This window comes from Triturus cristatus, chromosome 8 (genome assembly GCF_964204655.1).
Source record: "Triturus cristatus chromosome 8, aTriCri1.1, whole genome shotgun sequence".
Classification (NCBI taxonomy): Eukaryota; Metazoa; Chordata; class Amphibia; order Caudata; family Salamandridae; genus Triturus; species Triturus cristatus.
The window spans coordinates 45034932-45323289 of NC_140591.1; the positions used below are offsets into that span (position 1 = coordinate 45034932).

At 46.5% G+C, this 288358-nt stretch overlaps 1 protein-coding gene and 1 pseudogene across 1 annotated transcript; both read left to right on the plus strand.

Annotated features, from left to right (window-relative positions):
* The first annotated feature begins 1090 nt into the window (after positions 1-1090).
* Positions 1091-242107, plus strand: LOC146799978 (uncharacterized). The gene is made up of 4 exons (XM_085623697.1): positions 1091-1386; positions 64488-66695; positions 239675-241335; positions 241968-242107. Exons 2-4 carry the CDS (start codon positions 65464-65466, stop codon positions 242105-242107), a joined length of 3033 nt encoding a protein of 1010 aa, XP_085479823.1. The 5' UTR covers positions 1091-1386; positions 64488-65463.
* Positions 119507-120619, plus strand: LOC146799979 (uncharacterized; annotated as a pseudogene).
* Positions 242108-288358: the final 46251 nt, after the last annotated feature.

The following is a 288358-nucleotide window of genomic DNA, read 5'->3' on the forward strand; positions in this document are numbered from 1 at the left end:
CGACCCCACATCCCGCTCCGACCGCGCACAAAATGGACGAATCTTCCGACGCTAAAAAAAAAAAAAAAACACGCCCACCACTTGTAAAAGGGACGGAAAGGGGCGGGGCTTAAAACACGCGAAAGAAGTTAAATTGATAGGCTGATCCACTGAGCTGAGTGACATCAAAACGTGGTTTCCTAAAGCGCTAAGAAACCACGTGACTGGAGGCAGCGCTATATATTGAATGTGCCATTCGTTCGTATTTCCTAATCCTTTTGCTCTTTCCCGTTTCATTTGCAAACCCACTGCTTCCACGTGTCTTGAGCCTCGTAGAGGCAAAGTTTATAATCACATGCAGCTGTTTTTCATTTAGGACTATTTCATGGCTGGTGTCCTCTGGTGTCTGATGACGAATTAGTACTTCCCACGAGCCTGTCTCGCACGTGCTGCTTCTCTCTTCTGCACTGTACCATGCAACCTCTGTACAGCATTCCTGTGGGAACTGTCTAAAATTATAACCTATTGCTCAGGAGATGGATGGATGGATGGGAGGAATGATGGAAGGATGGCAGAATGGAAGGGTGGAAGGATGGATGGAAGGAAGGGTGAAAGGATGGATGGATGGATACATGGCTGGATGGATGGATGGATGAAGGAAGGAAGGAAGGAAGGATGGATGTGTGAGTGGGTGATAGAAGGATGGATGGATAGATGGATGGGTGGATGGATGATAGGGTGGTTAATGGATGCATCTACTCAGCCTTTCATCCTTCGGAGGTGGATGAATTGATTTCCATTGTGCCTGGCATGTGTAAACCCTGTCGTGTACTGCGCTACAGAGAGGCCTGGCAGTGCCATCAAAAGCACATTACTACGCCATGAAACCCAAATAAATAAGCACGGTGAAAGTGGAGTTTCTGGAAAGGAGCGAGCAGGTGCGGGGCAGCCGCCCTCCGAGCATCCCCAGGCTCCTGGCGCGGAGGGGGCGCACGGGTAGCATGGCTGCTAATGTGTGAGGGGCTCTTCCTCTGCCTCAGCCTGTCCCTCCTCCTCCTCCTCCCTCGGTGAGCAGCAGCAGCAATAACAGCTCAGAGGCAGCGGCGGGATCGCGCGCAAGTGGTGGCTGCGCGGTGGGCACAGCACGGACCCTCCTTCCTTCCCCTGGACCCCCACCCTCCCTCTTCAGGATGCCCAGGCTGATGGCCACCCCGGGCTCCGCCTGCTGAGCGGGGGCCCGGATCAGCCCCCCCCCCCCCAACGGCGGAGGGTGACACGGAGACCGGGGAGGGAGGGCAGGGCGCGGAACGGGCGAGCCTGGACTTCCACAGCCTGGCACCGGCACGGAGACCCGCGCCTCAGCACGGTGAGCGCCCCCTGCTCCTGCGGCGTCAGGTAGCCCCCCAGGTAAGGGGCCTCTTCAATCCACGTTCGGCTGCACCTGTTGCTGGAAGGAATAGGGATGGGGGTGGGGGAGCAGATCGTTGCGGCTGCTGCTGTGATAGTCATGCGGGTAGTGCGCCTGCTGCGCAGATGTTGTCAGACTACAGAAGTCGACTAAGTCATTCACCCTCCAGAGGTAGATACACTAACTACCGTACTCCTGCGTAACGTAACACTCAGGGCACAAGTCCTAAAAAAAGAAGTGGGGGGACGCTGTCACCGGAAGTGACGTCACAACAGGAATCTCATGAGTATTCATATGCCTTTAGATGACGGGGCATTTCACAGCACTGCTACCCCTGGTCTGTTCCTCGATGTCCTTTGCAATCCCCCCTCCCCCCCACTCCCCCGAGGGGGTGCCCCAGTTGCACAACGAAGTGCTCGCTCCGCCTCCCAATCACTCCAGCCTGCACACACCACCGGTGCCTCTTAAAGTCTCCAATTACAAATATTAGCATATCTTTGGTAATTTACGGGAAACTTCCCTCCCACCCGGGCTCTCTGCTCACACGATGCTGTCCAGCTTTTGGGCAGGGGGGACGGCGTCCACCCGGAAAAACCTGGTAAAATAAGTGGGGGGACGCCGTCCACCCGCGTGGTACCCCGACTCGAGCCCTGGTAACACTTGTATTGTCAGTACGGGGGGGGTGAATCAAGTCATGCCTATGTTTTGTTATGGTAGAGAGAAATTCTATAAAGGGTGCTGTGCCACACTGGCCAGCTTCGAAGCGCTAGAATGCATCATTTATTGTTTATCATAGCGCGGACTCTGTCTAGGTTTCAGAGCGCTGTACAGGGTGTTGAATGAGCAGAAAAGCATTGATAATACAGTTCGAGTTTATACTTGTATTAAAGCGCTTCGAAGATTCATTAGGGCTGAGTTGACACTTTGTACTCATGGCACATGAGACATATATTTATGAACTCGCAGCTTGTAGCGGGACTGGATCCGTTCGTTTCCCGTTAAGTTGACATTTATTAGGCTGAAGTCAAAGCAGTGCCATTGGACTGTCTTTTACTCTAGGCGCTATTTATTTTACGCATAGGTACAACTCCTACAACTTTTCTACAGCTGTGACCTCCCACCTAGGACCTGGAGAACCAGGTTCAAGTCCCGGCGTCGACTCAACATGCCGTGATTCTGGGCAAATCACTTAATCTCCCCGTGCCCCAAAACACGACTCTTAGCTTGTGGAATGCAAACCGGAGCTCAAGTAAGGCGCTGTAATGCTATTGGGCCGAGTTGGCGCTATATAACAACTGCGAAATATAAATATTCAAAGCTGTTCCTTGTGGTTCCAACCAGTTGCTCGCTATCTCTCTGTAAACAAGCGAGAGGGGGCGATAGAACCCCCACCTCACCCTTGTATAAGAAAGATATCCGTTAGTCCTGGCAAAGTCCTTCCTATTGAACCTGACAGTACCCAAGGACGAATGGCGGAGGATCGAAGGGGAGTCACCTTTCCGCTGCACTTGTAAAGAGATCACCTATTTTGGGAATTAAGCTTACCCCTCAGGTGCGGGATCTGTATCGGGCTAATTTTTCGCCCCTGCGACAACTAAAGAGCGATCTGGGCAACTGGAGTGCGGCCTACATGACTTGGTTAGGCAGGATTAATGTCATTAAGATGAGTGTTCTCCCCCGCCTACTTTATCTTTTCCAGGGGCTTCCTATTCCAGTGGAGAGAGGACTATTTAGGGAATTGCGGCTCATGCTGACCAAATTCATCTGGCAGGGGAAAAGGGCACGACTTCCATACAAATTGCTCATTAGACCACGTAAGGAAGGCGGCTTAGCATTACCGGACTTTCAATCCTGCTATCGAGCAGCACAGATGCGAGTGCTCACGTAATGGTTGCTGAGGCTCTCTGAGAAGCATTGGCTGCACATAGATAGACAGATAACGGGGTGTACCATCTGGGATCTTCTCTGGAAGCCGAAGCGAGACAGGCCACTTAACCTATCTCTACCACACTCAAGGTTTGAGACTCACTCACCTCCAGACTTCAGCTTACGACCTTTCCCTCCCCTCACACACCTATACATTTCAATGCTGCGTCCCCCCACTTTACAGGAAGGTCCCTTTGAGGCCTGGCGGGAAGGCGGTTGCCTTATGATTTTGCACTTGTTTGATTAAGGGAAATTACTCACGTTCCAGGAGTGCAAGAAACAATTCGCATTATCTAACCAAGAAGAATATCGCTACTTACAACTGAAACGCTGGGTGCAGCAGCCCTTGGTGCTATGGGCCGCTACCAGGGAGTTGCTCCCTAGCGAAAGGTTTGCACAGTCTGGGTCCTCCTCCAAGGAGTGTATCTCCTTGCTGTATGTTCTTATCCAATCGTTGAGTCCCAGGGCAATGCCCCGCTTCTAACATTTGTGGAATAATCTGGTGAATGCCCCTTTGGAGGATAAGCACTGGGAACACTTGGGAAGGGATATAGTGAAATTCAATCACTCCATGTATCTTAGGGAGGCACACTACAAAATTATGTACAATTGGTACTTGTACCCTCAAAAACTACACAGGATTTTTCCAGGTTCATCTGATAGGTGTTGGAGGGGGTGTGGGTTACTGGGCGATTTCAGACATATCTGGTGGGACTGCCCCCTCATCAAACCTTTTTGGAAGGAGATCCTGTCCCAAATAAAACTTATCTTAGGCTACCCCATTCCCAGCTCCATGGAACAGGTTCTCCTGGGGGTCCGGGTCCCACTCCTGAAAAGACAGACACAGGGTGATAAATCTGTGTTGTGGCTCTGCCTGGGGGCCGCCAAAATGGCAGTTGCTGCAGCCTGGAAGAAACAAGAGGCCCCATCCTTAACCCAGTGGCATGCAAGATTGTGGAGGGCTTTGGCTCTGGAGCGAATGACTGATATTGTTGAAGACACTAGGAAAAGTTTTGATTACATCTGGGCTCCATTGGTTAGATACTTATCGGAGGGGCTTCCCTTGCTGGCTTGCAATCCTAGGCTTAGGGCCCTCCACTTGTTCCTGATCTAATTACTTACCAATGTAGGGAGCTATGATCACTTCGTTGAGCATCGGGCCCATCTCGGTTATCTGTTCATTTGCACCATGACATCTTAGTTCAATTTATTTCCTTTTTCTTAAGGTATAATTAAGTTTCCTTTTCATGTTACTCTCTAGGGAGATTAGCTGGTTATATGTGCACAGTGTCGGGATCGCAACATGTTCTGATGACATGGCGAGCAAACTGTATCTTTTATGAACAAACTGTATTGCTAGGCGGATGATATTTTCGCGAAATGTTGCATATGTAATGCTTGTGTCACACTCTCTGAGAAAATTTCAATAAAATCATTTTGAAACAAATAAACCAAGGTGTGTGATTCCAGGTACCCTGGACTGCTAAGTATGTACCGTCTGGGTCTTCCAATTGTCGAATGACTCGGAAGGGGGGAGATTTTTTAGAAGGATTGCCACTCCCCTCGAAGCTCGGGTGAATCCTGCATGTGCCAGGGTGATGTATTGCCCCCTACCCAAGAAGGAGCTGTGCGGACCCATCAGATGTGTTTCCTGTAGCAATATGATATCTGGTTTAAACCTTTTAAGATAGTTAGAGACTAAGCCTCTTGATTTTGTTCCCTAACCCATATACGTTCCACGTCATCACAGTGTACACGCCATAGCCAATGCATAGGAAAGGATAAAATTCTCTGCACCCCTCCGGCCCCCATCCATCGTGTACACAGTGCCATTACTTTCCATTGTCAGCATTCATGTATATTATCTGAACAAAAGACATCCAAACAAAACTACCCACCCCACACTCTGCAGGCACCCCCACCACCCCTAATTTCGTCAACTTGACAACACGGTGTAGGTAAATTACCCAGAGGTCTGTAACCCTCCCCCTTCCCCTACTCACTTAACTCAAAACAAAAATAACGGTCCACTGGATACTTCCCTCTCTCATGGCAAAGATTGCAAATGTCTACCAAGCCACGGGAAACGTACAGTGTCCCTAGGAGGGCGTCTAGTCCCAAGTCATCCTTCCTCCCCGCTATTATTTAAGGGCCGCTGTGGTTGAGAGTTCGCGCCCGGAGGGGTCAAGCCTGAAGTCTCCAAATGCTGAATTTGCTCCAGAAGCGGATGTGTATCATCCACCGCCATGGACTCGGGCATTTCTGACTGATCAGAGTCTCCATTTCCACTCAATCTCTGTAAGGTTTTCGACATACATTCCAATGCCGTGTCATCGTCTGAGTCCGAAATGGTAGTTTTCTGGTTCTTGAGCCTCGAAGATCTCGCTGGTGTAGCCCTGACACAAGCCCGGCTGCGCCTGGGCACTCGTCTCCGTTGCTTCTCCTTAGGCTGTTCCCAACTGGGACCCGGCAACTTGTCAGCAGGCAAGAGAGCAGCGGAAGGTGACACACGCCTCAACCGAGGCCGTTCTTCGATCTAGGACCAAGCATCTTCTGGGGTCTGGAAGAAATGCGTAGTATTCTGAAAAATAACTTTGAGTTTGGCAGGAAACAGCAGCATATACTGGATACTCTCTGAGTATTATGTCTCTGTCCTGAAAATTCAGAAATCGAGCTATCAGCGGACCTCAGGCTCCCCACTTATCCCAACACTGCAGGGGCCCAATGTTAGGTGTTCACTCACTTCGGTCACTGGTGCCGTCTACCTGCTTCCCGACGGGGGGCCCATAAACAGATGTCTAAGCACACCTGGTACTTGAGTTCTCCGCACCACTCCCAATGCTGCAATAATATCGCCATGGTGGGGGATTAAAGCTATTCGTAGTGCTGGTTTCACTCACCGCAGCTGAGTCCCAGTAGTCTGCGCTCAGCACCTTCCACTATCGGGGGACCCCGGGAGTCAGGCGTCCTTCAGCGGGGGCTCTCACCACTCACCACCCGACATCCAAACACCGCAACAGCGGCCGCCACCGACACCAAACTGTCCCCTTCCAGGCAGGGGAGTGAGGAACCTGACCTTTAGGGGCCAAGCGGCGCAGAGTACGCCTGAAATCCTCTAGTTCTCCTGCCTTGCAATACAGAGACACTGGACACTCCGTCTGGCGTAAAAGATCGAGCTTTATTAGCTGCAGCTAGTACAGTGGTCCGTGAAGTCACACAGGGATGGGTTCACAAGAGACTGCCACTGACCTTTGTGGCGCACAAGCTTTTATACAGTGAAATACAATGGATACAATGGATAATCCAAATGTCCTTGAAACCAAGCACAGGTTCCTAAGACGTGGTTATGATATTAAGAACTTAAATAAAGCGGAAGCAAGGATAAATTTGACTAACAGAGATACGACACTGAGTAATGTACCTAAAAATACCAGACAACGACGTGAGAACTCAGTCGATGTTAGATTTGTCACCCAATATACGGTACACAGTGATAAGATTTTCAACATATTTCGCAAAAATTGGCACTTATTGACCTCCATTCCCGGATTAGAAGAACATCTGGGTAATCGACCGTTAATAACATATAGGAAAGGTCTGTCCATACGGAACCATCTATGCCCCAGTTATATAACATCTACGCCTTGTGGTGGCACATGGCTACCCCCTAAACCTAAGGGTTTCTTTAGGTGTGGAACATGTGTAATCTGCCCGATGGGAAGAAATAAAACTACCTCTTTTTCCTACAATACTGATCGCACATATTTCATTAATCATTTCTGCAATTGCAACTCTACATATACTGTTTACATTTTGGGCTGCCCGTGTGATAAAATCTACGTGGGTAGTTCTATTCGACCCCTCAAGCTGCGCATTCAGGAACATCGGAGGGCTATTCGGAGTAGAGATACAAGGTATCTCATTACTGAACACTACAATGAGATACATGCACATCCCAAAGCATAGGAGAGGGGGAAATAGGGAACTTATGCTGAGAAGGTTGGAAGCCAAATGGATATGTCGTTTACAGGCTACCCTTTTTGGACATAACACCGATACTGAGATGCACTATTTCCTTTGAAACATGACTCCCGTTTGGAGACTGAATGACAGTCCCTCTCCTTGGGATTATCTGGGAACACATAATCTATATTTAGATCGCCACATATGTTCTTTATGAACTTTAAGTGTGATATAGGTAGAGATATATATCCCCCTATACACACTATAACGTTCTAGATTTGGATACATATGTTCCATAGTCTGAGAGATAATATTATTGAACATCCCCATTCAAAACACTGGGGGTTGTGTAACATCACAAGGGACCATTTTTTATATCCTGATCCTTTTTGTATTGGCTGTTTATATTTTTTAAAACTTTTTTCTTAGTCCTTTACAATTTTAATAGAACCTCATAAGTTGGATGTGCTGACTCCCTTTTTTTGACAGTAACTATTGCGGGTTAATACCTGTAGTGTCGCGGTCTAGTGGACGCGCGCACTAGGTAGGGACGTAGATGTGCGTAGCGGCCGTTTGGACGCTACTGCGCATGCGCGAGGTATAGCGCGCGAGCGAGAGACGCGATCGGAGCGTGTTGCCCGGCGCTCTCTCTGTAGGTACTTATAAAGCGTAATAAAGGTTCTAATTGAAGCAGAACGTCTCTGGAGAGTCTGTGGGGGAAAGTAACATACAGCCTGGCACCCTACTACATTACAATACCCTATAAATATACACAGTGCAAGTAAAGGATGACCCTGCACTGCTCACACTCTAAAATGGCGCTGTACCCTACGTGTCAGTACTTACAAGTATTTGAAGGTTTAATAATTTTTCAATATCTCCATAGTGATTCAGCCGGGATTTATCTTTTATCTTGTGGTAAATAAAATATTACGCTCTCAGACTTTTAAGTATATAAATAAGATCATGCATAAAGCAAGAGGCTGAGTCTGTGGTATCAGGTTCATAAAGGGATTTATTCCAATAACTCGAGTCAAAGGGAGAATATTTCCATCACCAAAATTGGATCTGGAAAGGGGCTCAAAAGTATTCTCAATATTCTCAAAACATTATTCACAGAGTACAGTATATATACATTTCTCAATTGTACGTAAGCAAAAGAGCAAGAGAGAATGAGATAAGAGCATGTGGGCGTGTAAGTAGGCGTGAAGGTGGGCGTCCATGTGGGCGTCCACTTGATGATAATGGGTAATTTGTCATGTGTGGGTGGATACCTGGAGAATCCTGCAATGTCAGCAGAAATATTTGGCAGAGATGCGTGCGCGTCGCATGACGTGTGATAGACGTGCAACTAGAGGGAGAAAGGGACTTGACATTTAGCTCTACATGTGGAGACAAAAGTCTGGGGTTATGTCAACCTAATCCCAAATCATATCTAATATCCTATGTTTAAAGAACTGTGTTATCCAAAAAGAAAGGTCTCTCGAACAAAATCTATTCTATACTGACTGTGAGTGCGTGTACAAGCGTCTAAGTGTCTACACTAAATGCGAGGGGGTAGGAATATTCCATGGTAACAGGGCTATGAATTACTTGCATGAAGACAGAGAAGCCGGGCCCTTTGCTCGGTAGCTGGAAGAATGTTTACTTAAACTACTAGACAGGAATGCATTGGGCAGGGAACGGAGCAGATAATTTCGAAGGTGAAATACAGTTTTTGGCAGAGAATAGGCTGATGTCAGGCTTCGTGAGCCGCGCAGAGAATGAGACAAAGTTCATGGTCACAGATGCAGGCTCAGACTGGAGCTTTCAGAGGCAGAAGGCAAGAAGAGTTTGATGACAGAATCAGGGCCTACTTGCCTGGACTGTAAAATGGCATAAGTGAACCATATAAAGGCGGTGGCCTTTCGTACTTAGGAATGGAATATCCGGCCCATTCATGGCGGATCAACAGAGGACATGTTAACGGTGGACGCACATGTATTTGCGTCTTCATAACTGGAACTGGAGGGAACATACATGTACTTGTGATTCATACATGAAACCGTTGGGGTCCAAGATAGGGGACATAACTGATCAGAAAAATCCATATTTCCACATTCCCTCCTTGTCCCCTACTTGCCCGTTAAGAGATATCAATCTTCATCAATCCATTGATCTGTTCATATAACATCATTTGTTCTTCTTTCTTCTTCCGTGACGAATGAAATCTTGGTGGTGGAATACACGATGTGGCACACAGACCACAGATCGCTGGTCCACATTGTAGACATAGACAGCAACTGAATAGTATGAGAAGGCCAATACCTAGGAAAGATAGGACCTTCCATCCAAAGGTAGATAATACACTCCAAAACCAACCGGACCAAGTCCAGGTGCCTGGATTCTGGTGTATCTGGCTTACAATCTTATGAAGGCGAGTTATGGCTTTATATACAGATGGCGAATTTTCTGGTATGAAAAATGCAACAGCTTGATTTGATGACCCTACAAGCTCCGCCCCTATCGGCCAGGATAACGTCAAGGACAAGACTATTTTGAAGCACAACAATCCGCATAGCAGACTGCTCTTCTGTTAAATTGCCTAAGGCGGAAATAGTTTCGTTCACTACTGCTTCAAGGGTTCTGGTTAATCTATGTATCCGCTTACTATTGGTAACTGTACCTATATAGGGAAAGAAACCTTTATTGAAATCTGTGTATTTTTCCCATGCTGTTTCAGTGTAATCGACAATTGGGAGATCTCTCCTTACTCTATTATATACTAAATGAGTATTTCTGTGATAATCAGGAGGAGCTAGAAAAACAGGCGGCAAAAGGAATCCAATATAGCAAGTACCATCCCAATCTAGAGGCAAACGCACATATGCCGTCTGACCACATATGAAATAGGAATGGCGAGAAGCTCTAAATGTAGACTTGCCTTGATCACTAAATTCTACTACAGTGGTGCATGTACTATGGCCCATGTGTATGGAGCCATTCTTTCTTATACATAATTCCCCTTTTACTGGGAATACGGACATGGCGGGCAACATTGGAGTAGCTTCTGATTCGACGTTCAGGATCATGAGGTTAAGTGTAAAATTACCTAATCCATATACTTCATGTTCTAGATCAGGTCCTGTTCTTTTGGGAAGTCCCTCCTTGTTAGGGTAGCAGACTTTAAGCAAAACTAAGTTCAGGTTTCCCCATACCCAGTTGTCTTGATAAACTGCGGAATTCGAATCTAGGGAATTAATCAAACTAAACCATGCTCCACAGGAGCCATTGTGTGTGAACGGATAGAGAAAGAGGGGCAAAACTCCCTTATAGTTCTGATAGGGGGGGAGTCGGCCACAGACCCAGCAGTCTGTAGCATTGCTAGTCTGATGTGAATGGTGCAGCATCTGAATAAAGGTATTGTTGCGTAAGGCAAGTCGATATGATAGCTCATAGGATGGCAGATCACTAAATGTGTGCTTTATGGTATCATTAGTGGAGGAGTATAAGAGTGAGGCAATAGGAGGAAAAATAGCATGTAGTATTAAGCTGATACATATTATCGTGATGCACATCTTGCTCTTTTTTTATCAATATTATTGTCCAAGATCTTATGCAAGCCAGAATACATGTTCAACCGCTTCACCACCTAGTGGACTTAATTGATCAAACGGGTTCTGACTTCTTAGATCAAAGTTTAGCTTTGTGGAAACTTCTGGGGAGTCTCCTCTAGAAAATGGTGTTCAAAATCCAAAATCCAAGTTTAAAGTCTTTTTCCTTTGTAAAAGAGTGGTGAAGGTGCACTTTGACTTTAACGGCCGTCCCCGTGGTCCAGAGCACTGACTTTGGCGCCTTCCATCCAGGAGCGATGGAGTATTCTTTGACCTGGGTGTTGTCAGGGAAGGCGGCAGCAACCTGCGAACAACAAGAGAGTAGTGCAGACATCAAGGAAGCCAGGTAATCTGTCAGCATCAGTAATCTTTTAGGCATTGGAGTGCCCACATATTTGGTGGTCTACCAAAGACCACTTCATAGGGAGATAAGCCTGTTCTAGAATGAGCTACCATTCGCATGTAAAAGAGGGCAACCGGCAGGGCTACCATCCAATCTATACCTTTGTCTGCGCAAATTTTTAATGTCTGATTATGTCTTTCTACAAGGCCTGCTGCTTCAGGATGTCGCACACAATGGAATTTCCAGGTATACCCTAACAGAAGGGACACCTGCTTCATTAGTACCAGAACATATTTGTAACCTCTACATCTGTTTATTTGGATATAATCCATTTGGAGCACTTCAAAAGGGTGGTCAGGTGGATGGAATCCACCTTGTTCCATCGGAATGCCTTTACCTGGATTGAATTGGCAACAGATCATACATGTTCTGACCTTTTGTTTCGCTGCTGCACGCAGGTGCTTGTTGAACCATATATTCTGTAAGCTATCTATCATTGCTTTCTCTCCTAAGTGTGCAGGACTATGTGCGGTATTTATGATTATTTGTACCATTGAATCAGAAAGAAAACCATATGGATTTGCCCTTATTCATCCAACCCTGATCAGTCAGTACCCCTCCTTGTTCCGATCATTTCTTTAATTCGTCTACAGTAGCATGTGTCTGTATGTCTTGTACATCCTTGGAAGGATCCCTAACTGTCATGGCTTTGGACACTTATTGAACCTGTAACTTTGTCATGTCTAGTGGGGTCTGAGCTGTCTGTTTAGCAGTTCTGTGGAAATATGGATTTTTCTGGTCAGTTATGTCCCCTATCTTGGACCCCAACGGTTCTATGTGCATGTTACAAGTACATGTATGTTCCCTCCAGTTCCAGTTATGAAGACGCAAATACATGTGCGTCCACCGTCAACATGTCCTCTGTCAGATCCGCCATGAATAGGCCGGATATTCCATTCCTAAGTATGAAAGGCCACCGGTTTTATATGGTTCACTTATGCCATTTTTACAGTCCAGGCAAGTAGGCCCTGATTCTGTCATCAAACTCCTCTTGCCTTCTGCTTCTGAAAACTCCAGTCTGAGCCTGCATCTGTGACCATGAACTTTGTCTCATTCTCTGCGCGGCTCACGAAGCCTGACATCAGCCTATTCTCTGCCAAGAACTGTATTTCACCTTCGAGTTATCTGCTTCCCCCTCAGCCAATGCATTCCTGCCTAGTAGTTTAAGTAAACATTCTTCCAGCTACCGAGCAAAGGGCCCGGCTTCTCTGTCTTTATACAAGTAATTCATAGCCCTGTTACTATGGAAGATTCCTGCCCTCACATCTAGTGTAGACACTTAGACGCTTGTACACGCACGCACAGTCAGTATAGAATAGATTCTGTCCGAGAGTCCTTCTTTTGTGGATAACATAGTTCTTTAAACATAGGATGTTAGATATGATTTGGGATTAGGTTGACTTGACCCCCCAGACTTTTCGTCTCCACATGTAGAGCTAAACGTCAAGTCCCCTTCACCCCCTAGTTGCACGTCAATCACACGTCATGCTGCTGCGCGCGCATCTATGCCAAGTATTATCTTATAGATCCACCTATATATGACATCATAACCAATTATGTTTCTTTTTACTCCTTGTTACACCCATTTTCGGTTACGCATATGAATCGTCATTTTCCTTATCAATTGTTACGCCTACCGTATTCGCTTCATTGTAATGTATGTTCTATAAAAGTCATTTCTTGTCAATAAAGTATGTACTTCACTTCCTGAACCTCCGTGGTGATGGAACTTGGAGCAACCGATTATAATCGATCATTGGAATAAAGCCCATTCCGAACCTTTAATACCACAGATTCTGCCTCTTATTTTACTGAGCTATTTTATTATGTTTCTGTATCAAATTAAGTCCCGGTAATGAATTTTATTTACCACATGAATGGCACCCGAACAGGGACACTTTCTCATCTCACGCGCCGGCGGTGAGTTGCAGGCCCGGTCTCCTGCCACAGCTGGACGGACAATAACGCGTACCAGCAGGATTTCCTGTATCTCCCTCCGGTCAAGCGGGGGCGACTGAGGCTGCGATCAACACCCAGACGAGGCGGTGAGAAGTGCGAAGTATCCCGACCAGAGCCTAGCTGAGAGAGCAAGATCCGAGGTATACAGAGGCCCACCAGTTCGAAGTCGAGTCCAGTTTCCGACGAGTCGAGTCGAGTCCAGTCCGGTCCAAGTTCAGTTTCCGAGGCCTTCCGTTTCCGAAGCTACCCGGTGAGTACCATTACTGGGGAGGCATTTCTGACGTGCACATAGGTTGTGCCGGTCAAGACGGGTTTGGGTACACAAATCCGGTCTGCACTGTTTTAGCAGTGTATATGTACTGTTTAGCAGTATATCAAGTATTCCGAAGTATCTAGTTATTGTCAAGAATTATGCTTGGTGATTAGTTATGCAGACGATCATCATTGTTGGTTATTTTAAAGGTTAAAAGAAAAAAATGTTTAATGTTTAATGTTTGATGTGTTAAACGTCCTGCATATTGTGGTGTGAATGGTTGTTCATTATTGTGCTTTTGTACTAAGTGTGTTCAAGATCAAGTATCAGATCAGTCCTCAATATGCCGCTCTTTTCGAAACTAAGACAGATCACTACAAGAAAAGGGGTACTCGAAGAAGCCGTTCCTATTCCTCCTAGGGACACTCCAGGGTACTTCATGTATCATAAACATGGCTTAGACGCTATATTATTTCTTGATTTATGGGTAGACTACACCAAGGAATTACCAGAAAGTCAGAGGTGGCCCACAGCGGGAACCTGGGATGCAGAGTGCATCATGAAAGTCGAGGAAGAGTTATGGAAAAGGAAAGTCAGACAGTCACAGAAAGATGCCGTTGAGTTATGGCGTAAAGAATCTCATAGACGTACAGAAAAAGCACGTAGACAGGAAGAGAAGAGTAAAGAGAATTCCAATAAAGTCCGAGAAAATCTATTAATTGAGGAAGGTATCCGAGTGAAATCAGAACAAGTAGACAGACAAAGAAATGCCCTTATGAATGGTATGTATCCCCTTCTGGCCGAAGGATTACCTAAAGCTACTCCAGAAACACCGAAAGACTTGCCGCCCCCATTATTTCCAATAAAGGTACATCCTAAGGGGCATCCTAGAACCGCAGAAGATGTTTTTCTTTCCTCATATTTAGATGACGCAGCTCCCGAGTATGCTAATTCCGCCCCACATAGACCGCCTATCAGGGAGGTTCAACGCCAAGACCCAGTACCAGTATCCCTGCAGCAACAGATCGTGTCACAAGTTCCGGCAAGCACATCTGTTTCTACATCTGTTCCCACAGCTGCTTCTACAGCTGTGTCCACACCTATAGTTGCCGTGTCACGTTCAACGAATCCTTTCACACCCGACACCCCAGATGGGGCTGCGGGAGGTGCTAGCAACATTTTTTCTACGCCACCCAGAATAAATAAACTTACGTTTCAAGAGTCAGCACATTCACGTACCCCCAAACTCATAAATGCCCGTACGCTTAAGGAACTTCTTATAGATTGTAGATATGACCCTGTGCCCGGCAAAGAGGACGAAATGATCATGGCATCATTACGTATCAGACGAGCCGCAGTGTATTTAGGGAAGTTACCAGGAATGACGGCGCATCTAGATAAAATATATCATTTTGTCCAAACAGGGCGAGATCCAGAATGTATTAACAGAGCTATGGAATACCAGAAAGTGGAGATACAGGGGGAACTGTTACGTTTCCTCATAAATTGTGTGATCAGAAATGGAGACCGACCGGGGGTAGACCCGGAAGCAATGCAAATTCTTACTAGATGGAGCCAGAATATATCAGAAGGTAGACATGATAAACAAAATTGTATAATAGCCATGGGCCGAAAGATCCGTAAAGAAATCGAACGCCTACACGAAGAAAGATTAGCGGTAGACGAGCTCGAACAAAACGAGGAGGAAGGGTCTGGACTGCCCGCAGGACAGTCAGACACCATAGCCTATGTAGGTAGAGGAAGATCTTGTAATAGTAATAAATGTCCTATTAACCCGATACGTCCGATATGTCCAGATAATAACAGGAATTTCCAAATACCTATAATTAACATCAGGTCTAATGAGCATTCGTTCCAAGCCGCCGACAAACTACTCCGGGAACGAAGGGGCTATCATTTCCTCGATTCTATGGATGAACAAGATTTAGCTAGGGCAGCTGTCCATTGGGTGGACAGTCCCGGAAAATATAGTGATGATACAGTAGCACGCACATTTTTGAATCTCACCCCAGATGAACAGCGGTTAGCTGGGATTTATATGATTCAACAACTCCTCATACTATATCAGAGTCAGCATTCGGACCCTGGTCCCTTGCCTGACATATTGACTGAATTGCTCATGAATAGATGGAGAGGTTCAGGTACTAAATTAATTAAAGAAATTCTAGAATCAAGAAAGCAGTATATTCTTTTTGTATGTTCAGAACGTGTCTCATTGCCCATCAAGGAAAGAACCACGTATTACATGGATAGACAGAATCCTTTACGAGAAGTACACCCAATAAAAGGCGAGGACAATGAGTTTAAACGCGTATTTGTATATACGCCCATATCGAAAATAGAATTGTTAGAAATGAAGAAAGTGGTACCAAGTCATGACAAGGATCCAGCGGGTTTCCACCGAGAAATTAAAGACATGTTACTCATGGGAGAGTATACCTATCCCGACATTATGACAATATTAAAGGTATTGATGCCTGCTGGCATTTATGAAAAACTCAGGGAAAAAGAGTGGGAGGTAGGAGACCAAAAGATAGAATGGTCAGTATTAGAAGCAGAAGAAAAGGCCCGAACTGCAGGAGCAGGACTTGGGGATAAAACTAAAGCACTACCAGGTTTATTAGTACAGGTACTGCCACGTTTACTGACTACGAAAAAGGAAGATTGGGGTACAATCTCTGCCTGTAAGCAGAAGCAAGATGAAGACACTAGTGATTACTATGCCCGATTTGAAAAATGTTTTGGTATAAATAGTGGCATAAAAGCAAGTAGCGAATCATACCCGCATCTGTTTGTAACAAAATTAGTAGAAAATGCCCTACCCCAAGTAAAGAATAGAGTATTAAAATTCGAGAGTACCTGGCAAGGTAACACTCCATCACAAATGTTACAAATGTTACAATACCATCACAATAGAATTAGAGAGGAACAAGAACATGAACACAGACGTATGAAAGACACGAAAATGAAAATGCTAGTTTCTCAGACAGTTCCAGCTGAAGGACATAAAAAGGGTATGACGCATTCCGGTGATTCAGCAGGACCTGTAAAAGGGACATGCAATTATTGTAAAAAGCCAGGTCATTACGTACACGATTGTCCAGTTTTGAAACATAATATCACCATAGGTAAAACACAAGAAAGACCACGGCTACCTAGACAGGATCAGAATGAACAAGGAGCTCCGCAGCATGCACAGTCCATGCCAGCTCCACCACAGTCTATACAGTTTGTGCCGGCTGCACCAGCGCTGCCCGTTGCTGCCACACAAACCACGACACGACAACTGTACCAGACCGCACAGTATGACTATCCTGATTATCAACGGTATGCATGAACCAGCCTAGAGAGGGAAGTTGACTTACCCCTTATCGAGATTCCTGTAGATCAAGAAGGACCTTATGTACATAGTGAATTATTAGGCCAAGACAGAAAATTTTTACTCGATACAGGGGCAAGTCGAACAACCATAAAACGTAGTGAAGTTCCAGGGGCACCCCTCTCAGGCTCACAGAATATTTCCCTTGGTTTTTCAGGAAAACCTATTGTTAATGACGTATCACAGCCTCTTCCACTTACGATAGGACCTCTGACCCGAACTACAGATTTATTGCTTACTAAATCATGTCCAGAAAATCTGTTAGGAATAAAAACACTGAAAGCTCTAGGAGCTATAATATGTTGTTCTCCGGAAGGAGTAAGATTGTTTTTACGTGATTTTAAAGGTCATTATGTGTCTAGAGACATGGATCCCCGACTACAGACTTTACCAACACATCTATGGGCACAAGGCCCTACTGATGTCGGTTGCATGAATATTACACCGTATCGAGTCACATTAAAGGCAGGAGTGGTACTACCACGAATGCGACAATACAAGTTACCGCCAGATGCTGTAGTGGCTTTATTGCAAATCATTGACGAGCTCATTGCCCAAGGAGTAGTTGTAGAAACCGACTCCAACATATGTAATTCACCGATAATTCCGATTCTTAAACGAACAGATCCAAAGGCCCCGCCAGTATATCGATTGGTTATTGATCTGCGCGAATTAAACAAATGCATTGTGCCACAATTTCCTGTGGTCCCAGATATCTCGTCATTACTGATAGCTATTGATTCCGAAGCGACATTCTTTACTGTAATAGATCTCAAGAATGCCTTTTTCAGCGTCCCAATAGATCCGGAAAGCCAATATTTGTTCGGATTTAGTTTAAATGGGCGTAGCTTTAAATTCTCACGCGCACCTCAAGGATTTACAGAAAGCCCCAGCATCTATAGCCAAGCACTGAAACGAGAACTCAACAGTATCCACATGCCAGTTAACACTGCTCTGCTTCAATACGTCGATGATCTGCTGATCACCGCAAGAAGCGAACCGGAATGTGAAAAGGCATCACTGACAGTTTTACAATTTCTAGCCGAAAAAGGGCACAAGGTGTCCCCTTCTAAGCTGCAATTCTGTGTCCAGCGAGTTGTTTATCTTGGACACTCGCTGTCCAAGGAGGGAAGGCAGCTTACACCCGACCGCATTCAGTTAATAGCTAACATGCCAATACCCAAGACACAAAAGGAGGTGCGGGCTTTCATAGGCCTCACTTCATATTGTAGGCAGTGGATCCCTCAGTATGCATTTCTAGCAAAACCACTCATTCAGTTGACAACACAGGAGGCAGCCACATCAACTGTCCTCCCTTGGACTCAGGAACATACACAAGCTTTTGAAAACCTAAAGAAAGCTTTATGTCAAGCACCTGTTTTAGCAACGCCATGTTACAGAAAACAGTTTACACTTTTTGTTACAGAACGCGAAGGTACTGCCTTGTCAGTACTCACACAGGAACAAGCAGGAGCACACAAACCATGTGCTTATTTTTCTAGTACAGTAGATCCCGTAGCTCAGGCTTTGCCTGCGTGCCTGAAATCAGTGGCAGCAACAGCTTTAGCAATAAGACAGAGCGACGCCATAGTGTTAGGACATCCATTGACAGTTCAAGTACCACACGCAGTAGAGGTTCTTGTAAATAGAACGCAAACACAACACTTGACTATAGCGCGACTTACAGGGTACGAGCTTACATTGTTTCAGCCACATATAGAAATCAGACGCTGTAACACATTGAATCCTGCCACACTTTTGCCGGTAACCGGAACAGACCCACTATCCCATGACTGTATTGAAGTTATTACTATAACGACGAAACCCAGACAAGACTTAACCGATGTCCCATTGTCCGATCCAGACCTGACATTGTATGTAGATGGTTCATGTATGAGAACAAATACAGGAGAGTTAGTGGCTGCTTACGCAGTCACAACAGATACTGAAGTCATTGAAACAAATCGTATAAATACTTTGTCAGCTCAAGCCGCAGAGCTCATCGCTCTGACACAAGCCTGTATTCAAGCCACGAATAAAAAAGTTAACATATACACTGATTCACGTTATGCATTCGGAGTTGTACATGACTTCGGCGTGCTGTGGCGAGAGAGAGGTTATTTAACTTCCCACGGTGCCCACATTCGGCACGGACCCCTCATTCATGCCTTATTAGATGCAATACATCTACCCACTGCTATATCAATTATGAAATGTAAGGCTCATACGAAAGTCACTGATATCATTTCTCAAGGCAATGACCTAGCCGATAGAACAGCTAAACAGACTGCTCAAGCTCAAACTTCCGACATGACAAAGACAATAGTCCCGATGCCGACACATTGTATGACAGTTAAAGATCCTACTCTTGACGTAATTGACATACAGACACATGCTACACCAGACGAAATAAAGAAATGGACTGAATTAGGAGGGATCCAAACGGACCAAGGATGGATGATGAAGGAAAAATCTGTGTGGTTCCTTCCTGATTCAATGGTCCAAGTTATAATTAACACTATACATAGTCCAGCACATCTAGGAGAAAAAGCTATGCTAGATAGCATTCAACACATTTGGTTCAATAAACATTTACGAACAGCAGCCAAACAAAAGGTCCGTACCTGTATGATCTGTTGCCAGTTCAACCCAGGAAAAAGCGTTCCCGTAGAACAGGGTGGATTTCATCCTCCTAATCACCCTTTTGAAGTACTCCAGATGGATTATATCCAGATGGAACGATGTCGAGGATTCAAATATGTTCTCGTAGTTGTCTGCGCTCTGTCCCGATGGACGGAGGCATACCCGGTTTCAGATTACACTGCCCCGACTACTGCCAAACAGTTAGTTCGAGAATTCTTCCCACGATACGGTTTACCACGTGTTGTTCATTCAGATAACGGCCAGCCGTTCTCATCCGAATTAATGAAACATGTTTCACTTCTGTTAGGATATCAGTGGAAATTCCACTGTGTCCGACACCCCGAGGCAGCAGGTCTCGTAGAAAGACATAATCAGACCCTGAAAATTAGATTGTCCAAAATATGCAGGGAGAAAGGTGTCGACTGGGTAGTAGCACTACCAGTCGCACTCTTTTACACAAGAATGGTAGCACACTCTCGAACAGGGCTATCCCCGTATGAAGTGATCTTCGGCAGACCACCAAATATGTGGGGGACGCCTATGCCACGCAAAATAACTGATATTGACTGTAATATGCTGACAGATTACTTGGCTTCCTTGATGTCTGCACTACAATCTTGTCGTTCACAGGTAGCTGCAGCCTTTCCCGACAACACTGAGGTGAAACCCCATGACGTAGTTCCGGGGGACCTTGTGCTTGTGAGAAATTTCGACCGAAAGACTCAGCTGGAGCCCAGGTGGAAGACACCCCAGTTGGTCTTGCTGACCACAAGGACAGCCGTGAAGATCGAGGGCAGGAAAGGATGGATTCATTCAAGTCATATCAAGAAATTTCATGGACTTCCTTCAGATGTAAACAGCCCACCTCGTGTGTCTTCACCAATTGACTCAAAACTACCTCTGGCTGAGGCCGACAGTAAAGAACTCTATAAACTAAAATTAAGGCCTAGGCCGTCGGACGATTTGATTGTTTAAGTCCTCTCCTAGGTGAAGCGGTTGAATCTGTCTCCGACATGTATCCCCTAGACCTGAATCATGGACAGTCGCGAAAAATAATGAAACGACAGGCGTATTGTAAATCACTGCGTAGCCATTGCATAGTGACATTATTAATCTTGTTTTTCTTAAGTCTTTTAATAATTACTGCAAGTATATTGTTGCACATATATTACCCTATTGCCAGAAATGTTTACAATGTTACTGCCGAACATTCTTTTAGTGACTTACCCCCGCATGAATTGTCCTATAGACTTGCGCTGCGCAATAACACTTTTATTAGTATGTTACATCATTCCCATCAGACTAGTAATGCTACTAATTGTTGGGTGTGTGGCCGGCTCCCTCCCTATCAGAATTATGAAGGAGTCCTGCCTTTCTTCCCACATCCGTTTACACATAATGGCTCCTGTGGAGCATGGTTTAGTTTAATGAATTCCATAGACTCAGACACAGCAGTTTATCAAGACCAGTGGGTATGGGGAAATCTGAACCTAGTTTTATTCAAAGTCTGTTACCCTGACAAGGAGGGTCGCCCCAAAGGAACAGGAACTGATCTAGAAAATGAAGTATATGGATTAGGTAACTTTACACCTAATCTCATGATTCTAAATGTCGAATCCGAAGTTGAACTAGTTTTACCGACAATGTCAGTATTCCCAGCGAAGGGTGAATTGTGTGTAAGAAAGGTTGGTTCCATACATATGGGCCATAGTAAATGCACTACTATAGTAGAATTCAATGATCAAGGCAAATCCTCATTTAAAGCTGATCGCCACTCCTACTTTATATGTGGTCAGACTGCATATATGCGTCTACCCCTAGATTGGGATGGTACCTGCTACATTGCATTTCTTTTGCCACCTGTTTTCCTAGCTCCTCCTGATTATTATAGAAATATTCATTTAGTACACAACAGAGAGCGAAGAGATCTCCCGATAGTCGATTACACTGAAACAGCATGGGAAAAATACACAGATTTCAATAAAGGCATCTTTCCCTATATAGGTACTGTTACTAATAGTAAGCTGATACGTAGATTGACTAGAACCCTTGAAGCAGTGGTGAATGAAACTATTTCCGCTTTAGGCAATTTAACAGAAGAGCAGTCTGCTATGCGGATTGTTGTGCTTCAAAATCGTCTTGTCCTTGACGTCATCCTGGCTGATAGGGGCGGAGCTTGTAGGGTCATCGGATCAAGCTGTTGCATTTTCATACCAGAAAATTCGCCATCTGTATATAAGGCCATAACCCGCCTTCATAAGATTATAAGCCAGATACACCAGAATCCAGGCACCTGGACTTGGTCCGGTTGGTTTTGGAGCGTGATATCAGCCTGGGGATGGAGAGTTCTATCCTTCCTAGGTATTGGCCTTCTCATATTATTCAGTTGCTGTCTATGCCTACAATGTGGACCAGCGATTTGTGGTCTGTGTGCCACATCGTGCATTCCACATCAAGATTTTCATTCAAGATCCCGGAAGAAGAAAGAAGAACAAATGATGCTATATGAACAGATCAATGAATTAATGAAGATTGATATCTCTTGACGGGCAAGTAGGGGACAAGGAGGGAATGTGGAAATATGGATTTTTCTGGTCAGTTATGTCCCCTATCTTGGACCCCAACGGTTCTATGTGCATGTTACAAGTACATGTATGTTCCCTCCAGTTCCAGTTATGAAGACGCAAATACATGTGCGTCCACCGTCAACATGTCCTCTGTCAGATCCGCCATGAATAGGCCGGATATTCCATTCCTAAGTATGAAAGGCCACCGGTTTTATATGGTTCACTTATGCCATTTTTACAGTCCAGGCAAGTAGGCCCTGATTCTGTCATCAAACTCCTCTTGCCTTCTGCTTCTGAAAACTCCAGTCTGAGCCTGCATCTGTGACCATGAACTTTGTCTCATTCTCTGCGCGGCTCACGAAGCCTGACATCAGCCTATTCTCTGCCAAGAACTGTATTTCACCTTCGAGTTATCTGCTTCCCCCTCAGCCAATGCATTCCTGCCTAGTAGTTTAAGTAAACATTCTTCCAGCTACCGAGCAAAGGGCCCGGCTTCTCTGTCTTTATACAAGTAATTCATAGCCCTGTTACTATGGAAGATTCCTGCCCTCACATCTAGTGTAGACACTTAGACGCTTGTACACGCACGCACAGTCAGTATAGAATAGATTCTGTCCGAGAGTCCTTCTTTTGTGGATAACATAGTTCTTTAAACATAGGATGTTAGATATGATTTGGGATTAGGTTGACTTGACCCCCCAGACTTTTCGTCTCCACATGTAGAGCTAAACGTCAAGTCCCCTTCACCCCCTAGTTGCACGTCAATCACACGTCATGCTGCTGCGCGCGCATCTATGCCAAGTATTATCTTATAGATCCACCTATATATGACATCATAACCAATTATGTTTCTTTTTACTCCTTGTTACACCCATTTTCGGTTACGCATATGAATCGTCATTTTCCTTATCAATTGTTACGCCTACCGTATTCGCTTCATTGTAATGTATGTTCTATAAAAGTCATTTCTTGTCAATAAAGTATGTACTTCACTTCCTGAACCTCCGTGGTGATGGAACTTGGAGCAACCGATTATAATCGATCATTGGAATAAAGCCCATTCCGAACCTTTAATACCACGGATTCTGCCTCTTATTTTACTGAGCTATTTTATTATGTTTCTGTATCAAATTAAGTCCCGGTAATGAATTTTATTTACCACAGTTCGGTCTGCCAGATCATTGCCTTGGGAAATGGTATCTGTGGCTCTAGTATGTGCTTTACATTTTAGGATAGCTATGGCTGTTGGTAAATGTATTGCTTCCAGTAGGGCTTGAATATGGGGGCCATGCTGTATCTTGGCCCCATGAGAGGTCAAGAAACCTCTTTCTCGCCAGAGAATCGGTGTAAATGTTTACTCTTAGGTGCTTAGCTCTTATGCACGCTTGTGTCAGGGCGATGAGCTCTGCTGCTTGTGCTGACAATATGTCTATTCTTTTAGTCTCTATTATTACAGTATCAGTAGTCACTGCATATGCTGCCACTAATTCTCCCGCCCCTGTCCTCATGCATGAGCCGTCAACATATAGTGTTAGGTCGGGGTCTGGGAGTGCAACGTCTGTCAAGTCTTGTCTTGGTTTAGTCACGGTATGTATTACTTCAACACAGTCGTGTGGTGAAACGCTTTCTGTACTGGAGGGCAAAAGGGTAGCAGGATTCAGTATGTTGCATCGTCTGATCTCTATGTGTGGTTGAAATAACGTTGGCTCATAGCCTGTCAGTCTAGCTACAGTCAGGTGTTGTGTTTGTGTCCGGTTCAAGAGAACCTCTACTGCGTGTGGTACTTGTACTGTCAGAGGGTGGCCCAGCACTATCAAGTCACTTTGTCTTATGGCTAAGGCCGTTGCTGCAACTGATTTTAGGCACGCAGGCAAAGCCTGTGCTACTGGGTCTAATGTACTAGAAAAATAAGCACAGGGCTCGTGTTTTCCTGCATGATCTTGTGTTAGGACAGAGAGTGCTGTTCCATCCCGCTCTGTCACAAAAAACATAAACGATTTGTTGTAATCAGGGTTTGCTAAAACTGGTGCTTGACATAAAGCTCTCTTTAATTCTTCAAATGCCACAGTGTGTTCTTGAGGACTTTAGTCTTTTTGTGTCTTGGGCTGGGAAAAAACCAGAAATCAATTGAATACGTTCCGGTGCCCACAACTAATTCCCCTGAAAGATCACAATAAAACATGAGAAAAAGGGGAAAGCACCATACCTATTTCCTCGACTTAATTTCTAAGGGGGCTAATTTCTAAGGGGCTTAATTTCTTAAGGGGCTAGCGGGAAGCGAACCTCCTCAGGGGCCAGCAGAAAGCCAATATTCTCCTCCTTCCCCCCCTTTTTGACAGGAGGAAATCTGAAACAGATTTCACTGCTGTCAAACACTATCAAACCCTGTGTCTTGTCAACACTATTAATCCCTGTGTGTAGCTACTGGGCGTAAGCAAAATTATAGAAGATACACAGCGTATTTGAAATGGCGAGAAATCCTTCAAATTAATGTACAAACCTCATTGTGTTAGCTCATAAGCTAGCCAAATGACATCTCATATGCAAATGTCCCTATTACATGAACCTACACCAACCTGAAGTCAATATTAATGCTAGTAGGCCCTAATAGGAATGCTAAATTACCTAAATATTCGGAAAACCAAGTTTAAGAACAGTTGTTAATGTTGATAATTAATAATTTATCTGCTAAAGAAATCAGTCATTTTGCAATAATTTCCACCTATACAATAAATAGCCTAATTTAAAAACAAGTCAACTTTTGGGGCCACCATTTACAAGAATGAGCTTACTAAAGCAAACTTTAAAAAGGAAATCCTGTCAGATATTTTCTCATTACCCTAAATACCGAGCCTCATTTGTCACTCTGTGGTGGCAGTCCTGATTTAAAACAGGCCTTTCAAGAGGTAAGATGCGAGTGCACAGATCATAATGGTTCCTCAATGTCCAATCTGGAAACATATGACCGAGGCTGCCTGTCTATAAGAGAAAGGCAGTTATGTGAAAAATATTTTAGTCTTGCATAGCCTCTTTCTTTTGTTTCATTCATCTCCAACACCAATTAGACATACACTGATAACGTGTTATCTGCTATTTTGACAGCATGATAAAGGTAATATCACATCTGTGAAATTTAGTAATTGTGAACAAGTTCCAGCCAAGCGCTGTGCAAAGATCGCCGTCGTCACGACTATCTCTGTACTTGCACAGGAGAACTTGGTATTAAACGCTAAACAGACTGGTCAATACAACACAAAAACAAAACATATATAAAATACATATGCCAAGCCATCAGTATACCAAGCACAGAAAGCATAGACAATTGCACTAACATATATAAATGAGCAGCGATGCGCAATTACAGTACCTACAGCTCAGAGGCGAACATTCTGGCCTGCTTAATTTGTCAGGCTTTTAATCAATAATTGAGTTACCTGCCCTATACACCCCCATCTGAAATCACCGTGTCAAGTCTGACACACAGAATCAGCAAGAATAATCAAAAACGAAGAACACACGAACCTGTTTGGTTTCTTTTATAAAAACAGAATCAGCAATAATAATCAAAAACGAAGAACACACGAACCTGTTTGTTTTCTTTTATAAAAATGAGCTATGCATCTTCGTCAACACAATGTACCCTAATGTCCCAGACGAAGACGCACCTCTCATCTCTCCTCACAGACTTTTAACCACTGGATCATTTATCCAATGCAACTGGTGGCAGCTTGTGGCCACAATTCAAAAATGTCTGAATTTGAAAATCGTTTTTATATAGGCACATAGCCCTTAAAATTCCAAGCAAGAGCAACATTTTACTTTCTGGCCAGAAGCAATATAACATTTGCTAAAAAATAAAACAAATCTTCTCCATAGACATTTCCTCGGGGCACTTGTTTCGCACAGAATAGAACAAGGGAATCTCTCTCGACTTACATTTCTCAGCTGCCCTGTCTTATCAGAGAAGCTAAAAATAGCCCCTCAGCGCGGCCTGAGCCTGGGCTGCCAGCCATCTTTTTTTGTTTTTCCTACTCCTTGCCCCCAAGGCTCTCCGCCTGCAGGCATTACACAGATACGATGTCAGAGAAGCTTTCTAAGCAGTGCCTCTGTTCTGCTCCTCTCACCGGCCCCCCCTACACTGGCTACAAGGTCAGAATCTGTCTCCGATTTCTGTATCACATACTGCTCTACACAGCCCCCACCTTCTCCTCACTCTGAAGCTGTCAAAGACAAAAAGACTACTCAATTCCATAAAAACTGCAATAATTCGCTCAATTGAAAAATTATTTTTACATACAATTTGCACTCAGGGGGTCATAATCTCACCGACTTGACCCAGCACATTGGCTCACTGGACCAACAAGAACACAACCCTGTATTCTTGAACAATTTGCAAATTCGAAATACCCACAATTCTTTTTTTTTTTTTTTTTTTTTCAAGCTAAACTTTTCAAAAATTACTTTTTCGTTAGCACTTTGTACATTAGGGGTGTCATCAAATCACAGGTGTTGCTCTTTCTCTAGCTACACCCCTCCCAATTCCCTTTTAACAACGTGAACAAATGTGGGACCATGAAAACACCAGCCATGCGCTGTTCGTTTGGTGGGAGGCTCAAGAACCTTTGGGCTACTATATCATTATTATATGTATCCAGGTACTTGCGGTGGCACTCTAACTGGTCTTTCTACTGGGGCCACTCTTGCTAGGTCCTCTGAAAGGACGGGATAAATACCAGCAACGTCAATATTTCTTTCTCTGTCAGCCTGCGCTCATTTTACCTACTCCAATTACTCCTGTAACATCTGTTCCTTGGCTTTTCCAGACTCCAGTCTACTCCTCTCTGCTTCGTGAAACACTTACTCTGACCTACTATGTGACTCCTTGCGCCAAAACTCAATGGCATCCTTCCAAGCTGGTCTACATTTTCTCTTTCATAAGAGTGTTTCGTTGTCCATCTACTTGTTCTGCTTTTACTCGTATACCTTCCTCAACTTACACGTATTCTCGGGCTTTGTCTGAATCCTCCCTACTTTTCTCTTCTTTTCTGAGCGCTTACTCTGTGCGTCTATGCTATTCTTTACGCCATAATTCAATGGCATCTGTCTGTTACTGTCTGGCTATCTTTTTCCATAATTCTTCTTCCACTCTCATGATGCAATCTGCATCCCATGTCCCAACTGCGGGCCACCTCTGACTTTCTGGTAAATCCTTGGTGTAGTTCACCCATAAATCAAGAAATAATACGGCATCTAGGCCATGCTTATGATACATAAAGTACCCTGGAGTGTCCCTAGGTTGAATGGGAACAGCTTCTTCGAGTACCCCTTTTTGAGAATTGATTTGATACCTGATTATTGAACACACTTAATACAATAAAACACGATAATGAACAGTCATTCATACCACAATATGTAGGACGTATTAACACATTTAACATTTAACATTTAATGAGCAACAATGATGATGATGATCTAAGAAACTAGTCACTAAACATAATACTCGGCATTAACTGGATTATTCTGAATTTATATACTTGATATACTAGATATACTGCTAAACAGTACAGATACACTGCTAAAACAGTGCAGACCGGATTTGTGTACCCAAACCCGTCTTGACCGGCACAACCTATGTGCACGTCAGAACGCCTCCCCAGTAATGGTACTCACCGGGTAGCTCGGAAACGGAAGGCCTCGGAAACTGAACTGAACTGGACTGGACCGGACTGGACTGGACTGGACTCGACTCGTGACCTGGATACTTCGGAATCTGGTGGGCCTCTGTATACCTCGGACACAGCTCTCTCGCAGGTGGGCTCTGGGTAGGACAATCTGCGTTCCTCACCGCCTCGTATGGATGCCTGGTCGCAGTCTGTCCCCTTCGTTGGCCTGAGGGAGTTGGCGGGAAGACCCGCGACGTGCGCGCTTGAAGTCCATCACGGCTGTGGAAGGGGCAAAACTGGACCTTCATCTCCGGCGTGTGGGGAAAGAGATTAAACTGTTCGGGCGCCATTATGTGGTAAATAAAATATTACGCTCTCAGACTTTTAAGTATATAAATAAGATCATGCATAAAGCAAGAGGCTGAGTCTGTGGTATCAGGTTCATAAAGGGATTTATTCCAATAACTCGAGTCAAAGGGAGAATATTTCCATCACCAAAATTGGATCTGGAAAGGGGCTCAAAAGTATTCTCAATATTCTCAAAACATTATTCACAGAGTACAGTATATATACATTTCTCAATTGTACGTAAGCAAAAGAGCAAGAGAGAATGAGATAAGAGCATGTGGGCGTGTAAGTAGGCGTGAAGGTGGGCGTCCATGTGGGCGTCCACTTGATGATAATGGGTAATTTGTCATGTGTGGGTGGATACCTGGAGAATCCTGCAATGTCAGCAGAAATATTTGGCAGAGATGCGTGCGCAGTCGCATGACGTGTGATAGACGTGCAACTAGAGGGAGAAAGGGACTTGACATTTAGCTCTACATGTGGAGACAAAAGTCTGGGGTTATGTCAACCTAATCCCAAATCATATCTAATATCCTATGTTTAAAGAACTGTGTTATCCAAAAAGAAAGGTCTCTCGAACAAAATCTATTCTATACTGACTGTGAGTGCGTGTACAAGCGTCTAAGTGTCTACACTAAATGCGAGGGGGTAGGAATATTCCATGGTAACAGGGCTATGAATTACTTGCATGAAGACAGAGAAGCCGGGCCCTTTGCTCGGTAGCTGGAAGAATGTTTACTTAAACTACTAGACAGGAATGCATTGGACAGGGAACGGAGCAGATAATTTCGAAGGTGAAATACAGTTTTTGGCAGAGAATAGGCTGATGTCAGGCTTCGTGAGCCGCGCAGAGAATGAGACAAAGTTCATGGTCACAGATGCAGGCTCAGACTGGAGCTTTCAGAGGCAGAAGGCAAGAAGAGTTTGATGACAGAATCAGGGCCTACTTGCCTGGACTGTAAAATGGCATAAGTGAACCATATAAAGGCGGTGGCCTTTCGTACTTAGGAATGGAATATCCGGCCCATTCATGGCGGATCAACAGAGGACATGTTAACGGTGGACGCACATGTATTTGCGTCTTCATAACTGGAACTGGAGGGAACATACATGTACTTGTGATTCATACATGAAACCGTTGGGGTCCAAGATAGGGGACATAACTGATCAGAAAAATCCATATTTCCACAATCTTCAAAGCACGTGACTGTACAATACTCGGCTCGTTAATAATATACATTCCGACAAAATGGAAATGCTAATAATATACATTTTAATAAAATGGAAACGATTGATATGTGATCCATTAATGTAGCAAACATCCTTATGGGAATATTAACTATGTCATATACGGGATGTTATTTAAATACGCTTTATTAACAAAAGGGGTTTACTTTGTATTGCCTACACTCTAAGATGGCGCTGTTCGTTACGGATTTGTACCTATGAGTAATCGGTAATTGTGTAGGATCATACATACTGTTTTGTCTTTCAGACTACAATGTATGTCTATCTTTGTGCTCTTTTGTATACAATCTGACTGCGATTTGCTCTTTATCTCCAGGGCACGTCTATGTACAATATCTGACCCGTAAACAATATATATATATATTTTTTTTAATAATAGGGAAGCGATCGATATTTGATTCGCTAGCCTATGAAAAACCTTGGGAGATTTTCTAATCACGATATGCAAGGGATGTTATTCGTTTATATATATAAATTTTATAGTACTGTAATACTAGTAACACTTTCTAGTTTCTATGTAGACACTGCAATATGGCGCCGATTTTGCGTGTCTATTTCTAACCATTAACAGTCCCTGTATATGACGCCTTACGACGTTACGTTTTACCGGGAAATACGATAAAAACCCGTATGTGGCGTTCGGTTGCGACCTTATTTTCGGGATATTGGGTTTGGAGTGTCGTGGAAACTCGCGTCTATCATAACGTCTTCCTAAGTAAGTTTTTGCAATTAGTTTAATATCCATTGGCACACCAATGCGCTTAAAATGTAACTACTAGTCCTTCATTGTCACTAAAAAACATGCTTAATTATAGGTGCGAGATACTAACGTGGACGCTTCGTTATTTTTTTGGTTCGATCGCTATTTCGTTGTAAGGGAGTTAAAACTTATAACATACTACTTCTTTTGCTATAAACTGCCTAATACAAGAATAGCAATATATAATATGATCGTAATCCTGATTAAAGGGAGTTGATGTTTACATCTTATTATCTTCCTTGGTAGAAACTGCCATCTTTGTACTAGCACCTATGGATTACTTAGATCCATTTTAATATATAGGTTTTTATATTCGGCTAACACATGTTGCTCTACTCAAAGTAGATATTAGTATTGAAGGCATTTTAAGGTTTATATTGGAGTAACCACTAAATATTGAATAGTTATATATTTTCTAAACTATATACATGAATGTTTTAAGTATCTGTGTAGACCCACTTTGCGAACTACACTACAACGTAGAGTAATATTGGGCACAAGTAACTTTGTGACACAATTCAGTTCTTCGATAGCTTGGTCCAATATTTTGATAGAAAAGAGTTTTTATTCAGAACTTGTCAAAGTAATTTAATACATGATGCAAGACCATTTTATAATTGGGTTCCCTAACATAGGTACATATATGGTTTTGGGTCACTTTTGTATGCATAATTTATGCATCTAGATGAGACTTGGAAAGAATATATTGTAATATAGGTCAATGACTTACCTTTAGATATACTGAATTGTACTTGACTTGTTGGTTACTATCGGATGACCACTACATTGACTAGTACCAGTAAAAGATCTATTCGTTACCATACTATGGTGAGAGTCTATACAGTCACTTTATATGTAATATGTCTTTGATCTATTCTATTTGGGTACATTCTTCATGTACTATTGGGACAATATAATATGTCTTTGATCTATTCTATTTGGGTACATTGTTCATGTACTATTGGGTCAATGTGTTTACAACATGTGTTATTCCAAAGTCTAGTGTATGGGTATACAGAATATGTGATTGTATATGTCCTGTTACCCCGTTTCCCCCTTTTTTCTTTTCTTCTCTTCTTTTTTTCCTCTTTTCTTCTTTTTTTCTTGTCTTCCCTTTTCCCCTCTTTCCCCTTCTCCCCCCCCCTTTCTTCTTCTTTTAAATTATGTACCTTTATTGTAGTGGTATGTCTAATATATGTTATGAAGTATTTTCTTGGTTCGGTAAAATTATTATTTTTCTATAGTATTTGAGTGTATATGATTTGTCAGGTTAAGTGTCATCTATGTGCTGTTTCTTAACTGTTTTTTAAATGTTTTTAACATGTCTGTATATGTTGATTTGTATGTAATATACGTGTTAATATTTATATGTTGTATTTGTTACTTACAGCCCTGGTGAAGTTCCATTAAGGGGAACGAAACGCGTTGGCTGTTGCTCTGTGCATTTGCATATTTTGAAAAGAAAGAAATTAAAGGACTGATCACGAATAAGTTTACGCCTATTGGCTCGTTACTTCCTTCCTGGTGCTGTCTCCATTTTGTCTTCGATAATCCAAACATATATAGAATTTGAGACATCAACAAACGTTACCAACAATGGTTTAAGCTAAAACTGACTCGGGTTCCAGGGAATGTTTGTTGCTGGCCCCTTTAAGCAAATTGCAAAGAGAATCCAAATGATAGTTTACAACGAGAGAAAACATGGTTGTATGTTCTAGAAGGGCTGTCGTGAGACCAGAGAATGGATGAGATGTGTAGCGAAAGGCAGTAGATAAGATAAGCGGGAACGAAGAATGGTGTGAGCTAACAGATAGTTTGGGCGGGGATTATCCAGCTCAGACATGAATTAGTGTATTTGGCCTGACCCTGGCACTAGTTAATCAACACGGGACGAAAAGCCACCTGACACGCAAGGGCAGAAACGACAAACATCTCGTTTATCAGCTGCCTGAGTGAGGGCAACCTAAGATGGCGGAAAACACAAGATGGAGTCTGGGTACGGTCGAGAAACTACAAATTTCAGAACCTCAGACCCTCCTTTTGCCATTACTCAGGCAATAACACACTGACTGGGCTCATGTTAGTCTGAGTCGGAGTCGATGTCAATTGCCATAAGGTCGTTTAACTGTTGCTGGACCATCATCTTAGTATTCTCTGTTTGTTGGGTTACCGGTTTTGATACACAAGGTTGCGAACAGACCACAGACAGCAGGACCACAGTGTATGCACAAGCAACAGGAGAATATGATAGCCAGAATTGCTCTAAGGAACGTTAGTATTTTCCATCCCCAGGTAGATAACAATCCCCATAACCATCCCATGAGGGACCAATCTCCCTCGACCTGATGGATCGATGTGGAGATGGTATGTAATTTTGAGATGGCCTGATAAACAGTCGGGCGTCATCAGGAATGTATATACAACAGCTTGATCCAATTAATTTACAGACTCCTCCTCGGTCTGCTAGGATCACATCTAGCGCAATTCTGTTCTGTAACGTCATAAGACGGTCCGCTCGGAGCTCTGCAGTGATGTTACTTAAGGCACCTGCAGTAACATCAATAGTTGTTTCAACCACGCGCACTAATCGTCTAATGTTTCCGCTGTTAATCATTGGTCCCCATCAGGGAATGAATCCTTTGAAGAAATCTTCTCCCTCTTGGCCAGCTGTGTCTTTGGCATCAAACACGCCTCCAACATATCTATGTCTGTGATGGTCTGAGGGTGCAGTATACGTTGGAGGGAGCAAGAATGCTATGTAACATGTTCCCGAAAAGTCAGAGGGGAGCCATGTATATGCTTTGTCATAGCAGACAAAATAGGTTCCTTGTGATGGGATCAATGGAGGGTTATTTTGAGACGTGAATACATATATCTGGGAACAGTTTTGTTGAGTGTCATTCTCTTTGTTATTGATTCGAAGGCAAAAGTTGCCTTCGTGGGGTACAGTCCATGCTGGGAAAGACTTCTCTTGTTTGGTTTTGTTGTTAAGACTGGAAATGTAATGAGTTACATTCCAACCTTCGTATGCTTTCTTTTCGTCAAGGGGAATCTTACTCTTCCCTAGGATTTTAGCCATGGCCACTATAGCCTTTATCAAAGTAGCGTGACTAAAATCCATTCCTTTCTCAAATGTACCTATCGGATATCGAAGTCTGTTGTGGTAGGCTGCTGAAAACATGGCCAGGTAAGCCCATGCCGAACCCTCATGTGAGAAAGGCAATACTAAAAAGGGCATCCCTTTATGGGCAGTGTGAGGCATGAGTCCAGATACCCAACAGTCAGATATGTTGACAACTAACTGGTGTTGGTGTAACAGCTGGATAAACGAATTATTTTGATACTCCATTCTTCTTATTTGTTCATGTGGGGAGAGGGCATTTATCTGGTGTTGAATCTTAGCGGGATGAGAAGGTACAGAAGTAGATAAAGGTACAGTTTTTAGTTGTAACACATGTACAATCCAACCTATACATGCTAGTAAAACACATAGAATCAGCAACACACACAAGGTTACGCCAAAACGACTATGTAATGATTTACAATATTTGGTTTGCATATTCTGTCTCCTATCTACCTGACGTGATGTACCATCCATTCTGGCTCGAAAAATTTGTCGCTCGCGGCAAGCTTCCTCAATCACTTGGCTATTTGATAATCCTGAACCTAGCGGATCTTGACCATAAACCAGGTTCAGTCCAAGACTCCTACCGCGACCCTGCGACGGGAACAGATGGCACAAATACTATCTAAAAAGAAAAAAAAAAAAATTGTTCATTGGTGGCAAAAGTAACAAATGTTCAAGTCTTTGCTTCAGGCCTGGTCCTCAGGTTGTATCGTTTCTTTGTTGGAATCGTTTGATCCTGAAAGATTATTTCCGGATTAGTAGTGTTCACTTGCAGATGTAGTGGAATGGTTCTTCGAAGGGGGTCATCACTTTCTTCCTCAGTCTGGGTGTCTTCCAGTTGTGCGTTACTAAATGGTACGAACCGGGGAGTCTGGTTTCCTTCGGACTCACCTATGCCCCCGCGGACCCACTGGTCAAAAGGCAAGGGCAAGGGTACCTTTTTGCAATGCACGGCGTGGACCCAGTTTTTCTTGCCTTCTATCCTTACTGCTGTCCGCGTAACCAGTAGAACCTGGCGAGGAGGTGACCAGCGAGGATCAAGGTTTTTCTTTCGCTGAAAGTTCTTGGTGCAGACCCAGTCTCCCGGTTTGATAGTTACCTGGGTCTGTGGAGGCCTCTGGTAGAGCACTTTGAACCTGTTGGCGAAGAACACTTAATTTAGCAGTCAAGTCATGAAGGTAATCAATAAGCATAGGGTACGGTATGTCTGAGTATTTCCTAGGACGAGGGATTCCCCAAATATTGGCGGGGCGTCCGAATATCACCTCATATGGACTAAGTCCCATACGAGAGTGTACAGTAGTTCTGGTGGATAGTAAGGCTAATGGCAAAGCGTCGGGCCAGGCAAGACCTGTGCTGGCCTGAATCTTTGCCAATTTCAGTTTGAGAGTGCCATTGTAGCATTCTACCAAACCCACTGACTGTGGATGGTTTGCCGCGTGGAATTTCTGTCTAATACCAAGCCCTGTACATACTTTCTGCATGATTTTGCCTACAAATTCACTTCCATTGTCACTCCAGACAATTTGCGGCAAACCGAATCTAGGGAAAAACTCCTTCAGTAATACTTTAGCAGTTGATACAGCTGTGTTATCTTTTAAGGGGTAAGCCTCTATCCACCTAGAGAATGCACATACTACCACCAGACCATACTTGAGATTGTTGCATCGGTCCATGTGTATATAATCAATCTGTAATACTTCAAAGGGGTACGTAGGGGGAGAGAAATGGCCTGCAGGGGTTGGAGTACCCTTCCCTGGGTTATGCATCAAGCATATAATGCAATGTTTTACCACATTGTCTGCACATTTCGGAATTCCTTCATTTTGCCAAACTGGAGCCAGGAGTTTGCATATGCCTTTAGCACTAATGTGAGCTGGTCCATGAGCCATAGTTACTACAGGCAATACATACGCATCTAGCAACATCCATCGTTGATGCTCTGACAATTCTGTCCAACATCCATTCGAATCTAACATCCCCGTACTTTCTTTCCACTTTCTCAATTCTTTCTCTGTAGCTTCTTCCTGAATCGTTCTTGCGCTCTCAATTGTGTCCTCACACATTCCTCTTTCTGGGATCTGATTTGTAGGGCCTGCAACATACATGCGACTTGTGATGTCCCTAGCCGTGTTTTTCGCTACCTCGTCTGCGAAAGCATTCCCGCGACCAATGTCATCTGCAACTCTTTTATGTGCACTACACTTGATGATGGCAATTTGGGTAGGTAATGTGAGAGAGTCAAGAAGGTCGGTGACCAACTGGCCATGCTGGATCTTCGTTCCATGGGAGGTAAAGAATCCTCTTTCCTTCCATAAACGACCAAAGCTGTGTGCCACGCCAAAGGCATATTGGCTGTCTGTGTAAACATTCACTCTTTTCCCTTTCGACAGCACACATGCTCTAGTCAAGGCTATCAATTCTGCAGCCTGGGCTGAATTGTATCGGATACATGCTGTCTCCACTACTGTGTGTAATGTGGTGACTGCATAAGCTGAGGTAGTCTCGCCGTTGGGTAATTTGAAACAGGAACCATCAACCCACAAGGTTCCATCCGGATCCTCGAGCGCAGTATCCTTTAAATCTATTCTTCCTTTAGTTTCTTCTTCTGTGTGAAGAAAACAATCATGATGATCCTGAGGATCTCTTTCATCTGGGAGTGGTGACAAGGTAGCTGGATTCAAGGTGTTACATCGCTTTATACGTATGTGGCTTGCCAAGAGTGTCAACTCGTAACCAGACAACCGAGCACTCGTGAGATGTTGTGTTTTAGTTCTATTCAATAAAGTGTCCACAGCGTGTGGTACCATGACAGTGAGAGTGTGATCCAATACTATTCCAGCTGATTGACGAATAGAGATTGCTGTCGCCGCTGTGCTCTGAGACAACTAGGTAACGCTTTAGCTACCGGGTCTAACGTAGCAGAGAAGTAGGCACATGGCCTCTGTTTGTCTCCAAATTGTTGTGTTAAAACTGACAATGCACAACCTTCTCTCTCATGGACATAGAGCGTGAAACACTTACTGTAATCAGGGGTATCTAACACAGGAGCAGAACACAGGGCTGATCGTAAGTCAGAAAAACTCTTCTGACATTCATCAGTCCATGGGAGTGGATGGGGCGTGTCTTTCTGTGTAAGTGCTAATAAAGGTTTGGCCAATAAAGAGAAATTAGGTATCCATTGTCTGCAGTAGGAAGTAATGCCCAAGAAAGCACGTACTTCTCTCTGCGTCGATGGTACCGACATGTGCGTAATTGCTTCAATGCGTTCGGGGGTTAGTCGCCTTCCCTCCTTTGATAAGAGATGACCTAAGTATGTAACTTCTTGGCACACGTACTGTAATTTAGAAGGTGATACCTTATGATTAAGATCAGACAAATGCCACAACAATGCCACAGTCACATCCTTACACACATCCTTTGAATCAGTCGCGATCAACAAATCATCCACATACTGAATAAGAGTGGCTCCTGGAGGTAAAGGGAATGTATCAAGCTGTGATTTAAGAGCTTGACTATAAATGGATGGGCTTTCACAATAGCCTTGTGGTGCTCTCTTGAATCGAAAGCTTCGGCCTCCTAAGCAGAATCCAAAAATATCTCTGCTCTCTTTAGCAATAGGAATGCTGATGAAAGCGTTCTTTAAGTCAATTACAGTGACCAAGCTGCTGAAGCTGGTATCATCGTCAGTAAGGCTGTAATGTCTGGCACAACAGGGAACTGTGGTGAAACAATTTTGTTCATCTCTCGAAGATCAATCACAAATCTATAGACTGGTGGTTGAGAAGGATCAGTTCGCTTAAAAATCGGAAGAACAGGGCTGTTACACACATTTCCTCTCGTTTCTTCCACCACACCTTTCTGGACCAAATCTTGAACAATAGCCAATAATGCTTTTTCACCTTCATTGGAAATCTTATACTGAGCTATTCGTGGTAGTTTAACATTAGGCTTAAGAGTGACAACATATGGTGGAATCGTAAGATGACCCACATCATTCGGACCCGTAGCCCAAAGACTTTCAGGAAGGGATAGTAATTCAGGTGGAAACTTGTCTCTAGACAAGTGCATTGACGATGTTAGTCTCTTACCTAGTGTAAGATACACACCAGAAGGAGAGCAGTGTAGCGTGGCATGTAACTTTTTCAGCAGATCCAAACCCAATAGATTCTCACCACAACCAGTTGTAAGGATAAGTGATGTTTCCAGGTCATATGGACCAATCGAAACAGGTAAAGGGCAAGAGATTGGGTTACGAACTGGGGCGCCGGAGAATCCTACAGACGTGTTTACTAAGCCAGACAAAGGTGCCCCAGGGAGTTTAGAATGGATAATAGAACTTCTCATTGCACCAGTATCTAAAAGGAATGGCTCTGAGATACCCATTGCATTGACAGTGACATAAGGACCATTCTGATCTACTGGAATTGATACTACTCCCTTACTTTGTCCATGGCTGGCCTATTCATTTTGGAAACTTTCGTCGCCACCTTCAACATAATCGTCATTATAATATTGTGTAGACTGGACTCTCTGCTGGTCAAAAAAATTGACAGCGTTAGGAGAGGGAAAGGAACGCTTTTCTTGGAGGGACGTACCTCTACCTCTACCCCTGGAGACTGACTGGAAATTACCATGGCCTCGCGGAACAAACACTCCATTATTACGTTGGAGCAAAGCTGGACAATTACTCTTAAAGTGTCCCTCTTCCTTACAGTAAGCACATTGGTTTGGACCTAGCATAGATCGGGGTACATAATGTTCGGGTTTCTGAAACACTTTCTGAAACTGTGGGGGCTGAGAAGACTGGTGCTGGGCAGGACGTGGAGGATAAGCCTGCTGTAAAAGGACCTTCGTTTTTAAATCTTTATTTTTCTTCTCCTGCTTATCTTTCTCTTCCTTGTCCCTGTTTTCATAATATTGTGCTGTAGCCAATATTTTAGCAGTAGAGGAAACAGCCCATGCACTCTCGGAATTTTTTAATTTATTCGATAATTCGGGAAGCAAGTTAGATACGAACTTGTCCACAAATAAGCGTTGTCCACCTTCTGTGCTCATATCCTGACCACTATGATCCAGGAAGGTCTCCTCAAAACGTGTGAAGAAATCGGAGACGTTCTCGTCTTTCTTTTGCTTACATGCGGTTAGCTTATCCCAATTTACTCGTACTGCAGGCATAAGAGTCTTCATTAAATCAATGATTCTACCAGGAAGTGCTGTAATCAGGTCGTCAGGCTTTGCGCCGCCAACTTGTGCTGTGTCAGCGGCTCTAATAGCTGCCCAAATACCACCTAGTTCGGCAGCATGGTCTTCCCTACGAATTTTCGCCCATATTGCTTGGGGGACAACATTCCCAAATAACCTATCAATGTCAGCTAAATTCATAATGCAAGCCTCAACTGTCTGGGATAGCTCCTTATAATAGCCAGTAGGATTTTTACGTGGGTCTGGAAGTGTTTGTTTAAGGGCTAAAACTTCGGCTCTTTTCCAAGGTTCATGCACCCATATACGCTGGAAATGAGCGGCCACCGGCTGAGCACCACCTACCGCCTCTCTCCATACTGGGGGAACTTCACGCATTGGATAGTGCTTAGTTTTGTCAATACGATCAGTTTCGGGGAGTTTCAGAGAGAAATGAAGTCCTAAACTCAATCAGCATAATCACCGCTTTCTCAACGTCTGCTCCTACTATGAAACCTTTATCAAAATCGGCTTGGAGCTTCATCAGTTCCGTAGGAGCCGTGTCTAATTCTATATCGTCCCAACCCTAAATGAGAGTATCGCACATTACGTCAAAAACATATCTTTGAATGGGCTCTGCCCATTGACAAAAAGTGTTCAAAATATCCCGTGCACTATATATTGGACCCTTCTCAATCCATTTATGGGCAAGGGAACCTAATACTATTTTTTTCTTCCGTAAGGGGAAGCTGACAGCGAGATTGTCGTGTAGAAAAAGACGGAGACAGATTCAGGGCTCCAATTAAGGGAGAAAAGAAACTTGTGACAGCATTTGTGAGTCTCCTCGGTATACCTGGAGAGTTTCTCACCAGAACAGGGGATAGAGAGGAATTTAAAGGAGACGGGATAACAGGAGGAGGAGAAAACAAAGGCTGAGGAGAAAACAAAGGCTGAGGATGAAGGGAAGTATTATTTGGCTGAACCGGTCGCTGAGCAGCTGCTGGCTGAGCCATAGGAGGTGCATTAGGAGTTTGCACATAGGGTGGAGGAGAATTCAACAAACAAGATATTAAAGGGTCTTCCTCTATCATTTCTCTTCTCTGAAGGGGAAATAGGCAACACCGGATAGCATCTATCTACTGCCATGCGATGTTGTCTTTCTGATACCTCCCTAGCAGAGTCTACTTCGTTGTCTCTTTACTGCTGGGCAGCTTGTAAAATCGACATATTTTTATCTTTTAGATCTCTTCTTGCTTGTTTCATTTGTTTCTGTTTGGCTTCCTGTCGCCAAAGGCGGAACGAGTCAAACATTGCCGGCCGGGCTTTCCTTCTGAACAAAGTGGTTTCTAAATTGTCTAATATATTGGGCTCAAAGCTGCCATTTTGAGGCCACTGCAAAATACCATCTCTTCTGGTATATCGGAACCATGTTTTGTTAAAAGTAATGGGACCAATACCGTGTTTTGAATAGAGCTCATAAGTGGGAGTTCCGACCGGGGGAATCGGACAAGTGTCCTCGAGCTGGGAGTCCCTAGTACAACCTAAGCAACACAATCGACGAAACTTACTTAGACCAGGCATCGTTACTTCTCTGGACTATTCTCCAAACTTCAAACAAAGGGGGTGTGTCAATTCTTAACAAAACAGCACAAACGTACTCACCCCTTGGCTTCAATTATTGCAACAATTGAAATACGACAAGGAAACTCAAAAACCCAAAAAACAAAATCTGTGGGAGCGACCCACCAATCAAATACTTAACTAAGTATCTTCTTATGCCAACCGGAGGTCCGTCTATCGTCTCGCTCTACCAAATCGTCACAAAAACCGGGGCCAAGGCAGGACGGCAGTCAGGGCAGCAGTCAAAGCAGCCGTCTTAAGGGAGAAGCCACGCCACAAAATCCTTCGGTCCACTTCCGACATACAGGGGTCAATCACGTGGGGCGCCTCCTCTGGATTTTCTTTCGGGGCCCCTCACGATCCTCTGGCTGCACCGCTACCACTGAAGCCGTCCCTTCGTGGTCGCCATTTGAGGAACCTGACCTTTAGGGGCCAAGCGGCGCAGAGTACGCCTGAAATCCTCTAGTTCTCCTGCCTTGCAATACAGAGACACTGGACACTCCGTCTGGCGTAAAAGATCGAGCTTTATTAGCTGCAGCTAGTACAGTGGTCCGTGAAGTCACACAGGGATGGGTTCACAAGAGACTGCCACTGACCTTTGTGGCGCACAAGCTTTTATACAGTGAAATACAATGGATACAATGGATAATCCAAACATATATAGAATTTGAGACATCGACAAACATTACCAACAATGGTTTAAGCTAAAACTGACTCTGGTTCCAGGGAATGTTTGTTGCTGGCCCCTTTAAGCAAATTGCAAAGAGAACCCACATGATACAGTTTACAACGAGAGAAAACATGGTTGTATGTTCTAGAAGGGCAGTCGTGAGACCAGAGAATGCATGAGATGTGTAGCGAAAGGCAGTAGATAAGATAAGCGGGAACGAAGAATGGTGCGAGCTAACAGATAGTTTGGGCGGGGATTATCCAGCTCAGACATGAATTAGTGTATTCGGCCTGACCCTGACACTAGTTAATCAACACGGGACGAAAAGCCACCTGACACGCAAGGGCAGAAACGACAAACATCTCGTTTATCAGCTGCCTGAGTGAGGGCAACCTAAGATGGCGGAAAACACAAGATGGAGTCTGGGTACGGTGGAGAAACGACAAATTTCAGAACTTCAGGAGCCACCTCAACCGGTAATCTTTCTCCCCGGCGGCATCAGTGCCACCGCTCCCGCTTTGTAGTCGCTCAGTGCTGCTGCCAATCCCCGATTATGCCGGAGCGGCGGTAATTCATGACGGTTTGTTATGCCCTGCATAGTATTTTATATCTTGCAGTTTACCAGTTCACCTGCTGTTCAGCCACAGTGCGTGTTTGGAGTAGAATGTTGAGAATGCTGTGATGCATAGAACGTTGGGAGTCTGACTGGGAGAGATATGACAGTTACAGATGGGCTGAGCAGCAGGCAGGCTGCTCCTGGTGGGGTTAGATACTACCAAGGGTGTTTGATGTATCAAAGGTGTTTGCTGTGACATTGTACCAAGGACTGACCACTGGGCTACCCTATTTACCGTATCCAGTTACTTGTTCTACCTGTTTGATATACCTGTGAACCATCTTGCTGTACAACTGGAATAAAGGTACTGAAGATCTTACATGGCTGACAGCGTCTACTTCATGTGAGAGTACAACACGGTTCATGGTGTCTTCTTCTTTCACCGCAGCCCGTGATCTTTTGGGTGCACCACCAGCACGTTGGATGGAAGCTCCGCTGCTCCGGCCTCGGTGCTCCTCTCAGATAGCGGAGGATCAGTTTAACTACATGAGTACAGCAGTTACCCTGGACCACTGAAGGCCTGGGACCTTAATAATAGTGCTGTGCTGCAACATTGTTGTGGGAATATGGACATATGGTCCACCTTACCTATCACTATGGTGTAACGGATGGCTTTATATTCCTTTTCAGTCCATCCTGCAGAATTATCCCTACATCTTACAGATAGTCTTTTTTTCCTACTTCCAGACCATAGTCACAAGGTAAATTTGGGGCAGTAAACTACCAAGGGTACACTGTGACTATATTTGAAGGGGCTCGGAGGTCCATGACAAACCTTTACTACTGGGCAATGCTGATGATAGCAATAGAAGACTGGTTTTTCAGGGATAGCAACTTTAACGCAACACCTCAGAACAGTATGGGCCCAGCAGCGGCCCATGCAGGTAAGGGCGGTGTGGCCAGATGGGGGGCGGGGGGATTCGACAGACGACCACGAGGGAAAATTAAATAATTAATTTCCGTCATCTGTTGAAATCCCACCCACCGCTTTTACCTGCACGGGCTGCTGCTGCATGGTACTTTACACTTACTATAGAGCTGCCCTTCCCATTCTCTTCCTCAAATAACTCCTTTTCATTGGCTGTGCTAGCGTGAGGCGCTGAAGTACAATAAATGGCTGGGCAAAGCACAAATTTGACTTTTCTGTGGTATGGGACTCAGTTGCATCAGGTCACAAGACTGGTAAGTTTAAATTCCTGGGATCTCATTGGGATATCTCACTGGTGAGGGAGGTGTGATAAATTGACCAGTCAGTCAGTACAAAGTTTATTGTATAGATTACTTAAAACCATGACAATAGAAGACATTTAAAAAGAAAAAATATACAAAAGGCAAACGAGAATGATGGTTCCTTGCAAGGCCCTATAGTGTGGCTGGTATATTATGCCCAAAGAATGAAAACTCAGGGTGTACAGGAAATGTTAGTTAAATTTAGGATAATTTAACTATTTGCAATCTATTATAGTTGAACGAAGGTAAGAAAAAATATATTTTTTTTGTGTGGAAAAAAATAAATCCAAGTTAAAATCCACCGCAAAAGTGGATTAAGTGTTTTAACAAATGTTAAAAAACTCAATTACAAAGTGGTCAAACTCTACAATGCTTAATGTCCGTGATCCAGAAACTAAGAGTTAGCGATTCATGACCATCTCAGTGCTTTGTTGTGAGTTTTTGAGGAAGTCCTGCACTGCTTTAAAAAATGTGCCTATTCTTGCCTATTCGAGGTGAACCATGGTGCTAAAAATCCAGTTCATTGCATGATTTCATGTTCTTATGCCATGAATTAAAAAGAGTGGCTTTAATAAGGATCGGCGGGAGTTGAGCAACGTCGGGCAGCTGCAAAGTAGATGTAAAAAAGTTTCCAATTTGTAGCCGCAAAGTCTACACTTGACTATTTTAGAAAGCAGCAGTCAGTTGGGATTAAAGTCTTTGTGTAATGCCAGCATCCTTACTGCCAAAATTTGGGTCAGGCAAGCTTTCCCTATTGTGCAGTTAATATAAGGTTGTGCCCAAAGTCCAACTTGGCTGTCATTGTTATATGATGCTGCCAGGGCCCTTAATGGCGGTGTAGAATTAATTTTGTGCAAGTCCGTGGTCTTTGAAAGTAGTTTAATATGTTGTTTCATTATGCTTTTTACTGCAGTAAATGTAAGTGAAGAAGTGTTTAGAACAGTCTGGTCGATTTGTAGAGTTACTACTGCCGTCCCTAAATAGGTGAACCATGGATTGATTTTATTTTTGAATATATCTTGCAAGATAAATTTCAGGGTACCCAGCAATGTCGTAGTGCATTTATAGAAGTATAGAAGTACTTTAAAAAAAAGACCCCATGCTACACCATGCGATGCCCTCCAGGCCAAATTCAAGTCTCACCAGAGGTCCCCTGGTGTAATAGGCCAATTTGAACGCTCTTTTGTACATTTTTAGGTGTAGTTTTTCGATGGTTTCAGGGAGTTGACCCGGAAAGGCCTCGCTGGCGTAAGTAATTGCAGATGGTAATACAGCCCTGAGCACCTTTCTGATTGGAACTGAGGAGGGGCTTTCAAGGGCTGTGTGTAATTGGCAAAGTCTGGTAGTTATTAATGCTGCCTTATCCTTTAAGTGGCACTTGTGTGTTGATGCACCATTTGCAGAAAACCATGTTCCCAGATAGTTATAAAATTTAGCTCCAGTGATTTTTAGGGGACCCAGAGACCAGTTATTACTTATTTTTTGTAGCGTCCTTCCAAAGGATAGCACCTTTGTTTTGGCTTCATTTACTTTCATCTTGTTTGCACTATTGTATAAGTGAAGAGAATTTAATGCTCTCTGGAGTCCTATTTTTGAGTTGTCAAGGAGGACGATGTCATCCGCATATTGCAATATTATGATCTTAGTATTGCCTATTTTTGGAGGGATTAAATTAGCATTGATAAGTGCCCGGGACATGTCCGCTGTATATAAATTAAACCACATTGGAGCAAGGACACACCCTTGCTTTAGCCCTTGATTGGTGTTAATCTTCCTGGTTAACGCGGTGTCTGACAACTTGACCCTCACCCAGGTTGATGTGTATAATGATATGATGGCGTTGAGAAGGCCGCTATGAATACCCAACACCTGGAGTTTTCTCCATAAAATGCCTCTGTCTACCAGATCGAAGGCAGATGAATAGTCCACGAAACATGCGTAGAGAGCTGTTGTCTTCTGGCTTTTTGCATGGTGGACAGGATAGGATAAGGTGATTGTTATCCAGTGTGGAGGAGTTGGGTCTAAAACCAGTTTGACAGAAAGGAATTATTGCATTCTGTCTATAGCCCTTTTTAAAAATTGGTTGTAATATTGAACCTCTCCAGCTGTCGGGCACTTGATGGAGTTAGGTGCAGATTGTGAACAGTGAGGAAAGTATTGCGGACCATAATGCCAAGTCTTCTTTAAATAATTGGGCCGGGAAGCCATTTGGACCAGGTGCACCTAAAGATCTTGTTTTACTTAGTGCTTTTTGAATACTGTTAGTCGTCTGAGTGTTCAAGCTGAAAGACTCTTGGTTGATCGACCACATAAAGCTCAATTACATGCGAAGACCACATGGCTTCGGTGATGGAGTTACTCCTTATGACTTCTTGGCTTGTTTTATTTTTGATGTACCTCCATAGGTCTGCCTGATTATGTTTACTCATGATTGAGCGGACGTATAGCCAATCCTTTTCCCTCTGCTGTTTTTTTGCATGCCATATCAGTTGCTTATGCTGTTTTCTTGCACTTTGGAGTTCAATGACAGTTCAGCTTTGGCTTGTTCGTTCCGAGTTTTCTTACATGCCGTCGTCAACTTGAGATTGTGCAGTGAGCTAGCCAAAATAGTTTGATTTTTTTATTAATGGGTTTTAACTGATGTCGCCCGGGGCCTGTATGGGGATTCAATGTTTCATGGATGTCCCTTGTTATGAGAGCCCAGAGACTTAATAGATATTCGCCACTTTGGGCTTACAGGGACTGTCCAGTAGCGACTTTCCAGGATGCTAGGTTCCATAGATTGGTACTTAAAAAGAGGAGGAACAGGGGCTGTTTATGACAGGTCCAGCATACATAGCCCAGATGTACTCGAATAAATAAGAAAGTATGCTGTTCCTAGAGAGAATTATTGGTGAGTAAAGAGATAAATGTGTCCCCGAGGTCAGGAGGAAAATCCTCCTTTAGGAAAAAGACCCTCACACACCCGGCAAACTAGCTGTCATATGTCGTCAGCATGTGGCCCAGATGTTAAGTGTCATCATCGGGTCTGCTCCGAATCGGGGCGGCGCTGCAATCCCCGATCGGCGACCCCAATGGCGCCTTTTAGTGGAGATCTTTATTCCATAGTTGCCGGTGGGTGAATGCAGGTGAGGGCCTTCAAGTGAGAAAGTGTGTGGTGAAGGGAGTGTATTAAAAATAAGTAGTGGGGAACCTGAATAGTGTTAAATGACTGGGGTCCCACTCTTATAATAAAAACAATAGAGTGCGTAATATTAGTTAGATTGACTGTATTACGCTGTGGTCATAGATGGTCAACATGTTTCTTGCTTAAGTAAAGTAACCGCAATTCTTCAGGACCAGGTGATTCACACACTTATTGGTAGTGGTAGTGGCTACTGTGGCACTTACCACACATACAGCACCCTAATAAGTGGTGACTAGTGCAGGTTAGGTAAAATGCCTGAAAGAGAAAAATATACAGGGACACAAACATACATGTAAATAACAATCGCATTGCGACAAACATTATAGATCTTATCTCTTAACAACTACGATAATCAGTTGTCATGCAATTTCACTACTGCCAAGTGTTCAGCTATGAGGTGGTACTAGTTGTGAACACCCTTTAGAAGTGGACTAAAACGAGAGTATTTAAAAATTGACCAATTCCCACTGTGACTGGTGCTAGGGCAGAAATTTAAGAACGCCGGATGCGGGAGGTATTTAGTGGCATCAGGGCAGAGATATCAGTTAATTTGGTTCAACCACTCACAATAACTGCAGGGCTGCGAGATCCAACGAGCTGGCGCTGGAGGCAGACACCGGATAGTACAGTGTCCTAATGGTACAGAAAGCGGCGACCGGAGGGGAGGGCAGAAAGTGCAGCCGCAAGAAGATAGAATTGAGAGCTGTTCACTTAGTAGCTTAATCATATAGCATGGAAATCCGCACAAGATGAGGACCCAGGCACTGGGACCCACGAGAGAATACTTACAGAAGTCCGTAGTACAGGACGCCTATCCACCTACCCTTGATGCACGCCGACTCGGGGGACGAATCTCAGAACTCCCGAAGGGATTATCTAGCGTAGACCAGCCAATCTGATCCGCGTGCCAATTGGTACGTCAGAGAGGTGCTGGCGGAAAGACTAGTGCGCGAGGTTTACTTCCGGTAGAGGAAGAGAGATGGATATGGGCGTGTAGCAGGACGTGCCGCGTAAACAACAGGAAGTGATGACGCGGGGTCACATGTAACAACAACAGTGTTACGTGAGGAGCCCTTATTGGTTGCTAGAGCTGGGGTTGCTGTGGTAACCATGTGATGTCGTGTCAGTCCGGAATGCTTGGTATGGACGTGATTCCACGATTCGAGCCGAGAAAACATATCTATATATATGACAAATGCGTATTGTTGGCACCTGATGTAATGTAATCATTGTGTTGCCAACTCGCATGTGTTGCGTTGCCAGCTCAAATGTTAGGGAAACTGACATGCATGTATCATAGGATATCTATAGGTATCTGATGTAAAGTAATCATTGTGTTGCCAACTCGCATGTTTGGGAAACTGACATAAATGTATCAGAGGATGCCTATAGGTACATGTATTAATATGCTGTGGTGTCTAAGCGTCACAAGCTCAAACGAGGGTGGACCCAAACAGGTATAGAACGTCTATTAGAGACAGCTAGTTCTGTCACGTCAAATGTTTGTAAGGCTGCTCCACGGGATGTCCTCGTTCAATCCATCGATATTAGAAGACAGTCTCATCACCCACCTCTGCTCCAGGGTGAATAGTTTTGTTTTGGTGACATTTTTAGGGGACTGGAGAACTACCCACTTGAAAGAGTCAGGGGAGTGGTTATTTTCACAGAAGTGCTTGGTCATCCTAGTGTTCATTTTTTTGCATCGGAAATTACTCCGATGCTCAATGATTCTCGTCTTCACTGATCTAGTCGTCATCCCTATGTAGGGTAGATTACACGGGCAGGTTATCAGATACACGCAGTAGGCAGTGTTACAGTTAGTGTGCGTTCTGCATTCCCACGTGGTCCCGTTAGGAAAGACGATGTCCTTGGTTATTTTAGTTTGAGGACACACCACACAGGAACCGCAAGGGTAGTGGCCCCTGACAGGAGGAAGGTTCCATAAAGTCGATTGAGTGGTATTCACTGGTGGTTTGGGTTTGGGTCTAGTATGTATCAATCTCTCCTTCAAATTGGTGGTGCGTTTGAAGGCAAAACGGGGGTTCGGTATTGTAAGTTCCCCGGTGTGGAGGATACCCCAATGTTTGTTAATGATTTTCTTGAGTTGTGAAGAGTTAGGAGTGTAGGTAATCACACAGGTGAGGCAGTCGTCAGTTTTTTTCTCTCTTGGTTCAAGTAACCCTTCCCTGTTATTGTTACGGGCACGTTTGTAGGATCTCTGGATGTCCCGGTTCTGGTACCCCCTCTGGAGAAGATTGGTCATAAGGGTTTTGGACTCCTTTTTAAAGTCAGTAACAGCGCTACAGTTCCTCCTAATACGGAGGAATTGACCAAAGGGTAAATTTTGTTTGAGTGCCCCAGGGTGGTAGCTGTTGAAATGTAGTAGACTATTTCTGTCAGTAGGTTTGCGATGTAGTGTGGTGCTCATTTGATGATCGTCTAGTATGATCAGGAGGTCCAGAAAGGGAAGCTGGTGGTCAGAGATGGTACTCGTGAATTTTAAATATGGATTTAAAGTATTTATCCATTGGCAAAATTCATTGCAGTGTGCCTGATCACCCTTCCAAAGGATCAAAATATCGTCAATGAACCTCTTCCACAATAGGATATTAGCTCTATAAGGGTTCGATTCATTATGTATGGCTCGTTCCTCAAATGCTGCCATGTAGAGGCAGGCCACACTAGGGGCAAAGGTACTCCCCATCGACTTGCCCTGTGTCTGATGGAATAATTGGCCTTCAAACTCAAAAAAGTTTTCTGTTAGAGCTAGAGTGGCACATTCAATAATAAAAGGGCGGGGGGTAGGTGATACCCATTCTAGACTACTCAGTGCATCCTCTATAACATCAAGGGTAGCCCTCTGGGGGATATTTGTATAGAGGGCCTCAACATCAAGGGTGATGAGGAAGTCAACCTCTCCCTGATGTTGGGTGTCCTCTAGAAGCCTGAGTACATCGGTGGTGTCTCTTAGGAATGAAGGGGTGCTTTGGACTAGAGGTTTGAGAAAGTAGTCTGCAAACTGGGAAAGGGGTTCCAACAGGGAACCAATCCCAGAAACAATAGGTCTCCCTGGGGTCGGATTAGTGCCCTTATGTATTTTGGGGAGACAGTAGAAGTAAGGAGTTCTAGGTTCGCCAGTGACTAAAAAGTTAGCCTCTTTTTTCGTGATCCAGCCCTGAGTTTCGGCATGGAAGACCATGCTCGTGATCAAGGTCTTGAGCCTGTTGGTGGGATCCTCTTGGATGGGAGTATAGTATTTCCTATCCCGTAGCTGGCGTTCACACTCAGTGCGGTAATCACAGGTTGACATGATTACCGTCGCGCCACCCTTGTCTGCTTGTTTGATGGTGATCAGGGGGTCGTCATTAAGTGAGCGTAGTGCTGCTTCTTCCTCGTTAGTGATATTGTGGAAAGTCGCAGTAGGTTTAACTTTTTTCCAATCTTTAAGAACGGCCTGTTCATAAGTTAGCACCTCGTTAGGGACCATCCCGCTATGTGGTGTAAAGGTAGAGGGTTTATGGAGGCCAGAGTCTTCACATTGACCCTCTGGTCCATCCTGAAAGTAAGCTCTAAGACGTACTTTGCGAAAAAAGGCCTGAATTTCACACATTTCTTTAAAGTAATCGACCTTAGGTGTAGGTACGAAGCCCAGACCCTTCTCAAGTACCCGCCTTTCTGTGTCATCTAGAGTGCGGGAAGAGAGGTTAACAACTAGCGTCTCTTGTTCTGGGCTTGGCTCCTGGTCTCCATAGATGTTGAGGGTTGATCCTGCCAGTGCACTTTCTTGTCGTCTCCTCTTCTCCGCCCTCTTCCTCTGCCCCAGCCTCTGCCTAAAAAAGGGGGGCCTTGTTGGTAGAAGGGAGGAGGCGGAGGGGGACCAGATTGGAAGTTGGGAAAGTGCCAGAATGGTGGGGTCGGCTGATATTGTCCCTGGAACGGGATCATTGGGTAGTGGGAATAGTTCTGTTGTCTCTGTCTATTCCGATTGTTAGAGAAGCTGCCCCCACTAGAATCGCTACTCGTATTGGAGTTGCGTCTGGAACCACTAGACTCCTCTTCAGAAGAGTAGCTGTTAAGCGTTGATGTATAATCCGCCTTAAGGTAGGGGTAAACCTTTTCCTTATCAAACTTTTTTATATCTTTTTGTAGTTTGGTAATTTTCTGTTTCATTAGAAACTCTTTGTTCTCCGCTATTTCATTGTTGATTTCAGACAATTTAGTTTTAAAAATTGCCGTGGTTAAGGTGACTTTAACAGCCCCCTCCGCATTCTGAATTCTGATCAGTAGAGCATCAGCTAGTCTCTTGGATGTATTAATTATTAGAATCAACCAATCCCTGGTGCATTTCCATGACACCAGGGACCATTCCTTTTTGAAGATCATATCGTCAAGAAAGAGGCGGGGAAAATTTTTTACAATTAACCCATTCGGGGCGATGTTGGCCCTCAGGTATTCTGTCATCATCGCTCCATGCAATGTGATTTTAAGCCATTCCCGTTTCAGTGTGGTAAGGGTCATGAGGTCGTCTGATTGGGCTCCAGAAGTGGAACTGTTATCAGGCCCCAAAAGAGACGGAGTTCGTAGAACTTCTGCAGCTATGTCATCGCCAAAACTCAAACCTTGGCAATCATCCATGGTTGAGTATAAGGTTAGTCTAAGATGGAGGGGCAGCCAATCTACCCAAGATCAGGGGAAGGGTATGTATAACACAACAAAAATATAAGGCCGGTAGATAATCTAGTGCCTTATGTAGTGTAAATGGACCAAGGCTTCAAAATAATGAGTGTCCCTGGTATCCTATGTAGTTCCTACGAGATGACCCCGTGCAAAACATGGTACTTAAAAAGAGGAGGAACAGGGGCCCTATTGTATTCTCCGAGTTAGATGTACTGTTTCGTCATTGCAAGAAATGCCCAGAACCTTATGGCCTTTGCATTTAGGTAGATGAATATTAAAGGTTGTGCGAAGTGGAAGGTGGTCACTGTCATTTGAAAAATGCACTTTAAAACTCACAAGGTGGTTCGTGAGTTTCCCTGAGGCAAAAACATAGTCGATGGTGCTTATTCCCCTGAAGGTCTTCAAGAGTTGAGATGATGGTTCTAGATTATTAGCTAAAATCTATGCGGATTCTAGGCCATATTTACTTAAGATATTATTTATTTGAGTGCTTAAGGATGTAGAGGTGTACAGGCGGTGTTAAATAATCCTAGTTGTCGCAGATTAAAATCGCCGCAGATTATTATATCATGATCAACGTGATTGCAAAGGATTCAATCCAGATTGTCGCACAGCTGGCGCAGTCTTGTTGCTCATGCTGAGCCAAAGCTGTTAAAATAGACGTTAATCAGGATGATTTTAAGTCTGGACGCGGAAGACTTGGTGCTCTCCAGTACGAGCCCTTGAAGCATCTCATCTTGAGTTGAAATTGAGTGTTTTTATTTTCATGTCCAAGTTGAGGTATATGGACAGGCCTCCTGAGGGCCTCCCAAAGATGTTTTTTTTCTTAGCTACGTGGTGGATCCCTTGGAAGCCGGCAATTGTTAAAGGAAGTAATGACCATGTTTCTTGGAAACAGAGAACTTCAGATGTCAGTAGCAGTGATTTTGCTGTGTTAAAGTTTAGCAGTCTTGAGAGACCAGCTACATTCCACGACAGAAAAGTTATGAGTTGCTGTGGCTCTAATGGGCACTTCACACTGCTAGGAATAGACTGAGGCTTCACTGGACACGATGTAGGGAACTTTTTTCCAGTCGGGTTGGTGTTCTCCCCCTGTTTGTCCTGTTACTATTTTCCTGGTCATGCCCCTTGTTGATGAGTGAGTACAAGATATATTTGTTATCTATCTGTGGTCGAAGCAGGGGGGGCCCGGACCCCCTTAGTGTAACTGTAGGGGTGGGCTTTTGGGTTGAGTGGGTCAAGTAGCTTTCTTAGCGGTGCTGGGTATTTTGGTGCTTGTATTTTCGAAATTCCTTTGCCCCATTCCTCGAGGATGGCCTTACAGTCTAGTATATCTTCTGCCAGTGAAGTTGTTTTTATTGTTAAAAATGTGGCTTCCCTCCCGTTGCGGCACTCTGGGGGAATTTTAAATTCCACACTCAGTATGTCCTCCGAGGTTATTTTTGACTGGATAGGAGTGGCCTGAAGTAACCTTAGTATGTTGGATCGATTCAGTACATCGTGCCTCGCTTCGGAAGGGTAGTATGGAAAGAGGGACAGCTTGGTCGGTTGATCCTCGCCTAGGCACCTTTTGGTATGCCCTACATTATAGGGGTGGGCTAGTGGAAAGTGATTAATAACTGGTCTGATCAATTTGCGCATTCACAATGATCTCCTTGGATCGGCACTTTCTGTCGCAGATGGGAAGGCTTCTTGCGGGGCTGAAGTCACTACCCATCCTGAGGGTTGCTGCACCCTCTGCGAGTGGATGAAGGGCTCTAAGTGTTGAGATAGGGAGCTTTGGTCAGTGATGGAGCCTAGGTCTTTCTTAGTTGTAGAATGAACTAATGTCTCAGTGCGTTAGGATGAGGGTGCCGGCCGTTGTCCTGCTTCTAGATGTTTTGTCGTATTACCACTGTTACCGGGCAGAGGTTCCTTCTGGTCTTGCGTAGTTAAGGGTGGAAGCGCCGGCAAGTGTGTTCCTGATGTAATGGGTTGTGATACTAGGCTTTGTACCATGATAGGGTCTGTATTTGGTTTAGGTAGTGTCATTGGCAAGGCCAGAGTTGCCTGGGGTGAAGAAGCGGGTGGTTGAGCAGATCGTGATGCATTCTTCATATTGCCACAACCTTTAAACCGTGGTTATACGTTGGACAAATTGTTGTCTAATTTTATTAGCTTGGGTGGAAGCTGGTTTGAGAGACGATCTCTCGCTGCTTTGTTTCTGGCCTTTTTTTGTCTTTTTTTTTTGCTCTTTTAGATAGAGCAATGGGCCATTTGTTGTCATCAATTATTGGTGACTTGGCGATATTTTGTCCTTCGCTTCCAGGCCCAATTTGTGCACTATGGGGGGAAAGACAACCCCCTGATTGTGGTTTACTTCCAAGGCACGTGATGGACATTTTGCGAGATCTAGCTGTGGTAGCATTACACTCAGCTGTGAGGTTTCCCTATCGGCTATCTCCAGTGGGGTAGTCACTCTTTTCATGTTGCGACCAGGTTCTTTGTCTGTTGGGTTTTGGTCGGGCCTGCTGTGGGTGCTACTTAGTTGTTGCTGTAAGGCCAGCTTTATGTCCTTTAGTATTAGGTTCTAAGCATCTGGCAGTGTGAATAATATTTCTGCGATCAAATGGCAGGAACATGAAACACAAGGAGATTCTTTGCCTTCAGCTTTTTTTAGCCTCTCATGCAGGGCGCTGACTTTTTCCTTGATCTTTAATATTGAGAGAGCCAGGGTTTGGATTAGGTCAAGTTGCAATTCCAATTTATCGGACTGCTATGTCAGGGCCTTTATTGTATTTGCTAAAGTTACAATTACAGAAGCCAATAGGGAGTCTTGTTCAGTATTGTTTGTGATCTTTTTAGAGGCAGATAATATTAGGCTTTCCATGATGCTCGAACTTAACGTGGAACTGTGGGCCGCTGGGGGTTGGAGCTCAGTACTTGCCCGGTCTCTGTAGAATTCATTGTGCCTTTGCCCATGGTTCGAGATGGAGCCCGGACAAGTCCTGGCCGGTGTTAGCTCCCCTTTGGCCACCTGTGAAAATTTCATAGACTGCTTGGTCTGTAGGCCAGAGGCTGCAGCCTGCAATAACCTGTTGTCCTGTGACTCCTGCTCCTGTTTCCTTGGAGCTGTGAATCTGTGCAGCCGTGGTTATGCAGTTTGATTTAAAATGGGGTGGTGCCTTCTCCGGGCTATCCTTGAGTGTTGATAGGTGAATCCCCTTTTCGATTCCTGGGTCTTTTTCCGTCGTGCTAGTTGTTAAGTCAATGTCAGCCAACAAGCTGTCCGAAGCACTTCCAGAAGATATGTCAATTACTGTGCTATTTATTAAGTGTGGTTGCACCTGGTTGTACTTACTATTTGTTGTGGGGGACGGAGTTATAAGAGATATTATACCCACCGTGGAGGCCGGGGTAGCTTCTGGGCCTCCATTGGGTTCTTTTTTCTTAGTTGAGTCTGAGGTGTCTAAGGTGTCAAGGTGGACTGACTGAGTAATCTGAGAGGATTTTTTAAAGAAGTTCGTTATTGAGGGTTTTTTAATTTCTGAGGGGCTTCCGCTACTAGTATGGCTAGCACTTTTACTGTCCATGCGAATTCTTACTATAGATGCATATGTGGGTTTTGATGTTAATGGGGTTACGCAATCTCCGTCTTTGGTGGATTTAGTAGCTACCGCGGTCTACAAGGTTGGTTGGTTTGTCTGGTTGAGGCTAAGGTTGGACACACCACCGAAGGAGAGGGTTGTGCATGGTCCGTCTTGAGTTGTCATCAGTGCTTCAGCTACTTTAGATATTTTTTGTCTTGAGCTGTGTCTCAGATTTTTGATCCTTCCATTTTTCAAATGCGTTGGCTCGCCATTGGTGAAATGCTCTGTGGAATGACTTCCATCCTTGAAGAAAAGGATATGCACTCCCAGTTGCCTCATAGTTTGGACCCTTGGCTGCTTTGTGGAGGTAGCGATTTCTCTGAATAAGCTGGGCCTCACGCGAGGGCATTAGGGCTGACTAATTTGGCCTGATTTGACCCTATTTAATCACCCACTGGGCAGCTATACTCCCCTCCATGAGTCCTTCAGTAATTTCCCAAACAACAATTTCCTGGTCAGGCAGGGGGGGCGGGGTGGGAGCCAATCCTGATTTTAACACAGTGGAGGGAGGAGGGCTATGTGGCTATCTCCACTGAGACTCCTTTGCCCCTCTCTACTCCTCCTCTTTGCCAGTCTTTGGGGGCTAGCTTGTTGGAGGGGAGGGGGCTGGTCAAACTGTCAATATGATAAGGCAACAAGTCAAGGCAAAACAATGCCCAAGAGAATAGCCCAGACAAATGTCCAGTCCAGTGCAATCAAAGAAGCGGGGAGCCACGCCGACTGACCCAGGCAGTTTCCAACGTTTCCACTGAAGCGTGCAGTCCGGCGTAACCGAGGCTCTGACAAGTGGACCTCCCAACAACTGCCCCAGCGTTACTGCGTTACCTCGTTATTCCTGAATATGCCAAAATCCGCCATTCTGAGCTGCTGCACTGCCGTGGTCCTCCGTGGCTGCTGCTACTGGTGGTGCCCGTTAACCGGCGTCAACGGAGGATCGTGGGCGAGTGAGGCTGTGGACTGCAGGGGAGCCTATCTTGCGTTCTACCTGCTCAAACTGCCTTCAAGCCGCCCTCAAGCCTCCACAGTCTCCACAATCGTGGCAGTCTCCACAATCGCGGCTCTCCCAACTGGAGAACTCCTTCGCCCGCCGCCTGCACGGCTACTGCTCGCCCGCTAGCTGCTCAGGCAAAACGATCACAGCGAAATCCCGGAACGGATCCAACTCCAACACACCCACACACAGTAGTGAGTTAAAATGTGTAGGCACTGAAAATGACCATTATAAAATCTGTTGAGCAACTCACACAGATGTACAATCTTCACTGATTCCAGTTTTTCAGATACCTCCAGCTCCGCCACACACACTCTGTACATAATGAGGCTCTGAAAAATGTTCCAGAGTTTAGCCATCTGGAGGCCAAATCAGTGCTAAAACCCCTGGGACGCAAGGACATTTCTAGACTGTATAGGTCCCCACTCCTTAACTTCACATGTGGGCAAGACGAGGGCAGTTATAGAGCGAAACCTAGATGAGTTGGATGACCAGGATGGATGGAAGCATGGTTCCAGGCCATCCCCTCAAATCGCAGAGTAATACAGCGCAATTACCTGCACAGGATGTCCTACAGCCCTATGGGGTGTGGAGGATGAGCAGCAGCAGTAGCCCGGCTTGTACCAAATACAAGACCCCTGCTACATTTTACCATGTGATCTGAGATTGTCTATGTATACCTTGGCCAGAATCACACACAAGCTTAGTAACCTTGAACCTAAAGTTGCCATTCTGGGCATGAGGGAGGCTGGTCCTTTTCCATCGCGCAAATATTGCATGCGGGGCTGGGATTCTTGAGAACCAAGCCTGATATTGCGCGCCACTGATCACAGGCAGTAGCTCCCTCTGCGTGTGAATAGCAGAGCGGCATGGACTATTGTGCACCCACAGATCAGGCAGTTTATAGGACAACTCTGCAAAAAGAAATATATGAAGACCTGGGGTGCATGAACTTCTCATCATTGTTTGACGTAATTTTACCTGTGGCCCTGTGGTTCTCCTGTACACTTTTTTTTAACATATCAAGTTGATTCATAAGAGATGTAATTGCCAGACCTGCTTCTCTGCCTCATTTTCAGTTGACTTACATTTTTGTAATGTATTGCTATTAAACCAATAAAAAGTGATCTAAAAACTTTAAACAATAGTTACGCTTTAGGTAATAATACATCTGATTGAGACATATAGCCACAGATTCCTTACCTTTGAACTTTCAGGCGTCAGGCTGGATTCGGAAGATTTTTGATAGCAGTACCCCTGTGCCCTGATAGGTGGCGTCGGTCGACTCTGCGTGACGCCGTAAGCGTCGGGGTTGTCGTTGTGACGTCTGCATCGCCTATATAGGCGCCACCCTGCTGCACTGATGTCAGTTCTTTTCTCTCTGTGCCAGCCAGCGCAGATCCATCGAAGAGACCTACCCCCAGTCACTTTTTGACAGACTTTTTAGACTTTTTGTTGACTCTTTTTGGTGTGCTAGGTATGTCGAGTAAGAAAGCCTCGGGGTTTAAGCCATGCAGTGCCTGTCACCGCCCCATGTCAGTCACGGACCACCATTTAGTGTGTCTCTGGTGCCTGGAGCTTGACCACAACAAAGTCGTGCTCCAGTCGCCCGGCGTCGGTGCTACGGAGGTCACCTTCTTGATCTTGCTCCCAGTCTCGGTTGAGGGGAAGGTCTGAGCACTGCTCCAGGGGTTCGAAGTCTTCTTCCTCGAAGTCCTCGCAGTCAGGTAAGAAGCACCACAAAAAGCACAAGAAGTCGACGTATTCTTCGACTTCACCCTGTCCGTCGCAGGAGACACGCCGTTCAACCGGGTTCGAGTCTCGGCAACGACGCTCCACATCCTGTGATTCTGGGCAAATCACTTAATCTCCCTGTGCCTACAAAAATTACTCTGTCCATCTGTAACGAAACTGATGCTAATATAAAGCGCTCTGATACCGTCGGGTCGAGTTTGCGCTATTTAAGACTCTAAAAATAAATAAAAATAAACCTGCCCTATTCTGAAGGGTTAGGCTTGTAGAATGAAGATTGGGAAGGGCAGTAGGATCCCTTAGAAATCCCTCCACCCAATTAGGACCTGGACTGGTATCAGGACCTGGGTGATGCCAGCGGCCTATGCACCTATCCAGATTCAAGCATGCTGTCCCCCCTAACCTGGCTAAGGATGAGGGAACTTCATTTGCAATGGTGGTGCGGAGGTCTTGGACATGCAGCTTTGTACGGTGGTAGTCAAGGCTAATGTCCTGATGGAGGTCCTGCAGCCTGGTGTCTCTTCCTCGGAACCCTTGCTGCCTTACAACGAGGCCTTCACAGATGTTCTACTGGGCACCTGATCCCAGCACAGGGTCTCCTGTGAATAGAACCATTGCCCGCCGCCACTGCCCTGCACCGGGCGACCCAGCTTTCCTTTCTACCCACCCCACCCAACAGAGCTTTGTGGTCCAAGCCTCCACTTCCCACGGCGCGTTCCCTTCCTCACCCCGGGACAGGGAATCCAAAAGGCTGGACAGCTTCGGTAAGAAAATCTTTTCTTCCAACAGACTAGCATTTCTCTTGGGCCTTTACTCCCATTCGCTATGGGATATGGTTGTGCCAGTGCTTCCCAGGACCGAGCTCTCCTCTCCCAAGCCATTGCAGACGGGAGAGATGCGGCTAAGTTTGCCATACGATGTGGCTTAGATACAACAGACTTGCTAGGCAGAGCGATTACCTCGACGGTGGCCGCGAGGTGCTATGTCTGGCTGAGGACATCTGGCTTTTCAGGGCATGTCCAAGCTAACCTTATGGACATGCCCGTTGAATGCTCCTGTATCTTTGGAGACAAGGCGGATGCAGCGCTTGAGCATTTTAAGAACTCATGGGCTGTGGCCAAGTCCTTAGGCCTCTCCACATTATCCCGGCCTGTGTCTGCTTTTTGCCCCTTTAGTGGCTGCGTAAGGGTCTTCCAACCGTGCCAACCCTATTCCAGTCAGAGGACCCCGCAAGTCCAGCAACCGCTGCAGGGCTGCGGATGCGGTTCAACCCGACCCCGTGGGTTGGGTAGCCAGAAGTCAGATCAAGCAACAGCCCCCTCCACTGCAAAACCCTCCTATTCCGATCCTTCTGGATCATGGTTGTCCAGTTGAGATATCACCTCAGACGGGTGGGTGCAGCAAATAGTCCGAAGGGGCTACTCCCTCCCCTTAGAGACTACTCCTCCCTCCATGCCTTCAACTTACGATCGGCTGACGGAGGATCACCTTGCCTTACTCCGCAAGGAATTAAAGACTCTCTTGGCCTAGGGAGCCATAGAGAGGGTCCCCGGACCAGAGAGAGGCTGCGGGTGCTATTCCCTCTATTTTCTGGTTCCGAAGAAGCACGGAGGCCTTCATCCTATCCTAGACCTCAGAGCCCTCAACTACTTCCTCAAAAAAAGAGAACGTTCAGTTTGCCGTGCTCCCATTCTGCCTCACCAGTGCCCCTCCGGTGTTCACCAAGGTGATGACGGTGGTCGCAGCCCATCTGCGGAGATCAGGGGTTCCAGTCTTCCCCTATCTCGACGACTGATTGTTGAAGGCGGGCTCGTCCAAAGCAGTCGTCTTCCACCTCCAGACTATGGCAAACCTCCTGCATTCGCTGGGGCTCACTATTAATGTGCCAATGTCACACCTGACTCCGTCTCAGACGCTGGTTCTGAGCACAGTGCAGATTTGGGCCTATCCTCCCGAATGGCGAGTCCAGGATATTCAGGCTATGATACCGAAGTTTCAGCCTCTATCCTGGATTTCGCTGAGACTGACTCTGAAACTGTTGGTCCTCAGGGCCTCCTGCATTCTGCTAGTAGACCGTGCCAGATGGCACATGCGGGATCTGCAGTGGGACTTGAAGTTCCAATGGGCGCAGCATTGAGAATCTCACTGACCTAGATATCGAAGGGCACCACGAACGACCTGCGGTGGTGGCTGACGAACCACAATTGGGTCACACGCACACCCCTCTCCACCCAGATCTCATGGTAGTGATGGATGCATCCCTCCTGGGCAGCCATCTGGGAGAGGTGGAAATCAGAGGACTCTGATATGGAGCTTGGATTCTGCCGTAGACCAATCTGTTGGAGATTTGTGCGATCCGGTTGGCACTAAAAGCCTTTTTACCATCCCGCAAGGGAAGGCTAGTTTAGGTTTTCACGGACAACACCACCGCCATGTGGTACTGTACAAACAGGGCGGAGTGGGGTTGTGGACCCTTTGTCAGGAGGCCCTGCATCTCTGGACTTGACTGGAACAGGGCATTTCCCTGGTGGTTCAACATCTGGCCGGTTCTCTAACGCCAGAGCGGACGAACTAAGCCACCGGTGCCTTGCGAATCACAAGTGGTGTCTTCATCCGGAGGCGGTGCAAGGTCTCTTTCTACAGTGAGGAGAGCCTTGGTTAGATCTGTTCGCTTCTGAAGAGAATGCGTAATGTCAGCCGTTTTGCACATTGAAGTTTCCATGGCGTCTCACTCTGTGACGCTTTTTGTCGCAAATGGAGCACAGGCCTCCTATACGCCTTTCCACCCATACCACTCCTACCCAGAGTGCTCAAGAAGATCAGATGCAACCAGGCCCAAGTCATCCTCATGGTTCCGGACTGGGCGAGGAGAGTCTGGTATTTCGGTCAGGCTGCCTCTTCAGGAGGATCTTTTGTCGCAGCAGCAATGGAGGGTCCTCCACCTGAACCTGTACACTCCGCCTCCTTGCGCGGAGATTGAGCGGCGACAGTTGACAGCTTTTGACCTTCCTGCCGAAGTCTGTGAGGTTATTCTGGCAGCCAGGCGTCCCTCCACGAAGTTTATATACACCTGCCGATGGCAAAAGTTTTGTAAATACTGTACAGAACGGTCTATTGACCCTTTCCTTTGTCTGCTTCCCTGTCAAATGTCCTTCTGTTTATTCTCTCCATAGCCCAGCAGGGCTCTGCTCTGGGAGCTCTGAAGAGCTACCTTTCTGCCCTGTCTGCTTTTCTTTGGCTGCCGGATCAGCCATCACTTTTCAAATCTCCTCTTGCTCAGAGATTTTTTAAGGGGATTACCCATATGTTCACCCCTTCGCCTTTTATTATGCCTCAATTGGACATTAATTTGGTCCTTATGTTTTTGATGTGTGCACCATTTGAATCTCTGCACAATTGACTCTTCCCGCTGCTCACTATTAAAACAGCCTTTTTAGTGGCTATTACTTCTGCCAGGAGGGTGAGTGAAGTACAAGCACTGTCATCTTAGCCTCCTTACCTGACCATGTTTCCAGACAAAGTAGTGCTCGGCACTAGGGCATCTTTTCTGCCAAAGGTGGTAACACCTTTTCATCTGGCCCAATCTGATCTCTGCCCGCTTTCTATGCTCCTCCACATCCTTCCAAGGAAGAAGAGCGTCTCCATCGCCTGGACCCAAAAGGAGCATTATTGTTTTATCTTGATTGTACAAAAGAGTTCCGGGTGGACGACCAACTCTTCATAGGGTACGTGAGAGCAAAGAAGAGGCGAGCAGTTCAGAAGAGGACTATTTCACACTAGGTCATCCTTTGCATAAAAATATGCTATGCCGTGGCGAAGAGACAACCTCCTGAAGGTCTTAGAGCCCATTCTACCAGGGCGAAAGCAGCCACCATGGCCCTCCAGTGTGGTGTTCCAGTTTCTGACATCTACCAAGCGGCCACGTGGGCATCTCTGCATACGTTTGTCAGACACTACTGACTGGATTCTCAGGTCCCCAGGGAGGGCCTCTTTGGACGCTCTGTTTTGTAGGACTTCTTGTTCTGAAACCTTTCTGCAGTCCCTCCACTGGGGTTCGTATTGCTTGGGGATCTGTTCAGAGGGAAGAAATCTGCAGCTACAGGTCTCTACCAGGTGGACAAGTTACTTACCTGCAGTAACGCATTATCTGGTAGAGACATGATCTAGCCGCAGATTCCTTACCGACCGACCGACCCACTCACTCTCCCTGCACTGCCGATTGGTTTCGTGTTACAGCTGTTTCCCCTTCAGGGCCCTATTTGATTTTGACACACCATAGCCAGTCACTTCATGGCTCCGTGCTTCTGGCGTGGAAAGTCATGAAAACTACTGATGTCAGCGCGCCGGGGTGGCGCCTATTTAGATGACTCGACCGTCACGACGACAATGAACCCCACGCCTACAACGACGACATATTTTGACACCAGGGGTACTGCTATCAAAAATCTTCCGGATCCACCCTGACGCCTGGAATTTCAAAGGTAAGGAATCTGCGGCTACCAGATAAGGCATTACAGAAGGTAAGTAGCTTGTCCAACAAGGGGAAGAGAATTGTAAGAGAATATGAAGGTTAAGAATTTTGGGTAGAGTCTGTTTAAGCATTTTAGGAAAAGAGTATACATCAATTGCTGTCCATGGATGACTGGAAATTACTTTAGCAAAATCAAAGGGGATGATGGATGGCGTGTTGAACATTGCAAGCACTCCCCCCCCCCCCCCCCCCCCCTGGGACCAGTTTCTGGCTAATCAGCCGTCATCAGCCAGACTAGCTTGAATCAGACGTGGAAATTACTTTAGTCAGGAGCTTTTGAAAAAGACGCTCCAATTTTTTCCAGTTCCCGGTAGGTTTAGGACAGGAACAGTAATTTTATTTGCGAAGGACGAAAGATGACTGTAAATGTAACAGTAAAATGATCTGACTAGAGAGCTGGAAGGGCCTTTAAAATGTGCACAGGGACGTCTGTACTGAATAGGCGATCCAGAAAAGGACCTACTCAATGTGAGGGTTATTGAGATTGAAGTTTAAGTCTGTCTATATTTAGAGTGGAGTAGAAAATTTCAGACAGACGTGATGGGGTGTTAAGCCACAAATTAAAGTCCTGACGCACAATAATGAGGTCTTTATTGATGACTAATTTGTAGAGGAAGATTTGTAAATCATGGTGTTTAGTTGCCGGTATAGTCCATGGAGCTTGGAAATTACAAAGTTTAGTTGGCGATATGACAGAATTCGTTGCACAGATTTATGATTCCAGTGTAATGAACTTGCCAGGCCTTCCTGAAGTAGAGAGTCTGGATATGAGGAGGGCAGGATTTGAATGTCAGAGCGGTGGGTAATGTCGACCATGCCTCCCATGTGATCTATTGGTTATTATGATATTACAATTTTCAGGCATGTGGATAGTGTGTTGGTGTTATATTTTGTGAAAATATGTTGCTGAGCAGATGGCGGGAAAAGTAAATGGGACCCAGTCATCTGAGAATGAGCGTGGACAGAGACAGCGCTTGCCAATGAATGTAGTTGCTCAAAGGTAAGTAAGAAAAGCGAGCATACCTTATAGGAAAGAGGCAGTATTTCAGGCGGTGATTAGGGGCATACAAGTACAGACGGGCTTGCCTATGGCACACCGGAGGCACTCCCTTGCAGCTTATGGCCTTATATGTGTTGAGAGATTTTTGCACATGCTCAGTACATGGTTCAGCTCCTTTTAATGACGTTGTTGGGATTTAGAGGAATTGAAGGGAAGTGAGTCCCTACTAGTTGTATCATGAGCAGCATTTCATTTTAGAGTGTATAGTGGAACACCTTCAAAAATACTAATCATATTTCACCAACACGAAGGAAGGAATACAATTTTGGATCCCACAGAGGGTTGCAGTATATGATGAAAGCTTCTGTAGAGGCAACTACTAAGGCTATGCTTATTTTGTTTTATTTGTACATTGTTGCTGGATTTGTTTATGTTAGACTTGAATTTGTGCTAATCTGTTTACGGCTTTATGTTATAGCATGTATTCAAATACTTTATTTCAGTTGAAACCATAAAAGCATAGTTATAGCATTCATATAACCATTAATAAATACAATTTGAATTCAGTTTTTGTGCTACTGAGTCATAAGATCTTCAGGTTAGGAGTAATTGCCATTGACAGTGATTACATTACAGATATCTTGGTTTCTGTGTAATTCCCTTCTGTGCGCATCTCATCACAGGCACCTTATGGACCGATTTGGAGTTTGGTGAAGAAAGGTATTTAGCCACAAAATTGACAGAGAATGCTTTTCCCCAAACCAACGGTCTTCTCACCCTAAATAGAGTCAGGAGAATTGACAAATTTCTGTGAACAAAGCCCCAGTGTGTCTGTTGACGGAAAGCACCCTCAGGCAGCACAACAGAGAAGGGGCCGTCTAACGAAGGGGATAGCACCACCCATTTTATTTAGGGTAAACAATGTGATGTGTTTTTGTCTCTGTTACCTGGCAGTATAACCTGGCTGTGAAAGGACAAAAAAACACACATGACACCCACACCGAGGAGAGAAAAAACTCCCTGAATAGTTTTTTGTTTTCAATTACATATTCCCACTTTTTGCAAAATGAAAACGTAAGTAAATTTTGGTGAATGAAAATCCGAACCAACAGCGGCTGTCCTCCAAACTTTTAGTACCTTGATTGTAGCTGTGTGGCCAGCAGTGATCTCTAAGTTTGGCGGATGGTAGTTCGACTGCCAAACACTAGATCAGGCCCTTAGTTTCTATGTTAATGCTCCGATGAATGGATTAGTAGGTATCTTTGTTTTTGGCATATCCATGCTCAGCAATTTAGATCACATGTATCATTGTGTGAGTTTTATACTGTGTTTTTGGGACCTTCGTTCTGTCACAAAAATATACATGGAAACATTTATCAAGGAGTTGTTGTATTCTTACTTTCTAACCTGAACTCTTCGTTCCTCTTCAGCCTTTCAATTGCAAATCCCAGAAAAGTGTGAGTGCCTTTCAGTCACTGTTGCCAAACTGTGGAATTATCTTCCTTTATATCTCTGATCAATGCCTGATAAGCTTGTTTGTACAAAGCTTCTAAAAACTTGGCAATTTCTTCAACAAAACCTTAACCTCTGGCTGCAGCTTTCTCTTCTTTAGCACTAGAAAACTGTAGTTGATATTGCTGTGCTCCTCAAATAACTGGAATAAATTAATTTCTTAGCTTTCTTATTAATCCAAACACATGCTGTGGATATCACCATTTAATGATAATGTCTTTGTCAATTCATGCCGCAATTATTGGATTAGACATCCAGGTCTTTCTTTTAATCCATTTTGGCAGCAGTCAATTTTAGCTATGTTTCCTGCTGTGTGTCTGGTCATTGGATTACAGATATCTCAGTGTCCATTATAACTTGTGTTGTGAACATTGTTAGTGGATGACTAACAATGTGCTTTGGAACTCATCACAAAGTTGCAAATGTTTTGGTTCATAAATGAAAAAAATACCGTGGTCACCAGATTATGTTTATACTAGTTCTATGCTAATGCACTGCGACTATAACTTACAGAAGCATTCCTGGCTTTTGTTACTTCATATCCATGAAAGAAAACAAATGGATTTTTTAATGCTGATATTTGTATTTTTTGTTTCATAAAATGCTAATGCATAATACATAATGCATAATACATATTTTTTTGTCCCGTAGGTGAAAGAAATCCAGAAAAAAGCAAAAGTCAGAGGAATATCGTGGACACCAGGAACTGCAATACAACTTTTGAGACTCTGGCCCCCTGAAATGTACAAAACAGTTTTTGGAGATTTTTTTCCACTAAAGAATCTCAATACAATTGTTAGCCATGTGCACTCCTTGCGCAAACAGCCTTTTTCTGTGCAAAATTGGTAGCAGACACCAATGAATATCATGGAAGTGACATAGTACGTCACAACAAAGGAGTAAGGAGTATTTCATGAGTATGTCTACAACGTAACATTCCAGGGAACTCTAATCCATTAATGGACCCACAAAGGAGAAAGGCCACACAAATGTATAGCATGTAATACATCTTTCCAGGAAAACAACTTTGCAGTTCTAATACTATTGCTAAGAATTTAGAATGTAGAGAGGTTATTTTTCATCTATATTTGTAAGTAAACTGCACCTAACTTGAAAGTCAACATTTATAGAACTGCGACCTCGGCATCCTCAAGGATAGTTATTGTGATCACATCTGTAATGGGTATTCATTAATGAGAACACAGTATTCATTCAATTGAACCATCCTGGTAGGTTTCTAATGTATAGGGGCCACCTCTGGTAGTAGGGTGCAAGGACTGCGTAAGCACCTCTGCATATATACAATTCTATTGTACGTCATTCTCACTGACAATTTGATCTACTTAAGTCTCTGTACGAGGTGCAGTAATTTTCCCATTTGGGTCCACTACTACTGCCTCTATTTTTACCTAACTTGAAAGTACTAACCTGGACAGACACAGGAGAAGCTACACGCATTTACCCAGTGTCTTTAGGATTTTATTACAAGGAATTAAATATTTAAACATAATGTGTGCATTATGGAAGAGGCGCACAAATGCTCTAAATGTGACAGAGATTTCTACATAAATAGCCATTTGGAAAACATCAAGGAGATCTCAGCCTACTAAGACAAAATAAATCTACAATGTTTACCAAGCCGTCTGTTAGAGAAAGCCGTTTGATGGCAGTCAAGCAAAATCATAATGAAGAAAAAACATTTCACTGTCTCAAATGTAAAGGTTTTTTCACAAATGGTTCTCTCATTGTACAAAATTCAGGCCACACTGAACCAAGACCATATAAATGCACTCAGTGTGACCAGACATTCATTACAAAGGCACAGCTGAAGATAGATCAACAAACTCATACTCGTAAGAAACCATGTGAATGTTCTGAATACAATAAGGCTTTCAATCAAAAGGGTGAGCTAGTACTACATCACAGAAATCACACTACGGAGAAACCATATAAATGTTCTGAATGTGACAAGACTTTCAAGGAAAAGAGTAATTTATCATCACAGGAGAGAATTCACACTGTGGAAAAACCATATAGATGTTCAGAATGTAATAAGACTTTCAGTCAAAATGCAAATCTGAGAAAACATCAGAAAATCCACACAGGGGAGAAACCATATAAATGTTCTGAATGTGACAAGGCTTTCAGGCGGAAGAGTAGTCTTTCAGTTCATCAGAAATTCCACACTGGGGAGAAACCTTATAAATGTTCTGAATGTGAGAAGGCTTTCAGTAGAAAAGGAAGTTTAAGGCTGCATCACATGTCTCACAGCGGTGAGACTCCTTACAAATGTTCAGAGTGTGAGAAGGGTTTCAGAAACAAACCTCAACTAATGCGACATCAGAAGGATCACACTGGTGAAAAACCCTATAAATGCACTGAATGTGACAAGACTTTCAAGCAAAAGGTTGAATTATCATTACATGAGAGAATTCACACTGGGGAAAAACTATATAGATGTTCAGAATGTAATAAGGTTTTTCGTCAAAAAGCACATCTGATAACACATCAGAGAACACACACTGGCGAGAAACCACATAAATGTTCTGAGTGCGACAAGTGTTTTATCACGAATGGCAAGCTAATAATACATCAAAGAATTCACACCGGTGAGAAACCATATAAATGTTCTGAATGTCAAAAACATTTTAGCAGAAAAGATGACCTATCCACACACCATAGAATTCACACTGGTGAGAAACCATATAAATGTTCTCAATGTGAGAAGGCTTTCATTAGAAAGAAACACCTGATGATACATGAGAGGATTCACAGTGGAGAGAAACCATATAAATGTTCTATATGTTATAAAGCTTTCAGTCAAAAAGGTAATCTGTTGACACATCTGAGAAGCCATGCATCTTTACTACATGTGTAGGACCAATTACAATTGACATAATTTACAACAATGAAACCATGTATATTTACTTAATGTGACAACGGTTTCAAGGAAAAGGATCATCTATCGCCCCACTTGAGAAGAGATTAAGGAAAGAAATCATATTATTATACTAAGGGACTGATTACGAGTTGAGTCATTATTTGTTGCCCCTGATAGATACTGATACCATGTGGTACATATGTGATGTATTTATCAGGTGGCATAAGTAAGACCTATTACAAGTTTAAGGGGAATAATATGCATGTTTTGGTCTTTAACGCACCTAAATCCACATGATACTGTAAACACCATATATTTTCCCCTGTTAACTTTTGGCAGGTTTGACCTGCCAAAATTTAACAAAGGTTGAGCTATTTAACGCATCCAATAAATATCAGATGTGTTAAATACCTTCAAACTCGTAATTTCAACCTATGAGTAAACACGGGTTAACACATGGGTCAGAAAATTACAACCAGCTCATACGCAGGCCCTAAGTGCAAAAGTCTTTAACTACAAAGGGTCATCATATGACAGTCATCATAGACTGAAATTGTGTAAATACTTTGAATGCAGCAAAATATTAACTACAGAGATATCACTAATAATACACAAGAGAACTCACACTAGTGTGAAACCACATGCATGTTCTGAACGTGGTAAGAAATTCAAGTAAAAAAAAGTCCTCTCTCGTTGCATCAGAAAGTCAAGAACAAGGAAATGAGGAAATCCAGTAAATATTTTGCATTTTAACAAGAATTCAGTTGAAAAATAATAAATGACAAAGACTTGGGCATTAAGGAATCTTGCATGGCTACAGTAAACCATCCTTTGTCCAGAGAGGTAATGACAACGGCAGTGATCCAAATGTTCAGAATAATGTACAGTGTGGGGAGATGAGAGTAAGTGCTGATTTCATAATTTCATGTGGCCATACAATGTACATTTCAAAACTGTGATAGAACACATCCAGTACCAGAAGAGAAATCAGGAATACATTCAGAATAAATTGTATTGTAATTGCATTTCTATAGCGCTTACTAACCCTGACGAGGCGTCAAAACGCTTTTTCGGCGAGTAGTACGCTGTTCTGGAACCCAAGAAGGATTAGTGTTGAATTAGTATAGTGAAATATGAAAGTAATTTGAGTGGTGGATAGGTTAGTCAGTTATTTGGATTCAGAAGGATAGCGGAGGAATAGAAGAGGGAAAAAGGTTTGCATTTATATAGCACTTGTTACCCCTGATGGGGTATTGAAGCGCTTTTTTTTGTTGACGAGTAGCACGCTACTCCAGAACCTATAAAGGATTAGTGGTGAATTAGTAAAGTGAAATATGAAAGTAATTTGAGTGGTGGATATTAGTCAGTTATTTGGATTGAGAAGGATAGCGGAGGGATAGAAGAGGGAAAAAAAGGTTTGCATTTATATGGCGCTTGTTTGGTTTTTTTGAGGTTTTTTTTTTTTTTTTAGTTTTATATACCGCAAACTAGACCCGAGCGCTTTACATGAACACCAGTTTCGTTACATGAGGACACATTCATTTTTTGTTAGGCAGGGGCAGATTGTGATTGGCCCAGAATCACAGGATGTTAAGCGTCGTTGCTGAGATACGAACCTGATTCCCCAGCTTCGAGGTAGACCGCTCTAGTCATAAGGCTACATCCTCATCCCTAATGGGGTGTTGAAGCGCTTTTTCGGTGCGTAGCACGCTACTCCGGCACCCATAAAGGATTAGTGGTGAATTAGTGGATTGAGAAGGATAACGGAGGGATAGAAGAGGGAAAAAGGTTTGCATTTATATAGTGCTTGCTACCCCAAATGAGGTGTTTAAGCGCTATTTTCAGCGAGTACCACGCTACTCGGAACCCATAAAGGATTAGTGGTGAATTAGTATAGTGAAATATGAAATTTGATAAGCGGACAGGTTAGTCTGTTATTTTGATCGAAAAAGATAGTGGAGGGATAGAAGAGTGAATGATTTAGAGATGTCTTTGGGATGTCATAGCAGTAGTGGGAGGCTTGGGATGAGTAAAAAGGGATGTGGAGGGGAAGAGTCAGAGGGAAGAGTTTAGAAAGGCTTGTTTTGGGGGATCGGTATAGTAAAAAAGGTGTCAGATAGTGCAAGGAGGGGTAGAGTAGGGGAGAGTCTAGAAAGGGCTATTTTGGGGGTCATAAGTGGTATGGGGTTTGAGATGAATGAGAGTGGATGTATAGGATATATTGATAGAGGTATAGGGTAAGGAGTAGGGTAGGGCATTGTAAAGAGTAGTAGAAAGAGGTTTGAGATAAGTCAGAGTTGAGGTAGAAGATATATTGAGAGAGGTATAGGGTGAGAATAGGGTAGTGCATTGGATATGCTGAATTAGAAGAAAGTAATAAATATATAGATCCATAAGTACATGGAAAGTTTATAGATGCATAAAGGAAGTAAGTATATGTAGATTAAAGATATTGATAGAGGTATAGGGTGAGAAATATGGTAGTGCAATTTTTTTTTAAACAATTTTTTGAAGGAAAGTAATAAATACATAGATCCAAGTACATGGAAGGTATATAGATGCATAAAGGAATTAAGAATAAGTAGATTAAGGATGCATTCAATAAATTCTGGTCTTCAAGTGTTGTACTTAAAATGTATTTATTTATTCAATTTTTTTTAAACATAATTATTCGACATGTATATACAAAGCAATACACATGTATAGGTACATATCTATAGCACAAATAAATGCTTACAGAGGATTATGCTGTATATTTCCGTTTGCGTATGATGCTTATGTGGGGAAGAGCCAATTCCTGAGTAGTTTTCTGAAGATAAGGTGGTTGTCGGTGGATCTTATGTTGGGGGGTAAAGAGTTACATATTTTGGCTGCTTGAACAGAGAAAGATGTGCCACCCATGTTTTTTTTTTCTTGTATCTTTTGATTTTGAGGCAAGGTGCCACTTCAGAGCGGAGGTTCCTATCATGAATGTGTTTTGTGATTTTATTCCTGATGAAGAGCGGTCCCGTTCCATGTATCACTTTGTGGGTGATACAAAGCAGCTTGAATGTGGATCTTCTGGCAATCGGTAACCAATGCAGTGCTTTCAAGGCAGAGGAGATTTGGTCCTGTGGTTTGATATGTAAGAGTAGTCTGGCAGACGAGTTCTGAATCCGTTGTAGTCTTTTCATAGTCATTAAAGGTGATCCGTGGTAGAGGCTATTGGCGTAATCGAGTTTGAACAGAACAAGGGAGATGGTAGCTTGGACCTTGTATGGAAATCCCAAATGGGGGAAGATTCGTCGCAGAGTTTTTATAGTAACAAACTTGATCTAGCAAGTTTGTTCACTTGGGCATTCGTCGACAGCTTGGAGTCCATGGTCATTCCGAGGTTTCTTACTTCCTTCGATACTTTAGGCGGTGATCCCAGTTTATCAGGCCAGGCGGCAAGCGGGTCATAATGTTTCCAACCGTCACACGCAAGTATTTCTGTTTTGGAAGCATTGAAATTGAGATGGCTCCAGATCATCTATTGATCCAAGGCTCTGAGACAACTGAAAATTGGCGAGTTTCCAATGTCTTTGGGGCATTCCAGTTGAAGGAGTATTTGTGTGTCATAGTTATAGCACGTGAGGTGAAATTGATTGATCAGTACCGGTAATGACTTCATGTAGATGTTGAAAAGCATGGGCAAGATGATAGAGCCTTGAGGGACTGCATCTTTTGTGGAGTACAGTTTGGACAAGAAAGGTGGGGTATGGATGACATTAGTTCTGTTTTGAAGGTAGGAAATGATCCAGTCTAAAGCAGCCCCCTCTATGCCTGGGTTTTGTACCAGAGTGTCATGGTCAACCGTGTCAAAGGCAGCCGAGAGGTCCAAGAGGAGTAGCGCAGCAACCCGCTTGCGGTCAGCTGTGTTCTTCAGGTCATCCCAGATGGCAAGGAGGGCAGAGTCTGTGCCTCTTCCTGGATGGAATCCCATTTGGAAGTCTGAAAGTATGGTATTGTCTTCAATGAATTGTGACATCTGGGCGAACGCTGCTCTTTCTATCAGTTTGCCTAGGAAAGGTCCATTTGTAATGAGTCTGTAGTTGTCAGGGTTCAGCGGTCCAAGTTTGTTTTCTTCAGTAAAGGACGATGTATGACTTTTTTAGTTCTTCTGGAAATATTCCGGTAGTTAAGGAATCGTTGATTATTCTTCTTACTGGATTGGCAGCAGAGGTTGTTAGAGGAATTGTCTTGAAAGTTTGTGGTGGACACGGGTCAGAAGGGCTGCCAGCAGGCCTGCTTGTTTGACCAGGTCCATAAATTCATTGTGTGAAATGTGTTGGAAGGAACGGAGAGGCTGAGTTAGCGTATTCTTGGATTGTTGTTTTGTAAAAGGGTTAGTGCTGGTGCTTTGTCTCTGTTTTAAGTAGAAGTCCAACGTGTCTGCTTTGTCCGTGTAATGATTTGCCAGTTTGTCTGTGAATTCTTGAGTAATGGGATGAGTTCCTTCTACAATTTGGTTTACGAAATCCATTGAGTATTTTATAGAATTCTTTATTTGCACATTTAGCATTTTGAATTCTGTCTGAATAGTACCTTTTCTTTACTTTTTTGATAGCTGACTTGTATAATCTGTTAATTTTCTGTAGATGAAGTTTGTCTTGTTTGTTTTTTGTTTTGAGTCAGGTACGTTGTAGCTTTCTAATTTGTAGTTTTATGTATTTTATCTCTGTATTTCACCAAAGTGCTTGTTTTCTTTTGTTCTGTTTTGTGGTTTTGAGTGGTATCAGGATATCAAAAGCTTCCTGTAGCCACTCACAGAATGTATTGTTTCTAGATCTGTACTGGATGTTAGTTGTGTTTCTAAGTGTTCCGAATTGAGTTTGTTCCACGGTAAATAGGTGGATGCACGTAAGGTGGTTTTAGGTGAGTCGCTTGGTGGTGTTTTATGTTGGAAAGCTAGCAAATGGTGGTCTGACCATGTGACCAGAGTTATAGTTTGAAAGGTAACTAGTTTGGTATTAGCAAAAATGACATCTAGGATATGTAAAGCGATGTAGGGTCATTGCATCTAGGCCATTGATTATCGTTTTTGGATGGGTCATATTGGGTGTGTCAAACCAAATGTTGAGGTCTCCCAGAACGCATAGGTTGGAGTGTATTGTTATTGGGTTTGAAACCGTGTCTAGAAGTGCGTCTGTAAAGGAGCAGGAAGTTACAGGAGGAAGACAGTGTAGGATTGCATCTTGTGAGAAGAGCCTCACAATTCTTTATGGAGATGTCGTCAACTTTAGTGAAATTGTTATGTGGCCCTTATGGTTGTTCTCGACATTGCTAACTCAGCTTGAGCAATGCAGCCATATTGCTTTGTTTGCACACGTTACTTCACAGCTTGTTGTGCAAGACGCGCTTTGAGCCTACAAGAGATCAGACTGTTTTCTGCGTTCTCTGCCTTTCCAGGAGTTTAGTCTGTGCACTAAGTACAAGGTCGAAAAACATGCCCCTTGTTATTCTGTTCTCGTCAGTCCCTATTACCTAGACAAAACGTGCTACACAGTGCAGCTGGTGAGCTCATGCTTGCATATTATCACGTTGCATGTTATTCAACACAGCCAGAGGGAAACCTTTCCTCGATGCAGAGCTGCGATGATCCGATGATGTAAATCTCACATCTAGGCTTTGAGGTAGGGGGTCTGCAGGAAACACTCCGAGATCTTTGTTTATATAATAAACTCCTTCTTACCAAGGGGCGGGTGGTTTAGGCCTTATAGTCCTTTTTCCACTGTCCATATATAATGATTTCCCCTTCTGTATTCTATGGTATTGCAACAATGCTTACTGTATTAGGTTTATGCATTTTGCTGCTGGTGCTGGCTCGTATACTGCATTATAGAGCACGTTAGTTAAAATAAACATTTTAAACTATACAGTGACTCTGAGATTCTTATTGTGGACTAGAATGAATGAGTGAGTGTGCGAAAATGTGTGCATTGCTGCCGCGATCCTGAGAGGTCGGGAGTGTTGTGTTCTAGGTTGTCTATTCATTAGGTCCCTTTGGTAGGTTTCGGGGAGCTAATGAGACACTATAGCTAGTCGGTCTTGGGATTTTGGGTGCTGAGGTGGTAGGTAGGTACAATCCCTATTCACCGAAGTCCTGTTTTCTTGTGCATAGTTCTGTATGTGCAGAATCCCTGCAACAATATGTAATGTTTGCCTGAACACAACAGCTAGACCACCTCCCTTTTTGGCTATACAATTTTGGGTGATCGTTTGATTGCCTAGAGAAATGGCTTCATGCAGGACTGGAGCCATATCATCGCCCAACCACGATTCAGTTATGAATAGTGTGAGAAGTGGGCCTGGTATATGCTGCTCACTAATTCTAGTGATCACCTTGTGCCATGCCAAACAACCCTTATGGTGGTGGTTGAAGTCAACCTTGATAGACCAGCTATCCTAGTGGTAGCGTGGACAGTGCAGTCTGCAGGCTAAACTCTTGAGGGCATGTAAAGCCAGCTGTTTTACCATATGTAACCCCCTTGAATACCAAATGAAAGGACACCACACAGATATATATTCAAAATATATATGTATTTATTTACTAAATGTATCCCCTATACTCTTTGTGAGCACAGAAGCACATTCGTTAAAACAAGGCAGTGTTAAAATATACAAAAGTTGCACAGTTATGGATGGGCCAGATGGCCAGCTAAACCATATACTAAAATAGTGGTATAAGAACCACAAATAGAAAGGAAAGAAGGCCTAGGGCCTTGGGAATCGTTGGGTCGACAAGGAGCTAACCGTAGTGTTAAAGTTTACACGCGTGCACCTATTGATTTCAATGGGTGTGTAAAAGTCACAAAGTTAAAGGAAAAGGAGTCTTCCGGATGGACCAGGACCTAACAACTTGAAACATAGACACTAGAGATGTTTCTCTACCCAAGAGCACCGGAGTGCCAGCGTTACCTCACCCACAGGAAGCGGGTGCATAGGGGTCAAAGTGCGTCGGGTTTCGTCGTGCAGGTCTATGGAGCCTGAGGATGAAGATGCTGCAGGCGGCCAGGCAAGAAGAGTTCCGGTGGATCCAAGGGTGGATCTGAAGAGTAGACCTGTAAGCAGAGGGGACAATGTTCAAAGTCACTAGCCAGTGACCGGCGTGGAACCAGGAAGGAACCAGGCGATGTCGGGTGCCAACAGGTGAAGAAAGGAAGCTTGTCTCTGCAGCCACGTGGAAGTGAAGAGTTCGACGACGTCCAGGAGTCACTCACGAGCTGTCCCACGAAGGCTCTAGCTGATGGCGGTGTCGGCTTCTTGATCGGAGCAAACAGGCCTTGGCTAATGCAAGCCACGCAGGGGTCGAGGAAAGCTTGGTGCTCTGGCTGGCAAGGTCAGAGGGGCTGCTCCTTTTCACAGGAGCAAGGGCCAGTCTAGAGCAACCAGACCAGCAGTGTTAGTTGTAGTTTTCGTCGCCAAGATGGCCACTAGCCAACGGGCCAGTAACCGGGATGACGCGTCGAGTGGCAAAAAGCAAAAGCGCCCCACGCAGATCTCGTGGATGCTGGAGGGCTGGTCTTTGGTGCAAATGCTGCTCGGTGTTGGGGCTTCTCAGGGCCCAAAGCACAGAGTTGAGGATGCCTCAGGTGCTGCGCAGTCAGCTTGTCGTGGACGTTCCAAGATTGCCGGTCCCACTTCTCTCGGTGCCTCCACGGGTCTCCTCTTTGCAGGGACTATGGATCGGGCTCTGAGATGTCTGGGAGTCTGGGTCTTGTCAGGCTCTGGGCTCCGGCGGGAGGCGGCGGCAAAGCAGTCGTGGAGTTGCTGGATGGTGCCTGTGTTCACAGGGTGGTCACTCCTTGGCCACAAGGGAGATTCTTTTCAGTCTTCTGTGCAGCAGAACGTCGAAGTCCAGTAGTTCTTCTTATTAAAGTTGAGTTTCAGGATGATCTGAAGTCTTGGGACACAGCTCCTACTCTTATTCCAAATCTAGGGGCCGGATTACCTGCTAGGTCCCTCCTCTGGGTGGGACCAGGAAGGGGGGTGGTTACACCCCCTTTCCTTTGTCCAGTTTCGCGCCAGGACTGGGGCTGGAGAGCCCCAGCTCCGGTTTGAACTGTCATATGCACAGGGACATCTTGTGTGCCCCAGGCATGTCTCAATCTATTCAGCCCTCCCTAACCCACTACACAAAATCCTGTCTGGGGTGGTGCTAGCACCTCCCCTGGCAGGAAACCCTTTGTCCAAACCTCCCAAGCTGGAAGGACTCCCAGCAGCAGGAGGGCAGACTTGTGCCTGTGGTGGCAGCATCCATTTTGTGATGCTGAGGCTCTGTCTACCTTTACCCGGGTTTCAGGTTAGGTACATGTCGTGTCCCTCTAGAAGGGTGGAATGCTACCCCCGTCGCCAGAACTGGCGAGGGGGTAGTATTCCAATTCGTATGACACCTTACTCGACATGTTTTGATAAAGCCAAACCAGAGTTAGCATTTGACCGCGAGGTCCATAATGCACTTAAGAGTATATGGTATGGCAATATCATGAAACAGCTAAAGGACGTTGTTCCGAACCGAAAGCTGCAGACAGGCTCAGCTCATGCCAGAGCACCATCTCACATGAAACCAAGCACTCTGCCTCCAGGATTGTTAAGGCCTGCCATAGGAGTGACTTATAGGTTACCATGTGTCCATATATGTTAGATATAGGTATACTATCTCTAAGTAAGAGGTGATTACATCAACTTACCCCAGCTGAGTGATCAGCCAGTTGTGCCAAATAGTGAGGCTAGGCCAGGGGTGGCATAATACATGCTGCAGCCCCGGGTAGGCCTTGGATACACCTATGCCCTGGGTACCTGGGGTACACTGTTACAGGGGCCAATAAGGTGCACCAGTTCCAATTGGTAATGCACCTAGTGTGCATTGGCATTAATTTAGGGAGAGAACAGCAGGGCTGTGGGTCTGATTAGCAGGCCCACAGCCACACTAAGTCATAAAACCAGTGAAGCAAAAGCAAAAATTTGGGGTGACCATAGGATAGCAGACCGTACACTCCTACACAACCCCCCCCCCCCCAAACGCAGGGACATTAGACTAACCTTGACCAGTTGTGTCTTCATGTTCTAAGTGGAAGTACTGGGAGAGACCATCTACATTACCATGGCCAGTCCCTGGGCGGTGCTCCACTGTTAAGTCCATCCCCTGTAGGGAAATGGACTACGTGAGTAGTTTGGGGTTTTCACCCTTCATCTGATTTAGCCATAAGAGGGGCTTATGGTCGGTCTGAATCTTGAAGTGAGTTCCAAATAAGTATGGTCTCAACTTCTTCAGGGCCCAGACCACAGCAAAGGCCTCCCTCTCAATAGCTGACCAACATTTCTCTCTAGGGGTCAGCCTTCTACTAATAAAAGCAATGGGCTGGTCTTGACCATCTACATTAAGTTGTGAAAGCACAGCTCCCACCCCCAACTCAGAAACATCTGTTTGGACAATAAACTCTTTGGAGTAGTCAGGACTCTTCAGGATAGGTGCAGAGCACATGGCCTTCTTCAGGTCATCAAATGCCTTTTGACAGTTTACTGTCCACTGAACCTTTTTGGGCATCTTCTTGGATGTCAGATCATTAAGAGGAGTCACTATGGACCCATAGTTCTTAACAAACTTCCTGTAGTACCCAGTCAGGCCCAAGAAAGCTCTGACCTGAGTCTGGGTAGTTGGAGGGGACCAGTCCTTGATGGTCTGGATCTTACTCTCCAGTGGTTGAACTTGGCCTCCACCTACAAGGTGGCCCAAGTATACAACTTTACTCTGCCCTATCTGGCATTTAGTAGCCTTGATAGTGAGGCCTGCCTTTTGCAAGGCCTCTAGTACTTTTGTCAGGTGGATCAGGTGATCCTCCCAGGTGGAGCTAAAGACAGCAATATCATCTAGATATGCTGCACAGAAGTCATCCAACCCAGTGAGGACTTGGTTCACCAACCTTTGAAAAGTGGCAGGTGCATTCTTCAGACCAAAGGGCATCATCACAAATTGGTAATGACCTCCTGGGGTTGAGAATGCTGTTTTGGCCTTAGACTCCTCAGCTAACCTGATTTGCCAATAACCAGCTGTCAAATCAAATGTGCTCAAAAACTTGGCAGAAGCCTGTCTATCTATGAGCTCATCTGCCCTTGGAATTGGGTGTGCATCTGTCCTGGTGACAGCATTGAGTCCTCTGTAATCCACACAGAACCTCATCTCTCTCTTTCCATCTTGGGTGTGAGGTTTGGGGACCAGAACCACTGGGCTAGCCCAGGGGCTCTCTGAAGGCTCAATGACACCTAACTCCAGCATTTTCTGCACCTCAGTCTTTATACAGTCCCTGACATGGTCAGGTTGCCTGTAAATCTTGCTTTTCACAGGAAGACTGTCACCAGTGTCCACCACATGGGTACACCAGTTAGTCTGACTGGGTGTCAAGGAGAACATATGTCTATATGACTGTAAAACTTGTCTGCAGTCATTTTGCTGATGTTCAGTGAGGCTGCCACCTAAGGCCACACCATCAACTGAGCCATCTTCAGGGTTCTGAGACAACAGGTCTGGGAGAGGGTCACTCTCTTCCTCCTGCCCCTCATCTGTATCCATGAGCAAGGCCATGTCTGCCCTGTCAACATATGCCTTGAGTCTGTTGACATGGAGCACCCTGTGGGGGCTCCTGGGAGTTCCTAGGTCTACCAAGTAGGTAACCTCTCCCTTCTTTTCAACAATTGTATGTGGTCCAGACCATTTGTCTTGGAGTGCTGCTGGGGCCACTGGCTCCAACACCCATACCTTCTGTCCTGGCTCGTACTCAGTCAAAACAGCCTTTTGGTCATGCCAAGCTTTCTGTAATTCTTGTCTTGCCTCCAGGTTTTTAGATGCCTTCTCCATGTACTCAGCCATCCGGGAGCGGAGACCAAGTACATAGTCCACTATATCTTGCTTAGGCTTTTTGAGAGGTAACTCCCATCCTTCCCTCACCAGACATAGGGGTCCTCTTACAGGGTGCCCAAATAACAATTCAAAGGGGCTGTAGCCAACTCCTTTTTGTGGGACCTCTCTGTAAGCAAACAGAAGGCAGGGTAGAAGGATGTCCCATCTTCGCCTGAGCTGTTCAGGTAATCAGTTGACACCACATTCCTTCCACATAGCTGTCAAGTATCCTGACATGAAGTTGGCACCTCTGTCAGATACTACCTCCTTAGGAAACCCCACTCTGGAGAAAACTCCAAGTAAGGCCCTGGCCTCAACAGGAGCTGTTGTGGTCCTAAGGGGAATTGCCTCTGGATACCTGGTGTCATGATCCAGTACCACCAGTATAAATCTGTGCCCAGATGCAGTGGGGGGATCCATGGGACCCACAATATCAATCCCCACTCTTTCAAAGGGAACCCCCACCACAGGTAGTGGTATTAGGGGGGCCTTTGTTGTGCCACCTGATTTGCCACTGGCTTGGCAGGATACACAGGAGCGACAAAACTCCTTGGTATCTTCATTCATGTGAGGCCAGTGAAAGTGAGGGACAAGCCTGTCCCAAGTCTTGTTCTGGCCTAAGTGTCCTGCTAAAGGAATATCATGGGCCAAGGTAAGAAGGAAGCCCCTAAATTGCAGAGGTATAACCAACCTCCTGGTGGCACCAGGTTTTGGGTCTCTAGCCTCTGAATAAAGGAGTCCATCATCCCAATATACTTTATGGGTACCTTGAGCATTCCCAGCAGCCTGCTGTCTGAGGGGTTCAAGGGAAGAACAGTCTAACTGAGCCTGCCTTAAATCAGCCCTAGAAGGTGCCCCTGCCCCCAGAAACTCAACCTGGTCAGGTTCAAGCTCTTCAGGGACAGTTCCTTCAGGGTTCTCAAAATCAGTTTCCTGGGAAGACTGATCTTCACTTTCAGGCAGGAGGGAAGGCACAGCCTTGACCCTTCTGTTCTTCTTCTTGGTAGGTACTTGGTCCATTGTTCCAGGCTCCAAGACCTGAGGTTCAATGAGGCATTTTTTGGCCTGTGACCTGGTCACAGCAAGGACATGTGATGAAATCCCTAACATCTCTGCATGAGTCCTGTGCTCCACTTCTGACCATAGAGAGGATTCTAGGTCATTGCCCAACAGACATTCAACTGGGAGGTCTGCACTTACCACAACCTTTTTGAGGCCAGTTACCCCTCAGGAGAAATTAACAATTGCCACACTATGTGTAGTAGAGACATTTCTGGCGTTGGTCACTAGGTAGTTATCACCTAGTATTATCTGTCCAGGGTCCACAAAGCCAGGTGTCACCATGGTGTCACTGGCACAAGTGTCCCTGTATGCTTGAGCCACTTTATTTTTAATCAAAAGTGTCTGTCTGTACTTGCCTAGATTACTAGGACTCACAGTAGTGGACAAATCCATATACATCTCACAAATCAGAACAGCCTGTGTAGGAGTTCTGACTAGGTCAGAATCTCCTTCAGTACCCAAGGTTAACCCCACTACTCCCTTAGCCTGAGGACCAACACTGCCAACTGTACTAGGGGGTGCAGGTGCCTTAGGGGCTGCAGTGATGGGGCTCCAGTTTTCTTACAATCACTGGTCCAGTGAGAGGTGCTTTTACAGACATTACACCATGGCTTTTTCTGACCTTCTTTCTTCTTCTTCTTGGAAGTTTGGGACCCACCCTCATTTTTCTGTTGGGGGCGTGGTGAAGACTTCTGGTCTTTGGGTTTCTGTTCCCCACCCTTTTGGTCTGCCTTCTTCTGGTCACCACCCTGGTTCTGGTTATTTTGCTTAACCCTGGTTCTAACCCATTTGTCTGCCTTCTTTCCCAATTCTTGGGGAGAGGTCAGATCTGAGTCAATCAGGTGTTGATGCAACTGCTGGTTCTGACAATTATTTAAGATTTGCTCTCTCATAATTAGATTATACAACCCTGTGTAATCTGCAACCTTACTTCCCAGCAACCAGCCCTCCAGAGCCTTAGTGGCACACTCAACAAATTCAGACCAGTCCTGAGTCTGTGTCTTTTGGGTGTCTCTGAACATTAACCTGTACTGTTCAGTGGTTAAGCCTAACCCATCAATTAGAACACTCTTCAGGACCAGGTAGTTTCTAGCATCCTCATCACTAACTGTGAGGAGCTTGTCTCTGCCTCTACCTTCAAAGGAGAGCCACAAGATTGCTGCCCACTGCTCCTGAGGGACCTGCTGTACTCTGCAGGCCCTCTCAAGGGCAGTTATCCATTTGTGGATGTCATCCCCAGCTTTGTAGGGGGGCACAATCTTACTCAGGTTTCTATTGTCATAGGGCCTGTTTTTATCCTTAGGGATATTGCTGCCACCAGTGGAATCTAATCCACTCTCTCTAGACTGTCTTGCTCTAGCAAGTTTCTCCTTAGCTAAGGCAACTTCTAGTTCTTGCCTTTGAATCCTAAGTTCAGCCTCTCTCATCTTGGCTTCATGCTCTCTCCTCTGAGGGGAAGTCATCCTCCTCTGAGCAGGGGCACTGGGGCCTTTAGAACCAGTGGAATGGTCAGATCCACTTGAACTGGATCGTCTATCCCTATGTCTCTGGTTAAGCCTGCTTGGGGGTCTGTAGGGAGGTATCCCATTTCCAGTCCCATGTAAGCTTAAGTTAGCCTGGCTAAGTCTCCTGACTGGCACCTGGCTATTTCTCTCATCCTCTGAATCTACCTCCTCCTCATCTACATCATCTCCCTCTGGAGTGATAGGGGCATTAGTATTATCATCTTCAGATGGGTGACCTCCATCTCCAGACCCTGTAGGGACTGAGTCTGGGGCACTTAGAGTATCAGAGTAATCTAATAGCTCTAGGAGTTGGGCTATAGTAGGGGTTTGACCCTGCTTAAGACCTCTGGTGTTACACAGTTGTCTTAACTCCTGATAGTTTAACATAGAATATTTGGATTGTGCCTTTTGAGGGTCACTCTCAACAGCTGGGAGCCCAGTGGCTCCTGCTGCTCCAGCCATTCTCTTAGTGAGGTGGATGTGTTGCAATCTACCTACACTGGTGTTTTCCTACTGGACCTTCTCTAGTTAGTTGTAGTCAGGGTGTGCTACTCCCTTTGCTCTACAACAACTAAGTTCAGTAGAACTTATGTATACTAGTCTTGTTTTATATGTACCTAAAGGTACCTGTATGATCTTTCAAATGATATTTTCAAAAGATTACAATTGGTAAAACACAGCAAGCTCAAATCCCAACCGCTGCTCACCAATGTGAGAAGTTGGCATGGTATATGCTGCTCACTAATTCTAGTGATCACCTTGTACCATGCCAAACAACCCTTATGGTGGTGGTTGAAGTCAACCTTGATAGACCAGCTATCCTAGTGGTAGCGTGGACAGTGCAGTCTTCAGGCTAAACTCTTGAGGGCATGTAAAGCCAGCTGTTTTACCATATGTAACCCCCTTGAATACCAAATGAAAGGACACCACACAGATATATATTCAAAATATATATGTATTTATTTACTAAAAGTATCCCCTATACTCTTTATGAGCACAGAAGCACATTCGTTAAAACAAGGCAGTGTTAAAATATACAAAAGTTGCACAGTTATGGATGGGCCAGGTGGCCAGCTAAACCATATACTAAAATAGTGCTATAAGAACCACAAATAGAAAGGAAAGAAGGCCTAGGGCCGTGGGAATCGCTGGGTCGACAAGGAGCTAACCGTAGTTAGTGACCAGGAGGCCCACAGGATGCGTGTGCAGTGTTAAAGTTTACACGCGTGCACCTATTGATTTCAATGGGTGCGTAAAAGTCACAAAGTTAAAGGAAAAGGAGCCTTCCGGATGGACCAGGACCTAACAACTTGAAACCTAGACACTAGAGATGTTTCTCTACCCAAGAGCACCAGCGTGCCAGCGTTACCTCACCCACAGGAAGCGGGTGCATAGGGGTCAAAGTGCGTCGGGTTTCGTCGTGCAGGTCTATGGAGCCTGAGGATGAAGATGCTGCAGGCGGCCAGGCAAGAAGAGTTCCGGTGGATCCATGGGTGGATCTGAAGAGTAGAAGACCTGTAAGCAGAGGGGACAATGTTCAAAGTCACTAGCCAGTGACCGGCGTGGAACCAGGAAGGAACCAGGCGATGTCGGGTGCCAACAGGTGAAGAAAGGAAGCTTGTCTCTGCAGCCACGTGGAAGTGAAGAGGTCGACGTTGTCCAGGAGTCACTCACGAGCTGTCCCACGAAGGCTCTAGCTGATGGCGGTGTCGGCTTCTTGATCGGAGCAAACAGGCCATGGCTAATGCAAGCCTCGCAGGGGTCGAGGAAAGCTTGGTGCTCTGGCCAGCAAGGTCAGAGGGGCTGCTCCTTTTCACAGGAGCAAGGGCCAGTCTGGAGCAACCAGACCAGCAGTGTTAGTTGTAGTTTTCATCGCCAAGATGGCCACTAGCCAACGGGCCAGTAAACGGGATGACGCGTCGAGTGGCAAGAAGCAAAAGGGCCCCACGCAGATCTCGTGGATGCTGGAGGGCTGGTCTTTGGTGCAAATGCTGCTCGGTGTTGGGGCTTCTCAGGGCCCAAAGCACAGAGTTGAGGATGCCTCAGGTGCTGCGCAGTCAGCTTGTCGTGGACATTCCAAAATGGCCGGTCCCACTTCTCTCGGTGCCTCCACGGGTCTCCTCTTTGCAGGGACTGTGGATCGGGCTCTGAGATGTCTGGGAGTCTGGGTCTTGTCAGGCTCTGGGCTCGGGCTCTGGCGGGAGGCGGCGGCAAAGCAGTCGTGGAGTTGCTGGATGGTGCCTGTGTTCACAGGGTGGTCACTCCTTGGCCACAAGGGAGATTCTCTTCAGTCTTCTGTGCAGCAGAACATCAAAGTCCAGTAGTTCTTCTTATTAAAGTCGAGTTTCAGGATGATCTTAAGTCTTGGGACTCAGCTCCTACTCTTATTCCAAATCTAGGGGCCGGATTACCTGCTAGGTCCCTCCTCTGGGTGGGACCAGGAAGGGGGGTGGTTACACCCCCTTTCCTTTGTCCAGTTTCACCCCAGGACTGGGGCTGGAGAGCCCCAGCTCCGGTTTGAACTGGCATATGCACAGGGACACCTTGTGTGCCCCAGGCATGTCTCAATCTATTCAGCCCTCCCTAACCCACTGCACAAAATCCTGTCTGGGGTGGTGCTAGCACCTCCCCTGGCAGGAAACCCTTTGTCCAAACCTCCCAAGCTGGAAGGACTCCCAGCAGCAGGAGGGCAGACTTGTGTCTGTGGTGGCAGCATCCATTTTGTGATGCTGAGGCTCTGTCTAACTTTACCCGGGTTTCAGGTTAGGTACATGTCGTGTCCCTCTAGAAGGGTGGAATGCTATCCCCGTCGCCAGAACTGGTGAGGGGGTAGTATTCCAATTCGTATGACGCCTTACTCGACATGTTTTTATAAAGCCAAACCAGAGTTAGCATTTGACCGCGAGGTCCATAATGCACTTAAGAGTATATGGTATGGCAATATCATGAAACAGCTAAAGGACGTTGTTCCGAAAGCTGCAGACAGGCTCAGCTCATGCCAGAGCACCATCTCACATGAAACCAAGCACTCTGCCTCCAGGATTGTTAAGGCCTGCCATAGGAGTGACTTATAGGTTACCATGTGTCCATATATGTTAGATATAGGTATACTATATCTAAGTAAGAGGTGATTACACCAACTTACCCCAGCTGAGTGATCAGCCAGTTGTGCCAAATAGTGAGGCTAGGCCAGGGGTGGCATAATACATGCTGCAGCCCTGGGTAGGCCTTGGATACACCTATGCCCTGGGTACCTGGGGTACACTGTTACAGGGGCCAATAAGGTGCACCAGTTCCAATTGGTAATGCACCTAGTGTGCATTGGCATTAATTTAGGGAGAGAACAGCAGGGCCGTGGGTCTGATTAGCAGGCCCACAGCCACACTAAGTCATAAAACCAGTGAAGCAAAAGCAAAAATTTGGGGTGACCATAGGATAGCAGACCCTACTCTCCTACAAATAGTATGTCCGGTTTTGCATCGGTGAGAAGGTCGTAGATGTGATGTTTGATTTTAGAGAGTGATCAAGCATTTATTAGTAGACATTTTATAAAATGTGCTTTGGTGACAGTGAGAATTAGTTTTGTAGAAGAGTGATGAGTATAGTGTGGGTTAGTAGCAGGTGTGTTTTAGTGCTGGTATTATCTGTATTAGGATAGCAATCGTGTAGCTGTTCTGTAATGTGTTCCTCGTCCAGCAGACTAAGGAGGCATTTTGATGGGTCTGCGTGCATAAGTAGTGGAGACGGTGTTTGAGAGTGAGTTGTTGTGCTGTGTTGTTTTTGTGGTGTAACCATGTTGTGCAGTAGACACGGAGAAGCAAAGTTGTGATGTGTGGCACGTTGCTTATATTGTTTGTATATGTTTAGGGCGGAAGGTGTATGAGACTATGATGATGCAGCATGTGGGTCATGTAGTAAGCTTCTAAATTGTCCAATGGATGAGAGGCGGTTAGAAGAGTGTTGCTGTGTTGCTGTATGTGTTGGTGTGGTGGAAGAGAGAAAGCTTGGCATTGTGGTTTGTTCCTTTGTGTAGTTTGAAAGGTGGGTGTATGATTGTATTTTGCGAATGTAAGAATTATGAGGTGTTGTGCTTGAGAGATTTTGTTGTGCTTATGTGTGTGATATGTTTTGTTTTTGAGGAGTAGTGAAAAGAGGTGCTGATGTTTTGTTTTATGAGATGGATTTGTTTGTATAGTATTGTTTGCGGGTGGAATTTGTAAGGTAAAGGGGTGGTGATGTGTGTGTGAGTAGAGTGTATGTTGGAAGTGATGAAGTAGATTTAAGACTGTTTGTTTTAGACCGGTTTGCTACAAGAGTTAAAATGTGTGGTGCTGTAGCATGTAAGTGTTGTTAGTGTTGTAGAAAGAAGAGGAGGCTGTTGGTTGGACAAATGACAGAAGGCTGAGTATGGGAGTGTTAATGATAAAAGGGGGTCTGTTAGGAGTAATTAGAGTGGGGAGTGTGTGTCTGGATGGGCTGTAGTTAAGTATGGTATGGATTTTGGTTGTGTTTGTGAAGAGTGCTTTGGTTAGTGGTATAGGATAGAGTTGTGTACTGTTCGTAGGTGATGGTAGAAATGCGTGGTAGTTTGGATGGATGTGGTTTGTGTGGTTTTGCCGTGTATGCTGCATAGGGTTGGTTTGTGGTAAGTGTGTGGTGTACGTTTGGTGTGGGTGTGTTACTCTGTTTGTGGTTGGTGTAGGGTAGGTATTACTAAATGGGAAAATGGGCAGCATTTCTGGCCCTGGTCTCGACCAGTCTTGAACAGGCTCAAACAGGCCCCTGCCCTTGTCCTCTCCGCCCAGGCTGAGACGCCCTGAGCCTTGGTCTTCTATAGCCTTAGTAGTCAGGTGACCCCTTCAGCCAATGGGAACCCTAGCCCTAACCAATGACAACACTTGCCCTAAACTCTAGAACCGATACGAGACCAGTACCTCACAGCCAATCTTAGCCCTAGTAAAAGCACTCAATCAGGTACATAAACCCTAATATCTATATCCAATAAATGCCCTAGCCCTAGCTGTAGTCCCAACCCTAGTCCTAGCAACCAATGACACAGGAAACCCTAGTCCCTACTTCCAATAAAAAGTCTAAACCTAACCCACACCCAGAAACCAATCAGACCCCTCAAATAACCATTCAATGACAACACTAACCCTAATCCATTAGAAACACCAGATACAACCATCAATCAGTGCACACATGGAACAACCAATAGCAGACTATATAAGGTCCCAGCGACCTCAGGCAAGATTTGCTGGCCTGGTAGTTGGAAGCTGCTCTTCTATTCAGAATCTCCTAGGAGACAGACAGGCTCAATCCACACTTTGGACTTCTGCAGGTAAGGGCCTAACAAACTCTGTCCTCTAATGATACTGTTTGTATAAAACTTTACTCACTCTCCTAGCCAAAAAACAAAGTGCACAACCCCTTTAAAACACAGCTTCAACAGCTCACAGCGCATTACTGCTGTCTCAGAGCACCCTCTGATGTAGAATATCCTTGTTGCTGGGGGGAGGAAGGGGCTGGTTTCACTCACTTGCTAACACAAAATGGAAGCTGGGGTGCACTGCTTAACATACAGGTCTTTGCACAGAGCAAGGGAGAAATTTGGAGGGAAAAGCTGGTAGTCACAGGGAATGAGAGGGAAAAACTGCATATTTTTGGACTGCAAATCCCACAATTCAACAGGTTAAATGTAGACCGTCACGGCGCAGTAAAAACCACAAGTTTAAACACAAAACAGTGATAAATTATGCAATCACGGGCAGGTTAAAACTACAATTTTTAAACTGTAACAACCACAAGCAGAGACAGTTAAATAAAAAAGAAAATAATTTAAATTGCTTTTTCAATTTTAGGAATGAGACAGCACTAGTCTGCCTCCTTACCACCTCCTGGACTTTGCTGGGGCACAGGTAACCTGCAACTCACAAAATGGAAGTGAATGTTTTGGGGTTCACCCAGCAAGCCCTTAACATCTTCGCTGCTAGGCCTCCCAGCCCCGTGCTAAGCCTTTTTTTGGGGCTATTTGGGGTAGTTCGCGCTTAGGCCCCTGCAACTTTTTGACCACATAAGGTATCCACGCCAAATATGCATCCGTTTTTTCCAACACCATGGGGATTCTAAAGGTACCCATGGTTTGTGGATCCCCCTGGAGGGGACTCAGAAATTAGCCAAAATACAGGTAAAGTTGATTTTTGGGGAAAATTCTGAAAAAAGGGCTACAGATAAAAGCGTCTGGTTTTTTTCCCTGCAAATAGTATCAAAAAACGGGTTGTGGTGCTGAAATCACCATCTTCCCAGCTTTCAGGGACAAGCAGACTTTTGTCAGAAAACCACATTTTTTACACCGTTTTGGCATTTTTCTGGGACATTGCCTATTTTTGCTATTTTTTGTGCTTTCAACCTTCTTCCAGTTAATGGTAGAAATGCGTATGAAAGCAATAATGGATCCTGGAAAGCTATACATTTTTGATAAGTAGACAAAATTCTGAATTCAGCAAGGGGTCATTTATGTAGATCCCTCAAGGTTTCTTTATAGAAACTAACAGTTGAATATAGGAAAAGTTGAAATTTAGTTGAAAAAAACAGCCATTTGTGCCAACGTTTTCACCTGTAACTTCAAATTATGAGAGCTGTTTGAAAGCAATATACTGTTACATCCGCTGGACCTTTCTGGTTGTGGGGATATATATAGGACTTGTAGGTTCACCAAAAACCCGACGAACCCTGAGCCAATAACTGAGCAGCGTCTTGCAATGGTTTTTTATTATGTACCGGGTATATAGCAATTCATTTAGGAAAATATATACATTGAAAAATCGGTATGAAAGACACCTGTGTATTTCTGAAATAGGAAAAAAATATAGAGTTTAGAAACTATAGATATTTGCAGATTTCCAAAATTGTGAGTACCCATACTCGCATGAGAATTATAGGTCATTTTTCAAAATGACTTTTTTCCCATTGTCTTTCATTTGAAAGGCAGAAATGCGTCAAAAGGTAATAACAGTTGCTCTACAATTCTGTGTTACCCGAAGTCTCCCGATAAAAATGGTACCTCACTTATGTGGGTAGGCCTAGTGCCCGCAACAGGAAACGGCACAAAACGCAGCGTGGACACACCACATTCTCACAGTGAAAACGGACCCCTTTTTGCAAAGTGCCTAACTGTAGATTTTGAACCCTAGTTCTGCCGGCACCTAGGGTAACCTAGAAAACCTATACATTTTTTTAAACTAGACACCCAGGGGAATCCAGGATGGGGTGACTTGACTGGCTCTCACCAGGTTCTGTTACCCAGAATCCCTTGCAAACCAAACATTTGTCCAAATAAACACATTTTCCTCACATTTCCGTGGTGGAAAGTTCTGGAATCTGCGTGGATCCACAAAATTCCATCCACCCCGCATTCCCCAAAGTCTTCCGAGAAAAATGGTACCTCACTTGTGTGGGTAGGCCTAGTGCCCGCGACAGGAAACAGCCCAAAATGCAACGTGGACACACAACATTTTCACGGTGAAAACTGACTCTTTTTGCAAAGTGCCTAGCTGTAGATTTTGAAGCCTAGCTCTGCTGGCACCTAGGGAAACCTAGCAAAACTATACATTTTTGAAAACTAGACACCCAGGGGAATCCAGGATGGGGTGACTTGACTGGCTCTCACTAGGTTCTGTTACCCAGAATCCCTTGCAAACCTAAAACTTTGTTCAAAAAAACTAATTTTCCTCACATGTCTGTGGTGGAAAGTTCCAGAATCTGCGTGGATCCACAGAATTCCACCCACCCCGCGTTCCCCAAAGTCTTCCGAGAAAAATGGTACCTCACTTGTATGGTTGGGTCAAGTACCCGCGACCGTCAAGGGCCCAAAACCTATTGAGGCGACATCAAAATTACCTATCACAAACCAACCTGGTTTTGCAAGTGGGTCCCATGAGTTTTTGGCCCCGGTTTCGGCGGACATCTAGGGAAACCTACCAAACCCACACATTTTTTAAAACTAGTCACCCGGGGGAGTCCAGCGAGGTATGGCTTGCATGGGTCCCCCAACATTTTCCAACCCAGAACCCCCTGCAAACCTCAAATTTAGCTGGAAAATCATCTTTTTCTCACATTTCTGTGTGGAAAAGGTCTGGAATCTATGTGGATCGACAAATTTCCTACCACCCAGCGTTCCCCATGTCTCCCGATAAAAATGATACCTCATTCGCGTGGGTGGGTGTGACAAGGTGCCAGATGTTGACCAGTCGGGGGAGAGGATCCCGATATGTTCCCACGTTACCTTTCCCCCATCCTCTATTTTCAGTCTTCTGCTTTGGAGGTGTTGTGGGCCTTTAAGGACCTGGACATTCGGGACTCTAGCCCCGCCCACTAACCAGGCAGTTTGAATTCCATTGGAGGAAACAGACCCACCTCCAGGGTCATAACGGAGCCGGAGGAAGCACTTGGCACGCAAGCCGACTGGCCGAGGGAGAAGCCGGAACAGCTGACAAATCCTCCACCTTCTACGATTCTGGACGCCTTAGTTCCAGGACGAGAAGCAGACGAGAGCGACACAAGAGAGACGGATCTCTCTACTGCCAAAGGGTCGCCGGACCCGAATCGGCACTGCGACAAAGCCAGCCACGCTCCCGGAGGAGCGTTGCTACAGCAGGTACGTGCTAGCATCCGGGCCGTATACTCTAAAGGTTCCGAGGGCAGGAAACCGACTATCGGGGAGGAAGGAGGCATGCAAACGCCCCACTAGCGCTATTGATTGCTAATAGTGTTTTGCTTCCTTTGCGCTATCAATCACGGGTGACGGACTGTGGTGCACTCTCCTTCATTCCCCCCTCACTACCCCTCCCAATTCTTCTTGTACTCCAGACAGACGTACCGACGGAGGTGTTCTTTTCTTTCGTTTTTTTATTTGTTTTTCTTCTCCCTCCCCGGTTCCTCTACGGCGATACTGAGCGGTGCGAAGATCCACAGCAGGAACTCCTTCCCATGAAGAACCACTGACGGAAGTGGCTACCCTTTCTGATGTTTTTCAACCTTTCTTTGTGACTTTATCCTGCCTCTCAAATAAATTATCCTCTGAAGCACATAACTTTCCACATCTGTTCCTTGACTGGCCCACACGTGGTGGAGAATGCGGGCACTTTAGCTCCATAGCCAACATGGAGAACCTATTGCAACAGCTAATCACAGGGCAGCAAAAACTAGAATGGGCCGTCAAGAAACAGATGACGGCAGCCCAAGCCGACCGCAAACTCTTTAAAGACTTGATGAATCAGCAGGTCGAATGCATCCAAAAAGTTGCCATCGACCGGCTTCAACTCACTACCCAGATCCAAAACCGTGCCAGGGTACAACCCAACCGTCCCCACATCGCATTACAGAAGTATCTCCCAGGAGAGGATCCTGATGTCTTCCTGGCCAACTTTGAGCGGGCTGCACGGGCCTGTGGGTGGCCTGCCGACAAGTAGCCCTTCTTCCTGGCCCCCTTACTGAGCGCAGAGGCACAGGCCACCTACCAAGTGGCCAACCCTATGGGGAACACGCCTTATGCTGAAGTGAAAAACATCATTCTGGATCACCTGGGTGCGGATCCCGAGGCATATCAGGAACATTTCCGGAAAGAGAAGGGAACACCTGGAGATAATCCTAAGACTCTGTATTTTAAGCTCAAGGCGGCCACTGACAAATGGCTCAAACCCCAGGAACGGAGTAAAGAAGAAATCATGGAACTGATTTACCTGGAGTCCCACACAACGATGACTGAAACAGCATACCCATCTAACAGCCACCCAAGCAGTGGATATGGCCACCACGTTCACTCGAGCACAGCCCTGATTTGTCCCTGGACAGTGACAAGCAACGCCTCTCCACGCCCTCCCAAAGAAACGAGAGAAGGGCCCCAAGACCAGTACTGGAAGCGCCTCGTCCTCGCTTCCGGCTCAAGACCCCTACATCAAAAGGCCCACAGTGATTCGACTGTGGGGAGTGGGGGCATATCGCCCGGTTCTGCCCTCTAAAGAGACCAACAAAAGAATCCATGGACATTAGCTGTATCCCACGCACCGTCCTTTATACAGAAGAAATGGGACTGTGTTTTTATGTGAGTGTGCAGGTGAATGGAATGCCAGTAAAAGCCGGGGGTACCGACAGTCGGTTGTCAGGGAATCCCTGGTATCCTCTTTTCTTCCTAGTACCACCGAACATGTACCCATAAGGTGTGTTCATGGGGACGTTCATCCCTATCCAGTTATACACCTCCCCATCCTTGTTCCAGGTGGAAAAAACCTCCAGGCCAGACTTGGGGTACTGCCTTATCTCCCAGAGAACTTAATATTAGGGCTAGATAACCCGCTATTAATACATTTACTTAGAAAGAAACTGCAAGACCCCATCCCAACATCCCAAGAGCAGGTTACCCTCCTCACGCAGGCCCCTTGGCTCTCTGATCGTATTTTCTGGTATTCTCAGGAGCATGACCCCACCCTACAACACGCCTGGACACAAGCAAAACAAGCTCCTACTGGACAAACCCCAGTTTACCCTCTGTTTCATATCACAAATGGTCTCCTCTACAGAACAGAAAATAAGGCATGCCCCCCAGTTACTGGTCTCCCAGACCTTTTGAGACCAGTTGCTATTTTTTCCACACACCCACCAGCTGGCTGGACATAGGGGTACAAAAAAGACGACACGGATGATTCTCCATAATTTTTATTGGCATGGGGTATACTCCCAGGTCTCCAAATATTGTCAGGAATGCGAGGTCTGTCAACTGTAAAATCCCTACCGACCTCCACTTGTTCCCCTTCAGTCACTTCCTATCATAGGGAACCCATTCGAGCTTGTCGGGATGGACCTGATAGGCCCCCTCCCGCGTACAAAAAAAAGGCAACCTATATGCGCTAGCCACCCGCTATCCCGAGGCTTTTCCCCTGAGAGCACCCACGACCACTAACATTAGCGACCGCCTTGTTGAGCTGTTCTCACGTGTCGGCTTTCCCAAAGAGATACTTACCGACCAAGGGACCCCCTTCGTCTCGCTGCTAATGTCCCAAGTATGTAAATCTCTCGATATCTCACACATGAAGACCTCGGTGTACCACCCCCAAACCAATGGTCTTTGTGAGATACAATGCCACCTTAAAGCTATCCCTAAAGAAAATGCTAACTTTGGAAGGTAGAGACTGGGACATGCTCCTCCCGTTAGCTCTCTTTGTAGTCCGTAGCCAACCCCAGAGCAGCCTGGGTTGTTCACCTTTTGAGCTTCTTTTTGGGAGGCATCCGTGTGATCTGTTGGGAACAGGAGAAACAGGAAGAAACCCGCTCTTTCCTCGATTACACCTCTGCGTTACGCACTCGCTACGCGATTTTGCAGACGCCAACCTTGAAGAGGCTCAAATAAAACAGCTCTTTTATGACAAAGGGAAGAGGTGGAGACATCTGAAAGTAGACGATTGGTTCCTATTTCAGCTACCTTCTAGCCTGTCTAAGGTATGCTCTGAATGGAAGGGGCCCTTTCGTGTCATAAAGAAAATAGGGCTCACCACCTATTTAGTACAATTGTCACCCAAGAAAACACAAATGTACCATATAAATCTTCTCAAGAAGTGGCTTGGTCCGATACCCCACAATGTACATATTGCCCACATCCCAAAGGAACACAAGACCACTCTGAGACAATTATATGTAAATGAGAGCCTGTCGGACTCCCATAAAAAAAGCCTACAGGACACCCTTCTACCTTTCTCTTCCCTTTTCTCTGATTACCCAGGAAAACCGACCATTAATGGAACATTCCATACCCACCCCACCAGGTAAATCCATCAGGCAAAGACCATATCGCATACCAGCTGCCAGACGGGAGGCCATCAACACAGAGATAGCAAACATGTTGGAAATGGAGGTGATATAACCCTCCCAAAGCGAGTGGTTATCCCCCATAGTCCTTGTGCCAAAACCTGATGGCTCCGTGCTTTTTTGCATAGATTTTAGGGCAGCCAACACCGTTTCCAAGTTCGATGCACACCCATTGCCAAGGGTCGACGAACTCATTGAACGGCTCGGGGATGCAGAATACATAACGACCTTGGACCTCACAAAAGGCTACTGGCAGGTGCCCCTCAACCCACGAGACCGGGAGAAAACTGCTTCCTCGACCCCCACGGGTCACTTCAAGTTTACAGTACTTCCCTTCGGCCTCCATGGGGTACCTGCTACCTTCCAAAGACTCATGAACAAGGTGCTCTCAGACCATCAGGGGTACTCGGCCGCCTAGCTTGACGATATCGTCATTTACAGCCCTAGTTGGGAAGAGCATTTGCGGCGTTGTCAGGCGGTTCTGCAGGTCCTTCAAAAGGCTGACCTGCATGTTAATGCGAAAAAGTCTCACGTGGGTTATCAGAGGGTCAAGTATCTGGGGTATGTTCTGGGAAATGGGGTCATCGAGCCACAATCCGAAACAAATCAGGGCAATAGTCAACACCCTTTTGCCCTCCACTAAGAAAGTAGTCCGGGCCTTTCTTGGTCTTTTAGGCTACTATTGGAGATTCATTCCCTGCTTTTCAGATATATAGCTGGTCCCTTAACTGACCTCCTCAAACAGCAGGTGAAAACCAAAGACCTCCCCCACCCTTCTCCTCTGGCGCTACGAGCATTCCAAGACCTAAAAGACACCATCACCACTGCCCCCATACTCAGGTCCCCAGACTTCACTAAACCCTTCCTCCATTAAACAGATGCCTCCAATTTGGGGATTGGGGCTGTCCTCTCCTAGACCTCCCCAGAAGGGGTGGACCATCCAGTGCTGTTTATCAGCCGTAAGCTGTTTCTCCGTGAACAAAGGTATTCCATCGTAGAGAAGGAGTGTTTGGTGATTAAGTGGGCCGTGGATAAGCTCCGTTATTACCTGGAGGGCTCCCATTTCATTCTGTTCACGGACCATGCCACATTGCTCTGGATGAGCCGCAACAAGGGGCACAACCCTCGGATCCTCCGGTGGTTCCTCTCCTTACAGCCCTTTTCGTCTGAGGTGCGCCACCGTAGGGGGCAGGAAAACGGTAATGCAGACTTTCTCTCCCATGTTCCCCGATCGGTAACATTCTGGGGTGGGGATGTGTGACAAGGTGCCAGCTGTTGATCAGTCGGGGCGAGGATCCCGATATGTTCCCATGTTACCTTTCCCCCATCCTCTCTTTTCAGTCTTCTGCTTCAGAGGTGTTGTAGGCCTTCAAGGATCTGGACATTTGGGACTCTAGCCCCGCCCACCAACAAGGTAGTTGGAATTCCGGTGGAGGAAACAGACCCACCTCCAGGGTCATAACTGAGCCGGAGGAAGCACTTGGCGGGCAAGCCGACTGGCCGAGGGAGAAGCCGAAACAGCTGACCAATCCTCCACCTTCTGCGATTCCGGATGCCGGAGTTCAAGGATAAGAAGCAGACGAGAGTGACTCGAGAGAAACTGATCTCTCTACTGCCAAGGGGGCGCCGGACCCGAATCGGCACTGCGACAAAGCCAGCCACGCTCCCGGAGGAGCGTGGCTACAGCAGGTACGTGCTCGCAACCGGGCTGTATACTCTAAAGGTTCCGAGGGCGGGAATCCGACTATCGGGGAGGAAGGAGGTACGCAAACGCCCCGCTAGCACTATTGATTGCTACTAGTGTTTTGCTTCCTTTGTGCTATCAATCACGGGTGACGACTGTGGTGCACTCTCTTTCATTCCCCCCTCACTATCCCTCCAAATTCTCCTTTACTCCAACAGACGTACTGACGGAGGTGTTCTTTTCTTTCGTTTTTTTTGTTGTGGTTTTTCTTCTCCCACCCCGGTTCCTCTATGGCGATACTGAGCGGTGTGAAGATCCACAGCAAGAATGCCTGCCCATGAAGAACCACTGACGGAAGTGGCTACCATTTCTGTTGTTTTTCAACCTTTCTTTGTGACTTTATCCTGTCTCTCAAATAAATCATCCTCTGAAGCACATAACTTTCCATATCTGTTCCTTGACTGGCCCACAGTGGGTCAAGTACCCGTGACAGGCAAGGGCCCAAAACCTATTGAGTGAGGCAACATCAAAATTACCTATCACAAACCAACCTGGTTTTGCAAGGGGGGTCCCATGAGTTTTTGGCCCCTGGCTCGGCGGCCATCTAGGGAAACCTACCAAACCCATACATTTTTTAAAACTGGGAGTCCAGCGAGGTATGGCTTGCGTGGGTCCCCCAACATTTTCCTATTCAGAATCCCCTGCAAACCTCAAATTTAGCTGAAAAAATCACTTTTTTCTCAAATTTTTGTGCGTGAAAGTTCTGGAATCTCTGGAATCTGCATGGATCCATAAATTTCCTCCCACCCAGCTTTCCCCCCATTTCTCTGGGGGGGGGGGGCAGCCTCCACCCCCACGTCAATAAAAACAAAACAACTCCCTGGTTTCTAGTGGCCTTTCTGTACCCCCGGGGGGCAGATTGGGGGCTGCTACCCCTGTCTGTCCCGTGGGGGACAAAGACTGACATTTCTCTGTGGGGGAGGCGTGGGGGCATTGCAGTGCCCTTTTTTGGGCAGCCCCCAGCCCAACGTCAATATAAAAAATAAAATCCCTGGTGTCTAGTGGGCTTCCCATCAGCCCCCCCGGGGGGGGCAGAAAGACTGACATTTCTCGGGGGGGCATTGCCATGCCCTTTTTGGGCAGCCCCCTCCCCAATGTCAATAAAAAAATAACTCCTGGTTTCTAGTGGGCTTTCTGCCCCCCAGGGGGCAGATTGGGGGCTCCTGCCACCGTCTGCCCCCGGGGGGGCAGAAAGACTGATATTTCTCTGGGGGGGACATTGCCATGTCCTTTTTGGTGCAGCCCCCACCCCAACATCAATAAAAAAAAGAAATCCCTGGTTTCTAGTGGGCTTTCTGCATCCCCAGGGGGCCAGATTGGGGGCTACTGCCCCCGTCTGCTCCCTGGGGGGCAGAAAGGCTGACATTTCTCTGTGGGGAGGGGTGGGGACATTGCAATGCCCTTTTTTGGGTAGCCCCCACCCCAACATCAATAAAAAAAAAAAATCCCTGGTTTCAAGTGGGCTTTCCATCTGCCCCCTGGGGGGGGCAGAAAGACTCTAATTGTGCAGGGGGAGGGTGGGGGCATTGGCGTGCCGATATTGGGCAGCCCCCACCCCTATTTTGCAGTACAAAAAATCCCTGGTATCTAGTGGGCTTTCTGTCCCTCCCGGGGGGGGCAGAAAGACTGATTTTGGCCCAAAAAATATGGGGGGAGCAAAGGCCCTTGCCCAAGGGGCCACTACCCCCTCCCTTGTGCCTAGTAGGTGGACCCCTCGCTGGGGATCCACTAGGGTAGGGAGATTCTCCCCCTTCCAACGATACCTCTCCCAAGTGTTTCAGTGCTCGGGGGCTGAGATAGCCTCACGAGCACTGAAGCACTGAAACTAAGTTTCAGTTTCGTTTTTCAATCTAATGACGACAGTGCGCCATTCATGCGATCGTCATGAGATTGAAAACCAGGTTTGGGAAGCTCTTCCCCACCTCCCTAGGCAAAAAAAATGGGAAATTCCTATGCTGTCTGCAGCAGAGGGATTTTCTGAGCATGTGCTCATGACGGAATGGTTCCGTCATAAGCACACTTGAACTTGTGCTCATGACGGAACCATTCCGTCATGAGCATTGAAGGGGTTAAGGGGCCTGGGCAGGTGTGAGAAGAGGGCTCAGGGTTGCCTGGGAGCTGGGAGCCAATCAGCAGCCCTAGGTTTGCTGGCCTGGGGGTGGGGCTGGGGAGCTGCTCCTCTATTCAAAATCTCCTAGGAGACAGACAGTCTCAATCCATACCTTGTAATTCGACAAGTAAGGACCTAACAAACTCTGTCCTCTAACAATACTGTTTGTATAAAACTTTAATCCCTCTCCTAGCCAAAAAACGAAGTGCACAACCCCTTTAAAACACAGCTTAAACAGCTCACAGCAGATTACTGCTGTCTATGACCATTCCTCTGATGTGAAATATCCCTGTTGCTGGGGGGAAGGGGGGGGGCTGGTTTCACTCGCATGCTAACAAATAATGGGAGCTGAGGTGCAGTGCTTAACATACAGATCTCAGCCCATAGAAAGGGAGAAAATTGGAGAGAAAAGCTGGTAGTCACAGGGAATGAGAGGGAAAAACTGCAGAGTTTGGACTGCAAATCCCACAATTCAACATGTTAAATGTTGACATTCACAGACCAGTAAAAACCACAAGTTTAAACACAAAACGGGGATAAATTATGCAATCACGGGCAGGTTAAAACTAAAATTTATACACTGTACAACCACAAGCAAAGACAGGTAAATTAAAAAGAAAAGCAAAAGAATCACTTTTTAAATTTCAGGAAAGAGACCGCACTAGTCTGCCTCCTTACACCCTCCTGGACTTTGCTGGGCCACAGGTAATCTGCAACTCACAAAATGGAAGTGAATGTTTTCGGGTTCACCCAGCAAGCCCTTAAGTGGCCTGGGCAGGTGTGAGAAGAGGGCTCAGTCCTGCCTGGGAGCCAAACAGCAGCCCTGATCAGTCATCCTATCTAACAAACAGGACTTCATATTAGACGTGGATGGATCGGCATCCAAATCTTTCAAACTGCCATGTGGGGTGCCTCAGGGCTCCTCCTTGAGCCCCACACTTTTTAATATTTATGTGGCTCATTTGGCATTGATCATCAGGCAATGTGGTTTCTTGGTATTCTCATATGCCGATGATACCCAGGTGGTGGTATCAGTCTCAAATAAGATTGAAGAAACAGCCGATCGTTTCAATATCTGCATGTAACAGACAAACACATGGATGCAGACTAACTGCCTGAAATTGAACTTCGAAAAAACAGAAGTCGTCCAATGCCTCTTTTTGGTCTCTGAGATGGTGGCCGGCCGATCTGGGCGAATGCCCGATTCCAGTCCCTAAGGTTAGGAGCCTAGGGGCAGGACACACCCTTGACCCCATCTTCGCGGGAGGGTCAAACATCCACTTCAGCCACACCTCACAACCCCTCTGGATGGACCACTACTGCATACACTTCGCCTTCAACACCCCCACTGAACCAAAACCCATGCCCGCTACGAAGAAACTGGAGCAGGATCACAGAGGAGCACCTCAACACCACCCTCGTCCTAGACCCTCCCTGCACAAAGACTGACGTCAACTCCGTAGCCAAGGAATTTCATCACTGGATCTCCACCTGCGCCGACAAGCTCACACCCCTCTGCCATCCCGGCAAACAAAGCCCCCTGAAAGCAGCCTGGTTCACCACTGAACTCCAAGAAGCCAGGCGATCCTGCAGACTCCTCGAGAAAACCTGGCAAAACCTCAAAACCAAGGAAGACTTCAACACCTACCGTAGCACCCTGAAAGAATACCGCCAGCGCATAAGAGACACCAAGCGGACCTTCATCAAGAACAAAATCCACATCAATGCAACCAATGCCAAAGAACTCTTTAACATCATTCAGCAATTCACCAAACCCCCAGCGAAGCCACTGACATCACACCTTCCCAGGAACTCTTCAACCAGCTCAGCGCCTACTTCCATCTGAAAATCAAGGCCCTCTACGACAACTTCCGTAAACTTGTGCCAGACACCACGCCCCCCCACCACCGACAGAGACCCGACCATCACCACATGGAGCCCTGCCACCATCGAACTTACCACAGCAACGATGAGGAACACCCACTCAGGAGCCCCCACGGACCCCTGCCCACCACACATCTACCAGAGAGCTGCCGCCACCATCGCACCCGAACTAGGACGGACCATCAACACCTCCTTCGAATCCGGCATCTTCCCTGACGACTGGAAGCGGGCGGAAGTCAAACCCCTCCTCAAGAAGCCCACGGCCGACCTGACAGACCTGAAGAACTGCCGGCCCATCTCCCTCCTCCCCTTTCTCGGCCAAAGTCACAGAGAGACTCAAACACCCAACTGACTGCCTTCATCGAGGAGAACTCCATCCTGGACGCCTTCCAGTCTGGGTTCCGCAGCAACCACATCACCGAGACCACCCTACTCGCAGCCACCGACGACATACGCATACTACTCGACACAGTCTCACACCGCACCCTAGCTGCCAGACTCCATGAAGCCGGCATACGAGGAACCACCCTCTCCTGGATCCACACCTTCCTCTCCGCCAGATCCCAAAGGATCAGACTCCTCCCTCCCCCCCACTTGAGCTCCGAACTCACAGAGATCAACAGTGGAGTACCCCAAGGATCGTCAATAAGCCCCATGCTTTTCAACATCTACATGGCCCTCCTCACCGCCATCGTCAAACAGCACGGGCTCAACATAGTATCCTACGCTGACGACCCACAGCTCATCCTCTCCCTCACGAAGAACCCCAAAGACACCAAACTGTGTTTCCAGGAAAGAATGAAGGACGTCGCTGACTAAATGAAAAACAGCTGCCTAAAACTCAACTCAGAGAAGACTGAAGTCCTCATCCTCGAACCATCCACCTCTGCATGGGACAACACCTAGTGGCCCTCCGCCCTTGGGAGCCCGCCCTCTGCGACAGACCATGCACGCAACCTCGGCATCATCCTCGACTCCTCCCTCACCATGACCCACCAGATCAATTCCATTGTCTCCACAAGCTTCAACTGCCTACGGATCCTACGGAAGACCTTCAAATGGATACCCCCTGAATGCCGAAAAACCGTGACCCACGTACTCATAACAAGCAGGCTGGACTACGGCAACGCCCTCTACTCAGGAATCAACAAGACTCTCCTACACAAGCTCCAAACCATCCAGAAGGCCGCAGCCAGACTCGTCCTCGGAACCCCATGGCACGAACACATGACCCAACACCTACGCAACCTCCACTGGCTCCCCGTCGAAAAGAGAGTAACCTTCAAACTACTCACACACGCCTACAAATCACTCCATAACATCGGACCCAAATACCTCAATGAGAGAGTCTCCTTCCATGCACCCAAGAGGAACCTCCGCTCTGCCGACCTCGCCCTCACAGACCCACCCCGGATCCACAAAGCCAGAGCGGGAGGAAGAGCTATCTCCTGCGTCGCGGCCAAAGCTTGAAACGAGCTACCAGTCAACATCAGACGCTCTCCCACCCTGCATGCTTTCAGGAGGAACCTCAAGACATGGCTCTTTGCCTGAGCCGGCGCTGCACTCTCACCCCTCTGCGTCTTGGGACCCTCATGGGTGTGTAGCGTGCTTTATAAACCCCCTGATTGATTGATGGTTTGCTGGCCTGGGGATGGGGATGGGGCTGGGGTGGGGAGCTGCTCCTCTATTCAGAATCTCCTAGGAGACCGGCTTAATCCACACTTTGGACTTCTGCAGGTAAGGGCCTAACAAACTCTGTCCTCTAACAATAATGTTTGTATAAAACTTTACTCACTCTCCTAGGCAAAACACGACCCCAAAAAATGGAAGGTTAAAACTACAATTTTTAAACTGTAACAACCATAAGCAGAGACAGTTAAATTAAAAAGAAAAGTAAAAAAATCGCTTTTTAAAATTTGGGAAAGAGACAGCACTAGTCTGCCTTCTTACCACCTCCTGGACTTTGCTGGGGTACGGGTAGTCCGCAACTCACAAAAAGGAAGTGAATGTTTTGGGGTTCACCCAGCAAGTCCTTAACGGGCCTAGGCAGGTGTGAGAGGAGGGTTGGGGTTGCCTGGGAGCCAATCAGCAATCCTAGGTTTGCTGGCCTGGGGGTGGGTCTGGGAGCTTCTCCTCTAATCAGAATCTCCTAGGAGACAGACACTCTCCTAGCCAAAAAACAAAGTGCACAACCCCTTTAAAACACAGCTTAAACAGCTCACAGCAGATGACTGCTGTCTCAGAGCACCCTCTGATGTCGAATATTTCTGTTGCTGGGGGGGGCTGGTTTCACTCACTTGCTAACACAAAATGTTTGCTGGGGGTGCCCTGCTTAACATAACAGGTCTTAGCACAGAGCAAAGGAGAAATTTGGAGGAAAAAGCTGGTAGTCACAGGAAATGAGAGGTACAAACTACAGAGTTTGGACTGCAAATCCCACAATTTAACATGCTAAATGTAGACAGTCACGGACCAGTAAAAACCACAAGTTTAAACACAAAACAGGGATGTTATGTTATGTTAAAACTGGATTTGTAGAGCGCACAGCTACTCAGAAGAGTATCCCGGCGTTGAGACAGAAAGATACAGAGTCCCGAGATGGAGCATCGGTCCCGAGGCAGTCGGCCATTATACTGCTTGTTGGAACAGCCAGGTTTTCAATTGTTTCCTGAAAACCATTATACTTGTGGCCTACCTCAGCAAAAGAGGCAGCTTGTTCCAGAATCTAGCCACTAGCACTTGGAACAAACGTCCGCCACGGCGGGCTCTAAGACACTTAGGGATGACGATTAGGTGTTGGTGTGCTGATTTAAGGGATCTGCCAGGTATGTAGTATGAAACTCTTCTACGGATATAATGTGCTCCTATGCCATGTAGAGCTTTAAAGGCAAGGACAAGTGCTTTGAAAAGTATTCTGCATTGGACAGGCAGCCAATGCACCTTCTTCAGGTGGTGGGAGATCCGTTCTCTACGTCCGAGTCTCAGGACTGCCCTGGCTGCAGCGTTCTGCGCGACTTGCAGTCTATTGAGCATAAACTCTCGAAGGCCCAGATAGAGGATGTTGGCATAGTCCAATATGGAGGTGATAAGGGCCTGAACGACCATCTGTCTGTGCGAGGTCGGTAGTAGGAAGAGAAACCTACGGAGCATTTTCAAGAGGCCGAAGCACGTGCCCACTACTGACTGTACTTGGGGCACCATAGATAAGGCATCGTCAATTTTCACTCCCAGGTTTTTTACAATCTTAACTGCTGACTGGGGGGGGGGAGACATGTCTGTGGGGCACCATTGTTTCCAGGCATCCAGAGGGGGGGTACCGAAAAAGATAATTTCAGACTTTTCCGGGTTACATTTAAGATGGTTATGTCTGAACCAGGTAAAGATTTCCCTCAAGCATTTGTTAATCTTCTCCCTGTTAAATTCCTCCCCCTTCTTGCAAGTGAACAGCAGCTGAGTGTTGTCGGCATAGGATATAATCATAGCCTCACCCGCTTCCGCCAGGGTAGCCAGGGGAGCCATGTACAGATTAAAAAGTACAGGGCTCAAGATAGATCCTGTGACACTTCAACCTTCAAGGGTGGCAGACTGGCCGAAAATGGGGGCAACCAGACCTCTTGATTTCTATCCTCCAAGGAGGAGGAGAACCACTTCAACACTGTGCCCTCGAGATCACACTACCGTAACCTCTGCAGGAGGAGACTGTGGGGCACGGTGTCGAAAGCCGCCGAGAGGTCTAGGAGTACTAGGACAGCTTTGCCACCTTTATCCAGGGTCTCTTTGATGGAATCGCAGACCTCCAGCAAAGCTGTCTCTGTGCTAAGGTTCTGCCTAAAACCAGACTGACTCGGGTGGAGAAGATTATTGGCTTCAGCAAAATCGCTGATCACTGGGTGAACATATTTCTCTATTGTCTTTGCGAAGAAAGATAGCGGAGAGATTGGTCTATAGTTAGTTAACACCATGGGATCGGCTGTAGGTTTTTTCAATAAGGGGATCATTTTCGCACTCTTCCAGGTAACTGGCACCCGACCGCTGAGAAGAGACACTTTCAAAACGCTGTTTACTGTGGGATTCAGAACCTCCGCAATTGAAGCCAGAAATTTGGCAGGGCATGGATCCACAGGACAGCCGGATTTGAGGCCCTTCATCATTGATAAAGACGTCTCGGAGGACAAGGGAGGGAAGATGGAAAGGGAGGCCCTACCATCCTGATTCTGGGGGGCGGTTAATGAGGAAGCCTTCACAGCTTTCCCATCCAAACCATCAAAAGATGATTGAATTGTTATGATCTTTGTATGGAAGAAGTTAGCTAACTTTCCGGTCCAGTCAGCTGAGGGAAGGGAGAGCCTAGTCGCAGCCCTAGGTGAAGAGAAGCTTTTAACAATCCTGAAGATTTCTCTGCTTTTATTTCCAGCGGACTCAATTTTAGATGCAAAGAAACTCTTCTTAGCTTCCTGTATTCTTTGTGGCATTCTCTTAAGGCCTCTTTATAATTCCTTTTATTTTCCACGTTAAAATCTTTCCTCCATACTCTTTCCTGATGTTTACATACTTTCTACACTGACACAAGGTATCGTTGAACCAGGGGGCGGAGCATCTAGCAATTTTAATAGAGCACGGGGTTAAGGGGGCGAGGTACAGGGTACCTTGCGTGATTCACTTAACAAGGGCCTCCGCATCCTGCTCTATGTTGCCGCTCGGCGTAAGAGGGTGTTTATCGAGTTCATAGTTAGTTTTGGTAACATAAATCCCACCCGGTAGTGGTCTGACCATAGTAGAGATAAGGGAGTCTCTGTCTGAATATTGTAGTTGGCAAATACTTGGTCAAGGGTGTGGTCTTTTATATGCGTGGGGGTAAAGACATATGGAACAAGATTAAGCGCATCCAAGGATTCCAACAGAGAGACAGTCTCCGGGATATCCTGTTTGTCCATATGTATGTTGAAATCACCCAAAACAAGAAAATGTTTAAATATGGAGGCCACTGGCGCAATAGAGGGACAAACTACAGAGTTTGGACTGCAAACCCCACAATTTAACAGGTTAAATGTAGACAGTCACGGACCAGTAAAAACCACAAGTTTAAATACAAAACAGGGATAAATTATGCAATCACGGGCAGGTTAACACTGCAATTTTTAAACTGTAGCAACCACAAGCAGAGACAGTTAAATTAAAAAGAAAAATGTAAAAAAATCACTTTTTAAATTTTAAGAAAGACAGCACTAGTCTGCCTCCTTACCACTTCTTGGAGTTTGCTGGGGCACAGGTAATCTGTAACTCACTAAATGGAAGTGAATGTTTTGGGGTTCACACAGAGAGCCCTTGAGGGGCCAGGGCAGGTGTGAGAGGAGGGTTCAGGGTTGCCTGGGAGCCGGGAGCCAATCAGCAGCCCTAGGTTTGCTGGCCTGGGGAGCTGGTAGCCCCATAAATGATCTTAACTGATCCCTGTCAGTAGGAGTGCTGAAATCTCAATACCCTCATCAGACTTTGTTTTGGCTGCACCCCTCAGAAGACATGTACCCCAGATAGTCTACAGTGGTCACACTCAATCTACATTTGTCTATACCTAGAGTTACAACTTTTTGTCTTAACAAGGACAATACGAAACAGAGTCTTTCATTGTGTTGAGTCTGATCCTCCCCATCCATCAAAACGTCATCCTGGAAGGCCATAACTCCGGGCATACCTTTGAACATGCTCTCCACCACTCTCTGAAAAGAAGCAGAGGCAAGGCCAAAAGGTATGTGTTTAAATTGGAAAAGACCCTCCGGAGTGATGAAGTGGTAAGATGCCTCGACTCTGTGTGCAATTCGATTTGATGATATGCAGACGACATATCCAACAAACTGAACCACTTTGCTCCCTTGAGGGTGAATGCATCTGAGAAATGTGGGTAGGGGAGGCTGGTCCATATGTTCTTGTTAAGATCACGCAAGTCCACACACATGCGCAGGCTACCATTTGCCTTCTTGGCCAGAACCACCAGGGACACCCAATCAGAAGACTCAATAGGCTCTATTACACCACATGAGCACAATTTGTCTAATTCCTTTTCTAAATCTGATTGCAATGCCAGGGGCACCTTCATGACCTTGTGCACTACAGGCTGAGCCCCTGCAGTTAATTTGATCATATGCTTAAAACATTAAAGAGACACAATTCCTTTTTTAATACTTCTGGATAAAACAATTCCTATGAGTTTCCCTCGACGGTCTGCACTTGTAAGAAATCTTTCTTCATATTTACTTGTTGAGCATTATTGGGATCAAGTATAATACCAAGTTTGCCTTGATCTCTCTATTCAAGAAGGCAAGCCTCCTCCCTAGCTACATATATGATGCCTATAGATCTGCTGCCTTTGAATTCAAAATCAGTGTTGAATTCACCGACAACACCAATGACCTTTCCACCATAACCAATGGGATGCATATTATATTGCTTTAAAATTTGCTTAGGAAATAACTCCTTCCAGACAGATTCACTTATCAGAGTGTAAGGAGATTCAGAATCAGCTAACACATTGACACATACATCATTCACATTATAGAAACCTTGGGGTCTTCTCAGTCCTTGTGAATTGACGCCCCAAATGCCATTAGAACAATCTATGTCCAAAATGGTGAGAATTTGATCTTCTTTGCTAAATGTAGATCTTCTTCTGCTGTCAATTCTATACTGTGCACTTTTCTAGATGGTCTGCCTCCACTGGACTTGCAAACCTTGGCAAAACGCCCTTTCTTTGAACACTTAGCGTATATTTTGTCTGCTGCGGGCATGAGCTAGATGACTGGGACTACCACATCTGTAGCACTTTAGTTTTTGCTTGTTGTATAGTTAGTGTTTCTTTTATCTGCATTGTCCTTGAACTCTTTTGTTTTCTTACATTTGGATTTGACAGCTAAGACGTTCTGACATTTGCTATTGGTTAAAGACATTTGCTCCATGTACGAACCTTGTGGCAATGTCTAATGCTTTTTGCAAAGTGAGAACTGGGTTTCATGAAAGTGCATCTTGAACTTTTTTTTCCCCAACTAGCTGGTCCTTTATCATTTCTTCTTCAAATGCCTCATATTCGCAGGAAGCAGTAAGAATGCGCAAAGCGCCAATGTAGCTCGAGGCAGATTCACCTAGCCAGTTGTATACTATTGTAGAACTTGTGCCTTTCCAAGGTTGCATTTTTACATGCTTTGAAACGAGTGTTCAGAGTCCTGATGGGTGTTGCATACTCTTATTCTACACCATCACCTTCACCATCCCTTATGAGTGGTTCTTTCAGGAATGTGTTTAAGTATGCTGCGGCCTTCAGTGCCTAAACAATGTCTAAGGATGGCATATTTTTTGTTGTTGTTGCTATGAACGACTCTCCATCAATAGCTTCCAGATATGCTTCAAACCCTGCCTTCCATTTTTCCCAGTCAATTGCTGGAGAAGCTGGATTAGGCACAAAAAGTGTAGGTGGTCAAATCACTTGGTGCATGACGGTGGTGATAAATATGAAAACTTTCAAGGTGTGCGCTCAGCTGTGCCCTTAAATAAACCTATCTTGTCACTTACAGGAAGTGTCCTGCTGCCTGCTTAACAACATACATCAGTGTCACAGTCGAAGGATGCACGCAAGTACAATTTACTGAAAGCCAGGTGTGCATGTCACCGTAGAAGTGCGTGCAAGAAATGCAAGCAGTGAGTGTCACTGGCTTGAATAGATATGTGACAAGAAAACACAGAGTACACGTTACAGCTACTAGCGCAGGGACACACCAGCGGTGTAACCATGTGTTCTATAAATGTATAAATAAATAAATAAATAAATAAGTATGGTGTGAGGATCACTGCGATCAACACTTACAATGTAATCAGACACTTGCAATGTAAATAGTATGTAACTTGTAACGGTGTGCAGATCACAGAGATTTGCACTGTCGAGAGAGATACCCTGTCTCCAAAATGGCTGCCATGTTATGGACGTCGAATAGATATGTGTAAGGAAAACACAAAATAACTGCACGTTAAATATGGTGTGCGGATCACCAGGATCAACACTTTTAATGTAGGTTAAGCACGTGTAATGTATAGGCACATGAATACGGATTACAGAGTTGGCATGGTTAAAGCAGGTGAAAGTGCCTGGTTCCAAGATGGCTACTACGCTCAAGCGTGGTGAGGTCAGATGCGGAGTGCGTGTCACCGTGAGCCACGATGGCAAAGAACAGGCGGTATCCAGGGCAACGATAGAATGATGTAGGAGGAGCAGGAGGAAGCTCGTGCACCAACAATGGAGGTGGCTCGCAGGGGCGAAAGCCACTGGAAAATTAAAACAGAGAAGATAACAGGGAAGTCGCACACGTGGATGTCCTGTTGATGGGCAACTCGCCTCCTGTGTAAAAATGCAGACTCTTGAGGTATGAAGAATATCTTTATTAAGTCAACAAGATGGGGGAAAATAGCTCCTCTCCATGAGTCTCACCAACCGTCTCTCCCCGATCCCGAACCCCGCTACCCCCAATGTTCTTTGCATTCTCCCGGCACGCGGAGGTTCCACACGCCCAGAGAAAATGCAGAGGACCCAACAACTTCATTACCATGCTTAAAGATATTGGCCATCTTAATGTGGTCTGAGTAAGCGCCAAATATCCCTTCAAACCCTGACAAATTACTTATCACAAGGTGAAGGCTTGCCAGGAACTATTTCTCCATCAAATGTTGGGCATCATGGCAAAATGGCTTTCTCCTTTTGGAAATCCGCCACATTTTTTAACAGATCTGCGATGGTTGGAATACTGGCATACTGGCAGTGGATCAATTCCTTTGGCAGAGGAAGAGGTTTGGCCAGTAGCATTGCAGCATCAAGAAGAGGCTGAGCCGGGTAGACCAGGGCCAGGGATAGAGTCTCTGGTGGAAACTTAGTTGGAAGCACCCAGGGCTCTTAGGGCTTTCAGGTGCGCAAGAGAAAGCTGGGTGATAAAAAAAAAAGCCAGTATACCCTGGGTGAAGACAATACACTGCAGTGCCAGCCCCAGGAGATGGAAACTCTAGGTAGAAAGCAGGAGGATTGACGGTTATCCTAAACTCGTGCAATGAAGAGCTCTGCCTTCCACTCTTTCATGTTCTTGGCATGCATGAAGCTGCACTTCTCACATGATAGTCATGTTTGGACACCAGAGGCAGATAACTGTTGCTGTCCAATGTCAGATGCAAAAGGTATGCTGAACAATGCAAACAGTCATCCCCAGTCACAAGGATCTGGGTTTAATCCATCATTCTTTTACTCACCACGCCACCCCACTTTGGACCCAGACATATGCAAATCAGTATTCACCCTGTGCCTCATGGGACCAGTCCAGCCCGAACTCCCAAGCCAGTTCCTCCCTGGACCAGAAACAAGCATCCTAGGACCAGTTTCGGGGCATCACTACTCATCAGCCAGGCTAGCTTGAATCCAGTGGAGCAGTGTGCACGGGCCCGCATCTGGGCATACCCTTCCCACTTATGGCGACAAATGCAAAAGGAACAATTGACGGACGGAATGCTGTACAATGCAAACATTCACCCCCAGTCACAAAGATATGGGTTTAATCCATCATTCTTTTGCTCACCACGCCACCCCATTTTGGACCCAGACATATGCAAATCAGTCTTGACCCTGTACCTCATGGGAACATTCCAGCCCGAACTGCCAAGCCAGGTCCTCCCTGTACGGAAAAAAGCATCCAATGTCAGGGCATGGCTAGCTCATCTAGTACTTTCCAACGTAAGGCATAGCTAGCTCATCCAATCCTTTTTTCACCCTGCATTCTACTGCATGTAATCTTGTTTTTATAATGTTGTGGAAAATGACAAGAAAGACCATGTCTGGATCGGCTACTCATGACTTACATGAGAAAGCCTGAGCGCTCTGTTCAATGCCTCCCCACACTCTTCAAAGTAAATGTACTTGATGGTAACTACATTTGAGTTCTGTCATTTCTGTACCTGTTTATGAAGGTGCTGGTAGAGTAAATGTCATGGGGACCTGGTGTGATCGTGTTAGTGTATAATACGTCTCACTTAAATATGATTATTACACGCAACTAAGTGGCAGAACCGACTGACTTTGGCATCTCATGCACTGCATCACCTTTATGGTGAGTTTTTGCATGCCTTCGGCGCACGCAGACTTGGCTGCTGTGCACAGAGAACCTGTATTGCTGCACATAGTGTACTTATGTTTACATTTCGTGGCAGTGAAAAACCTTCAAAGTCGTTGTTCACTGTGGCAATGCTGACCCTCCAGTAGAAATCACTGATTGCATTATAATCTGATTGCAATGGTTTTAATTAACTGAGCAATAAAGAATTACTTACTTACTTACATTATAATACCTTAAAATGCATAACTTCAGTTTGGGAATAGCTAGAACCAGGATTCAAGGACTCAAATTAATAGTAATTGAAATCCAATCAAATGGTTGCCAGATCTTAAATTACTATTTTGAAAATGCCAATTTTAGAAAGTTCAAAGAAACTATCAAAAAGGTGGTTGATTAAATTACATACTTTTACTAAAGGACAAGATATATAATAAACTTGACCAGTGCTTTCATTTCACAGTTCTTTAGGTATGATTATTACATTCTTATCTGAACATGGAAAGGATAAACACTCTTCTTTGACATGACTGACTTGTGCTATGTTAACAAACTCCTACGTAAAGCGATTGTGCAGCATTAACAAAACCTAAAATCAAGCATACGAATCATAATGACATTATTATATAGGAATCAATATTATGTCTTGAAAAAAAGCATAGACAGCATTAAGTGATGCATTTATAAACACACAAAAGGAAATACATTATTTTTGAGCCAGTCCAAAACTTTCTCTGCCAAAAGGGTTAATTAATGGCTGCTCAAGGGAAGCCAAGCCCTTTCGGTACTGGCATCTGTGTTCAAGTGTCATCTAATATAGATCCACAAGTGACTGAGTGTTCTCTCCAGGGCTGTGGGCTGGTCAAGTCAAGTCAAGTCAAGTCAAAGAATTTATATAGCGCACTACATACCCGGAGGGTCTCAAGGCGCTTAGGGAGGGGAGGAGGATTACTTGTCAAATATCCACGTTTTAAGTTGCTTTCTGAATGCTAGGTGGTTCTGGGTAAGGCGAAGGTAAGTGGGGAGTGAGTTCCATGTTTTAGCAGCCAGGTATGAGAAGGATCTGCCTCCCATTGTGGTCTTGTTGATGCGAGGTACAGTGGCGAGGGCTTGGCTGGAAGAACGTAGTTGGCGGGAGGGGGTGTAGAAGGACAGTCGTGAGTTGAGGCATTCTGGTCCGATGTCGTAGAGTGATTTGTGTGCGTGGGTTAGCAGTCGGAAAGTGATCCTCTTATTGACGGGTAGCCAGTGGAGGTCTTTCAGGTGACCAGAGATGTGTTCGTTGCGCGGGATGTCTAATATGATCCTGGCTGAGGCGTTTTGGATTCGTTGGAGTTTCTTCTGGAGTTTAGCGGTAGTACCTGCGTAGAGGGTGTTTCCGTAGTCCAGTCGGCTCGTGACCAGAGCATGGGTGACTGTTTTTCTGGTTTCGGTGGGGATCCAGCGAAATGTTTTTTTGAGCATGCGAAGAATGTTGAAGCAGGATGAGGATACGGCGTTGACTTGTCTGTACATTGAGAGTGAAGAATCCAGGATAACGCCTAGGTTCCGTGCGTGGTCTGTCGGGATGGGTGCTTTTCCAAGAGCTTCCAGCCACCAGGAGTCGTCCCAAGCAGAGGGGGAAGTACCTAAGATGAGGACTTCTGTTTTATCTGAGTTCAGTTTCAGACGGCTGTGTTTCATCCATTCGGCAACTTCTTTCATTCCTTCGTGTAGGTTAGTTTTGGCGGTGCTGGGGTCATTGGTGAGAGAAAGGATCAGTTGAGTGTCATCCGCGTAGGAGATGATGTTGAGGTTGTGTTGGCGGGCGATGGTCGCGAGGGGACTCATGTATACGTTGAAGAGGGTGGGACTGAGTGAGGATCCTTGTGGTACGCCACAGATGACTTCAGTGGCCTCGGACTTGAATGGTGGAAGGCGGACTCTCTGGGTTCTACCGGTGAGGAACGAGGTGATCCATTCAAGTGCTTTTCCTTGTATTCCGATATTTCTGAGGCGTTGTAAAAGGGTGCTGTGGCAGACTGTGTCGAAGGCTGCAGAGAGGTCGAGGAGGATGAGGGCGACTGTGTCTCCATTGTCCAGTAGAGTTCGAATGTCGTCTGTTGCTGCGATGAGGGCGGTCTCAGTGCTGTGTTTTGCTCGGAAGCCGGACTGTGAGGAGTCGAGGGATTTGTTGGCTTCGAGAAAAGCGGCGAGCTGGTTGTTGACAGCTTTCTCGATTACTTTGGCCGGGAATGGAAGGAGCGAAATGGGGCGGTAATTTTTGAGTTCGGTGGGGTCCGCTGTGGGTTTTTTCAGAAGGGCGGTGAGTTCAGCGTGTTTCCATTTTTCCGGGAAGGTGGCGGAGTTGAAGGAGCAGTTGATGACGTCTCGGAGGTGTGGTGCTATGACGGAGTCTGCTTTGTTGAAGATGTGGTGAGGACATGGGTCTGTGGGGGATCCTGAGTGGATGGAGTTCATCAGGCGGATGGTGTCCTCAGTGGAGATTGGGTTCCAGTCGTTAAGGGTGTTCAAGGGGGGAGAATGTTCGGCATATGGTTCGGTGGGTTGGCCTCCGGGTTGGTTGTCGAAGCTGTTGTGGATGTCTGCAATTTTGTTGTGGAAGAATGAGGCTAGGGAGTCGCAGAGGGTTTGAGAGGGGGTGATGTCGATGGAGTTGGCCGAGGGATTGGTAAACTCCTTGACGATGTTGAAAAGTTCCTTGCTGTTGTGGGCGCTGTTGTCAAGTCGATCCTTGAATGCTGTTTTCTTGGCCTTTCGGATTAATTGGTGGTGTGTGCGGGTGGCGTTTTTGAAGGCGTCCTTGGTGCTAGTGGTTGGGTCTTTTTACCAGGCCTTTTCGAGGGAGCGGCAGAGTTTCTTGGATTTCTTAAGATCATCGTTGAACCATGAGGCCTTCTTGCTGCCAAGTTTGATTTGTCGTTTTTTCAGTGGTGCTAAGGTGTCGGCGGTGTTGGATAACCAAAGGGTGAAGTTGGCGGCAGCTTGGTTTGGGTTAGAGGAGTGGGCTGGGGTGTTTAGAAGGAGCGATGAGGAGATCTGGTCGATGGTGATTTTGTTCCAGTTTCTTTGCAGAGTTGGTTGGAGGTGGTTGGTGGGTTTTGGCTTGTTGTAGGTGAAGTGAACGCAGCTGTGGTCAGTCCAGAGGAGATCCGTAGTGTAGTTGAAGGAGACATGTTTGCTGGAGGTGAAGATGGGGTCGAGTGTGTGGCCTGCGATGTGGGTGGGGGAAGTGACCAGTTGTTTAAGTCCGAGGTTGGCGAGGTTGTCCAAGAGGGTGGTGGTGTTGCGGTCGTTGATCTTTTCAAGGTGAAAGTTGAGGTCTCCCAGAAGGATGTAGTCTTTGGAGGGGAGCGCGTGTGGAGTGATGAAGTCCGTGATTTCTTCACTGAATTTTGCGCGGGGTCCTGGTGGTCTGTAGAGGAGGGTGCCTCTGAGTGTGGTCTTGGGGTCGATGTGGATCTGGAAGTGAAGGTGTTCGGAGTTGGCGAGGTTGGTGTCAGAGCTGGTTGAGATGCGGATTGATTTTTTATGGACGATAGCGATTCCTCCTCCTGTGTGGCCGGTACGGTCTTTGCGTGTGATCTTATAATCTTCAGGGATGGCAATGGTGATGTCTGGGGCGGAGGAAGCGTTCATCCATGTTTCTGTTAGGAAGGCGACGTCCGGAGAGATGGTGTCTAGTAGATTCCATAGGTCAATGGCGTGCCTGTGGATCGATCGGGTGTTGAGAAGGATGCATTGTAGGTGATTGGGGTCGGGAATTTGTGGTGTGGTCGTAGCGGAGATGTTGTCGGTGCCGCTGAATTTGCAGGAGTAGCAAGAGAAAGGTCCATGGGTGTGTCCGGGAGCGGCTTGGACGCAGTTGGGGGCGCGACCGGGGTTAAGGGCTAGGAGGGTGGTGGCATCGTAAGTGATGCGGGAGGGGTGGGGGGTGCAAGGGCCAGGGGGTCTGGCGCTGGGCGCGGTCCAGGCGCGGACGGGCGTAGACGGGCTTACCTTTGGCGCACCTTCGGCGCGGATTGGGCACGGTCGCTGCGTGTGAACGCTGCGCGCGGGAACGGTTGTCATATAAGGAGGGTGGGGGGGAGGGGCGAGGGCGGCTCAGCTGGGAGGCGGGGCGGGCTAAGTAGGAGGACAACAACAACAAAATGGAGAGCGCTTGGGGGAATACACTAAAAGAGCAGGAAAGTCGCGCTGGCAATCTTAATAATGAAATATGCAAAGCGGCATACAAAGCGCACAGCAGGCAATTAATTTCACACAGTTTCCAGCAAGAAGCGTTACACAACGATACCGGAGCCAAAGGGAGCGACCACTCAGCTGGGAAGCGTCGAGTGAGTCACAAGGCTTATGTGTATCTTGTGTCTTCAGAAAAGAAAACAGGGGGCAAACTTCTTTCCGTGTTTGTGCTACAAGAATTTCAAAGGCTTCTAAAAATAGACGCCATGGGATTTTGCAGATAGGTTTTGGAATCTGTACTGGGTATGTATAATTTTTCATATCAGTCTTACCTTTCAAAATGACATTTCTAAAACGTTCCACCCAGTTTTTCACCTTAAAGTTTCTAAAGAAGGGCTTGGCCCCTTGCACCCAAAACCGCTGGAAAACAAGTCTAAGCATTGATTCTGTTTTCTCTTTTGGTCTACCTCAAAAACAATTCTTCAGACTTTCGAGCATACAGAATGTCTCTGCCCATGTACTTGGCCTACAAAAGTATGAGCTCATATCTCATCACTCCACTGGCTTCCTGCTGAGAAAATTGCATTTTTAAAGCCCTAAGTGTGCACCAGAGCAACTAGAGATGAGGTCAGTTTCTGTAGAAAGTATTATTATCCTCTGTGTAATGAAAACAAGGAACTTTTTTGCTTTGAAACTAACCATTCCCTGCTTGCAAGTAGGTGGCATCTGAAAACATAACTTTTCACTTATTAAACTCTGTTCGGCTCTGCCTCAACTTGTCCAGCAAGTACCAGGCCACTCCAGTTCGAGCAGCGGCACGCTATACAAAATCCTCACGCAATTATGACGAATGGGAGCACAGGAGATCTGTGGACTCGTGCTGCCTCACTTATGAGGTGTTTTATTCCTGGGTACCCTTTCCAGCAGTGGAAGGGGCGGATAATTTGTGGCATAAATACACTCATGCCACCTTTCCTGCTGTGTATTGGCCATATAGAACTCTAGAGGTTCCATTGACGGCATGGCAGCATCGCATTTGGTTTTATGGCGCCCTTCCCATACCCCTGACACCTATCATGTTAGGCCCGTTATGGATTGATGGGGCCACTTAGCACGTGTTGGCGGGTTACACGCCACATCCACGGTATTTGACGTGTGATGTACAGGCTCTCCGCATCATGCACACTACAGTAGTCCGTGTGTATAGAGCGCTGGTTCAATATGTAAACTGCAACATCCAAGTGGGAGCACCTGGAGTTGCGCAGCAACCGGCTGGTACAGGCGGTGTTACTATTAGCCCCGTCATGGTTAATTCGGTCATGGGCAAGCCTCCCCCTAATAAGGAAGATTTACCTTATTTGCTTGCTGAGAAATTTGACCAGCTGGAAACGGTGTTTCAGCATACCACTCCTGTGGAGAAGCACCGAATATTAATAATTCGTTTGCAGAAAGACTTAGTGCCCGAAGTCTCTGATTGTGAGAGTTGGGGTAAAATATTCACAGCAGTTTATGCAAAGTGTTTCGTCACACTATCCATGACAGTTCTCCACTCTGTGATCAAGCGTGTTCAGGATGAACACGGAACAGAGGCGGCAGTAGAATTGAGGATGAGGTTAGTTGGATCGTATGACGTAGTTGCTGATCTAATCCTTGCTCATGTTAAGGGTGATGCAGTCAACTTTCAGGTGTCGAATGCTTTGGCTCTTGTCCCAGACGTAGACAAGCCACGCACATTACCTATGATTATAACCCAGGCTTATAAAACAGTTGGGAGTAATAGTTTGGGCGTTAAGCCTTTTGCTAGAGTGCCTGCACAACTGCAGGCTCAACGGATGTCTCAATCTGATCAAGGAGACCGTCCTCATTTCCCTAAAAAGAATTGGAGGAATAAAAAACAGGGGAAGTCACAGCAGAAGCAGAAGCAGCGCCTTTGGGTACTGGACGCACATATGAATTGCGTGACTGCGTGAGAATTAGATCTCCTGATAGATTTCAGGTTCCTGATATGCCGTTCTCCTCGTTCTTCACAGGAAGCATCAGGCTCACAAGCCGGTGGAGGTGATTGTGGTACCCCGCCACGTGCAGGAAACGTGAAAGGAAAACAAGACGACTTTCCTCGTCAGCGTCCTCCATTTCAGAAGAAGAAAGTGGCTGCTTTAACAGCGAGATATGCCACGGACGGTGAGAACCCAGCTCCGGAATCTAACATGGGCTGTAACGCTGCTAGACAGCGCAGTGGAGGTTACAGTAGTGCGGCCTGCACTGCGTCCATTTCTGGAGGCGAAAGCAACTGATACTTTCATGACAGTTGAAACGGCTGACACCCGAGTGGCTACCCCTGACAGACTATATGACATTTCTATGCTCATTGAAGGTGACATAAAACGCAAAATCAAGGGGGTTTTGGGGGAACATCTGACTTCTTTGTATGACATTTTGTTAGCGGAGGCAGACTGGCCCACGCCTTTTGTTCTGGCAGCTCCGACGGGGGAGGAGGTAATCCTCCCTAGTTTCGCACACAGTGTCTTGAAGGAGCATGCGCAAACTTTTGCAGAACAGTGGGCTTTAGTGCTTGCGACGTACCGTACTCAAGTGGGCTGGGATAAAACTTCTCCACCCCCCCCCCCCCCAAGAAATACCTTTGCGGTCTATGCCACAGGCACAACCACAATATCCCACCCGACGGGAGGCAAAGGCTCCCGTAGCGGAAATACTCCACCAATTAGAGTAGCAGGGAGTAATTGAAACATGTGTGTCACCTATGAATAACCCTTTATTTACCGTGACCAAGCCTGATGGGTCATACCGCATAGTTTTGGATTACTGACATCTGAACTCCCTTTGTCGAACAAATGTGGTCCAGAATACCCATAGCTCAGCCCAAGTGGACAGTCTAGTTAAAAAAATATATAAACGACACTGGATATATCGAATGGCTTTTTTAGTCACAATCTGTCCCCACTGTCGAATCAGTGGACAGCATTTACCCACGGCGGAAAACAAAAACAATTTAAAAGTTTGGCCATGGGCTATAAAAACAGCCCGAGTGTTTTTGCCGTGTGTGTGGTCTCATTGTTAGACACAATCGACCCTGATGCGTATTCATACGTGGATGACATTTATCTCACGGACGACGAGTTATGGGCGCATCTTTGTTGCATGGACCGCATCATAGTATTGTTTGCGGACTACGGTTATAAATTTAACTATGCAAAGTCACACATTGCAGAGTTCACAGTGTTGTTCTTGGGCTACGAGCTCAAAAACGAAGGAAGAGGCTTAGCCTCTCACTTCCTGGTGAAGTGCGCACGTTTGCGTCCTCCAACAACCCTGAAAAAATTACAATCCTTGGGTTTTTTAAACTTTGGTGGAACATACATACCAGAGTATGCCCAGCGTATCAAGCCTCTGTGTGCTCTGATACAACCAACATTTGCGAAAGCATGCTGGTTTCCGGAACACACAAATATACTGCAGTCTTTGCAGTCTGATCTACTTGAATCTAAATACTTGTTAACCCATAATAACCATACCAACCTGGTGATAAGAATCGTCCCAGGCGCCGTTGGTTTCACTTACTTGACTTTTAATGAAGGTGATACAGTACCCATTGCTTATGTTACATTTGAACACTTCGGCTGAAGTGCGGTTTTCCTCTGTCAAAAAAGTTTTAATGGCAGTCTAGACGGCGATTCTAAAAGAACGAGCCCTGGCACAAGGAAAACGCATTTTGGTTGTGACACCATGTCCTGCTCTGGAAGCAGTGACAAAGGCGAGTGTTCCTAATTCCAAAGCTTTACATCCACGGTGGATACAGTGGGCAGCGTCGTTGACATCCCCGGATGTCACATTTATCTATGATTCTTCGTTACAGACTCAGGAGTCCTTGCAGTATGAATTTGTTCATCCTGGTCCTCTGTCTATGTGCCCACTCGAGGAGTGCCATTGAATCATTTACACCGACGGTTCGGCGCAACCGGCGATTGGATCTAAACATTCTTATGCTGCAGCCTGTGAGATTGTGGCTGGTTCTATGGTCAATGACAAATTTAAATCCAGTGTTATACACACGAAGGTGCTCAGCGACTGTGCAGCACAATTGGCAGAGCTGCGTGCTTTGGTGCTGGCACTTGAGTTTGCAGATCCCAATGTGACTACTTTGATTATAAGTGATTTTTACTACTGTGTACAGTCCTTTAATGACAATTTATTCTTTTGGTCTCAAAATGACTACCGTGATTCCAAAGGCAAGACAATTAAGCATAAAATGCTATGGGTTAGAGTGGCGGAGCTTAAAGACCGCCTACCACTCACACATGTAATTCATACTCTTGGCCACCAACGTGTAGGAGTACACGCGGTTGGTAACAGCTTAGCGGATGAAGCAGCCAAGTCAGCAGTAGCAACGTAGCTTAGTAGCAGCAGTTACAAGATCCATGAGTAAAATTGATGATGACATTTTGGCAGCTCTTCCTGCTACAGAGAAGGGAGGTAATTATCCAGAAGTATTCCCTTCCAAATACTCTTATCATTTGAGTCCCGATAACGTTCCTTATGTGAAAATCCTAGGAACTGGCAGGAACTGGTTAGCCCATTTGTATAGTGTTCAACGTGCACTTAATAATTTCCCGAGAAGACCTTTGGGTCGGCGGACCCCTTACGAAATGCTCTTTGGCATGAAAATGTTTGTGGCAGACCTTGATGGTCTAGACTTGACGGCTCAAGATGTCCCTTTTGACATAGATAAACATTCTGCTGTATTACAGAACCTATAAGAGACAGTCTCGCAAAAGAACATTTGCCCACAGCCACTGATGGTGCACTGCAGATTCCGGTAGTCGGCTGGCTACTTAAAGTCGGAGAACTGGTCAGAGAGAAGGTGGAGAACAAAAAAGAATTTGGTCCATCCTATCAAACCCCGGTTCCGGTGCTTGGCGTGCAGGGAACTCGTACTGTCATTTTACCACCACTTCCTGGTCGCAAAGACAACAGATATGTCTCCATTGACAATGTCAAGCTACAACATCTGGCCGATTCTGAATAGTTTGCCTCCTGCCTTATCGTATGCCTCTATTCCTGGTAATCCTGTGTTGTGCTCATTAGACACGCAGCCGGACACTGCCATTGCTAATCCTATACTGGTCCCACAGTCCACAGCAGCAAATGAAGAGATGGAATATGCTTATCCTGCAAGTGAGTCGTTGCCTGGTTTGAATGCAACAACCAGGAACTAGTCACGTTTTTCCTTTGACTCACATTCCACATCTACTTTGGCCCCATCCAAATTTGCAATTTTTATCTCCTGGTATAAACGCACTTATTTGGTCCCCCCTTAGATATATATTTGGCTTGTGCTCATTTTCATCTTTTTATTCATGTCCATTGGATTTGTGACAGTATTTTTTCTTTTGATCAATGGGCACTACCTTAAAGAATGCTCTGCTGTTGAACTGGTAGATGGAACTTTGGCCCTGCACTCCTGATCGCAGATGATGAAAAGGGACCAGACTTTTGTCAACATTACTGCCTGGCCAGTTACGGATGGCATAGTATGGGATAAAGTCCTGTTTCAAATTCATGGTCCCACCGAGATTATTAATGTTCCAAATATACTTCGTGTTTCAATGGGTGATGTGGTTAAATATAGCATACGTTCTGATGACTGGGATGTACTGGCTATACAATCTCTATTTTCAGATTTAAAATATGCTGCATTTGATGCTGAGGATTAAAATTTAAATTCCGCCGACGCGGCCTGTCCCCGTTGTGGTTTCGACCCGGCCGACTTCATCCATATGGTGTGGTCGTGTCCGGAACTGGGGGGTTATTGGAGGGGCATAGAGGCTGATCTTACGGAGGTCTTAGGCTGGGAGGTGCCACACGACCCCAGACACACCCTTCTGGGCATCACTGACGGTTTAGATGGCACACGTGCTGAGAAGCTATTCCTCACGACAGCACTAATGGTGGCGAAAAGGGATATTGCAGCGGCCTGGAGGCATCCGCGGCCGCCTAGCTTGGCCAAATGGAGTACTGGGGTGGACTGGTGTGCGGCACAGGAGCGGACTCTCTATCAGGCGAGGGGCTGCCTTAAGAAATACCGTAGGATCTGGGGGAAATGGTTGGGCAATGTATTATGAGGATGTGGTTCGGGGGAGGGGGGCGGAGGGGGGGCTTCGGGTGGGGGTGGGGAGGTAGGGTGATCTTGTGCTGCACGATGGCAAAATGGTGGCTAGATAGGCTCAATGTTTTCTTTGTTGTGTCATTCAAAACAATAAAAATTTGTTTATCAAAAAAAAATTTAAATTCAGCAAATTATGCTGACCAGTTTTGCTACCAGCATTAAGGGCACCACTATCTACAGAAAGATAGTTCTTTTAGGGCTGTTTTTAATTACACACAATGAGAACATTGCCCCGCCCCACCAATAGGCAGTTCAAAAACCCTGTTGAATAAATTTACATATTTTCGAATTTTGACAAATCGAACCCTGAATCTTTTTATTTTAAATTCAATTCTAACTCAAATGCAAAAGTCATGCTTACCCACACTAAATTGGTATATTCTGATTCGTTCATCCTTAAATTGGCGGTGGGTGGATATGACCATTGGAAAAATACAGTTGATTTGAAATCAGTTTAGGGTTCCAGAACCTGGCAGGCGCAGGGCACAGACGCTTTGTACCGTGCCTGTCTCATTCCGACACAAATGTTATTTTTAAATGCTTCCATCTATCAAACTACCTGTTTGGGCTTAGCTACTTCTAAACAACTGAATGCTCCAGCCATTCCATCCCTTGCAGAATATCCAAACTGGAATATTACTACCAATTACACCATTGAGGAGTTGCAGTCTTTATTTACAAATGTAACATTCAATATCTCGAATTTTGACTCTCTGGGATGGTTGGTTTGGCAGGCTAGTGCAGATGCATGTCAAATGCGTTTCCATAATAGGGCTCCTGGGTACACACAGGATAGGCATGATCCAAGATTTTCAAATGCACATTTGGTTACAACTTATTCTGTTGGTAAATTATGTCAAAATTGGTTAATACACTCAACCCTAGCTTCTGTTAAACAACATTTGTCACTTTTATCAAATTATGTGGATTTATCTGATTTTATCAAAGGCCCAATTGGCCCTACGCCTAAACAATTTATTTATGCTACTTACAATAAAATGTGGAAATTTTCTCAAATTGAAGCAGCTTCATGTTTCACGGCAATCGATCAAGCAAATCTTGAAAAAGAAAAAGTTCTTACTGTGGTGGATAACAGTATTAATACACTTTCTTCCAGGATATGCACATTGGACAATATTGTTTCGTCTTTTGTTGATATTGTACAGGATGATGTATCTGTGTTATATCATGGTCAGAATCAGTTGCGCTCTATTATGCAGTTAGCATGGACTTTGCAGACACTTAAAATGGGTCGAGTGCCATGGGACTATGTGAACTCCTCCTCATTGTTTTTACCGTTTAATTTGACTGAAAGACAACAATCTATGTCCATGAAAGATGCCACTTACACCCTTTTACAAATCGAGAAATGAGACCCCTTGCCTTTCTCTGTGGCAGAAACAAACTCTGCTGGTTGGCTCATTCACGGTGTAATAGCACTCCCGTTTTCATTGTTTAAATTTACATCATGCATGAAACACTATCCCATAGGCCGCTTTGAACCATTAGGAAATTCTTTCCTTCACGAAGTTTGGACACTACCTTTCACATTTAGATGTTTGCGGGATGACACAGAGGTGCATCTGACTGGTGAATCTTGTGATTCCTCTATTGGACACTCCCTCATGTGTAAGAACTTACAATTGCATGGCGCGTGTAATTTAGAAGCACCAAATTTGGCGTGTATTTTGAAGGGTAAACCTGTCCCCTCTATTAAGCCAACTTTCACGCTTTTGTCTAATGGCAGTTATTTACTTCTGAATAATGAAAGATGCCATGGCATGTTAAAAGGCATCCCATACATTGTTACGGTCTCACAACGTGTGGTTTGCTGCAAAAATGTACTGTTTCCTCCTCCACATGTGAGACTTGATACCTCAATTTGGCCTTCCATTCCGACCTTGAAGGCAGAGTTCGACAAACTGAGCCGAATAAGAGCCTTATTGTCTCAGAAAGAAGTTTCTCTCACTTTTGCCCGTGGTACCTATGTCCTGGAAGGGGCTAATACAAGAACTGAGGTTCAAGCTCTTTTAAATACTGAGCTCCCACAACATTTTGGTGAGCTAATTCATTATATTTTCAATGCATCGCATACAACAGGGCTGGCGCATTCTTTTAAAGTTGTGGGCTCCGGCCTTGTAACATCTTTTCAGACTATTTTTGGTGTGATCCCAGCCTTTATTCATTCTATTTTTTCCAACGTCTTCGGTGGGTTGCCCTCAATACTCGCCGTAGCTGCCGGGGGTTTCCTGTTGATTTGCCTACTCAGGAATGGCTGCTCCTTTTGTGGTCGTTCACAACCCGGCCCTGCTACAGTTGCTTCGTAACTGCATGCTTCAGTGCTACAGTACCTTGCCACTGGCCACTTTAAGCGTGGCTTATTGTCTGTCTTTCTGATTTCCATGGTACACTTGCGTGCAACCAGTTTTCTTGTGCATGGAATGTAACTTTCAATGGGCTTTGGATCTCTGCCTCACAAACACAGCATCTCCTGACCCGGATTATGACTTACTGATGAGCCGTCTAGTGTCTCATGAGCAGGAATGTTCCGATTTTGGTTTGATGGCCTGTGCTGCTGAGCTCAGAGTGCCAGCTCAGTAGGATATCTGTGCGGCTGCGCATGATTTCCTACAAAGGAGTTATATCGAAAACCATGCCAGTTAACCACCTACTGTGCTGGAAGCACCCATATTAATAATCACGTCTGCTTCTTTGAACTTCTGAATTGGATGGCGTCTACTTTTTCAGACGAGAACAACGATTTCCTATTGGAAGCTTTTGCAATTTACCGTGCTTTCACACTGATGGATTGAATTTTTTTTTAACTTTCCTCTTTCAAACCCTATTGGCCTTCTTTGCATAATGTTCGTTCCTAGATGGATATTGGCTCTTCTTTGCTCAGACTTTTTGAACTCTGTGTTCTACTCCGGTCACTGTGCGTAGGACTGCCCAAAGGGGAGGGTGTCGTGAGAGTTAGGGGGTGCCAGTGGACGTTGCTAAGTTAGCATGAGTTTGTACCTTGCATCACCGCCATTGTGCCGCTTTTGCACACGACACGCATTGGTTCTCGTAAACACTTCTGTTTTCGCTGCTTCGCATGGGAACTGTCTGCCTTTCACTATTCTGCTGTGCACTGAGTTCTCGTCTGTACACTGTGTTCAAGGCCAGAAAACAACTCCACTGGTTAATCGGCTCTGGTCAGTCCTACACACATATAGACATAACATGGAACACAGCTGCGCTTCTGAAACTTTCAAGTGCTTTTAATATTACACAGGATGCAGGTTAAACACACTTGGAGAAAACCTTTCCGGCAGGAAGAGCTGTGCTTGTCCAGAGATGTAAATCCTATCATCTAAGATTTGAGGTAGGGGGTTCGGCTGCTCAAGCCCAGAGGTCTTCCACAGATATAATAAACATAGCTCGTAGCATGGATAGGGTGGTAAGCGCTATATGTCTTAATCCACTGTCATTATAATATGCTTTCCCCATTCGTACTATATGGAAATGTAACTATGCTGATTATATTGTTTTTATGCATTATGTTGCTCACCTTAGCACGTGTACTGCATTACAGAGCACACTAGTTGAAACATTTTAAACTATATAGTGTCTCTGGTTACTCACATTGTGAACAGGTATGAGTGTCTAAGCGAAAGAGTGTCTTGTTCCCACGAATTCTAAGAGGACCTGAGTCGCATTGTTCTAGGATATCTAATCATTGGTAGCTCCGCTGAAGGCGGAAAACGAATGCGATACTATAGCTAGCCGGATAGGGGTTTCTGTGCACTTAAGCGTGTTTTTGGTACACCACAATACACCGAGGTCCTGGTTTCCTGTGCATAGTTCTGTGTATGTGCAGAATCCCTGCAACAACCCAGAGATTCCACACTGAGTCCAGATCCACCTACCTTTTCCAATGAAGACTACCAGCCAAATTACCAGCCAAATTACTTTGTACTCACGCAACGCAATGCAGGGCAGCTACAAAAGTGTGGCACACTGTACTTTTTGTAAGACTGCACCTATCTTAATCATTCTGACACTATTTCTCAGTGAATGAGTTTCAGCAATTCTACACAGGATCAGTGCATAAGCACTCAGGCAATCATTTTAAAGCAAAAAGAACAGTTGAAGGACAGAATGCAGAACAATGTCATACATTCACCCCAGTACAGAGATCTGGGCCTAAATCCATCGTTTTTTTGCTCACCATGCCATCTTTTTAAAGCAAGCTGACTTTCTAAGCATCACCTTGTTTTCTGTGTAAATCTTACCATCCATGATATGGAAGTGAAGGTAAAACACACACTTATTGTGACTATTTACAGACTTCCAGCTGGGGCTACAAACAAATTTGACTACTATACTTGACAGTTTATTTTTATACTTACATAAACACACATTGTGTGAGGGCATAGCGCACTTTACAAGAGAACCAGATTCCTTTATACATTATCCTGAATCACAGGATGTTTCGCAGAAGTCGAGATTCAAGCCTTGGGAGAGATGTACTATTTACTATTCGAAGTTTACTACCAGTAAAGAAATTTAAGAACCGACCTATGTCAAAATAGGTTGGTTTTTACAATTCTGAACTGCTGTGGGTTGGAATCTGACCTACTTCATTAATAATAACGAGGTAAGAAGGAAATTGTGACTCGCCACAATTGGAGCCAAATCAATGAAAAACAAGCTCTCTTCAGCTAAGGCACATGAGGTTGCAGAAGGAGAACAATATCAAATGAGAACAAGAAACCACACTACCTCCAAAGAAGAGCCATGAACAATAATAAGCAAACTATACAAAATGGCTTTGGTACATTTTGTTGTATATGTAGCAAAAGGATATCTCCAATTTTTTAATGTATAACGTCCTCAAATAATAATCCAATCCATAACACTGACCTAGAAATCTTCAATCATATCAGTCACCGCCATCCATTGCAATCGCACACATAGAGCATCCAATTAAAATGTGTACTCATCTGTACATTAGAGTCCTAACAGATCCTCCACATTGAGCAGATATAACTTTCAATACATATGAGGTGTGTTTACAACTGAGAACGAGGGAGTTGACACGCACATCCGTGTAATTCTGGGTGGAAAAACATCTTCCTCAGAACCAGCATCATAATAGTAATGTCATTTATAGATGGGCAGTCAGGGAACATTCTTCAATTACTTTCCATATTGATGAATACAGGCCCCAGCTAGGCCCGCAAGGCACAAGTGTTCGCTCTCCTGTAACGGAATCTATAAGGAAGTTGGCACGGAAACTGCAAAGTACAAAAACAGCATTTATTAACCCTTAAGGGTGGTCCTACAATCCACACAACACCCTTCAGTATTGCATGGAGTAGCACAAAGAACATTCGTACACAGTCCCCTTTTATACACAACAGAGGGGCTCATAAGTGGGTGGATACAACATGAGGCCGAAGAACATTACCATTTATGGTCATTCTCAATACTGAATCAATACATGGGCGGAGCCAACACACTCCTTGAGCCCGCGAAACACATGGTCAAGCAAGGCTAATTATAACAGATGTGGTTAAGTCTGGGCATGTGCCAGATGGACAAGAGAGCTATTTATAAACTGTTACTAGGCAGATTACAGAGCAACTAACACAGAGGTCGGACTCGCCTCGTGGCGAACACGTGGCAGCATGATAATACAAAATGGAGTCCAAACTTCAGTCAACAAAACGGAGAAGACATGATCTAAAGCAAAAGGATTAATGTCTTTAGTAAATGCTTAATCATATTGCTGTTTCAATTTACAACAGACGACCCTTTCAGCATTTACTGAAGACATCCGGTTTCCAAAAATCATCATATATGTCAATTATCATCATTCCTTTAACCTCTTTGGCTAGACGCTTCTGATGAGCAACATCGGCAATAGCTTTCTTATCCGGGATGCAGAATGAAATGCATACGGAACAGAACAATGGTCCACATTGAACACACATACAGAAAAAGAACAAAATTGCTATAATAATACAGAGACCAGTTAAGACCTTCCATCCCCAGGCAGTAACCAATGCCCAAAACCATCCAGAAAAGGACCAAGTGCCGTTTTCTGTGTGGATTTCAGCTGCTATTTTATGCAACTTGTTAATGGCGTTATAAACGGATGGCGTATGATCAGGGATAAACACACAACAGCTACTTCCAATAATTTTACAAGCTCCACCTCGATCAGCTAACATTACATCTAATACCATACGATTCTGCAATGCAACAATCCTAGTTATTTGTAACTCTTCCGTAAGATTCCCAAGAGCAGCAGCAGTCTGATTTGTCACAGCTTCTACCACTCTTGTTAATCTTCGGATCTTCCTACTATTCAAGGCGGCTCCAACAAAGAAAAACAATCCTAAGTTAAAATCAATATACTGTTGCAAGCTGGTATCAGTTTGATCCACATCATCAATCGATAAAGTACGTTTATACCTATTCACAGTCACATTATTCAACAATTTCAAGTCTTTATGATACGATGCAGGTGCTAGGAATACAGGAGGTAATAGGAATGATACATAGCATACCCCAGACCACCCAGCCGGCAAACGGTAATAACCTTTATTTCCACACACAAAGTACGTATTATGGGAGGCTAAAAAGGTACTGTTGTTCAACCCATCAATGTTTAGAACAGTAAGGCAATCACTGACACCAACAGGGATGAAACCCACACTCTGGACACACAAGTCCGCTTGAGCTTGTGCTACTTGAATTACAAACTTATCTCTTCCCACAGTGTCTCTTGTGTTCGTAAAGATGTAGGGGATGGATTCATTGTCTGGTCGGTACTCTTCCCACTCCCAAATTGTCCCATTCGCTTGTGGATACCCATTCTTGTCTTGATGGCATTCTTTATTAAGTCTAAAAAGCAATCGTCCCACTGTCGGTTTCCGAGTGGCAAAAAGCAAAGTGTACCATGCTCTACAAGAGCCATTATGAGAGAAAGGAAGTGGTATAAATGGCGTTCCTCCTTTCTTCTGATGGGCTGGCATCATCCCACATATCCAACAGTTCGTAGCATTTGTAGCAACGTGGGTATGATGCAGCATCTGGATGAAAGTGTTGTTCAAGTAAGATTGTCGATGCTTCAACTCTTGATACGGTAATGTATAAAAGTAGTGCTCCTCAGGCACCGGAGTTGTCAACACAAGTGTTTTCCGAGCAGGAGTTACCTCCTCCACAAACCATGTGGTTATCCAAACAATAGCTACTGTTAGCATGAACCCCAACGCACAAAGGATTCTCTTCTTCTCCATGTCAAAAGAAACAATACCCTGATATCTTCCTGAAACTAAAAGGTCTGTCAGAACTCTTCCCCTTGGGCAGCGGTTGATTTCTTCACCAGCGGGCCAAGACGGGTGTCACTACACTAATGCAGGGCTGATCCCCCCCCCTTGCCTCATCGGCTCTCCGTTTCACTAACCCAAGGGCCGTTCTGACAGTATGTCCCGGTACTGGAAACCTCACTTCCTGGGTCGAAGATGATATCGCCTTCCTCCAGAAGTCGCGTGGTCCGGAAAGAGCTCCTCAGTGTCTCGTGGCTCAGCAGCACGGCCTGTCTCTGCTGCCAGGATTTCTCGTTGATCGGTCAGCACGGCAGACTCCACCAATCCGGGCTGTACCTTTCGACAGTGCAAGGAATGGATCCAATTCTTCCTGTTCGAGACTCGCACAGCCGTCCTCGTTGCAAGGAGGACTTGCTCAGGTCCTACCCATCTCGGCTCCAAACTGTTCGTTCTGTCGAAGACTTTCACCATGACATGGTCCCCAGGCCGGAGACCATGTCCTTCGCCGGTAGACCGATCAGGGAGCGCCTCTCGGACCTGTTGATGAATAGAAACCAAGTTATCCGTTAACTGTGCCAGATAATCGCTCATCATTACACAAGGTACATCATACACAGCCTTAGGCCTTGGTGGACCCCAAATGTTCATTGGGCGTCCAAATACTATCTCATACGGCGTAAGGCCGGTTCGAGAGTGTGGCACTGATCTAATTGACAATAACGCCAGTGGCAGGGCGTCTGGCCAAGTCAAAGACGTTGAAGCTTGGATTTTGGCTATCTTAAGCTTCAGTGTACCATTATACTTCTCGACTAGTCCTGCAGACTGGGGGTGAAACACGGCGTGGAACTTCTGGGTGATGCCTAGACCCTTCAAGACGTACTTTATAACATCCGCTACAAAGTGAGGGCCATTATCACTCCACAGAAGTCTACAGACGCCATATCGAGGGAAAAACTCTTTTAGCAGTAGCTTCGCCGTGGTCATTGCAGTATTGTCTTTCGTAGGGTACGCTTCAACCCATTTGCTGAAAGCGCAGACCACTACTAGGACATACTTCAGATTATTACAGCGCTCAAGCTGGATGTAATCCATCTGCAGAACCTCAAAGGGTGCAGTGGGTGTCGCAAATCCTCCTGCTGGGGTTCGAGTACCCTTTCCTGGGTTATACTTCAGACAGATCATACAGGTCTGCACCACCCTCTTTGCTGTGCTAGCAATCTCTGGATGCTCCCAGACTTGGGTAAGCAATTTCACAATTGCGGAAGCTCCAACATGTGCTAGCCCATGTGCCATCTGAACCATAGGTTGTACAAAGGCCGTGGGTAATTTCCATCTATCCATCTGCTTATTTCTCCAGCAACCCTCATCATCCAGTTCTCCCTCGCTAGCCCATTGCTCCCGCTCTTTATCGGAAGCGGTCCGTTGCATTTCTCGCACTTCCTCCTTCGCATCACGCCATCTCTCCACCTGTGACTTCACTACATACATGGCAGTAGTACCGGGCTGCATCGCAGTCTCCCGTGCTACTCGATCCGCTAACGCATTCCCTTCTCCAACTTTATCAACCACTTTCCTATGGGCGCTACACTTAACGATAGCAATTTTCTTTGGGTATGTCAATGCAGTTAAAAGATTATGAACTAACTCTCCATGCATTATCTGTACTCCATGTGACGTTAAAAACCCTCTCTCCTTCCAGAGTAGGCCGAAGTCATGCGCTACTCCGGAGGCATAGCGGCTATCTGTGTAAACATTCACACATAATCCTGTACTGAGCTCACATGCTCGTGTTAATGCTATCAGTTCCGCTGCTTGAGCTGATTTCTGTGGTATGCGTGCTGTCTCCACTATCGTGTGTAATGTGGTAATTGCATACGCTGCTGAAGTCGTACCATCTGGTAGCTTCAGGCATGATCCGTCCACCCACAGTTCTCCATCTACATCTGGAAAGGGCGTATCCTGGAGATCAATACGACCCTTTGTTTGTTCCTCAGTCACAAGAATACAATCATGCGCTTTCTGCGCCTCAGGCTGGGTCTCGGGGTATGGCAACAATGTGGCCGGGTTTAATGTCACGCACCTTTTCAACGTAATATGAGGAGCCAAAAGCGTCAACTCATATCCCGTTAAACGGGCACTGGTCAAATGCTGCGTCTTTGTTTGATTAAGCAGGGCATCGACAGCATGGGGGACTAATACCAACAGCTTATGAGATAACACAATTCCTTCACTTTGCCGTATTGACACAGCTGTCGCCGCAACCGAGCGAAAACACCCTGGCAATGCTCGGGCGACAGGATCAAGTACAGCCGAAAAGTATGCACAAGGGCGTTGCTTATCGCCATGCATCTGCACTAAAACTGATAATGCACATCCATCTTTCTCATGCACATACAACGAAAAGGGTTTTGCATAATCAGGGGTCCCTAACACTGGTGCTGAACAAAGGGCCTGTCGCAGTTGCTGAAAAGCAGCATCACACTCATCTGACCAAGGGATTGGGATAGGCGTGTCTTTTGTCAAAAGAGCTAGTAATGGCTTAGCTATGTGTGAAAACCCCAATATCCACTGTCTACAAAAAGAAACAAGGCCCAAAAATGCACGCACATCCTTCTGCGTGGATGGTCTCGGTGTGTCCAAAATTACTTGGATACGATCTGGTGTGAGTGCACGTCCCTCCTTAGACAAAAGGTGACCCAAATAAGTCACCTTTGGTCTACAGAATTGCAATTTCTTCCTAGATACCTTATGATTGTGGGATGCTAAAAAGGAAAGTAAGGATAACGTGCTTTTCTCACACAACTCCAGGGTGTCAGCCGCCAACAAGATGTCATCGACATATTGAATGAGGGCGACCCCCTCGAGTAAAACAAAGGAATCCAACTGTCGCTTCAAAGCCTGACTGTAAATACTAGGGCTTTCTGTATAGCCTTGGGGAATTCTACAAAAACGATAAGATCTATTGTTTAATGTGAACCCAAAAAGAAATCGGCTATCAGGGTGAATGGGAATGGAAAAGAAGGCATTCTTCAAATCAATCACTGAAAACATGGTCGCCGTAGGCGGGACCAAGGTAAGCAACGTCGTGATATCGGAAACCACCGGGTACTGAGGTATCACGATCTTGTTTACCTCCCTCAAATCAATTATGAACCGATAGACCTTTGCATCCGTGTCCTTTTTCAGAATAGGGAGAATCGGACTGTTACAGATATTATAGGGAACTTCTTCCACTACTCCTACTGCGATCAAGTCTCGCACAATCTGTATGAGAGCCTCCTCGCCCTCCTGGGAAATACGATACTGCGGGAGGCGTGGTAACACCGCCCCCTCCTGGACACTAATGTGGACCGGAGGAATCACCATTTGTCCCACATCTGTGTCCGAAGTCGCCCATAAAGCACGAGGGAGGGTAGCCAACAACGCATCCTCTGATATCGTACACATCCGCCCAGACCGGGGGTAGTTGTCATTTAAGATCACCCTCACACCCTCAGGGGAGCAGCGGATCGTAGCCCTAAAGTGCTTTAACATATCAAGGCCCATAATGTTATCCGGTGTATACGGAGCAAGCAGAAACGGACAGGGCGCAGAAAAAGAATCAACCTTAAATGTAAGGGGCTGTGAAAGAGGGCTTCGGGAGAGTGTACCGTCAAACCCTACCGATGTAACCACTGAGCCGGATGGGGGAGCCCCCGGAACCAAGTACCTAGACAATGCACTACGTGTCGCTCCTGTATCTACTAGGAACTGATCAGTAGAACCTAAAACCTCAGCCGATACATAAGGACCCGTCTGATCGACCGGCACCTCAACTGATTCAGACCCCCATCCAACGCATTCCTATGCATGCTGAGAATCATGATATCCTGATCGATCAATCTCCGATACGTGATACTGATGCTGGCGATCGAAAACATTTGAGCTATCTCGGTGCTGCCCAGCAGTATCGAAACGGGCATTATCGTTAGAATTCCCTCTAAAGTTCGAGGAACCCCCTCTACCTCTCGGGCCACCCGGAGTATGCCCCTGACGTGAAGCACGCAACACTGGGCAATCCCTGGCCCAATGGCCCAATTGCTTACAATACGCACACTGGTTCCTATTCAAATCAGATCGGCCCGAAGGGGGACCATAAGATCCGCCCCTTCCTCTATTATTACCCCGTCGGGGCGGGCCATATACTTGTGCTAACATCACCTTAGTCTTGAGGTCTTTCAATTTCTTCTCTTCCTGGCCCTTCGCCTCGTGCTCCTGACGCTCATAATACTGGGCGATAGTCAGAAGGGCCGTCGGCGTCGCGGAGGACCAGGAACTCTCGCTCGCTTTTAAACGGGCCGCAACTGCCGGTAGCAGATTAGCCACATATTTGTCCGCGAAAAGGTGGCGGCCCGTGTCGTCAGTAAGCGACTGGCCACTAAAATCATGAAACGTTTCCTCAAAGCGCGTGAAGAAATCTGCAACTGACTCGTCAACTTTCTGTTTACATGCAGCTAACATATTCCAGTCAATCTTTTTAGGGGGGATAATCGTCTTTAACTTAGTCACAATAGCAGCAGGGAGATCTAAAATACTCTGCGGCGGTTTCTGCGCGGGCTTCCTCTCCCTGTCTTCATCCTCAAGCTCAGACCACCGGGCCTTAAAGGCAACTATATCATCTACCTTTCGTACAGATCGCCACATATCCGGTGGTAGAATAAGGCCAAAGAACAGGTCTATATCTGCTAAAGTCATAACGCAAGAATTCAAGGCCCCCTCGACTTCTTCATAGAAGGCCGCTGGATTCTTGCGGGGGTCAGGCAATGCATTCTTTAATGCCATAACATCAGCCCTATGCCACGGAGTATAAACCCAATTATACACGAAGTATCCCTTAGCATCGGCGGAGGTAATGTCCGAGCTAGTCCCCGCTCCTTTAGGAGGAACATACAAAGGCGCCGCCTCTCGCATTGGTTTAGCATGCACTACGTCATCCTTATCTGACTGGGAGGTGGATGGGTGGCCCCCTGCTGCAGACGAATCCGACTGCTTCTCCTCCTCCGTTTGTTGGCGTGCTTTCTCTCTAAGGGCCAGCACCTCGTCCCGCAAAGCGAACAGCCGCCGAGCCGCCTCAGGAGCCTTAGGGGGAGAAAAAACACCATTACGTAATGCTCCGGCATCCGAAGACACTTCGTCAGGCTCAAGGACACTAGAATATTTTCGGAAAGCAGCAATTACTTCATCCGCGAAATGAGACAGAAAATACACCCTCTCTCTATCTTGCCACGACCCCCAAGTATGGAACAACTCCTCCTTAGACATCTTGCCCTTAAGTGCACGGAGGGAAAGTTTCCGAAGCTCAGCCATATGCTCGGCCGATAACATGGACCGTGTGTCTACCTTACCCGAAGCCGGGCCAGAATCTTGCGGCCGCGGAGCGGATGCGCCAACATAAGGGGGCGGAGAGCGATCTAGTAAATAAAAATCATCATCAGGATTATTAAGGACAGGATAAAGTGGCTGGCGAACAGCATATTGACCCGAAACTTGTAGCCTACGCTCTTTCTCTTGTCTGTCCGTCTGCTCTCTGTCCTCCCGACGCTTCGCTTCCTGCGCTCGCACATGATCATTCTTCCGTTGCTCTTTATCAAACAGCGCTTTCTCACGTTTCTCTCGCTCACGCACTTCCTTCACCCATAATCGCACACATTCAAACATATCCTGACGAGCACGTCGCTTACACATACACTGTTCCACATACTCAATCTTACGAATATCAAACGATCCATACAAAGGCCATCGCAACTCAGGATCCTTCTTCGTGTATTTCCTCCATACTGTGCTGTACATTATGGAAGAAAGACCATGCTTCACATACATATCCCTATTAGGCGTCCCCTCTGGGGGAGCTGGAGCAGATTCCTCGAGGTTCAACCGGTGTCCAAAGCAGCAGCACCACTTACGGAGTGCGCTAAAAGCAGGCATGCTCAGAAATAATGCAAAATATGCAATATTATAAAAAAAAATGGCGCTTAATCGTCGCGCCGTGCAAAGTTACACAGCTCTGGAGAAATCTCTCCACATTACCTGCCTATATGTGTTGCAACGCATATATTTTCACAAAGACAAATACGAAATATGACTAGTCATCATCAATCAAACTCAAATAGCCAACCCAGGCTTCAAAAACTCGGAGCAAGTACCGTACAACGGTTCTTACCAATCAAGAGTCCAGGTTCCAACTGCCAAGCTCCACAATCGCCCAAACGGCTCTCACGGCAGGACCGACAGAAGAGGTCTCAGTCGATGACCGGCGCCACCCAGACGGTCAGCTCGGAAGGGAAGGAAGAAAAACCTCGGGATGCCAGGGCTAAGACGCCGCTGGCAGTGATCACGTCCCCGGCCAAACTCCTCACCTTCGTCGCGACCAGTCCTTCGAGCATCCGAGTCGCCGATGAGCCCCACGTGACGGGCGCCAATTGATGAATACAGGCCCCAGCTAGGCCCGCAAGGCACAAGGGTTCGCTCTCCTGTAACGGAATCTATAAGGAAGTTGGCACGGAAACTGCAAAGTACAAAAACAGCATTTATTAACCCTTAAGGGTGGTCCTACAATCCACACAACACCCTTCAGTATTGCATGGAGTAGCACAAAGAACATTCGTACACAGTCCCCTTTTATACACAACAGAGGGGCTCATAAGTGGGTGGATACAACATGAGGCCGAAGAACATTACCATTTATGGTCATTCTCAATACTGAATCAATACATGGGCGGAGCCAACACACTCCTTGAGCCCGCGAAACACATGGTCAAGCAAGGCTAATTATAACAGATGTGGTTAAGTCTGGGCATGTGCCAGATGGACAAGAGAGCTATTTATAAACTGTTACTAGGCAGATTACAGAGCAACTAACACAGAGGTCGGACTCGCCTCGTGGCGAACACGTGGCAGCATGATAATACAAAATGGAGTCCAAACTTCGGTCAACATAACGGAGAAGACATGATCTAAAGCAAAAGGATTAATGTCTTTAGTAAATGCTTAATCATATTGCTGTTTCAATTTACAACAATATGATTGAGCAGACTTTTCATTACCAGATTATTGGTTTTCTCTTCCATATAACATGGGCATCTGTACCAAGGACTATGTGTTGGACCTTATTAGTCCTGGTGAAGTTGTGTACATTGTTCTGCATCTAGAAAGGGCTGGGCATATGGCCTCTTATGATATTCTGTCAACCTCTAGGTAATCCTTGTACCAGTGTACTTCCATGTGACCACCTCCAACGGGGACCAGAAAGGATTAGGCACCTAAACTTTGCCTGATCTAATACGGTACAATGTCAGAACCCCTGTCAGAGGGCCACGGGGCAAGCAGAAGTTACTGGGTCAAACCTTGGGGGTTGAGGCCTTTAAATCCTGTTATCCTGGGGCCTGACTTACTATGTGGCTTGAGTAACTGGGCGAAGTACTAGCCCTTCATCCCTTGACTCTGTGGCAGCTCAAGTTGAGGAGTCCAGGGCTTTTCTGAGCCAGGTAGGTGCAAGTTATGCTGAACAAACAAACAGCAGCAAGGCAATTTAATGCTGCACCACCTGAAGTAATCACTGTATCAACATATCCCCTTTGTCCACTTCAAAATGGTCTAAAAAATAGTTCAGTCAGGGAGCAACAAATTTCTTTAGACCTACAGTAGTTATACAGTGATTTAACAAGAGAAATTAATTCTTTAAAACAAACACACACCACAGCTTTTTAGATAAGCATGTATATTTTTCTATTGCATATTTCTTTTTGTTGAAAACAGATTGTCATACAATAGAAGAATGAGTGATTAATTAGTGACTGATGTGACATGGGGTGATAGAAGTGAAAAGACTTTCAACAAAAAAGACAGATACATAAATAACACAAAATGGTGAACAGTATATTTAAATCTCTGTCAAGGTGTATGATTCCAGTAGTAACCTGAAACTTCAACTTTTTATGGTTACACTGTCTAAAGACACAAAAGAGCAATACATCGACGTTTCAACCCAAGTGGCTATAATATAGGGACATCACATAGGGTCTTCTTCAGGACAAAATTAAATCTAGTGTGACGGCTTGAATAATAGAAAAGGGGACGGTTTCTTTAGAAGTGTGTGTTTGGAAAGCAAGAAGAAAAAGCTAACTGGGTCATGCGTAGACTCACCGAGGAGTAGTATAATGAACTCCTCCAATCCTGGATGGAGTGCAAAGAATTCGTCCTATCAAGGCATCTATGAATGAGGGGTGTAACTCAGTAAATTGCAAAAAAAATAGGGATGTTCCAGAAAAAGTAAAATGGACTTGGGAGCAGTACACTCACCATCAGATAATTAACAAGCCACTGGAATATATTCATCTCATGAAGGGAGCTGACACTGATCCTTTCCCAAAAGGATAATCAATCAAAGCACACACTGGGTAAAAAGCATCAAGGATGACTTCCAAATCAAGCAATCATACAATCCAGGACTGTCTCTGTTACAGGATTCTAATGAAATTTCAAATGGAGGATGCACTCCGCCACGAGTGTAGAGACTCCGTCAGCACTGTGTGCCTCAGCCACGAGTGCAGAGACTCTGTCAGGACTGCGGGCCTCCGCCTTGAGTGCAGAGACTCCGTCAGGACTGCAGGGCCTCTGCCATGAGTGCAGAGACTCCTGCAGGACTGCGGGCCTCAGACACAAGTGCAGAGACTCCGTCAGGACTGCGGGCCTCAGACAAGAGTGCAGAGACTTTGTCAGGACTGCGGGGCCTCCCCCATGGGTTGGGAGACTGCGTCAGGACTGCGGGCTTTAGACACGACTACAGGGACTCTGTCAGGACTGCAGTCCTCAGCCCTGAGTGCAGAGACTCCGTCAGGACTGCAGGCCTCTGTCACGAGTGCGGAGACTCCATCAGGACTGCGGGCCTCTGCCACGAGTGCAGAGAGTCCATTAGGACTGCGAGCCTCAGCCAGGAGTGCGGAGACTCCGTCAGGACTGCAGGGCCTCCACCACGAGTGTGGAGACTCCATCAGGACTGCGGGCCTCAGATAGGAGTGCGGAGACTTCGTCAGGACTGCGGGCCTCAGACACGAGTGCAGAGACTCTGTCAGGACTGTCATGCCTCCGCCATGAGTGCGGAGACTCCGTCAGGACTGCGGGCCTCAGCCACGAGTGTGGAGACTCCGTCAGGATGGCGGGCCTCAGACAAGAGTGCGGAGACTCCGTCAGGACTGCGGGGCCTCCGCCACGAGTGCGGAGACTCCGTCAGGACTGCGGGGCCTCTGCCACGAGTGTGGAGACTCTGCCAGGACTGCGGACCTCCCCCATGAGTGTAGAGGCTCTTTGTGAATCAGGCCCTAAGTCTTTCAATGCTAGCGTCATACCATGGTCTGAGCAGTCCCCTGTGGGTCCTCTCCCTCTTTCTTCCTCTAGCCTAACCACAGTTTCCCTGGCAGATCTACGTAGGTGACCCCACTCGTTCTGCCTGTACTAGCGATGTTCATCCAAGTCCAGCTTTGACCTTGAAAGTTTAGCTCTTTGGGCATTAATCCTCTGTGCAAATCTCAAAAGGACCTTCTGCCCTGCTCCAGTCTTACTCAGCCACGGTCATCATAATAATTTATGAGTGGGGCACATCTTTCCCTTGCCCTGGTGACCAGCAGCTCAAACTGTGTCCTCCCGCGGGTGGTGTGTTGATGTGTCACAAGCAGCAACGGCTTCTGGGTGAAGCAGCTTCTTTGAGTCCCTGCTGGTAAGGGAGTGGAGTATCGGCAATGCTGGTGTGTGGCCTCTGACCTTCATTCTTAGTCCCTCTGTTTATCACAGGGTCTCCTCCAATACAATCAATGGCTCCAATGGTCCTAGTGACCCCAGCCTGGCATACAGAGGTCACAGGGATGGGTGAAAGCCCCAATGAGGTCAGATGCACTGGGTGACTATCCCAACAGCCCAAGAGCGCTCCTCCTGGCAAAGGAGGTCATGGACATGGGCAACAACCCTCAACAGTCTCATTTACAGTTGGTGACGACCCCAGCAGTCTCACTGGCAACGAACAGTGGCCCCCAACAGTCCCAGTAGCCTCCCCTCCTGGCCCATGGGGTCACAGACATGGGTGACCATCATCTGCACTGGGCAATGTCCTGCAACTTCATGGTTACCTCGACAGGGGTTATTTACCTATTGCCACCAGAGAGAGAACATATCTCCCGCAACACCATCCTGGCAGCGCCAAACAACTCTGCTCACTGGGATCCACTCACCAGGATCCCCACTGGGTTTGGCTCCCTCCAGGCTCTCTTCTCCACCTCACTGGGACAACTAGTCTTGGCAGGCATCACCAGTGTCATTAAAAAGCCAGAAATCCCTTTAATACTAGCTCTGTGCTTGGGCTTTCCTCTCATCGAGGGAACACACAGCCACATCAGCAGCTGAGTTTGGGTTATAGAGTACATCCCTTGGAGGGCCCAGAAACACTATTGGTAAACCCGTAAAGCAGCAGTCTCCCTCATTTGTGCCACTGTCTACTGTACACTAACTCAGCCCTTAAAATATAAACAGACCCTATAAATCCCCAATGTAGGAGCGAAACAGCAAACCTTAAATGCTAACCTCCGGGGGAGTAAATTACGAGGTTTATATGATTACAAAGCACAGCACAGCTGACGTGGGCTCGGTGTTGGGGACCTCTTCCAACATCCAGCAGCTTAATTAGAGCCGGTGGTTGCAGGTGGGGTCCACTGGCACTCATTTGTAGGGACGGGAACTTATTTTACCTAATCAGACTTTGACCCAGAGCAAGAGAGAGAAAAACATATGAGTTGGAAAGGAGGAAGGGAAAGATAGAAAACCTGTAACAAAGAGAACACAGGAACCTACAAGAGAGAGATAAAGGAGCAGAGAGTGTCTGGTGCTGGAAACATGAGGCATGGGGTGGAATCAAGAATACACATCCCTGGTATTCGGCACACCGACATTCAGTAGCTCTGGCGACAGGTTTGAAAGCAAAACTTTTGGCGCGGTCACTTATTCTTTGCATATTAAGCACTGGCCATGGGCTCTAATGCAAGCTTGGAAAAGCATTCATTGTTGGGGCGCAGAGGGCCCCTCAGATGTCTGGGATCTGGTGCCACTGCACCTGCTCCACTATTGAAGTGCTGCTGCTTGGACCCATCTGTGCACTGCTGCAGCCAGGGTCCCTCTGTGCAGCGCTGTACGAGGGCCGCTCTTTCCATGGTTCTAGTGAGAGGTACAGTCCTGTACAGTCCTGCCATTATGGTAACTCTTTGTGTTTTGCTTCAGTAGGACCTCGTTTCATTGACCTCTCTACTGTTTCAATCTAAAGACAGATGCAGAGAGGGACACTGCGATGAGCAGCAGTAAGTCCCTGTGCAGTGCTCCAGTGAGGGACACTGCGATGAGCTGCAGTGAGTCCCTGTGCAGTGCTCCAGTGAGGGACACTGCAATGAGCTGCAGTGAGTCCCTGTGCAGTGCTCCAGTGAGGGACACTGCAATGAGCTGCAGTGAGTTCCTGTGCAGTGCTCTAGTGAGGGACACTGCAATGAGCTGCAGTGAGTCCCTGTGCAGTGCTCCAGTGAGGGACACTGCGATGAGCTGCAGTGAGTCCCTGTGCAGTGCTCCAGTGAGGGACACTGCAATGAGCTGCAGTGAGTTCCTGTGCAGTGCTCTAGTGAGGGACACTGCAATGAGCTGCAGTGAGTCCCTGTGCAGTGCTCCAGTGAGGGACACTAATAAGCTGTAGTAAGTCTATGTACAATGCTTCAGTGAGAGAAACTGTGATGAATCACAGTGAGTCTCTGCGCAGTACTCCACTGAGGGACACTGGACACTGTGATGAGCTGCAGTGAGTCTCTGTGCAGTGTTGCAGTGAGTGACACTGTGGTGAGCTGCATTCAATCTCTGTACAGTGCTCCAGTGAGGGACACTGTGATGAGATGCAGTGACTGTCTGTGCAGTGCTCTAGTGATGGACACTGTGATGAGCTGCAGTGAGTCTGTGCAGTGCTCCAGTGAGGGACACTGTGATGAGCTGCAGTGAGCCTGTGTAGTTCTCAAGGGAGGGACACTGTAGTGAGCTGCAGTGAGTCTGTGCAGTGCTTCAGTGAGGGACCCTGTAGAGAGCTGCAGTGAGTGAGTCTCTGTGCAGTGCTCCAGTGAGGGATGCTGTACTTCAAGTGTAACTGCAAAAAATTATAGACGGATTGCTGAATGATTCAAACATTCTCCCCAAGTCAAGAGATCTGGGTTAAATTCATCGTTCTTTTGCCGACTACCCCACCCCAGGTTGGACCAGATCTGGGTTAAATCCGTTGTTCTTTTGCCCACTACACCACCCCAGGTTGGACCCAGCCATATACAAATCATTCTTGACCCTGTGCCTCATGGAAACAGTCCAGACCGAACTGCCAAGCCAGGCCCTCCTTAGACTGGAAACAAGCATCCTGGGACCGGTTTCAGGGTATGTCACCCTTCCTAAGCCAGGCTAGCTTGAATCCAGTGGCACAGTCAGCAAGGGACCCATGTCTGGGAATACCCGTCCCACTTAGGACGAAAAGTGTAACTGCAACAAATGATGGACGGAATGCTGAATTAATCAAATATTCTCCACCAGTCAAGAGATATGGGTTAAATCCATTGTTCTTTTGCCCACTACACCACCCCAGGTTGGACCCAGCCATATGAAAATCAGTCTTGATACTGTGCCTCATGGGAACAGTCAAGACCGAACTGTCAAGCCAGGTCCTCCCTGGACCGGAAACAAGCATTCTGGGACAGGTTTCGGGGTATGTCACCCTTCATCAGCCAGGCTAGCTGGAAACCAGTGGCACAGTGAGCAAAGGACTCACGTCTGGGCATACCCGTCCCATTTAAGGTGAAATGTGTAACTGCAACAAATGATGGACGGAATGCTAAATTATTCAAACATTCTCCCCCTGTCAAGAGATCTTGGTTAAATCAATTGTTCTTTTGCCTACTGAACCACTCCAGGTTGGACCCAGCCATATGCAAATCAGTCTTGACCCTGTGCCTCATTGCAACAGTCCAGACCGAACTGCCAAGCCAGATTCTCCCTGGACTGGAAACAAGCATCCTGGGACCGGTTTTGGGGTATGTCACACTTCATCAGCCAGGCTAACTTGAATCAAGTGGCACAGTGAGCAAGGGACCCACATCTGGGCATTCCCTTTCCACTTAGGGCGAACAGTGTAACTGCAACAAATGATGGACAGAATGCTGAATGATTCAAACATTCTCCTCCCGTCAAGAGATCTGGGTTAAATCCATCGTTCTTTTGCCCACTACACCACCACAGGTTAGACCCAGCCATATGCAAATCAGTCTTGACCCTGTGCCTCATGGGAACAGTCCAGACTAACCTGCCAAGCTTGGTCCTCCCTGGACCGTAGACATGCATCCTGGGACCTGTTTCGGGGTATGTCACCCTTCATCAGCCAGGCTAGCTTGACTCCAGTCTCACAGTGAGCAAGGGTCCCACGTCTGGGCATACACATCCCACTTAGGGCAAAAAGTGTAACTGCAACAAATGATGGCCGGAATGCTGAATGATTCATACATTTTCCCCCAGTCAAGAGATCTGGGTTAAATCCATTGTTCTTTTGCCCACTACACCACCCAAGGTTGGACCAAGACATATGCAAATCAGTCTTGACCCTGTGCATCATGGGAACAGTCCAGAACAAACTGCCAAACCAGGTCCTCCCTGGATCGGAAATAAGCATACTGGGACCGGTTTTGGGGTATGTCACCCTTCATCACCAAGGCTAGCTTGAATCCAGTGGCACAGTGAGCAAGGGACCCACATCTGGGCATACCCGTCCCACTTAGGACGAAAAGTGTATTTACAAAAATGATGGACGGAATGCTGAATGATTAAAAAATCTCCCCAGTCAAGAGATCTGGGTTAAATCCATCGTTATTGTTCCCACTACACAGTGAGCAAGGGACCCACGTCTGGGCATATCTGTCCCACTTAGGGCAAAAAGTGTAACTGCAACAAAAGATGGACGGAATGCTGAATGATTCAAACATTGCATTGTCCAGCATTCCGTCCATCAATTGTTTCTTTTGCATATGTCGCCCTATGTGTGAAGGGTATGCCCAGACGTGGGTCCCGTGCTCACTACACCACTGGATTCAAGCTAGCCTGTTTGATGAAGGGTGATGCCATGAAACCGGCCCCAGGATGCTTGTTTCCAGTCCAAGGAGGACCTGGCTTGGCAGTTCGTGCTGGACTGTTCCCACAAGGAAGAGGGACAAGACCACTTCTCTTTCTGTGAGCGCGCAGTCCCGTGTGTGGAGCGCGCACACACAGGACAGCATGAGAGAGAATTTGTGCCGCCGCTTTAAAAAGCGAGCGGTGCAAAAAGCACTTCCTTGATGAGGTTTTGCCAGCAGGAGCGCAGGTAAGGCTGGCTTGGGGCACTTGCTGTATGTTTTTGGCGCGGCGCTGTGCGGGGAAGACTGTGGGCTTTTGTTTAAGTATTCGTGTTAATCACAGCCCCTTCACGAGCTGTGATTAACATGAATACTCAAACAAAAGGCCACAGTCTTCCCCGCACCGCACTTTACTAACAAAAGAGTATAGCAAGTTTAAAAACACAGCGTGTAAGTACATGCTGTGTTTTTAAACGTGCTCTACTCTTTTGTTAGTTAAGCGCAGTGCGGGGAAAACTGTGGCCTTTTGTTTAAGTATTTGTGTTAATCACAGCCCCTTCACGAGCTGTGATTAACATGAATACTTAAACAAAAGCCCACAGACTTCCCCGCACCGCGCTTTACCAGTGCTTAATTTGTGAAATAATAAGTGCTGGGGCCCAAAAGTACTCATACAATGTAACAGAGTATTATAATTGAATCAGGTTTTCTGTGGCCTGAGAGATGAAGAACTGCTGGTGCTATGGGCAAGGCATACCATTGTGGTCCTAAAACCCTAAAGGCAATGTTTGTCAAAGTTCAAAAGATGTACTTCCTGTACCAGGACCAAAGATGGCCTCAGGAGTCAGCACTTAAAGTGACCGCAGCTGTTTCAGGGGCCGGCTCTAGTGTGACCAGGTGCTGGAAATAGCTGTGGTCACTATGACTGTAGTGTTTTGATAGTCATACTGTCATTTATTATCCTGTTACTTAAGTGGTGGTGAAGGACGTCATGCTTCTGGTGCCCTTTGCTGGCTGCGCGACACTATGTACATTCCTAACAGGCATGGAAAATAAAAAGACTGTGCTATAATCTATTGTTGTTGTTGTACATCTTCCTCATTGCTGTCCTGTTCCTTGCTGCTCAGCCATGAGTGATGTCACTTGGAATGTTGAGTGTGGGGGACTGGAGGAGTTGGCAGTTGGTGGAGATGGGCTGAGCAGCAGGGAGGCTGCTCCTGGTGGGGCTTTACAGGGGCTTTACAGGGGCCTAGCTGAGGCCTTACATGAGATCTACATGGACTTTATGACTAACCAATAAACCTACAATCTGTTCTAAGCGGCCTGTCTACGATACATCTTTCATCATTACACGGGAGGCTGCTCCTGGTGGGGCTTTACAGGGGCTTTACAGGGGCTTTACAGGGGCCTAGCTGAGGCCTTACATGAGATCTACATGGACTTTATGACTAACCAATAAACCTACAATCTGTTCTAAGCGGCCTGTCTACGATACATCTTTCATCATTACACTGGCGACGAGGATGGGAGTTTCATAGGGAGGTGCGTTTCCCTATTTCTATGTTCTATGTGTCTAAGGGAGGTGTTTTCCCCTATAGGGAGGTGTTTTCCCCCTATTACAATGTTCAGAGTATCATAGGGAGGTGTATTTCCCCTATTACAGTGGCCAGAGTATCATAGGGAGGTGTATTTTCCCTATTACAAGTTCAGTGAGTCTTTGGGAGGTGTTTTCCCCTATAGGGAGGTGTTTTTCCCCTATTACAGTGTTCAGGGTATCATAGGGAGGTGTTTTTCCCCTATTACAGTGTTCAGAGTATCATAGGGAGGTGTATTTTCCCTATTATAGTGGTCAGAGTATCATAGGGAGGTGTATTTTCCCTATTACAAGTTCATTGAGTCTTTGGGAGGGGTATTCCTCTGTGGGGAGGTGTGTTTACCCTATTATTGTTAATTTGTTGGTGGTGAGTACCCATCTAATTAGTTTCCCTAGGGAGGGGGATGGGGCTCATTGTATTTTCTTGCGAGTATTTTCTAATTTGGGTGCCTTATGTATTTTCAATTGCTTGTTGTATCTCTTTATGAAGTCTTTCAAGATGTGTATTTTTGTTTATGCAAGCGAAGTTATTTTGTGCTATCTTGATTCAATGCATATCTTTTGCTTGTTTTTCTAAGGAAGGGAGATGTGCTATAATCTATTGTTGTTGTTGTACATCTTCCTCATTGCTGTCCTGTTCCTTGCTGCTCAGCCATGAGTGATGTCACTTGGAATGTTGAGTGTGGGGGACTGGAGGAGTTGGCAGTTGGTGGAGATGGGCTGAGCAGCAGGGAGGCTGCTCCTGGTGGGGCTTTACAGGGGCTTTACAGGGGCCTAGCTGAGGCCTTACATGAGATCTACATGGACTTTATGACTAACCAATAAACCTACAATCTGTTCTAAGCGGCCTGTCTACGATACATCTTTCATCATTACACACTCCTAACACTACTCAAGTGTGCACTCTGACCAAGGCTTCTGGCACCGCCTCAAGAATCTTTCTAACCAATTGCTGATAATAGTCAAAAGGATGTGACAATTATCACAAAGATGAAAAAGAAAGCAAATGCAATAGTATGAGACTAGCCCTTTTCAATGGTGGTTCTTTTGGTGGAAGCATCTCTGCTCGTAAAACCAATAAGGTCTTTTCACTGATTTATCTTTCTTTCATATACAAACAGCAAAACCAATATTGAGATGGTAAAATTAAGTTGATCACGGAATTAGCTATAGAAAACAGAATATATTGATTACAAGGTGGGATAGTGGTGAGTGTGTACTATCATTATAACTAAATGAAGCAGGACAGGGACGCGCTGCATGCACAAAGGTCAACTGTCAGAAATGATCGTTTTTCGACTGATCTGAGGCATCAATCCTGACTAGAAATGGCCTCCACACAAGCAGAACCCACCTTTGCTTTATTTTTGAAACATCAGCAGTTCTGTTCTGTTGTACTGGGATCTTCCTTGTAATTAATCAAATCCCTCAACATCATCATAGTGTTTATTTCGGCACAATGGCAGAAAAGAGCATGTTAAAAGCAGTACATAAAAAAGGATAACACAATAACATCATTTATACTAATCTTTCAATTCATAAAGACTTTCATAAAAATCTAGCACATTACATATCATAAAAAGTCCACTTTTAAACAGTTTAAAACAATGGCAGATTGAAGTTGCAATTCAAACGTTTAAAATAATGGCAGAAGATAAAACCCATTCCATCTAGGCATCCTTTTCTGTCTAAGCCTCCACATGTTCATCAAAAAACAAGTGACGGCAACTACGATACATTGTCTAGTGTCCCTTCTTAATATTCTATACGCGGTCCAATAATTCCTAAAGCCCAATTTACGGCAAAGTGTTAGAATCCATTCCCTTCTAATACCTTGCTGTGTTGAGCAGAAAAGTGCAACATGCACAGCTGTTTCCACCACCTGGGGGCAGAAAAGGCAGATCTTGCCAGAATCATGGGCATCACGTTTCCATTTAGCTGTGAAGGAGCAGGGAGGCAAAGTCCCCAAGTGAAATTTTATTGTAATACATAAAGCCTACGCAAGGGGAGGTTCAATATGATTCAAGAATGCCTCCAGATGATAATCAACGTTAAACCCCATAAAGGAGGCAATGAGGGATCCAGCCCACAGAGGATGTAGAATAAGTTGTCAATATAGCACCAATAGGTACTTTTCACCTCTGGCTTTGAAACAGATGGCGTCTCTAGGGGAAGACCAGAGATTCTCATACGCGATCTGATCCAGTCGATCTACAATAGTCCAAAGCAAGGTGATCTTACAGGCCCCAGGCTGCCCCAGAACACCTTCTAAGGTGCTACGAAATGGCATCAGCTCCGGGACTACCCATTGCCTCCGCCAATACAACGGCAGTTTGAACCCAGCTATACCATCAATGCATCTAAGGACAAGTGGGGCACTGACTGGTCGATTACTTAAGCGCCTCATGAATCAGTTTTTGTTAGCTCAAGAGCTCTAGAGTTCTCCACTATACAAAATAGCCCTAAGGCCTGGCATTCATAGATTTCAAGAGTTGGAGTTATCGGGCAAAAAAAAAGAGCAAAATAAGGGGAGAGGGATGAGACAAGGCGATGATAGAAACAAAGATCACATGTGTGATTGAAGGATCAGGGAAAACTAGAGAAAAGGAAGGAAAAGTAGGACATGAGGAAAAACAAGTAAGGAGACGAGAGGCGAGGAAAGAAGAAGAGAAAAGCAAAAAGAAGAGGACGAGGGGAGCAATGGGAGGAGACAGAGACAAAAGGAGAAGCAAGACACATGAAAGAGAAAAGGAGATAAAAAAGGGTTGGATTAGAAGGAGGCATAGAGTCTTTTGGGGGTCCACTGCCATTGATGTAGTATCTTAAAATAACTATCTTTCAGTCGGGCCTCCCTTCACCCTCAGTCATGGTCTTCTAATGGCTCCTCTGAATCCCCCTCAAAGAATTGTGTCTGTAATTGCACTTCCCTCTAATTATGAAGTGCATTTGATGTGGCTTGCAAGAAGAGCTTAGCAATTAGAGTTGCATACAAGCCAGCATCCGTCCCACCATATTCCTTCCAGGTGAGTAGATATTGAAGAATTGGGGACTGTGGTATGTAGATAGGTCATGGGCCCAGTTTTCCACGTATTGGGTGCACCAGTAGAACATGTCTCCACTGTTGGGTATGTGGGATATTATGAGATTGCACTAAGTCCTGGGAGGGTCTAACTAAAGTATGTCATTTATCCCTGTCAGCTTGCAGGCTCTCCCCATCGCCCATCTAATTTCTTCTCCCCCTATTTCATTCTGACCATTCAGTTATAATGGCATTTTTGGCTGAAGAACTGCATGTACTCCAGGCAGTCTATGGACCCTCAGCCGTTGGAGTCTTGTGCTTTTCTAAACCTGAAGTGTACTTGCCTGTGTAACCAATTCATGTCATGGCGTGTGTATTCAAAGTGCAAATCTGCCTTAAGCCCCTTAGCGTGGGTTGTATGTGTGAAAATGCACCGTCTTTTCAGTTTTTAAAGCAAAAGTTTGGAGTGATATTTGGCGCTGCGCACAAGCGCGGTCTGGTTCCTGGCGCACACAGCCATGGCTGCAGCGCATAGACACCCTACGCTGCCGCACACAGAGGAAAAAAATTAGAGGGAACATTGGTCAAGACTGATTTGCATATGACTGGGCCCAAACTGGGGTGGTGTGGTGAGCAAAAGAATGATGGGTTTAACTCAGATCCTTGTGATTGGGCGTGAAGGTTTGCATTGTCCAGCATTCCGTCCATCAATTGTTTCTTTTGCATATGTCGCCTTAAGTGGGAAGGGTATGCCCAGGCATGATATGCCCAGGCATGGGTCCCGTGCTCACTACACCACTGGATTCAAGCTAGCCTGGCTGATGAAGGGTGATGTCCTGAACCTGGTCCCAGGATGCTTGTTTCCAGCCCAGGAAGGACCTTGCTTGGCAATTTGGGCTGGACTGTTCCCACAAGGAACAGGGTCAAGACTGATTTGCATATGGCTGGGTCCAGACTGGGGTGGAGTGGTGAAGAAAAGAATGATGGATTTAACTCAGATCCTTGTGACTGAGGGTGAATGTTTGCATTGTCCAGCATTACGTCCATCAATTGTTCCTTTTGCATATGTCGCCCTAAGTGGAAGGGTATGCCCAGGCATGGGTCCCGTGCTCACTACACCACTGGATTCAAGCTAGCCTGGCTGATGAAGGGTGATGCCCTGAAACTGGTCCCAGGATGCTTGTTTGCGGTCCAGGGAGGACCTGGCTTGGCAGTTCCGGCTGGACTGTCCCCACAAGGAACATGGTCAAGGCTGATTTGCATATGGCTGGGTCCAAACTGGGGTGGTGTGGTGAGCAGAAGAATGATGGATTTAACTCAGATCCTTGTGACTGGGGGTGAATGCTTGCATTGTCCAGCATTCCGTCCATCAATCGTTTCTTTTGCATGTGCTGTGCTTCAAGGAAGCATTTTACAGTGCTGTTGCACAGTTGCACACTTCAGGGTTCTGCTTACCAACTACAGTAAGAAGTAATTCACATTTTATGTCAGCCCACTCAGCAAACATTGAGTGTTGCAGCTGTGTTTGTGTACCACCAGTCAGTCCATCAAACTAGTACTTCTGGGTTTTCATGCCCACGCTTTCTTTCTTTGTACACTCCCAGATCCAGCTGGCTACATGCTTCTTCCTACGAGTGTGTGCTTCCATGGTACCCTCTGTGTCCTCTGCCTAGTACACTTAGTTAAACCCCCAGTTGTGCACAGTGCCTTGTAACCAAATCCTGGTTGAGCTTAGCAGCTGCGGTTACACCACGCTGAATGTTACTAGGTCATTGCCAGCTGTATGTGAGCTCCCAGCACCCTCTCAACTGGAGGTGTGTTTGTGCACATAACCATCTTTCATTTTACAGTCTTTGCGTTGTGTGCTTCCAAATGTGTCTCTACAGGTTGTTATGATGTGCACCTCCCCTGTGCCTACAATGTGTGTTCCAGTGATGTGATCATTGTCTGCTTGTTTTGCACAAGCTTCTGAGGAAAGTTCAGCTTGTATTAGAGGATGTACTTTAGTGTTAGAGTTTGAAGCCTTAGAAGCCTTAGAATGTGCCTATGGTGGGGTACCCATGTGTTTATGTGTTCTCTTGCAATAAGCAATGCTAGCTCACAGTGAGTACTGTAATACACTTTGGGAGCTGAGAGTACATATGTTCTTAGTAAAGATGATGTGGAAAATGTTGGAATGGAGAATACAGTTGCCAGTGCCCTGATTATGACAACTTATTCAAGGAAAGGACTTGATGTTCCTCCCAACTCCAGCAGGTGTCGCGCTTGTCTGATTGTGACATCCTGAGTCCTTGTCCCAGTCATTAGTTTTGAGGTGAGTCCCACCTCAGGACAGGGGAAGAAATCAGGAAGAAGGTGTTGCTGATAGACTACCCCTCCCAATCCTTTGGAGTCATTATATAGACTGTTTACCCACAATTCCTCCTAGTTTTTCCCTGCCTTTTGCCTGGGAGGAGGAAGCGGGAAGGGGACCCTGCCGGACTTGAACCCCCAGTTTATCGCCATGCTTTGACTCCGTTGTGTCAGGTTCAGTGGAGTGATGCAGCACAACAAGGAAATGAAGAGTCCAGGGGGAGGCTGGGATCCAGGCATGTCTTTCACAAATGCCTGCAAACTTGGAAGCTGTTGCGAGTTATCAGGTGACAAGGGTAAGATGTATTTACCAGTTGATCTGCATATTCCTGGCTCATGCAGCTCTGTTGGCTTGTGTGGTTTGCGGATTGGGCGCACAGGTGACACCCAGTACTTCTGGTTTCTACTGCACAGGCGCAGGAGAGTTTCTCTAACAAGTGTGATAACAGGTAGGTTGAGTTTCTCATCACTGGTCCAAATAAGGGGAAACACACGAGGAAATTAAGGTGTTCTGAGCCTTCCAGCCCTGGCTGTTCACAATCTTACTGTACTTCCAGGAAGAGATGTAGAAAACACTCTCTTCCCCAAAAGGAGGACTTTGAAGACAAAATAAGAAGAATTTTATGAGAACCCTTGTCTCAGTCAAATCTAAGAAGGAAGCTAAGGGAAATTTGGATTTATCTGACATCTCTTCTGTACCTGAAGAAGATGTCATTCCAACAAATAAACTAAAGGGCCAATATATAGATAGGGAACTTCTTCCTGAAAGAAGGTTCTTTTACCTCTTCTGAGACAGTCCTACACCAGTTCCTTACGGTTAATGCCCCCACTCTACCTTTACGTCATCATGTCCTGGATGTGATTCTATACACATTGGGAAGATCTGGACACGATTGTTGTTCCTCGTTTTATGTCTAAACTATATACATTAGAGGCAACGGATAGTAAGATTCCCGAAAACATCACAGTTGATTCTTTGGTGGCAGGTCTAGTGAGGAGGTCTTCAATTGTGGAGGAGAGAATGTTGATAAAAGAGAAGACCATGCTGAAAAGAAGGCATATGCTGTGTCCGATCTTGCCATAAGGGCTGGTATCTATACAGCATACATGAGCCAGAGTTTAATATCAGACTTTAAAGAAATGTTCAAGATTGATTAAGAATCTAAATCTAAATCTGGTATTTGTAAAGTGCGAACTAATCATCTCTAAGGGTCTCAAGACTCTGTCGGGGAGATCTAGTGAGCTTTTGCCCAGAGTCACATAGTCTTGAGCTAAGCTGCCGCAGGCGATTGAACTGCGAGCCCTGCGCTCTGGAGTCAGCCACCCTGGCCGCTGCGCCACACCTCTCCCACATCTGATCTAATCTGAATGAACAGATCTGCTTTGATTCATCCTTTTTTTCACTCTTTGGAATTTACGTCCAGCCCTCAAGGCTCTTCAAAAAGTTCCCTGTGAGTCTTTGAAATCTATTGGGGTGAATGTCTTTACTTTAAAGGTGCTCTTCTTAGTTGCAAGGAGGATTGGGGAACTTGGAGCTCTTTGTTCAAACTTCCTTTTCCTAGAGTCTTAGAAGTTGGACTTGTTTTTAGACCTACTCCTCAATTCCTTCCAAAGGCTGCTTCTCTATCGAACAGAGATCAAGAGATTTTGTTTTCCAGATGTTTGATTTATTTGTAACCAAAAGGACCTTTAGGAAATCTGATCATTTGTTTGCTATATTTGAGGATTCAAACCAAGGTCATAAAGCCTCTAACATCTCTATCTGTAGATGGATCAGGGAGGCTAGTTCCTCTGCTGATGTTACAGCTAACATTCCTCCCCAGAAAAGATTACGGGTAGATCAACCAGAGGTGCTGTAGCCTCTTGGGCGCATCGTTGGTGGAAATTTGCCAGGCAAGAATATGGGCATCTCCTCGCACTGTTCTGAATCATGAAATGCAGGGGTTGGGGTTAGATGATGGAAATTTTGGACCAAATGTACTGAAGACAGTAAATTATGGGAACTAAATGATGTTATAATTAAGCTTCTGCATATTGGCATCTATAGTCGCTATTAAAGTTTGCTTGTATTTCACGGTGAAGACTGAGGAATTATTGTGCTGTGTGCCAGCAGGAGCTTTGCTATACCTCGATAGAAATGACCGGGACAAGGAGATGCTAAAATGCTCCAATTACTTACCAGTAATCTTCATTATCCTTAGTTTCTAACGTCCCCTTCACAGTCAATATTATGGGCCGAAGGCCTGTTTTGGCTTGGTAGCATCAGGAGGAACTGCGGGTAGCGAACCATATATAGACATGAAGGAATAGGTGGGTCATTCTATCGACAGCACCTACCTGTACCCACTTTACCAGTGTACTCCTTCCTACGGGTTTGCACTCAGTGTTTCATCATTCATGTAATCAATCACTCATCTCTACACTTGTGGATCCATTCATCCAACCATTGGCTTATTCTTTCTATTCACCCACTTGCTGATACACACCACTACACTCAGAGACTAGTTAATCAATAAAAAAGCACTTTCAGTTGTAAGTCAGAGTAGTTGGCTTTGCCAATGCTTGTTTCCGAAAGTAAATGTAATCTTAGTGAACGGATTACTGGTTTATTTGGATCTCAGTCGAGGTCAAGAATAATGATGGAATCAAGGTACTGACAGTGGGTGAGACGTTGGCTGCTATGATACGCTAGGTTGCTTCCCAGGTTGGTTTTAGGGTTGCAGCTGTAGGTGTCACTTCAGTCCCACCAGGCCCTTTTTCTTTCTCCGTCCCTCAAAGCAAGAATTAAGAAAATGAGGTTCTCTAGGAATCAGCAACAACTGAGATACACATAGGCAGTGCCCCTCCTTGATATTTCTCTGCTGTGTGATTCCTCATCGGACGTTTGGTTCTATCACTACCAGAAGATGCTGGTCCTGGGCCGCCAATGATGCCACTGCTGGACCGAGTAGTTCCAATTCCTCCTCAATGTAACAGCCTGGGCTGAACCCACATCTTCCACTCTTGATCAATTAGTGAAAAGGAAGCTCTGCATCCTGCCACAGAGCCTGAAACACGGCTAGCAATTAGTTGAGATCCTTACCATTGTATTTGTTCAACTCACAGCCCTTGACATGATGCATCGAAGGAAACATCTCTCTCTCTCTCTCTCTCTCTCTCTCTCTCTCTCTCTCTCTCTCTCTCTCTCTCTCTCACAAACATCTTCCAAGTCTTCCTAAGTTTCAGAGGCTGCCAATTCAGCACAAGGTCACAAGTGTCAAACCCTATGCAGTGGTGCTGCAGTTGGGATACCCATCCTTGACACCCAAAGCTGCCACACATGTTGAAACATCTGTTTCTACTGAGCTCCCCATGGACCTGGACACCTCCGCTCACTTGCACCATGAAGCAGTGACGTGGGCCGTGGCACGAGAAGCAGCAGCATAGGAGACCTGTAGACTCACAGGGCCAAACAGCGATTTGGATTCAACATTGAGTCCACTCCTGTCGGCCTTTCCGTCTGAAGTCTACATCCCCATGGATGAGTCTCGGGAGTTCCTCACAGGATCAGCGCATCAGCAACCAGGCCACCTTCCCAAACCTGCAGAGTTTCCAACTAGGGTGACCAACCATCCGTAAATTTCACGGACAGTCCGTAATTTCGGCCGTCTGTCCGTTGTCCGTGAAGGATTCTTTAACGGACGCCATTTGTCCGTAATTTTAACAGCTTCCACCCACCTCCCTGCTTGGCTCCGATGCTGCTGAGGTGGGTGTAAGAGACTCCGATGCAGCACCAAAGCTCAGACCCCCAGCAGCATTGGAGAGGCTCAGCAGGATGGCAACCCTCACACCTTCCGCCCTTGATGAGCTGTTAAGAGGTGTTTGAAGGTGACTGAGAGGGAGGGGCTCAGCTTCAGGAGGAGGGGCATCTATTCAGATGCAAACAGCCCTGAATGCGTCATGTCTCTGAAATTTAGAGGGGCCTCATACATTCCCTTTCTGCCCAGGGCCCCAAACATCCTAGAACTGGCCCTGATTACCCCGAGGCAGCACTTGGTTCTCTTCACAGAGCTTAATTACGGTCACTAAAGTGTAAGCAAACCTCGGTTCTTCAAACATGCAGTCTATAATGTAATAAAATAAAGAAATGGCACAATCGCACCCACACTGATTAACAAAGTATGGAGGACAATCAGTTAAATCAGTTCTCTTGGAGTATCTCCTTTAAGTACTGTACATCACAGTGGGGGATGGCAAAACTAACATTTTAGAAAGAGAGCCTGTCGTCTCGTTGTCTTGTCCAGGAGGGGGTGAGGAGCCCTACCCCACCCTGGAAGAGACCAAGATGATACTAGAATACTGCATGCCCACCACTGTGCCCACCCTGGTGGATCCTGTTCCCCCTCCTGTGATGACTCCTGCCCCCCCCCAGTGATGGCTCCTCTCCCCCCTGCGGTGCATCCTGTCTCCGCCCTGGGTGGCTTCTGCCCCAGTCCTGGAATGGCTCCTGCAGCGAGGGTGAAGTTCTTGATGGGCCTCTTCTCAAAAAAGGCTCAGCTCAAAATTAATATGAAAAGGTGGGCGAGTGAGTAACTGAAGGGATGGGTGGATGGCTGGATGAATTAGTGAAAGGGTGAATGGGTGTATGAAAGATTGAATAGATGGATAATGAGAGAGGATGGATGGATTGATGAGTGAGTGGAAGGATGGATGAGATAAAAGGTAAATAGCTGGATGTATGGGTGGAAGTGTGGCTAGATGGGTAAAAGGGTGGATGGATGATTGAAAGGATGGATGAGTGAAAAGGTGGATGATGAGTGAGTGGGTGGATGGATGAGTGAAATGATGGATGGATTGATGAATTTATAAGTGCAAGGGTGAATGGATGGACGGATGAGTGAAAGAGTGGATGTAAGGATGGATGAGTGAGTGAAAGGGAGGGTAGATGGACAAAAGGATGAATAGATGAGTGAAGGAGTGAAAGGATAAATGGATGAGGAAAAGGATGGATGAGTGATAGGGTCAATGGATGGATTCATGAGTGGATGAGTAGATGGATGGGTGGGTGGATGAAAGGAAGGATGGCTGAGTGAATGGGTCGATGGAGAGAGAAAGGGAGGATGGATGGATGACTGAAAGGGTGGATGGGTGGAAGGATGAGTGACTGGATGGATGGATGAGTAAGTGACAGGATGGCTCGATGGGTGAAAGGGTAAATGGCTGGATGGGTGAGTGAATGGATGAATGGGTAGAAGAGTGGATGGATGAGTGTACAGATGGATAGGGTGAAAGGGTGGATGGATGGTTAATGGATAGATGAGTGAAAGGATGGATGAGTGAAATGATAGATGGAAGGATACATGATGGATATTTTTGCAAATGGTTGAATATGTTTGGATATGGCTGGGCTTACTTATATACTATTATATACTATTGCGCGACCTCCTCTGATGTGTCTGTAAAATTTACCTATTGTCCTGAATTTGTGTCCTGAATTTTGACCCTTTGTCCTGAATTTTTGCACTCACTGTCCTGAATTTGCACCAATGCCAGTTGATCACCCTATTTCCAACCATCACCTTGTTGCCAGATTCAACCGTAGTAACACCGATATGAATGCGAAGGTAAACTACATGCATTTTTTGCTCATGGCATCAGATGAGGCTGTAAAGAAGCATGCCTGTTATACTTGACGCTTCTCTTCGGTTTGCCGGGGTCTTGTCTTTCTATCTCTGATGTATGCTTCACGAGCAAAGGCTTGAGGTTTTTTTTTTACCTTTAATTGTCAGCAGGCATGGTTCTCCATGCAGGGACGGCTAAATTAATATTCTAACTCCAGTTGTACAATATTTCGGAAAAGTATAACTTTTCTCGTAATAGTTCAGGTGGCGTATTTAATACACAAACAACAGTCTTGGAATATTTTTGGCAGCCCTGCGAAGTTCCATGCATGACTAGCCTGACAGATGCATTTTAGTGCTGGTGTCCGCATCACGGCACTAAAATGCTGATGTCACATATAATGAGAGCTCTCTTATGCACAGCTAGGCGCCGTAGCACTGCAGCGTCACATAAACTCAGCAGCCAGCACGGTTGCTGTGCCACCCCTAGTAGTTATTATGAGCCAGGGCGAGGAGAGGTGTCTCTTTGCTGTGGAACTTTATCTGGGTCTAGCTAAGTTGTTTACTCTCACTGAAGTGAGTAAGAGTCTCTTACCTTGCCTGCCCCAGTTGTAGCTTTTCGACAGTGCAGTTCCCCCATACTAATTAGGTTTGCCATCTCTCTAAGAAAAAACATTCCGGCAAATTATTTACATTATGCTGTTCCAGAACAGTCAAGAGCTGGTAAGTGAAAAATAACTCTTGTAAAATTGTCAGGATACTTTTGTAACATGGCAATCATCTCTCTTCTGACACGAGTTAGACAGCTCTGATATACTTTCTTGCTGATTGCTTTATGGGTTTGTAGTTCTAGGTTTATGCTTCAGAAGGGGAAAAATACCAGATTTTACAGCTTTTTCCAATATTTTTACCAGCATGGACTTAAAAAGAAAGGGCAATTACTTAAACAAGCATTGGAAATGCAATAGGTCTCGCATTTGTTGGAGCTAGAGGTATTGGCATTGTAAATGGCAATGTTTTGTATTTTGCGATAGGTCTTGTATTTGTTGGAGCTATTCACATTGTAAATGGCAATGTTTTTTATTTATCCTTGGGGTTTTATATAGCGTGAACTTAACAGCCTTAGTTGTGAATTTCGATTCATCAAAGTTTTGTGACCCTGAAATGTGCACAAGTAAAGTGCGAACAGTATAAATATGGGCACTGTTTAACAAACGAAGCCACTGCAATACAGGAGCAAAGGTGACCGAGTGACCGCTTCTGGGTTGACGGAGTCGCTTACACTCACTGTCCCTTAAAGCTAGCTAACCCGCTACTATGAGTTTATCAAACTTAATGCTATGTTTTCTTGTTATGTTATGCTATGTGATTCTATGTTTTGTTGTGTTTTGTTATGCTATGCTATGTTTTGTTTTGTTATGCTATGCTATGTTTTGTTTTGCTATGCTATGCTTTGTTTTGTTATGCTATGCTATGTTTTGTTATGCTATGCTTTGTTGTGTTTTGTTATGCTATGCTATGTGTTGTTGTATTTTGTTATGCTGTGTTTTGTTGTGTTTTGTCATGCTATGTTTTGTTGTGTTTTGCTATGCTATGCTATGTTTTGCTTTGTTATGCTATGCTATGTTTTGTTATGTTGTTTTGTTGTGTTGTTATGCTATGTTTTGTTTTGTTTTGTTATGCTATGCTATGTTTTTTAATGCAATGCTATGTTTTGTTGTGTTTTGTTATGCTATGCTATGCTATGTTTTGCTTTGTTATGCTATGCTATGTTTTGTTGTGTTTTGTTGTGCTATGCTATGTTCTGTTGTGTTTTGCTATGCTATGCTTTGTTTTGTTATGCTATGCTTTGTTTTGTTATGCTATGTTTTGTGATGCTATGCTATGTTTTGTTGTTTTTTGTTAAGCTATGCTATGCTTTGTTTTGTTATGCTATGTGTTGCTTTGTTATGCATTGCTGTGTTTTGTTGTGTTTTGTTATGCTATGCTATGTTTTGTTATGCTATGCTATGTTTTGTTTTGCTATGCTATGCTTTGTTTTGTTATGCTATGCTATGTTTTGTTATGCTATGCTGTTTTGTTGCGTTTTGTTATGCTATGCTATGTTTTGCTATGCTATGCTATGCTTTGTTATGTTATGCTATGCTATGTTTTGTTGTGTTTTGTTATGCTATGCTATGTTTGTTGTGTTTTGTTATGCTATGTTTTGTTATGCTATGCTATGTTTTGCTATGCTATGCTTTGTTTTGTTATGCTATGCTATGTTTTGTTATGCTATGCTATGTTTTGCTATGCTATGCTATGCTTTGTTATGTTATGCTATGTTTTGTTGTGTTTTGTTATGCTATGCTATGTTTGTTGTGTTTTGTTATGCTATGTTTTGTTGTGCTTTGCTATGCTATGCTATGTTTTGTTTTGTTGTGTTTTGCTATGTTTTGTTATGCTATGTTATAATATGGTATGCTTTGTTTTGTTATGCTATGCTATGATTTGCTATGTTATGTTAGGCTAGGCTATGTTATGTGTGTTAGGCTAGGCTGTGTTCTGTTGTGTTAGGCTAGGTTGTGTTGTGTTGTGCTGTGTTTTGTTATGTTATGTTTTTGTTTTGTTATGTTATGGTTTGTTATGTTTTGTTATGTTATACTATGTTTTGTTATGTTGTACTATGTTATGTTATGCTATACTATGTTATGTTATGCTACACGATGTTATGTTTTGTTATGCTAAGTTATGATTTGTTATGTTATGTTGTGTTAGGCTAGGCTATGTTGTGTTAGGTTTTGCTAAGTTTTTTAAAGTTTTATTATGTTATGCTATGCAATGGTATGCAATGCTAGGCTATGTTTTGTTATGTTATATAATGGTATGTTATGTTAGGCTATGTTTTGTTATGTTATGTTGTATTAGGCTAGGCTAGGTTATGTGAAATGCTTTTGGAAAGTATGCCCACACTCACAGGGCCTCATGGCACCAAACAGCAGAAACTGCAGTGTTATTGTATTTTAAAAGTATGCACATTGTGTTGATCTCTTGAAAATATCCATTTTTTGAGTTACTTAAGAAATGAATTCTCACTTGTCAGTGGAAGAGTGTTCTAAGGGTTGGGGCAGGAGTGGGCTAAGGCAGAACAGGGCCTGCTACCCATCCAAATTGTCTGTTTGTTGGTACTTTGACAAAGAGAGCGCATAAAAAGCTGCATTTTACTGTGTACACAGCACTACAATACAAATCCTCCTTGTCAATGCATGTTTTGTAAAACGTGTCATATCACTTGCATGCAAAAATGTCTACTGGTGCCTAACCGAAATGTAGGTTTTTGTAAGCTTGCACTATTTGTAGAAGATGTCTTTTTTTATCACGTGTTTATGCCACAGAGCAGAAAGGTAAGACATGTCACGTCACCAAACAATGCTTGCCTGCAACCCGAGCCTATTGTCGCATTGAGCTGTGCGTGCAGTCCGCATTCGGGTCAATCTGAGCCATCATCAATGCAAGGAGACATTCGATTCTTTTGGAATGCACACGCTACATCTTGAAAGCTCGGTTCCTGTGCTAGATTGATTGCAACTAACACTTGCGAGTATTTAACATGCTGACGGATGAGTACTTGTGTGATCTGGAATCCAAGTCAATACGTCATCAGTGCACAACTGCATTTAGGTATAACGGGAAATGTAATTTCTGCCTCTGCAGGAAAACACAGAGTCTGCCGGGATCCCCCTGTCCTCCCCATGACCCCGTGCGCCTCTGAGCTCTGTGCCTGCTTCACAGCTGTCGTGAAGACTTTTCTTATCTGCTTGTTAAATAAACAAGCAGATAAGAAAAGTCTTCACTATAGCCATGAAGCAGGCGAGCCAGTCCGGGTGGGCCCGAACAAAAAGCCAAAAGGAGGCACCCCAGAAAGCTCATTTCCAATGGCAGGCCACCATTTACCATAAAAGGTGACGCCAGCCAATGGAAATGAGGGGCGGGGCTTAACGCCTTTTTCTGAAAATCCTCTCCTACAAAATCTCTCGCGGAGGTGGAGCAGCGCTTTGCGCTGCAACACACGTGAGACCTAAAAAGGGCTGGGTGGCAAATCTCAGCGCCAATTGTAGTTTCCATTCTGTGTGAAGGGCGTGCGCTGTTGTCGAAATACTGAAAGAGATCTGTGAAAGGGGCGATGCAAGGAAATACATGCAGAGTGAGAGTGAAATGACAGTGGTAAAGATGAAGGAGAGGACATGTGAGATATGCAGCTTGAGGATTTCAGAAATATGTTGTGAGAAAAGTTTCAGATTGGGAGTCTGCAGACGAAAGTGGTGTGAAGGGAAGAACGTGAGACACTAAGGGAATGTGAAGGCCACTACCCTTTTCCTCAGACCTAGTAATAAGAAATTAACAGTCTAATATTCGCAGAATTTAAATATTATTACTTACAGATCTGATCCTGCCAGGAAGTACTGGCAGCACCAATTCGTCTGGCTTGTTTATGCATTCGGTCATTGTTGTGTGATATGTCTGGATGCAGTAACAGTAAATTCATAGAGAGACACTCAAACACTGGCTCTTGCTTTACCTCCCAGAAAGTGTTACTTGAAGATCACACATTTGACAGTTGAATGTCACTTATAATCCAGCTGAAACAATAGAAAGACACTGCAACGCGCAGTCCAAGAAAGGTTGTATGCATCACTTTATTGTGTAAATGTTAAAATTAATTACAATAAAAACATCAGCAAAGCGGAAATATAATTTAAAAAAACAAAGTTATTCCTTTTCATAGTTTAAACAAATTTCTGCTAAAGTACAGTCAGTGCACAGTATGCTGTAGAGGTGCATACCAATCCTGGGCAGTATGTTCACACTGCCCTGTTGTTGAGAAAAGTGTGTGCGCGTTAGAAGTGCAGTCAGTGACACTTTAAAGACGGTCCTTTTTTGGAACCGGTCCAGTACTTTGTATCCAAGTGTCTCCAGCTGTCATACATGCACATTTTTTATGTTTAATCCACCATCTGTTAGTATAGGTTATCAATTAAACAGATTTTTTATGTCATTTTTTTAATTTAAAAATGTTAACTACGTTTATTGAACCAGTTTAAAATTGTTCAGGGAAAGCACTTTGCACTTTTTGCAAAAAGCATTGTTGGTGGCTCCAAGAGTGTTTGTGTCTGTACATTTTTGAATATGTTATGAGATGATCTATCTGTAAATTAAAAATGTTAATGATTTTATTTTTATCCAATAACTTGAAGCGGGGTTGAGTGGAGGATGTTTAGCGGTATGTTTTAAATGGTTCATCTAATTTGCCATTTTAAGCCAATATATTCTGTTTGTGATATCAGTGTCTCTGTGGATTCACTGACTATGTAAATAAATAAATATGCACATGAGAAATACTGTTCTGCGGACCAGAGTCACAGGTTGTGAACTGCTTCTTTAAGTCTATCAGATGTGATGTTCATAAACTTCATCAGTTTTCCTATGAAACTGTTTGTAGCTTAAAGCATATCTCAGTTGCTTCTCTTACTGTGCAAAGGGTTAATTCCCTGAATATTGAAAGAAGATACTTGATTATTTTATCTCTTAAGCTCGGTCAAATGCATAGAATATGTTTTAAGGTCTCTTGCCTGTAGTTGCCGAGTCTGAGTTTTTTTATGCCTGTTGATATTTGCTCCAAGGCCCTCTAAACTATTTCACTACTAAACCCTTTAACCATACAACAGTAGGCATCGTTGTGTAAAAATCTACCCGCATACCTTCTGCACAGATTTGTTGTAGCAGCAGCAATCTATAATTTAAAAAGCACAACCTTTAACATTTCACGAAGAAAATTAACTGAAACAAGAATGTTTTTCCTGATATAAAATCCAACAATTATACACACAAACTCAAGTTCTTTGACAATTTTGCCTGCTCCTGCTAAAGAGTAAAATAGCAATCCTGTAGCAACAGAAATGCCCAACGTATTAAGAACAATCTTACATATTTAAACAAACTAATTTAACCTTAAAACAATTATGTTATGTTATTGCAATTTATATAGCGCACTTTTACCCGTGGGCGTCTTGGCGTTTCTGGTTCTGCATACTGTCCCAGGACAACTAGTGTCTAAAAAAGCCATGTCTTGAGTTGTTTCCTATACTCAAGGTAGGAGGGAATCTTCGTAAGATGCAATGGAAGGGAGTTCCATTCCTTGATGGTATTATAGCTGAAACTCCTCCCACCCCAGTTCCTCCTTTTAATTCTGGCAGCGGGCATCAAGTTACCTGAAACAAACTCCAACACTTTTACACAATAAGATCAGGTTCAGCAGAAAGTAACAGTTGGTGAATATTTTCACAAAGAGATCATGGGGGATGCAGAAGGTAAAAGAGCCCAAAGAGAACTAGGTACGGCTTCACACCAGTGGAACTCCTGCCAAGATCACTGCCTATGCCAGTCAAACTCATACAAGGCCAAAGATAGCACAGTCTCGCACTGAGACTACGGGTTTGGCAGCTGTTCATGCATGTTTCCATTTATTTGTCTTTAGAGAAGCATTCACAGCCCTCACTAATCACAGGACCTTATACAAATATAAAAGAAACCATCCAGCTTAGGGATCTGCATCTGCAATTGTACTGTATATATATTTTCCATAAGACCGGTCCTCAACAATTACTGAAGACCATCTATGCAGTATCCAACCCCTGTCCTTTACCTTTTGCTTTCAGAAGGTACAACAATGGGCAGAAAGGCCTCAGTGTGCACTTGAAATTTGAAGAAATGTTTGGTGGGTCACAGAAGCTGTGCGAGATGTCCTGCTTCCATGTTGGATAGTTGGGCATTGACGAAGCGCGAATATGAGTCCTGAAGGCGAGAGGCCCATTCACTAAGGCAATGGAGCATGAGTGAGACACAACGGAAGAGTGTTGCTTGCATCAGACCCCTCTGGGACTTCAAAGGGAGGTCTGTGAGTTGTGGCAGCTGAACTGCAGCGAATGGGAGAGCATTAGCGTTGTGTTGTCTGGGGTCAGTGAGGAGAGCAGTCAAATGGAAGGCAGCTGGATTGGGCACTGGTAGCCTCCAGAGGTTGGATCCCCGTCCCCAGAGGCAACCTACACGATCCTCCAGGAAAAGGCGCTTTACGAAGAGAGATAAAACCTGTGGTGTTGACATTCTCGCTGGCAACAATGGAAGGTAGCTGTCTGAGTGACCATGGACAGGATTGGGTTTATATCTGGAGCAGTTCATTGAACTTTGCAAAAGAAGCTTTAAGCGCTCAAGGGAGAGTTCAGCTCATACAGCAGATCATAGGGGAGAGGGACACTCCTGCAGATCCTACCAACTATTACAGTAGAGCAGGCATAGCAAGAAAAGCACTCGGTGTAAATGAGCCGCCAAAGCTAAGCAGATCAGTGCTCTGTGACCCAGTTACAGAAGAAGGACAGAAGTGAAGAGATACAGCCGGCGCCTACTGCCGCAGGAGCCCTTACAAGTAAGGGGTGATTCTGCTAAGACCTCTGAGGATGGGATACAATCTATACATTTATGCAGATCAGTGCTCTGTGACCCAGTTACAGAAGGAGGACAGAAGTGAAGAGATACAGCCGGCGCCTACTGCCTCAGGAACCCTTACAAGTAAGGGGTGATCCTGCCAAGACCTCTGAGGATGGGATACAATCTATACATTTATGCAAAGCACTTTCCTCAGAGCCACTAAATAAGAATCACTTCATGAACACTTCAGCACTTGGACTTTATTCCTGTCTTGAATATCATTTATTTTGCATTGTTTAAGTTTGTATTATATACCAGCGCACACTCATATAAATTACTTCAGTGTTTTTTGGTCAATATTCTTAAACTATAAAGTAGTTCATGCAGCATATTTTAGTGCAAACACACTTTGTGTTAACCAACATACAAAAACAAGCATTGGTAATGCCAATAGGTCTGGTTGTAAAAGGTGAAGCATTACAAGTAGATAACATGGGATTGGATATTGTGTAGAAACAAATAATTGTAGAATAATATTGGTGTAGGTTAAACGGTCAGGGGAAGGTTGGACTGTCGAGCCAGACCTACAAATCCATGTATTATGATGACTGCTGTCCTTCTATCTGTGCTGCGTTAAGAGAAAAGCATTTGCCCTTGAAGGTTCAACCTAAGGCAGCTGGATAAATAAACATAATGATCATAGCTGTGTGGAGAGCAAGCACTTTTTTGTGGAAGTGCACACATTTTGCCCAATCAAAACATGTACTTCAGACTCCTAATGTGTGGGCGAAGCCAAAGCCCCTCTCCTGGAGTTCTCACATAATTGTCTGGCAACAGCTGCATTGTCGATCAAGACCATAAAAAATAGGCAGAATTTGAGACACTGCTGTTTAAAGCAACTCTCATGTTGGCATTCTTTGTGGCATCGCGAGTTAGTAAGCCAGTGTCGCCATTTACACAAGCTGATAGGAAGGCCTGTTTGCAGGCCCCAGATGTGTGGAAATAGCAGTCGCCAGCTGGTTTAGAAGATCCACGTTACTCCTCGAGTCATCTAGTCATAGCTTTAGTTGACATGAGACCAGATGCGAGTCAAGCATCCCTGAGGCATGCAGATGGATTATGATTATTAGGTTCCAGTTTCAGGTTGTTCTGTGCATGAGACTATACAGGGCGGGCTTGAGGCCACTCGCTAAGGAACATATTAAGATTGGGAAGCACTAACCGTTGCCCAAGAAGGGTTGCATTAGTCGGACACCATGAGAAAGATGGAAGTAAAATAATAATGGAACTTTCAGGTCTATGCAGTGAGCATTCTGACAATGAAGACTGTCTTTTAACTTAGTGGGGCTTGGGAACACCAGGTAGTATTGGTGTCAGTGACACCTAAGTGGCCAAGACATGGCAGAGGGTGAACCTACCTGCCTCTTTGTTAGAAATGGGGTCTCTAGTTGGCAGAGGTAGGTACCTTTGTCCAAATAGGGACCCTTGCTTCTAGTCAGGGTAAGGGGGATACACTTCTAAAATAACCCCTGCTCACCCCCTTGGTAGCTTGGCACGAGCAGGCTTATCTCAGGCAGTGTGTAAAGCATTTGTGAACACATACAGTAATACAGTAAAAACACTACAAATGGACACCACACAAGTTTAGAATAATAAGCATTCTTTATCTAAACCAAACAAGACCAAACAACAAAAATCCACAATACAGTACTAAAAATATGATTCTTAAAGGTAGAAAGAGTTTGGTTCCAACAAAATGTGAGATGCAACACTTCTACACAAAGTACATTGGATGCGTTGAAAAATGCAAGCAAAAAGGATCGCAGGGAAGGTGATACGTCGGTTCCTTACACTCAGGAATGGTGATGTGTTGGTTCCTTGCTCCGGGGGAGGTGATGCATCAGTTCCTTACTGCTGCACATGGGAGGTGATGCTTCGGTTCCTTACCGGAGAGGAGGTGATGCCTCGGTTTCTTACTGCGTCTCCCAACAATGCGACAGACTTGATGCTTCGATGCGTTGCGTGATGATCCGGTGTGATGCGTTGTTCGTCTCCAACTGGGCCTGCGTCAGAATCGGTGCAGTGATCTCAGACGTCGGAGATCAGTGCACAGGTTTTGTCGCATGGCAGACACTTCAACCACGAGCAGACGCTGAGTAAATTCTATGGCGGTAGCGATCTGTCAGAGATCTTCTTTTGCACTGCTGCAATGCGTCAGAAACAGGCGAAGCGATGATTTTCACAGTTCTTGCAGTTTCCAGTCCCAAAACAACCTCAAGAGGCCCATAACGCTGGCAGGCACCTCTCAGCAGGCCAGAACTCCCAGCAAAGGAGTTCAGGGAGGTCTGGGGGTCCAGTCTTTGTGTGCCTGAGACTTCAGAACAGGAGGCAAGGCCTTGGAGATCTTCATCAAGCAGGGGATACAGCAAACACCAAAGTCTTCCTCCTTTCCTTGGCAGCAAGTAGCCACTGCAGGCCAACCCCAGACAGCAAACAGCACAGGGGCAGTATTTCTCCTCAGTTTCTCCGGCTCTTCTCCAGGGCAAAGGTTCCTTTTCATTACCAGAAGTGATCTAAAAATCTGGGGTATGAGCCCCTCTTTTTATACAATAAATCTCTTTGTTCTCTGTGGCAGAGAAGCTTTTTGCACATCACAAAAGAAGCCCCGGGTCCAGGTTCGTAGGGAGGTCTAGCATGTGACTCGGGGTATCTAAGTGTACACACTGGGGATTCCCTTTTTAAGGACAGTTAACCTCACACACCAGAGGTGTCATGCTTCATCATGGGGGTACCTCCTCAAGGGAGAACCTAGTCCTCATGTGGGCTACAATCCCCTTGCTGCGAGGGAGGAGCTCAGGGATGTTTTAAAATTGAAGGTGGGTGTACTAAAACCCCATAAATGCTTGGTGTGCAGTGCTAAATTGTGAGTGATTAGAAGTGATTAAAACTGACTACAGGGTCAGCTATAAAGCTACTTTTAATTCAGCTGCCCAGTGTCAGGATTAAAACCAAAATATTGCTCGTAGTACAAGTGCCAGGATTCAAGGTCCCAGTGCTTTTACAAGACCAACATGTTTCAGCCTGTTAGACCTTGATTCGTGTCACGGCTTTATTCAGGGTCGGTAGTGTAGCTACTGCTTAAAAAAAGTGAAGAGTGTGTGTAGTAACATTGAAAGAAATTTGATAAAAATAAGTGAGACGATATTGAACCAGATTTGTTTTTACTGTTCAGTATGTTCAACGTATACCTTAAAGTGGAGACAAATGGCAACATGTCGCATAGGTATGTAGAACTTCATATCATGAGTACACAATTAGATCCTCCATGCATTTGAACAATATCATCACATTCCCATATTAGAAAAATGTGTCGCACACTGGATGCGTGATTCACCCTTTGAGGTGTACGGCCACTTGGTCAAATGGTACGTTAGCTACAACCTGTAGAGAGAGGTTTGCAGCGTTTTAAAACAAGAAAAGCCCAGTGGGGACAAGGATGGAGAAAAAAGAAAAGGCAAAGGTTCGAGAATCGCATATATCAGAGCATATGCACATTTGAGCTAGTTTTGACACAGTTGACTTATGGCAACACACTGAAACCAAATCAAACAACCAGGCCCAAGTATGACGGGCGTGTAGGACAGAGACGCAGAACATGGCACTCCGTGACTCCATCCCCTGCTGGGATCAGAGCACTGTCTATCCTGGAGGGAGAGGTGTCAAAAGCCCTTACCGGCCTGTGTGTGGCAGGGGCGTTGGTTGGTAAAGGGGTGTAAAACAAAGGCAGCACCCCGGAGCACCGGCGCCCTACTGAGTGTAGAGGGCAGCCGGCTCGTATGGCCAAGGACGAGAGTAGGGGCACGTCTGCGAACATAGAGAGGTGTCTCTAGAGGTGCGGGACAGAGGGAAGTAGCAAACACCTGTGTAGGTGAAATCTCGGCACTTACCGCCAGTAGTACGGTTCCATGCAGGTCAGTAGCGCTCGTCCAGTGACAGGAAAGAAAGTGTTGGCCAAACGCGAGGGCGTATTTAAAGTGCCCCGTGATTGAATAATGGAAGACACCTGGCATCAATTCTTTCCGGAAGTCTCCCGGAAGTAGGGGATAGCTGGGGGATGTAATTTGTTAGTGCGGTTGTCAAAGCAACCTGTACGCGTGTAGTGTGTAATGTATGGCAGAAAGTGTTGGCGCGCTGCTCAGTGAACAGAGACAGGGGGGCAAGCGACCTCACTGTACATGTACGGCATATAATGGATAGAGAAGGGCTTGAGTTGCCACGGTGAAGAGGCATCCTCTGAATGATTGACCCACGCCATGCGATAAAGGAAAGATGGGTGCAGCAGAGTAGGAGACAGTAAAGCTGCAAGCACCGAAAATAGTGCTAGAGGTACGCAGCGTGTGGTGGGTGAAGGGGGGCTTGAAATGCCAAGGTGGAGAGACACCATCTAAATGACAGATTATGAATAGACCCGAAACGCATAAAGCGATGATGGGTGCAGCAGAGTGGGGGACAATAGTGCTGCAAGCCCCAATGAAGGCGCTAAGGGAATGCTGCAGCCCGGGGTAGCCGGTGATGACCGGTGTGATATGTGTGTGCCCACGGTCCATGGTGGGCAACACTGGAGGGTGTGTAGGGCGCAGATACCGCCCCTTGGTGGCCATGCAATGCGCTCAGAAGGCCTATAGCTAGAACTCAGGAGGACCGAGTCCTCGGATAATGCGTGGATGCTGTAGAAGGAGGCTATGTTAGTGACAGCCAGGGGATGTCATCATTGAGTCCCGTGCTCTCAGTGTTCAGTCTATGCACCCACCTTTGCTCTAGCCTGAGGAGTTTTGTTGCCAACCCAGGTGTGGTTGCGTGCAGGTCGGGTTTGTCAAGAACAGTCCACCTCAGTGTGTCTGCTCCATGTTGGAATTCAAAAAGAATGTTTGGTAAGTTTTGTTATCTGTTTGGCACATCTAATAGTGCTCTTGTGTTCAAGGATCCTGGTTCTGACTTTTCTGGTTGTCATCCCCACGTACCTCAACCCACAGAGACAAGTGATCAGATATATGACCCGTTCACTATTACAATTGGAGTGTTGTTGTAATACCCACGGTCTGGACGTCTCTATGTCTATACATTTAGTCATTTTGGTTTGGGCGCATGCAGCGCATGACCCACATGGGTAATGTTCTTGGACACTGGGTAAGTTCCATAGAGTATTGGGTCTTGGTGTATTTGTAGGCGCAGGTCTAGTATGGATTAAGGGGTCCTTAAGATTGCGCCCCCTTTTGTACGCAAAGAGGGGTTTGTTGAGGGTCAGTTGTTCCTTATTCGAAATGTTCCAGTTATGTAAAATTGATTTTTTAACTATGTGCAAAAGGGTACTGTAGGTGTTGACGCATACTAACTTGGACGAGCTCTCTTTGTCTGTGGGCTATTCTAATAGCGCTTCCCTATTGTTATTCAAGGTGCGTTTGGAGCTTCTCTTCATTAGATGTGCTGGATAATGTGTGTCGAGGAGATTGTTCTGTAGCTTGATAACATGAGTGTTATATTTCTCAATGCTGGAGCAGTTTCGACTGAGTCTCAGAAACTGCCCGTATGGCAGATTGTTGTGTAGCGATTTCGGGTGATACCTCTCATATTGGAGTAACGCATTGCTGGCCATCGGTTTCTGGTAAAGTTCGGTTTCTAGAGTTCCTCCCATAGAGTAGATCCAGGAAGGCCAGTCCTTCCTTGCTGTATTCACATGTGAATCATGGATGATCATTCCTGTGATTCAACCAGTCATGGAAGAGTTTGATGGTAAGAGTCATCTCCTCGCCATGAGGAAATATGAATTTTCATGGTCAATTGTGTCCCCTATCTTAGACCCCAACGGCTCCATGTACATGCTATAAGTACATGTATGTTCCCTCCAGTTCCAGCTATGAAGACGCAAATACATGTGCGTCCAACGTCAACATGCCCTCTTTCAGATCCGCCATGAATGGGTCGAATATTCCATTCCTAAGTATGATTGGCCACCGACTTTATATGGTTCACTTTTCTAGTTTTACAGTTCAGGCGAGTAGGCCCTGAATTCTGCCATCGAGCCTTTTTCTGCTTCTGCCTCTGAAATGCTCCAGCTTGGACCTGCATCCGTATCCATGAACTTTGTCCTACTCCCTGCGTGGCTAACGGTGCCTGACGCGGCCTGTTGCCTGCCAAAAACTGTATTCAGCCTTCAAGTTATCTGCTCCGCTCCTCATCCAATGCATTCCTGTCTAGTAGTTTAGGTAAACATCCTTCCAGCTACCGAGCAAAGGGCTCGGCCTCGCTGTCTTTATGCAAGTAATTCATAGCCCCTGTCACCATGGAAGATTCCTGCCCCCTCGCATCTCATGTAGACACATAGACGCTTGTACATGCACTAACAGTCAGTATAGAATAGATTCCGTCCGAGAGACCTTTCCTTTTGGATAAACCAGTTCCTTAAACAAAGATATTAGATACAATTTGGGATTAGGTTGACCTGACCCCCCAGACTTCTGTCACCACATGTAGAGCTAAATGTCAATTCCCCTTCACCCTCTAGTTGCACGTCAATCACACGTCATGCGGCTGCGCGCGCATCTCTGCCAAATATTTCTGCTGACACTGCAGGATTCTCTTATGGATCCACCCACTTGTGACATCATTTTAAATGACGTTTCTAGTATACGCCTGTATTTACGCCTATTTTCATTACGTATGTGTATTCTTATCTGTATTATCAGCTGTTACGCCTCCTGCATCTGTCTTAATGCAATGCTTTTCATATATATATTGTTACTTGTCAATAATGTATTGCCTATCCCTTCCTGAACCTTCGTGGTGATGGAATAAGATTGCCTGGTTCGAACCATAATTCCTTTGTAAGGAATAAAGCCCTTTTTCAGAACCTCTAATACCACGGATTCTGCCTCTTATTTTGACTGAGTTATTCTTACTAGACTTTACCGCATAAAAAAATAGTACAGGTAATTTAAATATTCACCACAGCCAGATGACGAGAATACCGTCTATGTACCTCTTCCATAGGATTATCTGTGTGAGAAACAGATTGTACCTCCCAAGGACAACACCTTATTCGAACACGTGCATGTAGAGGTTCGCTAGACTGGGAGCGAAGGTGCTGCCCATGGAAGGTCCCGAGATTTGGAGGTACAGCTGTGTCTCACATTGAAAGAAGTTTTCTTTCATTGCCAGTTTGGCGCAGTCCATGATGAAGGCGATCGGTGTGATGGACTCTGGTTGATGTTCTGTTAATTGTTGTTCAACCGTCGCCAGAGTCTGGTTCTGGGGTTTACAAGTATACAATGATTCAACATCAAATGTAACCAGGTAGTCTGTTAGTGGATCAAATTGTATATCTTCCAGGAGGCGTAGCACATCTGTGGTGTCTTTCAAATATGTGGGCATGTTACATACCAGTGGTCTGAGAAAAAGTCAACAAATTGTGACAGTGGTTCTAGTGCAGAACCAATACCAGAGATGATTGGTCTGCCCGGAGGCAGAAGCTTTTTGCCCAGCCAAAACCAGTTGTGTCCCCTCTGTTGCAGCTTCCTGGCAGGAGGTGGAGACAGCCTTGTCCTTGGCAGACCAGGCCCATCCAGGTGTGTAAGAAATCTCCTCCCCCTACTCTGAATGCAGCCCAGTTATATTCAGCCCAGCCCAGCCCTGGCTCACCCTGGAAAGGCAGGACACACCTCAACTCCCCAAGTGGCTGTCTGAACAGAATGCACATCCCCATCCCCTGTCACTCCAAAGCCAGACAGTCAATACACAACCTAGCAGAGTCACATTGGATGGTTGGGCAAGAAAATACCTACTTTCTAAAAGTGGTATTTTCAAACCCAGAATGTAAAAATCACCCTCACTAAAAGGTGCATCTCAACATTCTGAGTTAAGGCATATCAAACTTTATTTTCCTATCTTGTTCCCATGGGCAGATATGCTTATAAGATGTTATAAACTAACGCCCCATTCTATCCTATGGGGACAGATAGCCTTACAATAGTGAAAAAATGAAATTTGTAGTATTTAACTATAAGGACATGCCACACACATCAGGGCATGTTCTATTTTTCACATACAGTGCACCCTACTCACAGGGGTACCTTGGGACTACCTGAGGGGTGGCTCACATGTAAGAAAAGGGAAGGTTGGGGGCAGAGCTTGGCTCGCATTGAAGATGGCAGCTTGAGCCTTGGGCTCCGGCATGCAGCACAATTATCCTGCATAAATCCTGCCCTTCACTGCTAGAAACCGCAGTCCGAATAAAGATTTGAGCGCCGGACTGGGTGCGCTTCCGAAAGCTGTGACGCCGGATACGGGAGACACTGCGAGCACTGAGGGACGTCTGGCGGAGCTGTGTACGGCACTGGGCGGCTAATCCCCGGATGTCGGGTTGAGCGCAGACGGGCCTGCGTCGCTGTGCCTGCGGCCTGAAATCGGGAGGGGCCGCGGTCCGTTGCATCGACCCTCGCGCCTGTGGCCCTGGACTGAGCGACGAAGCAGGTACGGCGCTAAGACGACGGCGGGAGCGCCACTTCCTGATCAGCGGTAAAGCGGGAGAGGCGCTGGGGAGTGCAGTCGCGCCGGACTTTCTACCAGTCTATGCCGGGAAGGGCCGAATGAGGAGACGACTTTGCCACTGTTGCGGGAGGCACGGGTGGCGAGAGGAGCTGTGCATGCTGAGACCGGGAGCTGTAAAGTGAAGTCTCTGAGGCTTTGTAGGGTGCTCTGGGGCTCTAAACGACGGGAGCCCTGTGGATGCTTGCGGACAGATGCAGGAGACTTCGTGTGACCGCGTCGGGAGCGGCATCATAGTGAGGCTGGGCGGCAAATATTGGAGCAGAAATTAGTAGGCCGCGGTGGGCCTAAGACGCAGCAGTGATTGACCGACTGAGACGCTGGGGGGTCGGCGCTGCGGGGACTGCCTGGCGTCACCGCTTGGTCCGTTGAGGAGGTGCCGACGGCAGGTGGTGGAACAGAGCGGGGACGAGAGGGGCCTGCAGCGAAGCCTGAAGCTGGATAGCGTGGAGCACTGGGAGAGTTGGACTGCCGCAAGGGGCACGGACCTGCGGGTTACGGTGGGCGCTGGCCTGGCGTGAATCGCGGCGGCGCCTCCCCTAGCTTAGCGCTTCTGTCCCCTATGTGGGCGGCGAGACACAGAAAGAGCGCTGCTGCGCAAGCAGTTATATAGTGTCTCAGCAGAGAGGCCAGGCGGTGTTACTATATAAGGGGAGAGCCAACGAAAACGCTGTAGCCGCACTTGGTGTCGTGCCCCAGGATTTGAGGCAGGAGAGGACCACGCCAGGTGATACACTCTGCGTATCCGTGCGCCCAAGGTAGTGCCTCTGGGTATATTCCAGGTCGGAGTGAGCGGCGCCACTCGGAGGCAGTTGCCGCGATGGGCAAGTCAGACAAGTCCCAATCGAAGTTGACATTTGAGCAAAAACGCCCTAAATCCCAAGCCCCGGTTGAAGAGGCTGCTATTGGAGCCTCGGCTCCGCCGGCAGAAGAGCAGGATATTCGGGGTTTACTGCTTTCCATGGAGAGAGGATTGCAGAATGGAATCAACTCCTTGGGCGCAAAGATTGACGCACTCTCATATAGAATGGATCGTATGGGGGAACGTATTGACAAACATGCGGAGAGACTAGATCAGTCGGACCAACGTCTTGCCGAAGTTGAAGAAGCTCAAACTTCGCTGGATACAAGCCACAAGCAACTTGGGCGGCTAATGCAGGTGTTACAGGATAAAACGGAAGACCTTGAGGCACGTACCCGTCGCTGTAACTTGCGCATTACAGGCCAGCCGGAGACGACGTCAACTGGTCAAATGGAGTGCTTTGTGGAGACGCTGTTGGTCGAGCTGCTTGGCAGGGAGGTGTTCTCAGGGATGTTTGTGGTGGAAAGAGCGCATAGATCACTGGGACCCAGGCCCCCTCCGGGAGCGCCATTGCGACCAATCATAGCGAAACTACTGAACTACCGCGACGTGGATGCGGCTCTACGTGCGGCGCGGGAGAAAAAGACACTAGTATATGAGGGGTCGACCATCTTGCTCTATCCGGATTTCACTGCCAGAGTCCAGGAGGCGAGGCGGCAGTTTGCTCCAGTTAAAAAACAGTTGCGTGAAATGGGGCTGGATTATGCGATGCTGTATCCGGCCAAGCTTCGTGTTAACAGACAAGGGAAATCACACATCTTCCTGGACCCAAGGGCACTGCAAAAGGCATTGAAGGACTGGAATAAAGAGCGGAAGCGTAGCCCAGAGAGACAGCAGCAGAGTGTGGAGGCGGAGAGCTCGCTGGAGCTTCAGGACTGACTTTGGCATCCCGGCAAGCATTGGTTGCAATTACTTGGTACTTGGGGAGCAACAGAGGGTGGGGATGTTGGGGGGAATGAAGGGGGCACGGTGCATTAAGTGATGTAGGGATAAAAGCTTACTGAAATAATGTCACACTGCATGCGCAACAGACTGCCAAATATCCCACAGGTTGTGATTTAGGGGGCGAGGGCGGGCATGCGGGCCTAGTCCCCGGCGGCCAATGTAACATGTAAAGCTGGGGGGGGGGGGCGCTAGTTGGGCGCGTAGATTTGGGCTGCGGGCGGTAAAAAGAGGTATACAGTGATGGGATTCGTACAGTGCGGTGGGGCAGAGATTCGTTTGCTGCGCTTGGAGGTCGAGCCTAGGTATGCAGTGATAAACCGTCATATACCGAGGATTGAGCGACCTACGCCCGCGAGTGCATTCCACTATTCCTGGGGGTTAATTTGTTCAGGGAAGGGTGGCGGGTGGTGTGAATGGTCCCTACATGGGACGCGGCGAGGCCGAGTTGTGGGTGGTCTGCTGTGGGAGGGGGGAGGGGAGTGGGTCTCAGTTGTTTTTCTTTTTTAAGAGGTCTGACTGTCAGTATGCTATGCTTTGTATTTTTCCATTGTACATGTCACATACAGCACACAGAAGTAGACGCTATGCGTCCCAGACAGGATAGTAATGACTAGTACTACTGCCACAAGCGGGTCGCTCGATTCTATCAGAGCGGTGACCTGGACCGTTAGGGGCCTGAATGACCACTGGAAGCTGCGCAAGGTGTTACACTATCTCAATCGACATGCTATTGATATAGCCTTCCTACAGGAAACGCACCTCCCCAATCTGAGCCAGATGCTGCATACCAGAGGGTTGCTGGGAAATACACATGCTGCTGGCTTCACAACTCACGCCAGGGGGGTGCTGACTTGGTTCAACCCTAAGTCAGGTTACGGGGCGCATTTGTTGTCAGCAGATTGTGGGGGCAGGTTTGTGTTTTCGCGATACTAGGGTAGGGGACTGGACTTATTATTGGTGAATGTTTATGGTCCAAACTATGACTGTCCTGAGTTGTATGCAGAGCTAGCCAACAAAGTCAGAGACTGTGGAACAACGCATATGCTGTGGGGAGATGATTTCAACATGGTCATGAATCCAAGCCTTGATAGATCGGGAGGCCCGACCAGAACGCAGACAGCAGCAGCTAAAACAATTAGAAGGGAGATGCTCTGTATGGCCCTTACGGATGTGTGGAGAGCCATCTATCCTACGGAGGCGGGCTTTACGCACTACTCTGCTTATCATAACCTTCATACGCGTATAGATTACTGGCTCGCATCGCCGCCACTTATAACCCAGGTCCGTGCGTGCCAGGTGCTGCCGCTTACTCTATCGGATCATTCCCCTATATTGCTAACGTTGGCTACACCCAGAAAGACCATACCACCATTTACGTGGTGATTCCCCCCATACTCACTACTGGACTCTCTTTTTAAAGAAGAACTGGCGGAAGCGATCACAACGTTCTTCGATGCCAACATTGTTTCAGTGGATAGTTTTCAAACGGTGTGGGAAACATTTAAGGTTTATATTAGAGGGGTGGCAAACGCCAAGCATTCCGGGGTATTGCGCTCTATTCGGCAGAGGCTGTCGACATTGGAGTGCAAGCTGGGAGACTTAGAGGCTAGACAACAGTCGGACGTGTCGGAGGACCTTTTAGAAGAGCTGAAGGCATTGCTGGCGGAATATCACGAGGCTGCAGACGCGGAAATGCAACATTTAGGGAAGTATGCCACTGCCAGGGTGTATGGGGAGGGCGATAGGCCTGGCTCAGTACTAGCCAATATACTAAAAGCCCGGAGGGGCAAAGCTGTGATTACCAAGGTTAGATCGGACGAAGGGGCAATGCTGACGGAGGAGGCAGATATAGCTGCGCGTTTCAAGTCATATTATGCTAATCTGTATGCCTCCCGACAGACTGATATGGAAGACAGCATACGTGACTACTTTGATTATATTCAGTTACCCTTTCTCTCCAACGCGCATAGGGAGTTTTTGGCACTTCCCATAGAGAAGGATGAAATTCTGGAGGCGTTGGCGGGCATGAAGGCGAATAGCGCTCCGGGGGCGGATGGCCTCACGGTCGCCTTTTATAGATCCTTTATAGACCTGCTGCTCCCACATATATCGGCACTGTTTGATGATCTGTGTGTTACGGGCCACATGCCACAGTCTATGAGAGAGGCCATTTTGGTCGCTATCCCCACACCAAGTAAGGCTTTGGAGGAGTGCAGTTCATATTGTTCGCTGTCTCTGTTAAATGTCGATACTAAGCTATTTGCGAAGGTCTTGGCCACGCGCCTTGCCCTGCTCACCTCGGAGCTGGTTGCCCCGGAGCAGGCTGGGTTTGTACTCGGCAGGAACCTCACGTATAATTTGAGGACGGTGTTTGGCGTATTGCAGCATGTTCGGCGGGACTCGAGGGCCCTTGCGGTCTTCCTAGATATGGAGAAAGCCTTCGACTCGGTAGAGTGGCCCTACATGCGACAGGGTTATGACCAAAATGGGATTAGGTCCGGTCTTCTTACAAATGATTGGGGTGCTATATATGGGATCCACTGCGAGGATCCGACTGGGAGACCTGGTGACGGACGCTATATCGATCTCGAGGGGAACGCGCCAGGGCTGCCCCCTGTCGCCCATATTATATGCTCTTATAGTGGAACCGTTGGCGTGCGCTCTCCGGGAATAGCACAGCCTTAGAGGAGTGAGCTTTCCATCATACCGGATTGTGGTCTCCACATATGCAGACGACACCCTGCTTTATGTTAGGGAACCTGAGAACAACCTGGCACCGGTGCTGCGGGAGGTCGTGCATTTTGGGGCACTTTCTGGGCTAAAAGTAAACTGGACTAAGTCCATTGCTTTCCCGTTGACGCCGTCAACCACCCCGTTTGAAATGGAGTATCCGCTTCAGTGGTCGTACGACTCGGTTAGATATCTTGGGAAACAACTGCATAGGGATTCCGAAGTAGTATTCACTGAGAACTATGGAAGAACCATTGATAAGCTAGAAGATGATGTGGAGACCTGGATAGGGCTCCCCCTGTCACTGATGGGCCGGATATCCATTATGAAGATGGTGGTGCTTCCCAGATTTTTATTTTTGTTTTCCAATATCCCAATGGTGCTGCCACGTGCCTTTTTTGCTAGGCTAACCAAATCCCTGTTGCGACTGGCGTGGGCGGGGAAGCAAGCTCTTGTTAGTTGGCGCGTCTTGACGCTGCCCTACCATATGGGAGGCCTAGGGGCGCCTGATATGGAACTATACTACAGGATAGCACAGGGAACTCAGGCGCATAGTTGGGTGCATGGCGAGGAAACGGTCCCATATCTAAAGCTAGAGAGATTGTTTGCAGCACCTCTCCCGCTGCCGGCGGTCATGTTTGAGCCGGTTGACCGTAGAACGGGATTCTTAGATTCATTGAACTCCACTCGATCTGCATGGAATGGCATAATGCAGCAAACGGCGGGGGCACTATTATACTCCCCGGCAATGCCCCTTGACTGGGCGGTCTGGTTGACCCCTTGCAGGGATCGCGGGGTGGTGAAGTCCCTACGCGAGCTGGGTATACACCAGCTGGGGGACTTCTTCATGGACGGCATCGCTAAAACATGGGATGAGGTGGCACCTACAGTGGAGACCTACACTCAGCCACAGCGCTTTCAATTCCACAGGGTTAGGGGTGCATGGCGGCAAAACCTTGGGGACGATATGGCCGAACCCCCGGAGGTTCTGGAATTGTCGTATCTCATCCAACACAAGAGTGCCCGTGGGATGATGTCTAAGTTATACGGTATAGCGATGTCACAGAGATCCCAGAAATATACTAAGGCTAGATTAGCCTGGCAAAGGGACCTGGACACAGTGATAGACGATGCCATGTGGTCATATTGCTGTGCTGGTATACGTCGCATATCATTGCATGGCAGGCATAGGCTGATTCATTTAAAATTTATAAACAGAGTCTATTATACGCCGGAGAGGCTGCACAGGTACGGCCTACGTGAGGGGTCGACTTGTGAGCGGTGCGCCCACCCTGCTGCAGATTTCATCCATTTAGCGTGGGATTGCCCAGGTGTAGGCAAATTCTGGGAGGCTGTATTTCGGCAGATAGGAGAAATAGCTGAATTAGATCTTACCCCGGACCCTGCAGTGGCGTTGCTTGGACACTCGAGGGGGCTGCCAAAGGCAGCACGTAGGCTAGTGGACATGGGTATGCTGATAGCAAAGCGCAGGGTAGCATTGTGATGGATGCGTGGTCCCTTACCTACAATGGCACAGTGGGCACGAGACGTGCTCTACTGCTGCACGCAGTCAGAGACGTTTAGCGAACTGCTCCCTCCGCGAAGCAGGCCAAAGAATTTCTGGGGACTGTATGCTGACTATCTCGGGAGGGGCGGGGTAGACACGAGGCTAAGGACTGGGAAGGACGGCGTGACAGCCCCGGAGCCAGCCGTTCCCGGTGCAAACTGAAGGGCGACCTTCGGAAGCTGGTGGAGCTGTGTCTATGGTTGGGTAGAAGAGTTCTTACATTCCAGGGGGCCGATAGAGGAAGGGAGGACACAAATGGCCACTCGCTAATGTTCGCCTGTCTGGTATAGAAGTTAGGTATGGTAGTCTCCTCTGAGAGGAGACGTCATGTTTAGGCACTGAGTACGAGGATATATCTTTGTGGGCAGCTGACAGGATACCTCAACAGTTGTGGGTAGGGGGTGGGGAGGGTGTTGGTTCTTGATGTGTGATGTCTTAAGTAGAAAACTCTGCCCCTCTTATGGGGAAAAGACTATAAGAAATGGCATACAGGACTGCAATCCTTGATAGATCTATCAACTCGCCACCTTTGCATTCAGTGATGCCCAGCCTCCGGGATGTGGGATAAGCTGAGACGTGTACTGCTCTTCAGTGATAAAGCAGCCGGCCTCAGGGTTGTAGGCACGCAACTATGTATGTCAACATGAGTGTTCTGCCAAAAATAAATAATAATAAAAAAAAAAAGAAAAGGGAAGGTTCGGGCCTAACAAGTGGTTGCACTTTCCAAGTCGACATGGCAGTACCAAACTTCGCACAGACACTGCGCTGGCAGGTCTGAGTTACATTTACAGGCTGCTTATGTGGCTGGCACAATCAGTGCTGCAGGCCCACTACCAGCATTTGATTTTCCGGCCCTGGGCACATACAGTGCACTGTACTATGGACTGTCTAGTAGACCGAATATGCCAATAATGGAAATCCATAGCAACAATTTACAGGGAGAGCATATACACTTTAGCACTGATCAGCAGTGGTAAAGTGCCCAGAGTCATAAAACCACCAACCACAGGACAGAAAAAGTACAAGGTTACTGTTGCAGTGTTTCTGAAGCTCTGGCGCGGACTATGGCGCTTGCACCAGGCCTGTTGGTTGAGATTATAGTTCCTACCCAACATAGGATCACAAGGGTTAGCAGGTATAAAAATACCATTTAAATCCCTACATTTTTAATATAAATTCAATGCAACTAATATAAACTCGTCTTTTAAAAAATTACAATGCAAGTCAGTTCTAAAATACTTTTAAAGGAAACAAAAGCAAAACTACTGAGTTTAAATTCCTTTCAGGGGTTTTACACAAACTGTAGCACTTCCAGAACCACACAACAAACCGAGATAGGATTGAGGATGTAGCCTAACGACTAGACCGGCCGACCTAAAAGCTGATGAACAGGATTTGAGTCTCAGCTCAAAAATATCCTGTGATTCTGGACAAATCACTCAATCTCTCCCTGCCTAAAAATGAACGTGTCCGAACGTAGTGTAACTGGAGCTCATATAAAGCGCTCTGATACCTTTGGGTCGAGTTTGTGCTATTATAAAAACTGCAAAAAAAGCATAAAATGGCCCAGTAAGAGCCCGCCCCCTGCTGGAGCTGTCACTCAATCTCCCCCTGCCTAAAAATGAACGTGTCCGAACATAGTGTAACTGGAGCTCATATAAAGCGCTCTGATACCTTTGGGTCGAGTTTGTGCTATTATAAATCTGCACAAAAAGCATAAAATGGCCCAGTAAGAGCCCGCCCCCTGCTGGAGCTGTCAGTACAGATGAAACTATGCACGAAATGGCTCGCTCCATCTGAGCATGCGTGGAACACCAGTTTTCTCTGAGCAGGCGTGGAATGTAGTGTTTTCTTTCTGGGCATGCGTAGTCATAGTATGCTCTTTCCACGCCTGCGCACTAGCCCCATTTCATCCCTGCCTTGCTGTTTCTACGCCGCTTACGGGTCACTGAAATGTGCAAGGCTTTGATGTAAGCACAAAGAATAAATCCAAGGATACAAAAACCAGTAGAATGATTCTTGAAGTTTTATTCCAGTAAAATAGATCAACACCACGGGAGTGCGTCCTTCCTCTCTGAAGTATGAACGGTCACTGGCCACAGGACCGAACATAGTTCAGGGAGGAGGTTGAGCGCACGAGAATGCCATTACAAGAAATGCACCTTTCAAAGATACACACATTGCATGCGCGTGTGACATCCACACGCGCATGCGACTAAACGAATACACAGAAAGCACGAGCCCAGTGAGGCACCACGAGCTCGTGCACACGTCATGCCGGAAGCTGTCACCTTTAACACCATGTAAACCACAATCAGTATACTACAGTCACAGTTCACGCGGTAAACGAACAGGAGGAATGAGGGTCAGGAAACCAGAACAAGTGAGTGATAGTGTGTGCAGTGACTCTCAGTGTTGTAGGGAGGAGGGTCTCCCTAAAAATATTAGTGTCCTTTCTGTGGTGACAAGGTGACAAGGCCGACCCTGTGCTGGGGCTGATTCAAGGCCGACCCTGTGCTGGGGCTGATTCAAGGCCGACCCTGTGCTGGGGCTGATTCTAGGCCGACCCTGAGCTGGGCCTGATTCAAGGCCGACCCTGAGCTGTGGCTGATTCAAGGCCGGCCCAGGGCCGACCCTGTGCTGGGCCTGATTCAAGGCCGTCCCTGAGCTGTGGCTGATTCAAGGCCGCCCCAGGGCCGACCCTGTGCTGGGCCTGATTCAAGGCCGTCCCTGAGCTGTGGCTGATTCAAGGCCGACCATGATCTAGGGCTGATTCAAGGCCGACCATGAGCTGGGCCTGATTCAAGGCCGACCCTGAGCTGTGGCTGATTCAAGGCCGACCCAGAGCTGGGGCTGATTCAAGGCCGACCCTGAGCTAGGGCTGATTCAAGGCCGACCATGATCTAGGGCTGATTCAAGGCCGACCATGAGCTGGGCCTGATTCAAGGCCGACCCTGAGCTGTGGCTGATTCAAGGCCGACCCAGAGCTGGGGCTGATTCAAGGCCGACCCAGAGCTAGGGCTGATTCAAGGCCGACCCTGAGCTAGGGCTGATTCAAGGCCGACCCTGTGCTGGGCCTGATTCAAGGCCGACCCTGTGCTGGGCCTGATTCAAGGCCGTCCCTGAGCTGTGGCTGATTCAAGGCCGACCATGAGCTGGGGCTGATTCAAGGCCGACCCTGCGCTGGGGCTGATTCAAGGCCGACACTGAGCTGGGCAGGATTCAAGGCCGACCCTGATCTGGGCCTGATTCAAGGCCGACCCTGAGCCGTGGCTGATTCAAGGCCGACCCTGCGCTGGGGCTGATTCAAGGCTGACCCTGCGCTGGGGCTGATTCAAGGCCGACCCTGAGCTGTGGCTGATTCAAGGCCGACCCTGAGCTGGGGCTCACCGACCCTGAGCTGGGCCTGATTCAAGGCCGACCCTGAGCTGGGCCTAATTCAAGGCCGACCCTGAGCTGGGCCTAATTCAAGGCCGACCCTGAGCTGGGGCTGATTCAAGGCCGACCCTGAGCTGGGGCTGATTCAAGGCCGACCCTGAGCTGGGGCTGATTCAAGGCCGACCCTGAGCTGTGGCTGATTCAAGGCCGACCCTGTGCTGGGGCTGATCCTGGAAAGGCCAAGAGCTCAATTCAGCCTCTGTTCGCCTTAATGTTTGTTAAAGAGCAGGTTGGCATAGCTGCCAAGGTTTTAGATTGCTAAGTGTGACATGTTCAGAATTTCACTGTAATTATGAGTGTCATTTTAACGACTATGAGTGACAATATCTCCATCACCACTGACCAGACTCACCCCACCGTCACCGTCGAGTAAAGTGCGACTTCAACTATGTCATGCTGCTTATCAGGGCTCCTGAAAAGTACAGTGCACTAGTAATGTACAATAACATAAGTTCTAATAAAATGTGCCCCTGTCTACTGATGTGAACTCACACACTGACCTGAAGCCATTCTGCCAGTGCTATGGTGGGCCCCACTCTCCACGGCTTGAATTTATAACCCAACGCCCTTTAAAGGGGACCTAATCCTAATAAAAGATTACTTTAATGCACCGACACATAGGAAGTAGAAAGTGGGGGTGGGCTTTGATCTCTGATAACCAGAGTTCTGTAAAATGTGCATCAGGGGTCTAGGCGGTCAGTTTTTTTTTTTAACCAGTCCCAACACTAAGTCAGCGCTGTTGACTTTTGTTCAGTGCACAGTTTTTACTTGCGCACTGGTAGTGTCATTCTTTAGTACCACAAATACACCATAGTACCACCAGCATTTTCGGGGCCATTGCTCTCAACCAGTCAAGTTGTGAGAGTCACCTGACTATTAAATGGCAGGCTAACTCAAAATTAAGAACATTTAGGAACTTGAAGCTGTTTTAGTGAAGCCAGCAAGGCTCAGACCCACACAGACAAACAGGCACAGGTGCAAGGTATCGCGGTTCACTCGGGGCACAGACAGTTTCACTCACCGCACAAAAGTACCTGCATTCCTCATGGGAAAATAGGCGCACCAGGCAGTTGAATTTGCGTCCGGCCTCGTGGCTGCAACAACTCCTAACACAGCATGATTATTTCCCTCATATTCCTTTTCCATTCTATGCCCTGAGTAAACACACAGTCTTGGGGTACGGCCGGTGGGGTCGGTTCGGTTGCGGATAGCACATGCCAGCAGCTCTTTGCCATATTGCAATGGCAGAAGTATGTGCCACATAGGCACGCAAAGAGCCCAGGGGTCGAGTCCCTGACGTCGCAGGATACTGTAGCGTGGTAAGAGCTGGATATCATTCTCCCATCAGCACTTACACTAGTGCAGACTCTAAAACCATTTTCAGACTCTAAAACCATTAGGAATGCTGCCCGCCCCCACTCGTGTCTCAGGAAACACGAGTATAACTAAATTCAAGAGTGCCTCGCTCGACTCACAATGTCTTGGTAGAAACTAGTAATGTTAATGCCACGTGATGTCTGGTGCCTCTAGCAGCTTTAGATCACGTTAATGAGAATGTTGGGTAAATGTTTCCAATACAAGCAGTGCCGGAACCAGCCCCCAAGCTGCAAGCAGCGCGAACGAACTGGGCTGCCAGCTGTGATCCGACCTTGCTAATTAAATTACCATACTGCAGGGCTCCAACTTGACAGCTGAGGAGTCACTAGAATGCGTGATAATCATTTTGAATGCTGTGATGCGGGGACTTGCATTAAAATGCGTTAGGCTAAGGCGCGATGCGTGGCACTTGGCAGGGCTGTTATTCTTAGTTAAACTTATCCACAATACTTGGTACCTAGTTATCAGCTTCTCCATGTTCTTCTTTTTTATACAGAACTCCAAATCCGTAAGAACACGGCTTAAAATTTCAGGCTCAGTAGAGTGTTTTTATTACAGCACAAGAGGTTTTTGTTTGTAGCTTTATATAGCGCGAACCCGACCCAAAGGTATCAGAACACTTTACATGAGCACCAGTTGCGTTACAGATGGGCACGTTCATTTTGTTAGGCACAGTGAGATTAAGTGATTTGCCCAGTATCACAGGATGTTGAGCGTCCCTAGCCCCTCTGATAACTATAACACTGGCAGCATTAACAATAATGTAGAACGTTGCGTATGGGCTAATTCCATTCATTAACAGTATTTATTCACAGTAACATTCTCAATCAATACCTGCATTCATTATTACATCAAGATTAAAAGGTTATTGAGACACCAAAGGCACATGCTCCACCATTTAAATGCACATAGAATGTCCTCAGTATTCTTGTAATTTGATTCTAATGTGGACGTCAAATAATGAACTTGAAGTCTCATTAAGAATTTGGTGGACAGGGTACTCTGCCACAAAAGTCTGCCCAACTAATGATCTGTTCACTCCATTTAGAGTCTGGGGACCATCATGATATCAATGTTGGATGTCCATGCGGGAAACAATCAATCAATCCAATAGGATTTGTAGATCGCTGCGTATCCAGGCGCTGGGGGGATGCTACTGTTTAGATGAGTTAATTAAAAAGCCAAGTGGCATATTTACAAGGGCTTTATCTCTGCTTTTTTGGCTTACAAAGCCAAAAAAGCGTTGATAAAACCAGCGCCCTATTTACAAGAGGGTGCTAACATGCATAATCGCATGTTAGCACCCTTTTTCCCAACTCCTCACTTTGCATCTCTAATGAGATGCAAAGTGGGCGTTACTGGGCGTACCCAAGATGGACTACCTTGCAAATATCGCTGATGTTTACATTGCGATATTTACAAGGCAGCCCACATGATTTTAGCACACATTAGATTTTGGCGAAAATGCCCGTTTTTACCAAAACCTAACGTCTGCTAAAATCCTGACTTAGCCATCCCTAACATAGGGAGTGGATTATTCTGATACGACCCTCTGGGTCGTATCAGCAAGTTTATCGCCCTTTTGCAGGGAACATCGCTGGAAATCCAGCAATGTTCCCTGCAAAAGGACGATAACCTCGCTATCTCTGGAATCTTTATCGCCCTGGAGTAACGTGTTGTTAATAACGCGCTACTAGGGCGATAAATACCAGAGAGAGCCTGCGATAATATAATTATCGCTAAGCACGGCCAGCGATAATTATCGCTGGCCATTGTTAATATGCCCCCAAGTCTTTAGGACCTTCCCGAACTCCTGCAGGGTAGGGAAGTATGGAGGTGGAGGGGACGGCCATTGCAGGACTTGGCTGACAGGTGTGAGAATGCGCATCCACCGCTCCTTCTTCTATGGCTGCAGGCAGTGTGGGCCAGGAAAAGGGATGAGGAACGAAGTATGCGGGTGGGTTGGTGGAAGTCCACCCTGTGGTTGAGGTATGCTAGGCCCTTGTTATGAATGGCTTTGTAGGCGTGGCTGAGCAGTTTGAATGGAACCGTTTGCTGATGGGGAGCCTGTGTATGGATTTGAGGTGCGGGGAGATGTGGGTCTGCCTAGGGAGGTTGAGGATGAGCCCATCTGCTGCGTTTTGTAGGGTCTGGAGTCTATTTAGTAGTTGAGAGGTGATTCCCACGTAGAGGGAGTTGCCTTAGTCCAGGCAGCTGATGAGGAGGGCTTGGGTGACGGTGCGTCTGATTTAGAAGGGGAGCCATTTGAAGAGTTTTTTTGAGTAAGCGAAGATTGAGAATTCAAGAGGATGCGTTTATCTGCTTCTTAGTCGAGAGCTTGCTGTCAAGTATTATTCTGAGGATTTTAGCATGCTGTGTGGGTGCGAGCCAAGCTCTGTTGGCCACCAGGAGTCGTCCCACAGGGAGTTGCTTCTGCCGAAGATGAGTATTTCTGTTATTTCTGTATTGAGTTTGAGGCTTCTACTATGCATCCATCCTGCAACATTGGCCATGCACCTGTGAAAGTTAGATTTGATGTTAATCGGATCTGAGGGGAGTGAGAGGATGAGCCGAGTGTAGTCAGTGTAGGAGGTTATGTTCATGCTGCAGATCTGAACAGGGTTGTCAGGGGTGCAATGTAAGTGTTGAAAAGAATTGGATGTAGAGAGGATCCTTGTGGAATTACAAAGATTATGTTTTTGGTCCCGAGGTGAAAGGTGGGAGGGGGATGATTTTTATTCGTCTAGCGAGCAATGAAGAGACCCATTAGAGGTCTTTCCCTTGGATTCCCAGTTCGTGGAGGCCGAGCAGGAGGTTGTAGTGAGTCAGTGTTGAAAGCTGCGGAGATATCGAGGAGGATAAGGTCGGCGGTCTCTTCCCAGTCTAGGAGGGTCCTGATGTCATCTGTGGTCTCAATCAGGGCGGTCTCAGTGCTGTGATTTGAGCTGTCGTCCAGGCGAAGGACCTGGGTATTTGTTTTGACGTCTTTGAACTGGTGGTGGTAACTGTTGAGGGCTAATTTGAAGTTGTCACGGTCCTTCTTTGTTTTTGCTGGTGTGACAAATCCTTTCAAGTCACTTACAGGAGCGTTTGTGGGATTTGAGCTCTCTTGCGAACCAGCTGTGATGTTTGGAGGATCTGTCGGATTTGGTGGGCTTGAGGGGGGCAACTTGGTCAGTGCACATGTTGATCCATGCGTCAAAGTTTCCGACTGCCACTTTGAGGTTGGTGGTGGCATATGGGGGCTAGAATTAAGTACGAGGGAGTTGGTCCAGAGGACTTCTGTTACTTTGCTCCAGTTCCTGTAGGTGGTGTTGAGGGGCAGCTGGTGTGCAGGGGTGGTTGTGGTGTGCAAGAGGCCAATGGAGTGGACTTACCTGGTGATTTCGGTGGAGTGGCCTTATTTGCTTCTGTCGCTGGCTGTGAATATGGTTTAGAGAGTGTGTCCAGTGATATATGTGGGATCCGTGACTAGTATGGAGGATCTATATGCTCTCAAGTAAGTTGACTGTGTTTTCCTGTCATTGGTGTCTTCCAGGTGGAAGTTGGGGGCACGGAGGAAGAGGACGTTTTTGGAGTTGATGGCTAGTGGGATGATAAAGCCAGCGATAGTATTGCAGAAGGCAGGGCGTGGTCCAGGCGGTCTGTAGACGAGAGTGTCTCTGATTATCGCTTTGCAGTTAGTGTTATGTGGAAATTGAGGTGTTCCATGCTGGGGGTGGGAATGTTTGTGCAGTTGGGGGATTCTTTGTGGATGATGGCTATTCCACCACCTTGTTTGCTGGTACGGTACGGTGAATTATCTTGTATCAGTACGGTGTGGCGATGCCGATGTCAGGTGCTGATGCCGGGATAAGCCATGTCTCAATGAGGATGATGATGTCAGGTGTGAGGGAGGTGATGGTGTCCCAGATCTCACTGATGTGCTTGTGGAGTGATCGGGTGTTGATTAGCAGGCATTGGAGTTGAACTATAGCAGTAGTGGTAGGTGGAATTTCCGGGGCTAAGGGTTATGTGCTGCAGTGGAATGTTTAGTTCCGGCCAGAGAAACTTGACTGTTTTAGCTTTGTATCTTCATCCAATGTCCTTCGCCTGTTTAGTCCGCAGCGCTGGGAGGCCAAGTAGCCATTGCGCTTTATAAATGTAATTCCATTCCAAATGTCAATCCAAGGCCAAGGTCCCGGTGTTGCTCGCGGGGAGGCAAGGTTGTAGTTGTTGCGTTGTCCGGGGTTGAGGACTCGAAGTCTTAAACCAAACAAAGTTAGAGGGGAAAACAAGCCTGAAAAGTAAAACAGAGTTAAAGGGAGGAAAAAGTGAACCTGAAAGTAAACAAAGTTAGAGGAAAAAACTAGCATGAAAAGTAAATTAGAGTTAAAGGAAGGACTTCTGGCATAGCAGGCAACCAGGGGAGTGCTGTCCCGAGGAACTGCTCAATGGGGTTGTGCTGCGGCCTCCATTAAGTAGGTTAACCGGGCGGGGTGCTGGGTGGAATCAGCAGGATACAGGAAGCGGGAGGGAGAGTACAGGAAAGAGTCTGCGAGGAAGAAGCTGCAAAGAATTCGAGGAGGGAAATTAACCTTAAAGTAAAAATGGTTAGAGGGAAAAACGGAGTTAAAAGGGAGGTAAAAGTGAGTCTGAAAGCAAACCGAGTTAGAGGGAAAAATGAGCCTGAAAAGTAAATCGGAGGACTTCTGGCATAGCGAGCAGCCAGGGGAGAGCTGGCTTGGCGACCTGCCATTACAACGCGGCGTTGCCACACATTACCTTTACCATGCGGCCATTGCTACATGAGTGCCATTACCATGCACTTTTTTCACAACAAATATGCCTTTACCATGCATGTTTTTACAACTAATTTTGTTTTATATATTTGAGTATTAGGTTGGTATTAAACATATATGTATATTTATATGTTCCTTGTTTGCTTCTATGACCCACTGCCTCCTGAACGGAAGGCACGTTGGCGTTAACAGACCTTTGAACCCGGTCCAACAATATGCTCACTTTCCAGAAATGGAATGTCGACACCGTGTCGTTTGGAAAATTTCTTTATTGTCAGCTGAAACGAGTCAGACGCGTTTCGCCTGCCCAGCAGGCTTGCTCACTAACACACACTAACACTTAGTGAGCAAGCCTGCTGGGCATGTGAAACGCATCTGACTCTTTTCAGCTGACAATAAAGAAATTTCCCAAACGACACGGCGTCGACATTCCATTTCTGGAAAGTGAGCATATATATATATATATATATATATAATGCTCTGATTCCGCCTCCCTCCCTTCACTCGTGGTCGGGTGCTGTGTAACGCGGTGACGGACGCCGCGTGTACATTTGTTCGGGCTCACGGTAAATGAATACCAGCACTCACGGGAACAGTCACATCCCAGATTTTATTGGGATAAAACGAACACGACAAGACGCGTTTCGGCAACCACCTTTTTCAATAGTGGCCAACGCCAACCTGAGACAACATTTAAATAATAATGTGTGTGAACATCAACAAAGGACTCCGGACTTCCTTCAGTCCCACGGTGTCAGCCATTTGTAAACATGCAAATTAATTGTTGAACATAACATGAAACACTGCCTCATAACTCTGTAATACCGCCCTCAATGGGCACTTCCATATCATGAGAGCTCGTGAGTTTATTTCAAAATGATCCCAAATTAAATCTCTCTTCTCTATCATTTTACTACCGGCACTGATCAAATGGCGCCGGCCAGTTCCCGTGAGTGCGGTCGCCAGTAGGTAGTTATAGTTAGGACCCAGTTTCCATAGGAAAAGCCTTTTTGTTTTCCCAATAACGTTGGCGTCGTTCGAATCTTTGCGAAATGTTCAAAACTCGTGGGGCGCTCCAGTCAGCTCCTGTCTTGAAAGTTTCGGTGTGATTTGACAAGCGGGGGCCGAGAAAAAAGGGGGTCCCAAAACGTGTTTTCTCATGTTATTTTCATTAGGAAACTTTAGACACGGCTACAGCTCAAACTGCTGAACGGAATTACACCAAATTTGGTAAAAAGGTAGCCCCTGGTTTAGGAAGAGAACTTTTTGTTAAATGGTGTAAATCCGTTCAGTAGTTCCTGAGAAATTAGAAAAAGAAAACGTTTTGATATCTATGGCCGCGGTGGATCTGCAGACCCTCCCGACCACGAGCTTTATTCTAATTGGCTGTCAACAAACCAGGAAGTGTTGGCAGCCATCTTGTGACTCGGTAGAACCAAGTCAAAAGAAAACAGGGAAACAAAGGTGAGAAAGAAGGGGGCAGGGTAGAAGCACCCTGACCCCCTAGGCCTGCTCAGGGGATCCCACAAGGACCCCCTGGGCCAATATATATATATTTTTAATATAACAGCCGAATGCACGCTGGGTGCTCGGTTCCAAACGAAAAATGTTAAAAAAAGCGAAGTGAGGGCTTCCACGCTTCATTAATTTTAAGCCCCTGGGTGGGCCATGTCCCGGGGGTGTTTACAAAATGTATAGCGGGAACCGCCACCTCCCTGGGGCTTTGGAAAAGTTGGGAGGAGGCTGTACAACACCCCTCCTGGAGCCTTCGATGACTCTGGGGACCGCCACCCCCCAGCTCCTGCAGTGTCCCAGGATGCCCACTCCTGAGACACTGCTGTTTGCTATGGTAGGGCGGGAGCACGTCTCCCGCCCTACCATAGCAAACTCTGGTTTGGATTTTGGAAGAGAGAGCAGGGAAACCTGCTCTCTCTTCCAAAATTTCAAAGCAGATTGCTTTTCCACACGGGGAGCTGCATGTCAGCAGTTCCCCATGTGGAAAAGCAATGCCGGCTTCGGCAGGACGCGGGGAGACGGCGGGACCGTGGGGCATTGGGGCTCCCCCCACGGTCCCCAACGAAGTGGCTAGGCCCCGGGGATGGGGTCCCCGCGGCGAATAGAAATTAATTGTAGGAGCTGTTTTTTTCCTGTAAAATTTGGAGTCGCGACCCTAGCGCGGCGCTCAGTGCGACCCCCCTGGTGTGAACGCAAGAGGTGTGCCTTTCCCAGCTCGGCCCCCAGGTGTGAACGTGAGGGGTGCACGGTTCCCAGCACGGCCCCCTGGTGTGAACGCGAGGGGTGCGCGACTGTCGCGCTGGGTGCGCGACTCCCACCAAAAATATATATTATTTTTTTTATTATAAACCTAGATTATATTTTAGGATTTTGGGTGGCTCTAAAAAGAGCCCTTGTGTTTATTGGGAGATCTTTGTAGCTACGTGAAAGTGCCGATGCAGAGTCTTAAGTTGTTGAGAAGGACTCTGTTTCCCTTACCATCAGTCCTGTAGATGCCATCCATATTAAAACGCTGATTTTTGTTGTATATGGACCCCATACTATGGTCTATGAGATAAGCAGAAACAGCTTTATTGTCATTTGTTCTAGCTTTCTCAATCTGTGGACAAAATTGATTGGACCAGTTCCATTTCTGTCTTTGGCATATGTTAGAGTAGACAAAGGCAGTTTTGGGGAAAAGTAACATCAATTCTGCAAAGTTGTCCTTCATTACCATTTCCAGACCTACCCCAGTCAATGTGCCTAGGTCATTGCCACCACAGTGCACAATCATGAGGTCAGGGGCTTGGAGATGTAAAAAGGTTTTAACCAAAGGCATCAATTGGTGCCACTTTAATCCTCTTTGTCCAATCCATTTAATGTCCACATTTTGCAAAGCTAGATCTTTGTCAATACCTCTGTTCAGCATACCCTTTGCACCAGAAAACATAGCTGTGTCCCACAATCCACACTCTAAGCATCTTGAAGGGAAGTCTGGATGCACTGAAAAGATGTATGTAGGTGAAGTAGGCAGTTGGTAGAATAAGAGGTATCTAAAATCGTGGATAAGATGCAGTTTTTAAAAAAAAAGAGAAATGACTGGCAGTTTAAGAACATTATAAATTGAAAAATAGGGTGCATGTTTGTGTTTAAAAAAAACATGTTTCTTATTGGTTAGTAAAAAATGTTTGAAAGGTACATTAGATAGTATAAGCAGATATTTTGGATAGTCAAGCACACTTGCTGTTTGAATTTGCAACATTGTGTGCTGAACTTGTGACCTGTGAGTTCAGTTGAGTGTTCCATGAAGTCTTACTATGGAAACAGGCATTAAGCAGAATGGGGGTAGGGTTGGAAGTTGTGTGGCATTAAAATATGTATTTGTTATAAATATTAAAGTAATATGATATTGCAGTTAGATTTCCCAAGTCAGTGCTATGGTTAGAAGTGGTGTGTTATTAAAAAAAAAAAAAGCTAAACTTATTTCTAATATTCTTTTGAACTCTCGTTGGATCCGCGACTCCATCGCTTACGGTGCACGATCTAGGCACGACTCCAGAAAATTCCAAAAGCAATTTCAGTTGAGTTGGAGGTCAGTTGGCAAGGGTTGATATGTGTAACCAATAGAAATGTGTTTTAGAATTTGAATTAACCTGGGAAGCAATGTGATTTGATATTTACATGTATACGTATGGAGAATGAGAGGGAAACTGCCATTTTTTGGTTTTGCTAAGAGCAGTGCACTATATTCATTGTGTGCATAAGAAAATCTGGTGTGTGACTCTGATACTTCATAATCTACAAATCAATTTGAAAGGTGAGTTATCAATTTGTGAGGTGTAGTATGTGGTGCCTTTGTTTTTAAACATAAAGTCATAAAATTTGAAGTTTGTCATATTTTGTAGTGAAGAAATATTTATTGCAGTTTTTGTAATGTATTTAAATGTTGTTTAATATACACGTTGTATAGTATTGTGTGTTTTGGAATAGGGATGGCTGATTATGGCAGATTGTTTTAATGTGTGGATATGTACAATAGTAGTATACTGCATAATTGTAGGTGTTGATTTCAAATTGGAAATGTATATGTAGAGTTCAGGTATTAGTGATGAGACTAGTTTTTATAAGTCTCTAAAGAGGTACAGTTGAAATATGCGACATCATTTTTGGTGTTTGGTTTCAATTTGAAGTTTGTTCTGTGAATTTATGTGGTGTAGATAGTGTTGTGGTAGAGAGACACTCATTTATGTTTTTCAGTGAAATGATGAGACTTATAGCAGAGAAATGTGAATGGTTTCTGCTTTGTATTTGGCTAGGTGTAATATTAAAAGTAGTTGTAGAAAGGTAAAGTATCAGTTGAGATTTATGCAGTACTTTAATCCTATAAGGAGTGTCCTTGCAGGGCAGGTATTGCCCTGTTCGTACCAAGACAGTCCTCCAATCACCCATCGAGCACAATACACTTATTCTTTCAGTGCACTAATACCTAAGTACTTATAAATTCTCTATGCACTCTGTTTGCTGCACTGTAATTATTCCAGTTACTAGTTATGTGCTTATACAATGCCCTAGCCAGTAACACTAGTACAGGTACGTTATTCTGTGCACTATGCATGCAGATGTCTAACTAGCTACATACTATTGATACACTCCTGTAAATACCCAGTTAGTACTCATGCAACCTTGGAATCTTCCTGTCTGTCCCATGCAATTCTCCAATTACCCACTCAGCCCTATCTACTTATCCTATCACTACACCAATACCTAAGCACTTATAAATTCACCATGCACTCTGTTTGTAGCACAGTTACTAGTCATGTACTTATGGGATGGCATAGACAGTAACACTAGTACAGCTTAGACATTCTGTGCACTATGCATGCAGACCTCTAACCAGCTATATACTATTGATACACTCTTGTAAATACCCAGTTAGTATCCAGTCACTGTCCATGCACTTGTAAAATGACTCGGGCATTAAGAGAAGCAGTGGTACAGTAAACTGTGCACAACCTATGCGGTCCCCTAACCCCCTGCAGACTACTGATTCACTCCTGCAAAAATCCAGGTAGTAGCCATGCAAGTAAGCAATCGCACTGTCACTCTCTGTCCACTCCTGCAATCATCGTGACAGAACCATGTCCTTATGTAATCTCTGTGCCGAAACACAAGCACTTATAAACTCACCCTGCTGTCAACTACCACACTCTAACTATCCAGTCACTGTCCATGCACTAGTACAATGCCTCAGGCATTAAGAGACACAGTGGTACAGTAAAATGTGCACAACCTATGCTGTCCGCTAACCCCCTGCAGACTACTGATTCTAACCCCCTGCAGACTACTGATTCAATCCTGCAAAAATCCAGGTAGTAGCCATGCAAGTCGGCAATCACACTGCCACTCTCTGTCCACTCTTGCAATGATCCTGACAGAACCATGTCCTTATCTAATCACTGCGCCAAAACCCAAACATTTATAAATTCACCATTCTCTTTTGTTGCAGTACTCTAATGATCCAGTCAGTACTTATGTACTCGTGTAACAACCCAGGTACTAACACATCCAGTATTACTATCATCTATCTACTATTGATGGACTCCTCTAAACACGTAAACACTGCTTATTCGGTTCTACAATTATCCAGTTAGTACCTGTGTCTTGCAGTAAATGGATAGTGATTTTAAAGCAGTGTTTAAATGGTTTTTGATATACAACGTGTTTGTTTACAATATTATATTTTGTAAATATATTTTAATAATATCATATATATATTTTTTTTAACAGATATTATTCATCGTCATTAAAAAAAACTTACCATGACTAGAATAACACAAAAGAGGAAACAACAAAAAAGGACTATTATTTGAAGAAAACACAACAGCAAGAATTAGATGAACTACAACATGTGGGGAAAAAAGAAAAAGTCTTGCGGTAAGAGAACAAATTAATTTATTAAAAAGCTTTCGACGGCTAGAAACAGTGTGCACAATGTGGAAAGTAAAAAGAATGCCTCACAACAAAGAAGAATAAAAAGAAAAAAGGAGAAATTAATGGGAAAATACGTTTTCAAGAATCAATGTATGGTAAAAGAAGAAAGAATCAGTTTAAGGAAATTAGAAAAAGAATGTTTTACAGTAGAGTTCTCTTTTAATTTGTTGAAAGATGTGAAGAAATATCAAAAAAATCAGCATTTTGTAAAAAGAAGAAACAGATTGAAACTATTTTGAGAAGGCTTTTGAATTAAAAAGGAAATTATTCATTTTAGTATTAAAAATAATTCGATCATTAGATAAGCCAATACATTTTATGAAGGCCAAAAGTAAAAAGAAGAGAGTAATTAACAATTAACTTTTGTGCTTTTTAGTTATTTTTTTGTGGGTGATGGAAACACAGTTCAAGTTCAGAGCCTTTTTTTTATGAAGAGAGCTATTTTCAAACCAATACTTTATTGCATGCAGTTGATACCTCTGCTCGTGCTTATGAGGTTAAAAATGGTTGTCCAATTGAAAAAGAAAAGATGGTTCCCAGAAATGTAGAAGAAGTGATAGCTGATGAAGTTCTAGGGAGACATACTAAAGCCCCAGTGTATACTTGGGATTGTAGTAGTATATGCAGTATACAACAGGAATCTGTTGATATTTTACGGAACTTCCTACGAGAGTATAGTAAAATAAGCATTGGCATAGCCAATAGGTCTCGCCTTTGGGGCCTTATAAGTGTTTAGCCAGAGCTATTGACTTTGCCAATGTCTTCAAGCAGTGCTGTAGAGAATTGTGGCTGCTGTGCAGCATGCTGAAAAGTTGTAATATAAAAAAGTGTCAGAAGCATTTTTGTTACCTTTTATATGACCAAGAAGGCATTATGTACAACGACCATATTAAAAAAAGTATTTACAATAAAACATTTCCTCAGTTTTCTTTTGTTCTTGCAATGCTGGCAACTTGTTTCTGTCTATTCCAATGGTTGTTTGTTAAAGCTTTTTTTGAGAGGGCATAAACAATCGGAGGCTGAAGGTTGGGAACTACTACCTGTATTATAACACTAGCAGCGGGCAGACGCTAGGGGAGAATCAACAGATGCCAGATTCCGAGAGCAGGCTGAGGTGGTGCTGAGTGATGCTGAAGTGGTAGTGGTGGTGACTGGTGCGGAGACGATGCTGAATGATACTCACTTCTTGCTGAGTGATGATGTGGTGGTGTACTAGTGCAAAGGCGATACTGAGTGATGCTGTGGTGGCGCAGAGTGATGCTGTGGTGGCGCTGAGTGATGCTGTGGTGGCGCTGAGTTGTGCTGTGGTGGCGCTGAGTGGTGCTGTGGTGGCGCTGAGTGGTGCTGTGGTGGCGCTGAGTGGTGCTGTGGTGGCGCTGAGTGGTGCTGTGGTGGCGCTGAGTGATGCTGTGGTGGCGCTGAGTGATGCTGTGGTGGCGCTGAGTGATGCGCGCTGCCTCAGGCGAGACCTAAAAATGAATGTGTCCTTGTGCAATGTAACTGGTCTTCATGTAAAGCGTTCCGAAACCTTTGGGTCGAGTTTGCGCTATATAAAATCTGCAACAAAAAAAAATTACCTCCCTGTGAAGAAAGCCTGTGAACAAAGGGGCAAAGGTGTCATTCCCGGTCTCTTGCTGGCCTGGTCTATTAATGTATGCAGATTGAGCAGGGGTAGGGGGCCTGAGCAGAAGTGGCCTCACTTATATTCAGGTGTGGTTCACCATTTTGAGCACAAAGAGTCCTAGCAACATATGCATATTTAATCTCAGTGAGGTTAAGAAAACATGCCTCTTTTAGAGAATCCCCCTCCTCCTTTTCATAATACTTAAACCACTTAAGCAGTTTTCTTCGAAAAGGCGCAATCCGCAAATGTGGGCCACTTTTATAGGGTGTCCACGCCTATTTTGCATCTCAATCCATCCCTAAGTACAGCCCATTCAAGTTTCCCAGGACCATGCGTCACTTTTTGAATTCTGGGACTTTTAGTCTTGTACTCCCGGTTTTATAATGGAATAAACAAGTCCCAGAATTCAAGGGGTAAAAAACATGGTCTGAAGCGGGACATTGGGCCGGGGGAATTTGGCAACTACGGGAGTACGGAGATGATATAGGGAATGACGAGCTTTCTAAAGGTATATAGAGGGTGAACAAAGATATAAAGGGAAATGGTTATGTACACGCTTGTAAACAGGCAGCTATAGTTAGAAAGGTGTACAGGGTATATGGAGGCATAATGGCAATGCGGGTTGCAGGCGGGATGATAAGAGGGTGCAGAGTTGCTTGCACATATAATGGAGGCGCACTGAGCTATAAAGGTGTGAAACTAATGATGCAGGAGGTTTACATGCCCCAAATAAAATGTATACGTTGCAAGGACAGGTATTGAACTTTATTAAAAGTGTGAAGACATATGAAGGAGTTGCAGGCGGTACTGGGGTCCCATACCTTTGTGTCTGGCCCACTGCTCGCATCGCCTCCTTTTCCTTGGGCAGCGGGTGCCATGATATTAATAGTGCCCCCACCTCATCAGAGTAAGGTGGATGCCAAGGTTCAACGGGTGGGGAGGGTGCAAACCGCAGGTGAGGGCGAGGGCATTGTCCCAAAATAGCGGGTCCGCAGCGTGAGTATGTAAGACCCGGCCCGGGGGCGACACCCACCTTCGTCTCTGGGTCACCCATCGCTCCATAGCCTCCACAGTGCCTCCAGAACTCACTGACCGTAAGTACCCATGGACTTGGAAACAGGGGGACAGCAAGAACCTGGTGTGGAAGGAAGTGGGGACCACGAGGCGCCACACACGAGGGCATTCCTGAGGGAAAGTGGCGAAATGGAGGGTGAAAGGAAAGGGGGAGTCGGAAGCAGAGATGAAGCGGAAGAGTGACGTAGGACCAGTGCCACGGGCCCTAGTTTAAGAAAGGAAAATAGTTGACTGCAATTTCAGTAGGAAAATACAACAATAATTGGAAGTGAGTGAGGCCCTTGGGTCTCTGGGACCCGGTGCCACTGCTCCTGCTGCTCCAGGGACAAATAGGCCCCGGGAGAGAAAGAGGACGGGGCATAGAAAAGGAGGCGGAAAGGGAAGAGATAGACATTGAAACGGAAGAAAGGGAACGACTGAGGAAAGTAACTAAACAAGGAAAATAAAGCAAGGCAAGAGTCAACGCGATACAGAAAGAGAAGCGACAGGAATACAACAGATAAAATGAGGAAAGAGGAAGGGCTGCAAAGGAATAAGTGAAAGAAAAGGAAGAAGAACAAGAAAATGAAAACACAACCAAGAGAAGCAACAGAGCAAATGTGTGAGACAAATGAAACCTCGCGCTGCAGCGGGAGAGAGAGGCGGAGGGGTGCACCCGCGAGTGGTGCGCGCGCGCGCTGGAGAGAGCAGTCTGCTCTTTTTCAAAGCACATACTTGTGCTTGTGGCGCACCGCTGCACACTCCCGCAAGCTGTATGCCGCCACAAGCATGAGTATGTGGTTAGATAAAGAGCTGTACGACGGCTAAAGGTCCTCCTATGCAGTGCATGCGCGCTGCGTAGGCGAGACCTAAAAAGTGTTGAACAAAAGATTAAGATGTTGCAAGGACTAGATCCTTGCTGAGTGAGAAAAAATACTGGTTTGCAAGGTCATTCTCTGGCTTGTCTTTCTAGAAAAGTATGTCAAAGTGTTTTTCCTCATTTTAGAATGTTAGCAGTACATCATTCTCAAATGCGGACGTTGGTCAGAAGATTGTATTACGCAAAAAGTCCAGCAATATTTACATGATTTAAACAGTGCTCTTTTGCATGGGTCAGTATCAGATGTAAGAAAAGTTAGTGATGAAATAGAGTTTCGTTACTTTGGTCCTGAAGAAGAGAGTAGACAAACTGAGGCATTGATAGAAGTAGGTGTTGAAGAAAATGTGGAAAATAGTAGTACAGAGAAGTTTGATGAAGAAATTACAAAGTTTAAGGTAATTTCGTGTGAAAGGCCAAATTATACTTGTATTTGTTGTCGACGAACTCACTATAAAAAAAAGGCTAGGAATGTTGATCTGTATTTAAAAAGTGAAAGCGAAAACAATGATAAGTGGAAGGAATTTGCAACTTATTTGTTGGTAGAGGATTACTTTGATTTGGGTACTGATCTGCGTATTTGTAAATATTGTTATAACAAATAAGAGGATGATAAAATGCCTGCTAGAGTTGTCCATAATAATCTATAGTTGGTAGCTATTCCTCCAGAACTGATAGATTTAAAAAAGTTTGAGTCTATTCTGATTCAATCTGTGCACCCGTTTCAGGCTATTGTTCGTATGGAGCCTAAAACAGGTAAATTGCCTCCCAGAGATTTACAGAGAGGATTAAAAGGAAGAGTTTTATATTTACCTCTAGATTTAAAGAAAAATATTTAAACTATTGGTGTAGAGAAAGAAGAAAGTGAACCACTAATTATTCTAGTTAATGGTGTTCATACTAAGAGTATAGAAAGTCTGGCAGGAATTAGTGGATGTCAGGAAAGTGCAAAAGGCAACATTGTATCTTATAAAAAACATTATTCACTTCAAAAATGTGTATTTTAGGAGATGATAGTGATATGTCAAGTGGTCAAATTGAGAAATTGGACATGTCCAAAAGCGAGGAAATTTATGAACATTATAGTGTACATCCTTTATATTCGAAAGAAGTGATGGGTAATACTATTGAATTATTCCAAATGAAGAAAGCGAAGGGGAATCCCATGAGTGTTTGGGAAAAATTTTGGAAGCTCGTTGTTTTCCCCAGCTGTTTCCAACTGGAAAAGGTGGACGATATGACGAACGATCAGTACAGATTCCAGCATCAGAATATCTGACAACAACATTGTATACAGAAGATCCAAGATTTTGACAATGTATCCCATATATATTTCATCTTTTGTTTGAGAGTGACTTGTCTGGGGGGGGGGAGGAGGCGCCTGAACGTGCGGTTTATTATCTGTGACTTGTCAGATGTGCTTATATTGGTTAAAAATGCACATAAAAATATTTTTTTTAAAAGAGTGACTTGCCTGTACTTTCATATGCTGTCAACCACATATTAAAAACAGGAGTACATCTTCGAAATGTTTCTTCAAAGGAATTTATGGAAAAAGTACATCACAGAGACTATCATTAAGAATCTCAACTGATTGATTTGATGGCATGTCAGTGTGGTACTAATGAGTATTGGTATCGTCGTCATGGAGAACTTAAATGCATGCTAAGGAACTTAGGAACTCCTACATGGTTTGTTACCCTAAGCTGTGCTGAATACGCTTGGGATGATTTACTTGAATTTCTTCGAGAAGCAATTTCAAATATTAAAAACATTGAATTGCATATGCAGATATTTCAATCATAGGTTTAAAGCTATGATGTCTTTTATCTGCAATAAAAAGAATCCTCCTCTTGGAGAAGTTATTGATTTCTTTTGGAGAAAGGAGTATCAAGCTAGAGGTGCTCCTCATATACATATGCTTTTATGGATCAAGGATGCACCCAAATTTTGAACTGATTCGGATGAGACTGTTTTATCTTTTATTGAAGATTATGTACATGTGCTATACCAAAAAGAGAAGAAAACACCTTAAGGCAGTAAGTGTTCCGATTTCAAACTCATCGATGTGGCAAATACTGTCGACGGAAATACAAGTCGAAGGAAAAGTTTTATACCAAATGTCGTTTTGGATTTCCACGTCCAGTTATATCCAAAGGAAGAGTAAACCGTTTCATGTCAGCAGTGAGACATACCATCCCTAGAAATTCTCCCCAAAATACTTACAATTTGGAAAGAAGTGAAGAATCAAAGTATATCAATGATTATAATCCAGTTATTCTCTCGTTGTGGAATGCTAATATGGTTATCCAGTATGTTGCGGTTAATTCCATTGCTGTTACTCGGTATGTAACATCATACATAACAAAATCAGAAAAGACGGAGTTGAAAGAAATGTGGGAAGAAATTTCCCACCAGAAGAGTCTTAGCAAGAAATTGTACAGCTTTAGTTTGAAGATGCTGTCCCATCAAGAGATTGCAGAGTACGAATGCTCTGATCGGTTGTCCTCTGCAGGTTTATATTCAAAGTCAAGAGGAATCATTTGGGTTAGTCTAGTTCTTGCTGCAACGCGAAATCAGGTACTTAAATATATACAAGAAATTGAATATTTAGCATTGAATGAACCGAAAAGCACAGATATTGTTAAAACAAACATGTTGGATACGTACTATCCAAATAGAAGTCCTCATCTTGAAAACATGTCTCTATGAAGTGCTGCAATATTACAGTTTTAAGAGAAATACTACAGAGAACATAAATGAAGAAAAATATGCAGTGATTGGTTCTGAAGGATGTTTGGTGAAACATAGTAAAGGAAATCTGATTAATCACTGGAAACTGAGTTGTGATACTCCTGATAAAAGAGAATTTTACTATTTAGCACTTTTGCAACTCTTCAAGCCTTGGCGTACGGAACTGGAATTACTTGGAGATTTTCAGTGCTATGAAGATTCTTACAATGCATGTAAAGATAGCATTGAATGCACAGTTTTTGCAAATTGTCTGAAAATGTTGAATGAAGAAATTGATCATGAAGCTACTATTGCAGTTGAGATTGCTAGATACAGTTCTCAAGACAGTCAAAGTTCTGCTCCACTTAGTCAAGATCCACTTGGGCAACCAATTCTTGAAAATGAAGCAGCAATCGCTATGAGTGAAGTGGAAACAGCAATGCATCAAGCTCAAAAAGATATTATGGACTTAGGAAACTTGGAAGAACAACTGAATAATAAATAGAAATATATCAGCAAGTGAAACAACAGATCGACCATGGTTTTCTTCACGAAAAGAAAGAATGCACATGCACATAATTTCAATCTATCTGAATGTATGTCAGTGGTCAAGCTCGTACAAGAAAAAGTTTCTTAATTAAAGTTTTGACCAGTTATCTACAGAAAACAACTGACTCACATTTGTCTTGTGTTGTAACTGCTCCAACTGGGTTGACAGCACACAACATTAAAGGAATTACATTACATTGTTTACTAATGCTACCTGTAGAGCATGAAAATACATTGGAATATCACAAGCTATCTGGAGAAGCTTGTTATGAAGTTTCAAGAGTGCTAAAGAAGATGAAACTTCTGATTATTGATGAGGTGAGCATGGTCTCAAACTTAATGCAGCAAATTCTAAAAACTGATTACGATGTCTTATTTGGAGGAAAACATGTGATCGTTTTTGGTGATCTACTGCAAATTACTCCTGTAAAAAAGCAACCAGTATTTAAAACGCTTGTGCATGAAGACACCAGACAGTCTTTTAGAAGTGTTGGAAACGTTAACATTTGGTCATATTTTGAATACAAAGAACTTATTAAAAATATGCGACAGGCAATAGATTATGGAACCATTCTTCAAGATATAAGAATTGGAGTATTGACAGAACATGGCAAAGAAGCTTTGCAAAGTAGGCTACTTACAAACTTGTTTCAAAATGAAAATATACTTCCAGAAAAAATAGACAAAAAATTTGCAGAAAATAAATCTATAATCTGCCTAATGCCAACACTACAAGAGTGTTCTACATTAAATGAAGAACTTTTAAAGCTCGAAAATGAAGAAATTGTAAAAATGGAAGCCATTGATAAAATAGAGAATGAAGGAATTACTATTCTTTTGACGGAAAAATTTAAAGCAAAATTGGATTCTTTGGAAAAATCGACATCTAAAACTGCTGGTTTAGAGGTGGCGTGGCTTGGCCGGCTGCAAGATGGCCGCACTCTGAGTGGGCTCTGCCTGCCAAGCACAGTAATCTGGAATAATCCTACAGACATCGATACCATACCTGCTTTCCTGCAACGGTTCCGGTTTCAGCGGCCTGCGGGGAACAGGTTGCTCTTCTTCCCGCTCTCCCGCGCTCTAGAACTCCGCACAACTGCCCACTCTGGGGGGTCTCCTCGTGGGGGCCGGTGGCCTGTGCTGCCTCCACCCCTAGCTAGCGGACCCGGCGAAGCTGCAGTGGCATCCTTACAGCTTGGGGCCCGGTGAGTGGCGCGCTTGTGGTGGCTCTTACTGGCGGGGCTGGGGGTCCATGGGGCTGGACCGCCGGGTCCGGCGTGCGGCGGCCTGGGCGCCATTCTACTCCCCACTGCGCGTCCGCGGTGTCGGTAGGCTGCTGACGCCTGGCCCCGGGGACGAGAGCGGCGGTCCCCCCCATGTCTCCCCGCTAGCTGGGCCAGCCCCTGGTTTGCGCTCCAACACTTCCTGCCTGCCACCGGAGCGCTCCACTCCCAGCTGCTGCACTCGCTGTGTATCGGCCTGCTGGTATCCGGAGCGTTCACGCCTGCTCCCCCAGTTCGGCGCCGTATCCTGCCTGACCTGCGGGCCCCGGTCAAGACTGCGACCTTCACCACCCGGCTGAGGTGTCTCCGGAGAGCCTCCCTTCCAGGGCACAATTCATCCCCCAGCTGGGTGCCTCTGGACCTGCCACAATCCTCTCCTAACTCCTGGCCTAAACGCTTCTCACTGCCCGCCCTCACATGCCGTGGGGGTCGCCTCTTGGCAGTCGAGGGTCGGCATTATCTCCAACCCAACCCAGCACTGTGCTGATCTGGATGCCTGCAGGGCCGGCGACGTAACAACGGAATCCTTCCTGCCTGTGGCCTGGTGAGTGGTGCGCTTGCGGCGGCTCCCTCTGGCGGGGTTGGGGGTCCGTGGGACTGCACCTCTGGACTGGGTGCGCAGCGGCCTGGGTGGCTTTCCTCTTTCCTCCGCGGGCTTGCGGCGTCTGCAGGCTGCTGGCGCCTGGGGATGGGAGCGGCGGACATCCCACGACTCCCCGCTAGTGGGCTCTGCCTCTGATCTGCGCTCCCCTTCCTCCTGTCTGTGACTGGAGCACTCTGCCTCCCGCCCCCTGGCTTTCGCCTGGCGCCATTCTCACTGCACTCACTGCCAAGCGGCCTACTTAAGATCTGAGGCGCCCACGCCTGCTCCCCCAGCCAACCGCCGCAGCCTCCTAGACCCGCGAGCCCTGTGCGGGACAGTGGCCCTCACCACCCGGTTCTGGGGTTTTCAAGGATCCTCCCTCGAAGGCACATTCCAACATACAGTGGGGGCTCCCTGGTTGCCTGCACCGGATTTTGGACCTCGGACCTGACGCTTTTTGCCTCTCTTCAGGTCTGCACGCCCTTCACCGGCTGGGGTTCCCTATAGCTTTCGGCTTTCCTGGGCCCGGGCCTACCCCCGAGTACACTGTCCACGTGCACCCCACTGTGAGTGCCGCTCACACGCCTCTGATTTGACGGGGTGGGCTGCGGCTGACCGCTGCTACCTTGCTGTGCTGCGTGCTTCGTTGGAGCTGACCTCCTGGAGCGACCACGCCTCTGGGCTCCCCCGGATCTGCTCCCCCGGATCTGCCCCGGGTTTTCGGCCACCGGCCGGGTGTAGCCCCGGTCTACCTTCTCCTGCTGTGCTCTTCTGGCCGCTGCCTCCCCACCGGGGCCAGGTCCTGGTCCCCGCGCGGCCCAGTGCTCGTCCTTGGGGCTCCTCTTCATCAACTTCCAGGGAATCCCGGCCTGCACGCTTCTTCCACCGCTGGCCAGCCATGGGGTCGATCTGACCCGAAACAGCCTAGGCTGACCTTCGAGCAACACCGATCCACCCACCAGGACGGCGCGGGTTCGGACTGCGGTGAGTCCTGCACCTCCCTCGAGGCGCCTCCCCGCCGGGATGATGATCTGAAGGCCATTATGCTGGATGTGAAGTCCACGGTCACTGGGATCGCCTCCCAGTTGGACCAACTATCTGCCAGACTGGACTCGGTGAAAGCCCGTGTGGACTCTCATGATGCCCGCATCCTCCATGTTGAATCCCGCATTTCATATGCAGAGGACGCTGCCACCCAGGATCATCAAAAGTTCCTGCAAATGGACAAAATCCTGGCACTCATCCGCGAGAAGAATGAAGACCTGGAGGCGCGTTCTCGTCAGAGTAACCTCTGCGTCACTGGGGTTCCAGAGTCCACCAACATTACACGAATGGAAGACTTTGTAGAACAACTCGTCAAGGAACTCTTCAGCGACGCTCTTTCCCCGGTCTTCGTCGTGGAGCGCGCTCACCACTCCCTAGGTCCTCGCCCTTGCCCCGGGCCGCCCCCACGTCCCATCATAGCCAAGATCCTTAACTTTCGGGACCGTGACGCCATCCTCAGGGTGGCCCACGACATGGGCAAGATCAATCACCAGGGTAACACTCTTTCATTCTACCCGGACTACACCCCTACTGTTCAGGCTGCGCGGCGGGAATTCCTCCCGGACAAACTAATCCTGCAAAACGTGAAGTCTCGTATTCCCTGGCCTACCCAGCAAAGCTGAAGGTCCCCCAAGGGGAAAAAACTCTGCTGTTCCCGGACCCGACGGATGCCTGCACATTCGCCAAAAAACTTGACAAGTCTTCTCGCTCCTCTTCATCCAGTTCCCAGATTGCCGCCTCCGATCGCCTGAGTCACAATGACTGATCTCATGTTGCATACCTCTGTTTATAACAGCTAGATGTCTGATTCCCACTTGCTTGGCCACCCTGCTTGCATGCAGGGGTGTACGCTGAGTCCTGCCATGCCCTCAAGGGATAATTCCCTCCATTGATGCTTTTCTCCCTTCTCCAAGTTGCGGGTCCCCGGGGTGGGTTGGGGTGGTGTCTCAGCCTAGTTGGGGGGGGTTGGTGCGGGCTGGGGGGGTTCTTCTGTTGTTTTGTATGGGCTTTTTGGGTTACAGGGTGGGGGGGTGAGATTGTGGACCGGTCGACTTTGCTGGTTTGGTTATTGCCTTGTGCATCCTCTGTTCTCTCACGATACCGCTACACGGTCTGGGGTGGGGGCGGGGGTGTGTTCGGTCCTGCTTCTCAGTTTGGATCTTTAGTTGTTTTGTTCTGCTGCTCTGCTCCTATTGCTTCAGCCATATTGCAACTCCGCATCGTTTCTCGCATCCACCACTATGGGTCTCTGCTCGACAGCACATCCACCCGGACAGACACTGCCCTTCTCCTTCTGTCCCTTGCACTGCATCTAGGCGACTTTACTCTACGCCCGGCTCCCCTGCGCGTTAGGCTGCCGCTCTCTCCCACTGGGCCTCGCGGGAGGCCCGCGCCAATCTGCGTTTTCATCCCCCTCGGATTCACAGCGCTCTACATGGATGGCCCTGAGCTTCCTCTGCGTGCCCCGCTTCCTCCGCCTTCACATCATCAAGTGCCATGACTGACACGGTCTGCTGGACCTGGAATATCCGAAGCCTAAACGACCATTGGAAGGCCAGGCTCATTTATTCTCATCTGCAACGACCTAAAGTGGATATCTGTCTCTTACAGGAGACTCATCTGCTGCCTGGGACTGCCTCCCGCCTCCAGTCGCGGTATTGGGGGGAATCCCACTCCTCTTTCTACTCCTCATACTTGCGGGGTGTGTCAATACTTATTCGTAGGGGTCTACCATGGCAGACATCTCAGGTCCTTATGGATCCGGACGGCAGGTACATCATCCTTCTGGGTCTCTTTCTTCTCCACCTACAATCATTGCCGCAGTGTGCGGCCCAAATCAGGACGACCCCGACTTCTTCACCAATGTTTGGCACCGCATCTCTTCTCTCGGTCCGGCGGCTATTCTTTGGGTGGTGACTTTAATGTCGCCCCAATGGCAGCGCTGGACCGCTCCAGCCCCCATTCGTTCCATCCGCGGGCTGCGGCCCTCCTTCGCTCCCTATTGGAGGAAAACTCCTTATATGACACTTGGCACCACCTCTGGCCCGCGTCTCGCGAGGGAACCTGCATCTTGGGGGCTCGGGCTGCTGGTCTCGCATAGATCTTGATTGCTTCTCAGGATGTTCTTACTTGGGTCTCATCCGCCACCCACATGGCTTGCACATTCTCCGACTACTCGCCGGTGCAGATACTTGATCGCTTCCCACACCTTCCGCAGCGTGCCTTTACCTGCCGGCTCCCCCCGAATGCCCTCAGGGACACCGTTTTCTGCGCCGACATCCACACCTCCATCACCGAATATTTTGTGCTAAACTCCAGCTCAGTTGACTCCGCCTATACTTTTATGGGAAGGTTTCAAAGTTGTGATTCACGGAGAGTGCATCTCCAAACAGGCCGGTGTCCTCCACTCCATCCGGTCTTCGCTGGCCAAACTGGAGTCTGACATCAAGGCGTTAGACACTGCTCAGGCGGCTCACCCCGGGTCCGAGACTCTTGCTCGATTGCGTGAAAAACATACTGAATTTGCCGAGGAAGCCAGCCTTGAACTCAAGTTTCTTGGCCGGGAGGCGCGTGTCGCTTCGGCGAGGGAGACCGGCCGGGGAAGACCCTTGCTAACCTTTTGCGCCCTCACGGGGCATTGTCTTGTGTCGCGGCGCTCCAGGATGGCGGCCCCTCCAGGACCACCGACCACGGCGAGATCCAATCTCGTTTCATGGCTTACTACTCAGCTGTACTCGGCGAGTCCCCCTCCCACACGTGAAGCCTTTGACAAATACTTCAAAACTATCATCGCGAATATCTCGATGTGCCCTTCACCAAAGAGGAGATACTGGCCGCCGTCAAAAGTTTAGCCGGTGATAAGGCCCCCGGTCTAGACAGCCTTCCCGCCTCTTTCTATAAAACATTTGCTACGCTCTTGAGCCCCACTTGGCTGCCATGTACAATGAGGCCTTCGATGGCGGTCTCTTCCCTCAGTCGCTGCGAGAAGCCAGGATTACATTGCTCCTTAAACCGGACAAGCCGGCGGACCATCGTGATTCTTACCGCCCCCTTTCCCTTATTAATATTGATAACAACATCTTTGCTATGCTGCTGGCGGCTCGTCTCCTCCCCCTCATCGCCCTCCCTGACCAATCAGGCTTTATTCCAGGCCGGGCAACCTCGCACAACCTCAGAACCATTTTTTCGGTCCTACACCAAATTAACCCTGGACTGCCAGCCGTGGCTGCCTTTCTGGACGCCACCAAGGCGTTTGATACCCTGGAGTGACCCTTTCTCTTTTTTCTGCTGCCGAGCTTGGGCTTCAGCGACAAGTTTATACGTCAGATCTCCCTTCTCTATACTTGCCCATCTGCACGTCTTCGGATAAATGGCCAGATATCAGAGCCCATACTCACCGGGCGCGGCACCCGCCAGGGGTGCTTGCTGTCCCCTATGCTATTTGCCATTGCGATTGAGCTCCTCGCGGCCAGACTCAGGCAGCACCATACACAAAGGGGAATCGGCTTCTCGGCGTGCTCCCTGTTGGTCTCCTTTTACGTCGATGACATCACCTTGTATGTCCAGCACCCCCAGGACAACCTTAGTCCTCTCGTTCGGGAAATCATACGCTTCGGTGGCCTGTCGGGTATTCAGGTCAACTGGGGTAAATCGGTCTTGTTTCCTCTCACTGACACCACCAGCCCCTACACAACTGACTTCCCTTCCGTCTGGGCCTCGGGTCGCACCCGCTATCTGGCTGAGCAGGAACCTGGGCGACCTCTGGAGGGCTAATTTTGGGCATGCGGTAGATTGGCTGTAGACCAAAATACCCCATTGGAATAGACTCCCTTTGTCCCTCGCTGGTTGGATAGCCATAGCCAAGATGTTCTCGTATCTCTTTCTCAATATCCCTATACCCCTCACTGCTTATTTCTTTCGTAAACTGCGCTCTCTGCTCATTTCTCTAGTCAGGGCTGGCAAACCGCCTCGGATCCCATATGAGATCCTCACTCTACCGATGGTGGCTGGCGGTATGGGCGCACCGGACCACAAACTGCCCTTAGTGCTCAGGCCAGCTTCTTATACTTCTGGATACATCCTTCTCCGTATCAGCCCCACACCGTGGTTGAGGCTGACATAGCGAAGCCCTGGCCGCTGACTACCGCACTGTTCGCCCTGGCGATCCGCCCACGTAACGAAGTGGACACAGTTGAGACGCTTCGCTGGGCCTGATCCGGCCTGCGTCGTCTGTCCGGTGCTCCACTGCTGTCGGCCTGCACCATACTGCTTGTGCGCCATCCCTCCTTCCCACTGCTACAACCAACGGGCATGGCTAGACATGCCTCTCGTCTGGGGCTGCATACTCTGGCAGATCTGTACTCGGGTGGCACCTTCTACTATCCACCGGAGGCCGCGGGGCAGCTAGACACACTTACTTTTCTACCAGCTGCGTGCGATCTGCAGGGAGCTACACCCGACATTCCCCCAACCCCCGCCGTCGATGCCCTCCCTTGACTTTATTTACACATCTTCGTCCCCCCGCAAGCTGGTGACCAAACTCTACGCACTTACACTAGCATCCACCCCCATCTCTTCCGACCGTGCACGTCTGGCTTGGGGCGAGGATCTGGGTATGGACATTGCCCAGGTAGACTGGCTCTATTTCTGCAACCAGACAAAGACACTATCGCCCAATCACCGGCTCTGCCTCATACACTTCAAGTACCTCCATAGGCTATACCGTATCCCGGCCCAGCTTCATGAGCTGGGGTTCGCCCCTGCTGATCGCTGCCTGCGCTGCGCTGCCCCTGCCGTGGACTTCATTCACCTGGCCTTGTTGTGCCCCAAGGTTTCGGAATTCTGGCTGGCGGTGTGCGCCGCCATCTCTGAGATCACCTCCACCATAGTGCGACCTGACCCGCCTCTATGCCTCCTGGGCTTTGTTAAATTTTGCCTGGACCTGTCCCGACGGCTGACCGCCATGCTACTGGTCCTCACTAAGCATAGGGTAGCCATGTGCTGGGGCCGACGGCCGGCACCCCAATTCTCCCAGTGGCTAGGCGATGTGGCGCGCTGCCAGACCTTGTTGTCTGAATTTTGGGATCTAATGCCTGCGCGCTCCCGCCCAGTAGATACATGGGGCCCTCTGGTAACTACCTTAGTAATCGCACCTTCCCTGGCCCTGTCGCCTCTCCCGCACTCCCGCGCCGGCTCTTAGTCCGCGGCAGCCCCCTCCCACCCCGGTACCATCTCCCCGGGGCGGTGTATGCTGCGATCTCTCCAGTGGCTCTCTCCCACCCCTCGCTTGAGCAATGGACTGCTACTCCTCCGTCAGTTGGGCCGCTCTTGTTCGGATTTGTTACTGTCTGTATTCATGAGACTGTGATGACATGTGTATCATGCCTTGCTGTACCGGATGCACTTCTTTGATGCTTTCGTATGTGCTGTAGATGCTGATTATATCAATAAAGGTTTTTATGAAACTCAAAAAAAAAAAAACCTGCTTTAGAAAATAATTTATATGTATGTGTAAACTGTCGGGTAATTTTACAGCGTAATTTGGATGTGGAAAAAGGTTTAGTAAACGGAGCAATGGGAAAAGTTGTTGATTTTGTTACTTATCAAAATAGAGATGGAATTGAATTTTTGAAAATCAAATTTGATCAGATTGAAGAAGTAAAACAAATTGCTCGTTCTGTTCATTTTTTGCTTGTTAAAGATTTGTATGTTCATAGAAAACAGTTTCCTCTTTCTTTGGCATATGCAGTGACTAGTCATAAATCTCAAGGTTTAAGTGTAGACAGTGCTTTGGTAATCATTGGAAGTACCATATTTAAAGAGGGTATGGCATATGTTGCTTTGTCCCGAGTTAGAACTTTATCTGGATTGCATTTCATTGATTTTGATGAGAGAAAGATTGGTGCAGATGCAAATTGTGTAAGAGAGTATAATCGGTTAAGAAGACTGGATGCTCTCAATTTAGGTGAATATCTTGTATATGAAAAGTGTGTAGTAGGTCAAAAACGAAAATATTAGAATATCTGTAGTGAAGTTGAAAACAAGAAAAAAAATCTAGATAATGTTGAGATTGCAAACAAAAAGAAAAATGACACACTTGAAGAGATTGTAGGATATCAGTTAGTAAATAGTTTTTTTTGTTTTTTTTTTGTTTTTGTTTTTGTTTTACTTTTTAAAACACTTTATTTATAGTTTAAAGCTTATACATAGTGGTACAATATCATGTAGCCAAAAGTTCCAATACATCAATTACAGGTCTGTGTATGCAGAATACAATACAGTTCTTGTGGTTATTATCACAGGTTCAGTATATATCCACGCCATATCCGAGGCATCTAGGGACAGACAGCCTATTCCAAATATCGTGTATGCAGCTGTTGGGGGCAACACGGACACCAGGACCCCCATATCCCTTCTAGACCCCCCCCCCCAGTATATAGTGTGCATTCGCCAACCTGGCGAATCCCTTTATCTATCCGATGTCCTATGATCGTGTCCACTGAGTCACGTATTTCTACTATCTTGCCCCACGCTCTCCCCAACCACCTCTCCCACTGCCGTTGTTTCCGCATTGCTATGTGAGAGCAGGTACCCTACTAGTGGTCCCCATATGTCCCTGGGTTGGGATGTGTGTGGTAGCAGTTCGGCGTAAGTGTTATTCTGTTCCTGACAATACGTCATGTCAGCTAGCCATTCCTTACATTTCGGGGCTCTACCTCTACCCCATCGACAAGCTACTTTACGCTTCGCTAGCAACAGTGAGATAGCAACAAACCTCCTGCAATGTTTTGGCACCTGCGCCGTGTAACCCATAAGTGCTATCATTGGATCTCTAACTAGATGTATGTCTATCATGCCTTCCAGTGCCACAAACACCTGTTCCCAGTATTCGTCTATTTTCGCACATTCCCATGCTAGGTGCAGGAACCCCGCCCCCGGCCTCCCACATCTCTCACAGTGATCATTGTCAGTCAACTTAAATCACACTTTCTTGGCCGGTGTGTAATACAACTGGTGTAAGAATATATAGTGGATCACCCGGAGTCGGCTACTAGCCGATATCTGTTCCGTCTGTAGACAGCAATACTTCCACTGTTCAGCGGTGATGTCTCTTCCCAAATCCTTCTCCCAGCGCTGCCTGGACCGATCATCTGTTCCAGTCCTAAGCGCTCGTATCGTGGTGTATAACCCGGACACCAGATGTTTGCCATCCGCAGACCGCAGCATCCGATGTAATGGCTCTAATCTCACAGGTTCCTGAGGGAACTCCGGGAGAAGTGACCTCATACCCTGTCGCAACCGCACATATAAGAAAACATCTAGTGACGTGCGAGCTTCTGTCGGAAGAAATTGATCTAATGTGAGGAAGGTTCCCTAACGAAAGAGGTCCCCCCATGTTCTAATCTGTGCTTTACAACACAGGTCCCGGAACCCCCTTTCCTGCAATAGCGTTAGATTAGGATGATATGTAAGTGGCATTCCAGGAGAATAGAGGAGGGGCACATTTAGTAGGGTCTGAATCCGGTGCCAGGCTGAAACTGTGCTCGTGACGGTAGTGAATTGTGGTGTTGGTGCGCGCAGTGGGCTGTATATGATCCCGTTAAGAGGTATCGGATTAGCAAGCCAATCTTCTACCGCTATTTGTGGCATGTATCGTGGAGGATGTACCCAATAATATGCATAGTGCGCTTGGGCGCTGAGAAAATAGATCTCGAAGTCAGGGACATCCAACCCTCCCTGTTCATATGGCCTCGTTAATATGGACCATTTCAACCGTAGCTGCTTGCCTCCCCATACCAATCGTGTTAGCTCAGAGCGCAGTGTGGCGAAAAGAACCGCCCTGGATGATAGGGGATATTGAGAAACAGGTACAGGAACTGCGGGAGTACCACCATTTTAATGAGCGACACTCGGCCCGCCATGGACAAGGGCAGCGCCATCCAGCATGTAATGTTGCCCTTCAGGCGCTCCACCGCTGTACCATAGTTCGCCCGTATAGTTTCTTCTTTATTCCTAGCTACACAGATTCCGAGGTATCGCAATTCATCCTGACACCATTCCAGTGGGAAGTCCAGCGGGAAGGGGTCATTGCCCGCGTGAGCGGGAACACCTGGGATTTTCCCCTGTTAATCCCCACACCGAAGAGCTGTCCGAATCGTATGAATTCCCGTAATATGGGATTTATGTTGTTCTGCGGGTCCCTTATGTATAATGTCATATCGTCTGCATATAGCGATATTAATATTTGTCGCATACAGCAGCGGAACGCCTTATCGTTATGAACCTGCCGCAGCCGTGCCGCCAGCGGCTCGACAGCTGGAGCAAATAATAAGGGTGACAACGGGCATCCCTGACGAGTGCCTCTGGAGATAGAGATCTGGGGGGACAGATGGCCATTTATCAATATTCGCGCCGTGGGTTGACGGTACAGCAATTGAAGCCACGACATGTACAGTCGCGGAAATCCCATCTTCCACAAAACTCCAAACAGGTAATCCCATTCTACTGAATCGAACGCTTTTGTGGCATCAAGGAAACTCGCAGCCAGGGGAAAGTCAGGATCTACTGTTTGCATTAATGAGAATCCTGACTGGTCTGGTAGCACAAGTTTCTCCATCAGCAGGGACAAGCGATTAGCCAATATTTTGGCTTCGCAGTTTGAGCGACAGTGGTCTATATGAGTCACACGAATCAGAGGGCTTTCCCGGTTTTAACAGGGATGTAACCGTCGCCTCCCTCATGAAAGAAGGCAACAGTCCCATCTCCAAGGACTCCTCATATACCTCCTTTAGGACCGGCGCCATAATGTCTATATAGGCTTTATAATGTCTATATAGGCTTTATAAAACTCAGCCGGTAGCCCGGCCGACCCTGGCGCTTTTCCATTTGTTAATTGCATGATAGCCTCCCTTATTTCGTCCAGTTCGAATGGATGGCATAAGAACTCTCGCTGCGCATCCCCTAGCCATCCGAGTGCGACCTCTCCTAAAAATTCCTCCAAGCCAAGCTCCCCTTGTCTCTGAGATGTGTATAGGGCACTATAGTGCGCAGTGAACGTCTCCAGAATGTCTAACGTGTCCCTTTGAGTGGCTCCCTCAGGGCTCTGTATCTCTAGTATGTAGGTGTTGAAGCGAGGGTGTCGTGTCACCTCCGCCAATTCCTTCCACCGGCGCTCCCCCTCCCCATATTTATGGGCCGTCCAGTATCGCCCGCGGAAATTCAGTTCGCGCTGCGCTGTTGCTTCGTATTCCGTCCGCTTGTTCCGAAATACACTATGTGCCTGCCCTGCCTCCCCTTGCCCCATCGTTCTCTCCAATTCCTTTAATTCCCTCTCTAGGCATCTGAGCGTACTCGGTATGTCTCGCAGTGCCCCAAAACTCTTTGACATACAAATCCCTCTGACCGTCACCTTGAAGGCCTCCCAGATCACCTCAACACTATCCACTGACCCCTTATTTCTGACAAAGAAATCGTGAATCTCTTCCTGCAGTTCTGCATGAAACACTGTGTCTAGCAATGCCGTGGGCTGCAATATCCATCGGGGCCTTGGACAGGTGTATCCCGGTGGGATGAACGACCCCTTAACCGGGCAATGATCCGAAAATGTTCTGGCCAGGTGCGTCACCTGCTCAACGCCAGGCCCCAACCCTCTGGACAGAAAGCAGTAGTCTAACCTCGCCCAGGTTCCACTATATGCAGTGAAGTGTGTGCCCTCCCTTCCCTGCGGATGTAGGTGTCGTCAGCTGTCTCTGAGGCCCCCCTCTTCCAGAATACCACATAACACTTCTCTAGACTTGGCATTGTGGTGCATCGCTGCATTTGACCGGTCCTGGTGTGGCCACAGTGCTACATTGAAATCCCCTCCCCATATTATGTGGGTGGAGCCAATGGTCAATATCTTACTCCAGAGATCTGTGAAAAAATCGGGGCTATCTGTGTTAGGACCATAACAGTTTGCTATCATCACGGAATCCATACCTAATCTGCCCCACACAATAACAGATCGACCTTGCGTGTCCGTGAGGACCCCTGCGTGTCAAACCGAACCTGCTTTTTGACTAGTATTGCTGTCCCTCGAGCATAGGAAGAGTAAGAGGAGAATTGGCGGAAACCCGCCCACTTGCATGCAAAAGTAGAAGTGGTGTTCGGAGCTAGATGGGTTTCCTGCAGCAATGCCACCTGTATCTGCTGCCTATCCAGGTATGCCAGGATCTGCCTCCTCTTCCTCGGATCCCCCAGTCCTCTAACATTCCAAGACATTATTCTAATCAGTTGCCTATCCTCTTGTGCCATCAGGGTTCAGTACTTCTAGATGCCGCGTATGCTGCAAACCTGCATTTCCGCATATATACACTCGAAGACCTATCTGCACATAATATACTAACTGTACGCTCATTCCACTATACCCGTTAACTCCCCCATCTCTTTTTTCCCCCCCACCCACTGGAGCATCCCAATCATGCCAGGACAGATAAAACCACCCCCCACCCCATTCCCCAACTGCTCTCCCAAGCCAGTCAACAGGAATATTTCACCCCTCCCCAATTTTAGGAAGGGTATATGGGAAAACAGAGAAACAACAACGAGAAAACATAGGGTAGTCCCCTTTGAGGTTGTGTGTCTGGGTGGCGCACGGCAACCTCTTGCCAGCCCAGTTCCAGTAGCATCTTCCACTGGTCCCATGACCGACGTCGAGGGCGGCGGGTGACCTCAGAATGTGTAGCTCCACTTACGGTATATGAACTAGTAATTGTCCTGTCTGCTGCTCACCGCAGCAGCCGCTTCTCCCTCCCCCCGCAGCACCCCAATGTTTGTTGTTGGCCCCAGTCCAAGTGTATGCTTTAATATCCTGCCACCTCCGTCCGTGACCCGGATCATTCCACTTCTGGCGAGGGAGATTTCTCTGACCGGTCCAGTGGTGTTGACGCTTTATGTTGCCGCCGTATCTGTTTTAGATAGTCTTTACCTGATGTGAGGTAGTGAAGAACTTCTGAGTACCCTGGTGTGTGATGCGAAGACGGGCCGGGTACATTTGTGCATAGTCAATCCCAGCCTGCCTGAGCTTTTGCTTCACCCCCAGGAATCGACGACGCTCCTCCTGCACGTGTAGAGTGAAATCCGGGTACATGGTGAATGTCACTCCGTTATATGTCAGTTGTTTCTTCTCCCTGGCTACACGTAAGGCGACATCTCTGTCCCTATAGTTCAAAATGCGGGCGATGATTGGCCTGGGGATTCCGCCCGGGGGTGGTCGCGGCCCAAGGGATCGGTGAGCGCGTTCTACGATAAATTGCGAAGAGAGAGCCTCCTTCCCCACCACAGCCAGCAGTAGTTTTTTTACATAATCTTCCAATTTGCCCGTGTTGGTGCTTCCTGGTATACCCAAAACGCGTACATTATTTCTTCGGCTGCGTGCTTCGATGTCCTCATTCTTCGCCGCAATCACTTTAAGCAGCTTTTCGAGCTGTTCAGTGGTTTTTTGCACTTGAGCAGTAGTGTCCTCCGTAGCGGAGACATGCTGTTCTACTTCCGTTAGGCGCGTTTCGTGGCCCTCCAGATTCCAAGCTATCACATCCATGCGGGTGGTCATTGTGTCTATTTTGCCTGCTATGGCCTCAAACCCTTGTCGCATCTCCGTTAGGATTGTTTCCAAATCCTCTCCTGGAGTTTCCACCTGCTCCGGTTGTGGGGGTTCTGTTCCTGATCCCACCTCCATCTGCGGCTGTTTTACCGATTTTCTGGCCTCAAAGGTTAGTCGCTGTTGGCGAGCATCTGTTTTCCCCAACCCGGTGTTAATGAGGAAGGCTGCAGGACCAGCGTTTCTCCCAGCTGTCTATTATCACACGCCCTACACAACCAAGACCAGTTTCTCGGATATCTCTGAGCGCCCCGCCTATGTCGCTGTTGGTCCTAAAGTCACCTTGCAGCACCTCTCTGTAGGGATGCACCCTCCTCAACGGCCCCGCCGCCAATCATCACACCGCTTGTATTTTGCCCCTTGGCACACTCTCCAGCACTATAAGGTAGCAAAGTTGTCCATGGAGAAGGTGGCTGTTGCTAGCCCCTATCCTGATAGTGTATATAGAGCAGCGCGTCTCCAGTAGCTCGGGCCGATATGGGGGAGATGCACCACCACTTCCAGGCGGACAGGCCAGCCGCTCCAGCTCAGTCCCCCAAATGCCCCCCGGGTAGGGTTCTAGCGCACGTAGAGCTGCTCAGCTTCAGCGAGGAGCGACTATGCCCCAATCCACCTGCAGCACCGTGAAGTCCCCTGCCGCTGTGCTTGTGGTTCCCCAGCTCTCCACTCCTCACGCAGTGAGTGCACACCGTCACTGCTTTCACCCAGCAATGCTGCTTATACCTTGCCCATGTGCTGCAATGTTAGTTCGACTGAGCGCTTTTTGTTCCCTTTTGTGGTTATTTCCAGTGCAAGTTGTCCGTGCACACCGCCCGCCACTTAATCAGCAGTCCCGCACTCTCGCTCCTACTCACTGTTCACCGGGGGCTCTCCCGCTCTGCTGGGCTCGGGCCGGGATGCTTCCACTGTGTCCGCTTCTCGCGCAGCACGCCCTGCGCGCGTACCGTACTTCTCCTGCCTCCTGCGCAGAGAGCTCCGACCCGGCCCGCAGCCGATCAAATCCGTCCACGGGGGTCTCAGCGCTTCTTTTGGTGCAGCTCTCAGGTGTTTCTGGAGCGCGGCCTGGCAGCCACGTGTGCCGCCCGCCGCTTGCGTAGAGTCCTCCGCCGTCACTCAGTTCCCGGAGCGTCTCCTCCGCCGCCTGCCAAGAGAGTGGGTGATCGTTCGTCGGGACGAGCTAGCCGTCGGATATCCCCACCGGGTACCAGGTGACGCCACAGATTCAGGTCACCGCAATCCGCGGTTTTCGCAGAATTACTCTGGTTGGAGCAGGATAACTTATGGATTTTGCAGCCAGCCTGTGGGAGCCTCACTCTAAGGCGGCCATTCCACCCGTGCGCCACCTAGCGCCCCCCCCAGTTAGTAGAAAATCTAAAACAGCAAATTATGGAGAATCGTGAAAAAAGGTTCTGTTCCTTGTTGCATTCTATTTTTGAAAAATTGAGAACTGATAAAAGTAAAATCCAAAGTGTTTCCGATATTCGAAATCTTCTGGATATATGTTATGGTTTTTCGCAATTTGCACAGAATGTGCAACCAGATGCTCAGGAATTTCTAATGTATATGCTTGCAGTATTAACAGATGAAGGAATAGAAATTGAAATTCTGTTTGGACTTTGTTGTAGATGGGAACATGAATGTGAAAATTGTACATTTACTTCTACCACTAACATAGACACTGAAAGATTCATATATTTGACTATATCAGCTAATCAAAACATGGAGTGTAGCCAATGCAAATCAGAAATGTTATCGACATTATTTATACAAAGATTTGGCCAATATATAATTTTAATGATACAAAATTGTAGAGCAGATGCAATAAAATTGGAAACTTTAATTAAACAATTTGTAGCAAGTCAACTATCAATATCAGGAAGAACGTTTGTAGCAGTAGCAATTATTTTCCACGATGGACCTTCTACAACATCTGGACATTACACTGTCTATTTAAAATGCAATAAAGTATGGACATATTGTAATGATGCTCATTTGGTTTTTAGATATCGCTTGTCGAACGAATTACCAAATTCATACCTAATATTTTTAAAGCCAAATTTCTAAGAACATAATTTGGCCTATTGGGAATATGTTAATATGTATTAATGAGATTACTTTGGACAATTTTAGTATAAAGGATTTCAGGAATATCATTAGGCCTAGAGGAAAGATATTAATATGAATTGAGCAGTTTTTCTGGGGTATTCTGACAGCAAATGTTTTAAAGAACATCATTTAGAGCATATGGAAGTTATGAAGAATTGCTGATTAAATTATTGTTTCTGTTCTTTCATATTGTAGTTACAAAATTCTCTTAGAAGCATTTTATATATTTGATATTTGTATTATGCAATGTTATTGCGGATGTTTTTTTACGCAAGGTGCAGAGATAGTTGACTGTTAAAAATATTTTTGTCACAGATTTTTTTTTTAAAACAATCTTATTGATTGATTTTTTTTTTGCCCGCTGTTGTTATATGATGAGTAACACTGAAATCACTATCTATAGTGAAATTCAATATATTCTGAGAACAGCAAAAAAGGCAAACTAAATAACTTATATGATGCTAAAATTATGTTGTGTTCTTAAAATTATAACATTATATATTATAACTGTATTTTTTCTCCTCTTTTACAGACCCTAATTCTAAAGTTCGAAAGTTTTTAAAATTTAAATTTTACAAAACAACTGCAAACATTTTTTAGAATATTTTGTTATCTACTACTGTAAAGGTAAGATTAAGTAATTTATTTATTTGTGGGTTTGTACCGCGCTGGACTCGACTCCCAAAGGAGTATCTCCGCGCCTTTGGACGGCCATAATGCAAAAAGGAAAAAAGAGGATCCAAGCAGTATATCGTGTTAGTTTTGAAAAAGGAAAGTTTTTAATTGTTTCCTGAAAGGGAGGTGATCATCACATAGCCTCAAGAATATTGGGAGGCTATTCCATAGAATTGGACCAGCAACTGATAGGGCTCTGTCTCCCTGTCTTGCTTTTTTTACTCTGGGTACACACAACAGAGCCTGCTCACTGGATCTCAGAGAGTGCATGGGTACATAGGGGGAGAATTTGTTAGACAAAGAAATAGGGCCTCTCCCATGCAAGCATTTGTGTATAACACAACAGATTTTAAACTTCACCCTCTGTTTGATAGATAGCCAATGAAGCTTGTTAAGAAGAGGTTTGGAGGGAGTACGAGGGGGCCGATCCAAACACTATCCATCCAGTACTGCATTCACCTGTGCACTATCCATACAAACCTCTAACCATCTACTCACTGCTCATTAATGTCTTAAATACCTCAGGTACTAACCATACAGTCCACCAATCACTCCCCAAACACAAGCACTTATACATTCACCATACATTCTCCTTGCAGTACTCTAATCATCCAGTCACTACCCATGTACTCATGTAATGACCCAGACACTAACGCATGCAGTGCTACAGTAACATGTGTACTATCCATGCAGTCCCCTAACCACTTATACACTGCTTATTCACACCTTCATTTTCCCAGGTAGTACCCATGCAGTCCACCAATCACACTCTCACTCCCCATGCACTCCTCTAGTCACCCAGATAGTGGCATGTACTAATCCAATCACTCCATTAGTACCCAAGCCCTTATAAATTTACCATACACTCTCCTTGCAGTACTCTAATCATCCAGTCACTACCCATGTACTCATGCAATCACCCATTCACTAACACATGCAGTGCTACAATAACGTGTACTATCCATGCAGTCCTCTAACCATCTACACGCTACTCAGTCACACCTTCATTTTTCCAGGTACTACCCATACAGTCCAGCAAACACACTGTCACTCCCCATGCACACCTCCAGTCACCCAGCCAGTACCCTATACTTATCCAATCACTCTGCCAAAACCCAAGCACTTGCAAATTCACTGTACACTCTCTTTGCAGTTCTCTAATCATCCAGTCACTACCCATGTACTTATGCAATGACTCACGCACTAACATATGCACAGCTACAATAACGTGCACTATCCATGCAGTCCATACTCTCATGCAATCACTCTGGTAATTTTTCTTTTTTTAACCAATAGATGTGGTTCCATAAGAACCGTTTTTTTCTTTTCTTTTGAACGATTTAATTTTTTGTTGTATTTCTCTAACCTTTTTTAGTTTTTTGTGTGTTTTTTATTTTAAAAACGAGAAAAAAACGAAGATCAGGAAATGATCTGTTGAACAAAAGCGCATTATAAAAAAAAAAGTTAACATTTGTGCGCTTTAAGGGCAGCTGAAATAACATCTATGCATTGCTCGCCAAAACAGAGTTCAGTGGCGCACTTAATGCAACTAATAGAGGCATTTTGAAATTCGGGCATAATGTGTGGCCTTGATGTTGATGGCATTTGTCCAGAGGTTGATGGAGAACTGGGGTCTTCAACAGCAGCAGCATTCAATTTTCGCTTGGTTTCCCCTCTAGCGTGGTGCACAGGGTGGATGGTCTCCATATGCTTCTTCATACTGCTTGTTCCACAAGAGTACTCTTGTTAGACCCTCTGGACAGCACTCTTTTGCAAATGATGCATGTGACTTTTGTAGCATTGACCTTTTTTTCTCCCTCCGGAGCACTAAAAAAGCCCGCACAATGCTCTCCTTTCTGTTCATCTTCTCCTGCACTCTCTCTTCTTCCTCCTGCACTGCAACTTCATCCACTTCTGCAAAATTTGAAGCCATACTTGGTTTGCGAATTTCGTAAATTTACTTTCGTCAAAATTATATTACAAATAATACTTTAAAAATAATTTATAATTAATTTTAGACAAACACTCAAACGAAAAGTTTTATTTATAATTAACAAATTCTGGCAAAGTCACGACCCCAGCGCTAGTTTTCAAAATGGCTACCGGAATGAGCGTAGCCATCGTGCAGGATGCGCGAAGGGTGCGCGACTGTTGTGTAAAATAAAAAATAAAAAAAATGAATATAGTTTTCAAAATTAAAAATTATTCACAATTTAAAATATATACATTTTCAGTCTTGTTCAGCCGGGGATCCCCCCAAGAAACCGGTACGGACCACAGCGTGTTTATAGAGTTCTTAAGTGCGATTTATTGCGTCCAATTTAGCAGCATTTTCGATAGCCTGTGCCCAGCATTACCCGTTTCGACAGTGAAACACTCTTGATCACATGACACGCTCAGGGCCAATCCCAATTTAAAATATTTATATAATAAAAAAAAGATAGGATTCAGGTACACTAGACTTACAAATTTACTTTAAAAAAAAACTTTGAAATTCATTGAAAAAAACATAGGTTCCAGGGACGTTATAGTTAGAAATTAGCATTTAAAAAACCTTTGAAATTCACCATGTCATGAATGATGTAATATGTGACGTCATCAGCAGTGCATTGCGGGGGCGCGAGTTATAGTTAGCTGAACTAACTATAACGGGGGAATTTCTATGGTTTTGTATGAGTGAAATGTCCAACTAACTATAACGTCCCTGCAACCTATGTTTTTTTCAGTGAATATATATATATATATATATATATATATATATATATATATATATATATATTTATATATTTTTTTTTTTTTTTTTTTTTTTTATATATACACATTGAGGATGCACTCCTATCACAGGTAGGTAGCAACCATCATTTATTAAGGAAAGCGGCATTTTATCCTGGTTTTTTCTCAGTCCTCCGCCTAACATGTTTCAAAGCTTCTTCGCTTCTTCTTCAGAGGCAGGCTCGAGCAGATAGGAAATTGCTTGCTAAACCCAGTCCCCTGCGTGGTCACTAATTATACAGGAATCCGGTGTACCTTTTCCAGTGAATTTCATTCTCAATGCACGCTGGAACATGTGGTTTACAGTTTATGCAAATTTTTACCTCCGGTGGGACTGCCTGCATTCGCGCCGATTACAGGACAATTTCTCATTTCAAAGCCCTCCAGTGGGCCCCAGAGTCGAATTACGCTTTCCCAAAATACATTTCTGTGATGCCAGCACATGAGCAAAATAGTTCTGACTCTGCTGATCCCGTCTTGATTTTGCAGGCGGTGCGAACCTCCACGGCTGGAGCCGCCATGAGTTTGTTTCCATAGTTTTTCTCAGAAATTGAGGACGCACTCCTATCACAGGTAGGTAACAACCATCATTTATTGAGGAAAGCGGCATTTCATCCTGGTTTTTTTTCAGTCCTCCGCCTAACATGTTTCAAAGCTTCTTCGCATCTTCTTCAGAGGCAGGCTTGAGCAGACAGATAATTGCTTGCTAAACCCAGTCCCCAGCGTGGTCACTAATTATCTTTTTCTTTTACGTTTTTAAGCAATATTTAACAGACAAACATTGTAAAAGACAACAGCTCGGCACTCATAAAGGGGAGCACTACTGACTTTGCTTGTTAACACTGTGATGGGGAAGCCTGTCATCCAGTCGCGGCTGACCAGCTTTTATTTTTAGGGGTTAATAGCTGCCCCTAAATGCCTTGTGCGATTTTTTTTTTTTTTTTTGTTGATTTTTTTTAAATAGGGAAATTAAAGGAGTTTTCCACCATGAGCATTTTCAAAACACTGGATCAAATTTTGAATTTAAAATCATAATTGCCTAAGACCCAGAGGTTCTGAAGGAGCACTAATTAAATATTCTTATGTTTTCAGGCTGTGCCAGGCAGACCTTACCCAAACCAGGGATTTTCAGGGGTTCATCCTCCCAAAGAAAGCTTTGAAATAATTGTGGTAAAACAGTGAATTTCATCACAATTTCTTCTAACACTGGCTGCAGAGTGTGGTGTGTGTCATGAGAATTGTTTACTTCATACTTGCATGAAAGTAGAGCTACAAAATGACTTTCACATATGTGCACAAATTATTATCCAAACCTGGAATACTGCTGATTCTAACAACAAACTGCAGTCTGTGACAGGCTTGGGCATGAAGGTTCCCAAACCGTTTAGCGCTGAAAGGCCGCACTAATGCCAATACAGCACTTTAAAGTTCTTGGAACTTAACAAAACTGCCAAACTCCTGGGTATTTACACAGCGACAGTATCAAATACAAATGTGGGACATCACTACAGAAAAAGAGCAACATGGGCGCAGGGTCAAAACATCTTAGTTCAGTTTTACTGTTATTGGGAATGTTTCTATCGAGTTATAGCATAAACACCTCTCATAACACCTAATTTAATTACATAAAACAGCAAAAACACATCTGCGCCCATCAGCGTCCTGGAGGCGTCTGGCGCTGGAAATGCTGGTTCTTTTACACCAAGTAATCTGCATTCAAGGGACAGTCGCATATGCTACAGCAGGAAATGTCTGTTGGCAATTGGTAAGTGTGTGAGTTGCTGCCCCCACTCATCCTCTGTTGCTGACATGAAGGATCTTAACTGTAGTATCTGTAATTGGGTAGCTCTCTCCTCTCCTGACGTAGGAAGTTTAACGAGCCCTGGAAAGCTGGGCATATGTCCCCCTGTGCTGCAGGATTCTATGGCCAATAACGATTCTAAGGAAAAGCAGAAGTATCTGCAAATGTCTGAAGAGAGCCTGAAGGACGAATTTTAGTTCCGAGGATAAGTTAGCGTATAAAGCGGCATTAAAAGCCCACTATGCCAAAGTCCGCTTGGAAAAAAAGAACTTCCTGTCCTTAAAAAATGAGAAGGCAGGCAACAAAAGTAAGGAATTGTTCAAAATTGGCAAAGATTTCTCTTTCCCGTGCGCTACAAACAGTCTTTTTATTCCCTCAAATGAATGGACGACCCGCATTGCACACTATTTTTATACAAAAATTACTACCATCCAAGCTACGCTTGGGGAATCACCCACTGCCACAGCAGCCATTATTGATAAGCTCCCCCTTGCTTTACCCAATTCCAGTGGATCCCTACTGCACTTTCCTCCAATCACGCTGGATGACTCACTGAAGATGATGAAATCACTAAAATCAGGCTCACCCTCAGACCCCTGCCCTGCGAAAATACTAGCATCTGTTGCAGAGGTGATAAACCCGGCAGTCTACAAGATTCTGAACCTCTCTCTGGCTGAAGGAGTGATGCTGGATAGTTGGAAGAACAGGAAAATTCTCCCCCTTCAAAAAAAATCTTCAGCCGACCCTTCTGTAGCCAGCAACTACAAGCCAATTTTGTTGCTGCCCTTTTCCTCCAAGGTCCTGGAGAAATACGTAAATAAGGTTGTTGCGGATTTTGTTGAGACCAACTGTGTATTACATCCGAGCCAATCAGGGTTCCAAGCTAATTTCAGTACTGAAACAGCCCTTCTGGATATCTCTGAATCCATTAAAACCACACTTGATAAAGGAGGGAAGGCAGTTTTGATACTGTTGGACCTATCCGCAGCTTTCGATACCGTGCCCCATTAGCTCCTTTTGGGTAGACTCCAAAGATGTGGTATAGGGGGCACGGCCCTGCAGTGGTTTACATCTTATCTGGAAAATCGTCAGCAAACAGTCTGGTCTCACCCTTTTGCGGCCTCTATCCTACCACTTAATGTAGGTGTTCCACAGGGATCTATTTTAAGCCCCACTCTGTTTAATGCGTTTATGGCCCCCTTGGCGCCGTTGGCAGAACAATACAGCGCCAAAATAATTTCTTACGCAGATGACACACAACTGTTGTTCACGTGCGGTGAGGATGAGGCCCTGAATGGGAATGAGATAAACACCTGCCTGTCAGCAGTATTTGAGTGGTTTATACAGAATCAACTACTGTGCAATTCTGAGAAATCAGAAATTATCTTCTTTGGTCACAAGCTGAGGGAAGAGTGGCGTGAATGGTGGCCACAGAACATGTCCCCTCCTGCTACCTCAGCCACAACTGTTAAGAATCTCAGGGTAAAATTGGACACTGATATGTCCATGAAATCCCAGGTTCAGGCTGTGGCTGGCACATGTTTTGGCCTACTGAAAATGCTGAGAAACTTCCTCCCACTACTCCCAGTTTCTCACAGGAAAATAGTAGTACAAGCACTGATTTTGTCCCGCCTTGATTATGTAAACGTTCTTTACGTCTGCCTTCCCGATCATCTTCTCGGCCGCTTACAGGTGGTACAAAACGCCGCGGCTAGAGCCATACTTATGGTGGACCTCAGGTCACACATGACTCCTCACCTGAAGTCCTTGCACTGGCTTTCACTACGAAAGAGGGCAAATTTCAAGGCCTTGGTGCTGGCTTATAAGGCCTTCCACAATATTGGGGCCTTATATCTGAGAAACAGGTGCCAGCACTATGTTCCATCTAGAAGTCTGAGGTCTTCAAACCGGCTACTCTCGCAGATCCCAAGGTTCTCCCGCTCTCGTCTGGGTGGGCAGTCTTTCCAGGTGGTAGCTTCTCGGCTCTGGAATAACCTGCCTCCAGCCTTGCGTCAGGCGCAGGACCTCCTCAATTTTAGACGCGGATTAAAAACTTGGCTTTTTGCATAATAGGTCAGCGGCCCTGGGGCTGCCTGCTCGGTTCTGTCACTGGTTCTCCTTTCCTAGTACCGGGACACTCCAAGGAGTAGCCGCGAGCTTTATAAGTACCCAGTAACATAGTAACAAGACACCTGCTACATTTTACGATGTGATCTGAGACTGGCCATGAATACCTTGGCCAGAATCGCACACAAGCCAAGTAACCTTGAACCTAAAGTTGCCGTTCTGGGCATAAGGGAGGCTGGTCCTTTTCCATTGCGCTAATATTGCCTGCGGGGCTGGGATTCTTGATAGCCAAGCATGATATTGCGCGCCACTGATCAGAGGCAGAAGCTTCCTCTGAGTGTGAATAGCAGAGCGGCATGGACTATTGTGTGCCCACACATCAGGCAGTTTATAGTATAACTCTGCAAAAAGAAATATAAGAAGATCTGGGGTGCATGGACTGCTCGTCATGGTTTGACGTCATTATACGTGAAGCACTGTGGTTCACCATTACAACAAACAAATGATAGACGGAATGCTGACAATGCAGACATTCTCCCCCAGTCAAGAGATCTGGGTTAAATCCATCGTTCGTTTGCCCACTACGCCACCCCAGTTCAGACATGGCCATATGCAAATCAGTCTTGACCCTGTGCCTCATGGGAACAGTCCAGCCCGAACTGCCAAGCCATGTCTTCCCTGGACCGGAATCAAGCATCCTAGGACCGGTTTCTGGCTATCGGCCGTCATCAGCCAGGATAGCTTGACTCCAGTGGCGTAGTGAGCACGGGTCCCACGTCTGGGAATACCCATCCCACTTAGGGCGAAAAGCATTACAACAAACAAATGATGAACGGAATGCTGACAATGCAGACATTCTCCCCCAGTCAAGAGATCTGGGTTAAATCCATCGTTCTTTTGCCCACTACGCCACCCCAGTTCAGACATGGCCATATGCAACTCAGTCTTGACCCTGTGCCTCATGGGAACAGTCCAGCCCGAACTGCCAAGCCATGTCTTCCCTGGACCGGAATCAAGCATCCTAGGACCGGTTTCTGGCTATCAGCCGTCATCAGCCAGGATAGCTTGACTCCAGTGGCGTAGTGAGCACGGGTCCCACGTCTGGGAATACCCATCCCACTTAGGGCGAAAAGCATTACAACAAACAAATGATGGACGGAATGCTGACAATGCAGACATTCTCCCCCAGTCAAGAGTGGAAAGGGTATGCTCAGACGTGAGTCCCTTGCTCTCCATGCCACTGGAATCAAGCTATCCTGGCTGACGAGTGCTGAAAGCCCGAAACCGGTCCTAGGATGCTTGTTTCCAGTCCAGGGAGGACCTGGCTTGGCAGTTCAGGCTGGACTGTTCCCATGGGGCACAGGGTCAAGACTGATTTGCATATGGCTGGGTTCAAACTGGAATGGCATGGTGAGCAAAAAAACGATGGATTTAGGCCCAGATCTCTGTACTGGGGTGAATGTATGACATTGTTCTGCATTCTGTCCATCAATTGTTGTTTTTGCATTTGTCACCCCGAGTGGAAAGGGTATGCTCAGACGTGAGTCCCTTGCTCTCCATGCCACTGGAATCAAGCTATCCTGGCTGACGAGGGCTGAAAGCCCGAAACCGGTCCTAGGATGCTTGTTTCCAGTCCAGGGAGGACCTGGCTTGGCAGTTCGGGCTGGACTGTTCCCATGGGGCACAGGGTCAAGACTGATTTGCATATGGCTGGGTTCAAACTGGAATGGCATGGTGAGCAAAAAACGATGGATTTAGGCCCAGATCTCTGTACTGGGGTGAATGTATGACATTGTTCTGCATTCTGTCCATCAATTGTTGTTTTTGCATTTGTCACCCCGAGTGGAAAGGGTATGCTCAGACGTGAGTCCCTTGCTCTCCATGCCACTGGAATCAAGCTATCCTGGCTGACGAGGGCTGAAAGCCCGAAACCGGTCCTAGGATGCTTGTTTCCAGTCCAGGGAGGACCTGGCTTGGCAGTTCGGGCTGGACTGTTCCCATGGGGCACAGGGTCAAGACTGATTTGCATATGGCTGGGTTCAAACTGGAATGGCATGGTGAGCAAAAAAACGATGGATTTAGGCCCAGATCTCTGTACTGGGGTGAATGTATGACATTGTTCTGCATTCTGTCCATCAATTGTTGTTTTTGCATTTGTCACCCCGAGTGGAAAGGGTATGCTCAGACGTGAGTCCCTTGCTCTCCATGCCACTGGAATCAAGCTATCCTGGCTGACGAGGGCTGAAAGCCCGAAACCGGTCCTAGGATGCTTGTTTCCAGTCCAGGGAGGACCTGGCTTGGCAGTTCGGGCTGGACTGTTCCCATGGGGCACAGGGTCAAGACTGATTTGCATATGGCTGGGTTCAAACTGGAATGGCATGGTGAGCAAAAAAACAATGGATTTAGGCCCAGATCTCTGTACTGGGGTGAATGTATGACATTGTTCTGCATTCTGTCCATCAATTGTTGTTTTTGCATTTGTCACCCCGAGTGGAAAGGGTATGCTCAGACGTGAGTCCCTTGCTCTCCATGCCACTGGAATCAAGCTATCCTGGCTGACGAGGGCTGAAAGCCCGAAACCGGTCCTAGGATGCTTGTTTCCAGTCCAGGGAGGACCTGGCTTGGCAGTTCGGGCTGGACTGTTCCCATGGGGCACAGGGTCAAGACTGATTTGCATATGGCTGGGTTCAAACTGGAATGGCATGGTGAGCAAAAAAACGATGGATTTAGGCCCAGATCTCTGTACTGGGGTGAATGTATGACATTGTTCTGCATTCTGTCCATCAATTGTTGTTTTTGCATTTGTCACCCCGAGTGGAAAGGGTATGCTCAGACGTGAGTCCCTTGCTCTCCATGCCACTGGAATCAAGCTATCCTGGCTGACGAGGGCTGAAAGCCCGAAACCGGTCCTAGGATGCTTGTTTCCAGTCCAGGGAGGACCTGGCTTGGCAGTTCGGGCTGGACTGTTCCCATGGGGCACAGGGTCAAGACTGATTTGCATATGGCTGGGTTCAAACTGGAATGGCATGGTGAGCATAAAAACGATGGATTTAGGCCCAGATCTCTGTACTGGGGTGAATGTATGACATTGTTCTGCATTCTGTCCATCAATTGTTGTTTTTGCATTTGTCACCCCGAGTGGAAAGGGTATGCTCAGACGTGAGTCCCTTGCTCTCCATGCCACTGGAATCAAGCTATCCTGGCTGACGAGGGCTGAAAGCCCGATACCGGTCCTAGGATGCTTGTTTCCAGTCCAGGGAGGACCTGGCTTGGCAGTTCGGGCTGGACTGTTCCCATGGGGCACAGGGTCAAGACTGATTTGCATATGGCTGGGTTCAAACTGGAATGGCATGGTGAGCAAAAAAACGATGGATTTAGGCCCAGATCTCTGTACTGGGGTGAATGTATGACATTGTTCTGCATTCTGTCCATCAATTGTTGTTTTTGCACTGTGGTTCACCTGCACACTTTTTTTTTTATATATCCAGTCGATTCATTAGAGATGTAATTGCCAGACACGCCCCTTTGCCTCGGTTTCAGTTGACTTGCATTTTTGTAATATATTGCTATTAAACCAATATAAAGTGATATAAAAACTTTAAAGAAGAGTTTCGCTGTAGGTAATAATACTTTTGAGAGACACGTCTAGCACAGATTCCTTACATCTGAACTTCCAAGCATCCGGCTGGACCCAGAAGATTTTTGATAGCAGTACCCCTGTGCCCTGATGGGTGGCGTCGGTCGACTCCGCGTGATGCCGTAGGCGTCGAGTTGTCGTGACGTCCGCGCCGTCTATATAGGCGCCACCCCAGTGCGCTGACGTCAGTTGTTTTCTCTCCGCGTCAGCCAGCGCATATCCATCTAAGAGAGCTACCCCGAGTCACTTTTGCACAACCTTTTTAGATTTTGTGTCGACTGTTTTTGGTGTGCTAGGTATGTCGAGCAAGAAAGCCGCCTCTGGGTTTAAGCTGTGCAGTGCCTGTCACCGTGCCATGTCAGTCACGGGCTCCCATTTAGTGTGTCTCTGGGGCCTGCAGCTCGGCCACGACACAGTTGTGCTCCAATTGCCGGGCCATGGCACAGAAGGCTTTGAGGGAGCGGTCCCTAAAGCTGACTGCAGCTAGGTGTCAGCGCTACGGAGGTCACCTCCTTGATCTCGCACTCGGTTGAGGGGACGGTCCGAGCACTGCTCCAGGGGTTCGAAGTCTTCCTCGAAGTACGAGCAATCAGGTAAGAAGCACCACAACTTTACCCCGTCCATCACAGGAGACTGAGGAGCGTTGACGTTTGCGGCTCCTCTCCGCGTTTCCCTCCCTTTCCTAAAGGAATTTTATGATGCCATGTGTGCAGTATGTGGACGGCCTGACCCTGCTGGCGCGCCTTGGGGTCTGAAGGTTCAGCTGAAGGAGGCCCGTGGGTTCCGTACCTTCAGCTCTGGCCATGGCTCCTCTTGGATCTCCCCTATCATCATTTCGACGACACGCCGTTTAGCCTGCCCTATTCTGAAGGGTTAGGCATGGAGGATGAAGATTTGGGAAGGCAGCAGGATCCCTTAGAAATCCTGCAACCCAATTATCACCTGGATTGATCTGAGGACCTGGGTCATGCCAGCGGCCTGGACACCTCTCCAAATTCTAGCATGCTGTCTCCCCCTAACCTGGCTACTGATGAGGGAGCTTCATTTGCAATGATGGTGCGTAGGGCTGTGGAGGTCTTAGACATGCAGATTCCTATGGTGGCAGTCCTGACTAATGTCCTGACGGAGGCCATGCAGCCTGGTGTCTCTTCCTCAGGACACTTGCAGCCTTTCAACTAGGCCTTGACAGATGTTCTACTGGGTACCTGTCCCAAGCCCAGCACAGGGGCTCCTGTGAATAGAACCATTCTCCACCGCCCTGCATTGGCCAACCCAGCTCTCCTCTCTACCTACCGCACCCCACAGAGCTTGGTAATACAAGCCTCCACTTCCCACGGCGCATTCCCTTCCTCACCCCCGTGGACAGGGAATACAAAAGGCTGGACAGTTTTGGGAAGAAAATCTTTTCTTCCAACAGTCTAACATTGCCTCTTGGACCGTTACTCCCATTCTCTATGGGATACATACGGTTGCACAAGTGCTTTCCAGAGTCTCGGAGGAGGACTGAGCTCTCCTCTCCCAAGCTATTACAACCTTACTAGGCAAAGCCATTTCCTCGACGGTGGCCGCGAGGCGTCATGCCTGGCTGAGGATGCCTGACTTTTCAGGAGATGTCGAAGCTAACCTTATGGACATGCCCATTGATGGCTCCCGTATATTTGGAGACAAGGCGCACGCAGCGCTTGAGCATTTTAAGAACTCGTGGGCTACGACCAAGTCCTTAAGCCTCTCCACACCATCTCGGCCTGTGTCTGCTTTTTGCCCCTTTCGTGGCTATGGGAGGAACTTCAACCGCGCCAACCCTATTCTAGCCAGAGGACCCCGCAAGTCCAGCAACCGCTGTGGGGCCGCAGACGCGGTTCGCCCGATCCCGTGGAATGGGTATCTAGAAGTCAGGTCAAGCGACAAACCCCTCCTCCACCGCAAACCCTCCTAGTCCGATCCTTCTGGATCATGGATGTCCAGTTGCTGGCAGGATACGCCCTCACCTCCACCACTGGCGAGATATCACCTCAGAAGGGTGGGTGCAGCAAATAGTCCGAAGGGGCTACTCCTTTCCCTTCAAGACTACTCCTACCTCCATGCCTTCAACTTACGATCGGTTTACAGAGGATCACTTTGCCGCAATGATTTCAAGACTCTCTTGGCCAAGGGAGCAATAGAGAGGGTCCCCGGACCAGAGATAGGCTACGGTTGCTATTCCCTCTATTTTCTAGTTCCGAAGAAGCACGGAGGCCTTCGTCCTATCCTAGACCTCAGAGCCCTCAACTACTTCCTCAAAAAAGGAGAACTTTCAGTTTGCCGTGCTCCCCTTCAGCCTCGCCAGTGCCCCTCGGGTGTTCACCAAGGTGATGACGGTGGTCGCAGCCCATCTGCGGAGATTAGGGGTTCCAGTCTTCCCCCCTATCTCGATGACTGATTGTTGAAGGCGGGCTCGTCCAAAGCAGTCTTCTTCCACCTCCAGACTACGGCGAACCTCCTGCTCACTATCAATGTGCCGAAGTCACACCTGACTCCGTCTCAGAAGCTCCCTTTCATTGGAGCGGTTCTGGACACAATGCAGATTTGGGCATATCCTCCCGAATGGCCAGTCTAGGATATTCGGGCTGTGATACTGAAGTTTTAGCCTCTATCCTGGATTTCGGTGAGACTGACTGAGACTGTTGGGCCTCATGGCCTCCTGCATCCTGCTAGTGGACCATGCCAGATGGCACATGCAGGATCTGCAGTGGGACTTGAAGTTCCAATGGGCGCAGCATCGAGGAACTCTCACCGACCTAGTTCAGATATCGGAGGTCACAGCGAACGACCTGTGGTAGTGGCTGACAAACCGCAATTTTGTCACAGGCGGACCCCTCTCCCATCCCCACCCAGATCTCATGGTAGTCACAGATGCGTCCCTCCTGGGTTAGGGCGGCCATCTGGGAGAGGTGGAGATTAGAGGCTTCTGGTCTACGGCAGAAGCCAAGCTCCATATCAATATGTTGGAGCTTCATGCGATCTGGTTGGCACTGAAAGCCTTTTTACCATCCCGCAAAGGAAGGCTAGTTCAAGTGTTCACAGACAACACTACCGCCATCTGATACTGCAACAAACAGGGCCGAGTGGGGTCATGGACCCTTTGTCAGAAGGCCCTGCGTCTCTGGACTTGGCTGGAACAACAGGGCATTTACCTTGTGGTTCAACATCTGGACGGTTTTCTGAACGCCAGAGCAGATTAACTAAGCCGCCGGTGCCTTGCGGATCACGAGTGGTGTCTCCATCCAAAGGTGGTGCAAGTTCTCTTTCTACAGTGGGGAGAGCCTTGGTTAGATCCGTTCGCCTCTGAAGAGAATGCGCAATGTCAGCAGTTTTCACGTTGAAGTTTCCAAGGCGCCTCTTGCTCTGTGGCGCTTTTTTTCGTAAGTGGAGCACAGGCCTCCTATACCCCTTTCCGCCCATACCACTCCTACCCAGAGTGCTCAAGATTAGGAGCAACCGGGCCCAAGTCATCCTTATGGCTCCGGACTGGGCACGGGGAGTCTAGTATCCCAAGCTTCTATACATGAGCATCGATTTTTCAGTCAGGCTGGTTCTTCGAGAGAATCTTCTGTTGCAGCAGCAATGGAGGGTCCTCCACCGGAACTTGTACACTCCACCTCCTTGCGTGGAGATTGAGCGGCGGCAGTTGACAGCTTTTGACCTTCCTGACGAAGTCTGTGAGGTTATTCTGGCAGCCAGGGGTCCCTCCACGAAGTTGGTTTACACATGCCGATGGCAAAGGTTTTGTAACTACTGTACAGGACGTTCTATTGACCCTTTCCTTTGTCTGCTTCACTGTCAGATGCCTTTCTGTTTATTCTCACATTGTCCCAGCAGGGCTCTGCTCTGTGCACTCTGAAGGGCTACCTTTCGGCCGTGTCTGCTTTTCTTCGGCTGCCGGATCAGCCATCTATTTTCAAAACTCCTCTTACTCAGAGATTTTTGAAGGGGCTTACCCATAGGTTCACCCCTTCGCCTTTTATTATGCCCCAATGGGACCTTAATTTGGTCCTTACTTTTTTGATGTGTGCACCATTTGAACATCTGCTCAATTGTCCCCTTCCGCTGCTCAGTATTAAAACAGCCTTTTTAGTGGCAATTACTTCTGCCATGGGGGTGAGCGAACTACAATCACTGTCATCTCAGCCTCCTTACCTGACCGTGTTTCCAGACAAAGTAGTGCTCTGCACTAGGGCATCTTTTCTGCCAAAGGTAGTAACACCTTTCCATCCCGCCCAATATGTTTGCCCACTTTCTATGCACCTTGTAATGACACACTTTAGATCTCCCCTGGACCAAGGAATGTACAGTCACTTTCCCAGGGAGAGAAGATCAGTTCCAAACTTATGGAATATAACATATACACAGCACTTCCTAAGGTGGGCAAACTTTCAACACTCCCCCCAAAGGCAAGGCAAGAAAACAATATATACACAGACTTTGCACATCACGTGCTCAGGAGTAGCACCAACTTCCTATAACACAATTACCTGCTAGAAGGGAATTCACCCATCCTTCTACAACAGAATACTTGGCCAAGAAGAGTCCACACCTCCTGCTACAAGGAAAAGACGAATTGGTATATCTAGGATGTACTTATTTGTAAATAGCACCACACAGTAAGCCAAATGCACCTAACATAGCAGACTCTAACATATCAACAGTATCAATCAAGACAAATATATATATGTAGAAATATATATATGTATGGATATAAGAATCAGAAAATAAGAAGAAAAGGAAAGAATTCAGAAAATAATCAAGAGACAGTTAGTAGCAGAGACACCTCACCTAATGCTCCATCATTTCACCCCGCTTTGCTCAAGGGGAGTCCATTGCTTGAACCGGGTGAAAGCTCAGAGGTGACCCCACTTTTTCCATGACAGCACGTCTGCTCCACGGATGAACTTCCACCAAGCCAGTGTAGACTCCCCTTTTTAATACACATTCAAAACACAGCGAAGCTTCTAGCAAGCCACGCCCCCTAGTTCTCATGAGAGCCCGTACCAGCTTGCTTCAAGGTCAGAGCAATGGTTGATCAGGCCCTTGCTATGACTAAAAGTCAAACCATGTACATTCCTCTGATAAGAACCAGTTCTCTCTAGTCAGTAAAATGCGAAAAACAGGAGGAAAGAGCAGACCATACCCTCCCCACTTATCTGCTTCGTGCAGGCACAGAAAATGGCTTCAGAGTTAGTTAAGCCATGCACACAAAGGCCCAAAGAAGGATGGAATTGAAAAGCAAGATGACATGAGACCATGTCAACGGAGCACCTATAATTCTCATCCACACAACTTACAAGCACCACTGTGCACACAGAAAAGTTTGAAGCAAGGTAAAGTCAGAAGGCAGAATGACATTAGACCACGTCAAAGCCAATAGGTCAAAGTCATAATTCACCTAACCCAAATAACATTATACACTTAATCCCTCAGTATACAACATTGAGCACCTGTGTGCACCACCACCCACAACACTGCACCTCAACATCCCATACCTTCTATTCTTGGAAAGACTATTCCACTAAAAGGCAGAAGAAAAGCAGGCATATGCAAACCCATCCTACATTAAGGTTAAGGTAACATAACACACTTAAGTCAGTACAGAATGGTGGTGGTTGAGGGTCATCATAGGGTGTCGGACCACAAAAGTGGCTGATTCACTACACACCTCCGCATCCTTCCAAGGAAGATGAGCGTCTCTAAGGTCTGGACCCAAAAAGAGCGTTATTGTTCTACCTGGATAGTACAAAATAGTTCTGGGTGGACGACCAACTCTTCAAAGGGTACGTCAGAGCAAAGAAGGGCAAGCAGTTCAGAAGAGGGCTATTTCATGCTGGGTCATCCTTTGCATAAAAATATGCTACGCCTTGGGGAAGAGACAACCTCCTGAAGGCCTTGGAGCCCATTCTACCAAGTCTGTCTATAGAGTGGAGTAGAAGATATCAGACAGATGTGATGGGTTTTCAAGCCACAAATTAAAGCCCTGAAGCGCAATGTTGATGTCTTTATTGACTAATTTGCAGAGGAAGACTTGTAAATCATGGAGCTAGGAAATAGCAATGTTTAGTTGCCGGTATAGTCCATGGAGCTTGGAAATTACAATGTTTAATTGGCAATATGGCAGATTTCGTTGCACAGACTTATGATTCCAGTGTAATGAACTTGCCAGGCCTTCCTGAAGTAGAGAGTCTGGGTATGAGGAGGGAAGGATTTGAAGGTCAGAACAGTGGGTAATGGCGACCACGCCACCCTTGCAATCTATTTGTTATTATGATATTACAGTTTTCATGTATGAGGATAGTGTGTTGGTGTTCAATTTTGTGAAAATATGATGCTGAGCAGATGGTGGGGTAAGTAAATGGGACCCAGTCATCTGAGAATGAGAGTGGACAGAGACAGCGCTTGCCAATGAATGTAGTTGCTCAGAGGTAAGTAAGAATAAACAGCTTACCTTCTAGGACTGAGGCAGTATTTTAGGCGGTGATTAGGGGCATACAAGCACAGACAGGCTTGCCTATGGCACACCGGAGGCACTCCCTTGCAGCTTATGGCCTTATATGTGTTGAGAGATTTCTGCACATGCTCAGTACATGGTTCAGCTCCCTTTAATGACGTTTCTGGGATATTAGAGGAATTGAAGGGAAGTGAGTCCCTACTAGTTGTATCATGAGCAGCATGTCATTTTAGAGTGTAAAGTGGAACACCTTCAAAAATACTAATCATATTTCACCAACACCAATGAAGGAATACAATTAGGGATACCACAGAAGGTTGAAGTATATGATGAAAGTTCTGAGGCAACGACTAAGGCTATGCTTATTTTTTCTTAAATGTGTACATTGTTGCTGGATTTGTTTATGTTAGACTTGAATTTGTGCTAATCTGTGTACAGCTTTGTCATAACATTCAATAAAATACTATTTTCAGTTGAAACCATAAAAGCATAGTTATAGCATTCATATAACCATTAATAAATACAATTTGAATTCAGTTTTTGTGCTACTGAGTCATAAGATCTTCAGGTTAGGAGTAATTGCCGTTGACACAGTGATTACATTACAGATATCTTGGTTTCTGTGTAATTCACTTCTGTGCGCATCTGATCACAGGCATCTTGTGGCCCGATTTGGAGTTTGGTGAAGAACTGTATTTAGTCACAAAAGTGACAGGGTATGCTTTTCCCCCCAAACCAATTCATTAGAATTGACAACTTCCAGTGAACAATGCCCCCGTTAGCTCTGTTGACGGCAAGCACCCTCAGGCAGCACAGCAGAGAAAGGGCCGTCTGACGAAGGGCATAGCACCACCCATTTTATTCAGGGTAAACAATGCGATGTGATGTGTTTTTGTCTCTCTGTTAACTGGCAGTATAACCTGGCGATGAAAGGACAGGAAAAACACACAATGATACCCACACCGAGGTAGAAAAAAACTCCCTGTGTATGGCGGTGAATAGTTTTTTTGTTTTCAATTACATAGTCCCACTTTTTGAAAAATAAACACTTAAGTAAATTTTGGTGAATGAAAGTCCGAACCAGCAACAGCTGTCCACCAAATGTTTAGTACCTTGACTGTAGCTGTGTGGCCGGCAGTGATCTCTAAGTTTGGCAGATGGTAGTTCGACTGCCAAACACTAGATCAGGCCTTAGTTTCTGTGTTAGTTAAAGCTCTGATCAATGGATTAGAAGGTATCTTTGTTTTTGGCATATCCACGCTCAGCAATTTAGATCACATGTATCATTGTTTGAGTTTTATACTGTGCTTTTGGGACATTCGATCTGTCACAAAAATATACATGGAAATATTTATTAATGAGTTGTTGTGTTCGTACTCTCTAACCTGAACTCTTCGTTCCTCTTCAGCCTTCGAATTGCAAATCTCAGAAAAGTGTGTGTGCCTTTTCAGTCACTGTTGCCAAGCTGTGGAATTATTTTCCTTTAGATCTATGATCGATGCCTGATAACGTTGTTTGTACAAAGCTTCTAAAAACTTGGTAATTTCTTCAATAAAATCTTAACCTCTGGCCGCAGCGTTCTCTTCTTTAGCACTAGAAAACTGTAGTTGGTATTGCTGTGCTCCTCAAATAACTGGAATAAATACATGTCTTAGAAGCTTTCTTATTCATCTCGATACATTCTGTGGATATCGCCATTTAATGGTAATGTCTTTATGTCAATTCATGCCGTAATGAAAATTTTCCTAGTGATCATGACGGAAAGTTTCAATTCTATTAAGGACGCGTAGGCGAGGATTATGCTGTAACTTTAATTTATTCCTACTGAAAGCAGTATTCAACTTTTAATACCTCAACAAAAAACCAGCACTCCCATGGTGCTTTAGGCAGTCCAGACAGTCGATCACAGCCACCAATCCGCATCCTCCATCAACCTCGAAGGCGTGTACATCCTTTTGCAACTCCTCTTTCGAGACTGCAGCCAGAACCAACCCGCATCCCAACAGTTGTTTTGGGCACCTTCAGAACCTGAAAGAAACTAACCAGAAGGCCCATGACTCTATTTTTCATAACAGAAACAGTCCACGTCATAACACAATCACTGAGATATGATCAGAGGAGGGCCAGAGAAAACATACATTTCCATAATGAAATCAATCGATGCAAGATAAAAATATATATACTTAGACCAAATGAGGCCTCGCCAAACCAATTAAACAAAGTCCGTCACAAAGGGTGGGATCAGGAGATCGCTAAAGCCCTGGGAAGGAATAATCCTCGCCTCCGCATCCTTAATAGAATTAAAACTTTCCGTCATGATTACTCTGAAATTTTTCATTCTATGTCGGGACCGGAGGCGAGCATTATGCTCGTTCAGAGCTTATCCACCACCAGTGAGGCCATATCAACGACTGGCTTGAAATAGAACCTCTTGAACATCGAGTCCGATGACCAGTCTGCCGCATTCAAAATGTCTTCCAGTCTGGCTCCCAGGGAGAAACATTTTGACGCCATGGCACCTCTCACAGAATGGGCGCCGAACTGCGAGACATTTATGCCCACTTCTTGCATCGCCCATCTGATCCAGCGTGCAATCATCGGTGGTGAAACCGCCTTGAAGGACTTTCTTAAAGAGATCAACAATTGATGCTCGCCCGGAGGACGCGTCTCTCCGTCATGTTCTCATATTCCTTGAGGCATCTGACCACACATAGCTTGGGAGAGCCGTCAAAAGCCGGGTATGAGATTACCCTAGAGTCTGACTTAGTCCTGCGTGCAATATGGAAAGTGACTCCCTGTGGGGTGTAAACTTGACCCGAAATATCCAAGGCCCGGACGTCAGACACCCTGCGGCATGAAACAAGGCACAATAGCATCGCCAGCTTCGCCGAAACTTCCTTGCGGGACAAATACCTGTTGGCTTGCCAAGATTTAAACAGATGGAGAACCCTGTTAACATCCCGAAGAGATGAATATCTAGGTTCCCGGGGGGAAGCGTTAATCGAATGCCCCGCAAACGTATTGATCGTCCAGTAGGCTAAACCCTGCGCAGCTAAAGATGCCAAAAAATTCCGGATCGCTACCACTTCGCACTCCATGGGATTGTGATCATTCCTAACACACCAACCAACCCATCGAGACCAGACCGACTAATAGCTCTTGTTGGTGTTGTCCACACACGCTGCTCCCAGCAATCGCTGAGCCTCTTGCGATAGTCCTCCGACTCTCCAGCGATACCGGTAATCCGCCATGCCACTAGAGGCATTCTCCCTTGCTGGAGGAGAGGGTGAGGGAGGCCCTGAGGATCCCTCAGGAGAAAGGGATCTCGGGGTAGAATGATTGGAGAATCCCCCAAAAGTTCCAGAAGAACTGGAAACCATACTTGTGACCTCCAATAAGGAGTAATCAGGACCACCCTCGCCTGCTGTCTGCGCAAGTGAGTCATAAGCCTCATGATCATCGCGAAGGGGGGAAAGGCATAACTAGTGTCCCCGGACCAGTCCTGAAGGAACTCATCCGTTGCTACCCCTAATGGATCCGGCTTCCAACTGTAAAACTTTGGAAGCTGATGGTCCAACCTGGACGCGAAAAGGTCCACTGAGAACGGGCCCCACGTGTCGTTCAGCCGCTGGAAGATCCGCGGTTGAAGTTGCCACAAGCTCATGTCCGTCCAACTCCTGGAGCACCTGTCCGCCATTACGTCGGACACTCCCGGGAGGCATTCCGTCTTCAGCGAGATGTTGTGGGAAAGACTAAAGGTCCATAAGTCCATGGCTAGATCCGCCAAGGCTTTGGACTTCATACCCCGAGGTGGTTGATATAACGCACCGCTGAGATGTTGTCCATCTTCAGAAGGACGTTGCAAGAAACCCTGTCCTTGGAGCAGCACCGGATTGCAAAGGAACCCGCCATCAACTCCAGACAATTGATGTGTAGTTGACCTTCTGCGGTAGACCACTTTCCTCCTGTATAGGATTCCCCGCAATGGGCCCCCCAGCCCAATTTGCTGGCGTCCGACTCGATCACCAGATCCGGATCGCATCCAAAAATGGCTCTGCCGTTCCAGACCTCCATATGGTCGAGCCACCACCTCATCTCCATGCGAACTTCCTCCGTAAGAGAAGCCTGATCTGCGTATTGCAGTCCCCTGCGGAGATGGGAGGCCTTGAGACGCTGAAGCGCTCTGTAATGGAGCTGACCAGGGAAGATCACCTGTATCGACGAGGACAGGAGACCCACCAGGGGTGCTACCTGCCGGAGCGAAGTAAAGTTCCAGGCTAGAACGCGTCTGAGCTCCCTGCAAATCTTGACAATCTTTCTCAGAGGAAGACTTAAGGTTCGGGCTACCAAGTTGATGGTGAACCCCAGGAAGGTCACCTGTCTGGAAGGGGTCAGAAGAGATTTATTTTCGTTGATGACGAACCCCAGGTTGTGCAAAAGATCCACTGTCTCCTTGAGCCGGGAGACCAAACGCAAGGGACATTGTTCCAAAAGCAGAATATCGTCCAGATAGACGATGAGCCGCAGCCCTTTTGCTCGAAGTGTCTCTACAACTGGCTTTAGAACCTTCGTAAAACACCACGGGCCGATGAAAGGCCAAACAGGAGGGTCGCGAACCCGTAGACCACTCCCTTCCAAAGAAACTGAAGGAATCTCCTGTGAGGAGGCAAGACTGGTACCGTGAGGTACATATCCTTTAAATCCAGACGCGCCATCCAATCGTTGGGTTGGAGGAGATCGCGCAGGAAATGGATGCCCTCCATCTTGAAGTGGCGGTAAACCAACCACTGATTTGAATTCTTTGAGGTTTATGACTGGACGCTGACCGCCGTCCGTCTTGTCCACGACAAAGATGTTGCTGAGAAACCCTCTTGGGTGTAGGGTGGAAGGGACTATGGCTCCTTTCCGCAAAAGATCGGCCACCTCTTTGTCTATGAGTGTGGTCTTTTCCTGTGCGAAAAACAGCGGCCTGGGACGAGTATCCTGGATGGGAGTACCGTAGGACTCTATTTGGAAACCTTTGACTGTAAAACCCAGGCGTCTGATGTAATATCTCTCCAATTGTGTTCGAAAAGAGACAACCTGCTCCCCACCTTGAGATGACGTAAAGGTAAAAGGCTCACCCGTCGCGGGCAGATGTTGGCCTCGACCTCTGCCTCCTCAGCCTCTGTATCCACGGCGGGACTGGAAAAATTCCTGCCTGCCAGGGTCCGTGGTTTTCTTGCCTCCTCGTTGGAGCCTTGGGTGTAAAACTTGCCGGCCGATCGCCCCCTGCCACGGCCCGCACTGACAAAAACACGAGGGTGGAATACTTGCTTAATGGAAGTCTGCGCCTTGTCCAATGAAGTAAAGGTTGAAACAAATTTGGTGAGCTCCTTTATGACGGGGTCTCCGAAGAGACCACCTTAGGCCACTGTGCCTGCCTTCAAAGAGGCCAGTTCCCCTAATTTGGGATCAACCTTTAATAGGAAGGAGCGCCGCCTTTCTGTAGAAATGGCTTAGTTAGCATTTCCGAAGAAAACTATGTCCCTCTGTGCCCAGTTGGAAATGCGCTCAGGGGATAAGGGAGAACCTGACGCCTTTGCCTCCTCTGCCTGCTCCATAATCTTATTGAGCGGCCCGGTGAGGTCCAGGAGCTCATCCTGACAATTCTTCAATGATCGATCAATGCCCTTCTTAGGGTCCCGTACATACTTCTGCAAGAAGGTTGTCATCTTGGGGTCAACCTCGGGTGTGGTTGCAACCTTACCCGCAGGGCTGGACGAGGACACTCTGCCCTAAGGCAGGCTCTAACCTCCTTCTCCAGGGGTTTGCGCAGGCGTCCGGTTACAAACGCCGAGACCTTCGGGGAAGGTGCCCAGGCTGATGATCGTGGATGCACGAGGTCCTCAGGGACCAGCATATCAGAGGGTTATTCATCGTGTTGGGATGGCTCCGAAGGGGGTGCGCCAGAACCCCAGGAAGTGGATGGGCCTGCATCGTCATGAGTCTCCTGTAGAGTCGTCATCCTCCTCGTGACCAAACTCTGGGATTTCCAGGATATCTGGTGTCATGTCTTCAGCAGGGGGGTCTGGCTAGGAAAGCTCTTCTAAGGCATTCGAACGCTCTCAAATCTGGAGCCAAGGTGCTCTTACGTTTTTCGGCGCATTGGGGTCTCTCTGCCTCGATGGCATAGGCATACTTCATTATTCAGCGTTCAAAAGGACCCATTGCTGCCTCCACTGCTTGGTGGATAGACGCGTCCACAGCGTCGCAAAACTCGTCATCCAAAGGGAGAACTTGGAGGGATTCCTCCTCGGAATAATCCATGTCCCTTGCTAAAGGTGATGACCAGGGACAGCAGCTATATGGATAGCAGACTGCACGCTCACACGTGGACAGGCGAACCTGTGTAGTAATGGCAGAGGAAATAAATATATATTGCGAAGCACTTTACTTTTGTGCCGCAAGCGGCAGGCAGGCGAAAGAACTGCCCAGGGGCGACTCACCCTAATAATCTGTGGGTGTCAAAAAGGTCTTGGCCCGCCCCCACCACAGCTAAAAGTGTTTGCGCCGCCTAAAACAACTGCCTCACGGCATAAATCTGACCTTACAAGTGAGGGTGTCAAGCGGTGGCTGCAAATGCAGAAAAAACCAAGTTCAACCCGCGTAGGCAGGTGTCAGGGTTCCCAGACCTGACAGGCAAGGAATAATCATGCCGGAGACCAGAATTGCGCAAGGAGCGTCTCTGTACCAGTGAGTTCAAAGCGCGGCCCTCTGCCGGTCTGGAATGCAATGCGCCAAAGCCTGTCACTGAGGGCCGCGAGCAGAGCTTTCCAAAATGCGTCTGCGGCCCTGGCAAAGAATCACTGAAGTGTGAAAGTAAAGTAACCGTAACGTGAGAAACCCTGAGAAAACCCAACTCTCCGGAGTTAGGGAAATGCCGAGCGCTTCAATAGAAGGGTCACTGAGCGTGAAGGAAGCAATTAGGCTCAATTACAAGTGCAAACAACTCGCCTGACACAGCGCAGCTACTGAACAAAGCGCACAATATCAGAAATCGACAATCAGGGCAAACAAATCATATTAATACCACAAACAAAGTCAACTCAATGAAGAGAGAAAACAAAATTGACTTATCTGCTGGCTAGCCGGAAAGAGGAGTTGCAGCAGGATGTACACGTCCTCGAGGTTGATGGAGGATGCTGATTGGTGGCTGTGATGGACTTTCTGGACTTCCTAAAGCACCATGGGAGTGCTAGTTTTTTGTTGAAGTATTAAAAGTTGAATACTGCTGGCTGTAGGAATAAATGAAAGTTACAGCATAATCCTCGCCTCCAGTCCTGACATAAAATTATTGGATTAGACATCCTGGATTTTGTTTTAATCCATTTTGTCAGCAGTCATCATTACCAATTTTACCTATGTTTCTCATTATGTGTTTGGTAATTGGATTACAGATATCTCAGTGTCCATTATAATTTGTGTTGTGAACATTGTTAGTGAATAATTAACAATGTGCTTTGGATCTCATTAAAAATTTGCAAATCTTTTGGTTCATAAACTAATAAAATTCCGTGTTCACTAGATTGTTAATACTAGTTCTATGCTAATGCGTTGTGAGTATAACTTACAGAAGCATTCCTGGATTTTGTTACTTCATATCCATACAAAAAAACAAATAGATTTTTCTAATGCTGTTATTTGTATTTTTTGGCTCATAAAATGCGAATTCTTATATATATATATTTTTGTCCCGTAGGTGAAAGAAATCCCCAAAAAAGCTATAGTCAGAGGAATATCGTGGACTCCAGGAACTGCAATTCAACTTTTGAGACACTAGCCCCCTGAAATGTACAAAAGTTTTTTGAGACTTTATTCCACTAAGGAATCTCTATATAATTGTTAGCCATGTGTGCTCATTGCGCGAACAACCTTTTTCTGTCAAAATTGGTTGCAGACACCAATGGATGCCTCATGAATTTGACCTAGTACGTCACAACAAAGGAGTAAGGAATATTTCATGAGTATGACAACAAATTAACATTCCAAGGAACTTTGATCCATCAAGGGACCCACAAAGGAGAAAGGCCACACAAATGTACAGTATGTAATAAATCTTTACAGGAAAACAACTTTGCAGTTCTAATACTATTGCTAAGAATTTAGATGGTAGAGAGGTTATTTTTCATCTATATGTGTAAGTAAACTGCAACTAACTTGAAAGTACTAACCTGGACAGACACAGGAGAAGCTACACACATTTACCCAGTGTCTCTAGGATTTTATTACAAGAAATTCATTATTTAAACATAATGTGTGCATTATGGAGGAGGCGCACAAATGCTCTAAATGTGACAGAGATTTCTATATAAATGCCCATTAGGAAAACATCAAGGAGATTGCAGCATACTAAGACAAAATAAATCTACAATGTTTACCAAGCCGTCTGTTAGAAAATGCCATTTGATGGTAGGCAAACAAAATCGTACTGAAGAAAAAACATTTCACTGTCTCAAATGTAAAGATGTTTTCACAAATGGCTCTCATATTGGACAAACGTCAGGCCACACTGAACCAAGACCATATAAATGCACTCAGTGTGACCAGAAATTCATTACAAAGGCACAGCTGAAGCTAGATCAACAAACTCCTACTGGTGAGAAACCATGTGAATGTTCTGAACGCGATAAGGCTTTCAGTCAAAAGGGTGAACTAGTACTACATCACAGCAATCACACTACAGAGAAACCGTATAAATGTCCTGAATGTGAGAAGACTTTCAAAGAAAAGAGTGATTTATCACAGGCGAGAATTCACACTGGGGGAAAACCATATAGATGTACAGAATGTAATAAAACTTTCAGTCACAATGCAAAACTGATAAAACATCAGAGAACACACACTAGAGCTAAACCTTATGTGTGTTCTGAATGTGAAAAGGCTTTTACTATAAAAGAAAGTTTAAGGCGACATCACATGTCTCACACCGGTGAGAAACCATATAAATGTTCTGAATGTGAGAAGGCTTTCATTACAAAGGCAGAGCTGATAATACATCAGAGAGTTCACACTGGCACAAAACCTTACAGATGTTCTGAATGTGAAAAGGCTTTCACTACAAAAGGCAATTTAAGGCTGCATCACATGTCTCACAGCGGTGAGACTCCTTACAAATGTTCTGAGTGTGACAAGTGTTTCAGAACCAAAGATCAACTATTACGACATCAGAAAGATCACACTGGAGAAAAACCATATAAATGCTCTGAATGTGACAAGACTTTCAAGCAAAAAGGTGATTTATCATCACATGAGAAAATTCATACCGGGGAAAAACTATATAGGTGTTCAGAATGTAATAAGGTTTTTCATAAAAAAGCACATCTGATAAGACATCAGAGAACACACACTGGTGAGAAACCACATAAATGTTCTGAGTGTGACAAGTGTTTCATCACGAAGGGCCAGCTAATAATACATCTAAGAATTCACACCGGCGAGAAACCATATAAATGTTCTGAATGTCAAAAACATTTTAGCAGAAAAGATGACCTATCCAAACACAAGAGAATTCACACTGGTGAGAAACCATATAAGTGTTCTGAATGTGAGAAGGCTTTCAGTACAAAGTCACAGCTTATAATACATCAGAGAGTTCACACTGGGGCAAAACCTTATGGATGTTCTGAATGTGAGAGGGCTTTCATTACTAAAGGATTGTTAAGGATACATCACATGTCTCACAGCGGTGAGACTCCATACAAATGTTCTGAGTGTGACAAGGGTTTCAGAACCAAACATCAACTAATGCGACATCAGAGCAATCACACTGGAGAAAAACCCTATAAGTGCTCTGAATGTGACAAGGCTTTCTTTCTGAAGACTGAACTATTAGTACACCAGAGAAATCACACTGGAGAGAAACCCTACAGATGTTCTATATGTGATAAGTCATACGTTATAAAGCAAAGGCTTACCATACATCAGAGAACTCACACTGGAGAGAAACCTCATAAATGTTCTGAATGTGATAAAGCTTTCAGTCGAAATGATCATCTGTGCTCACATCAGAAAATCCACACGGGGGAGACACCATATAATTGTACTGAATGTTACAAGGCTTTCAGCCAAAAGTGTAGCCTTTCACTTCATCAGAAAATCCACACTGGGGAGAAACCATATAAATGCTCTGAATGTAACAAGGCTTTTATTACAAAGATAAACCTGATGATACATCAGAGGATTCACAGTGGTGAGAAACCATATAAATGTTCTGTATGTTCTAAAGCTTTTAATCAAAAAGGTAATCTGTTGACACATCTGAGAAGCACGCATCTTTACTACATGTGTAGATCCAATGACAATTGAGATATTTTACAACAGAGAAACCATGTACATTTACTTAAAGTGACAACACTTTCAGGGAAAAGCATCATCTATCACCCCACCTGAGAAGAGATAAAGAAATCATATTAATGTACTAAGGGTCTGATTACGAGTTGTCATTATTTATTGCCCCTGATAAATACTGATACCATGTGGTACATTATTTATCAGTTGCCATAAGTAACACCTATTACAAGTTTATGGGGAATAACATGCATGTTTTGGTCTTTAACGCACCAAGTTCCACATGATACTGTAAACACCGTATGCTTTCCCCTGTTAACTTTTGGCAAGTTTGACCTACTGAAATTTAACAAAAGTTGAGCTATTTAACGCATCCAATAAATATCAGATTTGTTAAATACCTTCAAACTCGTAATTCCAACCTATGAGTAAACGGGGGTTAGCACATGGGTCAGAAAATTACAACCAGTCATACTCAGGCCCTAAGTGCAAAAGTCTTTAGCTACATAGGGTCATCATATGACAGTCACCATAGACTGAAATTGTGTAAATACTTTGAATGCAGCAAAATATTAGTTACAGAGATATCACAAATAATACACAAGAGAACTCACTCTAGTGTGAAACCACATGCATGTTTTGAACGTGGTAAGAAATTCAAGTTAAAAAGTAATCTCTCGTTGCATCAGAAAGTCCAGAACAGGGAAATGAGGAAATCCAGTAAATATTCTGCATTTTAACAAGAATTCTGTTGAAAAATTATATCTGACAGAGGCTTGGACATTAAGGAATCTTGCATGGCTACAGTTAACCATCCTTCGTCCACAGAGGTAGTGACAACAGCAGTGACCCAAATGTTCAGAATACTGTATAGCTTGGGGAGATGAGAGTAAGTGCTGATTTCATAATTTCATGTGGCCATACAATGTACATTTCAAAACTGTTATAGAACACAACCAGTATACTAAGAGAAATCAGGAATACATGCAGAATAACTGAATAACCATTTAAGCAACATATAAAGCAGAAGAAAACTAAACAATTGGACAGAATTTAACTAATAATAAAAAGTACAAGGTACTACAGAAACATCATACCGATTAAAGTAGAGGCATAAACAGTTATATGTGGTTATGAAAAGTCAAAAATAAACCCAGCAATTATAGATTACTCATAACATACTGTCATATGGCCATTGGGGTCATTGTCGACATTGCCAAGTTAGTGTGAGCTCTGCTGCCATGATGCTGCTTTTGCTCATGATACTACATGACTTTATTTTGCAAGACTCTGTGCCTTTCACATGAGAACTTTCTGCTTTCTCTGTCTGTTTCTGGAGTTTCGTCTGAACACGATGTGCAAGGTTGATAAACAATGCCCCTTGTTATTCTGTTCTGGTCAGTCTCTAGCACCTAGACAAAACATTCAAACACAGCTGCTATTGCTGGAAATTTGTGCTTTGATATTACGGGGATGCATGTTGTTCTATTTAACACTTGGAGAAGGACCTTTCCAATATGAAGAGCTATGCTGTTCCTATGATGTAGAAATACCATCTAGGCACTAAGGTAGGGGGTCTGCTGACAAAGCCCAGAGCTCTTCCTTCATATAATAAAATTCCTTCTTACCAAGGGGAGGGTGGTTAGGCATTATAGTTCTTAATCCACTGTATATGATGACATACCCCTTCATAATCTATGGAATTGCAACAATGTTAACTGTTTTAGGTTTATGCGTTATGCTGCTTGTAGTGGCTCGTATACTGTGTTATAGAGCACTACAGTTAAAATAAACATTTTTGAACCGTAACAGTGACTGTCAACTCTTATTGTGAACAAGTGTGAGTGAGTGAAAGGAAAGCACCAAGGTGCCTCAGTGATCCCTGAGGAATGCAACAAATACGCTGGAACTGTACTGTGGAGACATAGAGAGAGGCTGTTGCACGCGTGTTAAAGTGAGCAGCCTACCCCTGACTCCCTCCTTCCCCCTGCCTGGACTGGTGCTATGCGAGTGTGCCTAACTTGCTACTACATCTTGAGCCGAGCTGGGACGACTGCGCAGAGCAGTGCAGAAGCAGATAGACACCGCCTGAGCCGGGCCACGTGGCTGACCTGAGCCTCGTATACGCAGACAAAGTGGAAAACAGCACTGAACCTGCCAAGACGCAGACTTTCCTGGAGGCCGTATTAAGCTTAGGCCATCTGCTTAAGAAGGTTAGAGGTGCACTTCCCCTGCAGAGTTCAAGCACGAGCGTGAGGAGGCCATACATGCCCGCACCGTGCTGGTCCCCACCACGCCAAGGTGAAGAAGACAGAAGAAGCGTGCACAGCAAGACCGCCGTGTCCCTGCTCTGAAACATAAGCTGCCAGATAGTGCCCAGAGACACCTAAGGGTACACCCACGGGCCAGCAATGTTGCCACTGGGACATGGGGAAGTCAGGCACCAGGGAAGACCTACCTTCCATTAAAAAAGCAGGCTTGATTAGGCCCCAACTAGATCCACACAAGGCAGAGGCAGTAATCAGACGAGAAAACAAGTACGTAAGTCGCACACACGCTCATCCCGGTAATTGTCAGCCTCATACATCGAGTAGGCAGCTCCTCCATGTGACTGGACCTACTGTACAAGTAAGGTCGCTACTCTGCCCTGATAGCGCCTGCACAGGCTGGTGATGAATGCCGACAGCATAGCAATTAGTAATGGGCCGCCTACGCACAAGACCCCAGCAACTAAATGCACGCACCGGCAGCTCGAAATCGACCGTGGCAGAGGGCGACATAAACACAGAAATGCCACGCGCAACACTCGCTGCTAAGCTGGACTATTCTAGCAGCAGTGGAGAAAATAGGATCTGAATTGGAACAGACCCGCACCTCGTTGGGAGTCCAAAATCGACAGGGTTACCTCGGATTTCAACCTTCTGAAAGCTGACCATCACAAGCTCGGGGACAAGGTGCACCTCCATAAACAAACACTCGTGAAGCTCAAACCCAGTTACACATAGTCACACCGCAGCCCTCCAAGACTTAATAGACCATGTACACAACCTAGAAGACTAGGTAGAAGACGCAAAAGGATGCTCACGCCGCAACAATATTCGTGTTGTGGGACTTCCGGAGGGTGAAGAGGGACGAAATCCGGAGGACAATGCCGAGCGTTGGATCAGAGACTTGCTCCCCACTGGCACCCTGTCTCCTCACTTTGTGGTTGAAAGAGTTTACCATGTCCCGGCACAAAAACCTCCACCGGGAGCCCGCCAACGCCCATTCCTGTTTAAAGTTCTCAACTATAAAGACAGAGACTCGATCCTCTGCGAAACCTGTAAACTGGCCGACATAAAGATTAGAAGCAGCCAAATCATGATCTTTTCAGATTACACAGCGAAGGTCCTACGCTGCAGAAGTGCATATAAAGCAGTGAAAAGACAGCTCAGCGACCTTGGTCAAAATTATTCATTGCTATTTCCTGCTAGGCTTCGCGTGGTTGCAAAATGATGGCTGCACTTCTTCGATTCACCCGCCGATGTTTGGGACTGGGTGGAAGAATCGGGAACACTGACAGGACCCAGACCGCCTGTGGTAGAAGAACCTAGAAAACTCAACAGGAAAAGAAATCGTCGGAGCAGACACAGTTGACACCGATCAGGAACCGCTGTGACTTCCACAGCCCCTGACTTAGCACAGAGGAGGGCGGAAAGGCAGTAGGCACTACAAGTGGTCGCGATGCTGGGAACTGCAATACACAACTCAGACTGACACTTGAGCCCATTCAGATCCTCAGACACTGGGGACTCAATGCCATCCAGAATCGAGGACCCTGAAGAGTTCCCATTGCCAGACGTTACACCACAAATAGCTGATGACATTATATGACTTTTCCCAAGGCCTCCCGTGAACTGTTAAACATAATCCACGCAAGTACCTGCCGTGCTGGCAACATTTTGTGTTACATAATATGTTGAATATGTCACTGTTGTTTGCAAAGCGTGGCCTTACACACTGCTGCGCACAGCACATACCTAACATCATATTGAATGACATACTCGACCCGTACCCCCTTACCTCGTGCTGCGGACAGGCCGAGGGGATACACAACCACAACACGATATTAAGGGGCAAACCACTCACTGCCGCCAGCGCACCACACAAACGCCCGCCATACATCGGTTTGACTAAGTTTTAGCCCTAGGTTGGGCAATACAGTTTGGACAAACTTCCACTTGGAATTCGCCCTCATGGTCATGCATAGTTTAGTTCACGCATGTACCCTGTTTTTAACACTGAGCTGGAGCACATCCCCGCAAGCCAGAAACGGCAGCATTTTGCCGCCCCGTGGTACAGGTGAACGTAGTCACATGGAATGTGCGTGGTATACACACACCGTCACGTAGATACTCGATCTATGCCTATCTGCGGCGCAGAGTCACTGACCTAGCGCTGCCCCAAGAAACACACATGTCCCGGGTGGAACTGGGGCGCTTCCGGCACAGATGGAGGGGCCACATACAATTTTACCAGCTACTCAGCACACGTGTGAGGCGCCTTCATCCGGGTGAGAGCAGGGGTCTGTTTACAAGTGAAGAGGCGCTGATCGACCCCAAAGGCAGATATGCGCTCGTGAGTGAAAGGCTCAATGGACAACCGATCCACATTGGGTCCATCTATGCCCAAACGTCAGTCAACCCACATTTTTAGAAGGCCTCACAAAATTTCTAGCAATGTTGGGTGGAGTCCCCAGGCTCCTGGGGGAGACTTTAATTCTGTGCTCAATGTAGACTTGGACAGATTGTTCCTGCCCTTGTCCAAGACTGCAGCATCGTCCAACGCGCATGTTCTCACAGACTGGCTGGCACACTGGGCCTTATTAGGCATATGGCGAGCCATCAATCCGGAACCTCGGATCTACTCGCACTACTCAGCGGTATACCACCTACATGTATGCATAGATCGAATAGTGGGATCCCCCGCACTGCTCCCTTTGGTCCACCGTATAGAGTGTAAAGGTGGGCGTAGTTGGCGGAGTACCACTACACAGAATTCTGCGAAATTGAACAAAAATTCAGTGAACTCTGCTCCGTCTCATCCCCATTAAAAAAACGAAACCTCACATACCCTTAATTAAACAACAAGTAACTATCATTAGATGCAAAAATGCATATAGTCATTTCACAAAAGTGAAAATGAAAATACAGCAAGCAGTGAGAGGTGATGATTTTGGTGTCCTCACTAACCTAGGAAGAGAACTAAGCAGATGCCTTGAACACAAAGAGCACATCATGCTGAACGATTGGTGATGGTCCCATCCTCCTAGGACCACCCCAAGAACAGTTATAGGCAAAAATACAATCCCAACCAAAGGCCCTGGTGTGACGCTGACCTGAGCCAGCTGCTGCCGCTCGCTTAGGTTCGTGCCCCTGCATAGTCTTCATTGTTTTCTGTATTCTGCCTATTGCTCCGTTGTTTTTTTACTGTATTTGCTCTGTTGTTTTTATTGTACTCGCTTTCCTTATGTGACCGTCTTCCCCATTATTGTGCCCTTTCTTGCCTTCTGTAGCCCCCAACTGCTCCCCCCTTCGTTTTTCCCGCTGCTGCTTGCCCTGCGGCCCGCCCCCTGTTCACCCATTCGCTGCCCTGCTCCCGCCTCCCAGCTTCTCCTCCCTCCCACCTCCCCTCATATGGCAGCCGCTGCACGGTGAAGAGAGCAACCCTTGACCCTGTTACCAGGCAGGTCACTCCCCTCGCCGCACAGCACCACCTGTGTGAAGCTGCCCTGAGTCCGCTGCTGCCGCTCGCTTAGGTGCGTGCCCCTGCATAGCCTTCATTGTTCTCTGTATTCTGCCTATTGCTCTGTTGTTTTTTACTGTATTCGCTCTGTAGTTTTTATTGTATACACTTTCCTTCTGTGACTGTCTTCCCCATTATTGTGCCCTTTCTTGCCTTCTGTACCCTCTGCCCGCTCCCCTCTTTGTTTTTCCCGCCGCTGAGTCCCCTGCGGCCCCACCCCCCTGTTCACCCACTCGCCGCTCCGCTCCCGCCTCCCAGCTGCTCCTGCCTCCCACCTCCCCTCATATGGCGCCGCTGCGTGGCCGTGCAGCAGGCGCGTCGAAGCCCGACACCGCTACGATGCCAGCACCCTCCACGCACTCTACACCGGACGATCACACACCTGCTTCCTGGCAGCCCCAAAGCGCACCCAGGACCCTTCTGCCGGAACTGCAGCTTCACCAGCATCCAATCCACTAAGCCACCCACCAGGAAAGAACGCAACCACCTCAGATGCATTCTTCTCAACACCCGCTCAGCCCGCAAGCACGCCTTTGAACTCTGGGACCTACTTGACTCTACCGCCCCAGACTTCGCGTTCCTAACGGAGACCTGGATGAACCCCTCCTCGGCACCCGACATTGCAGATCACCCGCAGGGACTGCACCAACTGAGTAGGAGGGGATATCGCCATCGTCCACAGGAACACTCAGTCTCGACCAACACCGATTACACCCTCCGCACCGCCGAACACCTCCACTCCCAGATCCTCACCGATCCCAAAACCACCCTCAGACGAAGCCTCATCTACAGACCCCCCCATACCCTGACCACAGTTGAGCGAATCCATCGCCGACTTTGTCAGTACACACGCCCTCGCCTCCACAGACTACATCCTCCTCGGGGACTTGATCTTCCACCTCGAGAACGACACCAACTCCACCACCTTGATCGATAACCTTGCCAACCTAGGACTCTGACAACTCGTCACAACACCCACCCACTCTGCCGGTCACACGCTTGACCCCATCTTCTCCGCAAGCTCCCACGTCTCCTTCAGCCACGCCACCGAACTCCACTGGACCGACCATCGCTGCATCTACTTCACCTTCCGGAAACCTACCACGTACTATGCACCCAACAGATCCCCCGCCGCTGCTGGAGCAAAGTCACCGAAGACCAGCTAACCACCACCCTCGCCCAGAGCCCACCTGCTGACCCCACCAACCCCGACACAGCCGCCCGCAACCTCAGACAATGGATCGACGACTGTGCCAACATCCTCGCTCTGTTCAAGAAACCCTCCAACAGACACACCAGCAAGAAAGCCAGCTGGTTCACTGACGATCTTCAGGCCTCCAAGCAAACCTGCAGAAAGCTAGAGAAGAAATGGCACCATGAACAGACACCGAACTGCTACGCAGCCCACAAGAACGCCACCCACAGACACCACCACCTCATCGGACTAGCCAAAAGGCCCTCTTCAAAGACTGCCTAGACAACGCACACAACAGCAAAGAGCTCTTCAACATCATGAAGGAAGTCTCCAACCCCAGCGCCAACATCAACGACATCCCACCTTCGCAAGACCTGTGCGACTCCCTAGCCACCTTCTTCCATCACAAGATCGCTGACATCCACAACAGCTTCAATGTCACGACCACCACCGAGACCTCTGTCCCCCATGGCCACCATTCCTGCCAAGCCCCTGCTCGCCTGGACCAACATTAACGGCGACGACACCATCAAAACCATGAACTCCATCCACTCCGGATCTCTGTCAGACCCATGCCCACACCACATCTTCAACAAAGCCAGCACCACCATCGCGCCCCATCTCCAGAAAGCCATCAACATCTCCTTAGAGACAGCGACCTTCCCGGAGAGCTGGAAGCACTCCGAGATCAACGCCTTACTCAAGTAACCCAAGGCTGACCCCAAGGACCTCAAGAACTTCCGGCCCATCTCCCTGCTCCAGTTTCCGGCGAAGGTCATCGAGAAGACTGTCAACAGACAACTGACCCGCTACCTCGAGGAGAACAGCATCCTGGACCCTTACCAGTCCGGGTTCCGCAGCAACCACAGCACCGAAACTGCCCTCATCGCCGCCACCGATGACATCAGGGCCCTGCTGGACAACGGAGAAACCGCAGCTCTCATCCTCCTGGACCTGTCAGCCGCCTTCGACACAGTCTGCCACCGCACCCTACGCACACGCCTCCATGACGCTGGGATCCAAGACAAGGCTCTGGACTGGACCACCTCCTTCCTCCCCGGCAGAACCCAGAGCGTCCGCCTCCCCTCTTCTGCTTTGAAGCCACCAGGATCATCTGCGGCGTACCTCAGGGCCCATCCCTCAGCCCATCACTGTTTAACGTCTACATGGCACCGCTCGCCCACGTCGCCCGACTGCACGACCTCAACATCATCTCCTACGCCGACGACACCCAGCTGAATCTCTACCTCCCCAAGGACCCCCTCACCTCAAAACCAACCTCCACGAAGGAATGAAAGCCGTCGCTGAGTGGATGAAGAACCACCGACTGAAGCTAAACTTGGACAAGACGGAAGTCCTCATCCTCGGCTCCACCCCCTCTGCCTGGGACGACTCCTGGTGGCCGACCGCAATGGGAACAGCTCCAACACCCACCGACCACACACGCAACCTAGGTTTCATCCTTGACTCTACTCTCTCCATGACAAAGCAGGTTAACGCCGTTTCGTCCTCCTGCTTCAACACCCTCTGCATGCTCTGCAAGATCTCCAGGCCCTCGTTAGCAGCAGGCTGGACTACAGAAACGCCCTCTACGCAGGAGCCTCGGCCAAACTCCTGAAACGACTCCAGCGCATTCAAAACGCTTCTGCTTGCCTGATCCTCGACATCCCTCGCCACAGCCACATCACATCCCACCTGAGAGACCTGCACTGGCTCTCCGTCAACAAGAGGATCACCTTCAAGCTCATCACCCACGCACACAAGGCACTCCACAACACCAGACCAGCATACGTCAACAGATGACTCGCTCCGGTCTGCCTACCTCGCCCTCGCCACAGTCCTCCGCATCCGAAAAGCGACATCCGGCAGCAGATCGTTCTCCCACCTCGCCGCCAAGACCTGGAACACCCTCCCCATCCTCCTACGGCAGACCCAGGGCCTGCTATCCTTCAGAAGACTCCTCAAGACCTGGCTATTCGAGCAGTAGCAGCACCCCCCCAGCGCCTTGAGACCCTCACGGGTAAGTAGTGCGCTTTATAAATGTCCTGATTGATTGATTGCAAAGCATTATGGGACAAGATTCTAGACTGCAGTGAATATTATAGTATCCAATCATAAAAAATTCCTCAAGGGGCAGGCTCTCGGGCTCAGCTGAGACCTAATACTATAATATTCACTAAACTCTAGAATCTCGCCCCATAATGCTTTCCTGGGCCTTTGGTTGGCATTGTATTTTTGCCCATAACTTTGCTTGGGGTGGTCCTAACAGGATGGGACCACCACAATCATAGAGCATGATATGCTCTTTGTGTTCAAAGCACCTGCTGGTCCTCCGCCTAGGTTAAGGGTGACCCCAAAATCATCACCTCTCTCATTGCCTGATGTTGGTTTATCAAAGGGTTGTGGGTGCAGTAGCTAACTTCGCTGCGTAACGGAATCGGAATTATGAATTCCATGTTTTCAATGAAATGCGTAGTTACCAAATCTCTGCAAGCGGAGTTTATTGCCCACGGTTAATAGAGTTTCTAGGCCGGGCACACACTGGCCACAATCTCCAACTACTGAAACTTACCTGGGAACCTGAGCACCCCCTTGCCCCCACGTGGAAACTCCAAACAGCCGCACGCTAAGATCCACCATTTCACTCCTCCCTGGGCACGGCGATCCTCGAAAACTTTGAACTTAATGAAGACACAACAGGGGATGCACTAATAGAATGGGAAGCTTTCAAAGCTACGACAAGGAGACCTTGCATGGGCGTGACATGGAACCTACGCAAAACTCTCACCGCCAGCCTGAGCAAAATAGTACTAGAGCTACTACGATATGAGACAGAAGGGTAGGGACAATGACTGTCTGGAAACACTGCGCACACAACATGCGGAGTTGATGGAATGCCTCCGCTGTCATAACTACACCGCGCACACAGCCCATGCTCATGCCACTGCTGATCGTGCAGGTTAGCTCCTAGCCTGGCCGATCTGCTGAGAACACGCCTATACATCGATAGTCGTGCTGCGTGATTGCACGGAGCATCCACACAGCCCTAACGCAAAACTATCAACGGCTGTACCAATCCCACAGTCACTATGAACTGCATGCCCTCTCGCCTTTCCTAGAGCAGGAGCAACTGCCTGAGGTGACGCAAACACACAATGAGATACTGGACGCGCAGATTTCGGCAGAGGAGATTAGAAAAGCAATTATGTCCCTGGCCACGGGGAAGACTCTGGGACCAGACGGACTCCTGGCATAATATTACAAGGCGTATCAAGTGTCATTGGTGCCACGACTATGCGTCCTTTACGCAGCCACTGTGAACGAGGTACAGCTCCCTCCCATGCTTTGTGAAGCACATCTGATTTCACTGCCCAAGCCCGATAGAGACCCAAAAGACATGGGTTCATATCGACCCCTCGCCCTGCTCAACACTGATTACAAAATCTTAGTGAAAATCCTAGCGCACAGGTTAGAGCAGGCAGTCCCCGCCCTAGTGCACATGGACTAAAACAGCTTCATGCCATCCTGAAACACCTCATTCAATCTGGGTTGCCTTTTTCGAGTCGCAACCTACTCCATATGCGAATGGCTGAGAGTAGGCTGCCTCGTACTTGATCTCGAGAAAGCATTCGATTCTCTCAAATGGAATTGCATGTTTGTAACTCTCGAAAAATACAAATTAGGCCCCGATTTGTTTACAGTTAACCCGCCTACTCTATACAAACCCTGTGGTGAGAGTGAAATTGGGACCATACATTTCGGTTGTTATCCCGGTGCGGCAGGGGACGAGACTGGACTGCCCGTTGTCCCCTCTCCTCTTTGCGCTCGTGATGGAGCCACTAGTGGAGTTGCGAAGAACACAATTACATGATAATAATAATAATAATAATAATATCCACATTTGTAAAGCGTGAACAATCACCCGTAAGGGTCTCTAGGCGCTGGGGGCCGTCAGGAAGATTAAGCAAGCTATTGCCCAGAGTCACATGGTGCTGGGCTAATCTGCCGCCGGCGCTGGGGATCAAACCGTGATTCCCAGATTCCAGAGTCAGTCGCCCCGGCCGTGGCGCCACACCTCTTCCCTCACACATGATGGCATACCGTTGGGCTATGGCACCACACGTGGTGTCACTGTACGCTGACGATCTGTTGATCTACTTAAGAGACATCACTCAAGTGCCAGCTCAATTAGCCCAAATCCTCCGGGAATTTGCAGCTGTATCATGGTTAAAAGTAAATGTTGCTAAGTCTAAATTATATGCCTTTAAAGAGGATTGCCGCAACCCAGGCCTTGTACTCAAGGACGTGAGAGTGCAGTGGAGCGCTGACACATTCCACTATCTGGGCATAGGTGTGTATCGCCAACCGCTAGACCTTTCCGACTGTAACTTAGGCATAGTGCTGATGGCTGTGAGATCCCAGATGCAATTCTGGAGTACATTCCCTCTCGCTGTGGTCGGTAGAGTGGCGCTGATCAAAATGGTGACTCTGCCGCGATTCCTCTACTACTTCGCCAATCTGCCCATCTGTGTCCCCACCTCCTTTTTTTGCTGCACTGGAAAAGATGGCCAGAGACTTTATTTGGGGCCCCAATCGGCACAGGGTGGCGATTAATAAACAATATCTACCCATTGAAGGCAGGGCCTTGCTTCGAGCATTAATACCTGCCAGCCCACCTTTAATGGATCGCCATATGGATTGCAGATCTTCAGCATGATGACACGGCGACCACACGCCCTTCCTACATGCTCCCCCAGATCCTTGCACTCTTCCACCCCGGCATGTGGATGCGGCCTCCTGTGCCCCGGTTCCTGAATGTAACGTACAGGTGGTACCGTAGAAGCCTCTACTTAACCCAGGACACAACGCCCTATGCTCCTGCGCTTCCCCTGGAGGGTGCCCCAATGGGCCGGGCAACATTTACAGCCGCAGAACTGCAGCACTGGCACAACGCAGGTGTACAAACCATAGGAGATCTCTATCGCGAAGGCTTGCTTATTCCCTACACTACACTAGTGGCCGACGACGGACTCCCTGCAGGGCAGTTCATCCTGCACCAGTCATTGATGGCTACACACTCAGTGAAATGGGGAGATCTCACAACTGAACCTCAAATGCATCTCACTGAACAATATATACATGTCATGGGAGGTGGTAGGCACCTGATGCGGTGGTCCGCGGCCCTGTTGCGACAGCATGCAGCGGTAAATCTAGACCCCCTCCGACACAAATGGGAACACGACCTGGGCCGACAATTCTCAGATAAAGAATAGGAGCGGGCGCTGGCCAGTCCAGTTCAGATCCCCAGGAACGCTAGATTTAGACAAATCCAATACTACATCACACAGAGGGCATACCTCACACCAGCCAACATCAACAGGTACTTTCATCGTGCAGACTCAGCCTGCCCCAGATGTGCTGCTGTAGATGCAGACTTTGTGCACATGCTCTGGGGCTTTGCCAGTCTAAACGTGTACTGGGAGAGGGTAGCGAATACGCTCCTCACCTGCACACAGAGAGAGATACCTTTCAACTGGCCAGCATATTTACTGCACATATTCCATAGGACACGAAGCACCAAAGTCACCTCCAGGTTCCTGGACCTGGGCATGGTGGCAGCCAAGAGGCTAATCACAAAAAGATGGAAGGCGTCTGATCCCCCCCACATGCAAGCATGGAGGTGCTCTACTCTTGCATGGGCCAGAGCCGAAGGTACAGCGATTCGATGTGAGGAAACCATGGGTCTCAGGAAAATATATCCACAAGTTGGGAAGTGATTCTGGCAGCGCTACAGCAGTGTGTAGATCAGCCCTTGGAAACACCTGACTTTGGTGGAGTAACTCCGCGCATGCGTCCAACATCCTTAAGCCATTCATAGATATTAGACTTGTTGTCCTTAAGCCGTGCAATGGCAATCCGGAGCACACGTGCACCAGCACCAACCACCAAGGCAATAGACAGGGGCACATTAAGCGACACGCACGTACACAAATACTAGCAGCCACACAGGGTTGTTTCAGCTCTCTTCCAAGTTTTGTACCCCGTCTCCCTTGTTTTATTTCCCCCCTTCTTTTATCAAATGTACAATATGTCAGATGAACCTAAGCTGAGCTAGATTTAACACGATACTCGCTATGTAACAAATCTGTAGGACAAATAATGTAATGGGATGTATACGACGTGGCCAAACAATTGTAAGATGCAAGATCTGACACACCATCATATTCGCTGCAGGAACATATGTGGAGTACATTCTTAATTTATTTTATTTTATTTATTTTATTTTAAAAGTTTTATATAGCGCTAGCTTGACCCGTGGGTATCAGAGCGCTTTACATAGTAGGCAGGCAGTAAGGAAGCAAAAACCAGGGATAAATAAAATACAGCATGGAAGATCAGGTGGTTAACACAATCCGGTCACCAACTATCCTTGAATGTCAAGAGAGAGGAGTAAACTCGGAAATTGAAGTCTAGGTTAGTTGACATTGGTCAGGAAAGTATTTGTTAAGGACATGGATTTTCAGGTCCCTTTTGAAACAGGAGAAGGAGGGGTTGCATCTGAGGACTCTAGGGAGAGCTTTCCACAACCTGGGAGCGTTGCCAGAGAAGGATCGGTTTTGTGTGGTTTTCTTTTTCAGTTTCGGAGGAATAAGAAGAAGTGAGTTGGAGCTTCTCAGCGTTCTGGATTGACCTGCTCTTACCAGTTTGTTGTTCAGGTAGTTAGGGGCCGGAGAGTGAAGGGTTTTGTGTGTGATGCAGGCCAGTTTGTAATACACCTCCCTTCCATGGGAAGCCAGTTGAGGGAGTTGAGAGCTGGAGTGATGTGATCAAATCTTTTTACTCCAAATACGAGCCGAGCGGCCATGTTCAACACTGCCCTTAGAGGGGCTAGGTGAGCTTTTGGAGTCCCTGTTAGGATGGCGTTCCCGTAGTCGATTTTAGAGAGAACTAGGGATTGGACTACTGTCTTTAGGTCATCATGGGGAAGAAAAGGTTTCAATTTCTTGAGGTGTTTTAGAGAGAAAAGAGCACTTTTTGCTGAGTTTTTGATGTGGGCCTCCAAAGATAAGTTCTTGTCAAGGGTGATGCCTAGAGACTTAACTGAGTCGGATAGGACGATGGGGTAGTTTAGGGCGACCAGATTCTTGAGCCACTCTTGGATAGGACGATGGTTGCTTTTTGGAGAGAATAGGATTAGTTCTGTTTTATCTGGGTTGAGCTTTAGGTGGTTAGCGTTGAACCAAGTTTGGATCCCAGTTAGAGTGGCATTGAGGTGTTGGATGTCGCTGGGGGACTTGATTTTGAAATAGATTTGGGTGTCATCAGCGAAAAGGTGGTAATTCACTCCAGCTTTTTTCAAGATGGTTGTGAGGGGCTCCATGAAAAGATTAAAGAGGGCCGGGGAGAGGATCGAACCTTGCGGGACCCTAAGTGTGACTTTTTTTGGCTTCGAGGGACAGGAGTTGATTTTAATTTGTTGCGAGCGGTGTTGAAGGAAGGAGGTGAACCATTTTAGTACTGTGCCATTGATGCCGGAGCGCTTCGCCAAGGTCTCTAGAAGCGCTGGATGATTTACTGTGTCGAATGCCACAGATAGGACAATAAGGATGAGTAGGCAGGCATCACCTTCATCTAAAGCCTTGTGAATATCGTCAGAGACGTTGAGCATAGCTGTTTCCGTGCTGCAGCCTTTCCTGAATCCTGATTGAAAGGTGTCGAGGAGGTTGAACTCATCAATGTGTTTGTTGAGTTGGTGGAGAACGCATTTCTCCAATGTTTTTGCAAGGAATGGGAGGTTGGAGATAGGTCTCAGGTTGTTGAGATCATTAGGGCCAACCCCTGGTTTTTTGAGAATGGGTGTGATTTGTCCAAGTTGAAGGGAGTCTGGGACACAGTGAGAGAGGCGTTGATGATTTTTGTCCAGAAAGGGGAAATGTTGTGGTTAAGTTCTTTTATGAATGTGGATGGGATGGGGTCCATAGTGTGGGAGGAAGGTTTTAGTTTAGAAATTATCCTGAAGACCTCATTTTCTGACATTAGCTCAAAGTCGGACCAGTGCGCATTGTTTATTAGCTGGAGGCAGACCTGATTGTCCTTCGTGAAAACTCTTCTGAAAGATCAGGGGTGGTTAGAGTGGGGCAGGTTAAGAGGCAAGGAGGGTTAGAGGTTTGGTTGAAGGACTGATCGATTTACGAGACTTTATTAGTGAAGAAGGTGGCAATTTCTTCACAATGCTCATTGGTGGCTTTGAATTCTTGAGAGGGAGTGCAGTTAGTTTGGCTTCTGACAATGTTGAAGAGTTCTCTCGGTCTGTTTTTCGCCAGATCAAGTTGGCTGCGGAAGAAGCACGCCTTTTCCCTGAAAATTTGTTTTTTGTATGCTTGCCGAGCTGATCTAAGTTGCGCTAGGTGTAAGGTCGAGGGGTTTAGTCTCCAGGACCTTTCCGTTTGTCTGAGTTGACGCCTTTCCTCATTCAAATCCACGTTAAACCAGGGTTTAGATTTGGTTCGCCTCAATTGTTTGAGTTTAAGAGGAGCTAATTGGTCTAGGACCTCTGTCATTTTTGAGTTAAAGTGTGTAGTGAGGTCATCGGCTGTCGATGATGAGGGTTGGAGTTGGAGATGGGCATGAATCCTGGATTCAAGTTTGGATAAAGGGATTGCTTTGATATTTCTGGTCCAGTGTTTAGGTTTGTCATCACGAATAGGTTGGTAGAAGACAAGTGCATCAATCTTGAACAGAATAAGGTGGTGGTCGGACCAGTCAATGGGAGAAATCGCTCTCAGAGAGACCAGATCATTGTTGGTAATGATCGCATCCAGTGTTGCACCTTTGATGTGAGTTGGTTTGTTGCAGAGTTGTTTAAGGTTATATATTTCAAGTATGTTGGATAGGTTCTGGGTAGTGGAGTCTTCTGGGTCGTTCCAGTGGATATTGAGGTCACCCAGGAACACGTCTTTAGTGTCAGTCATGGAGAACCGTGAAATTTGGTCTGTTAGTTCTTCAGGGAAAAGGGTACGCTCTCCAGGATGATGGTAGATGGTGTGGAATTTGATGGGTGAGGTGCCCTTAGCAGTGAGTTCGACACCCAGGTATTCAAACGATAGGTATTCTGCAGGTTTAAGTTTGGTAATCTGTATTCCTGCCTTGTGGATGATGGCTAGACCTCCCCCCGTTTTGATCGGTCTGTCTTGTCTGATGATGGTGTACCCTGGGGGGGTGAGAATGTCAAGAATGGGGGTGGAGTGGACATTGAGCCAGGATTCAGTGAGGAAAGCGATGTCAATTTCTTCAGCGAGTAGAGCTTCAGCAATGTCTGTGGCGTGTTGTACTGCTGATCTGCAGTTGAGGAGCATGCAAGAGAGAGGACGGGGAGCCTCGATGATGGGGGGAGTAAGGTGAATAGAGGAGAATTGAGCAGGAGGTCTAGGCGAGGGGACATTTTTAGGGATTCTGTTAGTGCCGATAATAGGGATGGGGAAAGGGGCTGACTTCTGACTCAAAGCGAGGTGAGAGTCGTTGATCTCAACAGGTTTCGGTATCGAAAAGGGTTGGCGATCCCGGTTGGGTCGAAGTGCCTGACTCGCTGACAGACTGGAGGGACGAGGGGTGCACTGAGGGGCCAGGGGAGTGGTATTGAGTGGGGTGGGAGGGAATCTACCCGGGGAGAGGGAGCACGGCGGCTTGGTCCTGTTGAGAAGATCTTGTTGTAAGTATAGGAAATCAGCAGCAAGGGAGTTAATTTTCAGCTCCATTCTGTTAAGTTGCTGTGCTATTGAGCTGAAAAAGTTTAAGGTTTTAGGCAAGGGCAGAGAATGACTTGGGTCTTTGGAGGGAGAGTGGACAGGGGTCGGGGATTGGACGGTATCAGTGGGGTTAGAAGAGGGGAGAGGTTGGACGCGGGGAGCCGGATTAGTAACACTCCCATTCAAGGAGTTCAGAGGAGGAGTAGAGGGTCTACTGTCCAAGTGAGGAGGGAGAGAAATTCTAGGTAAGAAGTCAGAGTTCCGGGGAATGTCAATAAGATTAGCGGTGGAGGCAGGTTGTGTATGAGGGTGTGCGACGGCGGAGGGGGAGCGTGTAGTGATAATAGGGGGGGGCGAGTTTATAGGATTGGTGACGACGTTGGCCATGGGGATGTCACGGGGGTTGTCAGTGAGGTAATCGGTGGAGGCCGGTTGTGTCTGTGCATGTGGGACATCGGAAGGGGAGTGTGCAATGGTAATAGGGGGGAGAGTGACCACTGGATTGGAGATGACGTTGGATATGGGGGAAGTAAGGGTCGGGGGAAAAAGGTCTGTGTTGGAGGAAGAGGTAGTTTGTGAGGGATGGTTCAGATTATCAGGGGTCGAGCGGAGAGTGCCTGTGGGGATTTCGGTCACGGGAGGGCAGAGGTTAGAGTCTGAGCTGTCAGGATCTAGATCGGTCTTGTGGTGTTAGTTAATTGTGAAATTGTTGTTCCTGGAGTGCTTAGTAGATGTAGTAGTTGTGGGTGTTTGGCGGCGGAGAGTAATGATAGGGGTAGTGTGATTATAGTGATGGTGGATGTCCATGAGTTGGAGAGAGGTTCTTCAGGGCAGGGAGTTTGGGTCCGTTCCACGTTATTAGTAAGGGTGATGGTGGGTTGGGGAGATATAGTTTGACGGCTCAGTTGAGATAATGAGGAAAGAAGTGTGGGGAAGTGGCAGTCAAAAGTGGTGAGGTGCGGGTCGGTGGCCTGAATGAGAATGGTTCCAGTTCTGTAGATGGAGATGGTGAGCTCCCCTTTGAAGGTCGGGGAGATGGTAGTGGAGATTTTTTCACCATAGGGAATGATTACTGACTTGGCGACTTGATGGTGAAGATGGAAGGTGGTATTCCATTTAGCCGGGCGATTTGTGTAGAAAATGAAGTTAGTTTTCGTGTTGCCGTTGGTCGCTGTGTGGTAGTTATCTACAATGAGTGTTTCCGGGTGTTGTTTTAGAGTACTATGCTTGAAGTTCTTTTTTGCATTACTGGTCATTTTGTCTGGGTAGTTAATGTACCAGGAGTTGGGTCCATAGCGCACAAGATTCGAGTTCCGGGTGAGGTAAGGTGGGCGCATGGTTGAACGGTATAAATGCCGAGATACAATCAGGGCTCAGGCCGAAGAAGAAATGCCGAGGCACAGTCCGGGATCAAGCATAAGGCAGGGTGGTAGTTATCAAACAATTATATGTAGTACATACACTAAACTTTAAAGTGCCATATTAACTGCAGTGTAGAAACAGAATTGTAATGTGGCAATACACAGGAGACGGCAGCCTTTGATTAGGAGCCTGGTTAGCAGTTCTCAAGAATTAGCTAGCAAGGATGAGGATAATCAGGATGTCTTAGAACCTCCGCCATTTTGAGGTCAGGCAATGCAATGCAATCATAATGTCTTCAGACCGTCGCCATTTTAGGGTCAGGCAGTGGTCAGTCTGAGTGTTATATGGCTACTATGAAAGTCAACAACAGTAAATTACAATCTCTAATACTGAAAACAATGTAGCCTCTCGAAAACGCTAGCTGATCGACTTATTTTGATCACTATGCAAAGCAGGGCCTTGTTTGCAGGCAATTGGGCCCAGAAACATTGTGGAGACAGCTGCAACAAAGTAGCGGACCCACTTGTCGATCAGACCCAAATCAGCCGTCTGTGCAGTTTCCCAGCAGATTAGGAGTCAAATCTAGTGCCCTCACTAGTGGGGGTCTCAGCTCGGAGCACCAACGAGCAACCGCGAGTATGCAAATGTGCCGATGTAGTCCTGAACGTATGCAGGCCTCAGAATGTATCCAGGGGCAGTACGGTCTTCAGACCGGGTCCGGGCGCTCGCAAGTGTGCTTACCATGCTGAAGTGTGCATGAGAAAAATCAGGGCCGCGGAAAGCACCTAGAAGCGGACCGTAAAGTTACTGGTCGGTGCGTCAGTGAGGTCTTCGGCCAGGGCGAGATAACGTCATGCTCTGAGGCCTCACATAAATGTGGGGTGCTGGGAGGTCGGGGTGTCTGAACTCCGAGGCGCCGGCGGTGAAGTGATGATTAAAGCTCTATTGGAAATCCAAGCGATTGCGCTGCCAGGCTGGGGGACCCAGACCGCCTCCCCTTTCCGAGGGCTAGTGATTTCCTCTTCGAGCTCCGCAACAAGGGTCTTGGGCTAGCCCCTCTGCCCACAACCAGTGCTGGGTCGAGAGCTCCAGAGGAATAAAGCGGATGCACCCACCTTACTCCGACAACAGATCCATCGGACGAGGTCGCCACCTCTCTGGGTCATCGGATGCCTCCTTGGTGTCTCTGCCTTCAAAGGACACGGATGTGTCCTCCTAGGACTCCCCCCGGGTGAGCGTGCCCGTACTGAAGGGGTGGGCTACTCGCAGTCAGCGATGCACCAGCTTGAGTCATCCGGTTGCTTCCCTAGATGTCTCAGTCTTAAACAGACACAGATGTGTCCTTCTAGGGCTCCCCGGGTGAGAGTGTGCCCGTACTGCAGTGGCGGGCTCGTCGGGGTCAAAGAGGCACCAGCTTGAGTCATCCCTCAGCCACAGCGCCACTCCAGCCCAATTGCTTAATGTAAGAAACGTAACAGAAATTGTTGCTACATGTTGTAGCCTAATGTTTCAACTGCTGGAAATGTAACTGTAAAACTTAAAAAATCAATAAAAATATTTACAAAAAAAGAAAAGAAATCAATTTTGAAGACATTATTGGAGTAATGGAAACCTTTAATTGGATCTGAAAATCAGTCAGTGCTCTGATGAAGTGACTCCTTTCTGAGTCCTTTGTTTGCTAGGCCACCTCTGGGTCTGAGGCACACAACGAGGAAAGATATCTGGGACAAAGAAATCTGAAACAAAGGGACAGATCTGTTCCTGGAAATTAATTTAAAATGAGTAATTCCCTCTAGTCACCCTTCCTGAGTGTGCTTGTTGTTATTTATTGCATCACTGCATTTTGACAATGGTTTATCTCAAGATCTGCCATTTACACAATTACAAAAAGACCAGCTCTCTTCTGAATATTTGTGAGTTGTTGCCTTCATATGTGGTTAGTGTGATAAAATTGATCAGCCCATCTCAAGGAGCATGGCGAGATAGCAGTAATACTTAAAGCAGCGTCAGATGCATAACAAGATCCTTGTCCCAATATATTTTCTTCTTTGTACATGCCTCCTCCTTGGAAGCGGAGCATAGGTCCTAGTTTACAGAGAAGGGGCTAAAGAGATAACGAAAACTACCGAATTGTTGCATGGTTATTTACTGTGTAGGACGATGTTGTTAATGATATCATGATCAGATGTAGCTGAGAGATGCGAAGGAACATTGTGCTCTGCTGCAGTAGAAACATATGCATTGCAGTTGCCCCTGATAAGAGCACGGACACCAATAGTTCTGCAAAAGAATAAAATATGATTATACACAAGTTGGTGACATTTGTATTGAGAACACATGGAGACACTTCATAGAGAATAAACATTCCTGCTTTCTGACCTACATTTGGAAACTTTTCTACAGTGGTTATAACAAAAATGAATCTTTCCACAAAATTTGGCTTATCTGCCCATGTCATTATTCAACAGAACTGAGACCATTTGTTTTTAAATCATTTTAGATTTATTAACACTTGATTTTTCTCAAGTGTGCAGAGTGACAGAATCAGCCACGAAGGGAGGATTTTCTCACAGCTTCCTCTGATACTTTAAACAAACGTTACATCGTTGCTCATTTAATGTTCCTCACCAGAGTTTTTTACTGGCAGCCATATTGAACTTTTGTGAGCAGAATGTCAAATTCTACATAGTAGCACAAAGTGGATTCTGAGCAGTATCCATACATGCGCATGCCAATTACCTGATGAGATGTCCCTAGCTTAGAAGAGGTGTCTCTTCGGTTTATGCATAGCCTAGATCTTTTTCTAACACGGCAATGGCTGTTGATTGGAGGAAGCCAAGTATTTTATTACACAAACTCCTCTTTAGTCGACTTAATGCTGACAGGATGATATCAATCTTGAAACATGTTTATAGCCTTTTTGGTTCTGTGCTGTTGTGTCTGTTAGCAGCTTGTAAATTTATTTTAGCTGTTCCTCTGCTAAGGCCTTAGCCACGTCATTGCGCCAAGATAACTGGCTGGACATTATCAAACCAGGTATTTAAAAGTCCTTGTTGTTTTTTAATATTTGGTTACCTAAATTAAATTGTTTGCAAGGTGTCCTCCTGCATCTTGGTTCCCAGATCATGATTATAGATTGTGATATACAGAAATTTCTTGGGGCATCTTCACACAAACAGCAAAATGCTTGTGTTGCTTATTCTTAGGGACATTAGGAAATGCTGTAAGTAGTTTGCTATGCCTGTAGAAATTGAACAGAAGAGAGTCAAGATGCAACCTTGGTTGAGTATTTTTGTCTGTGGCAAATGTTGTGCATCGTGTGCCATTTAGGCCTATCCTGAAGGCGCTTGAGAATCTGTTTCAAAATATCCTACTCCTTTTTAAACTGGTACAGTTGAGTGTATATTATTTTGCAAGTACCCTATACTTTGACACCAATAACCAGAACGACTTAGCATTACTGACAACTGCTTCCTCGATAAAGAGATACCATTGCTGCTTTTCACACTGAGTTTTATTCATTTGATTTAGCTTTTTGTACCCTGTTCTTGATGGTTTCAATGTAATTTTGCCTTAAGGCCTAGTGAAGCTCTGATTTTGTTTTTTTTGGCTTCATCATCATCAATCAGTTTTGATTTTCGGTTTTTCCTTTTTTTTTTGGGATAATCAACTTTATTTCATTTTTAGCACAACAATATAGCGGTAGCAAATCAAACACATCATCGGGATAAAATACAATCAAGGTAAGCTGACTGAGACTCTTAGAGCACTGGTGAAGTGAGTATGATGTTTGCTTAACAATATGTATTTCTCCGACATACCCGGGCCCCTCAAGCGGGCAGTAAGTTGAACCACTTGCCCCATATTTTGCCAAAGAGTTCGGGACAGCCCTGGACCTCGAAGAGGGGCTCCTCCTCGGCTCCACACCAGTCCACCCTACGCCTCCAATGCGACAGAGTAGGCGTTTAGCCTGGGACCATAGCGTTGCTCTATCGCGATTCGCCACTGCTACCGCAGTTCCCAGGGGGCGCCTATCCGCCCGGGACCCATCAAGGCCATCGAACACCCCCAGGATCAGGTGCAGTGGGTCGTGGGGGACCTCCCAACCCAGGGCTCGCGTAAGCTCAAGTTCCACCCCCCTCCAGAACGGCTCAAGAACAAGACATTGCCAGACCACGTGATAAAAGTCTGCGGGAGTATGGCTGCAATGTGCGCAGGCTGGGGAAGAACGCATGTGGGCGCTGTACAGGCGTGTAGGGGTGAGGTATGCCGCATGGAGGTAATAAAGTTGGACGAGACGCAGTTTGGAGGAGGTTGTCAGGGTCTTGGGGGCCATAAGGGCGTCTCTCCAGTCCGCTTCCTCCAGGGGACCCAGCCATCCCTCCCATCGGGCACGGAGTTGGTTGAGGGACGCAGGACCATTGTTCACCAGGGATCGGTAAATCCGTGACACCCCGCCTCTGCCAAGGTTCCCCATCATCACCTGGGCCTCCAGGGGGCTAAATTCCGGAAAAGCAGTGGGAGAGGGGATGTGTGTGTGGAGGGCATGCCTGAGCTGTAAGTATTTGTAGAATTGGGAGGGAAGGAAGGAGTGACTTTGTTGTAGGTCTGCAAAAGATCTGATATGGTCCCCCACCCACACATCCCCTAATAACGAGATCACGACAAGATCCCATCGGCGGAAGCCCTGGAGAGATGAGACCTCCCCGCCAACCATGCCCCGCTCCACAAGGGCGTCTGCCTGGTAAGTTTCCGGTCCCACTGTACGTATCGTAGGGCTGTGCGCCAGGTCATAAGCACCGTCCTAGTGATGGGGGGAAGATCCCGTGGCACTGGGCTCCTGTATAGGTATGCTTAAATCTGCGCAAAGTCCATCAATCTGAGTTCCACCCGATAGGCCGGGTCGGACCAGCCGTCCATGAACCAGTCATGGACCACGATTAACCGTGTAGCCAGGTAGTAGAAGTGGAGACTAGTGACCTCCATGCCCCCGTCATAGGGAGGAATACGACAATGTGCTAGGGACATTCGCGGCCCCCCGCCTCCCCATAGAAACCGATTGAAGACGCCGTCTATTTCCCGGAACCAACTACCTGGGAGATGGGTGGTGGTATTTTGTAGGATGTACAGGAAACGGGGGAGGACCATCATTTTAAAGAGGGCACTCCTGCCTAGGGGGTTGAGAGGGAGGGATTGCCTTTTCCTAAGGTCCGCCTTGGCTCTGGCGACCAAGGGTGTGATGTTCAAGGCCCACTCGAGCTCCGGAAGGAGGGCGATCCATACACCCAAGTACTTGAATGATTGCCTGCGTAGAGGAATATTCGTTTGCCAGTCGAAGCACGCCCGGAAAGGGTGCAGGGGAACCAGCGTGGACTTAGCCGGGTTGATACTGAGGCCGGAGACCCGTTCAAATGCTGAAAGGGCGTCCAAGCATCGCGGGCCAGAGGTCTCTGGATCTGCCAAGAACAGAAGGACGTCATTGGCGTACAGGGCTATCTTGTCAGTGTGACTCGGATCCCAGACCCAGCCGCGGATGAGGGAGTCCTGACGGATGAGGGAGGCCAGGGGCTCCATCGCCAAAGCGGATATAAGCGGCGAGAGCGGGTAGCCCTGGCGAGTACCCCTCTGGATGGGGAACGTCTCGGACAACACCCCATTTATGATGACCCGTGCTCAGGGATTAGAGTAGAGGACCCGGATAAGGCACCGGAATGGGGGGCCAAAGCCCATCCTCTCCAACACGTTCTCGAGATAACGCCAGTCCACCGTGTCAAATGCTTTTTCAAAATCTATAAAAAGCAACTCCAGGTACGGGGTAAGGTGATGGCGGTGCGCAAGGGCGAGGTGGAGGCGGCATAGGCAATGCCGGGTACCCCGGGCAGGCATAAAACCGCACTGGTCCGGGTGAACCAGGTCGTGCAGATTGGGGCGGAGCCGTTGGGCCACCACCAAGGCGAAGAGTTTGACTTCTGTATTGATGATGGAAATAGGGCGGTAAGCCGCACAATCAAGGGAGGGCGGCTATGTCTTTGGGATGACTACAATAGTGGCCACGTCTGTCTTTGGCGGAAAGGATCCCTCCTCCACTACATGTTTAAACAGGGCCGTTAAGTGGGGAACCAGTGTGTCGCGATAGGTCGCATAATATTCTTGGGGGTAGCCGTCGGGCCCGGGCATCTTGCCGAAGCGCAACAACGAGATAGCCCCGTGTATCTCTTGCGGGGTGAAGGGGAGGTCAAGAGCATCTGAGGCCGTCTGGGAGAGGCATAGCAGGTGCATTTCGGTCTTGGCCAGCAAGTCCGTCAGGGAGGTCCGAGGATGCTGGGCTTAGTACAGGGTCGCATAGTACCCAATCGAAGGTTTGAGCAATGGCATGGGCTGTGACATGGTGAGCCCCGGTCACGTCCCAGATCACTGGAATAATACGATTGGCTGTGGGATAGGACACTAAATTGTGAAGCAGTTTGCCATTTTTATCACCCCAGCCATACACGCGCGCCACCGAGGATCGCCATGGCATTTTAGCAGACTCCAGCGAGATCTGACAAATCTCTTCGCGGAGTAGCGCGAGCTGCCGAGCGGAGTCATCACTGTCGTTGGTAGGTTGGGCTCCATCCAGCTGCACCACTTGGGCCTCCAGCTGCACCGCTTGGGCCTCCAGCTGCCCATGCGGGCAGACCAGGCCTCTAGCCATGCCTCGCAGTACGGCCTTGCTGGCCTCCCACAATGTTCCCGGAGAGGAGATAGAACCCATGTTAGTAGAGAAGTAGAGCTCCATTTCCTGCCCGAGGGATGCAACAAAGTCGGCCTCCTGCAGGAACCAAGCGTTCATCCGCCATGCCGTGCGGGTGCCGTGAGAGGAAGTCCCTAGGCAGAGGGAGAAGGGGGAGTGATCGGAGATACCCCTGGGTAATACAGTGACCCCGGATAATAGTTGACAATCCGTGGCAGGCAATAGGAATAGGTCAATATGGGAGTGGGTGTGGTGGGCTGCCGAAGTATGAGTATATTGCTCCTTACGGGGGTTCCACACCCTCCAAGCATCGCAGAGACCCAGGGCAGAGGACCAATCAGATAGACGTTTTGCAGAGGCTAGGCGGGAAGCCGATGGAGTACCTTTTGTGTCACGCGAAGGCTGCAGGACGGCATTAAAGTCGCCCCCAAGTACCGTCAGACCTGGTGGGAAGGAAGAGATTATCGGTGTGAGATGGCGAAGGGCAGAGGCCATAGTGGCGGGAGGAATGTTTGTACACAAGAGATTCAGGGGTTGCCCCTCGATTGTACCCGTCAGGGCCACATAACGGCCTTGTGTGTCCGTCTCGGCGTGGGCCAGGGTAAAGGGAAGTCCTCGCCGAAGTAGTATGGCAACCCCCCGGGAACCCCTTGTAAAATCAGAGTGCCAGACCCTGTCAAACCTGTATCGATCGAGAAAGGTGCAGTGTGAGCCCAGGAGGTGTGTTTCTTGCAGAAACAGGATGTCAGGTGCATGGGTGTGGGCGCTACGAAGGACAGCAGTACGCTTAATACGGTCAAGTAGGTCGTTGACTTTCCAGGAGAGGATATGGAGGGCCCTATGGAAGGTGGGCATCTTCGAGGTGAGCGGTGTGTGGATGTGCAGATGCAAGTGCGAAGAGGCCCGGGTCCCATGGGAAACGACATAACAGGGTCTGAATCGTGGAGTAAGAAGTGTGCGATCCAGTGAGTCTCGTGTCAGCGTCAAGGGTGAACAGGTGTGTGTAGCTACCGAATAAAACTGGGAACAGCGGCCCGTAGGTGGCTAAAAACAACAATCTGGTGGGGGACAATAGTCTCCCCCCTCCCTGACCCCCCAACACCCCCCACCCTATACTTCTGAAGAGGAAGCATCTGTCGCCGTGAAAAGAGAAACAAATCAAACCAACAACCCCACAGTGAGGCTAAGTGCTAAGCTAAAACGGTTAGCGAAAACAGGAGCATGGCAGAGATGAACCCCCTCCATGTAACCGGATAAAGATTCGTCAACAGCTGCCAATGCAGTCAGGTCGACTGTGCATTCAATATGGTAAGCAAGTCCTGAGTCGAGGTGGAACGTAAGGCACCAGGGTCTGGGTAACATTAAGGCGGAATCCCCCTGATGCGGAATCTTCGAAATCAGGGTCCCTGTAGATGCTGCCAGGAGGCGAGAAACAAAGTTACCAGGGCATGGCCCCACTCAAGCATTTCCATCGTCGCTGCATCTACGAATCTCGGGGCTCCGGGACAGGTCAGAGTCCGACACAGCGTGTCGCAGTGTTTCGGAGGGCCCAGGAATGTCACTCAGGTCGATCAATGAGGTAGTCGGGCTGGGGAAAGTGGACTTCAGAGTCGGAGCGCGGGAGGCAGGGTGTAGAGAGGACGCATCCGGTGATCGAGATTCTGCCCTCTGGCGATCGTTTTTCTTGCGGGACCTGGTCCGGCGTCGCTGGGGCTTAGGCAAGGCTGGGTGCGGTTGCGTGGGTCCCCGTCGGATGGGAGAGGGAGCCGGCCCCGTCAGGAGGGGACGCTCCTCCGTGAGCCAGGTCCAGGCCGCCTGGGAACTGTCAAAGAAAAATGTCTTGTCCTGGAAGATAACCTTGAGCCGGGCCGGGAAGAGGAGTCCATAGCAGAGACTCATGGAGCGAAGCTTCTGTATGACTTCATCATAGGAGCGGCGCTGGGTCTGCACCCCTTTGGAGTAGTCCGGGAAGACCATGATTTTATTATTTTGGATTTGCAGGGGTCCCTGTACCATGGCCGCCCTAAGGATGGCATCCCTGTCTCGGAAGTTAAAGATCCTCAGGATCATGTGCCGGGCGGGAGCTCCGAGTGGTGGTTTGGGAGCCAAGGAGTGGTGATCCCGTTCAACTGCAAACCAAGGTGAAAGGCTCTCTTTAGGCACCCAGGAGTGCACCCAGGTTTCCACAAATGTGTTGGCGTGACCTTGTTCCACTACCTCGGGAAAGCCAAGAAGGCGCAGGTTGTTCTTCCGTGATCTATTTTCAGCATCTTCTGCCTGTCGGTGGAGCTCCGAGGTCTGGGTCTGGAGGCGGGCCACCTGGATCTTAAGTTGGCCAATGTCATCTTCTGCGGTGGAAATACGGGATTCCGCCTCCACGATGCGTGCCGTAGCGTTGCGCAGGTCTTGGCGGATGAGACACACCTACCCTCACCTCGCCAATCTTGCCCTTCACAGAAGCCTGCGACGTGCTGATCGCCTGAAGGATGGTGGAAAGATCGCCCCCAGTGACCCCCGGTGCGTCAGGCGCTCCCCCACCCGGATCCAGACCCGCAGTGGTAAACTGGTCCATTTTCATCTGAGTGGGGGGAACCGGGGTCTGTGGGGCGCGGGTCCTGCCCATTTCTGCCAAGGGCAGGACAGATCAGTGTAAGCAGATATGAGCACCGGGCCTGCCGGGGGAGGGAAAGAGGGGACCCTCTGACCCCCCAGGCCGTTGCCGCTCAGGGCCCGGGCGCCTACCGTCGCAAAGGGGGCGCCCAGGGCGGTCCGGCTGTCCGGTTCACTGGTCGTCTCTCAGCGCGGACCCCAGCCAGGGATGAGGAGGAGGGGGGGCAGGGGAGGCACCAACGTTTCACCACTGCACTGCCACCCGACACGGTGGCCGAACCTCACCCCCGGCCCCCTCGCCGGAAGAAACACTGCTGAGGGACGAAGGGATTCAAGCGGGGCCCCAGGTCCAAGCGCCACGGCGGAGGTAGGGCCGCAGCAACCCGCAGACATAGGCCCCGGACAGTCCAGCCAACTGTGACAGGCAGCCCAGGAAGCAGGCCCAGGTGCCGAAGGGGAAGATTCGGAGGTTGGCCGAGAGGGGGGGCGGGGGCACCAGGTCGCCTCTTCGCCCCGTCACCCGATATGATGGCCGTACCCCCACCTCGACACCACCGTTGTGGGAGTAAGGGCACCTCCACCAGTGTGACAATGACAGGAGGCCGGTCCCACCGTCACTTCAGGCCCTCCCGGCTGGGGGCATGGCACAGGGCGCCGATCGGAGCGAGGTCGGGCCGGGGAGGGGTAGGACTCCCCCGCACCTCATCCCCAGCCGGATCGGGGGGCCCTCTCCGCTTGCGTGTCACAGGTAGGGGGCTGGCCCGCAGGGCAGAGGTAGTGGGCCCAAGCAGGCCCGACCCGGGAACAGAAGTCCGCACTCCCCGCACACCCGCAGGAGGCCCCGGTTGCAGACAGGTCCAGCGCCCAGCAGTAGCCAAGGCCTCCGGGCTCTGTCACCTCAGTTCACTGCTGCCCAGTTCCGGCAGCCCTCCCTGCCGGGCAGGATCACCATGCCAGCGCCCAGGGCCCACAGGGCAGAGCAGGCCCCAAGCGCATCGTAGGATGATGCAGGTGAGCCGGTCCATCTCCGGAAGCAGCACCCTGAGCCAGCAGCCGATCGAGGACTCCGCTCTCCGATGTGCACCACAGACGGCTGGGCCCGCACCGCAGCCCAGATCCGGTAGGCGCTTGTCAGCTCCATTCTGAACTCCGGACACACCACTGGGCCGCAGGTGGAATTAGCCGGCGCACCAGAGGGGGTCCTGGGGGAAGGTTTCAGTGGCGCCCAGGGCTCTCAGGTCCAGCTCAATCCTCCGACGGGGCCTCCAGTGTTAGCGCGCGGCCGCAGAATCAGGTCGGCAGGGGCTCAAAACTGCACAGAAACGGCCCATTAGAATTTTGATGTGATAGCCATGACACAACGTTTTCTATGGGTTCCTCATAGGTTCTAATAAAATGTGCCTGATCTGATGAGGTGTTTTACATTGCACAAACTCCTCCACTGTTGTTTGATCGATTGATGATATTGAGACATGAAGAATGACAGTTGATCTGTGTTGACAATTCCCTAACGTATCCTCCTTTTGATTCACAAGTTCCAATTCTACTTTGGGATATGTACACCAGCTGTATATTTTATGTTGAGCAGAAAATTCAAACTTATTGGAGTATGATCTCTCTTTAGGCTCCATGGTATTGCTATCACCACCAGGTGTTTGTGCTGGTATATTTGTGCAAAAATGTAATCAATTATAGATTGATCTATTGTTGAGCTGACCGTTGGTGCCAATGATGAGTTTTCTGGGCTAATGCTTGCTTGTTTTCAAGAAAGAACTGTTCCAGGCTAGTATTCTTCTTGTATTTTCTAGGAAAGTCTTGGGGGATGATTGGAGTGCCCTGTTGGGACGGTAATGTCCCGTGCAGGGTGTACAGATGTGTTTCCTTGCCCTAGGTCCTCAAATGAGAGTATCTGGGATCCAGTTTTTGATTTTGGTTGTGGTTTCACTCCAATCTAGTGTGTGCAGGGGACTAGGTTTGCCCCCCCCCCCGACATGAAAAAGGTCCTGGACCCGTCTCTCCAAGCAAGGCACCATTTCACTGACATTGGACTACTGTCGTTGGTCTAGAATATAGAGCTTGGGTGGCAGCATACTGTGTATTGCTAGGCAGTGATTGTGACCCAGCCTCTTTACCTGGGTCACTGGAAGAGAGGCCTATTGGCACCCTTGTGTACTGGTCAAATTTAAGCATTAACATCCCAAGTGTATGTTGTGCATTTTGTAAATGTAGTCTCTGTGGTACATGTGTTGTGTGTCTGAGTGAGCCAGAGTAATGGTGGTGTGTGGGATCCTGGTGTCCATTATGGATGCTGCTGGCCTGGCTTTGTGCACCCTGGTGAGGTGAGTTTGCTTCCCCAGGCATTGAAAGTGTATTGCTGACATTCTTGAATCTGAGGGGAGGGGACCTAGACACCGGAGTAGCAAGAGAGGAGACAAGGTGTTTTTTTAAATTCTGCTTCTTTGGGAGGAGCTGCTGTTTAGTCGTCTTGTAGCACTGTCATTTGGTAGATGGAGGAGGTGAAGAATGGGAATGCAGACTCTTGTTCAAGATGAAAGGGGCCCCTAAGATGAGGCCAGCCTTTTTCTTTCCCTGGATCTCTTTTCAGTGTGGTCTGTTAGCTTTGTTGTCATGTCACCACATTAAAAGATTCAACCACATGTCGCCATCACAGGACACCATCATTTAAATCAATGGAAACAGTACTTCTAATAATAAGCATTCATTATAATGGTATATGTTACCTGATCAATGACCATATTGTCAATTAAGTATTTTAATTGAAAACAACATATGTGTCCGAGTCATTCTTCACAATCTCTAGGCCTCAAAATGCAGCCGTAGGACTAACGTCAAGGGGTCTCCGCGCTTCCCAACTTGAGTGTGCGGCTCTGGCTCGGAGCGGTCTAGAGCCAAATGAAACCTCTCCCAGGGGCACACCATTAACTCCCTCGGAGACTTATGGCGAGTTTTTGTAAACATCTCCTGTGGGTTGCTGTGTTCCTTGCAGTGCCTAGACACATCAGGCACACATTGGTTGTGCCTCTGTGTTTCCAGGGATACTACGAGAAAAAAATAAATGTGCACAATATAGGGTGCCCAGACTCCAATCCATAAATATTATATTAGCAGTTTTTATTTTTCTATGCGGACGCTTGTTGCATGTCCATCTTTCTTATTGTATTTTTCGCTGGGTGTCATGGTCCCTCCTGGGACACCTACGACTATCCTGGGTTCATTGGAGGCTGTGGGAGGAGTCCCATGGGGCCGCGTGGGCTGGACCGTACTCTACTCAGCTCACAGCGACTGAAGGATCCTTGCAACATCCCCTGCCGAGGCACACCCGCCCTCCTCAAACAAGGCTATGAGGGGCGGCATCGCAGCTGGTCTTCAGATGTCTTCTCCTTGCATGACCCAAGGGATGTGGTCCCAAGATGCCGTGCATGGTCCTAGGGGATGAGGCCAAATGTTGATCTGGGGGCACCCTACGCATTTAATATATGAATCTGCGTCAGCCCCCTTGCCCTGGCTCACCACAGTGGTTATTTCTTGAATGGCTATAAAGCTCCACGGACTTCATTCTTTACTCGGTCCCTGAAGGACCGAGCTGTATCTCAAGTCCCGTTGGACCAATATTTCATTGGTGAGCATTTTGTTTTGCTCCTGGTGGCAACTTCTAGCCATCAAGAGAATCTGTTTGAGGTGTCCTGGCCTCTAAATGTGACTTTTGTGAGGAGCTGAGATTTCTGGCTCCCTGCACCTGTCTTCTCTTTTGCTTGGTTCCTGGTACTCCTCACCTAGGTTGGTCATCTTGTGCAGCCCTTCCACAACCAGCCAGCATAACACCTTCCTCGCTGCATGCCCCAGCCACCAGAGCCTCCTGCTGTCTTGCAGGGCATCTGTGTGGGGTACTGGAGTTTAGGCTTTTTCCCCAACTGGTCCTCATGGGATATAAAGGGGCCAGTGTCACTGTCTCTGGAGAGACCTATCCTGGTCCTACAGGTCAGCTGGAGTCAAAGTCCTCAGTCCATCTTTGCAGGGCATTAGATGTTTTCTTTTTCCAGCTGGGCATCCTTTCTGCTGCTGTCGGCTCCCAGGTCTAGGGTCTTCACAATTGTCTCTGCCTTGTGCAGGAAATTCTTGGTGGCAGTGGAACGTTTTAGGGGCCAGTCAACCCTGGCCAAAACTTTGAAGAAACATCATCCCTCCAGCCCTGTCCTAACCCTACTGCACAGCATTTTGAGAAAGCCTAACATGGGGACTTTATGATTTCTCTGATAACAACTCCTGTGAGGGCCTCAGCTCTGCCCATAGATGATATCATTGCCTGACTCCTTCTCACCAAAACTTCAAAGGCAAGCCCCTCCTGTGATGGCTGCAATCTGGCCCTCCTCCTCTGTTCTAATGGCCCTATGCTATTGTAGCCCAGGTGCAGTGTGAGAACTTAAATATCAGCTGCAGATTTCATCTCCGCTCCTTCCTTTCCCAGGAGCTGAGTCAGTCGCTCATGATTGCTCTTTTAGTGTGGAGAGGCCCTTGTTCCCTCTGATTGTATTGCCTTTCCCAGTACAGGGGGGCAGGGTTAAAGAAACTGATCAGGAACTGGTACTTAGCCATATGATAAACCCAGAAGTCCTATTAAATGTGGATGTGTGTTTTTTGTGAACTGAAATTTCAAACTATGTGCAAGTTTTAACCCAGTTTGATACCTCGTGGACTTTGTAGGCCTACGTGGAGTGAAACTGTATTTCAGGGCAGATTTTCCATAAATGTATAATACAGTGAAAGCACTACAGATTTTCCAGTAACAATCACAGACGTACACTATGAATACCTGTTCAAGTTAAAATAACTACTCCAGGTCAGTACCAATCCTTGCAGAGTCCCACATGTAACCAAACGATCGTCTCTTATAGTAGCTGCACAGACGCAGCGTATCTTAAAATGCAGACACTGGTAGTATGCACAATAAGTCCAATTACCATGAATTTGACATGAGTGAGAATTATGTACTGAGACTCACTCGCAGTAAAACAAAATGGGTAGTCGAAAGCAAAAAATCCAGGCGGACTAAATAGGTGGAACTCATTTGCTACACACTCCACAACCCACTGGGAAATATTTGAGTGAGATGTGTTTCAGGTAACGACCATTTGCATGAGACATTACTTCAGAGGTCTTCAATCTATGGGGCGCGACCCCCAGGGGTGCCGTGGAGTCCTGGGAAGGGGGGCACTCATTACCCAGCGTCACTTGTGCCTGGATTCCAAAACGTTTGTTTTTGTTTTAGAAAAAGACAGCCCTCCGGGGCGGCTAGTTTCACTTGTTAAAATGCTTCAGCTGAGTCTCCTGTGCTGTGAAAAGCTTTCGTGCCAGGGTGCCTGGTTGCCTGAAAGAAATGTAAATGTGCCCTATTAGTTCATCTGCAAGTGCAAAGGGTGCTTGGGACCCCTTGAATCACTCCAACCTTTGTGATGACAAAGATTTGTTTGTTTTTGGTGGTAGGGTAAATAGTTAACAACTGGGCTGTGAAGTACTTACTTTTAAGCCTAACTATATTTACACAGCCCTTAGTACCCCTCAGGAGGTGTTAAAGGGACAGTTCTGTATATAGGCCCTGGTATTGCTAAAATCTACATTTTGGAAGCACCATTTTATCGTAAAGCTATTTACACATTTTGTATCAGACTATCATATACTGTGTGTACTTCAAGTGTAAAATAATGACTTCCATATTCACAGTGCTTTCTGTCACAGGCTGTGACCTCATAGCACTAAACATTCACAAGTCACTATTCTCCACTGCACCAACCAAGATTTAATTTTGTGGCTCCCTGGTTACACACAGACCTTTGCAGCGCATTAACTAATAGCGTTAGAATTCATAATGTATTACAGTCAGGGTTTGAAAAACCCACTCAACTGCTTGCATTTGCGAGTCAGATTCATTCAAGACGAGCTATTTTTATGGTCCTACTCACCCTTTCTGGTGAGTAGAAAGACAAACTGACACTTGACCTCTGCCTCTGAAAGCAGAGGAAATGTGACAAGATAGCAACATTTAAAGGCATCTTTATTGCTCACAAAGTAAATGAGCAATAAAAATGCTTTTAAATCTTGTTAACTTGTCACATTTGCTTGCTTTCAGAGTCAGAGGTCAAGTGCATTTCAGTTTGGTCCAGGAGATTTTGTAGATTACTAGACCTGCAGGTCTAGTGCAATTTTTATGATTTTCCGATCCCTGACAGTGCAATTCCCACTGTTTATTTTTTAATTTACCCTGCCCAATATTTTATATGTAGGTAGCTGATGTTGAAAGACCTAAAAAATGTACAAAATATTTTGGAACTTATTAATGAGAGGGTTGCGCCACCAGAGCATCACTTTTTTTTAAGCTTCAGCGGCGCTAGTGTCTCAACCATACCTATGAGGTGGCGCAAAGTCAGCCCGCATGGCTTTCCATGGCCTCATAGATATGGAGTAAGACAAAGCAGCGCAAGTCACTGTGTTGCCTTACTCTGCATCAAGGAGGTGTTCCGTAGGCGTTGCGTTGGCGTTACCTCGCAACATCCATTGGTTTTGCTGCTGCCCCATATTTACAAAATCACGTAAACCTGGAGCAGGGGCAAAAATGTACGCCGCACAGTGGAGCCGTAAGGAGGAAAAATGTTTTAATGTCTCCTTGTTTTTTCCTCTTTCCATGTGTGCTGCATTCTGCAGCTCACATAGAAAGAGAAACACACTTCTCAGGATTGTTTTTGTGAAGGAAGGTGCCCCTTCCTGCACAAAAACAATCCTGCTTATGTTGGTGCTAGGCAGCAATTTGTGGGCCAAAACAAGGGAAAAGGACAAGAATGCAACGTATTTCATAAATGTGGTGCATTCCTGCTCCTTCACTTTGGTGTAGGGAAACACAGCAAGAAGACTTGCAGCGCTGCCCTACCCCAATTCCTCATAAATGAGGCCCTTTGTTTTTAGCTACACCTTGACCACGCCCCCATGCTCACTGACCTTTGGTTGGCTAAACACTGTTTAATATTATTTCCCCACCGTAAAAATGATTTGCTGTGGGAATTGGGGGCGTTTCTCGTTGTCGGTGATGAGAAGTACCAGGTTCTAGAAATTTTTGTCAGGAGGGGGTCCTTACGCCTAACATTTTTTGACAAGAGGGTCTCGGCATCAAAAGGTTTGAAGACCTCTGCATAGTTGGTGGAACATCATACCCGCTTTCAATCATAAATAATACACTCAAGAACACTAAAAAATGAGAAATAAGTTTTACATTATTCAAAAAAATCAAACCCCTAATGTGGTGCACACTATAAATTATAACTTGGGCTCCCGGTTTTATGGTATTATTTTTTTTTACATTTCCGTCTGTATTTATCCATATTTATTTTTTGTCAACTTTACCTGTATTTATCCATATTTATTATGAGGTTTGTGAAAAATACAAAGCTGAAACTGGTATATTTCCGCATTTATTTAACCAATAAATATGCAGTCACACTTGAATGCCTGCCAGGTTTCAGTGATATGAACACATGCAGAAGATAAATTAATGCACTTTTGTGAAAATATGCATATTTCAGTATCGGCCTTGTGCATAACTACTGCTGTTTAAGCCTCTTTACTAAAATTCCTTTTGTAACCCCCTGACCTATCAATCCACACAGTTATTGGCCTGGCAATAATGAAAAAGAGTATTTAGAATCACTCAAAAAGCACCCAATTTCCGTTTTATCCACATTTAAAAATAAATACAGATAAGAAAATAAATGGTTTTCTGTCTGTATTTATCTGTAAAAATCAGTAAATATGGAAAACAGGGAGCCATAATTATAACCACAGTAAAGACAAATTAAAAGGCAGCAGCATTTCGGAAAGGAGTTAAACAACAAATAGTACTCCATAATATTGCTGTATATTGTCTTGCAATCCTACCTTCATTCGGCTACTTCTGCAAACTATGCCAATTCTAGATTATTAGCAATTAAAAGCTTGTTTCTAGTTTCCGAGATGGTTCAGCAACACATACCTGTTAGAACAATAAGGTGTATGTTCATTTTATCCCCGTCCCCCAAGGACAACTGTACATGATAAGCAAAGCCAGCGAGGGCCAATTGCCTTTCCCAGTAGCCTTCTGTTACAGTGGTTGATGAGATTGTTCACGGCTTGTTCATCGTCACCTGGGGCGAGGGTGCCCTCTTCTCTTAGCAAGCTGTGTCTAGCTTTTATGGGATTATTCAGTGGTTGTTGCAAACTTTCAGAACAAACAGTGAACGGGTAGTGGCATGATGCCATTCCTATTCCTTAACCATGATTTTAAAACAAGTAAGCTTTGAGATAAAATATTACCAATATATATTCAATCAATCTTGAGTATCACATTGCAGAACATAATAGCATAAACTAAATGTGCATTCAATTAATCCCACATACTCACCTTTGATTGATAGATAGGCACATGTAACTCTAAGATGGGGAATACCCAGGAAAATAAGGCATACTAGTCACTCCCTGCAACAATCTAAGTGGAGCAGGTTTAAGCTCTCATAATCTTAAATCAAGGATTGTCCCGAAGGGGGATCTGTTGCATGTATTTTTATGTGTGCAGTTTGTAATGCTTGATCTGCTGTGCTCCTGAAGTTCCTTTTCTGATACAGGGGCCCAGTTCTGTTCTTATTTTGCCTGATTTGTTGCCTGGTTTCTGGAACATTGTTAGAATTCTGTAGTGTGTATTCCAACCTATGTATGCCACCTTTTTGCTGCTGATATCTTTTCTGAGTGTTGGCTGCTCCATAGAGGCAGGATTCGAGAATAATCCAAATTGCTTCAAGGTAGTCTATGAACAAAATCCATTATTTTCAGTGGCAGAGTAATCTAACTTCTAGAATTCTGTCCCCGGTTAAATCCTTGCATTAGAGCGGTCCAGCAGTGTGATCCTGTCAGTTTTTATGACCTATGTGCACATTGATTGGCCTTGAGAAAGCACTGGCTTGATTTGCCATATAGGGCGAAACATGTGTCGGCTGTTTTCTTCTGTAACAACTGCCAATAAAAATAAAAGAATAATTAAAAGAATAATTAAATGAGTGAAATGGATTGACAGAGCAATAATTGAAAAGAAAAGAACTACCTTCACCCAAACCAAATTGGATTACTGTGTGAAGCTTTAGAAAATGAATTATCCTGTTGTCTAAAAAATACACCGTATTATAAGAGAGGAACATATGCTTACACCCTCACTCCTACTTGTTCAACACGAGGTTGGATAGGTCCAGAGCCTCAAGCAAAAGTTCCTCCATCATTTTAGGAATCAATATCCAGTACCAGGATCCCTGGACCTTTTCTTTTTCTTAGAAACCTATACCTTGGGAGTAATCCCTGAATTTAAAGTATTGTCTGTGGAATCGAAGAGCAGGGGAAACTAGGCCAACAAGCAGGCCATGCCACAACCCTGTTTAAAATGCTCCCAGGGCAAGTGAGCCACCTTTCCAAAAAACATGAGCATCAAAGGAGATGTTCAACTGGCCATCATCAAACAGCCAGTTGAGATCATCCAGGTATAGTGATGCATGGCAATATAGAAGCCAATGGGTCACCACAGGACTCCACAGTATATAGGCCAGAGCAGAAGAGGTTCTCTTTGGCTGTGTCCTCCCCGTCATGCAACACGTTCGCAAAATTGTCCCAAAGATGATCAGAGAAATTCAGGACAAACATCTGAGAGTATTTGGCCAGAAGGGGGGTGTGGCCAAGCACCTAAGATGGCAGACATGTTCCAGTGGCGCCCTGTTTCCCATCCCCTGGTTATCCTGACCATCGCCGCATAAAACTTCTAAAGGCCAGCCACACTGAGGTGGAGGGCATAGAGGAGCTCCCGCTGCACCCAAAGAGGGGCTAATCACCGTTGCACACTCACTAACGGCAGGAATCCTGCGGTCGTGGCCTGTAGCGTGACCGGCCTGGCCCTTCCTCTGTGCATTGGCTGACGCCGCGGGTGCACAGACTGGTCTCCCTGCCCTCTGGGTGACTGTAATCTGGTGCCCTCCGGAACCTCTAAGGGTCGTTGTGGTCTAGCGCTGACATGATGGTGTGGGACGGGACTGCCATATAATAGGAGCCCGGGCTGCTGGAACACTTGCAGTAGCAGCGACGGAGCTGCTGACCTCCAACTAAGGGGCTGGATAAGGGGTCCCATTCCTGTACGTAAGAGGCTGAACCAGGAGAACCCGCTATTCCGCAGCTGAGTGACGACAGCGCTTATGAGCCTGGGGAGCTGAAGCTTGGCTGCCGATGGGAGCGAGGGAGGATCCGGGGGTTGATCGGGCCCAGGCCCCCTTGTGCTTAGACGTGCTGTAGCGAAGCTATTGTGGAAGGCACTCTGCGCCTTGAAGGCTGCCGCCTGGTGTTTGTAGACGGCACGGGGGTCGTTTTGGGCCTTAGCTGTCCTTCTCCTGACGCCCAGTACTCGAGCAGCTCCTGAGACATTAAAGACGCGAGTGATCGGGGATATGGGAGGTCTGGGGGCCGGTCGGCCTAGACTCCCAGAGTTAACCATAACCTCGCCTGCACTACTGGGCTAGCAGGAGAAGCAGGAGACCCCGAGGCCAATCGGGCCGGGCCCTGTTGGGAGCCAATGCACTGACGTGGGCATGGGAAGTGGGGTTCTCAAGGCCTACTACTGGGGCTTGTTGAGCGCACACTTTTTCCTCCTCCCATTACTCGTGGCCCCTTGAGAAGGCCGGGGTATTGCTGCACAATCGCTGGCCCCTGGGCCCACATCCCCTCAAGGATTGCAGGGTGCAGAGGGCTGAGCTTGGATCCGTGTGCAGCCTCCCCCAGGGGAGCCTGCGCTACTACTTGACAACGTGGGGTGCTGAGAAAGGCTCCTGACCTGGTGTGGGCCTGCCTGTGCTCACCTGGCCACATCTGCCCTATAAGGCCTATTCCTGTGGTGGGGAAGCAGTTTTGATTATTTAGAGCACCAGATAAGACTGGGTGCTGGTTATGCGCAGTTTCTTAGCTTCCTCCCCCACCTCAACCCCCCCTAAAGATTCCAGCTGCATCATTTGGGACTAAGATAGCGAGTCGGGCCTTAGCAGACACAGGTGTGACTGCAGTCTCACGGACGCCTAAAGAGCAACCATCCAGGCAGAGGGGGCGATACTCACAATTCCTGAGTACACTAGAGCCGGACAGAGTGAAGAGCACATCACTAAATTACCTTCCGCACGTTGGCCGGCACAGACTAAATTTGTGCACAAACTTCTCCTTATGCCCAATGCACAGCAATGAGTCATGGGCCGTCTCCGCTCGACCACCCATCAGGACAATATATCACATGCCACGGGTGGGAGATCATCCAGGGGCACAGGGACATCCCAGAGCCGAACTGTCCTGATCTCTCGGCCAAATTGCACTCAGTGCTGGCACCAGTGGAAAAAATAGGCAAGGCACTGGAGCAGACAGTACTTCACTAGAGAACTGAATCGATGGCATTTTAACACACTTCACGTTCTTACGGGCGGACCATCATAATAAACTGGCCGAGCGGGTGCATGACAATGAAATTGCACTTGCGGACCTTCAGTCTATATCCTGTAATCTGTGACCCTACAGGACCTAATGGACCGGGTCTGCACTCTAAAAGAGAAGTTGGATGATGCAGAAGGGCGCTCACGCCGCAATAATGTGCTGGCAATTTGTTTACCGGAGGGGGCAGAGGGTCAGAACCCGGAGGACTACACAGAGTCCTGGATGAGAGAGTTACTTCCCCCAGGCTTTCTCTCTCCACAATTTGTAGTTGAGCGCACTCGTAGGGTACCCGCCCTTTCTTGTTTCGACTGCTGCACATCCAGGATCATGACGTGATATTAAGGGAAGTGTGGAAGCACCCTGGTCCCAAGGTGCAAAATGTCACAGTCTCCTTCTTTCCCGACGACACTGCTGAAGTGCAGAAGAGGCGCACCACCTTTGGGGCAGTTAAACGTCAACTAAGAGTTCTTGATCTTCGGTACTATCTACTCTTTCCAGCTCGCCTACGGGTCATTTGAAATGGCAACTCCCGATTCTTCGACTCTCCATCGTAGGCCTTGGATTGGCTGGAAGTAAATGAACTGGCGACTGCACCCATGCCCCCGGATGACTTCCAGATGTGAAAAAGGGCACGTCGTAACAGTCGGAGAGGTAGAGGTAGAGATGCGTGACAGAGGGCATCCCCTGTATCCGCCCCGGACCCTGAGCAGATTAGGTCGGAGCGCCATGAGGCACTACAAGTGGCAGCCGATCTCCAACCTGCGAGACCATAGCCATCAGCTGGCTCCACGGGGATGCTGACTCTGCACTGGAGTGGTTGGCGGACGCTATCTCACCTCACCTGCCGAACATCACACCCCAAACATCAGATTAAATTATTTGACATACATATAGAATACATATGTTGACCCACTTATAGCCAGATCACATGTAATGTTGCAGTATCACTGAACCAGTCCTCACACCTGCTTCCGGCACCTCATGTTTCATACCTATGTCGTGCCATGTATATGCGATGCTTCGGTGTAATACCGCCTCATACTGTTACTTATGCGGGGGATAGACCACACAGACTCATTCCTACTCTACACGCCTATTTGGAGTCATTCTTTGACAGCGAGTTAATTGCCACATTTAGGTACAACTGTTTGGGTTACCCCCGCTTGAGGTTCGCTCTTATGAAGTTACATATCTTATTGGTGTCACAATTGTTTTTCCCCGTAGAGTTCTCGCCTTATCTAGAGACCTGTTGCCGTCGCGCAGACACCTGTAGTGTAAATCAGCTATGTAAGCTGAGTTTGGCAGATTCACATCGCCCTCTTGACTAGTCTTAACGTCATAACCTGGAATGTTAGGGGTATACATACACCTGCTCGGAGGTACTCTATATATACGTACTTACAACGTAGAGCAGCTAACATCGCCTTACTACAGGAGACACACTTGACGAACCTAGAGACTGCCCGGCTGCGATGCCACTCGCGTGGACATGTGTACAGCACTAACTACTCAACCCTAGCTAGAGGGGTATTAATCTGGGTGAAGGTGGGGGTCCCTGGGGAGTAGGAGGAGATGGTGATGGACCCTGCTGGACGCTATGTTTTCCTCAAGGGTACGCTTATTGGGCAGCCCATTCTCCTAGGCTCTATTTATGCCACTAATATGGATAAGTGCACCTTTCTTTGTAGCGTATCAACACTCCTACCCCACTGGAAAGACGCCCCATGGCTATTGGGGGGAGAATTTAATTCGGTCTTGGACATCTCACTCGATTGCTCCTTCCCTCCCCTAAACCGCTCTACAGCCTCTTCAAATGCACATTCCCTGTGCTCCTGGATGGGGCACTGTTCATTGACAGATGCCTGGCGCAAGCGTAACCCTAACGCACGGATATACTCTTTCTACTCACCGGTCCATAACCTACATGTGCGGCTAGACTGCATACTGACCTCAGCAGCTCTGATCCCCCTAATCCAAAACACAGAGTTCCTGGGTCGAATGCACTCCGATCATAATCCCCAGATAATGCATCTTGACTGGGAGGTGAGGGCCCCACCGGTCCCTACCTGGGGGCTACAAATAGCTGAGGCTGCAAAAAAAATGTGACTACTATACTTGCCAGTTTATTTTTCATTTTAATCTTTTGCATAACACACACATGGTCTGAGGGCAAAGCACACTTTACCAGAGACCAGATTCCTTTATACATTATCCTTAATCACAGGATGTTTAGCAGAAGCCGAGATTCAAGCATTGGGGCAGATGTACTATTTACTAGTCGCAAAATACTGGTCGAAGTTTACAACCAGTAAAGAAATTTAAGAACCGACCTACGTCAAAATAGTTGGTTCTTAAAATTCTGAACTGCTGTGGGTTGGAATCTGACCTTCTTCATTAATAATAATGAGGAAAGACGGAAACTGTGCCTCACCACAATTGGAGCCAAATCAATGAAAAACAAGCTTTCTTCAGCTAAGGCGCATTAGGTTGTAAAAGGGGAACAATATCAAATGAGAACAAGAAACCGCACTACCTCCAAAGAAGAGCCGTGATCTATGAACAATAATAAGCAAACTATACAAAATGGTTTTAGTACATTTTATTGTATATGTAGAAAAAGGATATCTCCAATTTTTAATGCATAACGTCCTCAAATAAGCACTTATAATATATCCAATCCATAACAGTGACCTCATCTGTACATTAAATTCCTAACAGACCCTCCACATTCTGTAGATATAACTTTCAATACATACGAGGCGTGTTTACAACAGAGAACAAGGGAGGTGACTCGTGCATCAGTGTAATTCTGTGTGAAAAACATGTTCCTAATAGTAATGTCATTTATAGATGGGCAGTCAGGGAACATTCTTCATTTACTTTCCATATGGTTGGGCAGACTTTTCATTACCAGATTATTGGTTTTCTCTCCCAAATAACATGGGCATCTGTACCAAGGACTATGTGTTGGACCTTATTAGTTCTGGTGAAGTTGTATACATTGTTCTGCATCTAGAAAGGGCTGGGCATCTGGCCTCCTATATTCTGTCAACCTCTAGGTCATCCTTGTACCACTGTACTTCCATGTGACCACCTCCCACGAGGACCAGAAAAGATTAGGCAGCTAAACTTCGCCTGAACTAATTAAGTCCAATGTCAGAACCCCTTTCAGAGGTCCTCAGGGCAAGCAGAAGTTACTGGGTCAAACCTTGGTGGTTGAGGTCTTTAAATTCTGTTGTCCTGGGATGGGACTTACTATGGGCCCTGAGTAACTGGGCCAAGTATTAGCCCTTTATCACTTGACTCGGTGGTAGCGTAAGTTAAGGGAGTCCAACACTTTTCTGGGCCAGGTAGGTGTAAGTTATGCTGAATAAACAAACAGCAGCAAGGCAATCTAATGCTGCACCATCTGAAGTAATCACTGTACCTACATGTCCCCTTTGCCCACTTCAAATGGTCAGCTGCTCATTGGCCATACATCCAAAAGGTTTTTACAAATTAGAGGCAACAAACAAAGCACGTTTCCCAACAAACAAAACCGGCAACTACAGCAGCAGGCGCCTCGCTCCGAGGCTCAAGAGGTCATCTATTCAGGCCGTGTACGGCACAAACCAGGTTGTGTCCTATCTCCTTCGGCAATGTAAACTAAGTGTTGGACCACGGGACCGGGCTGTCACGGAGGAACCTACTAACCGAAGTTTGATTGTTAACTGCCACGAGGATTTAAAGTTACATTACTGTTACAGTCGACTTTGTTCTTTGCGCTTCACGGAAAAGATTTCTGATAACACCAGTGGATCGATTTCATTGCCCTGAGGAAGCCTTTGTATGGTGAAATGCGTTGGGTGCACTGTCGAACAACAATAATAAAGAAACAACTACATTTACAACACAAATCTAAGAGTTATATCTAGTGCTGATTGTCAATGCACATATAAGTGTTTGTCATCTCTCTAATTTGTAAAAAAAAAAAAAAAGTGCTAGGTATGCATAGACACATGACCCAAAATACCCACAGTGACCCTAATAATATGATTGTCCAGACTAATACTTACCATTTACGCTGTATTATATGTATGTATGTATAAATCTTTGAAAATATGGTTTTGCGTCAAAAGGCATGGGTGGTTACATGGGAACACACATGTACCACCCATGTCACGCCCCCTCGGGGCAAAGTAACGCGAAGCGGTGCTTGGTGCTGCTTTGCGCTACTTACAGGGTACTTTCCAGAGCAAAACAAGTTTTGTGCTGGAAAGAATAGCAAAACAAATGTTTGCACTGGTCAGCGTCATTTTTGTGATGCTAAACCAGTGCAACAGTTTTCAAAACCTGCCCCTTAGTGTCGGATGCTTCGAAATTCGGGTTGTGGGTTTCAGATTTTTTAAGCCTCTCTCCTGTGCCCTGGAAAGGGACAGGGTGCTACAGCAGGAGTGGCTCCAATTCTGATTGACTTCAAGACAGGCCAAGGGAGCATTTGGGGATCACACTTGGCTGTCAGCCTCGAATGAAATATGCCTCACGAAGGTTCAAAGACTTAAGCCTTCCTCTCTAGCAAGATTCTCTGGTCCATGTGCCAACCTTATCAGACCCACAGGGGTGAGAGCCATTACCCACACTTTGTCATACCCAGAGCACAAATTGGTTCTGTTTGTGGAAACATTCAAGAGCCCTCTCTCCATCTGGTCATAGGTAAGATGGCATGACATCACCAGTGTCATTAAAAAGCCAGAAATCCCTTTAATACTAGCTCTGTGCTTGGGCTTTACTCTCATCGAGGGAACACACAGCCACATCAGCAGCCGAGTTTGGGTTATAGAGTACATCCCTTGGAGGTCCCAGAAACACTATTGGTAAACCCGTAAAGCAGCAGTCTCCCTCATTTGTGTCACTGTCTACTGTACACAAACTCAGCCCTTAAAATATAAACAGACCCTATAAATCCCCAATGTAGAAGCGAAACAGCAAACCTTAAATGCTAACCTCCGGGGGAGTAAACGACGAGGTTTACATGATTACAAAGCACAGCACAGCTTACGTGGGCTCGGTGTTGGGGACCTCTTCCAACATCCAGCAGCTTAATTAGAGCCGGCGGTTGCAGGTGGGGTCCACTGGCACTCATTTGTAGGGACGGGAACTTATTTTACCTAATCAGACTTTGACCCAGAGCAAGAGAGAGAAAAACACACGAGTTGGAAAGGAGGAAGAGAAAGACAGAAAACCTGTAACAAAGAGAACACAGGAACCTGCAAGAGAGAGATAAAGGGGCAGAGAGTGTCTGGTGCCGGAAACATGAGGCATGGGGTGGAATCCACGCTCAGGAGGAATAAATGGTTCAAGCGCTGGACATGTGGGGGGGTACCTTATTACCTATAGAAAAATATTTACATTAAATACATTATGTACATCTGCATCTGTAGAATCCTAGCTTTCACATCAAGGCACTCCACCCACTTGGTCGACGGACCAATTAGTTGGATTGGTTGATGGTGATTGTCAAGACCAGCTTAACCTCACTACAACAATATATTGAATTGCATAATTAATTGACTCTAAAAGAATCACGAACACCTGAAATCATTTAAAAGATTTTATGTAATTAATTTGCATAAAGCAAATTATCATTTATTCTCTCACTATTAATTTTCACTTGAGCATTGCCATTTATTCAGGACATAAATCAAGAAACTGTTTAATAAAAGTCATGAAGAGAAAATGTAGGTTTGCATTCATTTCATTATTCTCAAAATGGTTAAAAATCAATCCTTGGTCATTTAACTGACAGAGGGTTCCAAAATGAAGGATCAGTGAACCATAGTTAAAAACATGCATTTAATTCTAAAGATTTCCTACATAAAACCTTCCTACCCAACACTAAAACCCCAACTTACTTAATTAACCCTTGACCTCCTCGATGACTTCTCTCACCCAGGCTAGTGTCCCGCAACGATCTCGAACCTACTGGGGTCATCAGTGCACAGTCTGGCATAAATCCAAGCTCCCAGCATCTCTCCAAAGCAGCTTTTTCTCCTCCGCCTTCTCTGATACCAAACCCCAATTTTGGTCTGATATTTATACTGTGTTTGCTGGCTCTCTACCCTCAAATGTTTCCACTCTTGGCATTTCCCTTGCTCTGATTGGTCATGACAATGCAGTTCTCAGCTCTCAAGATGTCCGTTCATAACAATGTAGTTCTCAGCTCCCAGGATGTCCATGAATAACAATGTAGTTCTCAGCTCCCAGGATGTCCTTGAATAACTTTATGTTTGACAAGCTGATAGATACAAATTCGACTGTCCACAGTTCATTAGCAGACATTCAAAGGTTCATTGGCAGGGATTCAACTGTTCAGTGTCAGGGATTCAGCTGTTTCCACATGGTCATTCTTTGGCAGGCATTCGACTGTTTCTCTTTGGCAGGCATTCAGCTGTTCTCGTGCTATCATTCTGGCCCTCAGCCACTACCGCATGGCCTCGAACATAGTCAGCTGGAGTTGCAAAGTTCAGTGGAGCACAGTGCATGAACGAGGTTCCTCCAGCCAGATGATGCAAGCATTCTCTACTGCGTAGAACCGGGAAAAACGAAGCCATCTTTGAAATTGGCCACCAGCCAAACTATGATAAACACACACAAAGAAAATGTGAATACACAGAAAATCAGTGTTTTCTGTCCCCCCACCCACTAGGGCTAATATTTATTCCCTAAAAACTGTTACCTAGCGGAAAAGCATCACTCTGCAAGCCATTAAAATGAAGCAAAAGCAGCATGCAATGCACAATGTACACTACAGCATAGACATGCACTATTACACTATTTAAATGAGCAAAATAGATTAAACGTGCGTTTTACACCATTAATTAATATGTTAATCAAACCTGTTAATGCAGAGCATTTCCCACATGTAATGTGTGTGTTTGGTTAATACACAGCAAACAAAATTAATATATTACTTTGTTATAGGGGGGGGGTGATTGGTCTGAACGGGGTACACACAAAATCTTCTGTACTCTGCTCCATCAATCCCCCCTTTGATGATTTCATCATCACCAAATCCCAAACCACCCACTCATCCCACTAAATTTTATTCGATCAGACACTTCTTCTTAATAATTCTGTTAGTTCAGCATATTTCTTTTTCATTTCTCCTGTTCGACAAAAATGTTATTTTTAGTTCTAAATCTAAAACTTATTTATCCTTGTGAAGTGCAGTTCTATCTACTTGTGGAACTATTGGTACATTAACAGCACCATTAGTAAAATGGTACAACATAAACATATCCTACACCCAAAGCAAAAATGTTATATCTATTTTTAGGACTGTCCATATCCTCTATGGTATCTACGTTATCCTATAAATGAAATCTACTAAATATGTACCGTATGTACAAAGTGTGTTTTCACACTTGAATGACTTTCTGTCCTTTGCCCCTTCTTTTATTTTAACCACTTGGAAATGGTTCATAAAAATCGTCTTCGTCTTGTGTGCTAAAACCCAGAAGTGTTTTCTGTAACACTGTTAGGGTGGCCTCAAGTCGTTTTCTTTGTCCTGCTCACTGTCGTTGTCACTGTCCATTTAATCTACTTCGTCTATCTTTTGTAAGACTATGTAAGTCCAATCAGGTGGCCTGTTCAATTTCTCCTGTTCTAACTTGTTTGTCATTTCAGAGATCTGACCTTCAAGAGCTGTTGTTCCTATTCTCACTATCTTATACTTAAGTCTCTTTACTCCGTTGGACCTCATGTGTGAATCATCCTTCTCCATAGGTTCACAGTCTTTGTTCAGAATTTCCTGATCATCCGTTTCTTCTCTAATGTCAGACAAGATAACTGTCAGGATTTCTGAACCTTCTTCTCCCTTGCTTTCAGTCTCTGTGTCTGCTTGTATTTCACTTCCCCTTATCTTGAACTGTATGATTTCTGAGTCTTCTGTTCTCTCTTTTTCATGTACTTGCCTCTGCTCTTGACTTTGTTTCTGTCCTAGTTCGGCAGTACCGTCTAAATCGTTGTCAGGTGAAAAATCGTT

Bases quoted from the DNA above. Each gene is read 5' to 3' on its own strand.
- LOC146799978 (XM_085623697.1), top strand. From the start codon at position 65,464: ATGTTTACCAAGCCGTCTGTTAGAGAAAGCCGTTTGATGGCAGTCAAG. The intron at 66,696-239,674 runs ATCTTTACTACA...ACAAACTCCTAC, and splicing joins ACACATCTGAGAAGCCATGC to TGGTGAGAAACCATGTGAAT. The intron at 241,336-241,967 runs ATCTGAGAAGCA...CACAAATAATAC, and splicing joins AAAAGGTAATCTGTTGACAC to ACAAGAGAACTCACTCTAGT.